The 243,793-nt window shown below is 42.2% G+C and overlaps 4 protein-coding genes across 6 annotated transcripts; 2 read left to right on the top strand and 2 right to left on the bottom strand.

Moving 5' to 3' along the window:
• Window positions 1–482: 482 nt before the first annotated feature.
• Window positions 483–12,642, top strand: MNX1 (motor neuron and pancreas homeobox 1). Its single transcript, XM_053410260.1, has 3 exons — window positions 483–1,349; window positions 6,915–7,075; window positions 10,188–12,642. The coding sequence occupies exons 1-3, from the start codon at window positions 728–730 to the stop codon at window positions 10,560–10,562; spliced, it is 1,158 nt and encodes a 385-aa protein (XP_053266235.1). The 5' UTR covers window positions 483–727; the 3' UTR covers window positions 10,563–12,642.
• A 16,633-nt stretch (window positions 12,643–29,275) lies between these two features.
• On the bottom strand, window positions 29,276–46,458 carry NOM1 (nucleolar protein with MIF4G domain 1). Its single transcript, XM_053359387.1, has 11 exons — window positions 45,421–46,458; window positions 44,385–44,509; window positions 43,533–43,728; window positions 41,414–41,737; window positions 40,609–40,719; window positions 38,979–39,146; window positions 38,067–38,188; window positions 32,567–32,699; window positions 31,197–31,328; window positions 30,485–30,594; window positions 29,276–29,710 (listed from the first exon to the last, which is right to left on the bottom strand). The coding sequence occupies exons 1-11, from the start codon at window positions 46,345–46,347 to the stop codon at window positions 29,533–29,535; spliced, it is 2,526 nt and encodes an 841-aa protein (XP_053215362.1). The 5' UTR covers window positions 46,348–46,458; the 3' UTR covers window positions 29,276–29,532.
• Window positions 46,459–68,110: 21,652 nt separating this feature from the next.
• On the top strand, window positions 68,111–136,569 carry LMBR1 (limb development membrane protein 1). The gene is made up of 17 exons (XM_053359388.1): window positions 68,111–68,496; window positions 85,322–85,394; window positions 88,657–88,696; window positions 89,932–90,071; window positions 95,067–95,170; window positions 111,774–111,900; window positions 115,617–115,685; window positions 117,440–117,504; window positions 119,537–119,609; window positions 123,843–123,923; window positions 125,059–125,135; window positions 126,162–126,239; window positions 127,128–127,201; window positions 127,477–127,567; window positions 130,356–130,422; window positions 134,073–134,234; window positions 135,760–136,569. Exons 1-17 carry the CDS (start codon window positions 68,434–68,436, stop codon window positions 135,843–135,845), a joined length of 1,470 nt encoding a protein of 489 aa, XP_053215363.1. The 5' UTR covers window positions 68,111–68,433; the 3' UTR covers window positions 135,846–136,569.
• A 7,498-nt stretch (window positions 136,570–144,067) lies between these two features.
• RNF32 (ring finger protein 32) lies at window positions 144,068–164,367 on the bottom strand. Of its 3 annotated transcripts, none has more exons than XM_053359390.1 (9): window positions 164,219–164,367; window positions 160,766–160,846; window positions 159,948–160,218; window positions 157,228–157,370; window positions 156,311–156,343; window positions 155,011–155,135; window positions 153,850–153,958; window positions 147,707–147,874; window positions 144,068–144,482 (listed from the first exon to the last, which is right to left on the bottom strand). In XM_053359390.1, exons 2-9 carry the CDS (start codon window positions 160,844–160,846, stop codon window positions 144,243–144,245), a joined length of 1,170 nt encoding a protein of 389 aa, XP_053215365.1. In that variant the 5' UTR covers window positions 164,219–164,367; the 3' UTR covers window positions 144,068–144,242. The 3 variants fall into 3 exon arrangements, with proteins under 3 accessions (XP_053215365.1, XP_053215364.1, XP_053215366.1); XM_053359389.1 differs by lacking the exon at window positions 164,219–164,367 and adding an exon at window positions 163,857–164,193; XM_053359391.1 differs by lacking the exons at window positions 147,707–147,874; window positions 164,219–164,367 and adding an exon at window positions 163,857–164,193.
• Window positions 164,368–243,793: the final 79,426 nt, after the last annotated feature.

The following is a 243,793-nucleotide window of genomic DNA, read 5'->3' as shown; positions in this document are numbered from 1 at the left end:
TCACACACAAACACAGAGCCTCAGCCCTCGCCTAGCTGCGTGAATTGCCCAAATAACTTTCAGTAGCTGAGAAAAGCAAAGAGAAGTTTCCTTCTCCCCACTAATTAAGGTTAGAGCATGTCGCTCTCGCAGCCAGACGGAGCATCATAACTTAGGAAAGAAACTTAGAGACGCGATTCCTTCGCTGTTGTTGAAGGCAGGGGAAAAAAATATCCTTTCCCTTCTATGGGAAACCCGTCTGATGAAGCGTTTTGCGTAAACCGTCAGCGCTCTCTCTCCTTCTCCCTCCAGCCCCCCTGGCCAAAAAGAGCAGGAAGCTCCCCTCAGGTGGGCGGGACCTAGCATCCCAGCATCCTTGACAGCTGTGTGCCGAGGCCAATCGGCTGCTCCGGATCGCCTCTCCGGCGACCAATGGTGCCCTGCCTCTCCGGAGGGCCAATGGGAGCCTCTCCCGAGCCTTCAAGTGAGCCCAGCCAGCAGGTCCGGAGCGCTTTCGCCAGAGCGTTGAGAGAAGGAGCGCTTTCCCCTGGAGGGGTGGGGGAGACTTTCGGTGCATCCGTGCAATCTCCGCGGAAGGGGCGCAAGTTGCGCGGATGGTGGGGCTGCTGCGGGCTGGGGCTGATCCGCCGCTGCCTTGGGTTTTCTCCCCTTCCTCCTCCTCCGGAGCTGCTGCTTGCAAGGCGACCCCATGAGCCTCTCCGAAGCCGTCTAAGCCCGCGCCGCCGGGATGGAGAAATCCAAGAATTTCCGCATCGACGCGCTGCTGGCCGTGGATCCTCCCAAGGCTGCGGCCTCGACGGCTCAGACGTCGCCTCTGGCGCTGGTCACCTCGCTGTCGGGCCACGCCAGCTCGCGATCCAGCAGCTCCAGCGCCAGCTCCAGCTCCAGCTGCAGCCCGCCGTCCTCGGCGGAGCCTCCGCCCTCGTCCGTCGAGGGCCTGCGCACCGACAGCCCCTCGCCGCCTCGGCTCCTGGGCGCGCACTGCGGGCTGGTGCCCAAGCCGGGCTTCCTGGGCGGCGGGGGAGGCGCGGCGGGGGGTCCCCACGCGCACCCGCACCCCCACGCCCACCCCCACGCGCACCCCCACGCCGCCCTGGGGCTGCACCCGCAAGGCGGCGCCGGCCTCCACCCGCAAGCCGCCCTCTACGGCCACCCCATGTACGGCTACCCGGCGGCGGCGGCCGCGCTGGCCTCGCAGCACCCGGCGCTCTCCTACTCCTACTCGCAGGTGCAGCCCTCGCACCCGGCCGCCGACCCCATCAAGCTGAGCGCCGGCACTTTCCAGCTGGACCAGTGGCTGCGGGCCTCCACCGCCGGCATGATCCTGCCCAAGATGCCCGACTTTAACTGTGAGTAGCACCGAGAGAGAGATCGGACAAAAGATCCATAATAATAATAATAATAATAATAATAATAATGTGCGTGAGCTTGCGGGCGCACCACTAAATGCGTGCTGCTCTTGCTGTGTGTGCGTTTTATATTTAATTTTAATTTTATTATTTATACCCCACCCATCTGGCTGGGTTTCCCAGAGAGAGGGGTGCAAGATGCATACCTAAGCAGCACGGATACTATTGTGTGAACGCTCACACACCTATGATATAGACTCTGTCCCTCTGGAATATGTAATTTAAGGACAAGGGAGCCGCGATCTTTCCTTTGTTATCCGTTTTTCTCGCTGCCAGGCAGTAGCTGGGGCCTAAATGCGGCCGATGGCGCCTCCCTTGATTCTGTTCCTCGCCCTTCCTCCTTTGCGATAGAAAGACGCTCTCTGGCTGATCGAGGATGGTGTATTTGGATGGGGTTTTGGGGGTGAGCGAGGGAGACCCCCGCTAAAAGGAATGTCGCCCTTGGGAAAGCCGAGGTGGCCCTGGGGAGGAGCGGCTCCTCTCAACAAGGAAGGAAAAGGCAATTTCCCAGCGGGGCGGTCTTTAAACCTGCAAGACGCGTGCTTTGGGGGTTCGGTCGTTTGGGAATCAAACACGGACGAAGGCGAGAAGCAGCGGGAAGGGTTGGGTGACGCGTAAAAGCCCAAATATTGTGCACAGGGCAGAGGCCGACTCACTGGAGCCTAAACCGCGTATGCATCGGATTAGCCAGTCCGGTGGTTGTCCTTCGCCCTACCTAGGAACTGATTTAGGGTTTCATGGGGACAATTTCAGAGCTTCGTTTTTTAAAAAAAGGCCGTGGGGATGATCCGGTCCCCATTAAGTCCCATTTATTTCAACGGAAGGGTTAACCTTGTGCTTTGTTTGGACTGACTTCCCTTGAGAATGTCGGGATCTTAAAATACTCCCCCCCCGAGTATGCGCCCGACATCCCTCCTATAATATCCCTAATACGTGTTCTTAACTGTATAGGGAGCACTGGAATATCGAAGCCAAACCATTAGCTGTTCTTGCACACACGGGCTGGTGTGTCTCCAAAAGACTGACCTCTTAATATTCCCTACCAAGATTTGTATTATTTGGGGTAAAATTGTAGCTAGGCCTCGGTGAGGCTATTTCTGGTATTCCCCCCTCTCTGTGCAATAATCATTCAGTAAAGCCATATTATTATTATTATTATTATTATTATTATTATTATTATTTCATTTTAAGAATAACTCGAGAGAAGCGACCTCGCAGATATAATGGCGTGTTGGTTACTTGATGTTAACTTTGCTATAAAAGCAGTGCAGCTCAGTTAGGCTTACTTTTCTTGATAATTCGTCAAAGGGGGGGGGAGAGAGTTACTTGTTTCTTATCCCCCCCGTCCCTTTTTGAAGGAGAAGAAAAGAAGAGGCCCTTCCGACAGGAAAAAGTAATAATTAGGGAAGCTGTCAAAATTCCTGCTCCCGCAAATAAAACGCACGTGTGAACAAACAGCCCGAAGAAAGACCATAACGGGAGGCTTGGGGAAATCACGCCGGGGTGCGAAAACCGCCTCGGCGGTGCTGTTTGCACGTGGCAGGAGGCTCTGGGAATCTAAGGGAGAGAGAAAAAATGCCTACTACTATTCTGATATTTTAAGAGGTTTCCTGCAAATAAAACTAATTGTTCTGTTGAAAGGAATCCTCTAAAAGTACCCAAAGCGGTGGTGGGGCTGATATACAGCGGGTTCAGTACAGCAACAAATAAATAAAAATTAAGCATTGATATTGAAATCGACGAGGGTTAAAGGTGGCCTGTATCTACCTATGTTCAATTCCGGTTAGAAAAAACGTGGCTTTGAAGTTTTGAAGGCGATCACAAAAGACCTGGTTGTTAGATAACAGATTTAGGCAACGCGGATTTGCTTTCTAGCAAAATACCGGGTTGCAGCTATATCAGCGTTTAGATCCCTCTCTTTGACGCGACAAGAAAGCGGAACATTCTCAGGATTTATTTCTGTTACATTTTTCTTTTACACGTTTTTTTCTAAAATTATTTAGCTTGCCACGTTTTTCCTAAAATTACCACGTTTTTCCTAAAATTATTTAGTTTATTTAGCATAATAAGCCTTCCACATTTTTAACAACAAACAAGTCGCAGAAGACTGATGAAACCTCTCAAGACTGAGCGCTTGTTCCGTCAAAGCCCACCATGGATAGCAGGATTTTAATTCCATGGTGTATTTACAGGGCAATATTAACAAGAGGAGAGTTACATTGATATCCCCGATATCAGTTGGTGGAAACTGACGACCCTAATCCGGGCGGAACAGAACACACCCAAATGCAGACCATTCGTTTGGCTGCCAGACAGTGCCCTAGAAAACAGGACTTTTAATTCGTACTGGGTCGAGGAAAACGTCTCTCGTTTTCCACGCCGCTTACAGAAGAGCCCTCGTTTATTTCCAAAAGTCTTTTGGAATGGTAGTGGGGTATGTTTTGGTTCTATATTTAGTCAAGGAAGGGGGGGAAATGTCATTTCGGAGTCTGCTCTCTGTGGCCTTTTCTTCTCAGATCGATTCCCCAAGAGTCCTCCTTTTAATTAAAAAGTCCGGTTCGAGGGTCAGTTTGAGAATAAAAGGGGCACCATTGCTTAAAAGGGGGCGTTAGTTGAAAGCCGCCAACGGCTTGCCCCTTACCCTTCTCCCTCAGTGCGGTGGGGGTGGGCCCGAGCTCTCCTGAGCCCTCGGATCGCGCCCCTTTCACTTTCTCCCAATCCTTATCTCTTGGGAAATCAGAGAATGGGCTTGGTGACCCCGCCCCGAGGCCGCCCCACCGTCCGGCTTCTCCGGCTGGGATTGTGCGAAGCCCTTCCCTCGGTCCAGGGCGCCCCGTCGGAGCGCCGCGCTTCCATCTCCCGGCGCTCTGCGGGCTTTGCCGCGGCCAGGAGCCCTTCGGGGGCGAGCAAGACCCGGCGGGGGGACAGGGCTGGCTGGCTGGCTCGCTAGAGGGAAGGCTCGCTTTTCCCGCGGCTTTTGGCTTGGCGGAGAGGTGGGCTCCCTCAGTGAGAAAGGAGATGTCTAGAGACCCAACAGGGCGCGGGGTCAGCGAGAGCCATCTGGGGAAGCGAGGCCTCTCCTCGAACGGATCACCCTTCCAGGTGAAGCCCAGGATTTGGAGGAGGAGGAGAAACTGAGAAGGAAGTCCCGTTTGCAAACTTCTCCTGGTTGGGGTTCCCTAGGACTTGCCAAGCCAAGGGCCGTCGGAAGGGCGGCGAGTTTCTCCGCTGCCTGCCTTGGCGTTCGCCCTAGCGCTTTTGCGACGGTCCAGTCCTAGCCTCGCGATCTGCAAGGCGAGCATGAGAAGAGGATCGGGCCAATTCACAGAGGAGAAGGCTAGCAACGCCGCGCAGGCCACTGTTTTCTTCCACCAGACCTTCAAGGCGCATTCAGAGAATTCTGGGCACTTGCAGTTGGCTAAAGAATGCTGGGAATTGTAACTCTACGAAGGATGAACTACAGTGCCCAGAATCCTTTGAAGGAAAGAATGAGCTTTAAAGGTTTCGCGTGTCCGCATATGTGTCTCTGCATATGAGTTGGTCGGGATCCTAAGGAAGAGGAGGAGGGGGCTGTTGCGCTCATGTCCTGTTCTGGGCTTCTCGCAGGCATCTGGACTCGATGGGTCATTGGCCTGATCCAGCGGGCTTCTCTTATACACATCTCTCCCTTTGACTTTCTTCTTCCGTGTCCATGAATCACCGTTTGACATCAGAGCATGACTTCAGACCGAGGCTACAGGCTCAGAGGAAGCTGTAGCTGGATGCCCTTTCTGGCCTCATCCTTCCGCGACCAATATTGTGCTTCTGCCGGAATATTTTTTAAGGAATCCTTTAAAAAACAGTTCTTAAAAATAGAATTAAATTATTGTGCCCAAACCTATACAGCTAAATCACTTCCCCTCTTTCCTAGATGTGAGATAGCATCATGGATCTGAAAGATGTTATGATGAGGAGCAGTTGGGTGTGAGATAATCCGCTCTGATCCGCACAAATGTCTCAGCCTCCGCTGCTCCTAGCCCGGCCCGCGCTCTCAATAATAATAATAATAATAATAATAATAATAATAATAATAATAATAATTTATTTGTACCCCGCCCGTCTGGCTGGGCTTCCCCAGCCACTCTGGGCGGCTTCCACAGAGACAAAAAATACACTCAAAGGTCACACATTAAAAACTTCCCTGAACACGGCTGCCTTAAGATGTCTTCTGAATGTCAGGTGGTTCTTCTCTTTGACATCTGATGGGAGGGCATTCCACTGGGCGGGCGCCACTACCGAGAAGGCCCTCTGCCTGCTTCCCTGTAGCTTTGCTTCTCCAATGAGGGAACCGCCAGAAGGCCCTCGGCGCTGGACCTCAGTGTCCGGGCAGAACGATGGGGGTGGAGACGCTCCTTCCATACTTTCCTGCGCAGGGCAACTCGATGCTCCGGAGGAAGTCCCAGGATGATCAGAGGGACTTGCTCCCTAACCTCATTCATGCATTGATTGCGGCTGCAATCTTATACCCACTACTGAACTCGAAGTGACTTGCGTTTGAGTAAAGATGTATACGATTGTGCTGTGGAAAGGGGCATTTTGTGTGTGTGTGTGTGTGTGTGTGTGTGTGTGTACACTGATACAGGAGGCGCATTCAGAAATGCTAAGAGAGATAGGTTCTGGAAAGACGAAACATAAATGCAATAAATGCTATGTAGATGCAATAAATGTAAAATAAAAATAAAAATGCATCGCTAACCGGCGGAACTACAAGCTGCAGTGATGGCAACTAGGGCAGATGACTTAAAAAAAAGAGAGAGAGAGGAGAATTTAGACGGATTAGTGGATATTAGGACAGCCATAAGAACAACATGATTCTTTGTCATTTTGTCATATATTAAAATGATTTAAATATATGGTGTGTCCTCAGTCCGCATGCTGCCTAGGTCAGTATATCCGGATAGCAAGAAGCTGAGGGGAGGCTAGCGGGGCAAAGCGCTCCGTGGGACCCGAGACCTAGAGGAGGTGGGGGCTGTTCATTTTCCTGTTCCTAAAGCAACATAAGACGCCGTCGAGTCCAGGCGACCATGTCTCCGCCCCGCGGAGCTTACAGTCCAAAATTCGACTCGGGCGAAAACAAAGGAAGAGAAGGCAGGAGGAGGGGGTCTTGACCAGACGGAAATAACCCCAGAGAGAGGGTTTCCATAGGGTTAGTTATTCTGAGAATTTTCCATAACAATTCCCAGTTTGATTTACATAAACAGAAGATGCAGGAAGTCTGTCCTCTCGCCCCCGATCTTGTTGCTGTGTGTCTTTCTAGACCGCCTTTCCTCCTCCCTTAATCGCATCTCCGTTTCACGCCCAGCTGTACTGGATCAGTTTCTCCCGGAGGGTCCTGAGCTCCGCCGCTGTTCCCAGGATGGAGGAAGCCCCTGCGCAACGGAGCGCGGCTGGAGGGATGCAGGGGGTGGCGCGCTCCTCGCTCCTCGTCCTCTCTCACGCCTTCTCCTTTCCTCTCTCCCTCCTCAGCCCAAGCACAGTCCAACCTGCTGGGCAAGTGCCGGCGGCCCCGCACGGCCTTCACTAGCCAGCAGCTGCTGGAACTGGAGCATCAGTTCAAGCTGAACAAGTACCTGTCCCGGCCGAAGCGCTTCGAGGTGGCCACGTCTCTCATGCTCACCGAGACGCAGGTGAGTGTCTTGCTGGGGAAGGGAGGAGGAGGAGGAGGAAGAGAGAAGGGAGCTGGATTCAGCAAAGGAGGGGGATCACCTGCAGAGGAAGGGGCTTTTGCCTTGCTGGGCTCGCTGCGCATCTTCCGCAGGCAGGAGGAACCTGAATAAATAAGCGCCCCCTTGAGGTCCAATCAGCTCACCACCAAGTCAGCGCTCGGGTCCGCACTTTTGAGTCCACGGCTTTCCTTTCTCATTTCAGCCAAAATATGAACAGGGGGAGCGGAATAGTGTGTCGTTTGGTTTCTGTTTACATTACAAAGCACCCCACCCTGCCATTCCAGTGCTCCAGGCCCTTTTCGAAACTTGGAAATGCAATAAAGGCTCCTGGCTGGTAGCCAGATTCTGCGCTCAGATTTGTAGGCACAGATCATCCTCTAGAATAAAATAGCCTACTAGGGAAATGCTGAAGTCGCCCTTTGGGGCGCCTCAGGGTCAATTTTTATGGTAGCCCAAATTTCAGTTGTAGGGGTGTATGTATATATATCTCAATTTAACTTATGAGCTATTATATTTTATCTTTATGAACGCTGTTATTATTGTGTTATGCGAGCTGGTCTTTGACCGTAATAAATTATCTATATCTATCTATATCTATCATCTATCTATCTATCTATCTATCTATCTATCTATCTATCATCTATCTATCTATCTATCTATCTATCTATCTATCAAGGCTGCAATCCTATTGTCACTTATCTGGCACTGAGTCCACTGAATTCAACATGGTTTACTTCTTAGGGGGAATGTGTGGTGCTATTTCGTGGGGGGAAGGCCTTGAGTCAGGGGTGGAGCAGCTGCTTTTCATGCAGATGGTCCTCAGATCAATCCCTGGCACCATCTAAAATCCTGGAGTGCTGCAGCCAATCACTGTAGACATTACTGAACGAAATAGACCAATAGTCTGACTCGGTGTAGCATACTATGTTTCTCTGTGTCTTCCTTCCGTCTTTAAATCTAAGGTGGGTTTAATTTAAAGGATTCTTTTAGAACAACACACAGGCGATATAGGAGGCCTCCGGACATTATGGAGGGTGGGGGGGAGGCATAGGGATCATAACTGCAGATCATAAATGGGAATCAATTTGGCACCACCCATCCCTATGAACAATTTCTGCCTGTCTGCAGGAGGCTTCTCTCAAAATTATGTTTTGCTGGCACTGGGCTCCATCATGTCTAGCCAAAATAAAAAACAGCATCTCCCTGCTGTGCTGGAAAGGTTGTGGAGAGATAGGCTCATGTTTTCATGCATTTGTGGAGTTGTACATTGCGTTGGTATACTCCTTTTGCGAAACAGGTTTTCACATTATTTCCACAATTACACAGCAACGCCTCTCACCCAAGTTGGCTCTTGCCTTGTTATCATTAGACTCAAATTTAAACAATAACCTTAGATGCTGAGATTTAGTATCTCCCCCCGCCCCCCCGGTTACTAGCAGCCCTGTTAACAATAGCCCAATATTGGAAACAACCTATAGAAATCCCCAATGAAATCTGGTTAAATAGCATTTGGAATGTGGCTCAATTGAAATGACTTACTTGCCACAAAAGACTTAATTAGAAGCACTTCAAGGACAGACCCTGTTGGTGAGATTCGGTTTCCTTTCTTTTCCTTTATAAATGAGACAGAAGATACTGTTATTCCACCCTCAACACAAGAATCTCTGTGCGGAGGCTACTTGAATTGATAATACACAAATAAATAAACATATTGCTTATGTACTATGTATTGCATATGAAGCGTATTAATATATCACTGGACAAGTTACTGTAGTTATGTTATTTATTTGAATGAAAAACAATAAAAATTATTGGGGGGAATGGGAGGGGAGTCTATGCCCCCCTAGCAGTTGTTGGACTTCAGCTCCCTTCAGCCTTGACCAGGGCTGGATTTAGGTTTGATGAGGCCCTAAGCTACTGAAGGTAATGGGGCCCTTTATATGTCCAGCAGTCCTTTGTCAACAACAAATTGTTGCTGTTTTTTGTGTTGAATATATGCTATATGGTAATTTATGGACCTAATAGGTATCTAAAGCCACATGATACATAACAAAATATGTATTTTATCAAACTAATTGTTGAACTGAGATACAATTAAGAAGAAGTATATTAATAGTGATATACAATTAAGAAGAAGTATGTTTTTTTGGGGCCCCCAAGAGAGTGTGGCCCTAAGATTAGTAAAGCGCCCAAGCTCATGCTATCTTGGTAAATGCAGATGCCATGTGGAAGCCTTCCCTTGATAGATTTATTTAAAAAATTACGAACCATCTTTCCAGTTTTTTCATTCTTCAAACAGTCAAAGCTGGCAGAGAGAAATCCAGAATCAATTTGGATTTGATATCCTGCTTTATCACTACCTGAAGGAGTCTCAAAGCGGCTAACATTCTCCTTTCCCTTCCTCCCCCACAACAAACACTCTGTGAGGCGAGTGAGGCGGAGAGACTTCAGAGAAGTGTGACTGGCCCAAGGTCACCCAGCAGCTGCCTGTGGAGGAGCGGAGACGCGAACCCGGTTCCCCAGATTACAAGTCCACCCCTCTTAACCACTACACCACTCACTCTCTCTCTCTCTCTCTCTCTCTCTCTCTCTCTGAGGCAGAAGCTGAAGCGGGAGAGGAGGGAGGTCAAGAGGCAGAGATGAGTCAGGCTGGTGAAGAGTCATGGGTATTTCTCCCTCCTGCTGCAACAAACTCCTCTCCCCATTTGTCTCCCAGAACCAGAATGGGGTTGAAACGAGCAGAGCAGTGACAGACTGTATGCAGGCATAGTCTCTGATTGCTTGGGAATAGCCCTGGAGAGGAGAGGACTTAGATGGCTGTAGGGAGCCAGTCTCAGCAGCTGATTTTCATGCAGTAAGGCCACCGGGAATTAGCTTCTGTGCTTGTCAGGCCTGACCCTCAACCAAGTCTGTGGAGATTGTGTTTTTGCTAATAAAGAGTTGACTCCAACTTTGAACGGTGTGATTTACTGCTGGCTCGTTCTGTGACAGACCTTGTTCCTCATGCTATAGGTCTGATCCCATGTATGTCGCCTGATCACATTGTGTGCTATTTCCACCTTCCTCTCTCCAGGTAAAGATCTGGTTCCAGAACCGGCGTATGAAGTGGAAGCGGAGCAAGAAGGCCAAGGAACAGGCGGCTCAGGAGGCGGAGAAGCAGAAAGGAGGAAATGTTGGGGAGGACAAAGTGGGGGATGAGGTGCTGCCTGCGGGGGCCCCAGAGAAAAACAATGGAGGGCGCCGCTTGCAGGAACTCAGGGACAGTGACCGGGAGGAAGAGGACGATGAGGAAGAGGATGATGAAGAAGAGGAGGAGGAGGAAGATCGGCCCGGACACTGCTGCCCCTATGGGTCTCCTGACTGCTCTGACGGGGATGAGGATGGGAGGCAGCCCCATGGACGGCATGGGGGAGCCCACCCACAATTGCCCCCCACCTCAGCTCCCTGAAGACTTGGATCCCAGAGCCAAGAGCCACCTTCCTTGCACTGGTTCAGGAGAAAATCCTTTCCCAACCCCACGTGTGTTTGTTGCTCTGTGTGTAAGCTGGTGCCCTGCAGGTGCTTTTGGACTGCAATTCCCATCAGCCCAAGCCAGCATGGCCATATGAGACCATGGTGATGCTTCCTGGGGCTGATGGGAGTTGTAGTCCAACACATCTGGAGGGTGGCAGGTTGGTGAAGGCTGGTCTAAAGTAAAATGCTCTCATTGTCCTCCATGCAACTGACTTTACTGGCCCCAATGGCGCTCCATGTGCAACTAACCCTGCTCTCCCCAGTTTACACAGTCATGTTCCTCAGTCTCCTGCCTCCCCCCCCCCCATGGGCTCAGGCTTAGTGTCAGGGCTTGAGTCAAACGTGGGTCAGCATGAAAGGCACAGGACTCCACTGTCTGTGCAGCTAACAATTCGAGGAAATGGCATACAACTCAGCAACACTGCCCGGTAGGTCTTGCCCCTATGGAGCAGTAGGCAGAACTGAAGGTTCTCTGCCTTCCACTCTTTCTCCTCTCCCAGATGTTTCACAAACAGTCTCAAGCTGCGTCTACACACCTGTGGCCTCTTTCCTGCTCTCCTCATTTTTCTGTGCATTCTTGGGGACCAATGGGGAGGGGAGGTCTGCGCAACAGGAGATGGAGACTCCCTGGAGTCTTCAACAGCCTCTTGACCCCCCTCCACTGCTTCAGCCTCAGAGTCTGAACTGCTCCTTGTCGCAGGCTCTTCCTGATCACTTTGCCCTGTTGCCCCTTCAGCATCCAGCCCCTCTGACCTCTCTTCGGTGTTCCATCATGGATCCCTGGGCTCTGAGCCTTCCTCCTCTGGGGTTTCCCTTGAGGGATTCTTGGCTGGTGCCTTCCACCATTCCTCTTTGCCCAGCCAGTCCTTTACACTTAGCACATCAGAGTTCTCTTAATCCGATTGTTATTGTTTAAAATTGACTTTTAATAATTGTATGGACTGCTCTTTGACAGCTCCCCCCCATCTTGCAAACAGTATTAAGTCACAACAACATTACAATATATAATAAATAAAACCTCCCTTCCGTGACCACACTAAAACAAATAATTCCAACAGCCAGCAATGAAACATATTTTTAAAAAGAATCAAAGGCCCAGCATGGTTGTATAAATAGTATAGAAGAAGAAGAAGAGTTTGGATTTTATATCTCACTTTATCACTACCCTAAGGAGTCTCAAAGGGGCCAACATTCTCCTTCATCCCCCACAACAAACACCCTGTGAGGTGAGTGGGGCTGAGAGACTTCAGAGAAGTGTGACTGGCCCAAGGTCACCCAGCAGCTGCATGTGGAGGAGCGGGGAAGCGAACCCAGTTCACCAGATTACGAGTCCACTGCTCTTAACCACTACACCACACTGGCGAGAAGCTTCTGGGCCTTTAAGGAAAATAGGGCTGACAGTTCACTCCTGCTTAATCGGCCTGTGGCTTGACCTTCCCATTTTTGCCCTGCACTATTCACTCCTTTAGCTCCTCCTCAGCATTGCTCAATGATCAGGAGTGTAAAACCACATTGTCCTCTAGTGGTTGGTTGGGAATGTTAAGTCGCCAGCTCTTTGTCAGAAGAGCCAACCCCCAGACCTGGTAATGTCTCTCAGTGAAAAAATTCAGTTCACAAGGCACAGCTGATGGGCACCCCCCAGAACCCAATACAGATAGTACCGAAAGCTAGAGTCGTCTCTTTTCTGCAGCCCTGATTAACGATTCCCTGTTCTATTAGGTCAGTGCCACCGTGTTGAAAGCTGACACTGGACATGTGGCTCTTTGGACCGCTTTGCCTCTTCTCTTCGACAGTATTGAGAGTTTTTATGCTTTATAAGAAGCAATCTGGGAAACTTACGACCACGAAGCTTGGATCTGCTGGGAATCTTGGGAGGACTGTATTGTCTTTATTTTTGTACATTGTATTTATAAAAAGAGTTAAAGAGAAATACCTCTACTTATGCATGCTAAGTTATTAATCGGCTTCTCCCAATGTCCCAAAGGTAATGTAAAATAAAACGGTTTTGTACTTGAGATCTGCATCGATTCCTTGAACCAAAGAGCTGGCTTTAAGGCTCTGTGTGTCAATTTTTCCTAGGCTTTATGCGGAACAAAACCAATTCACAACTCATTTAAAATGAAGCAGATAGAATTAGGATTTCCAGGTTTTTTGTGCATGCTCCTGTGCCTTAAGAACAGGTATAAAGTCAACCAGCGATGACATTCCTAGTGCAGAGGTTGAGGGTTGCTAAATGGCTTCATATCACAGAAGGCTGATAATCTTAAGTAAGGACTTTCCCCCATTATAAGCACACAATTCTTAACTCTAGCTGGATCAGACTAAAAGTCCCTTTATGTTTGATTTTTAGCTGGATCAGGCCCATTGATTTTAATGCTGCTTTCTTTCATACTGCATTTTAAAATGGGGGCACTGATCAATGCTGATCAAACATTGCATAAATGCCTCAAATTAAATGCATACATATACTGATAGTGCATCGAAAATGCAACGCCAAACTTCTGAGATACAGTGGTACCTCAGGTTAAGTACTTCATTCATTCCAGAGGTCCGTACTTAACCTGAAACTGTTCTTAACCTGAAGCACCTCTTTAGCTAATGGGGCCTCCTGCTGCCGCTGCACCGCCAGAGCCCGATTTCTGTTCTTATCCTGAAGCAAAGTTCTTAACCTGAAGCACTATTTCTAGGTTAGCGGAGTGTGTAACCTGAAGCGTATGTAACCTGAAGCGTATGTAACCCGAGGTACCACTGTACATAAAATCTATGTTTTTATAGTATTTCAGTGTTAGAGGGCTGTATGCAGGCCTTTAATTTTGCAACTGCAACCGATTACAACAGACTGCGTATATTTCCTGTGCACTGAACTGTGTTGCTCACTGTACAGCCTGGAGAGAAAACAGAGTGTAAAACTAATGTGTGGATATTTTGAGCTAGCAGGAAACTTGCCATTCCACCCCACACCAGAGGCCAAGAGAGCAGAGAAAACTGATCTCTGCGCATCTCACTAGCTGGATCAGCAGGCGTAGATCAAATATATGCCCAAATGCTGATGCTGCACTACTTTCAGCACACTTGACTGTCCTTCCCCATTCAGATTCTGTTTCTGAGCCCAGATAATAATAAAAAAAACCTTCCCAGCTCTATCTGCTGCATTCTAAACTTGTATTTTCTATCTGTTTTACCAAATGAAAAAATAAATATTGAAGTAGATGTAGGATTCAGGATTTTGCTGCACTGTGTAACACTGGATATAGAAACATAGAAATGTAGAGTTGGAAGGGACCCTGAGGATCATCTAGTCCAACCCCCCAAAATGCAGGAATATGCAGCTGTCCCATTTGGGGATTGAACCTGTAACCTGTTATCAGCACCACGCTCTAACCCATCCACCCACAGAAAGAATGTCATAAATGGACCAAGCAGTACAAGTTGTATGCAGAACATATTTCATATTCTTTAAGAAGTATGTTAGGGAAAATATTTAAAAACCATTTCCTTTAATACTGGGGTTAGGTGGTAATTGTCAATAGCTTTGAAGCAAAAACAACGAGGCCATTGAGAAATAAGAGAATAATGTCAGGGGACAGACAGGGGGAACCCTCAGGTTTACAGAAGTACATCAAACTTTTTCGCAACACCTCAGGGGTCAGCCCCCCCAAGCAACTCAGTGAGGTTAGAAGTCCATAGCTGAGGACTGCTGTGTGTCAGTTGGAAAAGAAAAATGGAAAACCTGGAAAAGGGGATAGAAATACTTGCCTTTTACTTTCTGAAGCACCAGGTGCCCTGCACTGTAATATTAAGCTTGCAATCCTAAACACTCGAAGGAGGAAGCCCCAGTGCAATTCTAACAATGTCTACTCAGAAGTAAATCCTATTGAATTCAAGAGCACTTGCTTTCCGGTAGGTGGGGTTAAGAGTGGAACCTTTGTTCTGAGTTAATATGCACTCTGATCTGAATAAACAACCCAACTCTTCCCACCCCGCTAGAAAAGTCAGTAGAACGCCTCTGGAGTAAACGACTCCAGGCTAATTAAAAGCATCTTCTTTCTCCTCTTGGGTCAATCTCCGATCCTAAAACTCCCTTCGTCGCGCCATAGAAATCAATAGGCATTTGCTTCCTATCAAACATGCATGCAGTGGATCTCAAAAGGAGCGACCGTCTTCAGCACCTTGGTCAGCGGGAGCCGCTGGCAACGTGACGCCCTCCAGACGCTACTATAACTCTCATCTGTTGGCTGGCGCTGACGGGAGTTGTAGTCCCAAACACCTAGAAAGCGCAACGTTGCCAACTGCTGGACAAAGGACTCGGATTTGTGCAAAACCCAAACAATCTTCCCTGGCATTCCGGCTCAAGTTCTTGATGGATCGGCCTCAGGCTTCCCAAGTGCAGTCAAGCACAGGGTTGCTGGCTCCCCCGCCCCCTTTTGAATTTATATATATATTTAAATTAAACGTCTTACTCAGCAAAAGCATCCTCGCTCCAGCCCCTTAGCAGCGTTGGGATTTATCTGGCTAATAAATTGAATGATCAATTCCTCCTTGTCAGCGAGGCGCTTCCCCAAATCAATTATGGCAGATTCAAATATCATCACCGGCTCATCGATGCTAACTCTGGGCCCCAGCTCGCCATTCATCGCCCGTGCGATGAATTACTGCCGGTCGGCGATCTGGCCTCGGTCTTCCGCCATCCTTCACAAGGCGCTTCTGGGTTCAAACGAGCCGGAGCCACTGCCACCGAAGAGGCGACGGAAAGAGGTCCCCGCCTCCCTGGACGTAGCGGAGTGACTCCGGATTGACTCAGGTGTGTGAATGAGGGAACTCTCCCACCCCCAGGTTGTTGTTTCTCGTCTACAACCCCGTCCACTTATCCCTTTTAAAAATGGATAACAGCAGTGATGTAAAAGAGGGACAAAAGTGGACTCCCTTGCGGAGTTGTTGTAAACCAAAGAGGCAAAAGATGCACACTTACTTAGGGGGAAGCCCCATTGAAATGAGTGGGGCTCCCCCCTGAGTAAACACACACAGAGAGGCACTCTGCAAGGACGTGATTGAATTCAATTTATTTATTGCACACATACCACCTTTTTCTCAAGAGAACTCAATACATGATTATCCTCCTCTTCATTTAATCTCTACAACAACAACAACCCTGTAAAGTAGGTTAGACTGAGAGGCCCAAGGCCACCCAGTGAGCTCCACGGATGAGTGGGGATTCAAACCCTGGTCTCCCAGGTCTTAGTCCAACACTCTAGCCACTACACCATGCTGGCTTTACTTCTAAGAGACCCTCCAGACTGGTGTTTTATTGCAGATATATTCTGCAATGTGTTTTTTACATAGTAATAGTGCACTAAGGTGGATAGGTCTGCATTTAGTTTGTTCTGTGATGCTTTCCTAATGCAGCCACATTACTGCTATAGAAATAGGGGGGAAATAGAGCATTTGTGGCACGAAAAGTTACAGGATCTCAGTAGGAAGTTATGGGATGTGCTTTCATGGGAAATGAAGCTTTTGCAGGCAAAAACAGTGTTGAAAATGGGTTCATATGTGACTGCCCTGATAGCATCGTGAGTGCAAATCATTATGAATGTGCAATAAGAAGGCAATCTGATGGGGCCCTGAATAAACACAGATGGTCACAAGCAGTGAGGTGTCAGTACTTCCCTCCCAGAAGTAAGGTTGTTCTTTTTTTGCTTGCTAACCATACAAACAACACCTTACAAATACAAATGTAGAGAGAAAGTTAGTCCTTAGCCATTGCATATGTCACAAGCCTGTATAATACCCACTGTTTGGTCTTAATAGTCTCCTAAACTTTTAGTTGCCAACTTTTTAAATACTCTGCTCCTGTGCCTAAGTCCTAAAATGCACTTAGATGCATTTTAAAAAATGAAAAAATGTTTTAAATGTTTGATATCTTATTATTTCTAAATATGTGCTGCAAGCTGCCCAGAGTGGCTGGGGAAACCCAGACAGATGGGCAGGGTATAAATAATAAAAATTATTATAATAATAAAAAGAGCCAAATTAACTTTTTAACGGCATAGAACAAAAGGGGGTGGGAAAAGTGCCAGGAGTTTTAACATCTGTAACATCAGGCAAAGGAACAATGGGAAAAGTTGTCAACGTTGAACCTTGCATCAAAGTCAACAGAATATAATCTTGCGCAGCAAGCTAGTAAACTCTCTCTCTCTCTCTCTCTCTCTCTCTCTGTGTGTGTGTGTGTGTGTGTGTGTGTGTCCCTTGATTGTTGTGGTCAGTTGGGAACCCTTGGAATAAGGGAGGGATTTGAGGGTTGCAATACAAAAAAGGGCCACATCAATGTAGTTTTAAAATGTAAATAAGGTTCCAGCAAGCTGGAGCGCCAGTCTTCTTATGATGCAATTCTCCTGTGTGTCTCAAGAGGTGTGTGTATTCACGTGTGATTCAGGACTGTAAATAAGACTTGTAGCAGCAGGCCACAGGCTGCAATGGCAAAACCCTACCAGTGTATTGTGCCTTTTGTATAACCTTTATCCCTTTAAAGCCTTCCCTGTGTGTCCCAAGAATGCTTTCAGCATGCCAGATTACTAGTGTAAATATGGTTTTCAGATCCCACTTTTTATGGGCGGATTAAAGTTCATTTTCCATAATAGGGCACCTCATAAAAACGTATAAAGCGCTGTCAGTCTTAGCAGCTGGCGGCCTCATTTAACACTTTCACTTCATAAATCATTGCATGGCTCTCCAGGTGTTTCCAGAAAGTGGGAAGTAAACAAATACTACCCCCCTCCCGCAAATGTAAAAAAGTTGAACCTGGTTGATAAAGATGTAAAAAGGAGGTTTATTTGGTTTGTGGGTGTGCAAACTATGCAGGAGAGGGGGGAGAGAGAAAAGGTCACCAAGGGGGCTGTGCTGCTAGAAAATGGAATGCGTAGCTTTTTAGATAAGATTTCCATCCCTGGAAGGAAGCCATGGAACATACTTTTCACTTCTGGCCCAGAAATTAAAGTGATTACAAGGGAGTGATTACAAGGGATCCTATTAACAAATGTACCTTGGAGGGCACTTGCTTGTAGATGATGAGAGGCTTTTGCAGAAGGCACACAGCTGTTGTGAGTTTGATTGTGTGTGTCAAACACCCAGAAGTTCTACTCTCCTGAATATCCACAGACTCCTCGCTGTCACCAGCATTTGATATTGAGGCCAGGGATAGAGAATCTGTGGCCCTCTGGATGTTGTTCAACTCAACTGGATGTTGAGTCCAACTCCCCTCTACCCCAGCCAGGTTGGGCGTGGTGGGGGGTTGGTGAAGTTCAGCAGCGTCTGTCGGGCTGCAGGTTCCATACACCTACATTATACAATTGGAGCAGTATGATACCACTTTAAATAGTCATGTCTGCAGCCAAAGAATTCTGGGAGCTGCAGTTTGTAATATATTAATGCTAATGCTAATACTAATTTATTCAGATGCCACCCATCTGACCGGGGTGGATCTACACATAGGGGAAACCCCCCCCCACTATAAATAAGTCAGAAATTAAATCATTATGAAAAAAGCACTATGTAAAAATCTCATAGAATTTTATTTGCTCTCGTGCACCATCTGGTGTTGCATGTTTATAACACATTCAAAACATTGTTATTGTTGTTTTACTAAAGTAGCTGAGTCCTGGGCTACCCCAGCCACTCTGGGTAGCTCCCAAAAAGTACAACACAATACAACAACAAACATTAAAAACTTCCCTATACCTTCAATTAGGGACGCAGGTGGCGCTGTGGGTTAAACCACTGAGTCTCTTGGGCTTGCCGATTGGAAGGTCGGGGTTTGAATCCCCATGATGGGGTGAGCTCCTGTTGCTCTGCCCCAGCTCCTGCCAACCTAGTAGTTTGAAAGCACACAGTGCAAGTAGATAAATAGGTACTGCTCCGGCGGGAAGGTAAAAGGCATTTCTGTGCGCTGCTCTGGTTCGCCAGAAGCGGCTTAATCATGCTGGCCACATGACCCAGAAGCTGTACGCCGGCTCCCTTGGCCAGTAAAGAGAGATGAGCGCCGCAACCCCAGAGTCGTCTGCGACTGGACCTAATGGTCAGGGGTCCCTTTACCTTTATATCTTCAATTGTCTTCTAAATCTAAGAGAGTTATTTATTTCCCTGACATCTGTTAATGGTGCTTAGAGGTGTTAGGAGACCTCTATGCCCCCACATAGAGCCACAGCTTCCAGAGTGGCTTAACAACCAATCCCTCTTCACAGGGAACTCTGGGAATTGTAGCTCTGGGACGGGACTAGGGTCCTGCCAAAAGCTGAGCAAAGCATAGCAGACAGTATTGCAAGGTGGGCGGCTTAACCAAGCAGTCCTTCAGTCTGCAGCGTAGTTTGAAACTCCTGTCATGTGCATCCTCTGCTCTAATCAAAGGTTAATGCATGAGGCACACCTCCACCTGGGGAGGGGGCGCTCTACCACCTGCATCTATTCATTTCCCTTTCGTATTTGCTTAAGGTACATTTAACCCCTCAGTAGCCTCGGCTTGCCTTGAAGTCAAACAAGAAGCAGGGGAGGGGGGTGGAGGTTCCCTCTCAGACTGGGATTGTTCAGTAGTGGCCACCCAACTGAAACACAGGCCTGGTTTATATGAGATTTAGCACTGCCCTTGCAACTTATTTTGGTTTACTCAGCTGGAGGGGAACAAAGGTCCTTATCTTGCTATAGCCCCCAGCTGAGTCCTGCTGGCTACCTTCTTGGGGCCAAGGGGCAGAGTCAACACTGGTTCAAGCTAGGCCCTTCTGGAGACAGCAAGGAAACAGCTGGATGAGGGAAAGATCCTGGCTCAGAGAGGTCACAGGGGAGCTTGCATGCCCAGGAAGAAAGCAAAGCCCCTTTATTTACCTTTTCTTGGTGTGAGAGTGTGTGAGCTTTCCTGTTGCACAGGCTTCCTCTTTAGGCACCACAGAATACTGATAACCCTTAAAGGCTTGGGATTGAAGCCCATTGGTTAGAGAACTGTAGCCTAAGATCAAAAGCTTCAAATTCCCCCCTTCATAATTTGACATGACAAAGTGACGTGTGCAACTCTAAAGCCTGCATGCACTTAGAGCTGCTCCAGAGCAGCCAGTTTATGGGCTACACACAGCTATAAAAAGTTTGTGGGTGATTTATTATTGTTAAATAAAAATGCTGAACAACATTTCTATCTCTTTTTTGGTCTCGTAACGTTAACATGCATACATAAGTCCGTGCCTGTAACCTTACACTTTCGTTTTTAATGTTCATGATCCAAAGAGTCAATAGATAACAAAGTCTTTAAAAAAAGTTTTTTGGCGCTCTGCTGGAGAGGCAGTGAGTAGGAACAAGGATATAGTGTGGCCCTTAACACCACCACATGGATGTCATTAATGAACAGTCTCATAAAGATTAAGGGCTATAACAAATAAGCCCAAATAGGATCCATGTGTTCTAGGGAAAACTGTTCACTGATGAGAAAACCCTAACACATAAGCGCTAGACCTGTCTGTCTTGGAAGCCCTGTGAACAAACAGTCTTCATAAATGAAGGGTTCATCATAGAGCCAGCTCCATCCTGGAAGGCTCCTTGTTTCATGCTGTAGGTCTGCTCCATTTGTCTGGCACCTACTGCCTAACACCACAGTCCTAACTGTGGGATTTGCTCCCACAAGGAGCAGTGATGGCTCCCAACCAGGATGGTTTTTGAAGAGGATTAGAAGGCTGATCGCTGAAGAATTGATGCTTTTGAATTATGGTGCTGGAGGAGACTCTTGAGAGTCCCATGGACTGCAAGAAGATCAAACCTATCCATTCTTCAGGAAATCAGCCCTGAGTGCTCACTGGAAGGACAGATCCTGAAGCTGAGGCTCCAATACTTTGGCCACCTCATGAGAAGAGAAGACTCCCTGGAAAAGACCCTGATGTTGGGAAAGATGGAGGGCACAAGGAGAAGGGGACGACAGAGGATGAGATGTTTGGACAGTGTTCTCGAAGCTACCAGCATGAGTCTGACCAAACTGCGGGAGGCAGTGGAAGACAGGAGGGCCTGGCGTGCTCTGCTCCATGGGGTCACGAAGAGTCGGACACGACTAAACGACTAAACAACAAAGACAAACTCATGGCTGTGTCAGTGGTTACTAGCCAGGATGGCAATGTGCTCTCTCCACTGTTGGAGGCAGTATGCCAGTTCCTGGGAATCACAACTGGGGAGAGTGATGCTGTGGTTCTCAGGTCCTGCTTGTGGGCTTCTCAGAGGCATCTGTTTGGCCAATTTGAGATAAGGATGTTGGACAAATCAGTGTTTTCCAAACTTGGGTCACCAGTTGTTGTTTTTTTGGACTACAGTTCCCAGCATGCCTGAGCACAGGTCCTACTAGCAAGACATGATGGGAATTGTAGTCCAAAAACAGCTGGAGACCCAAGTTTAGGAAACACTGGACTAGATGGATCTTTAGTCTGATCCAGCAGGGCTCTTCTTACATTTTAACCATGTCTACTCAGAAGCAAATCCAACAGAATTCAGTGCAGCTCACTCCCAGATAAGCAGGGTCATGATTGTGGCCTAAGCCCCCAGATCCCATATTTACTTGTTAGCTGATGCCAAGTTGCAGAACATCTGGTTTCTCTTTTGACCAGGATATATGAATTCCTTCAGGGCTATATCATGAGACAATAAAATGGATGGAGTTTCACCCTAGACTCCTGCTGGCCTTTGGATGGGTGGTGTGGGCTACTTTTTCAAATGATTAGTAACAGGATACAAGACCTTTCACGGTCAAGGAGGTCAAGAAGAATTCAAATGCAGTTACAGTTACCTTTGGCTGCTATATGGGAAATGGTGGCAGCCAGCCAGCAGCCAGTTATCCAAAGCCACACGTTCTGCCAGAATATGCCCAACAGAGCTGGGCATGCTAGGAGGTCCATGCTGTGTGTTTGTGTGTTTATGTGGGCAGCAGCCACCTGGCTGTCCTATACCATCAGACCATTGATCCATCTAGCTTAGCACCTTTCACACTTGTGGTCACAAGGAGTGGCTCCTAAATCAACCTGCTACCCTCAGGTTGAGTGGTAGATGCTGTCCTCATCATCACTAGTCAGATTTATTTCCCTGCTCAGTTAGCTTCTTAGGTTGGCCCTGCCTTCTTAACAAGATGGACACATGTATTCAAGCACTTCTCTTCTTGTGTTTTGGCCTCTGGAAGAGGCAGCTAGTGTACTCCCCAATGGGTGAAGCAGCCACGTCCAGCAGTATTAATCAGTCTGCTGAGAACTTAATAAAAGTCCTGCTAGATCAGGCCACGGGATCCAGCATGCTCTCTCTCAGTGGCCAGTTAGCTGTCTCTAGGAAATGTGAAGCAGAACCTGAGTGCAATAGTACTTCCCACATTTGCGATTACCAGGAAGGCTTCAGGAGTAAACTCTGAGGAAAAACTCATAACCGCTGCATTGCAGGTCATCTTTGGGAGAAGAAAAAGCTAAGGAGTTTGGGTTTGATATCCCGCTTTATCACTACCCGAAGGAGTCTCAAAGCGGCTAACAATCTCCCTTCCCTTCCTCCCCCACAACAAACACACTGTGAGGTGAGTGAGGCTGAGAGACTTCAAAGAAGTGTGACTAGCCCAAGGTCACCCAGCAGCTGCATGTGGAGGAGCAGGGAAGCGAACCCAGTTCCCCAGATTACAAGTCTATCGCTCTTAACCACTACATCTGGAGTAGAGTCCCTAAGGTGGTGCCTTGTACGTCTCCTTCTGGCAACTCCTGCAGCCCAGCTGGTGCCAAATGTATTACTCTGCTTTCCTTTGGACTACATCAGCAAGGTTGAGAGGGGGGTCTTGTCGTCTGGGCAGCCCAGGACCTCCAGACACACTGCCCAGGCTTGCACCACATAGAGGTTGCTTTGGTGCTGCTAACACCACAAAAGCACCACAGGAGGCAGCAGTTACGGGTTACTGGTCTCTGCAGCCACAGCAGGCGCTGTGATTCTCCAGTGGTATGACTTCATCCCCGGAAGTGCAATCCATTGTCTCTCAAGACAGAAAGATGCCAACAAACAAATACCCATTCATCACTAGTGATGACTGAAGAACAAGGGACAAGCAACCAGGTTTCTATGAACTTCTTTTACGTATACAGCAAAATCTTTCCATGTCTTCCGATATGGAGATCAGACAGCATTTGAACTTGAGAACAAGCTCTCTTTCCCAAACCAAAGGAAATTACATTACTTGCAGGTCCACCCTGTCCACAACCTGTCACTGACTATCACAGACCCAAAGTATAATAAAGTTTTGATGCTGGGCTGGAACTGTGGTCATTATAGTATGTCAGTCCTTCTGCTGATAAAGTAAGTCAATTTGGTTATCAGCTAGAGCAGCCAGCCTTGGCCCTAATGTATATTTTATTTATGTGCTTCAGTATGATTCAAAACATGAGCTATTCACAGTGCAGATATTCTCTGTGGACAGGCTAGGGCAAAGGTGGGGAACCTTTGGCCCTCCAGACATTGCTGCACTCCAACTCCCATCAGTCGCAGTCAGCATGGCCAATGGTCAGGGATGATGGGAGTTGTAGTCCAACAACAACTTGCGGGGCAAAGGTCTGCTGTACCTGGGCTAACTGCATGCTCCTCTTTTAACAGAGCACTTTATCTGCAGGAATTAGCGGGCAAAGCTGTTCACTTAATAGATACAAACATCACCTGCTAGTTTCTGTAGATTAAAATGGCATTTAAGGCATTGTAGCAGAAGCTTACTGAAAAGTTGGCAACTCTTGGGTAAGCACCCAGATCGATGCTAGTGGGAGGCTACTGTGGCATACTTGCTGTTTCACTTAAGTGAGAATGCAGATTCTAGCAGGTTTTGGTGGCAGAGTAACTGTTTTTATAGAAGCAGGTGTTATTCATATGCCTCTGGGGCGAGAGGTAAATTAAGCTTTATGGGAAAGAAGGGCCTTTAGGTTTAGGAGATCTGAAATTGTGAGAAGTGACAGCTGGTAAAAGAGTCCCCTACAAATTGTAAGCCCCATCTATTGGGGCAAAAAGGGTGGTTGCATCTGTATTTGAAATATTCACAAACCTATCTGATGTCACAACACTGAACAATAATAATGTGATTTTAGACCACGACCTCCCCACTTGCCAGATGTTGCTTGGTTTGTTTTACACCACAAAAACAAAAACAAAAATGCAGTCAAGTGCAATAATAGGAACACCATTTCAAAGCCGCCTTTTAGAACCGGTGACTTGATTACAACCAGGCTACGCCCTCTTTGGGACCATGTAAATCAACAATGCTATATTAAAATCAAAAACAAAACACCAATACCTTTGTTCTCTGTGGGCTCAGGGCAAATGCTTGATCACAAACCATACAAACTGGGAGGCTGTTAAAGGCCTCTTAGAAATAATATGCCACGCAGTGGTGAGGGTCCAGCTTGTGGTCTGAAGTCAACAGTGCAGCCATTATTCATGCTGGGCTCTAGTCACCTCTGCTATTTTGGACTTAAGAACATGAAGAAGAACTTTGCAGGATCAGATCAAAGATGAACCAAGTCTGGTGGTGTGGGATCTGTGCCCCTCCAGAACTTGTTGGACTCTCAAGTCTCACCAGCGTTGGTCAATGACCAGGGATGATGGGAATTATAGTCCAACAATGCTTGGGAAGGCCAGGGGTTCCCCCATCTAAGCCAGAGGCCATCATTTCTGCTGTGTGCATCCCGGTTTTTTAATGTACCTATTAGCGAGTTATCTAATTGTAGCCTTCCGTTACTAAGCACTTTTGGCATTTTGTAAAAATAATAAATGCTTTCAGCCCTCAGCTTTATTTCTGTACAGAAAGCAGTTGCAGAGTTGTGGCAAAGTCCATTCAGATACCATGTCATGAATGAGGGCTTTTGCGGAAAGAACTATTATACGTTCTGGAATCCAGTGTGGGATTGAGGTATAGGGAATGTTAGCATTAAACTTAACACATGCATCTTCCCTGACAATATGTATTTGATTGGCACTGTTTGGACCCCCAGCCTCTGACAGTTTAACAGATCAAGTTCTCTTGAACAATGCAAATCAAACGATTCCAGATGTTTCGAGGACAATATTAAGTTGCCAAGGCAAAGCCTGGCTGTCACGCCGACGCACTTGCACATTTGTGGAGAAGTGCTGATATCAAACTCATCCTCCCCCTTCATGCAGCACAATGGAAAAAAATATAATGCTAAAGAGTTCTGCAGAAACTCAGCTCTTTCAGGTGCTGCAGCGTTAAAGCTCTGCCAAAAGGGATTGTGTGTGATTTATCCACGTAACACTTTCTCTCAAGCTACAAAACAGACTTCTTTGTGTTCTCCTGTTAACGCTGATCCAAAAACCAGAATAGTGGGTTTAACATCTCATTGCCCCGACTTTAAAAAAAAAGCTACAATCCACGACAATAGCTCTGTGTGGAATGTACAACTGACAGCTGGCTGCACTATGTCTTTAATCAAACATTATGCTTACATCCTGGACCAGGGTTGTCCAAATGTCTGAGGGACACTTATTATTTGAATTAAAATGGGTAGCATAAAATATGGCCCTTGCTTCCCGAAAGGTTAGTTTCACAGAGGAGGACAACTGTTGTGCTTCAGCCTGAGTCTCTGTTCACTTGTGTCCTCCAAGGTATCAAGGTATAAAGGCAAATAAATGCATGGTGGCACAACATCCGAAAGCGAACATTTGGAACCTTTTATTTCATGGAAGATAATGCTACCAATGGCTACTAGCCACGATGGCTATGATCTGCCTCCACGGTCAAAGACAATAATAAGTGTTGGTGCAAGTAAAAAATAAAATATAGGAAGGATAATTCCTGGTTGCCAAGATCCAGTTTGGGGCAAGTACTCTTTGGTGAGGAAACCCCAGCAGATTTAAAATCACAAAATATTTTATTCTGTGAACCACCCTGAGATTTTATGATGAAGGGCGGTATATAAACCTAATAGACAGATAGATAGATATAGAATATGTAACAAAGTAAAGCAAGGGAATATAGGATGATAGACCTTTAAAATATGCCCTTGTGAGTTCCTTCCAAAGTTCCCCCCATCCCCTAGCATAGAAAAAAAGACCACACTTGGGGTAAGTTAAAAATGGTTTACTTACAAACTCTCCAATGGTCAGATTCATGTGCCTTCTCATGCAGGATTCAGAAAAAGTTGCAGAGGCAGTAAAACTTGGCTTAGTTCAGTGATGGACAAACTTGGCCCTCCAGCTGTTTTGGGACAACAATTCCCATCATCCCTAAGCACTGATCCTGTTAGCTAGGGATGATGGGAGTTGTAGTCCCAAAACAGCTGAAGGGCCAAGTTTGGCCATCACTGGGCCTTAGTTACAGTGGTGAAAGTTCCTAAATTATTGGTAAAGGACAGGGGTCAGCAAACTTTTTGATCAGAGAACTGGTCCACTGTCCCTCAGACCTTGTGGGGGGCCGGACTATATTTTGAAAAATATGAATACCCTGCAAGCTGGTCCCGCAGCTGTCTCAGGATCTGGAGGAGGAATGCACTCTGCACATGCTCAGGAATGCGTCTTGGCGCTGCCCACTCACTGGCATTGTTGACAAGCAGCAGCTGCTCCATCAACCAGTCCCCACGGAGCTCCCAGGCGGTGTGTACTGCTTCGGCCTGTCATCGGAGGCCAGGTCGGCGGGCAGGCCGTGCCTGCTGGCCCCACGCTGGGCAGGTAGAGTGTAGCTCACCCTCCAGCTGCTCCAGCGCGGCCGCTGAGTGGGCCACTAGCAGCAGCTCTGAGCTGGGCGCCAGGCGCAGGGCCAGCAGGCGTGCCAAGCTCTGGCTGAAGCCCCACGACGTGCCTGTCATGATGCCCATGGCATGGCCCAGACCTGCCACCCGCCCGCTGGCCTCCCTGTCCATGGCCACGCCGGGTTTACCTCAGCGTGCCGGCAGTGAGGCTTCGGACTGCCTGCAGGAACTTCCTGCAGCCAATCTGAAGCCGTGCTAGCAGTGGCACCTGCCTAGAGGTGTCCACGCTTCAGATTGGCTGCAGGAGCTTCCTGCAGCCAATCCGAAGCTGCGCCAGCGTTGCTGCCCGCACAGAAGCCGTGCCAGCGTCGTGGAAGTCAGTCCCCGTGCGGCGAGGCATTTGCAGCGTGAGGGGACTGACCAAGTGGGTGGCAGGTTTCGTGGGCCGGATTCATGAGCCTGGGGGCCCGCATCTGGCCCCCGGACCATAGTTTGCCGACCCGTGGTATAGGAACTGAAGAGTGTCTTGTAAGAGCCAAGCACTCTTAAGTTGCAGCAGCCAGTCAAGCCCTCCTCACACCTCAAGTTTGTCTTTTAGATGGGAGGGTGAATAAAGGCTTGACTACCTAGTCCCTCCCAAGGTGAGCTAAGCCTGGCATGACAGCTTGCTCTATGGTTTTAACCCCTTCACGCATTAATTAGACTTAAGCATGTTGGTTATGTGAGGCTGGCTATCCCACAATAAATACCCTGGGAAGAGAGATTGACTGTTAAACCACTCTGGGAATTGGAGCTCTGAGATGGGAATAAGGGTGTACTGAAAACTTTCAGCACCTTGACAAAATACAGTTCCCAGGATTATTTTGGAGAAGCCATAGCTATTTAGGGTGGCACGATACTGCTTTAAATATGTAGCACATATGGACCCAACTCTGGAAGTAGTTAGTTCCTCATTATTCTTACAATAAGTCTCAGAGATAGCATAGAGTGATGGGTCCAGGGATACATAGCAAGCTTGACTAACATACAGGGGTTTGAAGCCAGATTTCCCTTGGCCATAGGGAATTCTTATCCATAGGGAGAGCCAACCTGATGTTCTCCATATGTTGTTGCAGAACAAGTCCCATGGGTCCCAGGCAGCATGGTTGATGGTCAGGGATGACAGTTACAGCCAAAAACAGTTACAACCCTTCTCTCTTCCCCACAATAGGAAATATAAAACTGAAGTCATACTGCAATTCTGTATTTAATTCCATCTTTTATTTTTGGTGCCTGCTGAATATTTTCTTCTTTGACAAGACCTGTCTTTCAACAAGACATCTAAGTACCGAATCTTATCTTGTCAGTATCTGAATTTATTTGAAATTGTTTTATATATGCAATTGTTTTAATTGTTTTTATATGCATAGTTGTTTTGTAGATGGTTTTTATTGTATTTCAAGATTACTTTGGCATGCCTCATTGGAAGAGATTCATAAATGAGTTGCAGTTCAATGACATCTAGAGGGTTAGAAGTTTCACACACTAGTTTCATAGTATACACAAGACAAGCGAAGACCTAATTTTTGTTACATGGACATTCAATTTACCAAATGAACTGGTTGAGCGATTCTTTCACAAATACAATACCGATGTATTGCCTTTTCTTATCCTGTGTTTGGAAGGTCAGGCAAGATACAGACTCGTGAAACTTAAGTGACATTGTAAGGCATTGGTTCTTTTTGGGTCACAAACCCCTTTTGAGAATCTGATGAAAGCTATGGACCCCAGAAAAATGCATATGCACATAAAATTCTGTATACAATTTATTTAATCCCAATGGAAAAGTCATTTTTTTTGCACCTGGTATATGGACCCCTAGAGATCAATGGACCACAGGTTAAGAACCCCTGCTGTAAAGTAAAAAATCCACTTGGCTTGCTTATTATTATTTTACTCAGCTTGATTTGATGAGGTCATAGATTTGTGGACAGTAACCAAAATCAATAATTAGTGGCACTTTAAAACTAATAAAGCTACTGCAGCAAAAAGCTTTTGTTTTGCACACACAATGAATTTCATAGTATTTAAGGAGGCACAAGTTTCTGTTGCTTTTGCTGCATGAGGAAAGTGTGGCGACCATTTTGATTTTTGTCCTTAAGAAGCTACTCTTGATCAGCTTCTGTTTAAGCACAGGCAGAAGAAAATGCAGCAAATGAACCTGAGAACTGTGACGCCCTAGCAAAAATTTCAGTTTAAGCAAATGTAATCCATAAAGTGACAGCAGACATTTGCCCTCATCTGACATTTGGCTTCTATGGAATTCAGTAAGGGAAAGTCATGGGTAAAGTAATGGGGTTTTTTGTACGTATAAAAAGTGTTTGACTACATAGAAAGGAACCTTCAAGGGGGAGGGACTTCCAAAGCATTTGGAGTGGGTAACATGGAGTAGCAATGTTAGTTTCTGCACTGATTTCAATAACAATAGTCAATGGACTGTCAGAGAGACATTCAATGTACTGTTTGCATTAGCTATCAAAATTTTAGTAGAATGAATTGGGGGAGTGGGGAGTGACAACAGACTGGCATGAGAATGAGGAATTTAAATTAGCACTATAAACATGATGTGGCAATACCACTTGCATATGTTGAATTTTTTATATATATAATTTTTATTAAAATTTTCTGTTATACAAATTCACCATATCAAACAGTTTTCACAGATTTCAACTTTTTGGACTTCCATCAGCTTCTCTGCCAATCATCCATATTTTTCCATTTTTACACATTTTCTAAATTTGATATTGCATTTTAATATACCCTTACTGTCCTATTTCTGTTTAACAATACTCCTCTAACTTTCACAAAGCCTCTTTAAATCCCACTAGCGCTGTTTGTTCATCACATATCATATGTTGAATTTTTTTAAAGAAGTTCAAACGCTACATTAAAATTCAAGGGTACAAAACTTTTATTTTCAAAAATACACTGTATAGATAATAATAGACTTCACTAGTGACTGTGTTTTGTCTTTCAACAGAAGGATAATAAATACTAGCCAGTTTGAATATCAAACCTAATCCAGCTCCACATTATTGTGAAGGAACTGATCAGAACATGAGGTCTGCTGTTTATGAAAGATCATTCAAGTCATTCCCCCGCCCCCATTAAGTCCGCATTTCCCATAGATAAAAATCATTGGACCTAACACTATAATTTTAATTTAGATTCTTTTGCTTTCAAAGTCCTAGTCACTAGTTCAATTCTCTCTTTTAGCAAAGTGGCTTCTTCAACATTTTTGTGAGCTTGATTATTCTTCAGCAAGAAATGGGTGAGGAAAAGCTTCAAGCCTTCGTGCAGCATTCCCAATTTTGGGTTGTCAGCCAACCTGGAAAAACACAAAGAACTGCAAGTTAACCAACCCAGTGTTTTCTTTAGGGCAATGTTACATCACTAATAGGATACAGCCAGGCAAGCAGGATAGAGGCTTACAAAATACTCTGGAGCATTGTATGGCTAGGCTAGTGACACCATAAGGAAAACCACATTAGGGCTCTGCAGAAGAACTGAAATGTTCCAGCTTCTAGTTCCAGTTAAACTACAGTAATGGGGAAAAAAGACAGAACCCCTTTTTGACAGTAAGGTGATGGTTTGACAAATTCTACCTGAGACCAGGGGATGCGGGTGGCGCTGTGGGTTAAACCACAGAGCCTAGGACTTGCTGATCAGAAGGTTGGCGGTTCGAATACCTGCGACGGGGTGAGCTCCCGTTGTTTGGTCCCTGCTCCTGCCAACCTAGCAGTTCGAAAGCACGTCAAAGTGCAAGTAGATAAATAGGTACCGCTCCGGTGGGAAGGTAAACGGCGTTTCCGTGCGCTGCTCTGGTTCGCCAGAAGCGGCTTAGTCATGTTGGCCACATGACCTGGAAGCTGTATGCCGGCTCCCTTGGCCAATAAAGCGGTTCATTCACTTTCAGCTTTGTATTCTTGTTTTTAAAAAGTGCACCTAGACATTCCGTTGTTGTGCTCATATCCTAGGTATAAGGTGCCATTTAGCTCCCAGCTTTCATATCTCAGTTTCTAACACTACCTGAGACAGAACCCCTTTTCTCATTAAAATGATGGTTTGACAAATTCTACCTGGAACCCCTAGGATGACTTACTTTCCAAAGATGTGGTTTAGTTCTTCTGGATCTGTTTTCAAGAACAGTGCAGACAGTACTTGTCGTAAGAAGTGGACTTTTGGCTTGTCTAATTCACTGAATTCAATTACCTAGTTAAAAAGCAATGAAATGTCAAAAACTCTTAAGACACTCTCAAGCTATTAAGCTGTCATGAAAATGCTAATGTTATTAGTATTAAATAAATCACCTGTAGACTATTACCAAAAGAACAGTCATTAATAATTCCAGAGAGCTCAGCTCACCTGTTTGAATATACAATGGGATCTAAAGCTTAATTGTGAATTCAATGCAAAAAGACATCTGTTTATTGCACATACTGGCCAATTAACAAAGTGGGAAAGATTTCATGAAACATGAGATCAACAGCAACTTGCTTAAATCTTAACAACCTCAATGGCAGCTAAGAGGGCACTTGCCAGCTGTTGTCAAACTACAGTTCCCATCATCTCCAACCACTGGCCATGCTGGTTGGGGATGATGGCAGATGTGGTCAAACAGCATCACCCTGGGTACCCCTGCATGGATACTGTTGCAAACCTAGATTTCCCCCCATAGAATAACCATTTGATTTGCCTCGCTTGTTAGGTGACATTACATACCAAAGAACATGAACATTATGCATGAGTCTAACAGGAGATCTAAAAGTAAAGTTTTTTTTTAAAAAAACAACAACAAGAAGAGTTTTGCTTACCTTGAAAACAGTGAGGGACAGAGACTTAGTCTTCAACAGATGAGCCAAGAGATTAACTAAATTTGATAAAGCAGTAGTGGAGAGGTTCCCCAAATCTCTTATTTTATCCCACATACTGAACTGGAATGTCATCTGGTTTAAAAAAAAATAAAAAGAGAAAAGGCTGTTTATTAACAATCCTACTCTCACAGGTAAGCTGGCTGAGGGGCCTCAAAAGGCAATCTATGGTGCTGCTCTGCTGGCAGAGAGGAAGGTAACACTAGCAGGTTGACATTTATCTCACTGGAGGACCCTGCCCTGCCTTCAGAAAGCTTAGAGGTAAAGCGGGGCATGCTGGGGTGGGCAGAGGGGCACTAAATCTAAGCCCCTTTATTTTCTAGACATGTCCCAGAAACTGGCACAACCCTATCCCAGCTTAGGGGTTGGCACAGTTCATTCTCCTCCACTGTAATCAAAGCTACCCACCTTCCACAAGGAATTATGGCAGGTCATAGGATACGGTGCTAGCTTCGCCAGCTGCCCCCCCCCCCCAAATCATCAATATAAGGTAGGATCACTTTGTGCAGTTAATTACTTGTTGCAGCATTGTAAGTTATGTGCAGTACATTCTGACAGGCCAAATAGTGATAGCCTCTGACTCCAGAGGGAAACTTTTAGACGTAAACCAGTTGGAGGATCAGAAGTGGAAGAGAATAGGGTACAGAAAAGAGAACTTCCCTTTTTACCCCCCCCCTTTTTTTTGCTTTTTCTTCTGGTCTGGCCTCCTTGGAAAGGAGGAGAGATCACGCAGACCATGCTTTGCTAGAGAATGGATTTGTCCTCTCCCTGACGCTTGCATCATCAGTCATTCCTTCCCTTGGAGTTGTTTCAAAGAGAAAGAGGACAGAGGGAGGGTAATTTGTGTGAAAGGGCAGACAGCATCTCTTATGCCTCCAGCTACAGGTTCCTGCCTTATGGTGCCCTTGTCATGAGAGACTGTCCCTTACTAAATACAGAATTGAGGATTAATTTAAACACTAGAGCACACTGGTCCCGGAATGTGTATTTGCGCTCTCTCTGTGTGTCTGTCTACTTTCATGTGCTCCAAATCATTTAAATGGATATGGCAGGGAATGACTCTGAAATATTTTCCATACAATCCATCACTAAGCTGTGGTTCCTTTCTGAGACAATGCTGTTGTTTGGCTTTACAAGCAATATGGAAGGGTTATGGCTCTCCCCACACGAAACGTATTTTCTACATAAATGCAGCTATTACATTTAGCAGTCGTGTATTTAACTACCATATATTACCATTTGATAACACCACTTTCATTCCCAGAAATTTAAAAGGTGCAACCAGTAAAGAGAAAGACAAGTTCTTAGCTTACCTGGAATCGCTTTTCATATTCGCAAAACTTGGCAGACAAATATGCATAGAAGGGGTTATAAGTCTTCTCTTGCAGGCAACAGTCTATGAGGACATGGACAATCTCTCTCTCCTGCTGATCTTTCAGCCTAAGCCTAAAACATCAATTGCCATTATGTAAATTCCATTTCCTGAATGTTTAGGCTGAACTACCATAAAATGGAAGAGTTACTGCCACCCGATTCATTCTTGACTCGAACTCAATCCATTACGCATCAAGTTAAAAAAAAAAAGGATCTAAATAGTTTATACCAAACCAGTTTCTTCATTGCAGTGTATTCTGCATAATGATTTCAATAATATATGGACAACAAGATCCATACCATGGGTTTCTGGAAAAGAAAGCATTCTTAACTGTGTGCTTTGCATAATATACAGCTGTGGAACGATTACTAATTTTTTTATAAAGAGAAAAGTCTTGATAGGAAGGGTAGGTAGGACTACGATCCATCTCTGAATGCAGTGGTGTGCAAAAGAATTGGGAGAGGGAATCCCTCTGTATGACAATATGTAGATAGCTCAGTTGGTTAGTGTGTGGTGCTGCTAACAACAAGGTTGCAGGTTTGATCCTCATATAGGACAATTGCAAATTCCTGCATTGCAGGGGCTTGGACTGGATGATGCTCAGGGTCCCTAGCAACTCTACAATTCTATGTTTGGCCTCTGGGTTACAAAAATCTGGGTTATCTACTACCAGCTGTCCTTCCTGGAGCTGATGAGAGCTGTAGCCCAAAGCACCAGGCCGAGGGGAGGCCAAGCTATTCTGAATTAAGAAATTGCTAGTGGGTGACCGAAGGAAAAACTACCCTCTCAAGTTTTTCCAATTCCTAATTGAGGGTGTTGGGGATTTCAACCAACCTAATTACAAAAATATAATCAGCATTAATGAGTTCCCACTGGCTGTCTCAGCAGAAAGTCTGGCAGGACTGAACGGCCTCCTTACTCACAGAGCTGGACCACGCAGAGGATTAAGACGGTGTTGGCAAGGAATAGTCTTAACTTGTGCTGTACCTGTTCTGTCAAATAAGTCTGATTTAGATTCCAGAGCTGTCAAATGCTTGGCAGCACTAAAGCCAATTAAAATGAAAAATGCTTAATATTATAATGCAGAGAGTGTCAAGCACAAAATTTGCATCCTTTCAAAATGAGGCTTTCATCTATAGTTACCCAGTCGGAGATGAGCTACATGGCTGGGATGGCCTGATTTTGCTAAGGTATAGATAAAATGCTTCATTTTACACCAAGCCACTTTTCAGTGAAGTCAATGAAACAATAATGTGCAATTTGTAGCAAACAATGCCACTGCTCACCCCACAAGATGTTATTAGTCAAGAGGATCAGAAGTAATGCAACTAATTTCTGTAGCTAGTGGCAAGGATCACCAATGGTGCTCTCCCTGTCACATGAGACCCTCCCTGTCACACACCACTGCCCCGCTGAAATTATACTTGAAAGAAGCATTCTTTTGCAGCCAATATAATAAATTGTGCTTGGTTGAGGTGTGTATGTGGTGCCCACAAGTTTCTTCAGTTTGCAGATGTGCCCACAGAGTAAAAAATATTGGCAATTCCTGACCCAAGAGCTGAGAATGAACATAGGGAGATATGTGGATGCCAGAACACTAAGGTTCTCATATACAGTGGTACTTCTAGATACGAACAGGATCCGTTCCGGAGCCTCGTTCGCATCTAGAAGCAAATGTAACTAGCGACGGCACGTTTGTGCATGCCGCTTTTCGCTGCTTCTGCGCACACGCGAGACGTCATGTTGAGAGTCTGCGCATGTGCCAAAACCTGGAAGTAACACGTTCTGTTACTTCCGGGTTGCCGCGGAGCACAACTCGAACGCGCTCAACCTGAAGTGCATTCAACCCGAGGTATGACTGTATTTATTCTGCAGGATTTAGTACCATTGTTCAAATGTTTTTGACCTGAAGATGCAGCTGAAGGCCCACCGAAATCCATGAAGTGAGTTCCTCACATTTCATACACAACCATGATTCATAGCTTAATTTAATTTTAGATAGTGGGGTCTATGGGACCTCCTGTTACATTTGTGCATATATGCTTGCTTACAGTAATAATGTTTTTGTAAAAAAAAAAATTGAGTTTAATTTAAGCCACCTGCAGCTGAGTTGGTTAGTGGGACTTAAATTTTCGAGAAACCTCACAAGCACACAACAAGGGTGCATAGAAATGTGTTCCTACTAGGCACTCTCCACCTAAGAAGCTTAATTGAGCTTCCATATTCACTCTTTCAAGTGCTTCCTTGTTTGGGCTTTCTCTGATTGGGTTTAAACAGAAAAGGATTCCTTCACTTGGTAAGTGTGCCATTTGCCTATAATTTAAGGCAAAAAGCAGCCTCTCTCTCACACACCCCTTTAAAGAGATCTTTTGCTTTTCTGAGTGGCAACTATTTCTCATCTTTTCAGACGTAGGGTCCACTCCTACATCATAATCTTAAATAATGTTGCTGCCTACTTGTTCAAATGGAGGATTCTTGCCGCTTTCTTGAGCAGTGATCAACTCTGGGAGCAACATTACAAATGAAAGAGCACTGGAGACTTGTGTTGTGTCCTTATACTATATGTTTTAGTTAATATACAAGCAAAGCATTTGATAGTAACAGGCAGTCCACCGGGCAGCAAACCTGCAAATGTTGCATCAGATCCCAGAGAGCACCTCCTTCCGAGGCTTTATCTCAATTTAGACAACTCTAGCTAAAAATCGCAGGTCTCATCTCTAAATTCAAATGACCTTTTCTCTCCCACCCTCCCTCATATGTATACACCCTGCGGAGTCCTGGTTTTGGACCCCACCCCCTGCAGGTAGATTGCCCATTCAAGAGAACATTCATAGCCATTATAGGAACATTAAGGCTCTTTTGTCAGATCCCATCAGGGGACACTTTAGGGAAAGCCATAACGACAGACCATTTACAGTAATCAGATAGATGGACAAACTCATACCATCCCCTCTCTCAAAAGTGGTTCGGCTACCATTAAATAGCTCCTGGCTGAAAGTTCTCTCGGGAACAGAGAACTGGAGAAGTTAGCAAGTAGCCAAAAACATACAAGTGAACCATGATTAGTTATTTACATAACAGAATATTTCCATAACAATTATATTTACTTCTCTAGACAAAAAACAAATTCCAACCAGAAAACAAATTCCAACTAGTAACAAGGCCCCCTGAGCATTCCTAAACAGGCACTCATTTTGCTCCCAGTTTCTCAAAACATGAATCAGAATATCCTTAATCATAAGCAGTTCCTCCTGTGTCCTCCATTACATTAGGAAGACTTCTGCGATGAATGGCATTTCAGCAACAAAAGCAGGGTGAGGTTTACTCTTGCTATTTACCTAATTTGTCCGTGCATTCAGCCACCAAAAAGTGATACCTACATCCACACCAGAATCGAACAAGCAGCTTGGCAGCTAACATTTGTAAGGCATTTCTACCTAGGCACCCCAAATCCCTGAAGTAGGGAAGATACTAAAACAGCTGATTCCAAACACACCACTCTACTGATACAACACACCTTGCCCAGGGGCTCCGTAGCATTCAATGTCTGTAGCTTTTACGTCTGCTTGGCAAGCCATTTCTAAGCATGCTTCCATAAGGAACATGTGAATGTCAAACAGTCTCGCAGCGAATAGTTCTTTGCCAAGAAACCCCTGCGTTGTTCAGCAGGAATTGTAATGTGCCCGGCTCATGAATCTCCTCCAGATTTGTTACCCCTTCCACTTTTTACTACACATGCACTGAATCCTGTTCCATCACAATATGGCTTTATCTAGGAGCAATATTCCGCTAAGACTGACTTCGCTCCAGGGAGCTGCCATCAAATCTTCCTCTCCTCCCATGCCCCCAGTGGTAGTGGACAGGACCTCTAATAGAGGCAGATAAGCTTCTCCATCCGTTTACTTCCCCATCTTTCAGGCTTCTGAATTATTCCCACTGTGTGGTGTTGCCTCTGGGGTGTGCAAATTTAAGGGCCTGGTCCAACCCACTTAAACTTTCATGGCATAGTGAAGAGGTGATAAGAGGCTTAAGAAGAGGTTGTTCTTGCTCATGGCTGCAGGCTCCAGCTAGTTTCTCTGCAAACCACTCACTTCCAGTGTGGAGAGCATTTTCTCTTGCTCAACTCTGGCAGAGCTTTTCCCCAGCAGCTTTACTAAAAGTTTCTTCCAGCTTTTTTATTCTCATCACTGCTGACAGGCTCCTGAGCAGACAGTCCCTCATTCATCCAACCCATGACTAAGAGCTAAAAAGCTGGATTTCAGGGTCAACCGTGACCCATTGCAGCTGATGATTACTCATGACCCTCATCTCCTGCCATGCAACCTCCAGGCTTACTTTCAGGATTGCCTCACATTCCTTTGGAGTCTTGTTCTTTCCATGTTGGTTCGTTTTACACTAGGTCCCAGTTTGTAATAACAGCTTATATTCCAGACCCCAGTGTTAATGCACTCTCTGCTTTGCGCATGGCAAAAGTTTCCAGGAGCGGCACAATAGGGTTTCATTTCATTTTGACAGGGTCCAAGAATCAGCTTGCCTTACCGAGAAACCTATTTGTCCTCACTATCAAGTTCTTGAGTCTTCTTCAAGGCTTGAGTGACAAGTCCTTCACTTGCACAGATATGTACTTAGAAATTTATTTATTTATATTCAAACTGCTGAGCAAGTGGATCCTGCTAGAGGCATCTGGTAGCCTTTCTTGATATAGGATAAAGAATCCTTGACCCAGCAAGTGTGGGCACCTGCCTTTGGATGAGAGAAATTTGTGATTTAAAAAAAATCATTTAATTTAAAGTTTACAAAAAGAGCTTACGGGAAACAGGCAGACAGCAAGTCTGCTGCTGCTCCATCAGACATCAGAAAGCTGTCCGTGCAGCACCACAAGGCTGCTCCAGTTTAGCTAACCCAAGCTAAAACTCTCCTCTTCAAATTCAGCCTCTCACTTTCATGCTGTCCCCTTCACCCTGCAGAGCACTAGCTTGAGATCCCACCCCCTGCAGATAGATTGCCCATTCAGGAGAACATCCACAGCCATTAAAGGAACATTAAGGTGTTTTTTTTACATCCATCAGGCAACACTTTAAGCAAACCATCAGAACCGGCCATCTGATTTCAGTTAACAGGCCTAAATTCACAAAAAGGTGCAAAAAAATTATTTTCTCCCTCTATGAAGCAAGCTCTTTTTCAAAAATGGGATTGTATCTTAGGTTTCAATCCTATGCACAATTACTTGAAAGTAAGCTCCACTGAATATTTTACTTCTGAATAAACATGCTTGAGATTGCATTGCAAGAATGTTTGTAACTGTTTCGGGTTTGCACCAGGCAAAGTGTACACTTGCTCCAGCTAAGACTTTGCCGGTTCGTATTCATGAGAAAGGTATTTCACATCCGAACAGTGGCTTAAGTTTCTGAAATCATCCTACCCTGGCGACTACTTACTTTAAAAGTTTTTCAAAGGCATCCAAAAAGTCTTCACTAGTCATCAAGATACAAAATATATTCCTCCTAATATCTGTGTTCATTCTTTGCTTACGAGCAAGCTCCAGAATCTTCGAACTCACCTGAGTAGGGGAAAGGGTTGAAAACTTAACATTTCAGAAACTCTTAATATCGCGGATGAATTTCGTAATTTCAAACAGTCTGGTAAAATCTTCAACAGGAATATGAGCAAAGTCAAATGTTTGGCTTTCAAGCTACATAACTTTCTCAGGAAGTGAGGAAACCCAGGTATTTTCAAAATGTAATCCTCAGGGCCAAACTACATAGTATGTTATTCATACTTTTTTGAAAAGTGCGATTAAAATGGGTACAGTGGTACCTTGGTTTAAGAACAGCTTAGTTTATGAACAAATTGGGTTAAGAACACTGCAAAACTGTAGGTGTTTTGGTTTGTGAACTTTGCCTTGGAAGCAGAACATGTGCCGTTTCCCGTTGAGTGTGTTCAGTTTGTAAACTGAGTTCTCCGCTGCTATGGGAAAGCACGCCTTGATTTAAGAATGCTTTGGTTTAAGAACGGACTTCTGGAACGGATTAAGTTTGTAAACCAAGGTACCACTGAATTATTATTATTTTGAAGAAAAAACAGCAACAAGGATTTGATCTGGAACCAGCACCAGTTTTCTGCCGTGAAGCCCCCTTGAGCTTGATTTTAACTATGGAAATGCGGCATAGAAATAAAATGATGTATGTCTGTACCTTTGAACAGATTTTGAAAGGAATAAATTTCTAAGCACAACCACCACAAATACCTTCATTTATGCTCATTAAGAATCCCTAGAGCAAGACTACTCTTTGGGAGACTGTCTTAAGACACACTTCCAGAATGACGTTAATAGTGAGGATCACATTTACCTTTCCTACAGTTAGTATTGGTTGCATTTGGTTGCTGGTGCTGTCAATCATTGGCGCTCCGCTCCATGACGATCCAACAATCCACCACCGACCAACTTGTTCAGCAGTTAGGAGAGATTCCAATGACACGCGAAGTTGAGCTTCTTTTCCAGAACTGCTATTATGAGTCTTATAGAATGGAAGAATGCTATGTCAGAAGATTTTTTAAAATAAAGAGTTTTATACCTAGTTGTCAGCCTAATTAGATGTCCTCCAGTTACATCTGGCAGCAGATATGATGGAAACCCAGGCTGTGGTTTACTTGAACTGAAAGTGCTCCTCTTTTTGAACCACTGGTAAACTCAGCAGCCAATGCTCATACTGAAAACCAAACCTTGTTGCACTAAGACAGTCAGCTGTTCCAGTGGCGTAGCGTGGGGGGTGCAGGGGGGGCCGGCCGCACCGGGCACAACATCTGGGGGGGGCGCGCTCGCCGCCTCCGGAGTCTCCGAAGAGCCTCGGGCGCAGGCTGTAGCACCAGGCCAAGAAGCCGAAGCTGAAGAGCCCGCTGAGTGCCGCGCCCAGGCAGAGCGCGCCGGGAGGCACCACCGCCAGGGCCCGGCGGCAGCCGCAGCACCTCGCCACCATTCCGCCACCAGACTTGCTCGCACAGGCACGGCTGCCCGCCGCCGACGCTGCTGCCTCTGGCGGCGGACACGTGGAGAGAAACAGCGGCAGCCGAGCGGGAGACTCTCCCTTTCTCACTGCAACGCTCCGGGGAGGGGGCGAGGGAGAGAGTCAGGTGGAAACGCACGCGCGCCCCCCAAGCCGCATCTTCGCGGGGGTTGGGGGCGAAGCCGCCGGGTATTTGCGCCCCAAATTGGGGCGACCGCAAAAAGCCACCCTGCCAGCAGCAAGCTTCAAGGTCAAAGGCTCCCTTCGAGGAAGCTGCGATCCTCTTTCCAATTAAGTCCCCCCCCCCCAGCTCAGTTCAGTGGGAGGTGGATTTCCCGGGTCTCTTGTCCCTTAGAGGGCGCCTCTCATCATCCCGCCATTCTGAGAGCAGGGAGGGCGCCTCTCAGGAGACTTTCTCCCGCATTTGCTTTCCCGCTGGATCTGCAACTCTTCTGGTGAGCGAGGTTTAAACCAGAGGCAGGCGCTCCTTCTTGGACGGATGCCTGGAAGAAAAAGACACCGGGGTCTCTTCCTTTCCTTCCCCTGCAGAGACCAGCCACGTCCCTCAGCTGAGGCCGCCTTGCTTCTCAAAAGAGCCGGTCTACTACAGTTCGTGGCTGCATGGGAGAGCGCTGCTTTCCTTGCAAAAGGCCCCCAGGTTGAGTCGCCGGCACCTCCAGCTATGAGAGGATGGGAGCAGTGGCGTAGCGTGGGGGGTGCAGGGGGTCGGCCGCACCTGGCGCAACATCTGGGGGGCACCTGGCGCAACATCTGGGTTAGGGGGCGCAAATCCATGGGTTAGGGGGCGCAAATTACTTGCCTTGCCCCGGGTGCTGACAACCCACGCTACGCCACTGAGCTGTTCTACATAAGGAGCTCCTAAGGCCCAGGATGTTAGTAGCAGCTTTTGCCAATACTCAAGTCTGTTCACAGTGTATGAAAAAAATATAGCAATATGGTTTTTCATGGAGTTTACCAGTGTCCTCTGCAGCTTCCTTAGTTTCTCAACCGGCTCTGGATCGTACCCAGGGATTTTTCTCATGTCATTGTTTTTTAGTGCCAGCATGGTCTCCAACATGAAACAAACCTTTAGAGAAAGACAGTAAGTCTGCATTATTGTTCCAGTACTTAAAACGGCAAAGATCTGTAGCATAAAAAAATGGACTAGAACCGAAGTTTTATACCCACCCCTAAGGCCAATTTTTAAATGTGTCAAACAAAATCAAATGTTTGACTGATTTACGAAGAACTGAAGCAGCTCTAGTTTGTATGTTTTCCAGAGAATGCCCAACACATCATACCATAGTGCAAGTGGTGTTGGGAAAATATAGGGATACTAAAATTCCTACAAAACTGTTTTAGGATGGTATTCAGTGCTTTCTGTCTGCTGATGGAACAGGGAGAAGGAGGTGATTATTTGTATTATTTATTAAATTTGTATACTGCCCTTCATCTGCAGATCACGGCACAGTTCGCAACATAAAAAAAACAAAATACACAACAAATGTAAGAACAAAAACCAAATTGACAACCCCCCTTCCCACAACACATTTAAAAGAGTATCGCATGTTAATCAGCTAAAGGCCTGGTTGAAGAGGATTTTTAGGGATTCCTTCCCCCAGTGCTCCCCAAATCTACTCTAGAGGATGAAGAAAAAATTGTCAAAAAATGCCTCGCCCCTTGTTACGCTGACAGATACTTTCCATCCCAGAAAGCATGGGATACCACATTTTGATGAAAAAGTTACCCCAAAAAGGTACTTTAAAAAAAGGCATTCATACCCTTGACTGGTCCTGGAATTGCTTTCCTACTGCGTTTGCTTTTTTCTGGGCCTCCGTGATAAGTTCTTTGAGGGCCAAAGCATCATCTTTCCTCAAGGAAAAGCCTACATTTTTCAGCAGCAGCAGAATTAGTTCAATATCCTTTTCAGAAAAAGTGCTAACAAGCTTCTTTAAGATGTCGAAGATCAGCAGTGAATGCACTACATAAAAGTTATACAAATGAGCAATTAAGATAAGGAGGTTCTCGCATTCTTTCCCTTCAGCTTCACTTTTGTAGACTTCATCAAATTTCCGCACCACAGTTTCCAAAAAGTGAGCACCAACCTGGAACATTTAACACACAAACATGATCCATGAGCTGCTGACCATTTAAACACTTTAAAGCAGAAAGCCAACAATGTATAACTAATGTTGTGGTCCTAAAATTTGCTGACCAGCAATTTAAAAGTCATATATAATAATATATAATATTAGCTGCTGTACTAGCATAAGATTACTAATCACTGCATTAGGCTGCATTACACAGACAAGTCCTTTCACTCAAGACTATTTCACAAGTGATATCTGAATGAATTTTCGTTTGGCAGGACACCCTTGCAAATGCTAATGAGCTATACCAAGGTGATTAAGAAAGAACAAGTGTAGCTGTTCAATATAATTCACAGAGAAGCACAGAAGTCCACTTCTGAAAACACCACTTTTGAAAACAGCCTTAGATTGCAGTGGATAGTGATGGTCCTGTACATAGGGCAGGCCAGTTATTAAAATGAATGTGTGACTGCAGAAAATTTGCACACTGATAATGTGGTGTAAACCACTGAGCCTTGGGCTTGCCTATCGGAAGGTCGGTGGTTCGAATCCCCGCGACGGAGTGAGCTCCCGTTGTTTGGTCCCAGCTCCTGCCAACCTAGCAGTTCGAAAGCAAGTCAAAGTGCAAGCAGATAAATAGGTACTGCCTCGGCAGGAAGGTAAACGGTGTTTCCGTGCGCTGCTCTGGTTTCGACAGAAGCAGTTTAGTCATGCTGGCCACATGACCCAGAAAAAACTGTCTGCGAACAAACATCAGCTCCCTCGGCCAGTAAAGCGAGATGAGCGCAGCAACCCCAGAGTTGTTCGTGACTGGACTTAACTGTCAGGGGTCCTTTACCTTTATCGCAAAGGACCAAGTCACACACCCCTCTGCCCTGTCAGGGCATTTGACCTCAGGTCTCACCATCCCTAGTCCAATATTTTAGCCACGCCACCGTGCTGACTTTCACATTGCCAACAGCAGCTTATTGTTTTATTATAGTAAGTGCCTTTGAGGTCATTTCAAGTTTGCCTTCTTGAGGGAAAAGATGTGATTCAACAAAGAAATACTAATGAACCCCTCTTTCTACAAATTGTATTCAATTAATTATGGGTACAGAAAAACTGAAAAGCTCCTTTGTTTAAACAAATGCCCCCTTTTCAATAAGTACCTATACTACTATTGTGCAGCAAAATCAACAAAGAGCCTTGGGGCACCTTAAAGACCAACAAATTTGTTTCCTTGACATAAGCTTTCCTTGACTTTAGTCCATCAGATGCATGAAACATATTCCTGAAGTTGCAGGTGTGTGAGAGTTTTTTTGTGGGGAGGTGGGCAGAATTGTAAAAAGGAAGGCCAGAGAGAGAAGTACAATTATGTGATTAACTGTGGTCTTTCATAACAAACGCCCCTTTTCAGAAATGGCTGGAAATCAGAACATGCACTTCAGGCTCCTAGAAACCAGTGTCAAACCTCCTGTTAGTTTTAATAGAACTATGGCAAACAAATCATTACTGCAGAACACACAGAGTGAAATTTGCAGAAGTTGCTTTTCTCTGTGGTCAACATGCAAAGATCCTTGGCTTTTTCATCACAAAGGTGTGAAGTACTACTTAATGAATATTTTCTGAAATAACGACTTTATTTATATTCTACCATTCTGCTTAACAGCACCTGGTATGACATTGTTTTTTTAAAAAACCAAGTATCATAAAATCTAAAATGACCAAAGTGTCATGAAATTATTAGTAGAATCCAAAGGAAAGGCATAGTAGAAAAGTTCCTTTATTACTGTGCTACTCAACATTGGGGAAGATTCAGAAAAATTACCTCAATTCCCACTGTCCGATGAAGGATGCTAACTAAAAGCACATGTTCCATCACCAGCCTGGAAGGCATTGCTGATTCTGTAACGCAAGCACTGATAAGGATATCTGTCAACGTTTCATTCATATATTTTCTACTGTTCACCATGTAGAGCTCCTCCAACTGTCCACTTATAGAGGCTAAATTTGGTTCACTCAACCTAGCAGAAAATAAATCATATGGAAATAAAGGTAAACATCAGCTTTAATGTTCTGTTTCATTTTAACATCGAGTCATATGAAATGTATTTCAAAATGGGTGTTCAAAGTATATATTTATAAAAACACTTTTGTCCATTTGAAAAAAACTGATAGGTCATTCAGCTCAATTTATTTGATTTCCTGCCTTTCTTTCCCTAACTGAACACAAAGTGATGCCAATAATACTTGGAGCAACAAATAAAAATTGCAGTAGGGCAAGTTAGAAGTCCTTAAATGTGATGTCTTGGCTGATTCCTGTAAGGAAAATTTCAATACTCCCTATACAAACTGTCCTGTAAATCATCATCTGAGATACTTTTTCCTGTCTGGAGGTCCAGAGGGTGGCAACAGGCCTTTTCTGAGGTGCCTCCCCATTTGTGGAATACTCTCCCCAAGAAGGCTTGCCTTCATTAAATACCTTTAGGCTCGAAGCAAAAACATTCCTCTTCTCACTGGTCTTTGGCTAATAAAACAATCTCTGGCCTTTTAAACTGTGTTTGGGGGGTATTTGTTACTATGTTATACATTTCTGCATTTTTACATTGTAAACCGGCTTGTGATCCTCCAATGAAGGGTGCTAGAGACATTTAATAAAATCAAAAAATTAAAATACTACCTGTTAATTAGGCCCTTCAGTGTTTTCCTCAGCCTTTCCAATTCTTCCCTTTTTGGGGCATCTATTGTCTCTTCAGACCTTCGCATATGTGGGGGAATATACTTTGTAGCATCTTGGCAAGGATTCTTTAAGAAGGAAAAGGAAAAAAAATAGACGATGTATTAATTAAATAATTTAATTTTTGAGAAAATGGTTGAAAATTGAGATCTTGTGTGATTTATGAATGAAAAGGAACCTGTTCTGTATAATTTACTATAATGTAAGCCATCAATGTGAATGTCTGGCACACTGATATTGAGAAAGGTGGGAAACAAATGCTCTGTGACAATGCGATAGCCAACGTGGTAAAAATCTTCACATTTTAACATTGGCATCTGTCCCTAAAAATGGAAACGGTGACTGTGACAAATGTAGGTGTGCTAACTTATAGACGTTTGAAAGGTACGCTCATTGGGAAGCTCAGATTAGCTGCTGCTCTCCAAGGAGAAAACTTGTTGATGTGCACTTGTCAAAGGAAACACAGAGAGCTGCCTGATACCAAGTCTAAACATTGGTCCATTTAGCTCATGCTGACTTGCAGCAGGCCTCCAGGAGTTTCTCTCAGCCTGATCTGGGGATGCGCAGAAGTTAACCAAGTACAGTGGTGCCTCGCAAGACGAAAATAATCCGTTCTGCGAGTCTCTTCGTCTAGCGGTTTTTTCATCTTGCGAAGCAAGCCCATTGACGAATTAGCGCTATTAGCGGCTTAGAAAATGGGGGGGGGGGAGGAAAAAACCCCCGCAGGAACTCGCAAGACATTTTCGTCTTGCGGAGCAAGCCCATAGGAAATTCGTTTTGCGAAGCACCTCCAAAACGGAAAACTCTTTCGTCTAGCGAGTTTTCCGTCTTGCGAGGCATTTGTCTTGCGGGGCACCACTGTACCTTCTAACTGTAATGCAGATGTACTACCACTGAGCTATGACCCATGTCTATCTCACTAAGTAAGGGTACACACAGACCCCCTAAACATCCTCCAATTTTTTTAAAAAAAACAGACCTCATCCTGCTCTCCAGGAGAGGTGGGTTCCTCGGCTCCAGACTCTGGGCTCCTTAGGCCAGGGGATCTGCTTTCTTCCTCTTCATTCTCACTTTCTCCTTCGCTACTGGATTCTCCTGAGCTTCTTGGGTCTTCTTCCAGAGCGAAATCCTCCTCGGCTTCTTCTTCCAGGCCCACCTCCTCATCTCCCCTCAGACCCTCTCCCTCAGACCCCTCTCCTCCCTCTTCCTCTACTTCCCCCTCGCTGCTCTCGTACAGGCCGGAGAAGGGGGTCCCTGTCTCCAGGGCTCCCAGCACGTAACCCAGCCCGTCCCTGGCGAAGCTGGGAGGCAGGGCCGCCGCCTCCTCCGCCAGCCCTTCCAGCGGCTGCTTCTTCTTCTTCCGACGCTTTCCGAGCCCCAGCTGCCTCTCCAGCCGCCGGATCTCCCGCTCCTCCTCCTCGTTGGCCGCCAGCAAGGCTCGCTTGCGCGCCAGGGCCGAGGCCGAAGGAGAGGCCTTCCCGGGTTTCTTTCGAGGGGCCTCAGCGGCGGCGGCGGCGGCGGGAAGGAGGCGCTTCTCTGGCTCCGGGGTCGGCAGGGAAACCTGCTTCTTCTTCTTCTCCGGCGGCTGCTCGCTCTTCCCGGCTGGCGCTGCCGAAGGAGGAGGCCGGGGATTTTTCGCTGCCTCACCGCCGTTCAGGAGACGACGCCGCCGGCTCCGTTTCAACTTGCGCTTCTCTCGACGCAGCTCACGGCGGTTCTTGCGACTGCTCGACGCCGGCGGCTCCTGCTGAGGAGTCGAGGGGAGGCCGAGGCCGCCCTCGGGTCCCCCGGCAGCCGCCACGAACTCCCGCACTGCCAGCCCCAGTTTCTGCAGATTCCCGGCCTTCTGCTTCTGCCGCCCTCGCCTCTTGCCGCGCGCCTGGCCATTGGGGGCCGCCCGCTTCATGGCCTCTGCCGGCGTACACAAGCTAGGCCTCTCTCTCTCTCTCTCCCCTCAGGTGTTGTGCCTCATGGGCGCCACCATCTTGGCGCGGTGGCTGGTTCGGGCCTTAGAAACGGCAGCGCCACCTGCTGGACCTTCGTTGCAACCTTCTGAACCCTTTGCCCGTTTGACTCGTCTTCCGCAAGGAACGCTGGGAAATGTAGTTCCCTCTGGGAACGGATCCTCTTCGCAAGAGCCATACAGGAATTCTCTATTTGTGGCTATTTCCCACCCACCTACCCTGGTTTTAAGAGAGTTATTAGCGCTCCTTTTCCAGACGGTTTTCATTTCGTTGTTCATCTGCCTGCTGTGTATCCCTTTGTTGTAACTCTCAGCAAAGGCCACGTTGCCATGCTGTGACTATAAACTGAAAGCAAACAGAATTCAGCGATCCACTGCATATGAGATGATATCAACAAATGGCAAAATTTTCAGCCTCCCAAAGCAATTACTAATTAAGAATAAGAAAGAGGCCCAGCCTTCAGACTAAAAAGACAGGTCCTAGAAAAGGAAGAGTATGGAGATCAGCTCTTTAAGGCTGCAAAGAATTGCTGAGCTGTAAGCCTTATAGATCTGGTTCAGGTCAGTCTAATGTTCCCTTTATGGCATTTGTTTGTTTATTATTTCTTTCATAAAATTTACATACCACTTGATTGTGGAAAAAACCCTCAAATCAGTTTACAGAAAAAGATAAGACAACGAAATTATCACCAAAGCAATCACAACCCTAATTTAAAACCACAGTAGAATAATAAAAAAGTTAAATTAAAACTCGTACAAACTTTTTAGACATCTGGGTAGTAGGCTTGTCTAAATGTCGTCAGCAGATGCCAAAAATAATACAGTGAAGGCACCTGCCCGATATCAACAGGCAGGGAATTCGAAAGTATTGGTTGGTGCTTCTATATTAAATGATTGAATGTTATTACTTGGGTAGCACTTGGTGGCTTTTGTTCCTTTGGCTCATGGATGGGGCTAGAGCAGGGGTCAGCAAACTTTTTCAGCAGGAGGCCGGTCCACTGTCTCTCAGACCTTGTGGGGGGTCGGAATATATTTTTTTTGGAGGGGGGAAATGAACGAATTTCTATACCCTACAAATAACCCAGAGATGCATTTTAAAATAAAAGGACACATTCTACTCATGTAAAAAACATGCTGATTCCTGGACTGCCTGAAGGCGGATTTAGAAGGCGATTGGGCCGGATCAGACCCCCGGGCCTTAGTCTGCCTACCCATGGGCTAGAGTGTCCTTTCCTTTTCCTTCTGGGGTGCCAGGGCAACTGTTTGTTTGTTTATTTACTTAAGCATCTTTATATCATCCTTGACAATATGTTCATAGGGTGCTGTACAACATATTTAAACACATCATTGCATATTCTCAAGCCAATTCAACATCAATACAAAATAAACACAGTATAAAAAATGCATAAAATAGCAAAGAATACAATCCAAAGCCAAAGCCAAAGCTACCTTTCTCTTAAAGGATGATGTACACCTTGGTAGGAAGATTACCCCAAAGTAAGAAGACTGGATGGGTTGAAATGGGAGATGGTTTTCTTTCAGATATTTGGCTATTCAGGGCTTTATTTTTTTAAAATAAAATATTTATTAAAGTTTTACAAAAAACACAGGTTTACAGAATAAAAAGAAAGCATAAAAAAGAAAAAAATAAGAAAAAATACATAAGATACAAAAATACATAAAAAAGAAAAAAGAAATAAAATACAAAATACAAAAAGCAAATAGGTAAGAAAAATTAAAAACAAATCCATTTTTTGATGTCTTTAAGCTCATTTGCTTGTTTCCTTGACCTCCTCACACCTCCCCTTTTTGTATTCCTATTTACATAATCAATTCAGCAAATCCTTACCCTCTTTCATTTATCTTAACTCTATATCTTAACATATTATAACTCTATATTTTCATCCATTATCAATCCATTTTTGCATATTCTTATTAACTTTGTTTCTAATACCACTTATTTTCAATCCAACATCATTTTAACATTCATTAATTTTACAGTGTTTCTACAGATAGTCTTTAAATTTCTTCCAATCTTCTTCCACCAACTCTTCTCCCAGGTCTCGGATTCTGCCAGTCATTTCCGCCAATTCCATATAGTCCATCACCTTCATCGGCCACTCTTCCAGGGTGGGTAAATCTTGTGTCTTCCAATACTTTGCAATAAGTATTCTTGCTGCTGTTGTTGCATACATGAATAAAGTTCTATCCTTCTTTGGCACCAATTGGCCGACTATGCCCAAAAGAAAGGCCTCTGGTTTCTTCAGAAAGGTATATTTAAATACCTTTTTCATTTCATTATAGATCATCTCCCAGAAAGCCTTAATCTTTGGGCACGTCCACCAAAGGTGAAAGAATGTACCTTCATTTTCTTTACATTTCCAACATTTGTTATCGGTTGGCTATTCAGGGCTTTAATGTGTTGGTGGCAAGGAAAAAATAGGTATATAAAAGAAGAATTCTTGAATGCCAACATCCAGGTTTGGGGCAAGTACTCTTTGGTGGCAGAACCCCTGCAGAGATTTAAAATCACAAAATATGCAGCAAAGTAAAGTGTGGAAATATAGACTGTTAGACCTTTAAAACATGCCCTTGTGAGTTCCAAAACTTCCCTCTTCCTCTAGCATAGAAAAAGACCACATATTTGGTAAGATAAAAATGGTTTACTTATAAACTCTCCAATGGTCAGATTTCTGTGCCTTTCCATACAGCATTGATAAAAAGTTGCACAAGCAGTAAAACGTGGCTTAGTTACAGTAATGAAAGTTCATAAATTATCGGTATAGGAACTCCAAAGCAGCTCAAACTTCTTTATATGCTGAGCTCAGGTACACTGGAGGATGAAGAACAGGCTTGATTGCCCAGTCCCTCTCAAGGTGAACTAAGGACAGCTTACTCTATGGTTAGGCCCTTCATGCTTTAGACTTAAGCATGTTGGCTATATGAGGCTGGTTATCCCACATAATGGTCAGCGTAAGTACTAGGCGCACTTCCTTGGGTATGCATATTTCTAATACATGTTTTATTCATAAATTCTTACCTGGATTCAATAGGAATGGATTTGCTTATTGAAAACATTTCTACCCTTTCCCTTAGAATATTTGAGGTGGCTTACAAACCTGTGCAGGGACGCGGGTAGCGCTGTGGGTTAAACCACAGAACCTAGTGATCGACTACATGGAGATGGCTGAAATGACTGGCAGAATCCGGGACCAGGGAGAAGAACTGATGGAACAGGACTGGAAAAAGTTTAAGGACTATTTACAAAAATATTGCAAAATGTTCGAGTGTTAACATGATGTGGGAAGTGAAGGTAACAGGGCTTGTGGGATTTGGTTAAATGTGAATGAAAAGAAGAATTTCAAAAAGGAGAAGGGGGTTATGAACAGAATAAAATTATGTCTTAGTATATAAGATGAGGAATGGGCTAAGATAACTGTCAGAGGCTCAGGAGCAGAAGAGCAGGGGAGAGAGCAAATAGAGAGCGGAGGAGAGGAATCAGAGGGGAGCGTAGGGGAATATGACAGTGGCCCGAGAGATTCCATGAGCTTCTCCAGCGAATCAGAAGATTCCCAGGAGGGGGCGCCTATGGTAAGGGCGAGGCGAGTCCCAGGGGGGATGATCCATAAACAAGGAACCAGAGGGGAGTCCCAAAGGAGTAGCGGAGGATTAGGACCAGTTCCCCCACCAGAGCACAGTGGGGGGGAAGAGTCACATGAGTCAGGACCAGCTTCTCCTCCATCGGGGAGTGGGGAAACGGAGGGAAGGCCAGGTCCAGCTAGCCTCCCCGAAAGGGGGAGCAGTGACACAAGTGTAACGGTCAGAAGGAAAGTGGGAGGCTGCGCGCGCGCGCCAAGTTCAAATGTGGAGGAGCGCGGGACAGCAGAAAACCCGGATTGGGAGCCAGGTCCTAAAGCCCGAAGGAGGGGGGGAGAAGAGTCGGCAGACTCAGCGTCAGAAGAATCTAGGAGGGCTGAGACTCCGACTAGCAGGAGGACCCAGAGAAAGAAGGAACAGAGGAAGAGGTGGAGTAAGGCTAGAATCTTAAGCTGGTGTCAGGGGGGAGGAGATTCAGATGGGACTTCTACGGTCTAGGGCATAGACGTAGCGTTGCGCGCTGCGCGTCTGGAAATGAAACTGGACTTCAATAAAGACCTTTTAACTTGAGGAAGAAGCAGCGTTGGTCTTGTGTGAGCTGGGACCTTGGGCAGCGCTGACAATAACGAAAACTTGGGACATCATAATTAGAAAAACATAATTGTAAGCATGGTTTGAAGAAGGGTTTGAACTTGCTGAATTAGATTGGAATAAAGAGGAACACAAAAAAGGGAGATGTGAGGAGGTCAGGACAGAGGGACATGGAATTTTGTAACTTTTTAAAGTGGATTTTTCTTTTTTCTATTTTTCTTTTTTACTATATATTTTTGTTTTCTGATTTTTCTGTGGGCTTTAATTAATGGAATGATCTATGTGAAATGATGAACTTTTTGTTTTGTAAAACTTTAATAAACATTTATTTAAAATAAATAAATAAATAAATAAACCACAGAACCTAGGACTTGCCGATCAGAAGGTCAGCGGTTTGAATCCCCGTGACGGGGTGAGCTCCCGTTGCTTGGTTCCTGCTCCTGCCAACCTAGCAGTTTGAAAGCACATCAAAGTGCAAGCAGATAAATAGGTACCACTCTGGCGGGAAGGTAAACAGCGTTTCTGTGCTCTGGTTCACCAGAGGCGGCTTAGTCATGCTGGCCACATGACCCGGAAGCTGTACGACGGCTCCCTCGGCCAATAAAGCGAGATGAGCGCCGCAACCCCAGAGTCGGCCACGACTGGACCTAATGGTCAGGGGTCCCTTTACCTTTTACAAACCTGTGCAGGCCCATTTACAACCCTTCTCTCACCACTACTCCTTGTGCTTCCTCGTAAGAGCTGTGCAGGGTGTGGGGAAGGGCATTTAGGGAACTAGGTCATCAGTATCTCCCACAGCATCAACCACAGTGTTTGATAAAGTACAGTGATTTATAAAAGCGCAGCCAAGCAAAAGGCAGGTGCGCGTGTGAGAAGAGTACATTGGGAGGGTGAGGAGAGAAGAAGGAGCCAGGATCCTTTTATTTTCTTGCTTTGTTCTTACCCTAAGGGTGAAAAGGAAACTGAGTCGCTGCAGCTGGCCAACCTTCAGCCATATTACTGATAATTGCCAGCAAGAAACCAATTTGCCAGCTTTGACTTATTTGTATCCTCTGCAGTGCCTAGCTAGCCTGGACTTGCTGTCCCCGGGCTGCAGTCCCAAGGCCGTCATTTCTCGTCCTCCTAAGTACTGAGCATTTGCATCCAGCTCTGGCTGGGAAACTTTAATAACTCATTAATTTTCAGAAGATGGTTTGTTACCTTCGATGCATTTCTCCATTTTCAGTCATTACATCATGTATCTTAGGTGGCACGAGCCTCAGAACTACAGCTTTCCGCTTCCAAGACAAAAGTCCTTTATGCCTAATGGATATTTCTCCTTCATTGGCACAGGAGGTCCTGCTGATCTGTCAAAGTATTTAGAGGTTATATTTCTAACTATATATTTATCCCCATGAAGATTCCAAGGTTAAATTGCACTTTACTCATGCATAGGAAAATTCCTATGAAATTGGCATTTGGTTAGGGTATTTTGCAGAGGATATTCAGTTGCTAGCATCAAGGTGTATGGGGTGTTGGGAGAGGGGTAGTACCTCTGGGGTACTTTGTCCACCTTTGGTCTCCACCCTGCACTGGTGCATCCTCACTTTTGCAGCGCCTGCTCCTTGGTTTCCAGGTATGCAGTAAGCCCTTTCACCAGTGTGAATTGGAGAAACTTTGGGGGAAAGAGAAAACAAAGCCCGTCATACAGAGTAAAGAAAGGTGCTGATAAACTGAGAATGTACCAACTGTGTTTGGTATAATAATAATAATAATAATAATAATAATAATAATAATAATAATAATTTATTTACACCCCACCCATCTGGCTGGATTTCCTCAGCCACTCTGGGCTGCTTCCAACCAAATATTAAAAACAATACAGCATGAGACATTAAAAACTTCCCTAAACAGGGCCGCCTTCAGTTGTCTTTTAAAAGTAAAATAGTTGTTTATTGCCTTGACATCTGCTGGGAGGGAGTTCCACAGGGCAGGCATCACTACTGAGAAGGCCCTCTGCCTGGTTCCCTGTAACCTCACTTCTTGCAGTGAGGGAACCGCCAGAAGGCCCTTTTCACTGGACTTCAGTATCCGGGTTGGATGATGGGGTGGAGATGCTCCTTCAGGTATACAGAACCAAGGCCGTTTAGGGCTTTAAAGGTCAGCACCAACACTTTGAATTGTGCTTGGAAACGTACTGGTACTCAGAAACGTACAGGTAAGACAGCTTTGGCTGTTTCTGGATCAGGATAGCTTAACCTCAGTTGTCCATGCAATGGTAACTTTGCAGTTGAGTTACTGCAATGTGCTATATGTGGGGCTATCCTCGGGGTTGGTCCAAGGGCAGAATGCAATGGCTAGCTTGCTTGGGGCAAACTATCAGCAGCATATAACACTTAGCTGCCAATCTGCACCTGGGCCAAATTCAAGGCGTTCATACTTATATGTAAGACCCTACATAGCTCAGGAACAGATTACATGAGAAACCACCTGAATGACAGTGTGTGTGTGTGTGTGTGTATACACACACACATAATAATACACAGTAGATCCCTGGGATCTGCAGTAACTTTTTTCCTGCAAGTGCCAAATATCACAGAAGCCTGTTCCACAGTAACTTGGAGCAGCGATTTAACCTGGCTGCCCCTGTTCTGTGGAATTGCATTCCTGTCAAGATATGACAGGTGCTCGGTATCTGCACTTCGCAGAAACAATTGAAGACATTTTTGTTCTGGCAGGCTTTTTTCTTTTAAATATATCGGCTTCTTTGCTGTTCTTATTGCACATAGCTTTGAAATGGCTGTGTAAATAAAATGATTTTTAAAACTACAGCATGAAAAATTGCTATAACTTAATTCTTTGTAGCAGCAGTGTGCTGACTTTTAAATATACACTGTTTTTCTACAAAAAAAACCCTACACACACAAAGTGTTTAATAGGCTTAACCTTTCAAATAAAGGAGGGCTTTTAAACTTGATGTCATGCTTTCAAAGATGAATGGCTTTCAAAGACCTGAAAATTAGCATTAATGGCCAAATGTATCTCATACATCTACAGTATGTCTGTGATGATGTACAAATATATGAAACTTCTGAAAAAGCATGGAGACATTGATAACTGCTGTGCTGTGAGGTTTTGTTTAGGTTTTTTTTATAATCAAGCAGTATATAAATTTCATGCAGTAAAAATAGAATACAATAATGTGGATGTTAATTCATATAAGACTTTTCTCCACATGCATCCAGAACTTATTTTCATGTTTTTTTTAAACGACAACAAAACCCCCAGCTTTTATGCAAATAGCATAGCTGCCACTGAAAGTAGTAACTGTGTCTTGCTTCCCTTTGAAGAAGAAGAAGAAGAAGAGTTTGGATTTGATATCCCGCCTTTCACTCCCTTTAAGGAGTCTCAAAGCGGCTAACATTCTCCTTTCCCTTCCTCCCCCACAACAAACACTCTGTCATGTGAGTGGGGCTAAGAGACTACAAAGAAGTGCGACTAGCCCAAGGTCACCCAGCAGCTGCAGGTGGAGGAGCGGAGACGCGAACCCGGTTCCCCAGATTACAAGACTACCGCTCTTAACCACTACACCACACTGGCTCTCACACTGGCTCCTTTGCCTATATAACATCTAACAGAACTGGAAAAGCAATGCCAACCCTCTTTGCAATAGGCTGGGTGTGATTGGATTCAGCAGAAGGTAGAAGTGCTGCCAGTGCATTCCTTGCAAGAAGCAGTGAGCCCACAGTCCCCAAATGGGGGTATTCCAGTAGGGTGGGGGATAATGACTGAGCTGGCCCTGGATCTGTTGGATTCTAAGCCAATCCTACTGCCATCATGTGATGGCATCAAACCCAATGTGGGCCCAGTTACTGTGCCAGCTCCAGGTTGGTGCAGTGATCTGCCTGCCCCCTCCTCACCTTCATCCCTAGTCAGCATTCTCAGCCGGGCTGTGGATGGGTGGCAGACCCTCTGCTCCATTAAGGGCAGTGACATAGGATTGCATTGTATATTTTCTTCCTTCTGCCGGGACTAGCCAATGATGCAAAGAAGGGTAGGGTAATGCAGAGCTTCATGATTTCACAACATAGATAAGTTCTGATGAGCATTATTGTTGGGCATGTAGGAGGCAGCTGTACAGCTGCTGGTTTTGGTGGTAGCTATGTATTCAGTGTAACATTTAAGTTCAGCCATACGCTTGGCCTGTATGCCAAAACTTAAAGAACAGTCAAGATCATAGCAGGGGGAGATACTTCCTGTGAAATATGCAAGGGACAGAAGAAACAGATATAACACAATTTCCTAATACAGTGGTACCTCGGGTTACATACGCTTCAGGTTACAGACACTTCAGGTTACACACTCCGCTAACCCAGAAATAGTACCTTGGGTTAAGAACTTTGCTTCAGGATGAGAACAGAAATCGTGCTCCGGCGGCGCGGCAGCAGCAGGAGGCCCCATTAGCTAAAGTGGTGCTTCAGGTTAAAACAGTTTCAGGTTAAGAACAGACCTCCGGAACGAGTTAAGTTCTTAATCCGAGGTACCACTATACACAATAATTTTATTTTCTCAGTGGGAAAACTGTCGGTTTAGAAATTGGCCTTCCAAAGTGTTAACACAATAATTTTCAAGCTACCAATAGGATTGCTGGAAGCATCGTAAAAAGTTGTGACAGAAACCTAGCTTTTAAATTAGCTGCTTGTTAAATATCACAGTTCAAAAATACACAGCCATAAATCAGAAGAGCATCATTAATCAATGCCACACATTATAGGACTTTGCATTTCCTTTATGAAATTTATATAATTAATGCGTCCATGCCAAGAAATGTAATTCTTCCCTCTATGAGAGACTTAACTTCAATGTGAAAGTTGACCTAACCTTGGGAACACTTACTTGTATTATATTGTCATTTATAGGGTGGTTTTCATCAAAGCTCAAGTGGTAAATATTTAACAAGGGGACATTTCCTTTTGCCTCTGTCCTTTCTCCATATTTGTTAAATTAATGGCTTTATTTTTAACTTCAAAAAAATGTCAGTCCCTTCTGATCTAGCCCTTGATGCCAGTCGTTATTCCCATTAAACCACAACCATGCCTGTCATTTTCATGCAGCTGTTACTATGTATGATTACAGTGGGGAGAAGAGAAAGTCAAAGTAGAAGAAACAGCAGTGAATTAACTCCCAAAGCTACAAAGACCGCATTCTTCATTTGTATCAGGGCTGGGGGAACCTGCATCCAGCAGGCCAAACTGGGCCCTGTAAGGCTGTTTCGCAAACCACACCCATCTGTCCCACACCTGACATCATATGTGATGTCAGATGTGGGACATGTAGAAATGCCCAAGTTTTCCATGGGGAACTTACCACTGATCCCTGCTGAAAGTCGGCTTGAAGTCACCATCCATGAACTCAGTGACCCCCCCCTTCCCTATTTATAGGTTTTAATTTCTTCATTGGGACTAGATACGGATTTGATGGCTCATGTAAACAGAAGAGGATCTAGGTTTGTTTTTTTTAAAAAAAAATACAAATGGGAATTACTGTAAATCCTCTATATTTGCTCTGTAAACTCATATTTGATGTTCTTAGGCATCTTTTGAAGACTTGTCATCAGAAGCTGTGTCCTGCCTTGACCACAGGGCACAATAGACATTTGGGTGTGATTTCGTCAGCAAGGCTGGAGTCGCAGGACCTTGGATAGCTCCTTGTTTGCCAATTTGCTGTAAGGAAATCTCAAGCTCAGCTGAGCCCCTTTATCCTTCTCAGCCAAATCAACTTTCCCAGACTCCACACTTTTGCTGAACAGTGTGAACCTTTAAAGGGGCAGTCCTCTGGCCTGCAACCTTGCTCTCAATCGCTTCTCAAGAACGCTCTCACTTTGTTGCCTTGTTATTGCCTAGAGATGGCAAGGCTTGTGGTGAAGAAGGGGCTAGTTCCTCATGAGAATTTGGTTTTCAAGGTGCATATTGGGAGTTGGGTTTAAGGGGTCAGTGGCTTGAGGGGCTCCTGTGTTGGGGTCTGAGTCTGGGAATTCAACGGCTTCATGGCTTAAACTTCTGATCTCGCTTATCCATCTGGTTCCATCCTTGGCCACTGCCATTTTGTGGCCTTTGCTGGTTGCCTAAATGCAACCTTCCCCAACATTGTGCCCTCCAGAAGTTGTTGGACTCTTAGCTGGCACTGCCAATTCTCAGGGATGATGGGAGTTATAGTCCAGTGACCTCTGGAGAAAACTAGATTGGGGAAGGCTGCCTTCATGTATCCTGAAATTGGCAGGTGTATTTGTTATAAAGCCCTGTTGAGTTCAACTGGACTGATGGTTTATGCATGGCTGGTAAGACTGAGTAAGCAGTGATCCTCAGACTGTGAGGGTGGTTACAAATACCTGAACAGGGACACAAAGTTCAATAGATGGGTAGGATCCTGAGGTGGATGGAACCTCCCTCCCTCCACCAACAACTATGATCAGAGTGTGTAGCCTCCACTGACTACAGTAATTGGAAAATGGAACAGATGTGCTCTCTGTTGCTGCAGTGGGCAGGACTAGAACCAATTGATGAAAATTGCACCTAAACAGATATTGGCTAATTCTTAGAAAAAAATTCTTTGTAGTATGTGCTGTTTGAGAGTGGAACGTGCTGTCACGGAAGCCTCTGGGCCCTTCTTTGCTGGGGGTATTTAAGCAGAGGCTGCATGGGCATCTTTTGGGGATGATGTGGTTGCCTCCTGCATTGCAGATCCAGATGAGCTCCAACTCTTATTCTTCTATGATTCTAAGAAGTAACAGGGTAGGGTGCTTCATTCACTATCCCACCCCCTGCTGGTCCCCCGCCATCTCCTGCTGGGCTTCCAGGCTTGGGCTTCCATCACAATCATAGGACTGGAATCCCCACAAGCAGAAAAACACTGGTGTGTGTGTGTGTGTGTGTGTGTGAGAGAGAGGTCACCACTCTGTCTTGAAGGTCCATTGCAGTGAAGAACTAGCCATTGTGGTTATGTTACAGACACACACAGCTGCAGTATATAACATGTGGTTTAGCCCTAAGGGGCACCTGCGTTTCTGAATGCACACTTTAATTGGAATGGCAGTTAATGTATGGCATTCTGGTACCCATGTATATTCTGCAAAAGGTTAGCATCGTTGCAAAGAAATAATTAACATAATGCTTTGGTTAATGTAGCTTATGTATTTACATATAAACAAAATTTTTCACTTTTAATGACTTTATTTTACCTTACCCATACCCATAATTCTTCCTGACATCAGTATAAATGTTTCCGGTCGGTTAAGACAAAACCTTTTCCCTTCTGGGGAGATGCCCAATTCCCTTCAGGAGACTTTCTAAAGAGAAATATTAAAGCAGCAATAACATAATTAGGCAGCAAGGTTAGACTCACCCATTAAATCTCATCTCTCAATAAACATATGCAGATTAAACTGAGATCATGTAGAGAAATCATTGTCAATTGCGTGACGGGTGCTCTGCTGTGGGCCCAGAACTTACAGTTCTAGAACAGGCAGCTCACAGCCTCGTAGTGCGTCCTCTGGCTTACAAATATCTACTGCTTGGGATTCTCAGTATGGATTCATCATGGGGAAGATGCAAAGAGCGCAATCCTGTGCACCCTTGTTTGGGAGGAAGCCCATCTGAAGGCTTAGGATTGCACTGCATGACTTTGGTAACAGGATTGGAAGGTTTGAAGAATGCAACCTAAGCTATTCCATTTTGTATTGTTTATAAATCCTACACTCTAAAAAACAAAGAAGGTACTGAACAGTCTGGTGTTGCTCAGAGCAATGGAGATTAGTAGCTGGGGGTAAATGGGAAAGGAAAGCTAAAGGGAGCAGGATGAAATATTGTTTTTAAAGGGTGCTGGGGATTGTAGCTCTGTGCAGGAGGGAAACTGTGGTTCCCAGGATTCTTTGGCAGAAGCCATGTGCTTTAAACACATGGCATGTATTCAGCAGAGAGTGTCAGTTCCTCAATAGTTTATTTATTGCACCAGTATCCTGCTCTTCAGCCAAAAGGTTCCCAGAGTGTCTTACATACAGTTAAACAAGACAGTCCCTGCCCACAGACTTATAATCTAAAACTATGCAGTGCAAAAGGAAAAAGGGACAGGGATGGATGGGGAATGAGGGGGTGTTAAATAGTACTCCTTATGTTGACTAGCTGGAATGAAAGCAGTTCAGGGGAAGGGGTAACCTGATGGCACTGATTCTTCAGCACGGCTGATGGAATGAGTCCTGCTTCCCATCTCTTCCATTGAGGCAGTCTGCTCAATGTAATAGCTGTAGGAGAGAAAGCTGTTCCAGAAGAGCTGATGTTGCTCATTCCAGGACTGGGGTCCTAGTTTATTCCACACTATATGGGCCTCCCAGCGCCACATCTTCCAGGTCATTATAAGGAACTGTACTGAGGTTTGGAATATGGTACCATCATCTCCTCTATCAGTATATGATAGGATTCCCATCTTTTTGGACCAGCTTTCTCTAAAGCTGCATTTGAAGTAGGAGACCTTGATGGTTTGAGCAGGGTTATCCTTGAATCAGAATTGTAGGACTATAGTTCAGAAGATAAAATTCCGAAGATGGCATTTGAGTCTGGGATTTTAACCTCTCCCCTTTTATACTTTGGGTAATCTCAGTCCTAACTGCTGTTATCCTCATTTCGGGTCAAGTTCTCCTGACTATCGATACGAAGAGCTGATCAGTTAGATTTGCTGCTCACATAATTACTTTCTGCATTCTGGAAAAGGAGCAGGGCTGGCGATGATCAATCAAGTATCTCACACAGTAATGAGCAAAATAAGAAACATACAAATATTAAATTATGCTGCACTCATAAATATATTTTTACCCCTAACGCTGGTGAGGGCACTGAAAACAGCCAGGCTGTTGAGCTACTTCCAGGAGGTCAACAATCACATCACATCTCTTTCTCCTTCAATATCTCTTCTGAGTGCTTTGGAATGAGTCAGAATGTGATTCAGATCTACTTTTAGAGCTATCTGACAAGAGGCACACAAGCCTGTCCTTTGCCTTGAGCAAAGTCACAAAATGTGCCCTGGCAGAAAGTTGTACCTTTCAGAAGAGGAAGCTGCGAGTGCAGGGCTTGCGATGCAGGGAATGTAAACATCTTAACAAACACCAACAGCTTTAAAGCAGTTTGCATTTTGTTTAGTGGTTAAGGTTGAATCATCTGCTCCAGCACATCTCTGAACGGACCACGTTTTAAAAGCATTCATGCTATGAATATCATGAGAAGACCCTCAATAGTGAGACCCCCAAGATACTCCTAGAATCATAGAGTTGAAGGGACCTCAAAGGTAATCCAATTCAAGCACCTGCTCATGGTAGGAAATCCACTACTTAGAGCATCCCTATGGCTGCACCATAGCTGCTTGAAACAGCAAAATGTCTCATGCAGGCTCTGACCATTTGCAACATCCTGCCAAGAATTAATTTTTTTGGAACAAATACTGAAAATGACCTCAGTTTATACTTCTGCATAATTTTTCTTCATCATACAATTTGAGTTTTCTGGTTGAGAAATAATTATGAGTTTGGAAATCTAGGTCTCCTGTTCATCAGCGGCTATTCCAAGGAGGACAGAAGGACGTAATTCAATATCCCTAGAATCTGTCATGTCCTTGAGCAACATTGAATCCCCATGCTTTCCTCTGCCAGAAGAGTGAACCTATTCATTTTTGTTAATGAGACAGAAGAGGAAGATAAAGATTTTTAAAAATGCCAAGCATTGTGCTTTATAAGCCACCCAATCTAATTATTGACAGGGATCAAGGATGTTAAGGTCCAAAAAAAGGGACTACTTATTATCCGAACACTTTGGAGAGGTATTAAACTCATTTGAATTTAATTAGAAAGGAGCATTCATGATTTAAGAATAAATCTTGCCTCTATTAATTGTAAGAATTAAGATGATTTATGGCCCTTAAGATTTCTAACATTTTTGGGAGGGAAAAGCCTTTAATAAAAGTGTATGGCTTCTTGTCAAAGAGAAAATGGCAAAAAGGGATTATGTAAACCCATTGGGGGAAATATATTATAGTTAAATGTTATGATTTCTGAGTGCAGTATCTAATTGTGTGAGCAGCATGTAATTTTGGGAATGAAAGAGTTGTTACATGGTCTTTAGCTAAATCATTTACCTGTGCAAATGTTCCACCCCCCATCATGTTTAAATAAACTCATTTGACATGTGATGCAGAGCCAGACCATTTGCTGATAGTGTTGCCATCTTAGCAAATCAGTGACCCAGGTGGATAAGCCACTGGCATACCAATGCCGAATGTATACCGTTAATATTATTTATTAATTTATATACTGCTTACATGCCAGAATGGCTTCAAAGTGGTTTACAAGTATAAAAATATATCCATGCATAATTGAAATACCCAATAAAACAATTCCAGCAAAACATTTTAAAATTCCGTTAATTGGAGTGAACAATAAAATGAGGCCATTAAAATAGCATAGCAGTTAAAACAGCTATTAAAATTATTTCATCAGGAGGTTCAGGTTAGGAGAACACTTGTCTAAACAGATGTGTCTTCAAGAGCTGGTTAAATGCCAATAGGGATGGGGTTACCAGTATAAAAGTCCACCAGTGTTATATGGAGTAGTACTGATGGGAACTGCATTTAAAAGGTGGTGGTGTTTGTGGAATACATAGACAGGTAAGTCACACTTGTTTTCGCCTTGAGAGAAACAAACTCTTACAAAATCTGCCCTTCCTTTGGAGGGAACCGCCCCCTCACAGTTTTCCAGTTCATGGAAGACGAGATCACACATGAGTTTGCTGATCCTGTGCTGCATTGATGATCACCCAGATCAATTGCCACACAAAGACTAATTTGTAGAAGTGAGCAGCTTGGGAGATCATTGAACTGTTTATTTAGCTCAGTTACTGATGATTCAGAAACTAAATCTAAATACAAAATTTAAGGGATGGAAGCAAAGGACAACAATTCTTTTATCCTGCTTTGTGTAGTTGCGTCTGAGATTGCAGTGCTTTTGGCTGAAGAGACGGATTCGGCGCAGGGCACAGAGCCAGAGTTGGACCAGAGCTGCCCAAGACCCCCCAGAAGCACCTTCCCCTGAGCCTCAAGGAGCCAAGTACCTCCCATGCTACCATGCTTGCCCAGTGGCTCAGAGAGTGTACCAGACAGGGGGCAGTGGCACGAAGAAGCACTCTCCTCCAGTCCAGGTGGGTGGCCCTTTAAGAGCCTAAAGGTTCCAACACTCAATGCCAGGCATCCCCAAACTCGGCCCTCCAGCTGTTTTGGGACTACAATTCCCATCATCCCTGACCACTGGTCCTGTTAGCTAGGGATGATGGGAGTTGTAGTCCCAAAACAGCTTTAGGGCCAAGTTTGGAGATGCCTGCTCAAGGCAGCAGCAATGTCCCAGTGGTCTCTCAGGAGCCTTTTAGCTGTTCAGGCAGGTGGCTTCTGGCAGATGCGAGGAAAAGACAGCATGTGCAATTCCTGAAACCTTACAAAGGACAGCACAAGGCCCTTTTAAAATGTGGCTCTTTTTTGGGGTGTGTGTGTTATTTTTATTTTGATTATATATATTGTGGTTTTTATGTTGATTTTTTATGTGAACTGCCCTGAGAACTCTGGGTACAGAGCGGTATATAAAGTCAATAAATAATAATAAGAGGAAGCTAAACCTGAAAGGGGTGGACCTGAAGTCAAGACTCCCAAGTCACCTTAGATCACCTCCAGCCTTTGGAGGAGCAAGTTGCTCACCTGGAGCTGTCTGTAGTTTTTCAAACACTGGGCTGTTTTCCAGTCTTATCTGGACTTATGCAAGGCACTCTTCCCTACATTTAAATGAAAAGGAAAGCCACGGGGCAAGAGCTTTATGTCTGCATCAAGGCTCTTGCAGATCTCCAAATCAGGGGTATGGAGTTCAATAAAAAAAGACAGCCTGCTTCTGTCCCATTGGGAGCAATATGAGCAATCTTGATCCCATGTTGTTGTTGTTTAGTCGTTTAGTCGTGTCCGACTCTTCGTGACCCCATGGACCAGAGCACGCCAGGCATTTCTGTCTTCCACTGCCTCCTGCAGTTTGGTCAAACTCATGCTGGTAGCTTTGAGAACACTGTCCAACCATCTCGTCCTCTGTCGTCCCCTTCTCCTTGTGCCCTCCATCTTTCCCAACATGAGGGTCTTTTCCAGGGAGCCTTCTCTTCTCATGAGGTGGCCAAAGTATTGGAGTCTCAGCTTCAGGATCTGTCCTTCCAGTGAGCACTCAGGGCTGATTTCCTTAAGAATGGATAGGTTTGATCTTCTTGCAGTCCATGGGACTCTCAAGAGTCTCCTCCAGCACCATAATTCAAAAGCATCAATTATTTGGCAATCAGCCTTCTTTATGGTCCAGCTCTCACTTCCGTACATCACTACTGGGAAAACCATAGCTTTAACTTATATGGACCTTTGTTGGCAAGGTGATGTCTCTGCTTTTTAAGATGCTGTCTAGGTTTGTCATTGCTTTTCTCCCAAGAAGCAGGCGTCTTTTAATTTCGTGACTGCTGTCACCATCTGTAGTGATCCCAAAGAGATACTTAAAAGACAGACATAAGGTCAAGTGTAAGTGTGATGGTACTTTTAGGTTGCATGTTACCCATGTAGGTAGATTGCTATGCCATAGTTACCTGCGTTATCTATTAACTCACCCACCAAAAGCAAGCAGCTTAGGGGTGTGAATGGGAAGCGCCACTCAAACATATTGCAAAAGGATGAATGAATGACTTAAGTGACAGTTGCAAACATTCTTTTTTTGAACCGAGACCAGAGATTGATTGATCTGTCTTTCTCAAGTTAAAATGCAATTACCACTTTAGCAGCTGCCCACAAAACATGAGACTCTGAAATTATTGCCCTATAAAAAATATTTAATGCACATAATTAGGATAGTGGAGAATAACTCGATTATAATTTGATATAAATTTAAGGTGTTTCCTATTTGGTCATCTTTTATGTATAATTGGGAGATAATTCTTCCTAAGGGGCTGACGTCAAGAATATAGTTACGTGGGCTTTGCCAACCTGGTGCCTTCTAGTTTCCCATCAGGCCCTGCCAGCACATCTGGAGGGTACCTAGTTGGTGAAGACAGCAGTGATGTATTTAAAAATACTGCCCTGAAGTAAAAAATGACTTATTGGAGCCAGTGTGGTGCAGTAGTGAAACGTCAGATTAGGGCCGGGTAGACCAGGGTTCAAATCACCACTCAGCCATGAAGCTTAATGGATGACCTTGGGCCAGCCATTGCATCTCAGCCCAACCTGCCTCACAGGGCTGTTGTAGGGATTAAAAAAGGAGGGGGAGAAGCATGTACGTATGTCATTTTGAGCTCCTTGGAGAAAAAGATGGGATATAAATGCAATCAGTCAATCTATCAAAAGGGTATCTACTATACCGCCTTTCATTTACAAAGGAAAAATTGAAGCAGCTCACAGCATAAAAACTTTATAATCAATAAAAATCACTCAATAGTGAAATCAATGACTTTATTATCTGCTTGTCCATCCGTCCGTCCGTCCATCCATCCATCTGAGCAGTTCACACCATAAATATTCAATAAAAAGCAACAGTTGTCATCAGCTGAACACCCACAATTTATGGACACCGGGCACTGCTATTAACTGTCAGGCAAAGGCTGAGTAAACAGGTTGTCTTCAATTGATGGAAACGCACCATTGTTAGTGCCCCCTTGAACTTAACATATCTCTAACTGTTAATGTTGATAATACCAAGATTGGATTTTGAGGGTCCTGTCCACCTTGGCTGATGTTTGTATGCAGAAAGGCTACATCTCCTTTGGATGTGATAATTAATCAATCATTTTATTTGTATGTGCCTTTCCAAAGTTAAAACCATGCTCAAGGCAGCTTACACACAGGGACACATTTAATAGGAAAATAGTACATATGGGTTCCATCTCTAATGGGTGTTTGAAGGTCCCACATCTTTCTGCAAATGGCTTGAGGCAAGTTTTACTTATTGATTACACTTCTATCTCCCCCTAGAGCTCGAAGTGCGATACCTGGTTCTCCCACTCCCTCATTTAGCTTCACAACCAGCTTGTGGTCTAGGCTGAGAGATAGTGAATGGCCCAAGGTAATCCACTGTCCTGCCTCACACCCAACAACCCACTCCATAATGCTTTCCACGTTCCTGAAACTTAATAGTTACTATACAATTTCCCACCACACCCGTCTATTTTGCCTAGTGAGTGTTACCTGGCAGGGCCAACCTAGCAAGACACATTGCCCCTTCCCTCGCCTCATCCCTGCCCCTGCAACAGATATTAAAAGGGCATTGGTCAGCTATGAAATAAAACCTGTACACAAAGTTAGCTTTCCACGAACTTTAAACCGTTAGAATGGAATACATCCAATAACCCGGAAATTAGAGTGATTCAAGACGGACACTTCCCAGAATGGCTCACTCTGAAAAATCCATACTCCCACATTAAAAACATGTCAAGAAATACCCCAAGCTCATAAATTATTGGTCAAATGTTTTCAACAGATCTGCCCAGTAATTCACAGTGACTGCTCTTCCTTAGATCACTCCCCTTTGCACTTTCAAAAGGATGTTATCTGTGATTTATATCATAATGTATTTCTATTGTGGCTGTTATTGATAGAGAGCAGGAGAACCATGGCATGCAATGGAAATCCAGAACAGTTCTGAAAAAAAAAAAGAAATCCTGTTTCATGACACATACTATAAACCTCACATTTTGCTGTACTTCCTGTGCATGTCATGGTGACTGCGGGGAATGGTATTGGCACTTCTACCTCCTCTTCCCTCCCCACTCTTAGAATCTGTTCCAAAGCGTTGAGGGTGTGTGTTAAGGGGACAGGAGAAGAAGTTCCATTATGTGAGCATAACTCTGCACATGGTTGGATTCAAGCTTAGATCTCTTTAGAGCTTTGCAGTTAGAATTAACAGAGTATCTCCAAGCCATGTTTAATTCATGTGTGTACAGATCCATAACATGCATTTAATGAGAACAAACTGAACATGTCAGGGACCTATGGTTCCTGGGAGGCTGCCTTCCAGAAAGAACATCACTGCAAGCAGGAGACCAGTCTGCCACCATCCATTGTCCAAAGCAGCAGCCACAGGGAGGTCGCTTTCACAATCTCTGCATGAATGAATGAATCAGTTGTCACTTGCCCTGGGACTGCACAAGAAAATGGAAAGGACATTCTGGCCCCATTCACCAGCCAAAAGAACAAAAGACATCCACTGCTACTCAAGCAAGAACACCAGCAAAGCTTCTTTTCTCCAGGCTGAAGATAGCCAACTTTTTCAGCCTTTCCTGATTTTGTTGGAATATCTGCTGTAGTGCTGATTCAGATGCTTCTTCCACTAGTGATGTAAACATGTATATTTGCAGAGATGATGAATCCCAAATCCTCACATTTGTACAATATCCATCCATGCAGATTGGTTGATTCCCTGGGCTGGGCTGGTAAAGCATGAGAACACAATGAATAGCTCACAGAAATCAGGCTGTTCTAAGAAATAAGAATATACGTTTTAAATACAAGAATATACAATTTTTAGTGCAATTTTGGCAAATGGTATTTATTCTAGATGCATACGTCTAGAACTAAAGTGAACTTGAAGATTTATAAGTGACCAATGAGTGAGAATGAATTAAAATAGATAAGTATAGATAGTTTGGGACAATGAATTGTTACCCTAGGAACAATGATTCTATCACTGAGTTAAATATCACGTTTTGACAGTTTTAACACTAACACATCCATGGTAGCAAAGTGTAACAAATATGAGCTAAATGAACTGTTTCAAATCATTTGTTAAATAGCCCTTAGCAGTGACTATCAAATCTATCAAAATACTGGTGATGTGTAATGGAAATGATGTCAGTACTTACAGTCTCTTTAAGTAAGTAATGCTATTACAAATGTACAGCTAAATAGGAACCAGTGTCATCTATCTGCTAAATGTAAAAATGATCACAGACCAATTGTGAGATTCTTAATTAATAATTCTTGTTGGATGGTTATCTAGTAACTGAAAATCAAAGCCAAAGTAATTAGGAACATAGGAAACTGCTGTATAACAAGAAAGATCCTTGGTCCATTTACCTCAATATTGTCAACACTGACTGGTAGCAGCTCTCCAGGGTTTCAGACGGGATATTCCCAGCCTTACCTGGATATCTTGGGGATGAAACTTAGGACCTTGTGCATCTTAAACTGGAAAGAGGGAGCAGCTTGGTTCATCCTCTCTACCCTGCAGCCATAAAGGAGTCTTCCTTCCTAATCTCTGTAAATGTGTCAAACTGCAAGCCCCTTGAATATCACCAAGTTGCTTTCAAATAATGAGAATGAAAAATACTGTTTTCATGTTGCTTTTCGGTTCCATAGGGGCCAACTATTCAGTCATAACGAATGTGGTTGATTTATTAGGGACACCGGCTGACAGAACTTGATAGACGCACGGCAATCAACACGTTAAGAATGCAGAGGGGTCAAGAGAGAAATATTACGTTACCCTTCTTCGGATGTGTCATTCCTATGGATGTGTCATTGCTGTTACTAAAATATGTTTTTTGGACTCTGGTTCAGACTAAGTGACTCACACTAAACAGTAGAAGCACCACTTACTGGACTGTACCATTTTAGCCTGCAAGATGGGGGAAATACCAGAGTGTTCTTTCGGATATACCATAAATTTCATATACAGTGGTACCTCGGGTTAAGAACTTAATTTGTTCTGGAGGTCTGTTCTTAACCTGAAGCACCACTTTAGCTAATGGGGCCTCCTGCTGCCGCCACACGATTTCTGTTCTCATCCTGAAGCAAAGTTCTTAACCAGAGGTAATATTTCTGGGTTAGCGGAATCTGTAACCTGAAGCATATGTAACCCGAGGTACCACTGTACATGGAAAGCTAGAACATGGGGGGGGGGGAATCTTGTGCTACCTGTGGAGCCTGCCACTAGAGGCCGTCGCCTCACCTCAGAATCATAAAATTGTAGTTGGAAGGGGACCCGAAGCGTCATCTAGTCCAACCCCCTGCAACCTTGCCTCATGGGTAGGCCGGCCCTGCAGACAAACATAAATGAATAAGCATGCACCTGCTGCGCTGTGAGCTTTCCGCTTTTAAGAACATCAGCGCCGGCGCCTCCTCGTGGAATAGCCACACTGGCTCCGCCTATTTAGAACCCTGCAAACCTTTGCCTAAGCCCCACTTTGCATCTTTGGCTCCACCTCTTCCCAATGCCTCTTCCTAAGTCAACAACTCCACAGCATCGCCCACTCCCGCTCGCAAGCTCCGCCCTCGAGAGGCGCGCGCGCGCTCTTCGCAGCTTTTGCTCGCGCGCCTCTCCTTGCAACGCAGAAGAGGCGGCGGTAGCCACACCCTCGCCGCTTAAGCTCCGCCCTCCTCGAGCGCTGTGGTCGCGGAGGCCCTGCCCCCTGCCCGCCCTTCGCGCGGGCGGGCACTCTGCCTCGTCTGCGCAGGCGCAGCGTCACCCTTGAGCGAGGTACCCCCTCAGAGAGGCTGTCCGATCCGCCCCCCTCAGCCGCAGGACGGTGTGTGACAGACCCGGCGGCGGGGGAGCGAGGAGGCGGCGGCGGCGCGCGTCGTTAAGTGTCGCGTCGTGCCCGCGCCTCACTCCCGCCCCCTCCGCCCTCTTTCCCTCACCCGCTCACCCCCCCAGGTGTCAGGGGCATCCGCCGCCGCCCCCTGCCATGGTCCCCCGCCCGTCGCCCTGGAAGCAGGAGGAGCTGGGGCGGCGGCCGCCATTGCCTGAGGGGGCTGCGAGGCGGCGATGAGAGGATGGACGCGGACGAGGTGACCATCCGCGAGCAGAACTTCCACAGCCAAGTGCGGGAGTACACGGTGCGTAGCCGCCGGGAACCGAGGGCCCTTTCGGGGCTGCTGGCACCGCCTCCCTCGACGGCCCTCTCGCCCTCCCTCCGCTACCGCCCCCCACGGTTCTAACGTGTCGACCCCATTTGCCCCTTCAGGATCCCGCTTGCTCTGCCCCCCCCCCCCCACGAAGGCCCGCCTACACCGCCCCCGCGTGCGGGGAGACGGCGCTGCGCTCTCGCTTTGCAAGCGGCGCCGAGAGGGCTCGTGTGTTTTGCACCTGCGTTTTATGCGCCCGGGCAGTTAGTAGACGCTGCTGCTGCTGCTGCTGTTTTTAAAAAGGACTTCCCTTGTGGTTAAGTTGCGCCCTCCTCCCTCGCCTTCCGCAAGTCACGCTTCGCCTTTCAGTTTAAAGAAACTGTTCCACGTTTTTCCGTATTTGTGTGCGTGTTGCCCCTACTGTCGCTGCTTAGGGACTAAAGCCAGATTTTAAGCATTATGTAGTACAGTAGTTGCAAAAATGTAATGAGACTATTAACCGCGTTGCACTTTTGTGCAGCTTTGGAAGTATGTGGTCATAGTTTCTGTGTCCAAGGAGGATTGGCCTGAAGAGTTTCTACACCTGAGCAGGGTGTCTATTATTATTATTATTATTATTATTATTATTATTATTATTATTATTATTATTAAAAGTTCTATAATTCTTTTGTTTCCACCATAGGCAGAGGAGGTACAATAATAAATAGCACTTTACAACCCTTTAGCAGCATCATTGTTCTTAAGTGTCTGGGATGTCTCTGTAGACAGAGTTCTGGGTTTTGCTTATGTCAGGTACTTGCTGTAAGTTGGTTTTATGGTCTGTGACTTTAAAACAGCATTGTGTTACTGTATTTATTACTTGCTGTATATAACACTGGGATCCCTTTCAGGTGAAGAACAGTTTAGAAATATAATAAATACGTAAACAAACATGTCTGAAATATAATAAACAAGGTAATGTGGGTCAAATGTGTTCATGGGATACTTTTGCACTCTTTTGGGCATAAGTTATGTGGGTCAAATGTATTCATGGGACGCTCTTGCAGTGACCTTTCATTTCAGCATATAAAGTGTTGACTGACTGACACTTAGTTCATGAAGATCTTTTCACTTGGAAAAGCTTAAGCTCATATGACTGCCCACAGTATGGGTATACAGGGTAGAGAAAAAACCTTTACAGCCAGTATAAGTGGTATGTATCATACATTCCTGCAGGAGAATGTCTTCCTCATTCTCATATAACCCTCTCCCCAAACACAGCCCATACAAAGTATGGCAGCTGTATTGACTGTACCGCACACACTGTAGCTGTACTCTCTAGTTCTGATTCTCAGTACCTGTAAGTAAATTATATACTGCTTGATTGTAATAAAACTTCTCAGTGGTCTCATTAGTTTCATTAGTACTAATTTCTGAGTAAAATTGAAGCATTCAAAGTTCAGTCCATCACCTTTTGCACAAGTGATGTGTTTTTGATGTATCCAGCTATCCATTGCTTTTACCTCCTTTGCTGAATGTGGGAGTACATTCTACAAAGAAGCCTATGCCACTCTGATTTGCATATAAAGTGCTTCCTAGCTCCAGATCATAATCCAAACCTTAACCCAAGCCTGGAAGTACCGGTATATGGTGTCACCACAGCCCTTCTATAAATACCATCTACTACTTTTGCATATCATGTACTGAGCAGGTGTGCAGGATTGTTGCATATACAGTAGTACCTCGGGTTACAGATGCTTCAGGTTACAGACTCCGCTAACCCAGAAATAGTACCTCGGGTTAAGAACTTTGCTTCAGGATGAGAACAGAAGTAGCGTGGCGGCAGCAGGAGGCCCCATTAGCTAAAGTGGTACCTCAGGTCAAGAACAGTTTCAGGTTACGAACGGACCTCCAGGACGAATTACATTCTTAACCCGAGGTACCACTGTATTTCCATCTTCTAGAACAGATGGGAAGCCTCAGGCCTCGGGTGCAAATGTGATCCTCCAGGCCTCATCATTTGGCAATTGGGACTTTCCAAAGGTCATACTCCTCATCAGCTTTTTACTGACTGGAATGTGTCCTTGAACTGGGATAATGTTTTTTAATTGCCAGAGTAAAGCATGGAGAGATGTATGTGCATAAAGAAACACCCTACTTTTTGTGTGTGGTCATGCCTATTGTTCCACCCAGTTTTGTCTCTAGTCCCACCTAAACTGGCATGCCACTCCCATAAGGTTGCCAATGGGGGAATATAGCCCTCATGCTGAAAAAGATTCCTCACACATTTATAGATGAATCTCTAGAGGTCATGTTGTTTGCAATTGACTACCATCAACTTTTGGGGGAAAAAAGTTGTACCTCACTTTGCCCCCAAAGGAGCTCAAAAAGTGCATGGATCCCCCACCCCACTATACTTCATAACAACCCTGTGAAGTACGTTAGGGTAATGGGTTTAAGGTTACCAAGTGAATTTCATGGCTGAATCTTTCTAATGCTGACACAAACTGTTGAACCTGTGCCAGTCAAGTACAAGAGTACATCATTTGTCTAGCCTCTCCAGATCAGTCCTGTATTAGCCAACTGCCTCGTAAGTGCTATGTACTTTGTGACTCTGTACCCACTAATGTTTCGCTTTTCCCCACATCATACTAAATACTATTCTCACAGCATTCTTCCCCAACCTGTTGTCCGCCCCCCCAACTTTGTATAGTTTCATGCTGGGTACATTCAGAGATACATAACTGTCTGTATGGCCTCTTCGGAGTTGTCCGCTTTGGTTCTATAACATCTCCCCACCCCCGCAAATACAAAAGTGAATCTGCACGTCTCCCCATGAAGTGATGTGCCAATTTAATACTGAAAAGTTGGATGTGTGAGTAAATTGTACTCCTGCTTATTTATTGCCTGATGCCACCTTGAATTGTTGTGCTGTAAGGCATGCCCTCCATCCCATTATTCAATACCCCCCAGTGTAACATTTTACATTTCTGTCTCTCCTTCGGCTGATTTTAATGTTTGATAAAGGCAGTACTTAAAACCACCATGTTGCTTTGTAAATTCCATAGGCAAGTATGGGGTGGCTTGTTGCGTTCCTTCTTTCCTTACACACGTCTTTCACACTTTCTCCAGACTGAGCATGGCATGCATCAGAATGAGGGAATATGTGGTTAACACCGCAGTGTCACAGGACTACGTCATCTCCTCTGCACAATACTTTTGGTAATGGATTTTATAGTTGCTCAGCCTGTGTTAAATGCTGTTCTTAACCAGAAATAGAATATATAGTCTTTCTCTAGGAATGTTATGGTATACGTCCCCCAAACTGTGTTTTCAGTTTTGGCCTCTAATTTTTTATTGAAAAAACTGTAACAGGTTAGATAAAATTAGTGTTCTTGGAAGCTTTTTGTAACCTGGCATACTTCCTTAATTGCTTTTTTGCACTACACTATTCCCGGAATCAGGCTGGTTCCTGTGGCCTGGGACACATTGTTCATTTAATGCATGGAGAATCCTGCCTTTCAGAGTAGGAGCAGACCAGATTGTTTAGCTTGTTGGTTTTTATTATAGTGACCCTTCTTGTTTTGCTTGTTTTATTAGATCAAGGTGTGAACAACTGAGGGTCTGTTCTCATTTCTGAGGATTTGTTATTTTCAGCTTTGGTCTTTTATAAAACCTTCCCCCCCTTCAGTTGTAAGCTGATATTTTCAGTAAAGTGAATGTTAAGCCCTTCTCAGAAATTGCAGCCCACACATAGCACAGCAACACTTCTGTGCTGTGCAAAAGTTGCATAATAACTAATACCTTAAGTTAGCCTTCTGCTTTTTTCATAATTCTCATCAGCATCTTCTTACTGTTGGTCCAATTCTCCTGGTGCTAGGAACCTAGTTTGCATTTTGAATAGCTACAAATTTAGTTTGTGAAAGTGGACTTGGCAGTCATACCATCCTTTTGCTCTTCAGACAGCACAAACGTACAACAAAATTACCAAAGAATAATACAGTAGTCAGTTTCTTGTACCCATGTCATCATGCCATCTTTGTTTGGATTCAGCTTCAGATAGCTTGCCTCACCTAGTCCCTTGCTTCATTGAGACTCTGAATAATAGACTCAAACCCCTCAAAATAATAGACTCAAACCCCTCAAAATCAGACTCAAAATACAGATAAACATCAAACAAATTGTAACATTTTCTTAGCAATATATGAGAAAATGGACTTTCTGGAAGTGAAATTGCACCATGGGTGCCTTCACTTCCTTTCTATTGAATTATAAAACTCCAGTGTGGAATTTCTTTTTATAACATCCTTTCCAGTCTTTGAAGTGATAGCATTCAGAGTAAATGATGGTTGAGATGCACCAAATATGCCAACTTAGCATTTTTAAAGGCTACATGTTTATAAATAATGCACAATACATTTTCCAGAAATGAGATGACTTGCAGTTTAGAAAGTTTGTTGACTGATTCATGGAGATCACAATTAAATGAAAAGAAAAGAGTTATAGAATTGTAGAGTTGGAAGGGATCCTGAGGGTCATCTAGTCCACCCCTGCAATGCAGGAATCTCAATTTGCAATCCCCATCCAATTGAAACCATATCAGACCCTGCTTAGCTTTACAAATGCCAGCAGCTTTATTGCTTCAGTTTTAACATGTTGATTGATGGCCAGTGATCAAAAGACATAACTTTTCTGGTTGCCTTGCACCAGACTCCTATGACCCTCTCAATGCTAAATGCATATACAGTGGTACCTCGGGTTAAGTACTTAATTCGTTCTGGAGGTCCGTTGTTAACCTGAAACTGTTCTTAACCTGAAGCACCACTTTAGCTAATGGGGCCTCCTGCTGCCACTGTGCCGCCAGAGCACAATTTCTGTTCTCATCCTGAAGCAAAGTTCTTAACCCGAGGTACTATTTCTGGGTTAGCAGAGTCTATAACCCGAAGCGTATGTAACCTGAAGTGAATGTAACCCGAGGTACCACTGTATATCCCTCCAGAAGCTCCCAGACCATGGCAACAGTTCTAAGGAGAACCCAGTTGAACAAATGTGAATGATATTAAATTTATAGTTTTGATGATTTGTGTGTAGAATTTAGGGTTTTCGTGAAAAAGTTTAAAGGACTACTCATGGTGCTATTGTTTCATGAAAATCTTAAATATAAATCCTTAATTAGTTTTCTGGAAAATCTGGAAAATAATTGAAACAATTATTAAATACAGTTTTTTCATCCTCAGTGCTTGTTTACTGTCTAAGTAAATGGCATTCATTCTGCTGTATTGAGTGAAATTCCCTGGTATAAATTAGATCCTCTGGGTATTTTTTCCATGTAGGTGTGTTAAATAGAATATGTTGCATAGAGGTAATTTATGGTTGTTAATTCATGGTTTCTCTCAATCCCTTCCCAGAGTTCATTTGTCTCCTATGGTGGGAGTGACTACTTTTGTCTAAGAACTAATTACCGTATTTTTCATCCCATAGGACGCTCCGCCCCATAGGAGGCACCTAGTTTTTTGGGGGGGAAATAAAGGAAATCCCCCCCCTTAATTTCCCCCCCAAAACCAGGTCGGGGAAACCGAACCAGGTCGAGGAACAGCGGGATGGCGGTGCTGCGCCTCCCTGCTGTCCCCCGAGCTTGTGGGGCTGGCCGATGTCTGCCCGGTGCACGGGGCGCACTGCTTCAGCGTGCCCTGCCCGCTGGGCGGCAGGCTGCAATCCGCAGCGTGGGGAGCCCTGCGGGGAACTCCTGCAGGGCTCCCTACGCTGCGGATGTCTGCCTGGCGCGCGGGGCGCTCTGCTTCAGGGCGCCCCTCGCGCCGGGCAGCAGGCTGCTGTCCACAGCGAGGGGAGCCCTGCGGGGAACTCCTGCAGGGCTCCCCACGCTGCAGATGTCTGCCCGGCACGAGGGGCGCTCTGCTTCAGGGTGCTGTTTGCGCCGGGCGGCAGGCTGCTATCCGCAGCGTGGGGAGCCCTGCAGGGAACTCCTGCAGGGCTCCCCACGCTGCGGATGTCTGTCCGGTGCGCGGGGCGCTCTGCTTCAGCATGCCCCGCATGCCGGGCGGCAGGCTGCTATCCGCGGATGTCTGCCCGGCGCGAGGGGCGCTCTGCTTCAGGGCGCCCCTCGCGCGGGGCGGCAGGCTGCTATCCACAGCCTAGACAGCCCTGCGGGAACTCCCGCAGGGCTGCCTAGGCTGCGGATGTGTTCCCGAAGCGCCAGGCGCTCTGCTTTCAGTGCGCCTGGCGCTCCGGGAAGCAGGCTGCGGATCTCCCGCAGGGCTGCCTAGGCTGCGGATGTGTTCCTGAAGCCTGGAGAGCGAGAGGGGTCGGTGCGCACCGACCCCTCTCGCTCTCCAAGCTTCAGCGAAAGCCTGCATTCGCACCATAGGACGCACCCAGATTTCCCCTTCATTTTTGGAGGGGAAAAAGTGTGTCCTATAGGGCGAAAAATACGGTATGTATGGCAGTTTTTAGTTTCCTAATCCAATTAGAGAGCAAATTTATATGGATGAAGAACATTAACTTGGCTCCTAAGTTGCTCCTTTATTCACATAAGGGGGAGATATCAGCCAACTCCCCCCTCTATCTGCAGCCATGTGCACAATATTGTACACCATTCCTAAGGGTCTCCAAACCCAGGAGAAGATTATTGGGTACTGCAGAAGGTAGGGGGAAGTGAGAAATCCCTCTTCCATGAATATGAATTTTGTTCTGCTCACAGGTGAAGTGTTGTATTTTTGGCCCCTCCTTCATTCCAGATACCGTAACTGCGGTAGAAAAGTCAACAGTTGCATTGATAAGTGTTCCAAGAGATGAAGGGAGGGGGGCATGGACTTGGTTTCGCCTGCTCCTATTCACTTCCATTTCTCTGCTGGAGGTAGATATGATTTTCTGATAATAGAATCACAGAATTGTAGAGTTGGAATTGACCGCAAGGGTCATCTAGTCCAAACCCCTGCAATCCAAGAATCTTTTGCCCAATGCATAGCTCAAACCCACAACCCTGAAATTAAGAGTCTTATGCTCTACTGGCTGAGCTATCAGGTTGTGTGCTTACAGTTAGATTGGATCCAGTGTTGTATGTGGCTTCTAAAAATTAAGGGAAAATGTGGGTACTCAATCACATATATTTGTGATTTGGCTGCTGCCATTTGTTCTTAGTTTTTCCACACAAACTACCAATCAATATCTGTCTTTTAAGTAATTTTTCAATGTCTCCTTGGAGATGCTATTTTTTCTTTGGCTGGGTTTGTTCCTTCTGTTAGACCATAGTTTAAAATAAATTAATGTGCACAAGTGCTCTTCTCCTACTCTGCTCTTTACTGTGCCAATGTGGGAGAGGAAACATGCCCAAACCAATACAGAACCTGGCTTGTTGTGAAGTGTGAAACCGGGCTCACAAATTTGTTTTCTTTCCAGACAAACCATGAATGGAAGCCAAGTATTAACGTGAATGTGTTAATGTTACAAGAACGTGATAATGTTAGGATTGAAGGCTTTTTCTCTTCTCACTATAACTCTTGATTAATTGGCCTACCTGGCATGTTGCTGAGAATCTTCTAAAGAACAGTACAATTGGTCCTTTATTTGACCTGTAGGACTTGCATCACAGACAGTTGTTTTCCTGAGAAGCTAAAAATGGATAGAAATTTATTCAGCTGAGTTCAAGGTGAAATGTATTCTCTTTCTGTGTGAATGTTGACCAGAGTGGGTTTGAACTATTCGGTCATCATTGTTACATTTTTCCTCTGATTACTTGAAGCCACAGCAGCAGGCATGTTAGTATTGCAGTGCCTGTTTCACACCCTTATAAATGCCTATTTCACACACTTATAAATCCACATTTATTTTGGATTTTGGTAGTTGGAAGTTGAGCGAATCCTGGTGGACCAGGTCTTTACCTCCCCATTTCTGCTGGGCCAAATTTGGCAGGCAGGTGGGGTTACTATAATCACTATAACAGCAGGTGATGCACTTTGTAGCCCCAGTTGTTGGGACTTCAAAGAGTGGTGTGGGCTGTTTGCAAAAGGACTTTTAAACAGCCCACACTGAAACTGTGCCATGTTTGATGTCAGATGTTGGGCATATGGGCATGCCTTGCCCAAATGAGGAGGCTTCATAGACTAATCCATGGTTTGTTGAAATTTGATTATTTAAAATTATTGTTCAGTATTGTCAGTGAATGTGGCAATGTAATACAGTCCTAAAGTTTTGAGGTTGGATGTGGGAATTCTGTTGGCCGGGCAAGAATTCGAATGGTTCCCCAGAATCCAGATGCCTGCTCAGCTAATAAACTTGTTCTGTGGTCTTTGGGAAACATCAAGTTTTTCAGCATTTATTCTTTTTCGCAAATATTTTTGCAAATATTTGGTAAAATGGTATGATCTACAGTAACTAGAGAAAATACAGAGTCTTGTTTTATTATTTGTACCTCATTGTACCTCATGTACGGTGAATTTATTATTAATTAGCTTAATTTATTAATTCAGAGGTTTTCAACCTTTTTGAGTCCACGGCTCCCTTGACCAACTACATTATTTCTGTAGCATCCCTGTGGGGCTCAGGTGTACAGTTATGTCACCCCTTGCCTGCAGAGCTGGCAACCTCTCACCCTTTTTCAAACACCCTCCCTTGTGGAGTGTTCCCTCAGCCTCCTGATGCCCCCCTCTTCTCCTTGGGAGTCCTCCAGGCAGCTGCTGCTGCTTTCTCTGGTCTCTGAGCTGCCCTCACCCTAGCCTAAAGAGAGCTGCCTCCTTCAGGCACCATTCCTTTTCAGAGCTTATAGCCAGGGCTGCTGCAATAAACAGCTGTGCAAGTTTGGGGTAGGCAGAGATGTGAGAGGGCATCAGAGGAGGGAGGGAAGGAAAGAGGGACAGAGGCCAGTGTATTGTATTGTATTGATCTTTATTACGGCCATTGGCCCATCACATTGGCCAGTGTTGCTCGTGGCAGCCCTGACCATCATTCAAGGCACCCCAGGGTGCCATGGCACACTGGTTGAAAACCACTGAACGAATTAAATTTCTATACCACCCTTCTTCTGAGAATCACATGGTGCTTTACCATAAAAAATGAAATATGTATCATAGTAACAAACAGAAACAACACACCTCCCAGTTTAAAAGGCCATAGATTGTTTACGTGGCCAAAGGCCTGGGAGAAGAGGAATGTTTTTGCCTGGTGCCTAATGATACGCAACAAAGGTGCCAGGCAAGCCTTTGTCCTAATGTCACCAGTGCAACTTATGGCTGAGTGGGCATGTGAACTTGCATGTCATGGACCAAATCTGAATGCTTTAAATCAGGGGTGAGGAACCTCCAGCCTTCAGGTCAGTGTTGGCCCACCAGGCTTCCCCATTTGGCCCCCGAGTCCATTTTGGGCAAGTCACATTCACCTGCCCTGTACCTGACCTGACATCATACTGATAAAAATTGGGCTTGATCAAAGCCTGCTTTGAACAGCTGCCAAAGTGCTTGACAGCTAGCTGGTTGTTGGGAGCCTTTGAAGCATTAAGCAGGAAACCAGCAGTAAGCAGGATTGCTCTCCCGTCACATTAGCCTATGAGAAGAGGGAGTGATCTGCTTGGTTTTTGATTGTTGGTTGTTGATTTTTGCTTTTCTCCAGTTGTGTTAGGGAGTAATATTCTGCTGTAAACAGAATTATACATTTTTAGTGACTCCACATCCTTCTGTTTGTGCTTATATTTTGTTCATAAAAACTTAATGCTAGTTTCTTATTTATTCTAAGGGCATGAAAGTACTGGTTCTAATTTAATGCTTTTGTAGAGTATTATAAATCTGTCATATCAAAAGTATGAAAAATCAATACATTGGGATAAATTTTTATGAGTTATAACTCTAAGCTTCCATGAATATGCAGGTGTGTGGATGTAGTTCTATACTAAAGAATATCATGAATAATTTGATATATTGAGTTTTATTTATATAGTTTATTGTAAAAGTGCCACCTTGGAATTTTATTTATTTTATTTAACAAGATTTATATACTGCTTGATTAGGGACGCGGGTGGCGCTGTGGGTAAAAGCCTCAGCGCCTAGGGCTTGCTGATCGAAAGGTCGGCGGTTCGAATCCCCGCGGTGGGGTGCGCTCCCGCTGCTCGGTCCCAGCGCCTGCCAACCTAGCAGTTCGAAAGCACCCCCGGGTGCAAGTAGATAAATAGGGACCGCTTACCAGCGGGAAGGTAAACGGCGTTTCCGTGTGCTGCGCTGGCTCGCCAGATGCAGCTTGTCACGCTGGCCACGTGACCTGGAAGTGTCTGTGGACAGTGCTGGCCCCCGGCCTCTTGAGTGAGATGGGCGCACAACCCCAGAGTCTGTCAAGACTGGCCCGTACGGGGAGGGGTACCTATATACTGCTTGATTATAAATAGAATCTCTAAGTGGTTTACAAACAATAAAACACATTAAGTTCTCAAAAGTTTCAAACATGCATTTCAAACAATTCAAAATATAAATAAGGTCAACTTAAGCTAAAAACATATTAACATGTGCCAACAACTTCTTTATTTTCAAATTTTCTTCTGCATGCCTATGTCTAGAACAGTCAATGTAGAAGAAGAACCTACACTTTTTTACCTTCTAGCATGGGCAAGGAACCTTTTGACCCGACTGACCAGATCTTTCTCCATCCTCATTCCTGACTGGACAGGTGGGTTGTCCCTTCTGCAGTGCTTCCCAAGTGTCTGACAGCTAACTGGTTGTCAGGTGTCTGGGAACACCAGTGCAAGGGGCTTTGCAAGGGGAACTCTGTTGTACAGATGATTCAGACACACCATTAGGTGCCCCACACTTGACATCACATAAGATGTAAGGTGTGGGGCAGATGGGCATGTTTTGGGGAAACAGGCCTTGTGGATCAAATTAGGAACTATGGTACCCCAAATTTGGCCCATTGGCAAGAGGTTCCTTACCCTTATTAAAGGTGTGTTACAAAAAGCAGCAGAAGAGAACTTGATATTGTTGTGGCTTTATCATACTGCCCTCCTGTTTTAATTGGGAACTTCATTTTTAAAACCAATAATAATAAGCTAAGGCTTGAGGGTGTGGAAAGTACAGTCCTTCCAACGTTCTTTTCTGAAGCAGTGAGATTGATATGGTCTAGCCTCTTGTTCCTTCCTCTACAATGGCAAGAATTTCAGAGATCAGTTTGATGGACCTGGGTTTTCTGAGGACATTGGTATGGGTGGATGATCTAGCAGGGTTAACAAACTTGACTTCTTTATGTTGTTATGCCAAGTAAACTTTGGCTTCCAGGCATTGAAAACTGAGGTAAAGAATGCTTCCACACTCAGAAGCTACATTTCATAGAATCATAGTTGGAAGGGATCTCAGGGGTTATCGAGTCCAACCTCATGCAGTGCAAGAATCTCAGCTAGATTCATCCAACCTTAAAAACCTGCAAGGAAGGAGAGTCCACTGCCTCTCATGGGAGCCGGTTCCACTTTTGAACAGCTCTTACTGTCAGAAAGTTCTTCCTGATGTTTAGTCGGAATCTTCTTTCTTGTAACTTGAATACATTGGTTTAGGTCCTAGCCTTCAGAGCAGGAGAAAACAAGAATGCTCTATCTTCCATGTGACAACCCTTTAGGTGTTTGAAGATGGCTATCATATCTCCTCTCAGTCTCTTCTTTTCCAAGCTAAACATATCCAACTCCTTCAACCATTCCTCATAAGGCTTGGTTTCCAGACCCTTGACCAACTTTATTGCCCTCCTCTGCACACATTTCAGCTTGTCAATATCCTTCTCAGTAATCCTTATGACAACCCTATATGATAGGCCATCGTTGTTATACTACATATGGGTTGGACTGAGAAATTCTTGAATGATACCATCATTCTTAAGGTCTTCCAGGCTCACCATTTTCCTAAGGAAGATGGATAGCTATTGTCATATGGAATAAATTGTTGATGCTCTGTTCACCTCTTTAATTGTAATCAAAGCAGTTCATGAGCAAAGGCAACTGACAATATTATACGATATATATATATATATATATATATATATATATATATACGATATACAATATCTTTATTGTCATTGTCCCATGCAGAACAATTAAAATTGAAAAACTACATAAAACTACTACAAAACTACATAAAACTACATAAAACTACATAAAACTACATAAAAACTACATAAAACATTTAAAAACCCCTAAAAACTCTGAAACCCCATTTTAAAATACACTATACTATAGAGACCCCTTATGCTGCGTTTAGAACCAGAATTGCATTTGCGTAGAAACTGTTTCTCAGGTGGCTAGTCCTGGCCTATATAACCCTATACCTTCTTCCAGAAGGCAGAAGCTGAAAGAGATCATTTCCGGGGTGCGTACTATCCTGCGCTATCTCTGCTGCTTTCTTATGGCACCTGGCAGCATAGATTTGATCTAAGGTGGGAAGAGTGCACCCAATTATTCTCTCTGCAGTCTTTACAACCCTGGATAGCATTGTGTTTTCCCTGGCCCCCACTCCCATTTCCATTCTTTTTTAAAGCATTTCTGAGGCACTAAGGAATGCAAATAAAAATGAAATTTTGATTTGATATTCTTTGCAGAAGTCTGTGAGTGGCATATCTTTATTTATGATGCTTGGGATGGATCTGCATGTAGCTATTAGTACTTTGTTTAGTTGTCAAATGGCCCTGAAGGACACAAGCATTTCCTTATGGGAACACTCTTGCATTAGAATCAGTCTGTTGCCACCTGCTGTATAGAAGAAAGATTGCTAATTGTAATTATATTCACTGCTTTCAATTTGGGAAACTGTTCTAAATTGTTCTAAACCTTTTAATGTGGTTTACAGTTGTAATGCTTTGCAGACTCAACAGTAGTACCACTGAGAAAATAGTTTAAGGAAGGCATTGCTGTTGATTCCATGCATTTGTGTCGTATCATGAGTCCTAAGATAACCTACAAGATAACCAGATTCTCGATCACTAAGCTTGGAAAATATTGGGAATTATTAAATATTAGGAATAATTAAAAATTATTGTGAGGGATCCATGGTTATATTTGCAATTATGGCTGTGTTTTTTCAAGCACATGTGGAAGTAGTTTCACCTGTTTCAGCTTCTGCCCCCTTCATCCTGGTTTCTGCCTCATGCAGTCATCTATCTTCATACACATTCAGCATTTTTGGATAAACTTCCATTATCCCTGACCACTGACCATGCTGGCAAGGAGTGATGGGAATTGTAGTTCAACAACACCTAGGGACCCAAGGTTGAAAAAAGCTGCACTATGGCCTTTCCAGGTTTACATGCAGTTCTGTATCAGCAATTTGAAGATGGTGCACAAATGGTTATATTTCCTGCTGCTTTTATTCAAGAGTTAGTATACTTCAGGGCATTAATGTGGACTGCCCCTCACTTTTTGGGTGTTTATTTGCTTGCTATGAGTTATTATGGCTTCTTGTCAGACCTGCATCGTTTGACCTTTTTTTTTTGTATGTAGTATTTTGCTATTGTAGAACCATCTCTTGAGTTGGGGTTGGGGGAATCTAAGGAATGATTTAGGGCTGTATAATCTCCCCCTGCCCCAGATTTTAGGCCTTTAAAAAAAAACCCCAACCTTTTAAGTACAGCATCTGATCCCTAAGAAGTTCTAGAGCTTAAATTCAGTTACTTTTGCAAGCTCTAGCCATGAGAAATGTTGGTCCTTGGACACAATATGCTTGGAACGTGATAATAATATTGCCAACCTTTCTTAGCCCTATTACAGAATATATGGTATGTAAACTTCTAGGAACTGAGAGTGGTTAAATCACTAGAATGAAACATTGTATGTAAAAAGACATGGCAGCTGCTAGTGTATTCTACTGACAGTTAATTTCACTTGTATCATTTTGTAGTTTGGTTGTTGGAGTCTCAACCACTAGCCAAACAACAGAAAGATACTGTGTAAGTGAAATTAACTATCTGTAGGATATGCTGGCAGCTGCCATCTCTTATGTATAATGTTTCATTCTAGACGATTTATCTAACCACTCTAGTTCCTAGTGCCTTCATCTGCCCCTGCTGTAACAAAACATGTCCCTTCTGTATCGGTTTCTACAGCCACAGCAGATGCTGTAACCCTCCAATGGTTTGACTTCATCCCCAAAGGCGCACTCTTCCATTGTCTCTCGAGACAAATGGGTGCCAACCATGTTGGTTAGTTGTAGAACACTGGATGAGGTTTAGCATGAGGAAGAGGTGAGGAAAGGATATACTTTTGATTATCCTCTATAGCATCACCTGACAAATTGTTTATAGACCCATTTCCTACTCTATCCTAAAAATACACTTTGAAGATCACTATGATGAAATTATGGGCAGCTGCAGTTGGAAGTCAGAAATTGATTGCATGTGCAAATCCCTGCATGCCGTTAGGTGTTCTCTGCAAAAATGTGAACTACCTTTATTCTGGCTTTAAATCACACTGATTTAATTTGGAATAATAGATCTCTCGCTGTGGGTTGGAAGTACTGTTTCAGAATTAAATATGACCCTGCTTCCAGTCAAATTGAACTTGGCAAAGCAAGCCATTTTTAATCCATAAGTGTTTTTGCATGAGAACGTAAGTGTTAGCCAATTAATTGTAGATAATGTATTTTAAAATAGTCTCTGCATAAACAACCCTCTAGTTTTTTCATTATCTCCTTCCTGAAACCCTGAGAATGAAGGATAATAGAAGCACTCTGCAGGGTTTTAATGACAAGTCTTGGGTAAGATGAGCTGAACCAGGAATGGGGTACTATATGCTGACAAGCGCTGGCCTGGAGAGTGCTGATCTGTCCAGTCATTTGATATAACTGGTTATTGGCATTTAGAGATAGCTAATTCGAGTGAAAGCACAGTGAATAAAGCCAGAGTCCAAAGAAATTGCAAATTAATATACTGTTCAGGTACAATCCGGCTCAGATTAAGTCCTGACATATGCATGGGGGAAAGGGAATATTCTACTTCCATTCAAATATACAGTCAAATCTTCTTCTTTGGCGATCACTCATAGCTGAGTAAGATTGTCTTCCATGAATATGGTCTTAACAGTGTGTCCGTAGGCAACTGTGGAGACCAGTTCTGGATCCAGGTAGGAGTTGATCACGGCGAGGATTTGCCAAACTTGCCTTCCTTTTAGCTCATTTCTCCCTTTCGTCCTGAGTTCGTTCTTCTTCAAATGATGCCTTTCAGTCAGTATTTAATGTGAAACTCGACTTTAAAGTTAAAGAATATTTTTATGAAGAGTTATTTTTGTTTTTTAATAATTTCTATTCTGCTTTTCTACTCAGACATTTAAGGCACAGTTGTGCCTTTGTACTTATAGTATTATTATAAACTACTCTTATTATATACATAATGCCAAACCATGGTTTGGTGTTGTTCCTAAACCAGCATACTGACTACTAAACATGTTTAATAGTAAAATGGAATTTGTGTATGTGAGGAGTGCAATCCTTTGGCCATTTGCTATCCATGGGTAAAACTACATTGCACAGACACTCATTATTAGAGGAAATACTAACTTTCATGTTGCATTTTTCATCACATTTTGTATCGGAATGTTTCAATTATGGTAAGAGTCAAGTGGGACCTGCAACAGAATGTTGCAGCGTAGAATATTCCTATTCAACCACTGCAGCCATTCTTTCTTCTAGACACTTGATTCCAGGAGCAGCCATCTCATACCCTTCAGGTTCTGTGAGCTACAACTCCCATCATTCCTCATTGTTGACCCTGCTGTCTGAGGCTGGGATCATGATTGTAAGATTTTTATTAATGAAAAAGTTCAAGGTCTGACAGGATTATAAAAGAAGAAATCAGGTTAGAAAGATACATTGCCACTGATTTCCACTGATCACTCTGTTCAGCTGCCAGTCATTGTAAGAAGGAAGACATACAGTAATAGTTGTTTCCCATGTAGCACAGATTGCAAACTTTATACTTTGTCCTTTGACATGAGATGTTTTGCGCAGCCCCACATTCTGGAGTCTTTGCTCGCTGGTAGGTAAGTGTACATAGGATTGCAAGCCTTAGTCAATTATCGGTTGAATTGGGGATTGGCATCCCATAAATTATGTATTTGAATAGTTGGGTTTTTTAGTGTCAGATTGTGGGGCTACTACAGGAAGTGTAATGGTTTAAAACCTTCAATTAACTTTCCATTCATTTTGTTCCTACCTTATTTCTAACATATCTGGCTTTGTTTTCCTGTATTATATTCTGGGTACAGTGGTTGTCTACATGTCAGTGATTGAAAGAAATAAAAATGATTACCGGTAATATAAAGTTCAACGCCATTTTAATGCATAGTTTATTTTCTTACAAGCGTGATCCAGTAAAAAAATACCTAGACTTGTGCAATGAATTAGCAGACTTTGTGTGTTGCAGGAGTGCTGGAGTGCCATCATTGCATCCTACTGGTGTTCTGGGTCAGTTGCCAGATTATATCTTCAAATGTGTTGTGCAAGCAAAACAGAAGCTTGCTGGCATGCTCACTGGACAATAAGACTGGCAGTCATCTTGCGTATTAATACACATTGTTCCTGAAAAATGATGGATTAATTCCTTTGCAATCTGGCCTTTTTAATATATCTTGACTAGTTAAGAAGATATAGTGGTGAATTTTCTTATGTGTGGCCCTTGCAGCAGTAAAATTAGTACTTTGAAAAAGCTACAAAAATAGCCAAAATAACATAAGCATTGCATATTAGTAATTATACTGTTGGTATAATGTTTTCTTTCTATTTATTATAGGTTGTGTCACTTTAGTATTTTTGAAAACTAAATTGCTGCTTGTTATATGATGTGAATCTCTTCACTCTGTAACTTTCTTTTTCAGATCTGTTTTCTTCTGTTTGCTATTCTCTATATTGTTTCCTACTTCATTATCAGAAGATACAAGAGGAAAGGAGGTAACTGTTTTTATAGTCATATGTAGACTGCAATCATAATGGGAAATAGATGAGATGCTCTTGGTGATATTGGGGCACAGCGCCAAAAAGGTGTTTTGGGTGATGAGGGGAAAGTTTGTGTTTGACCAGAGAGCCGTACTATTTTACATTATCTCTTCGTTGTATTTGCCCAACCTTTATTTCTTGCAGTGTGAGTTTCCCAACTTGTTAGGACTTTAGCTCTTAACTTGTGCCTGTTTTCTTCATTTATAATTTTGCAAGTTGGTTAATAGAAGGTGAAGTTTATTTATTTAAATAATTTATATATTGCTTCTGATAAAAAAATCTCCAAGTGGTTTACCATGTAAAATTCCAATACTAAACTGTTAATACATATAAGAACAAATAAGTACTAAACTATACATACAATCTAAAAAAGAATCAACAATATAAGTAAGTAATGTAACAGCGCAATAGGTAAAATGGGACAATAACCTAGTGGGGCAAAACCTGCCCAGGCAGATGTGTGTTAACAGTCTTGGAAAGCACCTTACTGCAATTGCCAGAAAGAAAGCTCATTGCCTGTGCCATGCTGCCACCTAGCTACCAAATGTCTACAGACTGCATGATGGCAATCTTCTTCTTCTTCTTTGGCAATCACTCGTAGCCGAGTAAGATTGTCTTCCATAAACACGGTTTTAACAATGAGTCCACGTGCAATCTTATTAACAGTTGCATGACAGGGATCCTAGTGGTACAAATAGCAGTATGGTTGCAGTCTAAATAAATATGGGTTCAGGATTGCTAATTTAGTTTATCATTACTATGTCAGTAAATGATATACTATTTAAGGGTTTGAGATTAAAATTTAACTGGAGGGCTTATATTAACTTGTATTTTTAATGTAAGATCCACGTATTGATGGTCAGTGTATCCAATATGTTATGGTTTACTATTACTGTTAGTACTATTTTTCCTGTTTTTCTTCTTCTTTACTTTATTCCCCATCTTTTCATGATATTTCCCTCAAATTCCTTGTTAAATTTGCAAATCGAAAAATTAATAAAACATAAATAAACTTAACATCCAAATTTATTTGTACTCAGACAAATTAATTGACGGCAAGGCTATCCAAGGCTACTGGCCATGATGGCTATGTTCTGCTTCCACTGTCAGAGGCATTATTCCACCAACTATCAGTTGCTTGGAATTGCAGGTGGGCAGAAGGCTGTTGCGCTCATGTCCAGCTTGCAGACTTCCCACAGGCACCTGGTTGGTCATTTCTTATCCGTCAAAAACTAAGTTATACTTGGGTAAGGGTAAGCTTCTGGTGGCTTGCACCATCAAGCCATCTTGACATTTTTCTTCACTTTCATCTCTAACATTGTGTACAGTGGTACCTCAAGTTACATACGCTTCAGGTTACATACGCTTCAGGTTACACACTCCGCTAACCCAGAAATAGTGCCTCAGGTTAAGAACTTTGCTTCAGGATGAGAACAGAAATCGTGCTCTGGTGGCACGGCGGCAGCAGGAGGCCCCATTAGCTAAAGTTGTGCTTCAGGTTAAGAACAGTTTCAGGTTAAGAATGGACCTCCGGAATGAATTAAGTACTTAACCCGAGGTACCACTGTATATTTATAAATGTAGCTTTATGAAAATGAATTCCTTTAAACTTTGACATTTCTCTTTTTTGTTTAAACATTTATGAAATACAGTACTTTTATAAAGTACAAATACGAAGCATGATAAAAAATATGAAGTTTGATTAAAAAAACCCTTACATAATATTTTGATTACATTTTCATTTCTTTTCTGACAATATTTTAATGGAGCTTTCTAAAGTTTCAAAATTCCAAAACTGTATTTTTCCTTTTTTCTCTTTAAACATGAAATTTTACACTGATTTGTCAAATCATATATATAAAATTTCTTAATACAAATCCTAATAACTAATACGGTTTCATATTGTCTTGCACCTTACAGTTGGAACTTTTCAAATCGGTTTCTCATTTCCTATCTACCCTGAGTTGTTTTATTTTGGGGTTGAGGGGTTGTTTATTTTCTGCCAGTTAGGTCTGGAGGGCAGGACAAATGCTCCTCCTGCAAGATAGGCAACAGTCTTGAAGACCCTGCCTATCAAGGCCAGAGGGGGGAGTCATCCTATTCAGAGAATGTCTGCTAGTCCAATCTGTAAATATAAATTCATGGTAGAACACAGAGGAAGCACAATTTCCATTTTCCATTTTCTTTCACATTGTTAAAGTAGAGCCAAAGTGCTAAGAAGTAAAGAAAGTGTGATAACAAATTAAGAATTGTACATACAGTCATACCTCGAAAGTTGAACAGAATCCGTTCCGGAAGTCAGTTTGCCTTCCAAAGTCCGGCTCCTGCAGCCAATTGGAAGCCCTGTTGGACATTCTGCTTCCAAAAGAACGTTTGAAAACCAGAACACTCACTTCTGGTTTTCGATCTTTCGGGAGCTGGAATGTTCGACTCCCAAAGCGTTTGGGAGCCGAGGTACGACTGTATTCTAATTTCCCCCCAAATTATGTGTACTCCCATCTACAAATAAACTTTTTACCTATGGTTTCAAAGTGCTTTGAGATTTCACTTTTCTTTATTATTGGAATTTATTAATGGAATTTTATTGTTGATGTTATGCTTTGCAGTGCCATGGTATATTTTTCTTAATATTGGTGGTATATAAGTGTTTGCAAATAAAATAAGCATAAGATGGCCTTAGGACATTCTACCAAAGCAAGCAAGGGAGTCACTTGTGCTTCCTTTGTTGACATTTCTGGGTCTCATTTGAGGGTGAAGGGAGAGGTTTGTTTTGTTTATGCACTGGATAGCATGGACTGTGCATTTTGCCACCGAGATGTGTCTCTTGCCTATGAAAAAGTTAAAAACAGCCATAGAGGAAGCATGAGTGACTTCCTCATTTGCTGCCTCATTGACTGTCCAAAGGCAGTCAGTCAAGAACAATAGGTTTTGTAAACTGTGATGCAGACTCAAATGCTGAATTTGAGATTAGTGGTGGAAAAAAGCTTGTATATAGGAGCATTGTACTATGACAGTGCAAAGATTGGGCTATCTTGCTGTGTAGGCATCTGTCTTTAAGGCAAAGACTAGGGCAGTCTAAACAAGGGTTCACTGATTTGTAATTTGTGCATTTTGATCACTTTAACTTTTTATATATAAAAATGTTGGAAAAGAAATAAAAAGCAGGCAACAATTGTCTTGGAAATAAAATGTAATACAAATATGCATTATTTTTCAGATGAGCAAGAGGATGAAGATGCTATTGTCAATAGAATTTCGTATGTATATGTTTGTTTGTATGTATGTATATGTATATCTTATTTAGGCTTTCATTACCTTTCCAGTTCTATGCAAATATAGGTCTGGCTTGTACATATCGCTAAACCCACAGACAATCAAATGAATCATGGATTGTTTTTCCAAAGTTTTATTTGTTTTCCAGCTGCTGTTGTAGTTTTTCTAGAGTTGGGTGGGCAAACAAACTGTGGTTAAAGAAGGATTCTGGGTTCACACGTAACATCAGGCCAATGTTTGGTGAACCAAAAACAAACCATGGTTTCAAATCACTGAACAAACTGTAGTTACGCTTCTGGTCAGGATTCTTACATAACACTAAGTCATGGTTTGAATTTATTTTAATAAACCATGGTTTAGTATAATGAATGAATGAGGCCAAATAAGTGTTTTTCTGTTGTAGAAGAATACTCTTGTGCTCTCCAAGCACAAAACTAAAATATATGCTGCTTGCATGGCTTTTTAGCTCTTAGTTTTTGACAATGGATACAGTGTTTATGAATGAAATAGCCTGATGAAACCAAAAACTGAAACTAGAATATGCATTCCCCGTATTTAAATTTTCTTTAAAACGTAGGTGTCCACTGAGAATTTTGACTTTTTGAATAGCATTTATAAGAAACTCTTATAAAAGTATCATTATCATAACTGGCTTTCCATATGACATGGGAGCTGCAATCTGACAATTCTCAGCCCAGAGCCTCCTTATGCATGCCAATCTAGTTGTGTTGTTCTATGGATTGTGGCATATGTGTGTGCTTCCCTTTTAGTATTCATCTGCAAACTAAAATTTGTTTGAATTTGCTCCCATGCAGAGTTTTTCATCACTTATGCAGTACTAGACTTTTACAGCAGAGGGAGCACTTCCATTAACCTTGACAGATGTTTGGTTTTCTTTAACACATTCAGGAATAGTATTTTGTGAGGTATAAGGAAAGATAAGGAAGTGAGAGGATGGTGTGCTAATTGAACTGCTTAGAGGCCATTTTGGTATGTGTAAGCCATATATAAATGAATAATAATAGCAGCTAATATTTGATAGGTCTCCATTCTATTTTTTTAAAAAATTAAACTTTGCATGTTGAATATTAGCTCTGGTGCCTGCAAAGTAGTGGCAGTTATGCATTGAAGCTCTTTTTAAGCTGTTTTCATTAACTTAACAGTTTGTGTCTGAACTGTTGTATTAGCAGTAACAATAATGCTTCTTTTTGATTTTCAGGCTATTCTTGAGTACATTTACTCTTGCAGTTTCAGCTGGTGCTGTCCTTCTTCTACCTTTCTCAATAATCAGCAATGAAATCCTGCTCTCTTTTCCACATAGCTACTATATTCAGTGGTTAAATGGATCTCTAATTCATGGTTTGTATTATATAATTTTAATATTGGTACTTGAATTTGTAACACAAAATTATCTTAAGTGTACCAGCTATGCATCACATCAGAACTATTAGGGTACACAGATTACCTTAGGAAATATTTTCCATCCTAAGTAGGGGCATTCAGTAAACTGGGCAGGTAATCTTGCCTGCTTTTCATCTTTAGAATGCTCTTTTTTCATAAGGGCTCTCCAAATCCTGAACTTGTGCATCTTCTGCAATTGGTGCAAGATGCTTTTTGTTGAACTGGCTTTTGGTGGCAAGGGACATGGCACAATAATTAGCATTTTCTTTTCCACCCTGAGGTCTTGGGACAGGGTGACTGTAAGTCCAGTTAAAACAACAAACAAACAAACAAACAAACAAACAAACAAACAAACAAACAAACAGGACTTCCGTTGGATAGATCAACTTAACTATTTTTCAGAAGGGGTTGAATGCTGTCTTTTAGGCACTCCTCAATTATCTATACTAGATTTGTGGGATGTGGCGGCATCCCCAGTTAGTTGTCATTCTGGTTCTGTGTGGGAAGAATGAAACTTGGGAAGAGTGGCTGCTTTGTTTTCATTATAGGGTTTGTTTTGATGAGGTCAGAGATGTCCTGCTCTACTTCTGTCCAATATTCAGATTAGTATTCTGAACCACACAGAACTGGCATTCCACAGGTGATAACACAAGCAGTGTAGCTGAGAGTCAGCACTGAACGGTATGTGAATTGCAAAAGCAGTCTAAAGTCAAAACAGAGGGAGGCCCAGCAAATAGCTAGGTAGACAAGGATAGCTGGTGCAAAGATTTGAGCCTCCAGAGCTCCACCAGAGCACAGCTTCAGACCATCCATGTTGTCTGAGGAATTTGTTTGGGAAGAGTAGCTTGTTCAGGAGTATTCTTTTACTCCTTAGGAGTTCTTGTTCTTCAGGAGTGTACTACGGTGTCGGGTGGCCGTCGGAACTTGTAGTGTTGGGTGCCTGTGCTGCCTAAGCCGCTTGCCCCCCCCCAATTCTGTGAAGAGGCTTCCTTTGGAGGAGGTTGGGTTGTTGTGCCTTCTGAGGGCCCCAGATGCCCCTGATTTGCCTCACAGTTCATTGACAGGCTGCTCCTCCGTAGTGTTTGCCTCAGGGAGCTCCTGGTCATCCTCCAGCACGCCAATAGCAACAAGCTGCATATGAGAACCCACATATCCAACTGTACAATGAGTTGAGTTAAGGGGGCATGAGATAAATGAAGATCATCAATGGTAACTCTGCTTTGAGTGACTGATGTGTGGGAATGTGTATATAAAGGCTGCCATTCTTTTTGGTACTTCAGTTTGCAGTGCAGAAGCAAGATTATTGGCTGTGCAAGACAGGAATTATCCCATTTCTTTGCCTTGAAGATGAGAAAGCTAGTGTGGTGTAGCAGTTAGATTAGGATTTGGGAAACCCAGGATCAAATCCCCACTTAGCTGTGAAGCTCACTGAGTAGTGCTGGACCAGACACTATCTCACCTGCCTTGTGACGTGGTGGTGAGAAAAAACTTGTGTGCCACTTTGAGCTCCTTGAAGGCAAAATGGAATATAAATTGAATAAATAAATTAGTGACGTGTGAATAAAGGGTCTGTGAAATAACGACCTTGAAGTCACCATATTTTTTTTTGGGGGGGGGGTAGTAATTGAACAGGTGGAGTATACTGCTTAGTCAGCAGCTTAGAATCTCAGTGTGATATTGGATGTCATATACAAAGTTATACAGTGGTACCTCGGTTTATGAACTTAATCTGTTCTGGAAGTCCGTTCTTAAACCAAAACCGTTCTTAAACTGAGGTGCGCTTTCCCTAATGAGGCCTCCTGCCGCCGGTGCCCTTCACTGTTCGGATTCCGTTCTTAGACCGAGGTAAAGTTCTCAAACCAAGACACTATTTCCGGTTTTGCGGAGTTTGTAAACCAAATTGTTCTTAAACTGAGGTACCACTGTATTAACTTTAGTTAGCTGCTGAATTTGTGTGCTTGGGGGTCCTCAGTCATTCTGATGAAGTTAATTTGTGGTATTTTTTATTAAGCATTAGCATGGATTGTTTTAGATACTTAATATTTTTAATTCTTGCACTAGAATGTGTTACTTCCCTTGAGTCCTTCATAGAGAAATTGAATTAATAAAAATATATTTGTGTATCTTCTGCCCTGATCTGGTATCTGGGAGGTGCACATGGTAGTTTAAAACCAGAAGCTCCTACATGAAGTTTGTTTATCTTATTTTGCATAGTAACACCTTTAATCTACATGTAAGCATATAATTTTGCAGTCTTTTCCTATGGTAGATTCCTTTGTAAAGGATGTCTAATTGAATTCAGAAATCTTTTGAAAACTTTGAAAATGCATTGTGCTTGATACAAACACCTAGGGAATGCCAGGTTTATTACACTTAGAATTGCAGACTCGGAAGGGACCCCAGTGATCACCCAGTCCAGCCCCCTGCAATGCAGGAATATGCAGGTGGAGCATATGGGAATTGAACCCACAGCACTGGCATTATGAGCACCACACTCGTAACCAACTGAGCTAACTGGAATAGGCTAGTGATTGTAGTTCCGTTATTCATTTGTAATGATTCTGAAAGCCAAGGTAGATAACCTTTTAAAGTGAAAACAATAATTTTAAAGTATGTCTAACACCAGATAAATTTAGCTCAATTTCAAGACTCTTGAGATAGTGGAATGTGCATAAAATGAACATGACAAATGTGAGGTTGTTGTTATCTCATATGTGTCCAGCAGATGGGGATAGAATATAGTGAAAATTCCACATCCACACAATGCAGGACTTGCATTCTATTCCACAAGTACTGTCGGCAAGGGTGAGGCTTTATCAGAAGTGGTAACATGCTTGCTTAATTGCAGTTTTCTTTCACTTAAATGCTTTAACATTTAGATTGTATCAGTTAAGCTGGCAAGGTTTGTGTGGGTTGCTCATAAAATCCTTCATACATTGTAGTTTGTCATCAGCCGCATTAATGCTTAGGGTGTGGTTGCTCACCCCATGTTTTGCGCACCCAGCCAGTTTACCCCCTCCCCAGACAACCTTTTGTTCCTCCTTTATGATATCCTCTCTTTGGGGGTTAAAAGAGTTACCGGCAGTAATAGGCCTATGCTTCTTCATACATATAAAAGCAGTTTTTGGCACACAAATATTTGTGGACAAAGTAAGTATAGGAGAACAATTAGGTGTGCATAGCAAAACATTCCAAACATATTTTCAGGGTGTAGTTTGATTCCCTGCCCCCCTTGACGAAGATCTTGCACAAGCTGCTCGCTTCATAGGTTCTTCTAAAGAAAAGAGGACCAAACTTTGAATGGATGAGGTTGAGTTCTGTGTTGCACTGCCTGCAATAATTTTTAGAGAGCTAGACAACATGTGGCATGCAACTGAGCCACTTCAGATGCCAATCTATTATTTTATTTTATTTTATTTATTTTATATACAGTCTTTCATCCAAAGATCACAGGGCAGTGCACAACATAAATAGACAAAACGAAAACATGACATGGATTACATAGTAACAAAATAAATCACCCTGTAAAAACACATTTTAAAGGCCCTAGATTGCTTAATCTGCCAAAGGCCAGGTCTTATAGGAACATTTTTGTGCAGTGCCTAAAGATATGTCATGAAGGCAGCAGGTGAGCCAGAGCCTCCCTGGGGAGAGCATTCCAAAAATGGGGAGCCACTGCAGAAAAGGGCCATTCTCATGTTGCCACCCCGCGGACCTCTCTTGGAAGGGGGCACACGAAGAAGGGCCTCACATGATGATTGCAGGGTCTGGGGCAGTTCATATGAGGGGAGGTAGTCCTTGAGGTATTGTGGTCCTAAGCCGTTAAAAACACTATAGGTCAAAACCAGCACTTTGAATTGGGTCTAGTAACTGATTGGCAGCCAGTGCAGCCGAGCCAGGATCAGAGGTCAAGGAAACTTAACAGGGACATATTTCCCCATCTCTCCTCATGACAGAGGCTATCATACAAGCAGTTTCTGTGCCAAAACCAGGCCAAAACCCTGATTGAAATGGATCCAGAAAATTGGTTTCCTCCAAGAAGAAGAATCTAGTTTTCAAACTAAGTACAGTGGTACCTCGAGTTACAAACGCCTCAGGTTACAAATACTGCAGGTTACAAACTCCACTAACCTGGAAGAGTTACCTTGAGTTGAGAACTTTGCCCCAGGATGAGAATAAAAATCGTGTGCCGGCAGTGCAGCGGCAGCAAGAGGCCCCCTTAGCGAAAGCACGCCTCTAGTTAAGAACAGTTTCAGGTTAAGAACGGACCCCTGGAACAAATTAAGTTCGTAACTAGAGGTACCACTGTAATTTAGAGTAGTGAAAGTGTCAGTGAGCATTATATTTGGGTTCTGCTGTTAACACTGGAAGGTAATAATTAAGTGATATAGTGGTCTTACACAAGCATATGAGAATAAAGTTCAGCAGTGAGCTGAATTGTGGACAAACACTTTTGGTATGAATAAATTTGACAGAACCAACATGTTTATTCTGAAGATTTCACAAACCTGGCATTTTCCTACCATTTTGCTCATGTTTGCTGACTCTGGGTAGCTGCTTTGGCATACTGTATTTTTAAAAAACAGGATATCTGTGCAATATAGCCAGCCAGGGATCATACAACCAGTGTAATGATGTCACGCTGCCACGTAGTCATTCAGATTCAGCTACAAGACATTTGAGAAACCAAATCAAATCAGGGCAATGGTGCCCTGTTTTACATGTCTCCCAAATTGACATCTCGGGGAAGGGGTTTTGCAGGATAATATCCCCCCCTTTTTGCTAATTTCCCCAACCACTTTCAGCTATAGTAAACTTGAAATCATTAGAAATAACTGAGCATGTTTCATCACTTCAGTGAGGGTGTTGTGAAATAAATGATAGAAATTTTGTGTTATACTTTAAAGGTTCTGCAGTTTTCACAAGTAACACATACATTTTGTTTTTCTCTAGGCTTATGGAATCTTGTTTCTCTCTTTTCCAACCTTTGTTTGTTTGTACTGATGCCTTTTGCTTTCTTCTTTCTGGAGTCGGAAGGCTTTGCTGGCTTAAAAAAGGTGCGTGGATATTAAATATATGTGAATGTGATGGTTAAAATACTGTGAGCAGCCAGCAACGCTATATATACAAAACTAATGGCCAGCTTTTAGAATCTATGCTAAAACAAATTGATGTGTGTTAAATGATGATAGTAATTGGTGTTGGCAATAATTATGTATAAACCTGAGTAACAGGAACTTTAAAATATATTATAGTGGCAACAAAACTCTTGGCTGGTCTGCATTTAGGCTAGTCCTCTTAATATATTAGGTTTGATAACCTTGCTATTACAATAAAACAAATAACACAGGTGAGTGAGTGAGAGATTTGTTTAGGGAATTTATATCTGAAATACGTTATGAATCTTGAAGCGGCCCAGAAGCGACCTTAGTCCCATTGCTTTACAATTTTGGGTCTAGTAGACCCAAATTGAGTCACACGACTTAAATTGATTAATTTTTGGTTGTATATATTTCAACAATCCCCAAGTTTGAGAGTCAGTAGCACAGATGCTGTAACGGTACAGTGATCTGTTGTGGAACAACCCCACTGAAGAAAATAACAGTGGTTACCCAGACATTGCTGGTTGCAAATGGTCCTCCATAACTGTTGAAGCTTCAGGGCCACAAAAAGACAGGTCCACCATTGGGCTGACACTTAAAAAATTGAGTAATATTTTGCACCAGGCTCACTGTGACAGCACTCTGGGCCTTCCCTTCAAAACGCACTTCAGACACCCCTATTTACAAGTCCTGGTCGCAAGCTCCCAGAGACTGCAATCAGCTAAATAGAACAGCTGCTGACTGCTAACTCCTCCCATTGTTTGGTATGGTCTCCTTCTTAGTCTTAGTTTCCTTCTGCAGGTTATCCTCCACCTCTGCCATCGGAATTAACCCTTTCCTCTTCATGTGGAGTCCCCATAGATGCAATCTAGAAGTCTCCTTCAGACAGATTTATATTTTGAAGCCCAGACAGGACAAAATGCATATGACAGCGTATGAGCATGAAAACGGTTCAGATATCCCAGTGATCCTGGAATCTGCTAGTTAGGCCATTGGTCAATCTCGGTCAGTACTGTCAACATGTCTGACTGTGGCTCTCTAGGTTTTTAGACAGGAGTCTTTCTCACCTGTACCTGGAAATAACATGAATTGAACCTGGGGCCTTCATGATGCAAAACAGATGTTCTACCACTGAGCTGTCGCCCTTCACTGAATATCTGATACCTGCATTGCTTCACAGGTGGTGGTGTATGAAAATGTACATACCATGCTTGCAGAGGAATTTTTGTATCTGTATTGTGTGTGTGTGTTTATGAAACTTTCTTACACACACAATCATACTCCTCAGTAAATAAAATGGAAATAGGTTTTTCCAAAATAATGATTTATTTTTACTATATTAAAAATGTAAATAAAGTAGAGCTATATATATATATGTGTGTGTGTGTGTAAATGTGCTTCTGGATAAATTGATTAAATGTAGCAGCCTGAATATAAACAATTAAAACTATTCACTTTTTCCTTGTATCTATTTACACCTTCCTTTAAAACGCCAAATTTCAGGGAGCAAGATTAGGTGCTCCCAAACCATTTGTTAATGGAAGTAGGTGCAAGTCTCTATGAGGATGTAAGTGATGAAGTGAATGAATTCTGAACTATCTAATTCAAAACATGTGAATTGATGTTTGATATTACTTTATGGTGAGTATTTTTATAGCATTTGAAAAGCCATTTATCTCCCCCCCCCCGAACAAGTCTTGAGGTTCTCCCATTAGGTAGGACTACAATCTGTATCTGATATCTGAGGCCTCCACAGATGTAATGATACCAATCCCCTAATCATCATTACGGAGCTGGGATCCAGCTAAGAAATGTACATTTTCTTTAGAAACACACACACTCTCCCCTCAGTCCGTGTTTCTTTCGACATGATTGTTATCTCTGTGCTGATTTTGGAAACAAGTCTTGGATAGTGTTCACCATGGCTTTGTCTCTGCTATGCTGCTTTTGATTAAGGCTGATGGGAATATGTAATTCTGCTACCTTTTCCTAACCCTATTACTACTATTACTGTTTATCTGAAGAAGTGTGCATGCACACGAAAGCTTATACCCAGAACAAACTTAGTTGGTCTCTAAGCTGCTATTGGACATTATTTGTATATATTTCAACTGCGTCAGACCGACACGGCTACCTACCTGAACCTATTACTACAGTTAAGGAACAGACAGTGTTAAATTTGCAGTTATGAAAGAAAGCCTTCTGACTCTTTTTGGGCACCGGCTGATGGCTTGACAGCTAGAACTTAACCCCCTACCCCAGTGTAATATATTGTATAATAAATTGTGACATATTTTGATAATGAAAAGTAGGCCTTAGTAATGTTTATAACAACTAGACTAATATTTTTTGTTTGTTTAAAACAGATACATCCTCATCACTACCACTCTTTGCTGCTTGCAAATTTATTGTGAGTTATTCTGTTCTAATTGATGGCATTCATTCTCTATGGCATATGGTTCCTCTGGAAGGCTCCCATTGATTCCCTTGGGCAAAAGTTGTTTTTTTTAAACCACTTCCATATTACACAGAGATACAGATACGGAAATTGGCCACTCACCACGGATGGATGCAGTGTTCTGAAAATCAAACTAAACACGATTCTCTGTCTAGGGTTTTAATTAAACCATTCTGTTAATTCAGACAGGATATTTTAGGCCTAAGGGGATTAACTCACTGCTTTTTAAAAGGGGCTTAAATGGCCTTTTCCCTTAGTCCACTGTTACATTTTTTTATTGGGTCTGCAGTTTTCTCCATATTCTTTAAATTGTAAATCTAGATAGATCCGTCTTCACTCTGAAAGCTGGTTTTCAGTACTTACATCCTTGTTAAATGTCTTGGAGTTCATTATTGCCTTGATAGTAAACAAACATAATTGTTTTAGTTACCCAAATTATTTCACCTAGGCTTACTTTTAGAATCTACTTTTTCACTCATTCACTCATTGTGATACACAAAACATTAAAAGCACATAAGAAGGGCAATGTAATTAATTTCCTATATTTTAATTCTGGATTTATATTTTTCCCAAGGAGATTTTGTTCATCTGCTGCTGGACTTTTTTTGTTTTGTTAATATGCAGCTGGTGCTTCAGCTGGTTCTTTTTGGAATAATTTACCTATTATGTGAATTGGCAGCTTCTCTGTGTCATTGTGTTAGAGCCAAGCTCTATGTGGAAGGTGTCTTCTACTTGTGGAAGGACTATTTTATGCCATGCACTTGAGCACTGTGTCAGAAAAAGGAAGCCAAATCAAGGATGTTCTTCTGCTTGCGCAAGCAGAAGCATGAGAATTGTTACAGCGCTGTGTGATGGTTTGAGGACGCTCTTCCGCAAGTATTTCCAAAACAGCAATGGGAGTGTCCTTCTTTCCCCTCATGGCTCTTTGGAGCTAGTGTGGTGTAGTGGTTAGAATGTCAGGTTAGGGAGAATGTCAGACTAGGGAGACAAGGGTTCAAATCCCCGCTTGACGAAGAAGCTCAGCGAGTGACATTGGGCCAGTCACAGTCTCTCGGCTTGACTTACTTCATAGGATTGCTGTGAGGATAAAATGGAGTGGGGAGAACTATTACACCACCTTGAGATATAAACGTAACAGGGACGCAGGTGGTGCTGTGGTCTAAACCACCGATCCTCTTGGGCTTGCTGATTGTAAGGTTGGCCGTTTGAATCCGCATGACAGGGTGAGTTCCCATGGCTTTGTCCCAGCTCTTGCCAACCTAGCAGTTTGGAAGCATACCAGCGTGAATAGATAAATAGATACTGCTGCAACAGGAAGGTAATTGGTGTTTCTGTGTGATCTGGCACTCATCATGGTGTTCCGTGCTGGCCACATGACTTGGAAAAGCTGTCTGTGGACAAAGGCCGGCTCCCTCGGTCTGAAGCGAGATGAGCGCCATGCCGCAAGGTCAAATTCAACTGGACTTAACCATCTAGGGGTCTTTTACCTTTATCCATAAATGTAATAATACATACATGCATGCATAAACAAAACAAAACAAAACAAAACAAAACACCATTGGCTTCTGAGCCTGTGATCCAAAGAACTGTGGAATTAGTTCTTGATAACAAGGACCTTTAGACATGTTCTTTTCAAGATAGCACCCCCCACCCACGAACACAAAAACTCATGAGTTTTTAAAACAGTTTGTGACAAGTTTATCAGCAACAAAATATTGCAGTATATCTTCTAGAATACTATAACTTGTAAGGAGCTTACAAGTGGTCTTCCTCTGATGCGGCATTTGGCTGCACAGTTTCGCATCAGGTGCTTTAATCACTAGCACTGCAATTGGGACCCGTCCAGTTGGGAACCATTGTGGTATGTGCCAAGCAAGTTAACCCCTTGTCAACTTACAGAAATAGGACGATAGGTGACAAGGGTTTAACTAGGGCCCTCACCTCTTGGGTGTGCAGTTCAGTTTTCTGTTAAAAATATGTGTTCATTATTTACTTCTACATTTTTCTGTGTATCCTTGTTTTGAGCTGGGGTGGGAGGTATACAATTCTGCTTAGATGTTTTACAGAAGGACGCAGTTAACACCTGCTACAGCTTGGCGAGTCCGAAAAACCGATCAGAGCGAGCTGGCAACTTACAAATCGTTGCTCCTGCCTACAACATGTGATCAGAATAGAATAGAATAGAATAGAATAGAATAGAATAGAATAGAATAGGCTTCCCCCTCTGAATTAAAAAAAAAAGAAAAGTTTTAGACTTCTAAGTTGCTTGAAGTTCACCCAAGTAAGCTGATGTCTCCCTCTTGTTTCTCAGTAACCTCATTTTGGTTCCATTGTATTGCCACTCAGCCACCTGAGTTTGCTGTTATAGGGGATACGGCATAGGGATGCAGATTGTTGGAAAGGAAAGTAATTCTTAAATTTCGATGGTCCACGATAAACCTTTTGCATTCGCTTAAGGAGCTATTTGGATTTTGGCCTATATGTTGAAATCTCAGCTGTCAGTATATGTATGTATTTTATTAAATTTCTGTCTCTCCCTTCCTCCTAAAGAAACCCAGGGGAGCAGTGCACACAATGTGTACACAAAGGCCATAAGTTCAATTTGTGTTTATTCTCAGTTGAAAGATAAATGCTGTTTATATGTGTTCATAACCTAGCTATAGTGATGCTTCTTGACATATCATCAAATGCATTATCATAGTAAGAAGTGCTTCTGAAGGGGCATTATTTGTATTTTACTGAAATGTGAAATTTGAAACATGAATAAAAAAACCACACCATAGCATACTTTCACCTTGGGTTTTGTGTGTGTGTTTTTTTTTGCCCTTGAAGTTATGGCATAAAATTTACCATGAGCGACAGCAACATCCTGACCAATTATGCAAAGTATCCAGACATCTTCATGTTTGAAACACAGCACAAAAAGTCTGTGGATTAAGAAGTTAACTCTGAGAACATCAAAAGAGAGTGCTTGATAATAAAAGCAAATGGTAGAAAATTTTGAGGTAACTTCCTTGCTTAATTAATTAGGTAGGCCAGGTGGAAGTGAAGAGGCCAGTGTTGGTGCTCAGAATATCTATAAAGCTGAGCAACATGACAGCACAATAGAGGAGGAACAAAGATTGTTTTAATATACTTCTATCCTGTGTCACAGTTTGAAATTGTCCTGGTTTATGTCCCTTTTGGCAAACTTACATAAAAGTGACCCTGTACTGTATTTTATGGCCAGATGACTTTTCCCCCCTCAGTGGCTAATTTGTATCAGGCCCCCAATGTTAAAGAGACAGAGAAATGAGTAGGAAGTCTAAGCCAGTATGTCTCAAGGACGCTTCATTGCGTTCTTTCATTATTTTTGCTCGTTTTTTTGCCACTGATCATCCATAAATTGTTGGAAATAAGTGATTAAGGAAGTGCTGCTTAGTGTTAGTGGCACATGGATGTTCTTGGTGAGCCGGTTTTTTTGCGGGTGAAAGGAAATCAAGCACTGCGAAAAACAAAAAGGAAGGCTCCTGCTGGGAACCTTTCAAGGAAATTTAACTTGCATAATGTTTTGATCTTGGTGTTTGTTACAAAAAATAGAGCAATATTTCACCAGCTGTTGTGTGTCAAGTAGTAACCCCATCACCACTTCCACCTCTCCCTCTCTAGCATAGAACAGTTGTAATAAGAAAACTGTTTGAAAATAAAACAGGCTTAGCCTTATTTTTTTGTACAGATATGAGTGAGAGACCACTGCCCAAAAGACTTTATTTATGACAGCTCAGTGCTAAGCTAAGCATTTCTGTAGTTCTTCAAAATCGTTTCCTAAATTTTCAGCAGTGAGAAACAATTTGCAACAAGAGACTGCATAGCACTGTACAGATAATACGCAGGGGGGGGAAATCTATAAAACTTCAGTTAAATAATTTACACCTTTGTGGTGATTTTAGGTCCTATATGTTTTTTAAGCAGAAAAAAAGCAAATAGTCATGGCTATTTAATGTAGATGACTGATACGTTGTGACTCCTTAGTTCAGAGGATCATTCCTGATAGATTTTGGAGTTCATAAACTACGTTATTTGAAATTTCAGCATTGCCAAGAATAGTAGGTTTAGAAATTGATGGAGCAGCTTTACATACAGGTTTAATGTTTGATTTTTTGGCAGAGAATCTTATTTGGGATCATCTTTGAATATTGTTTAGTACAAATGCTTTAGATCTTGGCTTTCTTGCCAGGTATCTTAACAGACTTTTACATGTTTTAAGAAGTAAGTGCAGAATTATCTTAACTGTGATGGAATATTTGTAGTGCATCACTTAGCGGATTTGTTGTTAAAAGCATTTTGTTCCTCTAAAAAAATTCTGGAATAACTTTAATCCCTTTTATTTGTTGGTAATACTATTAAAGACGAGGGCAGCTCTTCACTGGGGAATCATCTCTTGATTAAACTCTTGCCTTTTTCCCAAGCAGGGTTTTCTATATAGCTTCCCAGAAAAATTGTTAATGAGAAGAGAGTTCCTTTATATGACAGAAGCCCCACTCTATGCCTGCTTAAATATCTTAAGTTTGGGATAAGCACAAGCTACTGTGAATATTGGCTTTCCAAACAGAATAATGGAATGTGGTTAGGAGTGTGTGTTTATTTGGCGTTTACTCTCATATTTATTTGTCTATAAAAATCATCCATCACAGACTGAAATTTTAGTGCTCTGATCTCAGCGAAATGTTTACTGGTATGCAGCTGAATTGTGCTGCACTGTATTACACCCCATTTACTTTTTCATTACCAGAACTAGAAGCAAAAGTTATTTAATCAGTGACATCAAAGGCTATCCAATGTTTTGACGTGTGCTAAAATCTTAAGTTAATATTTTCTTTTAAATTCATTTAAAACATACTACTATAGGTGTTTTGTTTAAAGTGGCATCCTCGCTGGCTTCGGGCTTTCTTTGCAACTAGTGGCTAAGGCTATTATTAAACATAAATTTGAAAATCCTCGAACTATAAAAGCCACAATATAGGACATTTGATACTATGGTTGCTAATTAAAACTGCAGCAGCATCAGTGACTTCAGGGTTGTAATCAGTACAGATGATGGGCAAGTAATTTGGGCCAGGTCTACACCATGCAACAACCCTGCCCATTCCTTCTCTGACAAGAATAAATTATATGAAACAAATGAATTTACATATTTTTGCCTCATTCATTTTTGCCTGATTTATTATTTTTTTTAAGTTCTGTAGTGGTATTGGAATGCTAAATTATTGTGCTAGCATTAGAAAAGAATATTTTTATCAATATTTTCTTCCTAAGCTCCTAGAAAAAGAATTAAAAAGGTAAAGGTACCCCTGCCCGTACGGGCCAGTCGTGTCCGACTCTAGGGTTGCGTGCTCATCTCGCTCTAGAGGCCGTGAGCCGGCGCTGTCCGAAGACACTTCTGGGTCACGTGGCCACTGTGACGAAGCTGCAGCTGGCGAGCCAGCACCAGCGCAGCACACGGAAACGCCGTTTACCTTCTCGCTATAAAGCGGTACCTATTTATCTACTTGCACTTTGACGTGCTTTCAAACTGCTAAGTGGGCAGGAGCTGGGACCGAACGACGGGAGCTCACCCCGCCACGGGGATTCGAACCGCTGACCATACGATCAGCAAGTCCTAGGCACTGAGGTTTTACCCACAGCGCCACCCGCGTCCCATAGAAAAAGAATTAAGCAGGTGTAAAAACTTCTGGTTGGGTCTGTTTCATGGGTGTTTCTCAGATTTGCCAGTTGCATAGAGGGCAGTGCCAATACAAAGCAATGTTAACACACATTGCAAGAGACCAAGATATTCTGCAGAATTGTGTGTTAAATCCTGAGTTCTGTAGAAACGCGTCAGCTTATTGTTCAGGCCCCTCCTCCACTTTTTTTTTAAGGAATATGACTGTTTTAATTTCATGGATAATTTAGTGTACTTGAACTCCTGCAATGCTGATTCAGTTTGTTGAAATAGACAGCTTAAGTTTAAGATCTTTGAAAATTTTAATTGACCTTAATAATCAGTTTGAATTTTGTCACCTAATAAGGTTTAAGGTTTTGGTATTGAGCTATAAAGCCTTAAACAGTTTGGGGCCAGGATACCAGAAGTCCCTGTTTTCCAGTGCAACCCTATGGTGTTTAAAAAACACAGTTGTGTTCCCCGACCTTTGCTAATGCTTGTCATAGTATCTCTTTCCTAGTTTTTATTTGCATTTTCTTCTTGAATTTTAAAATTTTGTTAATTGTTCTACTACACCACTTCAATACTTGATGTGAAAGGTGGTATCAAAATATTTTAAAATAAATATGTATGCAAATATATTATTTTAAAATGACCCTTAGTCTAGTATTCTTATTTGATGTTTTGCTTCCTTTAATATATGTATATATTACTGCTGATAGAGAGCACTTTGGGCAAGCATTGTAGGATCTGTAGGTTTCCACCAGCCTACCAAGTTCATTCATTTGTAATGAATGAGAGACAACCATTTTAGTTAGACAGTATGAGGCTTCTGTATGTCATCCATCCATGCATCTTTTACCCTGAGTATATTCAAAAATTGTGTTGCTCCCCTTCCATTTAGGTCTGCTAACTCTGATTCAAGTTTCTTGACTCTCATGTCCCAATAGTAAATAATTGTAACAACAAAGGCAGCTTCTGTGATTTTCACTAATTTAATGAGGACAATAGCTACAAATGCATATTAATGTAAGCCTCAAGCATGACTGCAGAAAGCTCCAAACCTAGTATACCAACCTAACAAGTCACGCTTTTCTCACAATTAAAAGAAATTTTATCTGTAGTCTAATACACACTGTCTTTTTCCATTTGATTCTGAGTCAATAATACTTAATATTTGTTAGCCAATCCATATAATTGTATGTGTGTGGTAGCCTGGTGTGTTTTCTGCTTCTACTTATTCCTGGAATTTTCCAAAAGTACAAAATCTGAAAATTTTAAGTCTAAAGTTTGATCCAGAGTCAACAGGGAACTGTCATCAGAAAACATATACTTCATGAATGGAGAGAAGCTACCCTCTAGGTATAAGTTGTAAACACACTTATTGAGGCATGTCTTAATGTGTTTCAATTGACATAATAGTAATCCTCTTTAATACAGATTTATTAGGGGAGGAGAGAGGGCTTCTTTCTTAGTAATTATGCTTTGTGGCTTCCTAGTCTCTCATTGCTTCAAGACTGTAAAGTCAGCTGCCATTCATACATGAGCTGAAAAGTTATTTTAAAGGCATATTCTGCTTTTTAGAAGAATTAATTATCAGGTCCTTTATGCGCCTCTGCAGGATGGCTGTAATCGTGAAAAGAAATGAGATAGACATAGGGAAATTGGATTTGGAAGTATAGAAGGATTTTTGAAGTGCTTTTATGAAAATGAAGCTAAGCTTTTAAAACTTGCAACCTTCTCTTGCTGAATTGAAAGTAGCCCTCTGGCATTGCTGGAACTTTAAAGTGAGGATCTGGGTGTCTGGCCCAGGAGAAACTGATGTGTGTTGGGCCATGTTTATATCAAACCCAGCCATCTCCAATAACCTACATGCGAAGGAACTGGTATTGCATCTCAAGTATGCGTAGTGCTGTGCTGTGCTCTTGAGGGTGTTCACATTGCAAGGAACAGAGCAGAAACCATTATGGTGGAAGACTGTATTTGGATTGGCACATTGTACTTGAGCAAACTAATGCCGGCTGGATTATATACCATACTTGGTTTTCCATTCTCTTGACTGGAACTGTAGATAACATTTGACCAATATCCTTTCTCAGCTGAGTGACTTAATAAAAGCAATTTGTCGAACTTCCGGGTTAGCGCCAGCGCTTAACGGCGGATTTCTCCCGGAGCTCCGGGAGAGATCTGCTTCGCGGGTTCGGGTCCTGTCAGCTACGGCGGAGCGGGGACCCTTAAAAATCACAGGCGCGTAGCCTGTGAACTGGAGACTCGGCGGGCACCTTTGCGCCCCCCCGACGTTGTGAAATAGCCTTTTTAAAGGCTAAAGATCAGCGGAGGGTGTGTGGAGCGGTGCTGAGAGTCGCTTTCACCCAGCCTGCGAAGCGAAGCCGCGTCGCCATTAGCGGAGAGCGCTGACTTCTTCCCGAGAATTTGGATTAAAAAAGAGCAACTTTCCGTGAGTAGGATTGAGCTTACATTAAAATTGGACGCTAAAATTAAAGAAATTGGGCACTGAGACGGACAAGCACTAAAAAGGAAGTCTGCTTTCCGTTCTGCAGCAAGATTAAAGCGAAAGGCATTCAAGCTGTAACTTTTGACAGGAGAATTTGCGAGCTAAGAAATCCAACACCAAGTAAAGAACTCCCTCCCCAGAAGGCAGGAGGGGGGGGAAGAAGACTTTAAAGAGATTTCCTGCCTGTTTTAAAAGAAATTGAACTGTTTACTGCTGCTCCTCTACCTGGGGGTCGGACTGCTGGAGGAAAGGAACCAGCTAAGGACGGTTGTTACAAAAAGGTTAGAAAGTAACTGTAATATTGACTCTGGCTACTCTCAACTTGAAACATTCTATTTTGCTATATAGTAAGTTATCTGCAGGATACTATTGATTTGGATCTTTTACAAAGAAAGGGACTAGGAGGGCTTTTGCCTTTTGGAAGGTGTGGGAATAACTTGAAGTCTAAGAACTGACTTTACGCCCTCTAGTGGATTTGTGAATAGTTTCAGCAACAAGTGGAATTTAAAACCTGAGAACTTTTCTCTTCTGACAGCTTAAGAGTGTGGGAATGACCTTGACTGAAAGACTTTGTTATGGCAGATGGTAAACAGAAAGAAGACTCACAAGAAACAACTTTGAGATCTGGTAGACAATACAAAGTCGACCTTTCTACGCAGAGAAGGGCCTCTGTATCAGGGGCCTCGGGAACTGCAGCTGTCACAAAGGCAAGAGTGAAAACAATGTCTTCTGAGGAAGCGTTTGCAAAGGCATTGGGAAAAATAAATGACTCTTTAGAAGAACTAAAGAAGCAAGGTGCTGAAACAAATAAGAAAATTGAAGAAATCTCTGGGAAAATTGATTTAAATACTAAAAGTATAACTGACCTCGGGAACAAAGTGAACTCCAATGCAGAAGCAATTGGGAAATTACTGGAAGATTCATCCACAACACGAAAGATAGCTGAGGAAGCTAAGGAAATTGCTACTGCTGCTGAGGTAAAATTTCCACCGGTGTACAAGAAACTAGATGAATATGAACTGGCACTTTCTATGCAGGATATGCAACGCAAGGAGAAAAACTTAAGGATCAGACTTGTGCCGGAAAAGGAAGGAGATAACTTGGTGGACTATCTGACAAAAGAGTTTTCTGACTTTTGGAAGCAGGAGCTGAAAGAAGATGAGTTCAAGATAGAGAGTGCATTTAGGTTGGGAATAAGGCAGAGGAAGAATAGACCCAGAGACTGTTTGATAACTTTAAGAACCAAGGAAGAGAGAGATAAAATATTGAACCTGCACTACCAAACAACCCTTCGAATTGAAGATTTTTATATTGAGATCTTTAAAGATATTCCCAAAAGTATTTTGGATGCAAGAGGTTCTTACAAGGATTTGGTGACACTGCTGAAAAGGAACTACATACCATTCAGGTGGGAGTTTCCCCAAGGCCTGTCTTTTAAATACAAGGGGAAGAAAAGAAGAATAAAAACAGTGAGTGATAAAGACAAGTTCCTGGGAGAACACGAAGAAGACCTACAGAAAGAGACCTATCCAGGAGAAGGACACCCTTCAAGCAAGGGATCACTAGATACGGATACAGAACCACCGACAAAAGACGAACAACAACTGGGAGCTGTAGGAGGAAGCAAGTAACCCCATCATGGCTTTGCAACTTCTAACCTGGAACTGTAACGGTCTAAACAATCCCCGAAAAAGGAAAAATATATTTCATGTTCTAAAGAAAGAGCAATTGGACTTGATTTGCCTACAAGAGACTCATGTGATAAGAGCATACAGAAAATTATTAATAAATAAGAGACTGGGACAAGAATTTATATCTTCAGACAGAGTAAAAAAGAGAGGAGTGGTGATCTATGCAAAGGAAAATCTGCAACCGAAACAAATCTTTAAAGATGACCAAGGAAGATATTTGGCAATTGAAATTCAATTCCAAGGAGAAAAATTTTTGATAGTGGGAATATATGCACCAAATGAAGGGAAAGCAGAATTTTTTAAGAAGTTGCATGAGACTTTAATGGACTATATGGATTACAAATTAATCATGATGGGGGACATGAATGGAGTAGTTTCAACAAATATGGACAAAGCGCAAAGACAGGTTGTTACAAAAGATGGAAGACTACCAAAAACTTTTTTTGAAATGACTGACAATATGGACTTGATTGACATTTGGAGAACAAAACACCCATTAGAGAGAGAGGGAACCTTCTTTTCTGAAGCCAAAATGACATGGACTCGGATTGACCAAATTTGGGTGACTAGCAGTATGGCGTCGAATATAAAGAAAGTGGAAATCTGCCCAAAAACTTTCTCCGACCATAACGCAGTAAAGATGGTGATGAAGCAAACAACAACTGGTTCCTTCAGATGGAGAATGAATGACACCTTATTTAGAGACGAGGAGATCTGTAAAAAGGCCCAAAAAACTCTGAAAGATTATTTTGAAATTAATTTAAGGACTAAAGTAGAAAAAAGAATAGTATGGGACGCAAGCAAAGCCGTGATGAGAGGGTTCTTGATACAACAAAATACATTAAAGAAAAGAAAGCAAAACGAGAGGAAAGAGAAAATTTTGGAAAAGATAAAAGAAGGGGAAAGGAAATTAAGACTGAAGCCAAAATCGCAAGAGATTTTGAGAGAAATTAAACTGTACCAAACACAATATATGGAACTGATGAATCAAGAAATAGAATGGAAAATTAAACAAATGAGACAAAAGACTTTTGAATCTGCAGATAAATGTGGCAAGTTATTGGCTTGGCAAATAAAGAAGAGACAAAAACTCAACACGGTAACAAACCTAGAAGTGGAGGGAAAGAACATATGCAACCCAGTGGAAATTAGGAACTGTTTTCAGAACTACTTTAGACAACTGTATACACAAGGGCCGCAGAAAGAAACAGATATACAACAATTCCTCGAGAAAAATGGGCTGAAAAAGATTTCGCAGGAAAGTAAGACGATTTTGAACCAGGAGATATCAGCACAGGAAGTAGAAGATGCCATTCAAAACATGACGCTGGGCAAATCACCTGGACCGGATGGATTGACTTCCAAATATTACAAAGTTTTGAAGGAAGGACTTATACAACCTTTGAAGGAAGTCTGCAACGAAATTATTGAGGGGAGAAGGGCACCAGATACGTGGAGGGAGGCCTACATTACACTTATACCAAAGACAGAGACTGAAAAGACCCAACTTAAGAACTACCGACCCATCTCGTTATTAAATGTGGATTACAAAATTTTTGCTGATGTTTTAGCAAAGAGATTGAAAAGAGTTTTGATGGAGGAGATTCATGGGGACCAAGCGGGCTTTCTCCCGAAAAGGCATTTGTCGGATAATGTAAGGAATATAATTGACATTTTGGAGAAGCTGGAAGTGAATATAAACACTAAGGCTGTTTTGATATTTGTGGATGCCGAGAAAGCCTTTGACAATATATCTTGGAGTTTCATGTTGAAGAACCTTCGGGGGATGGGGGTAGGCCAAGGGTTTGAAAACGGTATAAGTGCAATATACTCTGAACAGAAAGCAAAATTAATTGTAAATAATGTGGTAACAGAAGAGTTCAAGATTGAAAAAGGGACACGTCAGGGGTGCCCTATCTCCCCATTACTTTTTATATCGGTCCTGGAGGTTTTGCTTAATATGATTAGGAAGGACCAGTTGGTCAAAGGGGTTCAGGTCGGAGCTAAACAATACAAATTGAGAGCATTTGCAGATGACCTAGTACTTACTTTACAAGAGCCAGAAGCTAGTACGAAAAGAGTTTTGGAAATAATTCAAGAGTTTGGTCAAATGGCAGGATTTAAATTGAATAAGTTAAAAACTAAGGTATTGGAGAAAAATTTATCACAGATTGAAAAAGAAAGGTTTCAGAATGAGACGGGGTTGACTGTGGTCAAAAAAGTGAAATACCTGGGTGTGAACATGACAGCTAAGAATGTGAATTTATTTAAAGACAATTATGAAAAAACTTGGACAGAAGTGAAAAAAGATCTGGAGATTTGGTCAAACTTGAAGCTTTCCTTGTTAGGCCGAATTGCAGTTATAAAAATGAATGTATTGCCAAGAATGTTGTTTTTGTTTCAAGCATTACAAATAATGGATAAAATGGACTGTTTCAAGAAGTGGCAGAAAGATATATCTAAATTTGTCTGGCAGGGCAAGAAGCCCAGAATAAAATTTAAGATATTAACGGATTCAAAGGAAAGAGGGGGGTTTGCCCTGCCAGACTTTAAATTGTACTATGAAGCGGCAGCTTTCTGCTGGCTAAAAGATTGGCTGCTTCTTGAAAACACAGACATTTTGGATTTGGAAGGTTTTAACAATATTTTTGGGTGGCATGCATATCTGTGGTATGACAAGGTTAAAGCGCACAAAAGTTTTAAAAACCATATTGTCAGAAAAGCACTATTAAATGTCTGGGTCAGATATAAAGATTTGCTGGAAAATAAAACTCCTAGGTGGTTGTCGCCAATGGAAGCTAAGGCAGTTAAAAAGTTAAATATGGAGTCGAAATGGCCAAGATATTGGGAAATTCTGGAAAGGGAAGGGGACAAACTGAGATTGCAGAGTTTTGAGAAACTAAAAGGGAAGGTGAGAGATTGGTTGCATTATCACCAAATAAATGAAGTATTTAAATTGGACAGTAAAATTGGCTTCCAGGTGGAAAAATCAAAATTGGAGACTGAATTGTTAGAATCCAGTACTAAGAATTTGTCAAAAATGTATAATCTTCTGCTGAAATGGAATACACAAGATGAAACGGTTAAATCAGCTATGATTAAATGGGCTCAGGACATTGGTCATAATATTTTGTTTGCTGATTGGGAAAAGTTGTGGACCACCGGGATGAAATTTACGGCATGTAATGCCCTAAGAGAGAATATTATGAAAATGATCTATAGGTGGTACATAACCCCAGTCAAGCTTGCAAAGATTTACCATTTGCCTGACAATAAATGTTGGAAATGTAAGGAAAAGGAAGGTACATTCTTTCACCTCTGGTGGACGTGCCCGAAGATTAAGGCATTCTGGGAAATGATCTATAATGAACTGAAAAAGGTATTTAAATATACTTTCCCCAAGAAACCAGAGGCCTTTCTCTTGGGTATTGTCGGCCAGGGGGTGTCAAAGACAGACATAACTTTCTTTATGTACGCCACAACAGCAGCTAGAATACTCATTGCGAAGTACTGGAAGACGCAAGATTTACCCACACTGGAAGAATGGCAGATGAAGGTGATAGACTACATGGGCTTGGCAGAAATGACGAGCAGAATCCGAAACCAGGGAAGAGAAGCGGCGGAAGAAGAATGGAAAAAGTTTAAGGACTATTTAAAGAAATATTACAAAATCAATGACAGCTAGAATGATGTTGGACTAAAGTAAATGGTTACTATCAGTAATGGTTAAGACAAGGAGAACAAAGATGATTAGCTTAAATTTACAGTAAAATAAGGGAAGATTTGCTGAACAATTGATTAGAATTTGGAATACAGAAACGGGAGGCATGAGGAAGTCAAAGAAGAAAGGTTTAAGAAATTAGGACATGAAATGGTACTTGTTTTTTGTTTTGTTTTTTGTCTATTGTTTGTTTATGTATGCTTTGTATGTATGAATATAAAAATTGCTTAATAAAAATATTATAAAAAAAAATAAATAAAAGCAATTTGTCATTTGAAAACGCTCCTGTGAAAATACTAAGATTTATGGAATAAAATGGTTAAAAACTGTGATGCCAGTTAGTAATTGTAAACTGTTGTCTGCAGCTTTAGAAGAAGAAAGTCTGGTTTAGGCTCTCAAAAGTCGCTTATGGAAGGAAATATATGGCGATCAGCTGTGTGTGGGTCAATATATATTTGTGTGTGTTTTAAATGCAAGTTATTTTTTGTTACAGGGGATCAAAGCACGCATTTTGGAAACCCTTGTTATGCTCATTCTTCTTGCACTGCTTATCCTTGGAATCGTTTGGGTGGCTTCAGCTCTCATAGACAATGATGCTGCGAGTATGGAGTCTTTGTATGGTACGGACATCTTGATAACATATTCTGTTGCTTTCAAAACATTGATATGAATAACTTGCAGTTCTAGGTTCTAACCACTGCGGCGAAAAGAAGGTATGGGGAGTTGCATTTCTCTGCTCAGCAAGAGTCTTAATCGAGGTTAAGGCAACTTGACAAATACAGTGGTGCCTCGCAAGACGAAATTAATTCGTTCTGCGAGTTTTTTCGTCTAGCGAATTTTTCGTCTTGCGAAGCACGAAATCCCATAGGAATGCATTGAAATTCAATTAATGCGTTCCTATGGTCAAAAAAAGTCCAAACAAAGCCAAATTTGGTACAACAAGAGTTTATTAACTGCTCTTTAAAGTCACACATACTGTAAAGAGCATTTCAAAAATTGAAGGAACAGTAAATTAAGTTTCTAAACATGACAGAAAAACATTTAAAAATCAACAAAGTGTACAGTACATTTTCTAAGACTCTGGGGGACCACTCGAAGAAGGTTCCTCTTCCACGCTTTGCTTCTTGCTGAAGAACCTGTCCATGGTCTGCTGCTTCATCCGCCTTTTCAGCACCTCCCTGAAAGGCGACATGACCGTCGTATCAAAAGTGTCCGCAAGGTCATGTACCACGTGCTTGTTAGGGTGGTGCCGCTGTGCAAAAGCCTGCACATCCTTCCACTTCATGCAAATGTCCCTCAGTTCTTTGGAGGACAGCCGTTCCTCAGTTGCTTCCTCCTCTTCCAGCGAGGCCTGCTCCTGCGCAGCCTCTGCCTGCAGTTTGACCAGCTCCTGGGTGGTCAGCTCGTGGTCATGCTCCTCCACCAGCTCGCTGATGTCCTCCTCTGTGACCTCCAGGCCCATGGTCCTCCCCAAGGCAACAATGTCCTGCACCACTGTTGACTCTGGTGCATCAGAGTCACTTGGTGCCACACAGTCCGGCCACAGGCTGCGCCAAGCGCAATTCAAATTTCTCTGGCTGATCCCGTTCTAGGCCGTGGTGATCATCTTCAAGCAGGTGACGATGTCGAAGTGGTCCTTCCAGAATTCCCGCAGGGTGATGGTGGTGCAGTCAGTCACCTCGAAGCATCGCCTGAAAAGCTCCTTGGTGTAGAGTTTTTTGAAATTGGCGATGACCTGCTGATCCATCGGCTGGAGCAGTGGTGTGGTGTTAGGCGGCAGGAACATGATTCTGATGAAGCTGAACTCCTCCAACAAGTCCTCCTCAAGGCCTTTAGGATGAGCAGGAGCATTGTCCATCAGACGCAAAGCCTTCAGCGGCAGGTCGTTGTCCAGCAGGTACTGTTTGACAGCAGGGCCAAAAGCAAAATTGACCCAGTCCACAAACAGCACACGTGTGACCCAAGCCTTGCTGTTGGATCGCCACATGACACTCAGCTGCTCCTTGTCGACCTTGTGTTTCTTGAAGGCCCGTGGGTTCTCCGAGTGGTACACCAGCAGGGGCTTGATCTTCAGGTCGCCGCTTCCGTTGGCACAGAAGAGCAGGGTCAGACGGTCCTTCATGGGCTTGTGGCCAGGCAACTTGGCCTCCTCCTGTGTGATGAAAGTCCTTTTGGGCATCCTCTTCCAAAACAGCCCGGTCTCGTTGCAGTTGAAGACCTGCTGTGGAACGTAGCCCTCCGTCTTCACAACCTCCAGGAACTCCACTGCAAAGTCTTCAGCCGCAGGAACATCAGAACTGGCAGCCTCTCCATGCCTGACCACGCTGTGGATTCCAGATCTTGCCTTGAACTGGTCAAACCAACCTCTGCTTGCCTTGAAGACTTCTGGCTAGCCTGAGGTTCCTGGCTGTTCCCGGACGAGGTCTGCGTGCAAGGCCTTGGCCTTCTCACAAATGACGGCCTCAGTCACTGTGTCCCCTGCACGCTGCTTCTCTTCTAACCAGATGAGCAGCAACTTCTCGACCTCCTCCAGAACAGCTGGGCGGTTCTTCACGATCCTGGTGACTCCCTTGGCTGCATCAGTCGCAAGGATCTTCTCCCTCATCTTCAGGATGGTCCCAATGGTCGATGGGTTCCTGCCATACTCCCTGGCGAGGTCTGTCACACGCATTCCACCGTCGTGCTTCCGGATGATCTCCTCCTTCATTTCCAGCGTCACCTTCTCCTTCTTCCTCTCGCCGGCCTCTGCAGCAGCAGTCTTCTTGGGTCCCATGGTAGCACAGCTCCTACCTTTGTAAACTCAGAAAAAAAATAAATCAGTGCTTCACTTCCAAAAAATTCAAAAGCACCCAGCCACCCACCACACAGAAATTCAAACCTAGAACCAAGTCCTTGAATTCCAAACACCCAACCCAAAATCCAAAAACCGCAAAAAAAGTTTTAAAAGTTTAACTTACGAAATGGCTGCAAATCACCAAAGTCTTCAAAATCCTGAAATGGCTGCAAAAGAAGTTTTGGAAAAGCTTTAAAAATCACCAAAGTCTTCAAAAACCTCAACTGTTCCCCCAGCCACCCACCCACCACACAGAAATTGCAAACCCCTCCCCAACTGTTGCAAACCCCTCCCCAACTGTTCCCCCAGCCGCCCACCACACAGAAATTCAAACCCAGATAATTTTTTTAAAAAACAACAACATGGCCCAATGGTCACAGAAAATCATAAAAATTCAAAAAAAAAAACAACCCACACAAGCTCCCAGATTCTTGCAAACCCCTCCTCAACTGTTCCCCAGCCACCCACCGCACAGAAATTCAAACCCAGAATTTTTTTTAAACAATAGCAGAGTGGCCCAATGGTCACAGAAAATCATAAAAATTATAAAAAAACACCACACAAGCTCCCAGATTCTTGCAAACCCCTCCTCAACTGTTCCCCCAGCCACCCACCACACAGAAATTCAAAGCCAGATTTTTTTTTTTAAAAAAAACAACATGGCCCAATGGTAATAAAAAATCATAAAAATTCAAAAAAAAAAAAAAACCACACAAGCTTCCAGATTCTTGCAAACCCCTCCTCAACTGTTCCCCCAGCCACCCACCACACAGAAATTCAAACCCAGAATTTTTTTTAAAAAAACAGCAGAGTGGCCCAATGGTCACTAAAAATCATAAAAATGCAGGAAAAAACCACACAAGCTCCCAGATTCTTGCAAACCTCTCCCCAACTTCAAGTCCTTGAATTCCAAACACCCCAACCCAAAATCCAAAAACCCCCCAAAAAGTTTTAAAAGTTTAACTTACCAAATGGCTGCAAAAGAAGTTTTGGAAAAGCTTCAAAAATCAGCAAAGTCCTCAAAAACCTCAAAAAAGGCTACCACACCGCGTGCTATGTGTTGCTCCTCGAAGTCAAGTCGCAACTGCACCTCTTCAAGCAATGCACCCTGGGTATTAACGGTTTTACGGAAAAGGAAACAAACTTGCAAGACGTTTTCGTCTTGCGAAGCAAGCCCATAGGGAAATTCGTCTTGCGAAGCAACTCAAAAAACGGAAAACTCTTTCGTCTAGCGAGTTTTTCGTCTTACGAGGCATTCATCTTGCGGGGCACCACTGTATATGCATTCATAGGATAGATTTGTCCATGTCTTCAGTCAGCCACTGTTAAAGTGTTAAAGTAAATGTTTGTGGTCCAAAAATTTGTAAGCGTGGTAGTATAATTGTTTACGAAGACAGCAGCAGAATGATTGCACGGTGATCGGCATACTTTTTTCCCATGTTATTGCCCAAAAGAGACAAAATAGTGTACAAGCTGAATCCATTTTACCTTTTTTATTTTCAGATCTTTGGGAATTCTACCTCCCTTATTTATATTCCTGTATATCACTGATGGGATGTTTATTACTTCTACGTAAGTCTTGCAGTATATGCCAGAAGAGGAAGTAATGCATATGTAATTATTTTTGACGTTTGAGTATCAACGCCTTTATCCTTTCACCCCTGGCTATTGGTTTTTGACTAGTATTAACAACATTTGTTTATAAATGCGCTCACTAGTTGTGAAAACTTCAGTGCTGGAAAAACCATATCTTGGCATTCATAACAGCTCCTTTTCGTATGTAAAAAAAATGTAAAGACTTGTTTCTTATATCCCTCTGTTTTGAGTTTTGTCCATTATACAGAAGGGAAATTGGAGACTGCATATTTGAGAGCTAGCAAGGTGTCATGAAAAGTTACAATTGTAGTCTGCAGCGTATGAACAAGAGGAGACAGCATGCTTGCCAGTTGCCTGAACCTGAGCAACAAATAAACATCTCAGGACAAAGCTGCGTACAGCAGCTTGGGTGCCCCCAATGAGATATACAGAAACAGAGGAGCCTGCCTTATGCCAGGTCAAACTTCACCAAGCTCAGAATGGTCTGCTCTGGGCCAGTGTGGTGTAGTGGTTAAGAGCAGTGGACTCATAATCTGGTGAACCAGGTTCGATTCCCCGCTCCTCCACATGCAGCTGCTGGGTGAACTTGGGCTAGTCACACTTCTCTCTGAAGTCTCTCAGCCCCACTCACCTCACAGAGTGTTTGTTGTGGGGGAGGAAGGGAAAAGGAGATTGTTAGCCACTTTGAGACTCCTTAGGGTAATGATAAAGCGGGATATCAAATCCAAACTCTTCTCTCCTTCTTCTTCTTCTTCTTCTTCTTCTTCTTCTTCTTCTTCTTCTTCTTCTTCTTCTTCTTCTTGACTGGCAACAGCTTTTCAGGTCTCAGACAGCGATCTTTCACACCATCTATATGGCTTTAAAAGGGGGCTTAGACAGATTCATAGAAGAGAAGTCCCTCAGTGGCTTTTAGCCATGACAGAGGCCGTGCTCTGCCTCCGCGGATGGTGCTCAGGTCCTCCTTACAGGTTTCCCGTAGGCATCTTGACCACTGTAAGAACAGGATACTGGACTACATGGGCCATTGTCTGATTCAGCAGCCTCCTCTTATGATGTTATGCTACCTGATATACTTTTGGCTGGAGATGCTGGGGTTTGAAGCCAGGCCTTCTGCATGGCAAAGCATATGCTCTGCCGCTGAGCTCTGTTACTATCCCAGTATATGCTCAGAGTGTAGAAGCATCTGTTAAAAGGGGAGGGATATTTATTTACTTATCTGCTAAGTATATTTATGTAGTCACTCTGTGACATTGTTGTCTGGGCAACTTGCAGCATAGGAATACAAGCTTACAAACTGTATCTAATTTAACTTTTTACTTGAACAATAAAACTTCTACAAGATACTCCCAGGAAATTCATTATTGGTGGCAGAATATTGACCAGTAACAGGGTGGAGGTAGTTTCTCATAAATTGGACAAAACAACTCATCTTTGAATCATTCTCAGTTTTAAATTTCAGTGATATGAGAATAAGACAGAGTAATAAAATGAAAAAAGGAAATGGATTTGGCCGTAATTCAGACAACTGTAAAGCTAACTCCATACCCCTACTAGAGTTTCTGACTTGCTTGAAAACAGCCAATGCCTATCCTGCATTGCAACAAATTATGAAACTATGGGGCAGAATGGAGCTTCTCTTGCTAACTACAATTGCCCGTTCCCTATATTAATTCTTTCAGATTCTGTTTAATGGAGTCTAGAACTGTGTTATCTTTCGTTTTCCTCCACAGTATGCACACCAGTGGGACTTTCACGAATGTTTACAGTGATGGGTCAGTTGCTTGTAAAGCCAGCGGTAGGTGTTGCCTGCTTTGATGGAATAAGCAAATCCAAACAGGTCCCAAGCATGAGGGTGGGTGGGTTGAGATCAAGTGGGAGCCTGGTCTGGCCAGGCTGTAACCCCATTACCATGAGGGGATAAGGAGGCTAAATTGTAATCAAATAAACCCATATGCTCTATATTTTGTTCAGTCATAAAATACTTAACTAGGCCCCGATAAACTGGAGGAAACTTCTAAATGTCTGTTTCACACATATCCTACAGATATTTCAGAGACATTTCCACCTGAAAATAAATATTCCAAGTCCACTTGGAAAAGAGTGTGAAGTATCATCACTTACCTTACTAAAGGATATTTGCAACAAACAACTGCAGTTAGTTTTCAGTGAAGTGTATATAGCCCTCCTTACTTTTTGCACACTGCCAGGCTCTCTGTCAGACACTGAAATAAGTGTAAGCAAGCTTGCACTCATCAAAAACTCCAGTTATGGCACCTGGCTATTTTGTCGGTCAAGGGATCTAATGAGAAATTGATTTTTTTGGAAAACAATCTATGATTTTGCAAAGAAAAAGTGCAGAAAGATAAAGCTGTGAAATGAATCGATTTATTTGTAAAACGTTTGCTGCTGTGTTGGTAGAATATGATAAAAAAAGCAAAACATTACTCCCTTTGTTAGGACCATTTTTTTTACAAAATAGTCAGCAAGCTTTGTAGAACTTTCATTGAGGCTGGAATTTGTGTTCTAACAAAATAGCAGAAATGAGGAGTGTTTGGGGGCATGGCAGAGAAACCTCAGTGTGCACCATGGTGCAATTTCAGAAAGGTATACAATTTCAGAATTAGAAAAATTTCTTTTATGATAACATGAAATTGTATGTATGGGATCATGGCAAGTGTGCGGAGAAGGCACATGTTAACATGTTTGTAACGGGCCCAAAAATATGGTGCTTGGGACCTGAATCCCAAACTAGAAAGTAGTAAAGGTACCCCTGCCCATACGTGCCAGTCGTGTCCGACTCTGGGGTTGCGTGCTCATCTCGCTCTAGAGGCCATGAGCCGTCACCGTCCGAGGACACTTCTGGGTCACGTGGCCAGTGTGACGAAGCTGCAGCTGGCGAGCCAGCACCAGCGCAGCACACGGAAACACCGTTTACCTTCCCGCTATAAAGCGGTACCTATTTATCTACTTGCACTTAAGAGTGCTTTCGAACTGCTAGGTGGGCAGGAGCTGGGACCGAACGACGGGAGCTCACCCTGCCGCGGGGATTCGAACCGCCGACCATACGATCGGCAAGTCCTAGGCACTGAGGTTTTACCCACAGCGCCACCAGCGTCCCAACTAGAAAGTAGCTTTACCTAAAAAGTCTGTGTTTGACCAAGTTCTGTTAGAATCACAGATTCATAGAATCATAGAATTGGAAGGGACCTTGAGGGTCATCCAGTCCAACCCCAACAATGTAGGGATCCTTTGCTCAATATGGGGCTCAAAGCCACGACCCAGAGATTAAGATTCTCATGTGCTACTGACTGAGCTATCTCAGGCCAGGTGACTTAAACTGTAATACCTTTCTAGAAAAAATATTAGGTCTGAACAAACTTGAAAGTTTTTGTTTCATAGTCTTTGTTATAGGAAAATGCTTTTATGTTGTAACCTGGGTCCTACATATAAATAAATCTGTACCTGCATATTTTCAGAATTGTGGTCTTGACCTGTGTCGTCAAGTGAACGTTTTTTTAACAAACCTTCCCCATATGTAGACAACATGAAGAATTTTTCTCATCACATAGGATAAATTCTATATGCACAAATTTTAAAATTATCTATTGTGTTTGGGAACCAAGAGAAAAACCTAGGAGAATGCCAGAAGCATTGTTTTAAAAATAAACGTTGCCATTTTGGTCAGCTGAGGGCCAGTTCACACTTGGCCCAGTGGTATAGGTTGTCCTCATGCCTAGGCTCCTATTCCCTCTAGGTTTTGCACATGGTGAATTGTGTATGGACTACCTGTAATGCATATTTATCTAGTGTCTAAATTTCTGACTTAGATCCTTGAAGACTTGGATGAACAGATATATATCATCACCTTAGAAGAAGAAGCTATCATGAGGAGGCTAAATGGTAGGTATGTTTGATATGTATGGTGGTTCGTCTTGTATCTGGTTGTATAAAGAGGCAGTATTTTGTCATTTCTACAGAAATGATAAGCTTTACCAGCTGCCACATTTGTTTTCGATCCAAACCTGCCTTTTCTTAAGGAAGAAGAAGAGTTTGAATTTGATATCCCGCCTTTCACTCCCTTTAAGCAATCTCAAAGCGGCTAACATTCTCCTTTCCCTTCTTCCCTCACAACACACACTCTGTGAGGTGAGTGAGGCTGAGAGACTTCAGAGAAGGGTGACTGGCCCAAGGTCGCCCAGCAGCTGCATGTGGAGGAGCGGAGACGCGAACCTGGTTCCCCAGATTACGAGACTACCGCTCTTAACCACTACACCACACTGGCTCTCTGGAAGCACTCTGAACGGATTGTGGTGTAGGCAGCCATTTTAAATAAAGGCAAAACCAAGAATACATTTCCTTGTATGCCTCCTTCCGGAAGCTGCTGCAGCCAAGCTGGTGCCAAATGCACTCTGCTTTCCTTTGGACCACATCAGGGAGGCCAAGAGAGGGGGGTCTTGTCATCTGGGCAGCCCAGGACCCCCATACACACGTCCCAGGCTTGCACCCTGGAGAGGTTACTTTGGTGCTGCTAATGCAGTGATTTAACTTCAGAACCACTGGAGGCCCGCTCCTTTGCCTCTAAAACAGATGGATGCCAACCATTTCTTTACATGCTATGCATAAAACGTTACAGGGAACTCGCAGAAAGAAATACCACATTGTCCTTTTCCATCAGAGGGTATGCACATGCTGCTGGATTGTGGCCCAAGTGTTTGTGTACTGTTCTGGCAGTATAGAAATGAAGGTCATAAGAAGAAAAAAAACAAGAAACAAAAATAGGATGACAATTTCAATGAAGTGACATTGTTTTGAGGGTGATCTGGCTGTGACGTCTGTCATTCCATTGGTTGCCAAGGTTGATTGGGCCCTTCCTCCCTCACTGCTCCATGTGCATCCTTCCTGAAGCTGCAAGTTTGGTGGAAGAGGATGACTATCTCAGATTAGAATGAATGCACCGTTCTTCGGCCAAAGGTATATGATAGCTGTGCTGCCCTGCTAGAACCTCCAAATGAGCTCAAGGGCATTGCATGTCATAATGTAACCATAGAGAATAGTTTTATTTGTATAAGCATCTAAAATACAGAGAATTATAGTTGGAATTTCAAAGACTACCTTGAGATTTTTAGAGCAGAGCATCTGTTTCATTGAACTGGTTTATATATTACCTTTAGCACAAATGTCAGTGAATTTCTTTGAAGCTACAGTGGAGTAATTATTTTTTCCCTAACTACCGAGCGTGATGTTATGATGGAACGGCACAGTAATTGTTGCTGTGTATTTCATTATTGTTTCCTTGGTGCTCATGGAATGGTCATGGTTCCCCCCCCCCCCTTCTTTCCTTAAGAGAAATCGTGTTTTGACACAATCGGTTTTGAATTCTGTCCTTTCAGGGAATCAGATGGGAAGACTAAAACATGCATTTCAGTTGCTTAGATGTTTTACTGTATAGCTGAGAAGCTTTGGAATACGTGTAGTTACTAGAGTCACATTCCCTTTAGTTTGACTATTTTCAACTTTTTGTGGACAGATGGGCCTGCTACAAAACATTGCAGTGCTGAGTGCTCCTGATCAGGGGGTCAGCTAGTTAGTCAACTGTTGAGAAGGACCATAGCTTGGTGGTGAAGCGTCTGCTCCACATGTAGAAAGTCCCTGGTGTCCCGGGATACCAGACTGGTATCTCCAGGTAGGACTGCCTGAAACTGGAGAGTTGCCACCAGTCAGTCTAAACAGTAATGAGCTGGATGGACCAATTGTCTCATTGGGTAGAAGAAAGCTTCGTATGCTTCCTGCACTTCACCCAGCAATTGCTGGAGATACTGCCCCTATGACTAATCAGGACTTTGAGAGGAAGGGAAGTTAAGCCTTTCTCCCATGCCAGTCCTGATGAAAATCCCCTCTCCCTGAAGAATCCCAAAGAACAGCTTTGGAGTAGGAAGCTGCAGTTCCTGTTTATCCACAGTTGCAACAGTGTAGGATCAGAGGTGTTGGAACTGCAACCACAAAACAGGAAATGTTCTCCTCGGTTTCTTGAATAAGTTAGTTGGTTTGTGTGTAATAAAGCATTGTACATAAAAATTCCCTGGGCTAAACATGGAACCTTTTCAGAATCTTCCTTTGTCTGTGGGGCAGTCAACACAGTGGTGCTGTGGACCTTCGCTTGTCCCACTCATCTATCCAAGAAAAACAAACACAGCTGTTGAAGAACCGTGTCTTTGTATGCTAGTGAGAACTAACAAATACTGAACAAGGAAGTATTGAGCACCTGTTTGCAAGTGTGGACACACATAGAACAGATGTTAATCCCCTTTTTTGCAGAAACTCAGGTACTAGCATAATGAAGGGCTATGGAACCTGCCCCTCATCCTGGAAAGAATGAGAAACTTTGGTAGCTATAATCTTCATAATTTCCTAGACGGTGGGGTCTGAATCAGCAATATTTTTACTTCGGTTCTGGCTTAGCAGAATGCTTCTAGGAATCAGACTGAAAAAACTTAAATTATTATTAATCTTGTGTCTTTTAAAAACGCCTTTTTAAGATAATGCCAGTCATTAAAAACACTTATAATTTATAAAATGTGAATTTTATATAACTTTATTTTCCCCATATACTTTTTTTTTTGGTGGTGAGGAAATCATCCCTGCAATGGATGATCTGCCTAAACTTTCTTGTTGCGAAAGAGACTGGATTGGCAGAAGTGTTTCTAGCATATTGTATTTCAATACCCACATCATTCCTACACCAAAAGAATAAAGCTAGGACTTTCTTTATATTAAAAGGGAAAAGTTGCCTTTAGCTATTAGTTTTCCTGAATCCAAGTAGACGGGTGGGGCAGGATCAAAAATGCTTATTTGATCAAAGTTATTGGCTCTGAAGGTATTCTGACCTATGTAAGAAAGATGAAAGGTGTTGTTTTTATTGCGTACTAGTAACAGTGTAATTTTGAACTAATTGGTGTTGAACTGCCAATCACCTACAGGGAATGCAAATAGATACTCCTACAATTTCCTTTGAGGTACTGAAATATTATGTTGGGGCTGGAAGAAAAACAAAATAATACTGTTAAATTGACCTTAAATGAGCTGCTTTGTGGTTTTCTTGGAGAATCCCTTCTAATTTTTCATGACTAGCCTGGACATGTTCTGTCTACCAGTTTGATTTATTGGCTAGACAATGCAGACATTAAACTTTTGTGCTTGTTTGAAATGAAGTTGAGAGGCTGTAGTGCTTTGAATAGTTTGTGCTGTCTTTCAGAGTTCTGATGTGATTGCTCTAAAATGTTGCCTTGCTCTTTGGCAAAATATTGGGATTAGTGTTGCCTTGTTATCATCTCGGAGGAAGTTGTAAGACCTGTCATTTATGCGTCAGTGTAAATATTAAAGATTTGATGTATTTCCCATTAACACTGATGTGAAAATTACTGCAGATGCAGCGAGATTTGGTGAGCATCCAAACACCTGTATTGACAAATAAAGCTTCCTTTATACAGGGTAGCCCATTATTTAGCTCACTCTTCTCTGCTCCAAGGGGCAGCTGCTCTTTGAGGACTTTCCTAGCTGTGCTGTTATCCTCATTACTGGTGATGCCAAAGGTTGAACCTGGGACTCCATGCATACAAACATTATGCTCCACCTGTGATCTATGGTTCTGGTCCTGATGTAAAATGGTTAAAGAGGTGTTTGCCTTTTTCCATGTGGAAGCAGAGGACAATTTATATTTTTGCAGATGGACCACAGGAAAGGTGCGTCCTGGTTTCTGCAAAGAAAGGAAGGGCAGTGGAAATGCCAAGGACTAGAAAAGAAGAAAAAAGCAGGAAAGAGGAAGGAAAATAACAACTCTTTAGGATCCCAGGGATTCTGATAGTCTGGGATTCAAACAACTCATCAGTCACAGTTCTGATTTAACTCATTGGCTAAAAACATAGCTGGCAGCAGTCAATGTGAGTCTTTTCACAGAAATCATTTAGAAGGTTGCTTGCACATTTTGCTTCATAACTTTCCTAGCAGCTTCAGCTCATAGTCTTGGGCCCCTATTGGCATGGGCCCTGACGCAATTGCTTCTTTTGCACCATTATAATCCAGCCAGGTTTGTTTTAGTAGCCTTAACCAAGTGGCCATGTCTTTCTTCTTGAACAGGGATGTCTTCACCAGTGGAGTACAACACAAAGCAGCTGAAGCAGGAACTAAGTAATGTGAAGAGTATGAAGACAAAATTGGGTAATTACATCGGGCCTTTTCTGTGGTTCCCTGTGTGTGTGTGTTAGTTCAGTTTAAAACTGTTTCTGGGTGGTGTTAGAAATGTGTGTGCTTATCATATCAGGTGTTATTACCAAGACGATCTCTTGTGTAAATAGGTTTTGTTAACATCACACTTCATGGCAGGAAACCCTGCAGTCCTGTAAATGGGTTTTGATTTATTTATGCCCTGTCTTTTCCCCTGATGGGACACAGTAAATATGTACTTAATAGCTTTTAGTTGTTTTTTAAAATTAAGTATCCCATCTGACGGATGAATATAGTCACACAAGATAAGGAAATAAGAGCCCTACTGGATTAGACCAAAGAGCTGTGTAGTCCAGCACCCCGATTCCCATAGATGCCTGTGGGAAGCCCACAAATAGGTCATGAGTGCAGTAGCCCTTTCCTGCTGCTGTGCTTAACCAGCTGGTCTTCAGATGCATTCTGTTTCTGGTCCTGGAGCCATCATAAGCCTTATCCTCCCATGCATTCGTCCAATCACTTTTTAAAGCCACCTGAGTTGGTGAGAATTGCCACACCTTGTAGCAAATTCCATGGGTTGATTACGCTTTTGGAAAATTATATTAAAAGAGGAAATAAATTACATATACATTCTTCTGTCAATGGGATGTTAGCTCTTTTTGATAAGCTTTTTGCATGTGATGTAATCTGTAGTGAAAAGGGTACCATTGCAGACTCCATACAGGGAGCCAAATGTTTGAATGTTCCAAGCGCTTCCTCATATGTGAAGCCAGATTGTTGGGGAAAACATTCCAGAAAGATGGGTAGGTGGTTGATATCCCCAAAATGAATCCTTCCACTACTTTGCCTGGTCATGGTTAGGGACAATTTAATGGTACGCGGAGTAATGTGTGTGCCACTTATTGCCTGACAGGGCAATATAAATGACCTACAAATTGCTTCTGAAACCAGAGGTAGGCTAGGAAGTTGTCCTTGGAATTCCACAGTAGTCTTGCTTACAATATTAATTGGGGCTGCTTTTAGTTAAGTGTGGTGGATCTATATCTTAGAGAACTTCTACTTTCAGAATAGGAAAAGATGTTTGCATCTAAACACCTTAATATAGCAAGTTTGCTTATTTGTCTCTTAAAAGAACGACGGAAAAAGGCTTCAGCTTGGGAGAGGAATCTTGTGTATCCAGCTGTAATGATCCTGCTGCTAATTGAAACTGTAAGCTGTAATTTCCTTCCATTGCTTAAAACCCATCTGTCCTTTTGAGATTAGTGATCTTTTTCATGTACGTGTGTGAGCTGAGTAACAAAATAAGAAGAAGCTGTTTTGTCTCCCTAAGCCAGTGGTTCTCAAACTTTTTTCTCTGGGCCTGGGCCACACTTCCAGAATAAAAATTTGCTTGTGCCACACCAATTTTTTATTGATAAGAAGTACATTGGAAAACAAAAAGAAACAACTTCTTTTTGTGCTTGATTTATAACATAGAACACAACTATGGTATCTTTCGCCCTATAGGGCGCACCGGCCCATAGGGCGCACCTAGGGTTTTTTTGGGAGAAATAAAGAAATAAAGAAAAAAAATCCCCCCCAGGCGCGGGGCTGAGGCGGGGGAAGCCTGAGCTTCCCCCAACCCCAGCCCCCAGAACAGGCTACTCCCGCCGGGCTCCCCAGGCTTGCGGATATCTGCCCGAAGACCGGGGCGCGCTCTGCTGCGCTCCCCGGGTTTTGGGCTGCAGGCCGCTGTCCGCAAACCTTGGGAGCCCGGCGGGAACTCCCGCGGGCTCCCAAGGCTTGCGGATAGCTTCCTGAAGCCTGGAGAGGGAGAGGGGTTGGTGCGCACCGACCCCTCTCGCTCTCCAAGCTTCAGCGAAAGCCTACATTCGCCCCATAGGACGCACACACATTTCCCCTTCATTTTTGGAGGGGAAAAAGTGCGTCCTATAGGGCGAAAAATACGGTACTTTATAATATGATTGTGGGACATCCAGAGAGTATAAAACAATTATATTGATGTGATATGATACTATACTACACTGAAATGTTTAAATGTTTCTTTGATTGTCCTTGAATCTGCCACACTTGCCACCCTCTCCTGCCACACCCTGTGGGAACCACTGCCCTAAGCCATTAGCACCCAGTTTTCTTCTCCAGTACAGAGGGGGATTCCTCAGAAATGGTAATCAGTGTGAAATACAGCAAATGTTTTTGAACCTTCATGACTTGATGTTTCTTTTTCTTTTTAAGGCAATCTCTGTCCTCTTGGTTGCTTGCAATATTCTTTGCCTGCTGGTTGATGAAACTGCAATGCCAAAGGGGTCAAGGGTAAAGTGTTATTCTTTTGTGATATTAACACCAGCAAAAGGCACATTGACAGCACAATCTAATACATGCCTACTTGGAAAAGTCCCATTGAATTCAGTGGGCTTCAGGAAAATGGGTATAGAATTGCAGACCTGTGTTCAGAAGTATGAATTCTGTCCCTGACTTTGAGTTTAATAGCAGTCACGCAACCTCAAGTTTTCATATTGTGAAGTGTGCTTCGCACATTGTTTGGCATTTGGAACATATCTAAATAGAATAAAAGGAACAATCTCAATAATCAATGTTGGAAGCGGCAGCATATGTGTACAGGTTAATAATGCACAGAGCTGTTTGTTTGTCACCATTTTAACCACCACTGGTGGGGAAAGCTGTTTAAAGTGGCATGTATCTAAAGCAACAGGGACCACATCAGCAGCAAGACTGAACAAAGCTCTAGTTGTGTACAGTCACCCTTCTTTGTATATATCTTAGTTATATTGTGACTTTTCTGTGTTACTCTATTTACACATGGAGCATGATTTTGAAAGAGTTGTGTTTACTGTTGAGACTGCAGTAGCCAGTAAGGCAAGCTGCTTTACAATTCCCCTGGTTTCCCTTTATTTGCGTCAAATTATTTGTGCATTTCAATATTCTGAATGTGCACACTGGCATTCTAACATAGCTCATCTGGATGGCTAATAATTACGTTTTGAAATGTCTGGCTCATGTTTTCAGCCTTGATAGAGTGCGATTATTAATGGCTAGGGATTAGCTTAGTAAGAAGATTATCAGAAAATGATGCTTCCTAACTCTTCATTTTTAGTACTTCTGTCCAATGCACTTGAGATTTTATGGGCAGAAAAATAATAGTGCTGTCTGTGTAATACTTTTGTTTCTTAAATCTTGCAGGGGCCTGGCATAGGAAATGCCTCTCTGTCCACATTTGGTTTTGTGGGAGCAGCACTCGAGATCATTTTGATTTTGTATCCTTTCTTTCAGTAGGCGTTCTTGTCTGTTAACAAGTATTCTGTCTAATTTTCTGGGATGCTGTTAATTTACTAAGACACTTGCCTAGAAGAGAGAAAATGACAGGCTGGCCATTCCCATGCACTCAAAAGTGGTTGTTATTTCTCTCTCTCTCTCTCTCTCTCTCTCTCTCTCTCTCTCTCTCTCTCCCCTTCCCTTTGTGGTGCTTAAGTCTTCTAGGAGTCTGAAACCGGCATTCTTTAGTGGTTCTTTTATTCCTTGATTCTCACAGCTATCTAATGGTCTCTTCGGTTGTGGGCTTCTATAGCTTACGCTTTTTTGGAGATTTCACTCCCAGAAAGGATGACACAACGATGACAAAGGTAGGTTAAAAAGTCTGAGGTGGTGATGTCTCCCTCCTCTTGCTTGCCCATTTCTTCCAGCCAAGGCAAACCTGACTCCCACAGATGGTAATTGCTCTGAATGGCTCATTTGTGGTGATTAGTGCTTGTAAGTTGCGTAAACAGACTAGAAGATTTTTTTCAGGCCCTGAATGGTCTTGAGGGGGAGGGGAAGGAAGGAAAAGCCTTGTCCTGTTTAGTTTGGATGGCGTCCATTCACTTGTAAAGTGCTGGAATGGCCAAGCTTGTTAACTAGCCATAGAAAATCTGTTGAAGGGTTCCCTCCCCCCCTTGTATTGCTAATGAGTAACTTTGTGCAAACTGTACTTTAGGAGCTTCTTTGAAATGCAAAGAATTTAGTTGCTAAAAGTAATGCAGGCAAATTAATTCAAATTGAATAACTAAATCGGAAGTAGTTTTATTCAGCAACACTTTTTATTCTGAGGCTACTTTGACTTTTCCAGAACTTTATAGTGGCTTTAGAAGAACTAGTGCTGGGGTGTACACATTAAAAAGTCATTCCCACAAACAGATCAAAATTATTTAAACTGAAAACCTACTGTCCATTAACTTCTGAATTTTTGAGATCCCCTTTCTTTTTTTGTATTCAAAGAATTGGAGGAAGGGGGAAATATTTGCTTTCATCTTGCAAGCAATTCTTGAAAGTGGGAAAATAAACAACTATAGATGATCCTTGATTAAAAATGTTGAGGAATCCCAATATATATGCTCAGCCCCTTCATGTACAGCATGTTAGAAAAATAATTGTGGGCCAATTACATATATCTAGAGAGTTTGAAAACTTATATTGTGTTGTGGCAAGTTTTAATATAATAGTGCTATACTGAGATAAGTATAATAGTTCTATACTGATATAAGGACAAGTACAAGTAGATTCAGAGCTGATGAAGCTCAACAACCTCAGACATGCAGATGACACAACATTGATGGCAGAAAGTGAGGAGGATTTAAAGAACCTTTTATTGAGGGTGAAAGAGGAGAGCGCAAAATATGGTTTGAAGTTCAACATCAAAAAAATGAAGATCATGGCCACTGGTCCCATCACCTCCTGGCAAATAGAAGGGGAAGAAATGGAGGCAGTGAGAGATTTTACTTTCTTGGGCTCCATGATCACTGCAGATGGTGACAGCAGCCACGAAATTAAAAGACGCCTGCTTCTTGGGAGAAAAGCAATGACAAACCTAGACAGCATCTTAAAAAGCTGAGACATCACCTTGCCGACAAAGGTCTGTATAGTTAAAGCCATGGTTTGCCCAGTAGTGATGTATGGAAGTGAGAACTGGACCATAAAGAAGGCTGATTGCTGAAGAATTGATGCTTTTGTATTATGGTGCTGGGGGAGTCTCAAGAGTCCCATGGACTGCAAGAAGTTCAAACTTATCCATTCTGAAGGAAATCAGCCCTGAGTGCTCACTGGAAGGACAGATCCTGAAGCTGAGGCTCCAATACTTTGGCCACCTCATGAGAAGAGAAGACTCCCTGGAAAAGACCCTGATGTTGGGAAAGATTGAGGGCACAAGGAGAAGGGGACGACACGAGGACGAGATGGTTGGACATTGTTCTCGAAGCTATGAACATGAGTTTGACCAAGCTACAGGAGGCAGTGGAAGACAGGAGTGCCTGGCATGCTCTGGTCCATGGAGTCACGAAGAGTCGGACACAACTAAATGACAATACTGATAGGAGGTACATCTCTTGCACAAGCACTGTGAAATGTAAAAGAGCAGTTCTGTACCCAGAGGTTGAGTTAAGGGCAGCTGTTTTTTCATACCTTTGTGAAACTGAAGAAAGGAAACAGTAAGGTTCAGTCCCCATCTATACTATATAATGCTCAACATTTTATTTTATTAGATTGATACACTCTACCTTTGTCCAATGGAGCTCATCACATATTTATGTAATCCATGCTTAATGTGTGAGGGTCAGATTCAACCACCCATTTCATAAACGGAAGCCAGTGCAAGGACTCCCTCTAGTGCAGTGGGGCTTCCCCCCTCCTTCCCCCTGTGACTCCCTCAAATCTGCTCTGGAGACTCAGGAGACTCCAAGAAGAGTGTGAAGGAGAAGGGATATGATTCTGCTGGGCAAGGAGAAATATTTGCATTTATGGAACAGTCTCCTGGATGCTGTGTTGAATTACCCCCTAAATCTTGAACATGTAAGCAAGTGTTTATAGAAGTGGCCTTAAATGCCATAAACTATACAGTGATTTGTATACCTGTAGTGTTCTTTCAGCCCCCCTGCTTCAGCACACAGAAGGATGCCCATTACAGTTTCATCTCTTGATCTGCAGTGGTTCTTACCAGCAAAGAACCCAAAGATTCCTTTGGGACCAAAAACAGCAGCAAGTCCAGCCTGCTGCTCATTTCTACACAGAGACCAAATGCCGTTCTGGATGCACAGAGGCTGGAATCTCTGTATCTGGGAAGCCAACATAACATTCACTGTTATGTTAAAAAGCATCTGTGGCAGAAATAGGGGCTTAGTATGCTTTCTTTGTGTTTGTATGATACAGTATATGCCAATATCTAAAGTCCCTGTGGTCTATATAAACATTTTTAGAGGAGACTTGAGTTGTTTGGAAACACTTGGCTTACAGCAGTATTGGAGAACTGCAGAGGAAACATTAACCTTAGGGATGGGCAGACTTTAAAATCAAATTAGAAGAAGCTGGGGTGTGTTTTCAGTGCTGTACTTGGTGGACTTAGAGCTCATCAATCATATTGAAATACTTTTTTTGTTCAAACAGATAATTGGGAACTGCGTTTCAATCTTAGTCCTCAGTTCAGCTTTGCCAGTTATGTCAAGGACACTGGGTAAGTCTTATTTCTGTTGTTTAGAGAACTCTTTATTGAGGTGTGTGTAGTTTGTTGTCATTGCCTACAGATCAGTAAATGGTTTCAGTCATATTTTCAGGAAAGAAAATCTAGGTACAACTTGAGTGTCTTATAAAACAGCTTTCTGAACATACTTTGCTGGAGCTCTTAAGCCAGTGCAGACTCTGATCATTCTTCCCATGTCAGCGCCATACTTTGAGCATTACTGCTGGGGTTCCAGAAACACAAGCAGCAATGCCTAAGTTTCCTTGTAAGCCTGTGGCTTGGGTGGTAGGCCCTATAGGGACAGAGTTAAGAGGAAAGATCCTGGGAAAAGTCAGCATATATTTGCTTAGTAGCACACCCTTGCCTTCTGTGTAGTGTAAGGAGGAAAAATAGACAGTAAGAATCTTATACCGACAAACCCTGGGATTTGTGTGTGTCGATGTGTGCACAGACTTTATGGCCTGATTTCAAGCAAATTGTCCTCCAAGTGTGGCTAGCAAAGATTAAAAATAAACCAAGGCATAAATATTAGCAGTAAAAGGACAGGACAGCAAAAGCCTAAAACACAGCTGTAGTCTAAATTTCACAGAGCTCAGTGGTAGTTTCCCACCAGCACCTGAAATCTGCCTCTGTGATAGGAATGGAGCAACTGATTCAAAGTGCCCCAGTTCAGAAGCTGAGTAGCCTGCCCTTGATTGATGGTATCAAAAGCTGCTGAGAGGTCTAGCAGTATTAACAAGGCCATACCCCTCTGTCCTTCAGGCGTCAGGGCAACCAAGCTAGTTTCAGTGCTAAAACTAGTCCTGAAGTCAAATGGAATGTAGACCATCAGGTTTGTCCAATAATGCAGTCATGCAGTTTGGAGGCCAGTGTAGCACAGTGGATAGGTCTGGGGTTGGTTGTGGAAAATCCAGATTCAGGTTTCTTCATAGCCACAAACCTCAGTGAGGTGGTCTTGTTGAAAAGCCACACAGACTGTTTCATAACACAAATGACCTTGTCATTGTGATAATAGGAAAACAGCTGCAGCCACAGATAACAAAACTAATATACTAGGGCCATTACAATGGGCTGTACATTTTGCAGACAGTCTGGAAATTGCAAGTAGCTCAGATTACAGCTGCACGGCTAACTGGGGTGGGTGGTAGGATCATAGTCCCCTGTGCTAGACTGGCTGCAGTGGTTCTCAGTCTTCTTTCTGAGCTCAGTTCAAAATCTTGGTGCCCTTTAAAGCCCTTCATGGCTGCAGTGCAGTGACAGAAACTATCATTTGTGAGCTTCCGCTCCGGATTTCCTGGCCTTCTGAGGTGTGGTGGTTTATAACAGGACAAGAGCAGTTTTAGTTGTGGGACCACACTGCCCTCGTTTTGGAATATCCTCCTCCAGGAGACTTGCCTGGTACCATACTGTTCTTTTAATGTTTAGATTCTGAGGTTTCTGAAGACCATTTCAAGGGCAGGATACAAATAAATAAATAAGACCTCTATGAATAGTTAGCAAATATGAGCTTTTCCGTCATAACTACTGATGATACTCACTTGCTAGATAAGTAGAGAAAACGAGGGAAACCAAAGGAAAGTAGCATCAATAACCTAGAAAGAGCTACTTGAAGAACTCTCAAATGTTTGATCATGCCTAGAGCCATATTTTCCCTTTGATGGAGCAAGCCCCCTGTGCTGTTACACAAACTGCTGTTGAAAGTCTCATCAGTTTAGCAATTTTTCTTAACTTTCAGTACACATTCATTTAAAGAATGAAGTGAGTAATTGCAGCCATTAGGTGTTTCAGCCTTAAAAAATGTGAGGGGTAAAAATAGGTCTGTAATCTTTTGCTGCTGAGGCTTTCTAGGGGGGTGGGAAACCTTATATTCATTGTCAACTGGCATGAAGATGACCTTCTTATAGAAAATATAATCAGGAAAAAAATGAGTGTGCACACATGCACACAAGAGGATGTGTCATTGCTGCTACACAAAAAGCAAATTAAAGGCAAGACTCCCTAGTTCCCTACTGAGGGACACAAATGAAATTCCTATATTGTTTGCCATAGAGATAAAAGGGAGGCTAAAACTGCAAAGATGAACAGTTAAAACACAGCTAACAAAATGCACATGCACAGCTGTCCAAACAGGATTAGTGGAGTGCATTAGGGTACAGTGAGTCATGTGGTGCTTTGCAGAATCTCAAAACGCACCACATTGGATGCTATGAAGCTTTTCATAGTATGAGTAAAGCAGGCTTCTGGGTGATAAAATGAGGAGAGCTTTTGTCATAATGGGAATGGCAAATGGGAAAGTAAAATTATCTGTATTAGAACATTCAGTGACTTTCACATCACCATCAACCTAACAATGAACCAATCTATGCAAGAAATACATTATCTGGAAACTACTATAAAAATACAGGATGGGTGCATAGACACCACCTTGTACCGAAAACTAACTGACCAACCAACATATCTACATGCTTCCAGCTACCATCCCAAACATACCAAACAATCAATTGTATATAGCCTCTACGTTACAGCCGCATCTGTTCCAACTCTGCAGACAGGGATTCTCACCTAAGAGATCTACAGCAAACCTTTTTGGAACTAAAGTATCTGCCTGATGAAGTTAAACAACAGATCACAAAACCAAACTGCAAGACAACTTGCTGCAAGACAGACCCAAAAGAGAAAATAACAGAACACCACTAGTAATCACATACAGCTCCCAAGTTCAACGCATCATTACAGATTTACAACCTCTCCTAGACAATGACAGTTCTCTTTCTCAAGCCCTGGGAGGAAAACCTTTCATTGCCTACAGACAGCCACCCAATCTTAAACAACTCCTCACCCACAATAACACAGCAACCAGGCTTTACATGGACACTGGTACCAGTGCCTGAAATAAACCCAGATGCCAACTTTGCTGCCACATACACCCAGACAACACCATCACTGGACCCAACAACATCAAACATACCATCTCAGGCCTACTTAATTGCTCATCTTCTAACATTGCCCTTCAGCTCTCTATATTGGACAAACGGGACAAACCCTACGCCAAAGGATAAATGAACATAAATCTGACATCAGGAATCACAAGACAGAGAAGCCACTAGAAGAACACTTTAATCTCCCTGGACATTCAATACAGGATCTCAAAGCAGCTGTCTTTTGAAATTCTTACAAAAGAATTTCAGAAATAGACTTGAAAGAGAAGTTGCTGAATTACAACTTATTACTAAACTGAAAACTATGGAGAGACTTGTCTCACTACATATTCTAAAGCTATTTTTGGTCATCTGCATCCTATCCCTTGCTTTTTCCTGTAGGACTAATTGCAGTCGTAAACAGTCGTCAACAGATTTATCATACCCATTGACCAATCACTCATCTCCTACTACCCTTCTGAGAAAAACCCCATCCCACCCTCCCACTATATAGAAGGGTCTGGTGACTTCTGTTTCAGTGTATCTGAAGAAGTGTGCATGCACACGAAAGCTTATACCAGAACTAACTTAGTTGGTCTCCAAGGTGCAACTGGACAATTTTTTAATTTATTTCGATTAAAGTACTTGGAGGTCATTTTTCAATCTTAGATATCACCCTCATTCATTTGCTTTTCTGAATTATGTCACATTCTCTTCCCCCTGCAGGTATTACCAGGTTTGATCTCCTTGGAGACTTTGGAAGGTTTAACTGGCTAGGAAATTTCTACATCGTGCTGTCCTACAATATCCTCTTTGCCATTGTGACAACCCTGTGTCTGGTTAGAAAGTTCACCTCTGCAGTTAGAGAGGAGCTTCTCAAAGCATTAGGTAACATTTGTTCTCTTTCTTTTGATAGCCATATTGTGCATAATTTGAATTTAAACTATCCCTCTAGAGTTATAGGGAGAGTAATTTGCCTGGTGTGGGTTTCCAGCTTCCTTCATGTGGTATAAAAAGACATATGTGGCGAGTAGTTCTGTGTTGAGTTCATCTAGTTTATTCCTTTTAAGAAAACAATTTATTTGTTTGATTTTACCCCATCTTTTTGTCAAGTGGTGCTCAAGGCAACTTATAATGAAGCAAAGGTAAAAATAAAATAAAAGTAAAAATAAAAACAACTAAAACAACTAGTTGAACCAATTGTTTTGCATACTTAAGTGTCCATAGTGTCCAAGCCAGCTTATGAAGCCAAAAGCCTGTTTGAATAAAAGCTTTATCTACCATCAGAATGTAATGAATAATAATAATAACAACAACAACAACAACAACAACAACAACAACAATAATAATAATATATAAAAAATAATAAGATTATTATTATGTTAGTTGTGATCTGCAAAAGCCTACACAATTTGATGCCAAGTAGTTCTCTGGCTTGTCATGATTTAACAGTCAGTACTTTTGAATTTTCCCTGGGAGCAGACTGGTACCAAATGAAGCTCTTGTAATATGGGAGTTGCATGCCACCTACAGCTTGCCTTGTTCAATAGCCTGTCTGCAATATTCTGAAGCAGAACTTTCACTGTTCAGTCAGCGTCATGAACAGCACATCACAGTAGTTCAGATAAGATGTAACTAAGGAATGTGTTGCCACAATCAAATCCACCAACAATGAGAGTGGGCACAGGATATTTCTTATCAGGTTTTGACATGCCAATTGGTTTGCTTTGGATAATGATGCAAAAGCTGGAAAGCTTTGAGGTGGAAATTTAGGAATTGCAACATTAGAAGACCACCAGTGACTCATGGACAGAGAGATGTTTTGAGTAGACAAATGTTCTGTTCCGTTCTGTTGTGCTTTTCAAACTGCATGATTTAGTTTATTGTTTTACAGTTTATGAGGCTTATCTTGTTACTTGAAAATTTAGCAATAATGAAATTGCAGGTGTATGAATTCAACGTCACATTAGAAATCAATAGACAAAGCCATGAAAATGTTCAGTATTTGTTGTGTGAAAGTGAGATGTGATGGAAAGCTCAGGGACAGCTCCCCTCCCCCTCTGTAATAACTGATAGAATTTAAATTTGTATAATGATGCCACGACATTCTGCTTCTCCCATCAGCAACCAAATATTTAGACCTGGGGAGAGGAAATACCTCCTATTATGACTTTACAGTGTTTGCAAGTTCTACTAGACAGTTGCAAGGGGGGCAGTTTAGTTGCACAGATGCTGTTCATGTGCCATTTATAATCCTGTCTAGTTTCTCATGTTCTCAGATAAGGTCTCCACAGACAAAAATCTTCAATTTATTTATGTATTGGAACGAAGACTAATGTGATTTTGAAAACACCTATACTTGTCAGAAGTGAAAGAGAAATTTAAATGGACTATCTTTTGAAATGTTTTGCAGGTTTAGACAAGCTTCACCTCTCACACAATGCAAGAGACTCTGAGGCTGCAAAGCCATCTGTAAACGGGCACCAGAAAACACTGTGAAAAGCAGGTGGTGGAACCGAGCCCTTTTGACTTCATGACATTCCTGTCACTTCATAGCACTTGATTTTGTATTGCTTTTTCTTGTTTGTATATTGGGTCCAAGTTGATAACAAAAAAAAAAAAAAATTGCAGCCAAGAAAGCTGGGTGTATCAGACTGTCCTCTCTTCTTGCTCAGATTGATCCATGTTAAATTACTGTGTCAGCTGGCGCAGAACTGTCTTGAAACCTGGAAGCGGAAAAGAAAACTCCATTCCTCTTTGGATACACCTCCATATTGATCTATCAACATATTAGGCCAAGAATCTCCCGAGCATAAACCTTTTGCTGAAGAATTAGGCTGGGTGTCTGAGATGAGCCTTGCTAGTTGAAAATGGCAAATCCTTTACTAGAGTTGCTGATTTTTCAGTAAAATTGCATTATGAAAACGGACAACTTATAGAGAATATGGTAAGATCCAGGATCAGTACATTCATTGTCCGTCTGATGAGTTTCCACTGTCATTGTGTCTTAAGATACCAGCAGTTCCTGGTTCTAAATAACAAACTGGCCTACAGTTATCACTAAAGGTAACTTCCACTGAGACTCATGAATTACACAATAACGTAAGCCTAGGTTGCAGTGCTAAATTGTAATTTCACAGACCTCTGATTGTTGTGTACATAATCATGCATTTTAGGGCAATCACACAACTCCATTAAATGCACAGAGAATTCTGTTCATTCCCTTCTGTGTAATGTGTCGCCTTATATGCATAAGCAGTGAGAAAAGGATACAATAGCACACAACTTCCACAAGTGTGAAAACAATTATCCCACTCTAGATGCCCTGGGTTAAGTGTGCAGTGCATTCTAGTTCATTAGAATAGACCATTTTTTCATTATTTCCTTTGTTGATCTATCTTTTTAAAAAACATGGAGTAATCAGGTAGCAGATGATAAACTCCAGTTTTTTAAATATGAAAATATAGATTCCAATTAAGGCATGCAATTTTCATTGATATTGTTACACTTTAGCAAATCTTGTGTGTAACATATGAATCTGAAGGAAGTTAGCATACATACTGTGAGTAGAGGTAGGTAGATTGTAAAGGCTAGCATGACATTTTATGAAACTTTGCTGAAGGTTTGTAGTTCTTGGATGATGAAGTGACACTGGCCATTCATAGATGAGCACATTTTATAAGTTAGATCCCATAAGGTTAACTGGATCTTCACAACTTTAATGTTTTACCTCACTTTGAAAATATCAGTATTATATTAATCTCAGTAAGCCCAAAACTGGGTTTTTATGTGTTGTACAATGTTGAAATAATTCTGCAAATTATCCTGCTTTTTAAAAAAGTTCAGAATGTTACTAGATTCATTGGGGCTCACAAGCATTTTCTACACTGTTTGAAATCAGTGTAGAATTCCTGGATAATAGACACTATTCTAAGTTTCATATGATTTCTTATGAAAATTAATCTTGCATTAAATTTTGGAAGGTAGCATTTATAGTAAATACATAATAGAATTTTTTCTAATATTGTCAGTGGAAATGACAAATAGAACAGATGCAGGACAGAACTTATTTTCATAAAACTGTTTCTGGGAACTGGAATAAATTGTAAACTGGAGGCTTTTTGCCACAGTGGAAGATGTAGAGAATTCGACTCACTCGGTGACACTGTTAGGGTAATCAGATTAATGTGCTGTGCACCACATACAGCACCCTGCACATAAGTGGGGAAAGAAGCCAGGAAGCTGTAGTTATGAATTAAGTATAACTTCACATCACATGCAAATGGGAAAATTAATGGCTTCTGAACAAACCAGTCAACTTGTGGATAAGCTCGTTTGGAAGCTGTTAAGCAAGGGAAGTTGCAATGAACTTCTGCTTCCTGACTTGTTTTTCCATTCACATTCACAGCATTTGATTATGTGAACCAGGCCCAAGAGTTTCGATATTGAGACCTTGTATCTCAATTTGAAATGGTAGTAATTGGTTTTAGGATTTTTAGTGTGCTTGGCACCTCCACTCAACACCACATTGAAACATAATCGTTCATGTCGTAATAGTAATATGCCTACAGAAAAAAAATAAGTGGGTTCTGTATAGTAAAGGTACACCAACAGTATGCTTATTACCATAGCTACTGCAGTCAGCATATAGATGGATCCAACTGAATTTGAAAGTATTTGTGATTCTGTGGCTATCATGCTTTCGACAAAGTTCATACCAATTACTGAGAATTTTAATCCATGTTCTTCATAGGTAGAGAGTTGACTTAGACAAATTTGCAAATTAAACATCAAAGACAATAAATGCAGATGGCATGTGGAATCTTCCGTAAGTACCTTAATAAACTCGGGTTGGTTCACCTGTAAGTGCTCTACTGTACAGCCCCATTCAAATCAGGAGCTGTTCAAGAGGAAATGCTTCCCTGAGAATGTTGCCTTTGGTTATCCTGGGGTGGTTAGCATTAATGGTACATGGTATGAAACCTGCCCCCATCCCCAAAAGTCATTTGATTAGTGAAGGCTCCATCTCAATTCTTGTAATTTCTTAGGATCAGGTGTGCAACTTATCCTATGTACTGGTGTGCATCTCGATCAGGGGCCACATTTGGGACAATATTTGTGGTGCTAAATAGGCCAGTGATGGGTAGGATCTCTTCCTCCCCTTCCATTCCCCGCCCCTTCCCAGCCACATGCATGAAATTAGGCCAAAGTCTAAGCTGTCCCCTGTAAAGTTTTAATGCCTTTGGCAGGAAAATAGGAGGGATCTATCTAGTAATGTGACCAGTGCCGCTGCAGCAAATCAGTTTCCTGGTGATACAAGAATAATACAGGCCATCTCACCCTGTGAAATTGAAGTATAAGCTGGCTATTGCTGCCTCCCACTTCCAAACTTACACAAAAATCCACAATGCACCACTCTGGAGATGCAAGTGAAATAAGAGTCACTAGAAGGGGGACAGATTCAGCACCTCCCCCCATTATAAATATATGTGATGGTCTCCTGTTCCTTGACTTTGTCCATGTGAAATTATTAAAATTGTCATTTTATCCCTCAGTTGAAAATTATTTTACAGATGTTCTACTTTCAAATATAGTGATAAAAATTACACATAAATACTTAAAGTTATAAAGGCTTAAATGTGTTTAAGTAGATGGTATTAGTAATTCTTTGATGGATACTAGTAATGTATTCCTAGTGGTTTGACTTGTGTAGTCAAGTGTTTTGTACCTTTTTTTTAAGGTACAAAAACCTCTACTTCAGTCATAAACCATCTGCCTCGTTATGAGGCTAAAGCACAAATATGCTTTTCTTGTATGAGCTAGATGTATATCAAATCAGACCAAAAATGTATGCAAGTTAAGTGTCTTAAGTGCGCCATTGTTTGGCTTTCTCCTCCACTGGTACACTGTGTTAACACAGCGTGACAGAATTGTTGTTGCAAAGTCTGAGCACATCTTTACTCTCTAGCTTTTTAAGCTAATGTCAAGCAGACATAGAGGGGTTATTTAGAAGTTGGCTTCACTAGGACACTTTGTTTACAGATTGTAATGTGACGTTGACCTTCACCTCTTTCTCCAATCTCTTTTACACAGTTGCCTGTTTTACAGTGTCAATTAAAGGATTTGACAATATGTTCTTCTACAGCTTACTTGGTTCAGAGGTGTTTCATTCAGCTCAAGCTTCATAATGGTGCACCTTGTCTTCTGTTCACTTAAAACACTTTGACATTGTGTACGGCCTGGTATTGAGAACATCTCACAGATGTTCTGCCTCTGCACTGAGATTTTTCTGTTCTCCTCTTGGGGAGCTTGTGAACTTTCTTCAGAAGAAATGGGGAGTGGGTAGCAATGTATGTAGTTGTTTGTATGGGTGAAGTTTATGGGCAATAAGATACGCCACCTTTACAGATCTTTGGGATGTACCATTAATGTGCCCAGGAACACTTTTTAAATAGAGGATGGATGAAAGCACATCCAGGTAGGGGAAGACTGTGAGGAGAACCTGAGCTTACAGGGTTAAACAGCTCAGAGTGTACGCCCTGCCTACTATTGGGAGGGGGGAGATTCGTCATTTCCGAGAGTCTCCAGCCTTTGTTCTTTTTCTCTACTTTCACTTTTGAGGAGAGAGGACGTGTTTTCACGATGCTGTTCGCTGTGATAGATAATGGATAGTCTGCTGTAAATAAAAACTGCTTTTAGCTGCTAAGATCCTGAGTGGACTTTATTTAAGCACACTGAAGAACGCGCTTGAGTTTCCAGCTTTCTCTTACCGCTGCTTAATCTCTGCGCAGTTCTGCTAGGCCTCCGGACTTCAAAGGCCACATTCCAAAGGCTCTGAGCAAATGCAGAGATTAAGCAGCGGTAAGAGAAAGCTGGAAACTCAAGTGTGTTCTTCAGTGTGCTTAAATAAAGTCCACTCAGGATCTTAGCAGCTAAAAGCAGTTTTTATTTACAGCAGACTATCCATTATCTATCACAGCGAACAGCATCGTGAAAACACGTCCTCTCTCCTCAAAAGTGAAAGTAGAGAAAAAGAACAAAGGCTGGAGACTCTCGGAAATGACGAATCTCCCCCCTCCCAATAGTAGGCAGGGCGTACACTCTGAGCTGTTTAACCCTGTAAGCTCAGGTTCTCCTCACACCCCCTCTCGCCCTGCGCTACTGTGGGGAAAGTATGTACAGAACTTACCCCCAACTCCAAACCACCACAAAACTCCCCATGACGCTGGAAGCTTAAAGGTTTGGTAAATCCATCGGCCAAGTTAATGTGACTGGCACAATACTTCAGCCGAATCAAACCTGACTGAACACTCTGACACACATTTTGGAAACGTATGTCCAGATGCTTGGTTCTGGCCTTAAATTGCGCAGATTCAGCCAATTTCAAACAAGGTTGATTGTCTTCCCAAACCGTGATGGGCAAGCTACAATCCCCATAGATCTCTTGCACCAAGCATCTATAGAACTCTAGCTCCCTGCACAAATCCGACAGTGCACTGAATTCAGCCTCAGTAGAAGGCAGCGCAATGAGACTTTGCTTCCGGGACTTCCACCCAATTAGTGACTTCCCAAACTTTACCACCAACCCAGACACAGACTTGCGGTCCTGCGAATTCGCCCAGTCACTGTCCGCATAGCATGTGAGCTTCGCCTCACCTTCAGCTGGCAGCTTAAGACAGAAGTCTTTGGTATGCTGCAGGTAGCGCAGTACCCGCTTGATACCGTGCCAAGCACTCACACTGGGCTTTGACGCTTCCCTACTTAGCAGGTTGGTAGCAAAGGCAATGTCTGGTCTGCTCCATTGGGACAGATACAACAGACTACCTAGAGCTGATTGAAAGAGCTCAGCATTCTCAAACTCGGCACTTTCTGCTTGCTGGCTATCTTTCACGAAGTTCGTCTCCATGGGTGTCCAAACTCCTGCACAATCGGACATTCTGAACTTCTCAAGCAACTGCTCAATCTTGCCTTTCTGACTGAGCAAGAAGCTACCATCCTCAGTTCTCGCTATCTGCACGTCCAGGTAGATCCTTACTGCACCCAGGTTCTTGAGCTGAAACTGTTTCCCAAGCTCTTTGGCAAACTTCTGCACCTGTTTGTCTGCCTTTCCAATGTGGATGATGTTATCAACGAAAAATAACACCAGTTCCTGTGAGTCTCCTGATCCTCTAAGGAACAGGCAACTGTCAGCAAGACTCTTCCTGAAACCTAGCTTCTCCAAAGCTTCATTCAGGCACAAGTTCCAATTCCTGGCCGATTGCTTCAGGCCGTAAATTGACTTGTGAAGTTTCCACACAGTACCTTGCTCATTGCCCTCAAACCCTGGAGGAGGAAGCATGTACAAATCCTCCTGGAGGTCTGAGTTCAAGTAAGCAACGTCCACATCAAAATGATGCACCAGCAACCCTCTTTGTGCAGCAATGGTCAAGACCAAACGTAGAGATTCACTCCTACAGGTGGGAGCATAAGTTTCCGTATAATGCAACCCCCTGCGCTGCGTGAATCCTCTCGCCACTAATCTGGCCTTATATTGCGGTTCTCCTGTCGCTGTGGGCTTAAGACGGTAAACCCAGCGGCTACCCACGGCCTGTTTTCCCACCGGCAACTTCGTGAGGAAGAACACACCTAGAGACTCCATTGAGTTCATCTCCTTCTGCATCGCCTCATGCCATTTCCTGGCTTCTTCCTGAGGCAGTTTCTGAACATCCTCAAAACTCTCGGGTTCACACTGTGCCATTCTGACCCACACGCTAGTGACGGCAAACCTTTCAGGAGGTTTCCCCTTGGTCGTCCGAGCTGAACGGCGCAGCACTACTTCAGGAACCCCCTCTGACCCACTGGGGCCAGCCAGAACGTCCTTGGCATCAGAGATCTCCTCCTCTGACTTACTGCGCCTTCTGGACTTCTCAGCCGAACCTGTGGGGGAAGATGGAGCACTGCGTTGCTCAATCTTCACAGCCTTGGGAGAAGTCCTCCCCTCTGCCTGCACTGGGTCTGAACTCTGAGCCTCAGTAGCAGGTTCAACCTCTTCCTCTCCTTCATCGGCAGAGTCAAGCAGACTCTGACAGGATGTCAGGGTTCCCATGTATCCTTGCCCAGCTACTCTGCTCACAGAATTCAGCACTGTTGCTGAGCAGAATCCTGGACTGATTCCCTGACGGATAAGCAAACCTCCACCCCTTGGTCCCTGGCTCATACCCACAGAAAATCATCTTTTGGGACTTGGGTTCACCCAAGCTGGACGCCAAGGCTTATCTGAGCAATAAACATTCTTCAAAGACATACATCCCATGATTTGAAAGCTGACCACAAGCAGAATCTTGTAGAAAGCTCTGGAAGACTAGGAGTGCTGGCTCTTCTCCTCACTCCTGTACAATACCTTTTTGATGTATAATATAAGGAGGTAAAACAGTGTATTCCTACTTAGTTCCTTTCCGACTTCTCAAGAAGGAACCTCTTTACACAAGAGATTCCTTCTTGAGTAGTCAGAAAGGAACTAAGCAGACAGACACTGGTTCTATCTCCAAACAAGTTGGAATTCTCTTCTAGCATTTCCTCATTGCCTTTATACTGGTACTGTCTTTTCTAGCCCCAGTCTCTAGCCTGTTGTCATACTCACATCATGGTGAGTGTAGGGAATAAAATTCCTTTTGAGTGTATTTGGCTTGTGCCTCACTCACCTGGGCAAGGATGGTCAAATCTTGCAAGTATTGCCAGAAATGAAAAAAAAAAAGCTTGCTGGCTTCACACAAAGCATTTTTAGCTATTGAGAACTGCCTCAATTGTCTCTTTACTTGCTTGCCTCCTACTCCCATCTCTTGGTGAGCTTGTTATTCTTCCCATTTGGAACTCCGTAGAACCCACAAACAAAAGTTACCTTCCTGTTAACTATCCTTCAAGTGGTTATCCTGTGGATAAATACAACAATTCTTCAACCTTGTGGGTTCTTTTATATTTTGCTGAAAGCCGTCCAGAGTGGCTGGGGCAACCCATCAGATGGGTAGGGTACAAGTAATATAATATTATTTCTGTTTTGTGAGGAACTGACTTTATGGGAGAGAAAAGCTCTCTTCACGGACTAGGATGGTGGTTCTATAATGTGACTGCCTACAATGTGGAACAATGGGAATGACTCATGAACGGCAATTGCAGCAGGGAAGTTTCTTGAATGTTTTAGAACCCTGTTCTAAAAATAGGGATGGTGATGAGATGGAGCTAGCATGTATTTACATCCGACTAGTGAAACGCATGAAATGACCCCCCAGGTTGCTTACAGATTTGAGGGTTTGAGCCTTTCTTCCCAGTTTCAGTGCTTACTCCTTGGCAGGAATTGAAACCTCTCCTGCTTGGGAGTCTGTGAGGGACGAGATTGAACATGGTAGCCTAGTTGCTACTGCTACCACACTTGCAATGTCCTCTGCCTTCAGTCTCTGGTTTCGAGAAACTGGATGAAAGGGATGTAAATCAATGGCTATGTTTTAATTAAGGCCTGGTAAATCCTTCCCCCATAAATCTGACATCTCTTCCACCCCTTTCCCGATTATGGGAAAATACGCTGTATCCAATACTATAAAAGCCCATCCCACTCTGACTTGCCAGAAGGCCAGTGACAGCAATCTTTGGCTACTGACATAAACATATGCACAAAGGAAAAACTTGTGTGGCAGCTTTTGCTGAAAATGACAAGTAATTAATATATACTTGAAATATATTTATTTATTAATATTTCTATAATATTAATATTTCTATAATACACATTCAACTAAGGCCTACTCAAAGTGGACCCATTAAAATTAATGGACTTAAATTTAAACGGGTCTGTTCCAAGGAATATGACCAGCATTGGATACAACCCAATGGCTTTTTTCAGTTACCTTAAAAAATTATATTAAAACATTAGTTAAGTATTTTCTTCTGATAATGGGAGCGGCATAAAGGACATATGGGTTTTCCTCCCAAGGAGAAGTCTTCAAAAGCTTGAACACAGGTACTATGAAACATGTGTGAACAGGAGAGCAGAACGGTCTTGCTGGAGCATGATGGGTAGCTGGCTTGGGGAATTCCGTCCTGCAGGTGAGTGGGGTAGATGAGCGGCATAATGCAAATTGGGCAGTCAACTATGTCTTGCCGGAACGCCTGAAACAAAGAAAATGGTAAGCATAGAAAATACTGAACTGGCTTAATAGCAACACTTTGTATTCATACACAAAAAAGTCCAAAAGAACGTGAAAAAAAGAGAAAGAAAATTGGCTTTGAAATGTACATTTTTGCAACAGCTCTTAAGCTGACAGAACAGTTGAAACTGGAATTATGCTAGACTACACCAACTTTTGCAGCACTAAAGTCTGTCAGTCATTTCTGGTCAAATAATAAAATACTCAAAATGTTTCACTGATGAAAGATGGAGAAAATAAATATTTAAATGTAGTAAAGAGTTCTAGTGGGTTTGTAGGGTAGGGCAATATCTGGTTTTCAACATCACGATATAGCATCAGCTAAATATCATGATAAAATGTAAGGAAGTAGATTTAATAAAAATAAATAAACTCCCATAGAATATATTTAATACATTTTCAACTTATTTAAGAGTAGTTTAAGTGATTTACTAGTCAAGTTGCATCTGCTTCCCCACTCGGAGGTCTAAGTGGAATCTATGCATGCATAAGCCCAACTTCGACTTTCCTGGGAGTAAGTCTCAATGAATTCAGTAGTGCTTGCTTGTGAGTAGACACTCATTTGCTTGCATTGCTTACAGACACCCCCCCCATCATTCTCACATAGTAGCCAACTTCCATTTCAGCATAAGGCAGGCAGCTAAATCTTCTCCCCTCCATCCCCCTCCACAGAAGGGCTCCCCCAAAACCCCCATACTACCAATCTCTCCCTATTTATCAAAGGGAGGGAGGGAGGGCAAGCAAGCAAAGACTGTCTCCTTTACATAAATTTTTTTAATCTTCCTTTTTAATATGGAGGAAAGCTATTTAGGGGAAACCAACAACATAAACACCACCAGAAAATAAAAATGAAAACTCTACCCCCTCTTTTTTTTCACCAGTGGGGGGTGAGTGTGAGGGAAGAAAGAAGAGCTTTCCAGTTCTTTTTTACATTCTGTCTACTTTGCTGCTGGATCTTTGATTGTCTAGCCTGGAGGGGGGGGTGTTCCTCCTGGACTGTTAGCAGGCTCTGCATAATTAGCAGACCTCTTGGGCGAGAGCAGGAAGTTAGGCTTAAAGAGTTGGTTTGTGTGCTTGCAAGGGGTTACCAACAGCCAGCCACTCTCCTTATTTCTCAGTGAGGTTGAGTGAGAACAAAGCAGAGAGAGAGATGGTGTGGAAGATACTGGTTAAGCTTAAAGAGTTTGCTGGTTTGTGTGAGGGGTTTGGAAAGAGTGAAGAGTGAGAGAGCAAACAAAGCAGGAGAGCTGATGCCTGCAAAGTATCAGCTGAGCTACCCTCTGGGAAGCTGTCAAGTCTCCACCTTTTGTTCTCGGTATATTGCCTTGTTGAAACACTTATCACAATACCATTTCAATACCAGTATTTGAGATGGCAATTTATTGCACAGCCCTAGTGGGTTGTGACTATTAAGATCGGGTAAAGAATCTCTGGCCCACAAGCCTAATTTCTGCATTTATAAAAGTATTTCTGTACCATCATATAAAATATCATCGTGGTGCTCATCTATAAAATATAAAACACATTTAAAAACAATCCTTAAAGTGACTTGCTAATCAAATTAAAGGTAAAGGTAAAGGTACCCCTGACCGTTAGGTCCAGTCGTGACCTACTCTGGGGTTACGGCGCTCATCTCGCTCTATGGGCCGAGGGAGCCAGCGTTTGTCCACAGACAGCTTCCGGGTCATGACTAAGCCGCTTCTGGTGAACCAGAGCAGCGCACGGAAAGGCCATTTACCTTCCCGCCAGAGCGGTACCTATTTATCTACTTGCACTTTGACGTGCTTTCGAACTGCTAGGTTGGCAGGAGCAGGGACCGAGCAACGGGAGCTCACCCCGTTGCGGGGATTCGAACCGCCACCCTTCTGATCAGCAAGTCCTAGGCTCTGTGGTTTAACCCACAGCGCCACCCGTGTCCCTAGGCTAATCAAATTAATCAACTGCAAATACCTGTAGGCATGATAAGGTCTAAAGTCACAAGCAATGATACCTGTCGAATCTCTGCTGGAAAGTGTGCCATAGCATGGTAGCAGTGACACAAAATACCTAATTTTTAGCAGAGACTGGTTGGGCCTCTGAAACATGGACAGCAACTACAGCATTGGCCTGAATATAAGCCTCACTCCCCCCCCCAATTCTGACCATGAAAAGTTAAAATGTGGCTTAAATTCACGACCTTACAAAAATTGGCTTTTATGATATTGCTGCTGAAATAGACATACAGTAAAACGGAACAGGTGTGAGTGCCCACAGAATTTTAAGGGAGCAGCTTATATTTGGGTATTGTCTTTTTTTGTCCGCCCCCCCCCCCCCCCGATTTTTAAAGGTGTGGCTTATATTCGGGTGCAGCTTATATTCAGGCCAATATGGTAACTGCTCCTTGAGATGATCTCTCTGATCAAGCTGGGGTATAAGGGTTCAAGAGGTCCTTAAGGTACGTTCAAGACTCTGAATTTGGCCCATTCTGAGCGCACATACTTATCTGTCTACTGACCTAATATGATTACAGAGATCTCCTTATTTCCAAGTTTTGGTGCTAAGCACTACAGCTCTTAAAATCGGAGATTAGCCTGAACTTGTTCTTGGCGTGAAATCTGAATTGCCTGACCATATGATGTATAAGATGGATAGCTCTCTCAAAAATGGCCCATGGAGGGTGGGTGAGTTCTGATCAAGCCCTGGCACTGAAAATGGTTCCCTGAACTTGCTCAATGGGTTACATCACTAAGATGCCAACAGTGAATAGGATGAAGGGTTAATGCAACAAATCAGGTAACTACACTCTGTGCTGGACAGGTGGTAGAACTCTAAGGTATGTTATGTTAAAGATTCAAGAACAAGTTGGCATTGGCAACCACGAATAGCTGGCTTTGCTGTCTGAACAGGGCACACTGATAATTCTCTGTGCAGCGGTGTATAGTGGAAGCAGTTTTGGACTTGGGTCAGAAAAAGTAGTCCACCACTTTGTTCAACTCCTAAGCTCACAGGTAATGATGCAGAAGTAGCCCAGCCAGCCAATCCTCCCTCATGGGAGTAGCACATGCACATCACTGGAAAAGGGAGGATAAAAATGTAAATAATAGGTACAAAAAAGGCTGCTACCAGTCAATTAACACAAAGCACAGGAGGTAGAGTCAGTCTTTTAGCTAGGTTGAAGTAATACACATTTTTGTCTCTGAAACCAACCTGCATCTGTATCTTTTCCCATTCAACTTCATCTATGCCTGGGCCCAACTTCTTGTCTAGCTGCTGAAACACGTTTTGACTTTCAGCTACATTAGAATCAATCTCGGAGAAGAGTTCGTCTATGCGGGTATCGTATGAATTCAATAATCGTTGGCAGATCTCTGAAAACTGAAAGGTAAGACAAAGATTTTACTCCCATTGTAATAGGTTGCAAGCAGATCTGAAGAGTATATGAGGCATCAGTGCCAGGGTTGCCTCCCTTGCAGCGAGCTAAGACACACCCTTATGGCTTAAATAATGAATCCTATTCCCTATGCACATTACTAGCTTTGTATCTGCTTCTCACCCAGAATGTGGGGCCACAATCCAGAAGGTGCTCTCAATCAGGATTAGGACCCTTTGCCTGTTTTCTACCTAAAACTGCCCCAGGCTATTTGACACTGAATGAAGTTTCCTAAATATTTTTATTTATTTTATTTATTCAATTTCTATACTGCCCTTCATCTGAGGATCATAGGGTAGTTTTCCTCCTGTCAGTAAGACCAAAGTCAGTGTTTGCAATTAATCTATTTTTATTTATGAAACATAAATCTATTTTATTATGAAACATCCCAAAGTGTTCAGCAATAAAAACATTTAAGAAAACAATTTCAAATGTGATACTGATGAAAAATCTATAGTTAAAAGGCTTGTTGAAAAAGGTCTTCAACAAACACCAAAAATATAAATTTGTAATGTAAATTGTATTAAAAAATAAATTTTGGGGGATCCTAATGTTTTCCTTTCTGGACTGAATAGAGTGTTCCCACGTCTCCTTCCCTCCGGCACTTCCCCTCCTGGGGTTGGGGAACTTTTGGGAATGGTTTATGATATGGTGTTGTGGGCTGAAAACACAAGGAGAGGTGGCAGAAACCACCCCTTTCACTTTACATGAATGGATAAGCAATTTAGGATCCAAGCAGTTATATGTTTTCTTCAAAGGAAAGGTAGTTAATTAATGAATAAAAGGAAAATATCCTGTTAAAAAACTGGGATATCTTTATTTCCCAGAAAAGCTGTATGGAAAAGAATGCTATATTTAAGAAATTAATTTTGTATCTACTTTGTGACCTCTCTGCCCTTCAACTTGAACAACATGACAAAGTGGAGGCCTTCTAAATATTTTTATCAATATGTAAAGCACCATCAGTCACAAGTTTTAGGCAACGCCCAAGAACAAGATTAAATTAAAGATGCACACAAAAGCATTGAGGTGAACTTTGTCCACCCAAGGGGAACCCTTTTAAAGCAATCCATCTTTATGTCAGCAAATTGCTTACTAATGTGTTGACTTTAAAGTAAAATGAAAAGACTGGAATTTACAGCATATCAATGAATCAGTTGATAAGCTTTTACTGGTTTAAAATCCTCATAGCCTTGCTGCCTGGAGCCACATCAAGTTAGCAACAGAATGTTTGCCATCTCTATGTGATAAAGGAAGTCAAATGGCTAAACAAACTCATGGACCATTATGCTGTTTGGTGAGATTTAAATTAAAATCTTTGGGAAGAAGTCACATGGTGGGGAAGGAGGATACTAGAACAAGCTGCACTGTTTTACAAATAATATACCTAGCTTCTTAAACAATTGTCTGCATTTTTAGCTAAGTTTAAGATAATGCATTTGAAAAGATTTAATTACAGCCATAAAATATCTTACTTCAATTAGATGACATATACAAGCAGAGTTCTAGATAAGGATCAAAGAAATTCACTACCAAGCACATTGAATTCTAGGCAACACTTCACTCTGTGTATACATTGGTGTTAAAAATTAGCATAGCTTGGTTGCAGTAACCTTTTGCAACCCCTTTGATGTTTATTAGTAAAATCTTGAATGGATTAATAAAAAGGCTACTGTGCCACAGTCAGACAAATAAAATACATTCTACTTAGCAGTGCCATTTTAAACACAAGGTCTAACTGTAGAATTTCTTTACCAGTACAAAACCTGCTCCTTCTTTTGTGTGTTACTGCCAAAGGAAGTCAATATATATTTTAATACATTTTACTCAGCCACCTTTTTGAAGCATTTTTAACTGTGTGGTTCTTTAACTTTTGAAAAGGTAAGACTTCCATATTAAAATGCTTTTTTGCAATCTAGAAACACCAGTTTTGGAGGATCACAGGGTGACATTACAATCTTATGCATGTTTACTCAAAACTAAGGCATGCAAGGATTGACTTCTAGGTAAATGTGCAGAGGATTGCAGACTAAGTGCCTTAAGAAACTGATATTTACAGTGCAATCCTATATGTTTACTCAGAATTAAGCCCCACTGATTTGGATGGGACTTACTTCTCATGTAAGTGTACTGGATAGCTTTGAACCTACAGTGATTAATAGCGTGCAGAATCAGCCATAACTTTCACTTGCTAGTAAAATACTACAGTATTTTTTGTATATATCTAATGAAAATCTGTGTGCATCTTCCTGGGTGCTTGAATTATAAATGATAAAACATATGAATAAACCGAGTTTCTCTTTAACTATGAAAGCCATCTTGTTGTTTCTGCAGGCTATGTTTTTTATCTTCGAAGTTGCTTAATCTATCAGTAGGTACTTGTAGATAAGGAATGTGAGCAACACAGATGATGCTGATAAGGACACATGCTCTTGATTTGTGTCATTCTTTTGGTCTGCATGAATGTATCCAACAATGGCAACATCATGATTTCATGGAACAGATTAAGTGGTAAGGGACTGGGAGGGGCTGGTTGGCAGGAGGCAGTACCTGTGTTTAAATTATTGTATCTTTGCATAAGTAGCAGCTATATGAACAAGTCTTGTGTCCCCAAATACAGCCACTTCACTCCCCCACTTTTGTGAGCAAGCAAACACACCAGGAAGTAATCAGTTAATTATTGTTTCTCTATCCATTTTCTATATCACTTTCAAATCAGAAAACTACAGTTAACTGCTTTGGAAAAAGCCAAAATATGAAGCCAACTTCAAAATGCAGCTTGATATCCTAGCTTGCTCTAAAGCCATTAACTATAGATTTTCTGACAGAAAGGAAAATATAATTTACCAATGACTTTCTGGTTTGCTTGCTTGTTGACACAAAGAGAAGAGCATATGAGGGCAGAAGGCTTGTTCATAGCTTTGAGACATATTGTATAGTGGAAAGTGGGGTTCAAATCCCTTAAATATATTAATATTAAATATTAAATATATTAATAATATATAAATAGCTAAGTTTATTACACCAATTGCCCATGTGACCATTATATCCATACCTAACTGGATAAAGTTCATACCGGTGCAAGCAGCTATGGCCCTATATTTTTCAGGATCAATTTGAGTGCCCATGAGACCTTGAAGTGTACACATATTAAAAAGTATATTTCAAGTGAACAACGAGGCTGGACAACTCTGAAAAGCAGTGTGGAATCTCTGATTCAAAAGTGGAGGGCAGTACATGAATAGAAACAACGGTTTTCCATAAGGAGAACTGAATGTGAATGTGTTATTTTTTGCAGACAAGGACAATTGGTTATTACTACCTATCTGTCCATCAAACCTAGCAAGTTGAATGGATGAAGCAGAGTGAGTTGCAGGTGTTTCTTACCCCACTCCTGGCATAGCATTAAGTCCATGAGAAAAGAACTGTTCATGTATACAAAAGAAAACAAATTACACAAATGCCAACTTTCCTAGTCTCAGGAGTGTTGCTGGAACACTCCTTCATTTTCTCTTGTCAACTGAATTCTGCTCTATACCAGGATAGAGGAGGGAAAGGGACGCCTTCTTACTCTTTGTTCAAGGACAGTGTGTAGACCACATTGAGGGTATAAAATACTGTCCTGCATTCTGGTCCTTTTAATAAGACTAGGTCAGGGGTCTGCAAAAAGACAAAAAGAGCCACTTGGACCCGTTTCCGAAGAAAAAAAACCTGGGAGCCGCAAAACTCGTCATTATAAAAATATTTTTTTTGTCACTTATTATTAACAAGTTACCTTTTTTTGTGTGTGTGTTCTTCATTCCCCTTCAAAACAGTGACCAGCGTACATGCCCCCTTTCAATGCAGTGACCAGCGTACATGCCCCTTACAATGTAGCGGGCGGGCGGGCGGGTGACGTCGGGACGGTGCATGACTAACGCACGCACCGCCCCCATGCGACGTCACAGCCAGTACAGCGCCCGCCACAGTAGGGAGTGTCGGGGCGCACAATGCGCCTCCTCCCCTCGCTAGTATCCATCCCGGAGCCGCGGCAAAGGTGTAAAAGAGCCACATGCGGCTCCAGAGCCACGGGTTGCAGACCCCTGGACTAGGTATTAGAGCAGGCCTTTTCCCCCACAAGTGGCCCATGGATCAACTGCAGTTCCTTCCATGGCTATTTGCAACTTCCTGAGAACTTCCTGGCAGTGCAGAGAGAGGAGGAAGAATATGTACTAGGACTGAGGAAAAAATAGAGACTAAGAAAAACGAATTAAAGAGTTAACAGTTACAATGTAACACCGTTAATATAATGATGCTGCCTCTTATGTACAAGTCATCTGAGTGGTTTTAGTAGTGTGCCCCTGTGTTAGAAAGAAGCAGCAAGGATATGGCAACTAAGGAAGAGTTGGTATGGTTGATCAGATTTTTTTAAATAATGAAAACAGAAGAAAATCTTTAGAAGGAAAAGGCAAAGTTTACTTTATGGAGGGTCTGAGGGGCCTGAACACCTATTGTCGTGTTTTTGTTGAAATTAATATGAAAGCTTCCTTGTATGTGAGCTGTGTCAGTATTTCTCAGCCAGGAGGCATCCCATCTCCAGGGGCTTATGAAGATATTCTGTGTGTGTGAGGGTATTTCAAAAAAAATATGTACAATAGAAGTAAAAAACTGAACAGCATGAAATTTCCATCCATTTGAACGTTAAAATAAAATAATTAGGGAAGTTGGGTTTGAAGTTAGTGGTGGGATTTCTGTACAGTGGTACCTCGGGTTAAGTACTTAATTCGTTCCGGAGCTCCGTTCTTAACCTGAAACTGTTCTTAACCTGAAGCACCACTTTAGCTAATGGGGCCTCTTGCTGCTGCCGCGCCACCGGAGCACGATTTGTGTTCTCATCCTGAAGCAAAGTTCTTAACCTGAGGTACTATTTCTGGGTTAGTAGAGTCTGTAACCTGAAGCATGCATGTGTAACCCGAGGTAACACTGTATTAGCTAAAATGGGGCATCAGTTAAAACAGGTTGAGAAGCACTGCTCTAGATCATGGCCAGCGACTACGATTATGCAAGCTGTGGCTCAGCCAACTTTTCTTTATATTTAGCTTTCTACCTTTAATTCCATAAGTGCATATTTTCAAGTTGTACAGATTGCATTTTAAGATTAAGACTGAAGCTTGATTAACATGTTACGTTTTGATGTGATAAAGTCACCTTGAGGTGATTTCCCCATATCAGTTTTGAGAGGCAAATATATTGTTTAAACATGCCCTCACATGGTGAGAGCTGGTAATTACTGTGACACAGTAAAGCATTGAAGCAATTTTTTTAACTAGGTGTGGGAAGATTCAAACCACGCATCTTAGATTGTAACTGATGCAGTAAAGTCAACTCAGAGTGATTTTGCTGCATTGAAAAGCAACATGATTGAACCTGAAAGGTCAGAAAGACAGAGAGCATGATGGGCGAGAGGACATGGTTTCTTACTGTCATAATCATTGTTTCCTTTTGTTACAATATACATACCGTATTTTTCGCCCTATTGGACGCACCGTCTCCCGCAAAAGCCTACAGGAGGAGGGCACGCCTTCCCGCTGCCCCCCAATCTCTGGGGCAGGCGATGGGGGAAGCGCTGCTTTCCCCACCGCCAGCCTCCAACCCGGGTTGGAGAGTAGCGGGAAGGCGTCGCTTCCACTATGTACTGTATAGGAGAAAAAACACACCAAAGAACACTTACCTGCAAGTTGGGCTAAACATAAAATGCATTTCCAGGAAAAACCCAGAGTATTTTAAAATATTATCAAGGTGTATTAGGTTTCTATTGTATAAAGTATAACTTATTCTGAACAATTAAATAAATGCTGGACTTGTTTTGTTTTTATAGCACTATAATTTGAGGTTGAGGAATCTGGGAACATTGTTAAGAATTAAAAAATGCTACACATACCTTTTCTTCAAAGAATTTTTTCCTTAATTTGGCATCTTTTGGAGGCACTGTTTTTCTTAGCTTTTTATACCATTTCCTAACAATATGCCCCCGCCAAAAAGCTTGAATTCTGTAGCAAGAAAAGATACAGATTAAAACACCCAGAATGAAGGCTAGAAATAGGGCTTTGCGAGCTTTGGTGGCTCCTATCTTGGGACTAATAAATAGGATGAAAAAAGAGCTCATTTCTGTCAGTGGTGGCTACTTTAGAGGAATGGCTCTCTATTAAATGGAGCCAAAATTGCTAAGCAAATTTATGTGGCCACCATGCATCCAGAATGCATTTGCACCCGTTATTGTTTTTCGTCTTCCACCACTACTAGACTATGACAGGCTTCCACCACTACTAGAACATAGCCCTTGACTGCGAGCTCCTGACTAGACACTTCCATTTTTTACTATTTCACACCAATTATTGCTACTACAAGTTAGAATGATTTTCTATAGGTAGAAACAGTATTATGGTTTTTCTTTTATCTTTAAAAGCTTGCTAGGAGGTCATTTGGTTTCGCATACATCTGCCATCAAAAGCAGTGGTGTCCAAAGAGGGCCAGATTTGATGAAGTGGGGGCCCACCAAAGTTGTTCAGCATTTTTTTAGGATTGAAGTTGTTGAGCTATGAGGATTTTACCCCGGGGGGAAAAACTGCCACAGGGGCTGGATTAAACCAACCGGCAGGCTGAATTAGGCACCTGGAACGGACTTGGGACATGCCTGATCAGAAGCAAGATTTCCCAAGAAGAATAATTTCTAGTAGTTTCATAGTAACTACTATTCCACTGCGCCAGTAGAGGCACTTGCATGAACCACATGGTCTGGAATGAGCCTGGCAAATGATTACACATTTTCTGAGCAAAATCAACCTTAATCTAAAATTAACTTAGTATCTGGCTCAAAGTGAAAATTTGCATAGAAGCTTTGCATCTCTGCTTAAATATGAGACGATTAAATTGTAAAAATTAAATGTTAACCATTAAAATGTAAATAAAAAAAGTTAAAGTATCATTCTCTAGCTCTGGTATGACATTGCACCCATCACTGTGTAGTGTCTTCTGTGTATGAAGATCTTCCAATAAATGTTTCTCAGTGAAAACAGTTTTGTCATTTGCCAGTCATCCTTACCTTGTAGCACACTTTATTTTAAATAGGTGTGCTCCATCATGAATTACTCGGGTCTGATACTGGATCTTTCTACACATTGGACAGGTCTTTTTACCTGCAAATCTTTCAAAAGCTTTCAGGCATGCCTAGAAAAATAACATTCAAGTTTTACCTTTAAATCTGCTTGAAATGTGTTTCCCTCACCACCCCACCATCTTTATACATATGAGTTTGTGGGTACAATTTATGCAAAGCTTGCACAGGAACTAGCAGCAGGGGAAAGCGAATGTACATGATGCTAAAATTCTGGAAATGTGTTATTTCAAAGTAATGGAATTGGAATGCGGAGAGGAGTTTCTACAATTCCTGATCTGTTTCTGTTCTTCCTATACTTCCATGTTGTCTAGGCACTTTTTGCCATCCTTATTAGAGCACTACTCAGACTGCCAATTCCAGATTTACTTTAATAAACAGTGTTGGCTCTTTAAAGAGGAATATCAGAATATTAATAAAATAATATATGTAATAAAATAACTATGAAGCAGCTAGAGTAAATAAAGAGCCATGCATAGTTAAATGTTGCAAATTGTTTATTCTTATACGCAGTTAAATCTTGCACATTGTTGATTCTGATACACTTAAATGGAATGCAACACTAGGTCCACTGACATAACTAGAACCTCAAGAGTGTATAACTACATGCAATTGTGGTACGTTTGCCTTTATATATATGAATGATAACATTTCACAATAAGATAAAGGACACTGATCCATCTCGCATGTAAAGCTAAGTCAAACCATGGCTTAGTGTGCTCTCTTGGAGATCACAATTACTTTGTTCATTCTTCAATCCTACCATGGAGAACTAAGCCATGGTTTAATTCAGCACATCATCTGAACCTGGGCTCATGGTTTATCTTGCTTCAGATAAGCTATGCTCTGTAAACCAAGATAGGTTCATGATTTACAACATGCCATTGTTGTGCTGAGGAGACAAATCATGAGTCTGGGTTTGGGCAACACACTAGGTTGAACTGCAGCTAAGCTTACAGCAGCAGCAGCAGCAGCATCAGGAACAGAGGAGGAGCAAAACAGCCAGAATCTTTTCTCCAGGCGTTCATGTATTCCTGCTAAACCATGGCTTGGCTTAGTGTTACAAGAAAGAGCAACTATCTCAAAACAGTTTATCCTCAAATTATTTCAACTTGTGAATCTTAGAAACAAAAGCCTGACTTCAACACTTTAAATTCACATTAGTTCTACAATGTACAAGACTGTTTTGATGCACATTTCACTTTTAATAAACGTAGGGTTTACTTACTTTGTGAAACACATGAGAACATGACAGCAGCACCTGTTAGGAGAGAATAAAATCATATTGTGAAACTTAAAAATTCAAAAAATATATACTACTCTTGGTATAACTAGTGAAAATTGCCAATGGCATGTCAGATAAGTAGCTTTCATTGAAGAAATAGAATATTTAGGGCTCAATCACAATTTGTAATTCTTTATCTAGCAAAATTTACATTAACCATTTGGGGGAATTGGCTAGAATAACAATCTGCAACTTCAGATCAAGAACAAAAAGTTGCAGTAACTACTTTGAAAAATTGTTTCCTAACCTATATTGGCTTTCCCTTTCTTAAAAGCGTGATTGCAAGCAATTAAGAAATTCTACCTTAGTACAATCGAAATTCCTAAAAATGATCCTGAACTCTGCTCAGGAAATGGTGTGGTGGTGATAATAATAATAAAAACTTATTATTATTATTGACTATAATAAATAAACTTAAGGATCTTCTTCTAAAGTTTTTCAACTCCTGTGGCCTGCTTCTCTCCCCCCCTCCCGGTTTACAAAAATGGTGCAACTTTGAGCTATTTCACAAGGCCTAGACCTGAGCTATTTATAGTAGCTACACAAGGTACTCTGTATTAAAAAGCATGTTCCAGCTCTTTGTTGACAGAAGACTTCTTGGGGAAGAGGAATTCAATGATTGCTCAGGAGTAGCAAACTATTCCATTCTCTCAGAAACGTTGGGAAGTGATCCAACTTTTCCTATGCCCAACTTCAGCATACATTCTATCAACACACATTGATACAAAAAGACCCTGTGCAGTGGCAAAATGATATAATTTAAGTTTTGCTATCCTCTCCCAGTGCTTTGACTGTGATTCCAGTCCATATTTCAACATATTCATAGGATAGCTGACTTAATGCTAAGACAGACAAAATACCTGTGGCTGAAGTGCAAATTCTTCTCTGCATATGGCACAAGGTTGAACTGAGTCTCCTTGTTTTATGGATCGTTGTTTCACATGCTCCCATTCCTCAATGGTTAGTGGCATGGCAGGAGGTTCCACCAACCCAAGTTGCTGAGCTATAGACACAAAGAGCAAAATATGGTAATGACATTGACACACATTAAAGCTTTTTCCTCATGGAAGCTTTCCTCCTTCTGTGTACACAAACATACATCCATATACCATGCCAGCACAGGTTTGAAAATAATGGCTCCAATGAAAGTAACAGAATAATAGGCAATCAGTGAATTAAACTTTATTTGTCCCTTTTAAAAACGGAATTCTGTTGGACAGAGTTCTTTCAGACAGTGTGCAGGCTGGCTTTAGTCCCACAAGAAACCACCAAAAATTAATGCTTTGTGCATGTGCACATATTAAATTTATTACTAATCTGAATATTAAAATCTACATTTAAATGAAAAATTAATTGATTTGTTTTATGAACCCCTAAGTCTCACTTATTCAGAGTGGCAGATGTGCCATCTGAAAGCAGCACGCAACAGGTAAACTATATTTTTTTCAGGCAAGCAAAACCTCTGACAACTCTTCAGCTGAAGTTACTGAGAGAATATATGCAGTGCAGGGTGCAAATGAGCAAAATCCTGAATCAAAATTAGATGGTCAGAACAAAATTAGATGGTCAGAACATAGATGGTCGGATAGGATACATATCCTATCCCTATATGTATATTTGTATTTACCTACAGTAGCACGGAAACCATTCCATGTTATGACTTACAGACAGTGCATTAAACAATTAAACGAATGCAGACTGATCAACTGATTGTAAATTTCTTGGAACTTGCAGGCTTATTTGTTTGAACCAGCAGAAGGTGTGATTCTTGCAAAGTGAAGAATTCACCGTTCTACCTAGTATCTTGATCATCAAGCCAGTTCAATGAAGTGTTCTTTGAAGGCAGTTATTAATCCTTTTTGCAGTTGTGAAAGATGTAGCAGGCTTTAATGTTTCTGAGAAATCCTTTGTCATCTATGAATTGACTTTCCTCATATATTGCACAATAGCAGCAGCAAGCCCAGTTTGGGCCTATACAGTATGACTGCACCAGAGATTTGTGGGCATGTCCAATCTGGATCTCCCAATTCTGATGGCTTTTTATTTGCCTGGGCATTTGCTATGCAGCTTAAAGGTTGGGTGCAAGTGCTTTAAATACACAAACAAATGTAAGATGCCTTTTTAAAAATGCAGTTGCAATATTAGCAGAAAGAAAGCTGCAGAAGAAAGAGATCCAAGATGTAGGATGATGTACGGAAACCAAGATCTTAACATTTTTTGGCAGGGTTGAACTATGAAGTCCCTTTGCCCAGAGAATTATGTGATTGCATACCTACATATCTTAATGAGCTTCCAGTTGCAGACTTCTAAACATACCTGTAAGTATCTAATGTGCTTGCAGGATTAGAGTGTTAAACCTCTGGAAATGCTTGAGTCACATTTTTTAAGTGCCGGGGGAAGGGGTTGAAAGGGAAAGAAAGGCTAAATGCTTTTCTATTATTGGGTTAATAAGAGTGTGCTACAAACTTTAGGAGTCAGAAAAGTGTAGACATTTGAGCTGGGCAGGCCTTCCTGATTGCCAGATAATATAACATGTTATCTCATGGCAATATTATGTGTTGCCTGTGCAACTCCTGTTTCCTGAGGCAGGATTCTAAGCTTCTGCATCCATGTGTTTTTATTATGAGACACGTCTGCTTCTTGATTTGAAGTGTTTAACTACAGGCATTATTCATGGGTTTGCCCTAAAATCATTATGAAAACATAACTTGTAAAGTTTTGAGCAAGGGGGAGGTAAAGGTTAAGTAAAAGTTTTATGCCCAGACTAGTAACTGCCTTTTGAAAAAGCAATAGTTGCCCAAGTGCTTATCCCACCTGCAGTAATAATACAACTCTAGATGGTGCTAATACAGTTTAATTGCACTGTATTTTCCGTTCACTGATATAAAGAACTCTCTTTCAAAAAGTTATTTATTCTGGAAGGATTGTCTTTTGCTATTCTTTATCACAGTGGCAATTTACATATATGGGTGAGGAGGAAACAATACATTCTTTTAAAGACATTGCCCCTTAACCCAAAGCCACTATTTTAAAGGATGAAGTCACACAGTATATTATGCATGCAAGTAAGTCCTAGCCTTCGTGAGATACCTCTTTGTGTTAGCAAACATAATGAGTGAACACAATTATCAAAGATATAGTCAGCACCTTATGCGGTTTCCCCCCTCAACCACTGTAATTTATTACTTTTCAACTGAAGGTAATCATAGCCATATCAATTCACAAATTAGGTTTTCACATCCCTACCATTTTTTTTTTTACTCTTAAGTCTTGAAATGAATTAGCCTTGGTCTTTACAAGTTTTCTTCTACTTATCCTATTTAAAACCTCCATGCTCAGAGACAGTATTTTCTCTGAATACAGTATTTTCTGTAACTTTTCTCTGAATAGTAGATGCTTAGGCAAACCAGGTCAGGCTATCTTTGTGCCCTGCTCATAAGCTTCCAAACAGTGCAGACTACATGGGTCTACTTTTAAGGACAAGTAGGACTCTTCTTCTGCTTTGTTGCAATATGGAAAAAAAATACTTATTATAATTTAATTAATATTCTTTCAAATAACACATTGTAACATAATTTACCTAACGTGAGAGGCTGAGGACAAGGATCAAGAACATACTCCTTTTCTGGATCTTCATTTTTTTGTTGGTGCCTGCTTGTTTTCTTTAGTCCAGTATCAACTACTGCTCTGACTGTCTCCTTCTTCACAGGTTTGTATGAATTCTTTTTACTCTGTGTCTTTGACTTAAAAGGATCTGCTAATGAAAGATTCTGCAGCTGAAGATTATGTAAAATGTGATCTTGTAATGCCACGGCGATAAGTGCTACAGAGTCTCGTTTGGAGGAACTCCCCTAAATAAAGTTTCATAATTATTATTATAAATTACTTCTGTATGTGTACGTTATGTACTGCATATTAAACAACAAAAGAAATTCAGCCCTTAGCCAATGATGGTTTTTTCACTTGACAGAGGCTTTATACTCTTACAACTCCCATGCTTGAAGTCTTACTAATATACAATTACCATAATATGAAACCTAAGATTGATGTTTGACACATCCTAACTTTTACTTATATAAAGGCAAAAGAAATCTTTGATTTATCATTTATATTAAATAAAATAGCAGCAATTTTTAAACTTTTAATTACTGAACCCATAATTATTATGTGCAATAAACTCATTATGAACTATAAAAGTTTGACATGCCTAAACATATTTTGTTTCGATGTAATTAAAAACCAAACCTTAGGCTACTCTTGCCTTCCAAAGCAACTACACATTAAAAAAACCCCATGTCAGTAGATAATATTCTACATACATCAAATGGGCCTATTTATAATACCTTATTGTAAAAGTTACATTTTTTAGCATGTTTTACAACCATACAATTCATGCACCTTGCTATACTTTGTTTGCATCATGGAACTGGAGGCAATGATGATTTCGTTATCTTCAGTATGGAAGGATGCTTCACTCATCTAAACATTTGATAGAACAGACTGTCAAAACTGTGTCCTAAAACAACAAATACAAACACTAGAGAAGTAATTGGAATGATAACCCAAAATATAATGTGTATGTAGCACACTGGCACATGTTGAAGTTGCTCTATGAGACAGGTGGGGCCAGTCTATTATGCCATGAGTCAGTTTCAGCATCACAGCTGAATGCTATAAAACAGGCATGCCTATTTCTGGTGACATATGTGGTGGACAAAAAGTCTTCAGGAATATATTTGGAAGAGCTGACCTCTCAAAGACTTAAGTGAGCTCTTATAAAATACATTTCTCAGTTCTTCAATTGTTCCAACAGTTTCCATGTCACAGGTTTAACATTATTTTTCATTGTTGCTTGGCCATCCTAGATGGTTGACCAAAACCTGAAGCAAGCTGCTTTCTTCTAAAATGTTTCAAATAGTCTACATTTTCTATTAGATAAAAAATAATTTATTAACTTAAGATTTCCTCTTGACTTCTTCTTTAATAATATTCAAAGCATGACTGACTAGATGAGCTACTAGTTCCTTTATTCTTCCACAATATAAAAATCTTCTTTCTTGATCATCTTCTGTTTCTAATTGTCTCCTAGTACTACCTCTACACTCACTTATGGTATCTTCTTATTAATCAGAAACCTTGGCCTCCCCATTTGCTAATCTTTGCTGTAACCAAAAATCTTACTTTTTTTTGCGAATTATCTGTAAATATGCACCACATTACTATCTTAAGGATATAATTCCAAGCATAGTTACTTGAAGTAATTATTACTTTAAATCAACAGGACGTGCTCCAAAGCATGGACAGGACTGAGCAGCAACATTTAATTAGACAAACTCTAGTAAAAGATAATTGCAACTAAATCCCTTTGAAAGCAACGGGATGTGAGTTTGTTGTAACTAAGCTAAGCATCATTTCTTTCAGGGGGACTTCAGAACAGACTGTTAGTGGATTGTGTGATTGTGTCCATTGTGGTTTTCCCTCTACTGGCACCCAACACCCCATAACACTGTGCTTTATTTATGATTCCTACTTCGATCACCCCCCTCTACTTCCCTCTATATACAACCTCTTAATCTTATGAACACATAAGATGCATTAACAAGAATTCAATTTTATCCTGATTTTTTAAAAAGCTCAAGTACAATGTAGCTCTCCTCCAACTGTCACTAAACTGATCAACAAAAACATTGTCTGGCAGGTAACTAGTATTGCATTGTGCACCTGCCAGACTGGCTGGGCCAGGCTATGTCCAGATGAATGCTGGGAAGCCAGTGGCCTTCTAAATATTGGTGTACTCTCACTCCCATCATCCTCACGTCTAAAAGGCCTCTAGTCAGGGGAAATGAGAATTGTAGTCCACAACATCTATAGGGCAATAGGTTTCCGAGCTGTGCTCTATACTACTTCTACCTGTTCATATTTTTCATCACAGCCTTTTAATCTACATCTTCCTACTGAAGCTAAGCCTAAATAAAGACATCTGAAATGGATGTATAATCTTCCTTTGCCATCTTCCTCTTCTATAGCAAACTTGGGAATACAGTATGTAACTTCCTTGGTGCAGGGGACTCTTCATTTTACTGTGATACCAAATAAAAGTTTGATTTGCTTTTTATAAAACTGATTCTTCCTCTGGGTTCCTCACTTAGATACCATAATGCCAGAAGGTTTTTCACGCTCCTCCCAACTTTTCCAACTTTTAAAAATTTAAAATTAAATTTAAATGTTTTTACTCACTGATCCCATAGGTCCCCAGCTCTAATACTGTGGTGCTAAAAGGTTTATTATTTTTTTTTAAAAAACCCAGTCCTCTAGAATCTCTCCATTTAAAAAAAAGGTCATTGTGATGCCAATCTGTGTTGTGACCTGTACCTTTGTCCTTTTCAAAATAAATCAAGAATTGGCCCTGTGCATTTTGACATGCAGCCTCTGGAGTTCTGACCATGGGTGCAAAAGTTTATCCAACCCTGGTTTAACAGCAGGTTGTCTTAAATCAGGGCTCCCTCTGGTTGTTGTTGGAATTCAACGGCAACTAACGTTCAAAAAATGATGTTTTTACTGATCATTCTCACAGGTCCCTTGCTGTGATTCCAAAAGGTGAGTCGCACCCCTGATTTGTTATCTTGTCATTTTAAACCAGGGATCTCTCTAGGTGTAGTTGGACACCACCTCAGCTAATGGTGAGGGGAGTTGCTATGCCCTTATAAAATGTGGTTTTTTTTGAGGGGGGGGGGGCTACTGGCTTGTTGTTTTCATTTTTATGATGTATTTTGTGGTTTTATATCTTGATTTTATTCTGTGAACTGCCCTGAGACCCACAGGTAACGAACGGGCTGTATATAAATTCAATAAATAAAAATAGAGGGCTACATATTTTCACATCCCAATTATTGTAAAGCACTTTGAGCATGAATCGCATAGCATAAATGAAACAGAAAAACTTTACAAAGAGTCCAGTGGTGTCATAGGAGCAAACTCCTAGGGGTTGAGGTCCCTTTGCTCCCCCCCAATAAATTATTTGAGGGTTCCCTCCCCCTCCCAAAGTTGATGGGAATTGCCTTTCGAATGGTTTGTGCATGCATCGTGTCAAGCGATCGAATATGCAGGGCAGGGCTTAACTGCCCCCCACATTTTATTCAAGTTGGCACCCCTGAGCGGTTAGTTAAGAGCATGGGTAGGCAAACTAGGGCCCGGGGGCCGAATCTGGCCCGTGGACGGTCCAGGAATCAGCGTGTTTTTACATGAGTAGAATGTGTCCTTTATTTAAAATGCATCTCTGGGTTATTTGTGGGGCATAGGAATTTGCTCTTTTCCCCCTCCAAAATATAGTCCGGCCCCCCACAAGGTCTGAGGGACAGTGGACCGGCCCCCTGCTGAAAAGGTTTGCTGACCCCTGGTTAAGAGTGTCCTATCAGGACAAGGGAGACTTTTTCAAACTTCCACCATCAGCCAAGCAGCTCACAGATGGTGACCAATCTGCCGAAGTTACCTCACAGGCTTTTCGTTAGGATAATGGGGAAAGAGGACGACGTGCGCTGCTTGAAGCATCTTGGAAGAAAGGCGAGATGTTGGTTTTATTTCATTTAACGAATTTTTACCCCGCTCTTCAGAAAAGAGTGGAGGGAAGGCTCCAGAGCGGCTTACAAACGGCTAAAGAAAAGTCCCTGCCCTCAGGGTTGTGCTACATAAAAGAAAAGGAAAAAGGGTCAGGAGGGAGGAGGAAACAAGCAAACTCTTGGATATGAATGATGAAATAAACAGATTAACAGTAGTGCCCCCGCTCCGGATTTCCCCCCTCAGCTTGCCTGCCTCCCGCGACGTTTCTCTCCCTCGCCCCTCCAACACTCGGACCTGGTCAACCGCTCTTTTCCCCCCCTCAGGCTCGGCCACGCGCCCGGTTGCTAAGCGACCAGGCTCGCCCAAACAGACTGTGTGCCCGCGCGCGTGTGTTTTACCGAAGAGCGCGGCGCGCGCGCGCGCCCACCGGCGACGGAGACGGTTGAGCGCGAAAGATTCGTTGTGATTGGAGGTTTCAGCGCACGCGAGCGACCGACGGAACGAACGTCTGCAGCGCGCGGGAGGAGACGCAAAGCGGCGAGGAAGAGGGAAGGCGCCGGCGCGTACGCACCTCTGGCGGTGGGCGGCTCAGGTGGATCCGGCGCGTGGACGCTGTGAACGCTGCTGCTGCTGCTGCTGCTGCTGCTTATTTTGTTAGGGGACCGCAGTAGAACGTGTTTCGCTTGGAGGAGAGATGGAGGGTGGTCGGTCTACGAGACCCCTCATTCTCCTAGTTAAGAGTAGCCAATAGTGAGCACCTGCTTTGTAGACGCTTCCTATTTCTGTTTCCTCAGGTTTTTAAGAGTTACCAAAGTAAGCATTTTAAGGAACATAGGATTCTGCCTTATACTGAGGCTGTATGCACGCGCATCCCTCCAGGACCCCGTGGAGACAGTCTTTGTTTTTGCTATGTAGTTTACCCACAGTCGAGAGGTATCACTTTTTTTTTTTTGCCCCTGAAAAGCGCTTCTTGGAAAACTGATTTCATTCCGAATATAAAACTTCATTGCAGACTGATTCTGTGTTATTCTGCACTGGGTCCTCTCGAAAGTCTACACCGACTGGCTGTGACATCCTTCAGGGTTTTCAACTAGGGTCTCTTGGGTTGAACCTGGGACTTTGTGTATGCAAAGCAGGTCCCCAGCCATTGAGTTATGGCACTTAGGACAATTTAATTTTACTCTATTTAACTAGCTTGTTCGCTGTGATAATTTGTATGCATTCTATTTTCATTACTACTATTTAAAATTGTACTTTTGCTTTCTTACTATTTTGTTGTTTGCCATGGGAACATGGGTTGATGTTGAAAGTATGGGATATAAATTCAAATCAAACCTTGATTGCTGCAGTTAGTGACCAGTGCCAAGGAAACAAAATAAAAAGCACATAAAGCACATTATCCAAATGTGTATAGCAGAGTGAAAGAGAATAAAGAGAATAAAAATACAGTAACCAAAAGAGAGCATCACACTGCTTTATAGTCTTCCCTGCTCATGCACACAATCCCACATGTCATTAGTGTGAAGATGAGCCCCTCATATGTTCACTTGATACTCCTGGCTTGAGTGGCATGCCTGTGACAACTGAGTGTAGACATGCAACCCTGCTAGCAGACAGATTAGCAGTGTGGCCAGCAATACATCAAGAGGGCCATGTTGCAGATGGAACTTCAAAGCAGGGTTATTATGAAACTGTTATTTGCCTTATTCCAGGCTTCCTCAAACTTGGCCCTCCGGATGTTTTTTTAAGACTACAATTCACATCATCCCTGACCACTGGTCCTGCTAGCCAGGGATCCTGGGAGTTGTAGGCCAAAAACATATGGAGAGCCGAGTTTGAGGAAGCCTGCTATTCCTTTATGATTATGGAAACACGTGTACAGATCAGCCTCTATTGAAATGAATGAGGAGCAGGAACAGTGTGTCTTGTTTTGCTGTTGGAGGTGAAATGAGAAGTGCCATCCTGCCCTGCTGTTGTTGCCATGCGTCCCAGTTTCGGCCATACTGCCTCTGTCACTGGTGGAGAAGCATTGCCGATTGCTGGTGAGATCTCACTGATTTCCAGGAAAATCTTGTGCACTCCGCAAGATCTCATGCAATTTCAGCAAGATGTTGTGCTGATGCCAGTGCAACTTCACCACCCACAGGGGTGTTGACTCGGGATGTGCTGGCCCTGATGAGAAGCTTGACCCTGCAGGAATTATGTGCACATCAGGGTTCTGGGTCACATTCATGAGTATAAGCTATGTTTTCATTGTACAGTGGTACCTCGGTTTACAGACACTTCAGGTTACATACGCTTCAGGTTACAGACTCCGCTAACTCAGAAATAGAACCTCGGGTTAAGAACTTTGCTTCAGGATGAGAACAGAAATTGTGCTCCAGTGGCGCGGCAGCAGGAGGCCCCATTAGGTAAAGTGGTGCTTCAGGATAAGAATAGTTTCAGGTTAAGAATGGACCTCCGGAACAAATTAAGTACTTAACCTGAGGTACCACTGTACTGCTCCCAACTGGACTATTTTGCAGTTCAATATCTAGCTTAGTGTAGGTATTCAAAGAAGGCCTGATGTTATTTTAAACTGTGTTCAGGCTACTACTAACCAACCATTGCTGCAATATTTAGGTCAAATAAAATTGAGTGCAAAATTAGTGTGTTTGCATGGTTTATTTTGTGAGTCCTGAATTCCCATAGTTTGGGATTTCCTGATCATAGAATTTTGGCTTTGAAATCTAGGACAGCATAGGTTCAAGGCTGTTGAGCTGCATCTAAATCAGAATAGGTATGCAAATACTACTGGTATTTGTATGTATTTTTCAACGTTTGTTTCATTATTGGGGGTTATTTTATGTGTTTATGGTTATTTTATTTCCTGCAGTTGCAAGTATGTTACTGTATTGGCTCTAATAAACAAACTGTGCTAAAAGAAATACTATCTGCTGATGGGAAGCTAATTATTTTCATTTTCTTAGTACACAATTTTGAAAAAATCCCGACATTGCAATTCCAGTTTAACTTTTGTCAGGCTAGTTATATTTTTGAAAGGGGCTCATTCCTTGAGCGTGAAGTAAACCTCTAGTTCATAGCATTTCAGGCTTTAGAATTAGGACTGAAAAGAGGGGATTCTTTCTCTTTGTTATTGAAAGCAATTTCTTGTTTGCTTTGCAATGTCAAACAAAGCATACTATTTGTCACTGTGGTTTGTATATGTAATATATATATATTTTAGATAGGCTTTTGACTTTGATCTGAAGTAAAGCGCACTGGTAGCAAAGATGACAGAAGTAACAAATCAGTGATGTCCGTTGTCACTCAGACAAACTCTTTAAGTCAATAAAGAGTGAGATTCTGAGGCTGAAAGCCACATGACTTGGGATGAGGCTTGTACATGCTTGTGAGAAAATGCAGACCTTTGCCTCCCTTGGTTCAGACAAAGGTGTGGGGAAATTTATTAGGGATTCAGTTCAGTGTGTGCAATCAAAAGCTGCCTCTTCTAGTCCAGAGACTGGCCTTTGCTTGCATTTCTAGACAAACAATCCTATTTAAAAGGCAGCACCAAGCTAGGCTTGGTGGCACGTAGCAGCTGCTTTATTAAAACCTGTCATCACAGTAGATCTCAGGGCATGCTCTGAGCAATTCCAAAGTCGACTACTATGTTTTTAAAAACAACAGTACGAAGCATCTTAAAATTAGTTTTCATGTGAGTTTTAAAATGCAAGCACATGAGAAGTTTTCCCCAGTATGCTAATTGCCAGCAATAAAGGGTTGATTCAGAAACAGGCCATTGCAGGAAGGCTGTCAAAGGCTAAAGCCCTCCTACCCCCACCCCCTACATTTCAAATCTACATAGACTCCTTGCATTGGCAATTTATGTTACACCCCTATACACTTAAGGGCAAAGATATGAAATCAAATTGTTAATAATAATAATAATAATAATAATAATAATAATAATAATAATATAACCCACCCCCCCATTTTCCCTGATGGGACTCAAGGCAGCTTACATTGAAAAATGAGAGCCACTAAAACAAAGAAAAAACAATACATAGTTTGGCCCTCAGAGCTCTGGTGGGGAAGGGCTGGAGCACAGCTGCTTTGTATGTAGAAGGACACAGATTCAATTTTTGGCCTCTCCAGCTAGGGGTGGGAATGACCCTGAAACACTTGAGTGTAGACAATACTGAGCTAAAAGGAAGACAGCCGTGTGTGTGTGTGTGTGTGTGTGTGTGTGTGTGTGTGTTGGGCACTGGAGCTGCAATGGATGTAACGAATTAGCTTGAGCTGACAGGCTAACACATCAAAATTCTGTAAGTGTGGGGCAAATGGGCCTCTGAATGCCTTCTCTGCTGTCAAAGTCACAATGCTGTAGAAATTGAATGCTAACACATTTATTGTGGTACAAACGTTGGAGCTTACTTCATCAGATGCATGAAGTATCCAGAGTTGGAATGGAACATCTACAGTGGATGTTGTAATAATAATAATAATAATAATAATAATAATAATAATAATAATAATAATAATAATTTATTCTTTATACCCTGCCCATCTGGCTGGGTTTGCAAATGACAGCAGAATGTCTTACAATTCTGTTGAAGCCAAACTGATCCACGCACAAAAGTCATTTGTGATAATACTTCCTTCCTATGCTAACTCAACACCTAAAGAGGAACAATTACATGCTGTAGTGGAAAAAAAATACTCCCAGGCTTGACTAGACTGAACAGAATGAAGTTGCCAATAAATTATAGTGCAGTAGGGAAGTGTCATGCTGGACTCTGCTTTTGAAGGACATTTTCCAGTAGGGGGAAAAAGTGGTTGGATGGGTCACAGCTCCAATATCTATACTCCATAATGGCCTTCTGGCAAAACCTATCCCAACAGTTACTACTTGTCCAGGTATCTGAAGAAGTGTGCATGCACACAAAAGCTTATACCTAAAACTACTCAGTTGGTCTCAAAGGTGCTACTTTATAATTTTTAAATTCTTTTGGAAGGATTCTTTTAAAGACTTTCTTAGATCATACAACTTCTTTGAAGACTTGATTCTTTTAAGGGAGTTTTTAGGTTTTTAAGAAGAGCCTTTTAAACTATCTTTTTAAAGAATTGTTTTAATTTACTTATCCATATTTGGTTTTGACAAATGGCATTATCAGGGTACTGCCTAGGAGCCACTACTTCCTGACTCTTAACTTATATTAAGTTGCCATTGATCAGTAATAGTAAGTTAAATATATAGACTTAACAGAAGAGCTTTTTGTGATCTCACCTCTGTACAAACACTCAGTGGTACCCTATCCTAGCTAGTCTGCACCCTAATTCTCCCCATCATCTCATTTCAATACAAGCCTACTAAGCATCCATGTGCTCCATTGATTACATCCTTAATATTTCAATAAGAGTCAAATGAATAATTCAATGGCCTGTTGAGTGGTGGCATCAAATAATGTCAAAATGAATACTGGACTGATGAATAGAAATGTGGGAAGGTTGTGAAATGTATTTGCTTGGTTAGAATCTTTTCATCTGGCTAGGATGTTCTGAATGTAGACTTCCAAGTACAATTTTCTTTAATAGATCACTTTACATGACAGTTAATGTCATATGCATTTTTCATGTATCCCCCCCCCCAACAGTGTTTAAAAAAACATGTTTGTAGAATTGCTGTCTGTGAATTTTATTCTCTTCCCTCTTTATCAGCAGAGGGTGCTATGGGCGTTTTGTGCTCTGAAGAAGCTTCTTTTCTTTATGCATAATTCAATTTAATTTGAGCAGAACTGACTGGTTTCAATGGGAATTAAGCATGTATTTACATCATGTGTGTGAGGGCAGGCTATAATTTAACAGCAAACCATTTCATTAATTGATTCATGTTAAAAGAGGCAGGCATTTTAAAGTGGGTGGTTTCAGTCCCTAACCCTTCTCTCCTTACCTCCTTCTGAAATGGGTCACTGAGCTTATCCTCAATGTAGTCTTGTTTTCCAGCCAGAACTTTTGAATGTGACTTAAGTCTATAGATGTCTCGGTATTTGTAGTTTAAAGTTAATATTTTTGTACAGAGCTGTATGGATACATGTTAAATTCCACACAACACACACTTCCAGTTTCTAATATTATTTTATATTAACAAAATAAATTTCAATTTGTTTTAAGCGTAGCATTTACATTCCTTGTACAAAAAAAGAAACCCTTTAAAGGAATTTGATTCTTATGGAAGCAAAATATTCTTAACCTTGATTAGCATTTACATCTTTTTCATTTAAAAGTAACTTGCATGCTACAGATCGTATTTTGCGGTCTTTTGTTCAACTTCCCCCACCCTTAATTTTTTAAAAAATTAAACATGCAAGGTAATTCATGATCTTAGGTAGAGTTGCCGTATTCCAAAAAGTAAAATTCCTGACACCTGCAAAGTTGTTGAGCTATTTTTGGAAACCCACCAAAATTGTTGAGGTTTCTTTGGGAACAAACCCAAATTCTTGAGCTTTTTTGGGGACCCTCCCCAATAGTGATTTCAAGCTTTGGAAGCTGTTTCTGCTGCTTTTTCCACAACATTGCCATACATCTGGGTTTTACCTAACATTTTGCCAATTCAGCAACCCCCCCGACACCATTTTTACACCCCAAAACCAGGACACGGCGGGAGTTTTCCTGATGTACGGCAAACCTGTCTTAGGTCTTGGCACCAATATCTCAATGAAGAATTCAGTCCTCTCCCCCATGTTCTCTGCTGGGGTGTGTGTGGGGTGGGGTGGGGCTCTTCTTAAGTGTCCTGTATAGGTAACTGCTAGCATTATGGGATTGGACAGATAACATATTTAAAGTTTCCATGGTGCCTCCACGTGTGGAGAGTGTGTCGACCATGGCAGTCCTTGGTTCAGTGATGTCAGGGTTGGACCATAGTCAACAGTAGTCAGGGCTGAGGTGCGAATCAGTACCAAAGGATACAGAACCATCTATGCCAGAGCTCAGGAAGACCTTGTTTCTCAATCCAGGCTCAACTGAAAGAGAAAGCTCTTTATGCCCCTGCCTGTCCTGGAAGATCCCAATGGCCTGCCTTGATGGGCAGAAACAGTCCAGGGCCTGTGAAAGGAATGTCACCGAAAAGGCTGCTATGTGCCATTCTCTGGTTTACCACATGGGGAAAGCTGAGCACAACTCCAACAGCTCATGACAGGCAGTTGTGCGAGAGCAGTGCCAAGGAGAGGTGAAGGTAAGGTAAGGTGGGCAGTGCTACCTTGAGCAGATTGGCAACATTATTTTGCTCTAAACTGTAATTCATGTTAGTTTTGATCCTCCCCCCTTTATGAAACTACTTAGAGACAGTAGTTTGAAGTAGGCAATTTACTTCAAAGAAGCAAATTTTCAGCACAATTCTCGCCTGCCCTCCTACTCTTGTTCAAAGACCACATCAGCCGTCTCTAGAATGGGGAAAGGAAGTGTTTTTGAAGAGGTTAAGTGATTTCTTTTCCCCCTTCAGACACTTCTTAATTGAGTTTAGACACATTCTGTACATTTTTACATCAGCATCAAAGGTAGCGTCTTCCCAAAGATAAGCAGCTTCTTCTCATGTTTCCAGAAAGAAAAAAAAGAGAGAGAAAAGTTTCCATCACATATTTTCATCAAGTCTTTAGGATTGAAAGCTACCGGATGTCACTGTTGTCATAATAAAAATGCAAGGCTGAGCCAGAAGCAGGCACTGAGGGCGCATGACAGTGAGCATCGTCCGGTCTCTTGCTTCTCTCACGCATCAACCGTATTATTTTGGTTTGTCTTCAGCTGACTCGCATGAAGCTTGCCTTTTCACTTGATTGTGTCGCAAGCTATGGAAGGTGGGTTTGATTGTCAAACTGAGAGCAGACATCAGGTGTGGACCACAAGTTGGTGGCAGAGCAGGTACTTTGTTTGCTGCAACCCCCAGATTCAATCTGCGGCATTTTCAGTTTGAAAGCATCAGGTAGCAGATGTTGAGAGAGGCTGACAACAAAGCCAGCATCAGATTTCAGTAGGCTCTTGGCATGGTGCAGCTGATAGCCTGGCTAGCTCCAACCAGAGCTCAAGTTGGGCATTGCTGCCACTGCCCCTATTGCCGCCCCTCATTTCTGCTGCTGTTACAGTGGGTGCTGCCACTACAAATCACTCCCCTTCACAGCTACCTCTGGGCCTGGATGAGTGCTCATATGCGTACTTGAAACAAATCGTTCCTAGAAGAGGCCTAACTGCTGCTTAAGAATCTGAGAATATCCATTTGGCATAGGAATTTCTTCACTAAGCCAAGAGATCAACATGTATAATATGGTCTCCTGAGATGATCCGCTCTGAAACATTTCTTGGAAGTAAGCCTGTGTGCTTCAAACAGCCTGTGTGAGGGGGAATTCTCACGCAGATCCTCAGATTTGTAAACATTAAGCACATTTCAAACATAGGAGTGTTTTCCAGCTCTAAATATTACCCATGGGCAAAGGCCTGGTGGAAGGAAACAAACAGGCACTTGGTAACCGTTGGCATTTGCTAGCGCATTTGTAGAGTAGTGCAACTAGAAAAAATAATAATTCTGTAGTCGCTTCCCCTTTCATTCATTCACTCACCTTTAAAATAGACAGTCACTGGCAAGCAAGTGTAGCCTGCTTGCTGTATATCATGTTAACAAGGCTGCACATGCTCAGTGGTAGAATTGAGGCAGGGAGCAGCCACCATTATGGGAAACTGGCTTATTTTACCTCAGAACAGGTGATTCCTGTTGCCGCCTTTCTGGACGGCCCCAAACCCTCAAGAACAGGTTAGTAGTAAAGTTTCCCTAAAGTATTAAAAAGCAATTCGAATTTCCTCAGTGCTGTTAAGTTCCTTGTTAGGAATTAAAAAAGGAACAAGCTCCTTATTCATGTACTGCTGTGTGGGGTTTTTTTGGGTTTTTTTGAGAGTGAGTTTTATGTTCTTCACCCCATAGAAGTCCTTTGCTGTTGGTCTTTGCAGGGACCCATAATGAAGAGTGTTGATAAACAAAGGAACATTAAGAACAATACAAAATAACAATACTCCCAAGTCAATGGGGTTATACATGCTATACATTTGTGTTCATGCCTTGACTCCATATCTGTGAGTAACACTCTCTGCATGGAGCTTTCTTTGAGAAGGCGTCAGATTACTTTTTGTAACGGACCGTCCAATAAAAAATGGAGTCCGGGTGTTGTCTTTGTTTTTATGTTGTGTTTATGGCGTTACAGTGGTACCTTGGGTTACATACGCTTCAGGTTACATACGCTCCAGGTTACAGACTCCACTAACCCAGAAATAGTACCTCAGGTTAAGAACTTTGCTTCAGGATGAGAACAGAAATTGCGTGGTGGTGGTGTGATGGCAGCAGGAGGCCCCATTAGCTAAAGTGGTGCTTCAGGTTAAGAACAGTTTCAGGTTAAGAACAGACCTCTGGAACGAATTAAGCACTTAAACTGAGCTACCACTGTACTGTTTAGAGGTCTGGGCCCAGGTTATGATGGTTCAGTGCATGTGGGGCAGGGGTCCATTAGTGAGGTGGGGAGAACCTTTAATATTGTGGCATGTGAGTGGCTAGCTGATGAGGATAATGTGTGAGGTACTAAATGCCGGCCATGAAATGGATGGTGAGAGTGAGATTGGGTGAGCGCTATATGAATAGGTGGCTCTACGTTACGCTGCCTTGTAATGCTTTGACTTTATTTTCATGGATATGGATACTGTTTATGAATTTGTCGCTGCTGCTGTTTAAATGTACATCATTTAACATTGCTTTTAATGTTGCGCTCCTGTGCTCAGATCCTGCTCGTGGGCTTCCCATGGGCATCTGGTTGGCCTCTGCGAGAACAGGATTCTTGACTATATAGGCCACTGGCCTGATCCAGAAGGCTCTTCTTAGGTTATTGTTGTATTTTGGGCTTATCTACACCTACCTTTTACCCTTCTCTTTCCAGACAGAGGCCTGCACTATAATGCTCCGTGTCTTAGTGGTGGTCTTTGCTGTTGTGCCTCAAGCTTCCCTCATGAAAACCCACCCTTTAAAACTGTTTATCTCTTTTAATTTTCTTTTTCTTTTTTTAAAAAAGATTTTATTGGGCTTTACAATTTTATTTTCATTACAATACCTATTATCTCATAAGGAAGTTAGAGTATTAAGAAAAAGTAAGGAAAAAAAGAAAAAGAGAAACAATTCCCCAGCCCCCCCCCCGACTTCCCTCATTTTCCCCTTCTGGTTTGTTACATTGATTGTTGTATTCTGCTTGTGTGCATACTATTCCTTGTTGTTACATTGTCATTCTCCATTTTTTAAATCAATAAAATTGTGAAAGTGAATAAACTTTCTCTTGTTTAATTTTCATGATATTTGGTTTGTATTGGTATTGTAAATTTGATATAAGGTTACCTGCCTTAGCAATTATTATAGAAAGGCAGGCCAGACACATGTAAAAACCCTGATACCTTTTTCACATTGCTGGGCATCTTCTCCTCCAGATCAGGTTCATTCGAATCTTGCTCAGTGGGCTCTCAGGCTAACTGAAATAGAACCATGGGCATCAGTGGCGTAGCGTGGGGGGTGCAGGGGGGGCCGGCCGCACCGGGCGCAACATCTGGGGGTTAGGGTTAGGGGGCGCAAATCCACGGTTTAGGGGGTGCAAATCCACGGGTTAGGGGGCGCAAATTACTTGCCTTGCCCCGGGTGCTGACAACCCACGCTACGCCACTGATGGGCATAGCCAGGATTTTTGTTAGGGGGGGGCAGGCCTTTGTTGGGGGGGGGCAGAACCTCAGTTAGCTATGTATTTTTATTGTTTTTTATTGATTTGGGGGGCAGCTGCCCCTCCCTGCCCCCCCTTGGCTACGCCCATGATTAGGACATAAAGTTTCAAGACCTTAGCAACCCAAGACCTTAGCAACCCAGCAATGGAACGTAAGGAAAGTGCGTAGTACACCCCACAGCAGGTTTCAGGTGCATAACAGAATAAAGGTATGATTTTGCTTCATATAATCTAACGCTCTGTCTTGTATTGCTTGTCCATGAAAAAAACTGGATTGCTGCCTTCTTTGGCTTTAACTTTCCTGTCAGTTCATTCTTGGGTCTCTGTGTGCATAACGTGCATTTGTCCACTCGCCTTTTCTCTCTTTGCTGGTATGACCTTTTCCAGTTGAAAAAGGATTTTGACTCAGGAGCTCTGTTTCATTTACGTGACATACAGCACTCCAGTGCAGCAGGGACAAGTTGACATTCGTAAAATATCTAGTTGTTCCGGTGCCCACTGCAAATGTCACCCATTGCTAAAGCAGCCACATTTAGGCGGTCATCTTCCTTTACATTCCCCATCTACACACTGTACCCACTTTGTTTTTCAGTGGTTCACTGGGATTCTCTCTCCCCCTCTCTTTTCTTTTTTCTTTCTTCCTTTCTGAAAAGAGAACTTACCTAAGGATTTTTTGGGGGGATTGTGTGTGTGTTTTGCAAGTGTTGCATGCGGGCAAATATTTTTTTTTAAAGCGAACTGCTGTCTCAGTTTATTGAGTATAAAACTGAAAGTCTCTCTAAATTAAATGAGTTTTTGTTAAGCAGTTGGCCACTTCCCAGCATCATGTTCCAAAGGAAACTGGCAGCTGGCTTGGGAAAAAAAGAACCAGGATTCTGGCATCAACCAACTGACGAAGGAGTTCCCCTGGCATTTGTGACTCATTGCCTTTCATATCTCTTTAGCTCTAGTAAGCCCCCCCCCCAAAGCCCAGGCTCATTTTAGGGGATGATGAAAGCAGCAACACCTCTGGCACTACTTTATTGTATCTATAGTGAAGTGTGCATCAAAATGACATTTGATGTAAGCAACAGAGAATGTGCTGTGAAATTTTAATAAAGTGATCTGTCTTTAGCATACTTAGGGTTGGGTTCACCATTCTGCTATCTTATGCATATTTATCCCTGAAGCTGCCTTATACTGAATCAGACTATTGGTTCACCTAGCCCAATACTGCCTCTTCTGACTTAGCACCAGCTCTCCAGCATCTTGGGCAGGGAGGTGTCTCCCATTGCCAGCTGCCTGCAGATGCTCAGGACTGAGCTTGTTCATTCAAAACTTATGTGCTTAGTCACTGAGCTATGGTCCTTCCTCACGTTGCATGTTGCTCCACAAGCTCAAATAGCAGAAGTTAACCTTGTTACAGCCCATTGCAGTTCTTGTTACACTGAGGATGGGATGGGACGGGGCAGGGCAAGACAAGGTCAGAGGATGAGCAAGTTTATGGAGATTCAAAGCCAGCAGGCGCAGACACCTGTTTGCTCAGAGTCAGGCTAGTGAGCAAGCCTCACCTAGAAGCTTTTATTGGGCCTGTGGCATGTCTCCTGATCTTCTCTGGTCGATTGGGGAAATAGATTTCCTTGATGAATGTGGCTGGTCTCCCATTGGCCATTACTGGGGATGGAGCAGTGCGAAAGGTGAATCCTTGCCTAATGTGACAAATACGCTGTTGTTCTTGCAGGGATGGGGAACCTTTATCTTTGAAGGGCTGTATTTCCTTGATTTATACTGGACAGGCCACCCATCATACATTTTTATTAGTTATTCTGTGATGGTTCCCCAACATTATTGCCAGTGCCTTTTGGAGGGGCACTCTTGCACTATAGTGTAACAAAAGCAGGACAACCCCACCCCCCGAACATTTGTAGTATAAAATAACAACTAATGGGGAGATGATTGAACTACCAAAATGGGGGCTCTTGAAGGAAAACTAAGTGACCAGAACCTCATTATCCTTGTCTAGTTGGAACTTCTGCTTTCCTAGATCTGACCAAATCCCAAACCTAGATCTTAGATCCAGATCTGGTACACAGCCTATTCATGTTCCCCACCTCTAATCTGAAGTGGCATGCATATCAGAGCATGCAGTTTCTGTCCACATGTAGATCAGCCTACACTTATGCTCACAGCTTTGAAAGAAAGGTTTTCCCATTATACTTTGCTATATGCATGAAATCTCCCGTGAACATTGACAATGTTTCTAGCTACCAAAGGGTCCAAATTTAAAGGCTAGGTTTTAATTAATAGTGATGCAAGTGGGCTAACAAAGACTGCCATTATAGCAGTTTCTTTTATGGTGCCATTAAGTTGACAATACCAGTATTTTAATGTAATTTTTATGATTACAATTACATATTAACTTCATTTTATGGGATTGTACGCAATGTGGTTTTATGGAAGCCTAATGGTAAAGTTCAGCCATTTCTCTTGTGTTTTAAAGGGTGTATTTATGCTCACATGAGATTAAGTGCTAAGTTTCTTCATTCGTGGAACTGTCCTTGGATCTTATCAGCAACAGAACAAACCTTTACTGGGAAGTGGACACCTAGAACCACATACTGATGGATGCAAGACCCACAGAAATGCAGTGGCAAATTTTTCATTATATCACTACAGCTGTATGAGTGAGCAGTGCTTTTAGTTCAGCCTTCACCAACCTAGTGCCCTCCAGATGTTTTGGACTACAAGCCAGTTCAGCCCCAGAAACTGTTTTAGATGGCGGATAAATCAATTAACTATTTGTTGTCACACTTATCCTTGTGAGCATGTTGTGTTCATTCAAATTCTTTCAGCCAGCTGGTTTCATTAAGCCATGGAGCTAATTTCAGCAGTGAGAGGTGTTTAATTGAAAGAAGCTATTAAGTGTCTCCTGTGCTAAATAGCACTTCTGTAGGTGCTTTGCTCAATGCTTTTTGAGCTTTGAGGTGTGTTCTTTCACCTGCACCTCTCCTACCTCCCAACATGTTAATAACTGATAAACTGTGTTGTTTCTACTCTCAACAAGTTGACTTTAGTTATTTTTAGATTCTTTGTATTTTACTGTGTGTTTCTTCCTTCTGGGCTATCCTTAACTAGAATTCCAGCACAAGTTACGGTAACTTCATTTAAGGTGCTGCCAGTATTTTGTGAGAGTAATTTAAGTGCCTACTGGAAATGCACATTTGTGCAATCAAAGTAGTTTTAAGTGACCTGTCACCCTAGCGGAACAAATCTACTTTAAAAAAGAATTAGACTGTTTGCAGTTAGAAAAGTGATGGGGAAATTCATTGAAAAGGGTGGAATGAACAAATGATTGATGGGAAGATGTATAAATATCCCACAAGCTAAACAGGATGAATGCTCATTGCTTGCAAACAAATTGGAATAAATGTTCAATAATGACCAGATCTTTGCATAAACTTTGTGCAAGCAAATCAGGATGAATGCTCAATAAACAGGTTGTTTGGAGAAACCAGTAGGCCAGTTGTTAACTGGTCAATATCGTTATCTCTCAGCCCCTGCCAACAAGTGCAGGGCAATATCAGAAGAATCCTGGGGTGGTATAATGAACTGTTCCACTTCAGACTGCAAGTGGGTAATCTCATTTTCCAGGGCTAGAACCTTTTCCCCTGAGGTGCTAGTTTTCTGTCTGAAAGGCCACAGCATGCCAGAAAATCCATTATGTTTTTAGACAGATCACTGGGTAAGCGAAAGCTTCCCTTGTTACAATTTGCTTGTAAAACACAGCACAGTGGCACTAATATCAAGTTACTCACCAACTCCAGCTTTGCACCTTGAAGAGGAACATGTGAAAATCCAAAGGGTTTTTTTAACAGGATGTTGGAATGTAACACAGTATTTGCACGAAAGCAATTAAGCTGTTTGTAAACATGCCTTCCCCAGCTTTTAATTTAAGGAGGACAAAGAAAGTGCTTTGTTGTTCTTAGCAGGAATTTGAGTTAATTCAAATGAGACAAACAAGCAAAACAGTGTTTCCTCTTTACCTAATGGGTGTTCAGATTAAATCTGAAAAAGGTCAGGGTTTTTTTGTTGTTGTTTTAAATCAAATTGCTTAAATTCTTCCACTCATTTTCTTTGGCTCAAGTACTTCTCCGTCTTTCTCCTCTCTCTTTCTTTCCTCCCTCCTCCTTCTTCACGTCCTCATCCGGCTTTGAGGGAACTATTGTGTTCAAAGCACCTTTAGCCATAGAGACAACTCTTGGAACAAGAATTTCACTTTGCTGCCGGCTTGTCACTTGTGATGAATAAGCCTTTGCTGGTTAAGTGGCAGTGACACATCATTGTGGCAGCTTTTGCATCGCAACAGAAAGATAATTAATCTTGCTATCAACATTGCTAAACTGAGGAAAGCTCACTCATTACTTGATTCTGTAAAGTGACTTTGTGTAAGATGGGAGATCTCTTATTTAAAATGTGTGAGGCGTCTACTTCCTGTGACTTTAAAATAGAACAACTTGCTTTGTAAATCAGCGTGGGTAGGGAAATACATAACCTAGGATCCTGACAAGAGCCCTGCTAGATCAGGCCAAAGGCACATGTCATCCAGCATACTGTTCTCAGATGCATTTGGGAAGCTTGCATGCAACATCTTGCCTCCTTGTGATTTCCGGCAACTGGCATAAAGAGGCATGCTTTCTCTGACAGAGGAAGGCGAATATAACTATGATGACTTGTAGCAATTGATAGCCATAGCCTCCATGAATTTGTCTAATCCTCTTTTTAAGCTGTCCAAGTGGACAGCCATCATTGCATCTTTTGGCAGCTAATACAGTGGTACCTCAGGTTACATACGCTTCAGGTTACAGACTCCGCTAACCCAGAAATATTACCTCGGGTTAAGAACTTTACTTCAGGATGAGAACAGAAATTGCGTGGTGGTGGTGTGATGGCAGCAGGAGGCCCCATTAGCTAAAGTGGTGCTTCAGTTTAAGAACAGTTTCAGGTTAAGAACGGACCTCCAGAACGAATTAAGTACTTAACCCGAGGTACCACTGTACCTTATTTTTAACTATTTGGTACGTGAAGAAGTACTTTCTTTTGCCTTGAATGTTCTAACGTTGATATTCATTGGATGGCTCTGGGTTCCAGTATTTTGTGAGGCAGAAAAACCTCTCTTCATCCACATCATGCAGAATCTCATACAGCAGGAACTGTATTTTTTTCATTGCAGTGTAGGTTAGTTTCTACACACACTAACACAATCTGCCCTCAATCCAGGCAAGCAAGAAATGTTATAGGAGTTGAAATACACATTTCAGCCAAGCAAAAATACTCAAGGAGAGGGTAAAGCGAGGCTGGTGAGGGATGTGGTCCAGGGAGAGTCTTGAGGGCCATGTATTTACTTGCTTGCCCATCCCTGCCTAGAAGCAAGTCCCATTGAATTCAGTGGAGCTTACTTCTGAGTAAACATGTAGATGATTGCTGTGTAAGACACATACGTCCTCTACGCCTGCTGAACAAGGTGCACATTTATTTGGTCATTGTATTGCCAAAAATGTTATATCTATCTATCTATCTATCTATCATCTATCTATCTATCTATCTATCTATCTATCTATCTATCTATCATCTATCTATCTATCTATCTATCTATCTATCTATCTATCATCTATCTATCTATCTATCTATCTATCTATCATCTATCTATCATCTATCTATCTATCTATCTATCTATCTATCTATCTATCTATCATCTATCATCTATCATCTTTAAAGCCCTAAACGACCTCAGTCCAGTATATCTGAAGGAGCGTCTCCACCCCCATCGTTTTACCCGGACACGGAGGTCCAGCACCGAGGGCCTTCTGGCGGTTCCCTCAGTGCGAGAAGCCAAGTTACAGGGAACCAGGCAGAGGGCCTTCTTGGTAGTGGCACCCTCCCTGTGGAACGCCCTCCCACCAGATGTCAAAGAGAACAACAACTACCAGACTTTTAGAAGACATCTGAAGGCAGCCCTGTTTAGGGAAGCTTTTAATGTTTGATGTATTACAGTATTTTAATATTTTTTTGGAAGCCGCCCAGAGTGGCTGGGGAAGGTATAAATAATAAATAATAATAATAATAATAATAATAATTATTATTATTATTATTATTATTATTATTATTATTATCTATCTCTTGGGGTTTTTCTTTTTTTTAGACTGTGAGCCACCATGAACCTTTGGCAGAGGGACAGATTTTTAAAATAAAAAAATCTAAATAAGAAAAATCTAATTTTATCCAATACTTGGAAACTTTACAACCATTTAAGTTCACTGTGTGCTGAGGAGATCCATTTGTTAGCATTTGAGCTTATTTTAGCTCCTCACAATTATCAGGAGCTGCCATAAAGGAGTATTGTGTTTGCCAGGCTATGATGTTACAATTTATTAAATTTTTTAACTTCAAAGATTGCAAGTTAATCGATATTTCAGAATTTCTACATCCATATATGGTGATAAAGCAATGAAGAAAGAAGATAGAATCTTAACACCACCACTCCTCCTCAGCTGTCTTTTCATTCATTCCACAGATAGATTTTTTTTTTTAGAAAAAGAATCCTGTCCTTATATGAAAGGCCTGCTGATTGAAGATTAAAGGTGTTAACACTTGGTGACCTGGCTCTGTGCCAGCTGGATAATTACACTCTGCCACTCTCCATCGCACTGTAGTTTTCATTATTTAGATGAATTGTTCTTCACGTTTTGTCCCAAATGATGAGAATGGGCTTCCTGTCGGAAACCTTTTATTACCTTAGATATGTCTCTGACACCTGCTTTTGACTTGTTTCTAAAGGCATTAGAGCTGATTCAGACATTTGAGGCATGGGGGCAAAATATGTGGTATAGCCTTTGTAGCCAGAACCACTTTCAGAAGGCAGATTCAAAATGTATCCAATGAAAAAGCACAGAAATACAAGTAATCAGTGACCAATAAAATCAAAATGGAAGGCTGGCATTGCTATTTTGAGGAAGTTTTCCTGAATAAAAATGACTTCAGCATGAGCCAAAAGCAAACAACAGTCAATGTTTGTTTACTATAATGGAGGAGCCCGAGCCACGTGATGGGCACCACCATACTACATGCCCAGCTCTGAGTAACCCCTTAGTTGACGTAAAGAGTGGCTTCACCATGAGGGCCTCTTTAGCTGACCAGGAAGGTCTGTAAAGGAAGAGGCAGTCTTTCAAAGAGCCAGGTCCTCAAGCTGTTGAATGCTTTGTAAACTAAAAAAAGCACCTCAGACTTGGCCTAGTAGTAAATTGGCAGACAGTGCAGATCCTTTAACAAGGCTGCTGAAGAGAAAAGCAGGCTATAAGACTTATTTATGGCATGCTTACTTTTAACGTAGAGGGCGTTATTAAGGAGCAATAGCATTTAGCATGACCCCTTCCCCAATGCTTACAAATAGTCTCTGAGTTTGAGCCTGTATATGACGCTGTGGGTTAAACCACAGAGCCTAGGACTTGCCGATCAGAGGTTGGTGGTTTGAATCCCCGTGACGGGGTGAGCTCCCATTGCTCGGTCCTTGCTCCTGCCAACCTAGCAGTTCGAAAGCACGTCAAAGTGCAAGTAGATAAATAGGTACCGCTCTGGCGGGAAGGTAAACGGCGTTTCCATGCGCTGCTCTGGTTCACCAGAAGCGGCTTCGTCATGCTGGCCACATGACCCGGAAGCTGTACGCCGGCTTCCTCAGCCAATAAAGCAAGATGAGCGCCGCAACCCCAGAGTCGGCCACAACTGCCCTAATGGTCAGGGGTCCCTTTACCTTTACTTATGCTTTCTAGAGAATGAACAAATGAATGAATCACAGAATCATACAGTTGTGGAGTTGGAAGGAACTAATGGTTATCTAGTTCAACCCCCTGCTATGCAGGAATCACAGCTAAAGAATCCCTGACTGATGGCCATCCAACCTCTTTTTAAAAACATCCAATGAAGGAGAGTCATCCACCACCTTCTGAGCTAGTACGTTCCACTCTCAAACAGCTCTAACTGTCAGAAAGTTCTTCCTAATGTTTAATCAATATTGCTAAAACAAGGTGCCAACCTAGTCCCTACTCTAAGCATGTACAGCCTATTTGTGAGCATAGCTTTCCACAACTATGACAAATTGGTGGTAGGGGAGTACAATGTTCAGAACTGCACATGGGTGGAGGAGAGGAGAGTATGGTAAATTGTCCAATAAATAAATATGGCAAAAATACATATGCATGGCAACAATGTTAAACAGAAAGACGTATTTTATGGCATGACCTGTTCCATCTCTTAATTTCGTTTGGAGTCATTGGGACTGAGCCCCTCTGTGGGGGAGGCCAGGGGCTAGCATCACCTGGGCCTGAGTCTCTGCATGGTGCCCCAGAATGTCTTCAACCCCACAGTAGCAAAAGGATAACCAGCCCACCAACTCTGTTCCATTTCCACAGAGGGTGTCTCAGTTGCTCCTGGAATGCTCACAGATTCCTTTTTCTTCAGTGACGTAGTGCCATAGAGGAATAGCTTTTCAACTTGGTTATGCTTTGTAAATCAACAGCCTTATTTAGGAATTTTCTTCATAAGACTGGTTTGCATAGGCTGGCACTTAGTTGCAGAGCTAGCAGAAGGCCAATCTGAGTTTGTTTTTCTTTTATGTCTCAGCACCTCATTTTTTATTTATCTAATATTTTTAAAAACATGTTGACAAGAGTCTTTGTAACACGGCAGAATATAAATTGAAATAATTTAATAAATGAATAACTCTTTGCTGAAGGCAAATGCTAGCCTAATATTTATTAAGTGGCAGGCTGTTTCTTTCCATTTTCTAATTTGCTTCCTTCCCATTTATTTTGATGTCCTTTTTGTAACCTTGGCTTCACTGTGCATTGCAGTGAAACATGCCCCAAGAGTTGGAGTATGTGGCTACCTGCTTTCTATCCTCCTTTTAAGGGGCAGGAGAATGTCCCAAAATATACTGCACTGCCATAGATATCTAAAATTAACAAAATAGATTTTAAGTAATTGCATCCTATATACTGTAAGCCCCATACAGATGTGTCTGTGCAATTAAATAATAGTTTGCTAACATAGTGCTGTTCCACACTTCTGTTTGTACTGTGCCTAGAAATCATGGGTCTGTGCAATTTATTGTTTGCCCCATGACTTTCCCTGGTAAAAAACGCTCTTTACCACTGAATCTGAGCCAGCGTGGTGTAGTGGTTAAGAGCGGTAGTCTCGTAATCTGGGGAACCGGGTTCGCGTCTCCGCTCCTCCACATGCAGCTGCTGGGTGACCTTCGCCAGTCACACTTCTTTGAAGTCTCTCAGCCCCACTCACCTCACAGAGTGTTTGTTGTGGGGGAGGAAGGGAAAGGAGAATGTTAGCCGCTTTGAGACTCCTTAAAGGGAGTGAAAGGCGGGATATCAAATCCAAACTCTTCTTCTTCTTCTTCATCTGAATAAACGGCAATTTGCAGAAAACCCGAGCCATAGTGGTCACATCCAGATGCAATGGAAAACTGTTATTGCCTGCTATGTGAATGAGCTTGCATGAACTTCAAGTTTGCACCTCTCCCTTTCCTGCTCTTTGCATGCTAGAGGAGGAGATCAAAAACTTTTGATTTTAAACATGATGTTTCCCATGATGTCCAAACTTGGAGAACTGTGGTTTCTTTAAACTGGTTTGTTAGGATGAGCCAGGCTCTGTTTGATCTTGTATTGTTCTCATTAATTAGTATTTAATTAAACTATAGACACCCCCCAACTCAGATGTCAGATGGGACTGTGATTAGTTTAAAATGAGAAGTGGAAGTTTTCCATCTATATTGCTATACCACGGAAGACAATTATTATCTTGAGGAGATTAGGGTGGTGCCAAGCAATTCTCCCTCTCATGCCCAGGTAATGTCTAGAAATCCTGTGAACCTGGGCTTTTACGTTGTTAATTCTTTTTATTCTATAAAATAGTTGCTGAAGCAACTCTGTATGGGAATTGTGATGACCTAGATTGACTTCCACAGGGATATGACACTGACACCTGCTATAGGGAGTATCAGCTAGCTTTAGGAGTTATTTGTGATGACTTCCTGCCAAATATTACTCAGTCTTTCTCTTTGGTGGGAGCAGACCAACAGGGAAAAGGTATATAAGTCCCAATGGCAGCCCTGCTTAGAGAGAATCCGACACAGATGTTAGGCTGGCACAAGGGCTGCAACTTGGCTCTTAAGATTCTGTACCTATTCCCACACAGATGGAAAATGGAAATTTCCGAATGCAAAATTTTCCTACAAAAGCAACACAAAGGGATGTAAGATTATTTGCCTTTGCTTTTATATTTTCATCCTAGGAATAAAATCTGTTAAAGAGCAAATTTGGTGTTCTTTGTTGCTTACCTGAATCCAAAAGAACCATTGCCCATTTGGCAACACATCATGTCCTTCTCTAGTGCACAATAGCACCAGAGTGTGCAACAATAGCAGGAAACCTCGATTTCCTTTTATTTCTGAACCTAGATATGATCTGTGCCATTTCCCACTCTGATTTATCTTTGAAATAGCTGTATATTGAAATAGATATGGGGTTGCTATTGAAAACGGCAACCCTCCACTTTATTTTGTACAGCAGAGGCAGGAACCTCTGATCTGGGATCCAAACGCCTTTCTATCTGGCCCCCAGGGCTCTCTGCAGCTCACATCCATCACCCACCCTCCTTTGCACCCTTCTTGGGCATTTTTGCCTGGCTGGAATATGCCCTCGAACTCTGATAATGCCTCTGCCTTGCCTGGATGGAGGATTTCCCCTCCCCTGTTGTATAGTAAAGCATAATCCTCATCTATGTGATATTGCATCATCATGAATTCCTTCCCTATTGGCAGCAGTCCGTGATGTGTAGCAAGGATGGGAAAATGCATGGTTTCATGACAGCACAACTTTGAGTGTTTTATCAGGGTGGGCAACATGGTATGGAAATGCTCTTTTTGGTGGCAGGAAGTAATGGTTATAGTTCAAGGACCACAACGGCGGTGGGGCGGCGGTGGTGGGAGTCCTGCTCATGCCTTTTGTGCTCTGTGTTTGATCAGTAAGGGCACATGGGAGGGGAGGCGGGGGATATATATATGTTGGATATATATATATGTTGGATATATATATCATTGGTGGCTGCCCCAATGGGAGGTCTCATTGGGAATATACCGTTGCAGATATTCAGTGGTTTTTAATTGGTTTCTTTGTTTTTATTTGATTTATTTTGTTTTACTTTAACTGGTTTTTTGGGGAGAACGGATGGGATAGAAATAAATGAATGAATACATATTGCTCCGAATGGTTGGAAAGTGAGATGTTGCATTTCAGAGAGACTTAATCTTGACAGTGAATAAATGGCTCCCCTTGCAATTTAATGCTATAGAGATTAGTGAATGTTCCTATGCTGATTAAAATTTGTTCCTCCCTGCCCTCAAAAGATTTCTTTCTGTAGGCCAATCATTTGGTGAGACTCTACAGAGACAGGTAAATGATGCAAGGCTGGGCAAAATTGGATCAAAGAGGCACTGTTCTTAAATTGGCATGCTTTAAGTGTTTCATGTCTGGATTGCAATCAAAGCCCAGTGATTTCAGCTAACATGGATGTCTCTATCAAACCCTTAGGATAATACTTTTGTTGTCACATATTATATTGTATGGGGTAGGGGGAAGCTGCAGATATTTAGTGCCTATTATATGCTTTTGGGATTGGCATATCAAGTACATTTTTAACATTACTTTTTAATTGCAATATGAATGAGCCAAAAATATTTTTTTTTCAAGGGGCTGCATGTGGAATGAATTTCAAGTTGATGCTAAGAACATCAGAAGAGTCTTGCTTCAGAATACCAAGGAGCCATCTAGTCTAGAATACCATTTCCAAGAGTGACCAGAAAGATATCTCTAGGAAACACCTAAGAATAATAAAACAACAGGTCTCACTTGGTTGGCTCTAGCAGCTGGTATTTTGAGACTGGCTGGTTCTGAATATGGAGGTTCCATTTGCTACCATTCCCTCTTTTATTTAATTCAAATCTTCACATGCTCACAAAATGTAGCCACAAGTGCGCCACACACACAAATGCAGTAGCAGCAGGGGAAGGGTAATTTTGAAGTTTGCCCAGGTACAAACAAAATGTAGACAAAACTCCTCTGGGGGTACTCCCTCACTCCAGCAGTAGCCCAGTGAGTGGGAAAAATGACAACTGGATGGGAGGGGAATAAAATAGAGTAGCTGGGAAAAGCGGGCATAGGAAAAGACACATAGACATTAAAAGGATAGAGGGAACCATAATGTGTTCTGGACAGGTCATTTCTCAGTTCAGTGGGCCTCTTTCAGATGTTTCCTCCAGCCCTTTTGTCTATCCTGCTTGAAGTCCTACCAGAAATCACAGACGTGGACCATTGTGCATAAAAGCACATGCAGAAAACTCAGTTCAAAAACCCTTCTGTGTGCTTTAAAGTGGCAATGTGTACACAGCCCAAGTCTCTTGCCTGCTTTAGGGAGCAGGGCTCTGGATGTTCTGAATGGGTGTGCTCTGCTTCCGAATACCAGTTGCTGAAAACCTCAGGAGGGCAGAGTGCTGCTGTGCGCATCAGTCCTGCTTGTATTCTTCCCATAGGCATCTGGTTAGCCACTGTGAGTACAGAATGCTGGACTAGATGGACCATTGGATTGGCCCTTCTTATGTTTTTATGTTCTTAGTAAATGAGGGAAGAGGTCAAACCAAAGGGTTAGAGAGAAATGATAAGAGAATCTTTGGCTGTTCCAACTCAATTTCAGCAGCAGATGTAAAGGTAGTGGGGCAGTCTCTGCATTGTAACCTGGCAACCTCAGACCCCAAACTTCCTTAGCTTAAGCTACCTAAAATACCGGTACCTGACAATAAATGCCATTGCTAATTTTTGAATTAAAGGTCAACTGTTGCTGCAACAGTATTCTACTAATTTATATGAGTATGGTTGATTGGGCTTTGAGGTGGGTTAAATTTGTCAAATCTAATTTAGCCTTTGGGGGATTTACAAGATCCCAGCCCTCACCCCTGGAAGGGAACAGAACCATTTACTTGCCCCCAGCCTTGGTGAATCATTGTCTGGTAAACTGCAATAAAAAGCAAATCTATTGTGCCTTTCTCTTGCAGTGTGAAAGCTGGGTGGCTCCGCTTTTAATAGGGCTTCTTCCTGAAACCTTGACTCATATGAATAGCTGGTTAAACGCAGCAGGCTCAATGAAGTCGCTGAGTCCACTTGCATGAATAAAGATTCCAGAGCATCTTTCCTTGGGTGTAAAGTGTGTGAATGAAGTACCATTTCAGCTGTACTTCCAACCAGGGCACGTCCAGAAACTTTCTGCTGAAATCCTGAACCTTTTATACCAAAAGTTTTTTTGTCCCACTTTCATTGCGCCATAGTGCAAAAATGCCCCTCCAGATAGCAACAATGCAATGATATTGGCTGGTTAAGCATCTCAGAGCAATTTCTAAAGCAGAATGATTTCCCCTGGGATAGCTTAGTTGGTAGAGCATGAGACTCTTAATCTCAGGGTTGTGGGTTTGGGCAAAAGATTCTTGCATTGCAGGGGGCTAGGTGAGATTACTCTTGTGGTTCCTTCCAGCTCTACAGTTCTATGATTCTGTGTGTGGATGGTCCAATATAAATGCAGCACTAATGCATTATTACTGTGTCATTGACATGCTGCAGATTATACCTGCAGAAAACACCAGTTTGGAAGACCCTTGACAGGTTTATCTCTCGCCAGAAGGCCAGGCATGCTTAAGTGCTGGTGTGGTCTTTTGCTTCTCTAGTTGTGATAAGTTGAAAGTAAGGTCAACTAAAGGACTTTGAAAGGTGAGAGTGAGGTGGTCCCCCCTTATATTTTGGCTTCAAGAATAACAGGGCAAACATTTCTGAGTGCAGGTGGAGATCTTTCCTGGAATGCTGGAGAGATATGAATTAAGTAGGCCTGGTTTCGAGGACCTTCCTGCTGCTGAAATATGTGTCAAGACTTTCTAATTATTCTGATTGCTGCACACTGACATGACCCTTTCTGGTGAAAAGGAAAGTGCTATATTATTTGTACACTTGCAAAAACAAATAAATAAAAACCCCTCTACCGACGCACCAGAATAAATCAAATTCACACAAGGATCTACTGAAACCTTGCAAGTGGGTCTGCTTCTGCAATGACATTGGACCATAAGAACGTCTGAGGATTTAATCAATCAGCATTCTAAACATGCTGTATTAAAGCAGAATGTGGTTGTTCTGCTTTTCAAACATGAAAAGGATCGATACACTTTGGTTAAACGTAATGTATACATTTGTGAAATTGATTAATATTTAATTATAAAGAGGTAAATGAAAGTGCCTGGGACATTTAATGTAGTGTATGTTAAATCTGTTGTTATAAATCCTAGACTATGTATCCTATGCCCTGGAGAATCTAAGAAATGATGGCTTTTGTATATGTAGCAGCATTGCTTTAGAAAGCAGTATGTCTTGAATGACTTATTAGTGCTAGGGGATATTGGCGTGTGCTTTTGTGTGTGAATTCTCATGATTATTATTTCTGAAAAATTAACTCCTGAATTTTCGTTCAGAAAAATTGAAATAAATAACACACGGATGAATTGTGTCACAAAGTGTAAGATGGGGGTGCTAACTACCCTGTTTGGGGAGTCTGATGTGGCCCTCCAAGCATTTTTTTTCCTGGCTCCCCAAACCTGACTTTTAGTGGTGGCAAACATATTTTTTAAAGTTAGACACCATGCCCAGCACTTTGATGGGGATGCAAATCACCCCCTCCCTTGTCACCAGATTGATTACTTAATAAGCAAAGAAAAGCTACATGCCTCCTCTTCAGCAGATTTACATGTGTGTTGTTGTAAGTGGTGGTGTCTGTGTTTGCATGTGAGAGTTTTTGTGACTACACACACTGCTGGTATGTGGCCCCAGGAGAACCGATGAAAGGTGAATGTGGCCCTCAGACCAAAAAGGGTTAGCCACTCCTTAAGTTAGATATGTAAGCTGTAGAGGTTATATCAGCCTCACTTATTCAGGATCCTAGAGAGAAGGTGCTCTGAAAGGGTCATTAAGGGTATTGAGGGATACCTAGTACCTGTGATTCCCCCCTTCCTGTCAACCATCCTCCATTGTAATAATTTCAAAACCAAGGCCTTCAAGTAGGCACAGAATGTGGGACCAAATTTGATTCAGTTCACAAATCTACCTAATTCATACTTTCTGAAACAAAACAGAAACACAGCCATCCTTTGAAATTCGCAGGACACCAAATTTTGCAGCGCAGTTCTCCAGTCAAGTAATGCGTGCAAAAGTGCATATGTTAATGAAAACGGCAATGAAAAATGCATCGCGTTAGGGAAAATTTCCTTTGCAAAAAGTATATATTAAGCAAATTCATAGTAGAATGAATTTTTATAAGGACTTTTTAAAAATCATGAATTGATGTGAATGATTTAATATAACATTTGAAAAACAAGAAACTGAAATAGACAGATCCTCACCCCAGATGTGATTCATTGCACCACCTCCTTTGACAAGCAAGTGCTAATTTACAACGTTGATATTTTAGAAATATTGGTCATGATTCAAGAAGTCCAGTTAATTAATGGAAGAAACCTTCATTTTGGATCAGGTTATGCACGAATGGATTGCCCATGTTGGATCATGACAAGTACTTATAGAAAATTAATACCAGTAAGTGTTACAGTACAGTGGTACCTCAGGTTACATACGCTTCAGGTTACATATGCTTCAGGTTACAGACTCCGCTAACCCAGAAATAGTGCTTCAGGTTAAGAACTTTGCTTCAGGATGAGAACAGAAATTGTGCTCCGGCGGAGCGGCAGCAGTAGGAGGCCCCATTAGCTAAAGTGGTGCTTCAGGTTAAGAACAGTTTCAGGTTAAGAACGGACTTCCGGAACGAATTAAATACTTAACCTGAGGTACCACTGTATTATCCATAATTTATGTTTAAAGCCATCACAAGTATTGCAGGGTGTCCAATAGTGGCCCCACAGCATCCAAGTAAATACTGTTGGAGAGTTGAGTCATTATACACTCTTACAAGCAAAGAAATGTGTTTGTGTGTGTTGGGCTATCCTTTCCTCTGGTATTTATGGAGCCACATTTTCTTTGCGGGACCAGGCTCCTGATGGCTCCTGAGGGAGAGGTCCAAGAGTGATTCAGGCTTCTGCCAGGGAGTCTGGGTTGAATAGTGGGGGGCTACACAGAAGACTATTTTGATAGGACTGCATAGAGGTTGCAGCCTTCCCTCAGGTATGCCTTCTTGAAAGGTCTTTCTGCTTCAAAACTTCCCATGTGCATGGGATCATGGGCTGACTGCTCTTCAAGCAAACACAAGCTCCAGGCTTCCTTTGGTGTACAGATATAATTGTACAGTTGTTTGGATCCTGGCCAGAGAATGTTGTCAACTCCTGCCACATAACACTTGATGGATTAAAATTGATTAAGGCTCTGATGAATCAATTAAAACATGGAGCTGTAAAATAAATACATGTCCTAGACTTACTGTCATGCAGAAATACTTATTGCTGGCTGTCATAACAAATACATGGGATCCATTCATGTAATTCTAGCAGCTTTCTTAAACACATGATTTGGTAGGTTTAGTTAATAATATGCAGTAGGATGTAGGGCCCCATAGGGTCCCTGTCAATGACCCTTTGGGTTGAGGCCTTTGTTTTATGGGCTATTAATAAGCCATTAAGCCCTTCATTGGACCGACCTACAAATCTTTCAGAATGATGTGTAATAATAGGAACCTTTTTAATCCTAATAGATTTTATATTTTATCTTTCAGATTTGTTGAGTAAAAGTCCAACAACTGAATAACATTATAATAGGTTTTTGGCGTGTTTCTGTTTTGAGAAGAAGAAAAGCACAGTATTTCAGGGTTGCTTTCCTTGAGAGATGGGTACCATTGACTTCCTGGCTGTTCTCACACAACTGCATGTCAAGATGTGTGACCACAGTACCTCAGTTTCCTCTCTTTAAAAAGGAAGAAATCAAAATGATTTTTGCAGATCTCTGGAATGTATAATATCAAGCATAAATTGTAATTGCACTTCATTTACTAAGTGGTGCATTACCTCATCCTTTAGTTTTAACAATGGATTTTCCATAAATCTTCATATGGTTAAACATGATAAAGTGCTCAACATATCATAGAACATGGCAGTGCTTATTAGCACTTGAGAAGTTATTGATTGCTTACCTTGATTAATCTTTTATAGGTCTCCGTAGTATTAATTCCACAGGAGAGGGGTGGGAGCGGTAGAGGTTTTGTAACATTAGTTTCCTCATTCATTCATAGTTTCAGCTTCAGTTACATGAAATTCTTTGACTGATGTCATTAGGATAATTATATTACTGTATCTTTTTTCCTCCAGCAGCAGTAGCCTGCTTTTAGTTTATCAGCTTGGGGATTTTCTACACACACACACACAAACACACATTGTGACAGGAAGAAAAAATAGTGCCTGAGAGTTTGAGAAGGAAAATGTTTTTTGTTTTTGTTTTTGCATTTCTGGCACTAGAACGCAAGTAGAATTTTCTGTATATTTTCTGTGTAAGCCTCTCTCCTCTGAGATTGCTTCCCCGCTACCATTAGTGCAACCCCTTTCTTCTCCAGAAGTAATTTATGTGGGAAATGATTTTAAACCATAAAGACATTCTAATTTATTTATTTATTTAAGTCATAGTATTTATTATTTTAATTTGTTAAATAAATATTATGTTGTGACAATATATAGCAAAAAAACCCCCCAAACGCATTATACACCAATCATGCTTGCTTCTCATGAAAAAAGAAGGAAAACAAGTGAAAAGGGGGGGGGGGAGCCAACCCTCTGAGGAAATAACATGTGAAGAGGGGAGAGGGACAACATAACAAAAACTCTATAATACCATGACTTAACGTAAAACAAAAATATCGTCATTTACTTCGTCATTCCAGAAATGTAAAAACAAGGCCCACTGCCCAGTAAATTTGTTTTGTTGATTATTAAGTATTACGCTTCTCTCATATGTAAGTTTTATCATTAAGAGAGTCTGCCAAGTTTTCCCTACCCAATGGTAGGAAGATTTTAATTTTCCCATTTTTGTTCAGTATACTGTATAGTGTTTTGCAGTTGTTAATGCAGTAATCAGTTGTAAATCAGTATTAATGACATCAGGATGAAGTATGAAAAGGAGAGTTATTTTAGAGTTTCTTGGAAGATTGTAGCTTGTTATTATTCATATAATATTCAATACTTCTGTCTGAAAAGGCATTTTTATTTTTTTACAACAACAAAAGATATCTATTAAATCCATCTTAATTCCGTTGTACCTCGAGCAATGCATGTTTTGGCCAAAATTTTTATTAATTCTGTGTGCAGTTAAATACCATTGGAGTATTGTTTTAAGATAGTTCTCTTTCAGATTCACACTAAAAAGCATTTGTAGAATATTTTTTCGTGCCCATGTCCATTCTGCTTTGAGGCTCTACTCAAAAGTAGAGCCAGTGTGGTGTAATGGTTAGAGTGTCAGACTAGGACCTGGGAGACCAGGGTTCAAATACCCACTTGGCCATGAAGCTCACAGGGTGACCTTGGGCCAGTCACTGGGTTAACTAGGGTTGCCATATGTACGGTATTTCCCGGACACAGCCAGAATACAACAGTAGGAAGTATTTCACAACCCCATAGTCGCCTTTGACTGGACTTAACCGTCCAGCGGTCCTTTACTTTTTACCTCTGCTTTGAGGATTACTAACCCAATATTTGGGATGCGGGTGGCACTGTGGGTTAAACCACAGAGCCTAGGACTTGCCGATCAGAAGGTTGGCGGTTCAAATCCCCGCGACAGGGTGAGCTTCCATTGCTCGGTCCCTGCTCCTGCCCACCTAGCAGTTCGAAAGCATGTCAAAGTGCAAGTAGATAAATAGGCACCGCTCCGGCGGGAAGGTAAACGGCGTTTCCATGTGCTGCTCTGGTTTGCCAGAAGCGGCTTAGTCATGCTGGCCACATGACCCGGAAGCTGTACGCCGGCTACCTCAGCCAATAAAGCGAGATGAGCGCCGCAACCCCAGAGTCGGTCACGACTGGACCTAATGGTCAGGGGTCCCTTTACCTTTACCCCAATATTTGCCTTCAGGAACTTTTCCATTTACCTCCACAGAGGAACATATTCATGCCTTGGAGAAGATAAACATCTGGCTTTTAATCTATGACTGCCCTACCTGCCCCCTGTCTCTTCCGTATCATGCCCAATCTTCTTCTTCTTCTTGGTCAAAGAACAACTCTAGCTTAATCTCTTCTGCCTCACTCCCTTTTAAAATATCCAGGTCAGAAATGAACATGTTAAATTAATTTTCACTTACAATCTTCTACTTAAAGACTAACCCATAATTCTCACAATACTCTGTTGATTTTAATGTTTTCCTGTCTTCTAATGGACAGTAATTGAGAAGGATCCATCATTTAAATTAGACCCTGGTGAAGAACATCACTTAGAGAAATGGCACTATAAACTGGAATTGTGAAGGTAAAAAATCAATTGGCTAGCTGGTTAGATTTAAAGAAAAAAATTCATTATGTGTGCTAATTCCAGCCTCTACATATAATTTACCTGTGTGATCTTCAGTTTAATCAATTTATGAATGGAATGTAACCACTCATTTTGTCGTATTATGTTACAAAGCCCGGAGACATTTTTTCAAAAAAGAAAGAATTAAGAGACAGCCCATTAGTGTTCTCTAGCTTACTAATGATATACTTGAATCATAAGTTGCATTGGTCCCTTTAAGGCATACCTATACACATGGGCTGATTTACATGTGTTTTCAGGTATTTCTAAAAGGTCATATTCAGCTAAGTTGTACTCAGCATAGACCTACTGAAGTTAATGAACATGATGAAGTTGGGCGCATTCATTTTCATAGGTCTACACTGAGTAGAATCAAGCCTATTGTTTTATCCAGAAGATCAGCTTATGAAGAGGTTTGAGCTGATTGCTTCAGCTGAACCTCATGGCTTTCACAAGCCTCTCTTGAGTACCTATACCAATAATCTAGGAGTTTTTACAACTTGCTTACTAAACTAAGTTTTACTGCCTGTGCAACTTTTCTGAAGCACATTAACATGATCTTTGTAAGTAAACCAGTTTTCAACTTACCAAATGTGTGGGTCTTTTCCATATACTGGGGGAAGATGGAAACTTTGGAAAGAGAATTTTGAAGGGGACATCCTGGAACTGACTTGGAAGGGCATATATCAAAGGTCCAGCAGCCTTTCTATGCTTTACTTTGCTGCACATTTTGTGACTTTAAATCTCTCCTGGGGTTCTCTCTCCAAAGAGGACTTGTCTCAAACTTGGATCTTGGCATCAAGGAATTATCCTTTCTATATATATAGATTTGCATCAACATATTGAGCTGGTACATTTCTAAGAGAGCTATATCTCCTGACCTGAATGTGTAGTTCATATCTTTGTTTACAGCAGTTGTGAATACAATTACAACCGTGAAGTAAAAATACCGAGTTTGGTTAAAACAACAACCGAGGACCAAGGTGTTGGATGAAACAAAATATATTTATATGTAAGTTGTTTGTGAAGTTACAAATTTCAACTTTTAAAGAAGAAAGAAGGTGTGACACTGTCTAGTGCTTACTTGTTTCTCTGCCACTTTAGTATGTGTCCTCACAGACTATGATATCACAACTCATTAATCAGCAGCAGGCTGGCTTTGGATGAGATCAGAATGTGGGCTTCTGCCAATGTTTCTCTTATCTGATTCATCAGGTGATATTTATCAGCATGACAAAAAGAAAAAAAAGTGTAGTAGTTTATAAATAGAAACAGCCCTTGATATTTCATCCTTCAAACCTAATGTAAACCTCTTGGGTTTAGGCATGATTTCAAAGCAGCTGGGGTTTAACTCTGCTAATCTGTAGAGGATTCAGGATGGATGGGTTTGGGTTGGCGCTGCAACCCCAGTTTTGCAACTGGACTAAACAGAACAGGGATGAGGTGCCTGGGGTCATTCAGAAGTTGGGGGACTACAACTCCTATCATCCCTGGCCATTGGGCACACTGGCTGGCATTGACGGAAGTTGGAGTCCAACTCCAAGATCATCTTTAAAACCATAGGGTCCCTGCTTCTGGAGAGAATGAGATACAAGTCAGATGAATGAAAAGTTAAACTTTTACCACTCATTTCATCATCCTGATCTAGGTTGCTCCTCCCTTGCATCAACACCTTTTTTGTGTAACACGCGGGTGGCGCTGTGGTCTAAACCACTGAGCCTCTTGGGTTGGTGGTTGGTGGTTCGAATCCCCACAACGGGGTGAGCTCCTGTTGCCCTGTCCCAGCGACTGCCAACTTAGCAGTTTGAAAGCATGCCAGTGCAAGTAGATAAATAGGTACCGCTGTGGCGGGAAGGTAAATGGTGTTTCCGTGCGCTCTGCTTTCTGTCACGGTGTTCCGTTGCACCAGAAGCGGTTTAGTCATGCTGGCCACATGACCCGGAAAGCTATCTGTGGACAAACGCCAGCTCCCTCGGCCTGAAAGCGAGATGAGCGCCACAACCCCATAGTCGCCTTTGACCGGACTTAACCATCCAGGGGTCCTTTACCTTTATCTTTTACACATATACACACAGGACACAAAGTATACATTTAGCTTGGCTATCACAATCGCACTGCATTATGCGTAGTACCCAACATACAGTGTAAATGTGAGAGAATTAAGAGGGAGGATTTAATCCTTTAAAATGTTGTTTTAAATGTCTATTGTTTTTTATTTATTTAAAGACTCCCCCCCCAGCCAAAATAGCCTATCAGAATGGTTGATAAAGATCAGTAGTAAGGCAGCCAGTGCCCTCAGGCTTGCAGTATAAATACATGACACACAAGGAAAAAAGGATGGGGATGGAAGAAGGAATAAAGCAAGCTCACGTACAAGTTCTTAAATCTACAGTTCTTATACTGAGCAGCAGAGTTGGGAGTACTTCAGGTAGTTTGATGGTATGGCTACTGCTAGGTGACAGCTGAGGTAGGACCAAAGAGAGCTGGTCTCTTAGCAGAGGCAATATAATATGCCTTCTAACTGGAGATGTGAAAGGGGAGGAAAAAAAATCAAAAACAAACACTCAGTAGTTGAGAGACACTTTTTAAAAGTCAAAAGAAAAAATACCAGACTCTGGAAAGCTATATGTGTAGAAGTGTGAGAAATATGCCTGAAATGGGAGATGATTTTGAAGGTTTTTACTGATCATCTGGTTGAACAGGCAAGCTGATTTAAGATTTTTTTTTGGGGGGGGGAGGAGGGAAAAGGAAGCAGGTTTCCTATTCTGCTGGCTGAGCTGCCAGAGGAAAGAAGCGTTCCCAACACCTCCAGCTGTGCGTTTAGGCACTTCTTCCCAAACTGCACATATGGCTGCCTAGGATTGCAGCCAAAAAGTTCACTGGGGGGAAAAAATCCCACACGAAAAGGAGGACATCAGTGTATAGTTGTTTATATGCTAATGCTGCTGGAAGGCAGGAAGATGAGTGAGAAAGAACAGAGTTAGAAGAGGCATATCAGAAACCCAGGGAAAATCATGATAATCATTTATTTACATATCTAGCAGGGTTGATATACCACTTAATTATATTTTTAATGTAAAATTCCTGAAAAGAATCAGATGTTAAAAACAAGTTAACTTGAAAAAATACAAAAAATATAAATGAAATCAGCAGGGGTTTTTTTAAAAAATAAAAATATACATTATAAAATAAAATAACTTTAAGATACGTGTCAAATTTCTAGATCTGGTGCTGAAAACAACACAGTTAAGGCAACTGACAACTGTCAGTGGGCAGGGAATCCCAAAGTATAGGTGCTGCCACACTGAAAGATCAAGTGAAAATTCTCAGCAACCCTTAACAAACTACAATGCCCAGAATTTTTGGATGGAAAGAATGTGCTTCAAATATGCTTTAACACTGTAGTGCAACCCCACAAAAAGTAAAACTAGCCCTGCTTGCACATGAGAAAATTCCAAAATGTGCATTATGGCAGTTTCTAATGTGGACTTTGGTGCTGGGAAGATTCAGGTGGCATTTCCTACCCTCACCCTCAGACATCTCTAGTGCTGCCCTTTGACATTCACCTACCAGGGAGCATAACCCACTATTGCCCTATGAGACTAGGGAGTGAGGCTGAAAAGATGGCTCTAACTCAGCCCATGATGAAGGCATGTCTTCCCTTCAATGACCACAACAACTTCCCTTGGATCATGGCCAAAGTCTATGAAACATATCCAAGTCTGCTCTGATGAAAAAACAAGATTGTCACTCGTTTCTTGTATTTAGGCCTTTCCTAAAATATTGCAATGAAGTCAATACTCTCCATTGCTTCCTGCTGTGTCTTTATTTGCATGCTAATTGCAGATTAGGGCTCTCTGCATCCCATGAGAGTCCATGTGTGTTTTTATTGATTAGTTTGCCTTCATTTAAAATTTAAATGACTATTATTAAATTGGTACAAGATGATAACATTGTGTATGCTCAAGGCATTTAACTAACATATTCACAAGTTTTTCCAAGTCTCCCAGTTTGAGATGCTTGTGTGTAGAAGTAACAGAGTTGCAATTAGGTATAATTTATTTTAAAACAAAATAAAATCCTGGATTCAGTACAGAAATTTTTAAAAATCATCACAGGCATCTTACCTGTGACAGGGTGGCACAAGACCTACGTTAAAATATACAGTATTAAATAATTAGTCATGTATAAAAAATGGTTATTTTTCCTTTACTATAAAATTTTAGGGCAGTGAACGAGTGGATGGATTTTTAGTTGACTAATTATCTTTTTTTATTGATACATTAATAAAACTTTAATACAGCTTTGAAGGATATTGATAGGTTTGGCAGAACCATAGCTTCCTTCCTTCCTTTTTACATTTGAGATGATCTACAATTTAATAAACAGCAGCTTCCATTTATTTTTATTTTTAAAATGTATGGTTAATATATTTAAAATCTGAGGAATCCGGATTGCAGTTACATACTACAGTCACAATGGCTTCAAAAAAATTCTAAATAAGTTCAAATTCCATCAGTAATGAAAAGAATTGTATTCCAGATTTCAGAGATACATTGCCATATGGGAGCCTGAACATTTGCATGGTTCAAAAAATGTCTCAGAAAAACTATTGAGAAAACTTTACTTTTTAGACGTCTTCTGTTGAAACCTTTGTACAGTGGTACCTCTGCTTAAGTACTTAATTTGTTCCGGAGGTCCGTTCTTAACCTGAAACTGTTCTTAACCTGAAGCACTACTTTAACTAATGGGGCCTCCTGCTGCTGCTGCGCTGCCGGAGTATGATTTCTGTTCTCATCCTGAAGCAAAGTTCTTAACCTGAAGCACTATTTTTGGGTTAGCGGAGTCTGTAACCTGAAGCGTATGTAACCTGAAGCGTATGTAACCCGAGGAACCACTGTATAACGATTATGAGACCTACCTTTGACACCTATCTTGAACACATGGCTTGACGTTCTGTGCCAGTAGTCTGTTACATTGTATATACGAACTCTAATAGATTTATTTATACTTTTTGAACGATATCATTATTCTATTATATATGCTCTAACAGTTATTAGCCTACGTGTTGTGTCTATATTTCTGTGATTCACTCTCATTGTAACACAGGGGTTTGTTTTTGTGATTAGCTGAAGTGGCAGATACTTTTGGGGTTTTCTTTGAAAGATAGGGGTCATTCACACTTAACTTGTACTGCTCCCTAAAAGCAGAGGTCCAAGCAGTTTATCCATCTGCCATGCTACTTTCCTCTAGAAGACCTGCTCTTTACTGCTGAATCAGAGCAAATGCCAATCCATGGAAAACTTGGTTGATGTTTTGCTCCGATTCAGCAGTAAATACTGGGTTTCCCCAGGGGAAAGTAGTGGGGGAAGCAGAGGTGTGGATGAGTACATACGGTAGTTTACTGGCCAAAGCAAAATTCATTTGCATGAATGACACAACAGGCCCATCTTATTCATGAATTATTTTATGATTGCTACAATGATGGGCTACAATGCCACTAGATCTGAGCAACTAATCAGCTCTGATTAGCTGATTACTTTGTGCAAGACACACGTGTAGAAAAGTTCATTAATATGCATTTCTAATAATACTCTAATTGCATGCCTACCTGCATTCATTGTTCTTAGGGCGCATGATTAAAATTAGAAATATGTGCAGATGGAATCCAATCATTTATGGTTATTTATCGGTTATCCCAGATTTACAAATATGGAGCTGAGCAAGGATCTCAACCCATTGCACAGGGTTGGACTAGATCACCCTTGGGGTTCCTTCCAACACTACAATTCTGTGATTCTATTCTATAACGCCTGGAACTTGAAAGGAGAAACTGCCCCATGCTGACGCAATTAGAGAAATGCTCACTATCTTCGGTTCTCAAAGTGTCTTGGGAGTCCTAGGAATGTACAAATTTGAAAAATCTGGTTTCTCTTGGTTTCTCATTTCTCCAATATTAAATTCAATTCTTCACATTTCCACATTGGTTAGTAATTCTTTTTAAAAAAAGTTTTAATGAAAAATAATCAGCCTTTCCTGGTAATTTCTCCTAATATGCATATATTTACGTGAGATTCTGTCCACTGCACACATTTTTGCAAAACAGGTTTCCCCCTAATAGAATGCTTTTTCGTATGCTGTTTTCACTAATATATACATTTGGATGCACACTTTAACCCAGTTTATGTATTTTTGTGTGCAATATGGTTGGAGAACTGCATTTATTTTTATTTATTTATTTAACGAAATTTATAAACCACATGAACTTGAAGAGGTTTGCAAGAAATAACAAAAAAACAATTAAAATTAATAGCAAAGCAGATGAAAACGCATCAGCATCTACATGCCAGTAATAAGCGTGTCTAAACAAAACTGCTTTACTGAAAAATTTGGAGGGGGGGAGGACTGTTTAAACGGGAATCATAATGCTTTAAATGTATGGTAGGAATGTGGCCATACTCAAAACGAGGTATGAACTTAAAATGTTGATGCAATGTTCAGGCAGATGGAAGGACTAACACCCACCAGTTTTTGTGAACACCTTTTGCAGTGCTAAACACCTTTTTTGGCAGTCTTTGGGGAAATGTTCAGTTAGCCAACTAAACTGTCCTCACTTTCAACAGTCCTCAGTGACATGGTCACAAAGCTGACTTGGATTGCCTGTGTCGGCTCCACCTGTTTTTATTTACTGGCTTTTGGAGAATATCATGGCAGATGCATTTATTGATTTTTAGAGCATTTCCCCCTGTTCTGCAAGAAGCTTCCAGACCATAGCTGTCAACTTTTCCCTTTTCTTGCGAGGAATCCTAATCGGAATAAGGGAATTTCCCTTAAAAAAAGGAAAACGTTGACAGCTATGTTCCAGACTGCCTTACTAAACCATAGATGACTCAAGACTTCTGGTTAGAATGTGTACTGATAGGCACAAGGTGTCACTATTACTACTTATGACAGGACTAATGTTCGTGTTGAAATGTTAAATGCTCTGGATTATTAGGGTACCATGTTGCAATTCAAGCAACTTGTTGTGGAGAATAAATCACTGCCAAAATTCTAACAACTCTCCGGTGAATAAATCACAGGTTTTAGTCATTCTACTCCTGGGTTCTGCAGTGCTGAAAATGTTCTTGCGTGCTGCATGTGCCGTTTGAAAGTTAGAAAATGTTTTAACATGAAGGAAAGAGATTAGCAATGATGTTATGCTGTGGAGAACAGGAAAGGATGTTTTGCCTGAAGTATTAATATTTTAACTGCAATACAACTCATGAGTCATAAATCTGTAGTAAAAGTGGCAAGGCAGTTCAAGATGGCTGGGGGTTCAGCATCTTCAAAAACTATTTTAAGATTATGGTGATTTGGTGCATGCAGATGAATTAATTAACCCACCAGAAAGATGAACTGAGTCTAGTGGTGGAAGACCTTTGCAGGGTCCCAGGGTATGACCTGTGTTTACAGAAAGTATTAAAGTAGAACAGAGAAAGTTGTGATAGCCACCAGCGTTTAAAAACTCATTTGTTTGAGAATAAATTAGAAGAGTGTATTTTATTATTTGTCTATTTCATTTCCCCCCACCATTGAGTCTGTACCAGACTGCAGTGGTTAGCACCTGGGAGACCAGGGTTCAAATCTCCACTCAACCATGAAACTCACTGGGTAACCTTGTGCCCCACACTGCCTCACAACCTAACCTACCTCACAAGGTTTTTTTTTTATAAGGATAGCATTGGGATAGCATTTTTTATAAGGATAGCATTGGGAGGGAAAGAATAATGAAAGTCTCCTTGAGCTCCTTGGAGGAACAGTGGGATATAAATGTAAAAATAATCATAATAATTGTAAATTCTTATACACACATTCTTATACAGGCAACTCCCCTTTTGTGTGTGGGTTGCATTTTGGGTCATTGTTAGTAGGGCATGTATAAGCTCGTCCCGTCCCACCCCTGCCCTGTTCTGTCCCCTTCTGGGGTTGAAAAAAGTGTGTGCATCAGTGGTTGTGCATGCCTTGAACGTGCATAAAATGAGAGTTGCCTCTACAATTGTACAATTGTAAAGTCTAGGGCTGGGGTGTTGTTTGGAGGAGTGTTGGCAGGGGTTTGTTGCTGTTGGTTTTTTGTATATTTTAGATCTTCTTGTGATTTATGTGGAAATTGTTCCACTTGCTTGTGTATTTTTTAATATTTTATTGTTAATATCACTACTTTTGTTACATTGTAGTTATGTATTTTTTTCAAGTTGCAAGTCACTTTGAGCATGGTTTGAATGGTGCAAAGGTGGTATACAAAGAAAATTATGTTATGTATGTAATAACAATGGTAATAGTAGCAGCAGTAAAGGTAAAGGTAAAGGGAACCCTGACCATTAGGTCCAGTCATGGCCGACTCTGGGGTTGCGGCACTCATCTCGCTTTATTGGCCGAGGGAGCCGGCATACAGCTTCCGGGTCATGTGGCCAGCATGACTAAGCCACTTCTGGTGAACCAGAGCAGCGCATGGAAACGCCGTTTACCTTCCTGCCGGAGCGGTACCTATTTATCTACTTGCACTTTGACATGCTTTCGAACTGCTAGGTTGGCAGGAGCTGGGACTGAGCAACAGGAGCTCACTCCGTCGCGGGGATTCGAACCGCCAACCTTCTGATCGGCAAGTCCTAGGCTCTGTGCTTTAACCCACAGCACCACTCGCGTCCCTTAGTAGCAGTAGTAGTACGTAGTAATAATAAAAACAATAATAGCAATTATAACAATAATAAATAGTACCTGAACCGGCAATCAAGAGGGACTTACACCATAAATACAACCAAGTACATAATTTGATGGCATTAAATACTTTCGGCTTGGACTTTGTGCAGGAGAGCATTGGCGCAGTTGGGGGCTGAGGATGCTTTATCAGGCACAGAAGTAAAGGAAGTCACCTAGAGAAGTAACTTGGAGAAGATAGTGAATCCCTTCCTATTTTATTCCTTCAATCCTTTGTGCTCCCCCTCCCCTGCTGTTCCTTACGTTTGTGCTGGGTGGGATTTTGTGAGTGATACCTTGGCCCCAAGCCCAGGGTGAGCTGGCTTCCAGGTTAGGTGACACTGGACAAGAGTTCTAAGGCGTAAGTGACAGGTTCGTTTGGCTGAGCTTTGAAGTCATGGATCAAGTGTGTCCTCCAGGGGAGGACATGAAGGTGTGCAGGCACTTCTGACAGTGAACTTTGGCCAGCTAAGAAAACTTTTCAGCTCGCAAGGGGAATTCCAGCCATGTACAGGAAGCATTTTTCAATAACCCACAATTATGTTGGGTCTCGTGTGGTGCTATTTGTTTGACTGCCAACGTGTTTTTATGGTGCTGTGCCAACTGTAATGTAGTTACTGCACAGTCTGAAGAAAGGAAGAAGGGGGAGGTAAAAAAACTTAGATGCTTTATGAGCTTATAGGGTGAGAACCCAAATACAAAGAGCTTTGAAGAACTGAACATTGATGGTTTAAGGTAAACAGACACACCGTTCAGTAATGTGATTAAAACATCAGTGTCTTGTTGGGCACAACAACAGAGTTACCTAAGAGTCCCCAGTAATCATATCCTTAAAGTTATGGCATGTTACAAGCTGCCCTTGTAAAAGGAACCCATGGAAAATGAAATACTTGATTCGTGTTTCAGAAGAAGGCACATCAGGGTCATCTCTCTATCTGTCTATCAAATCATGTTCCTGACATTTCATCACACTGTAGTGTGACAAAAACAGCAGCAGAGCCCAGGAAGGAGCTATGCAACTAGGCAGGTGCTTGATTCCTAGTGGGTGGGGCTCTCCAAGTGCAGGAAATACTTCCATTTATTTATTTACTATTTTATTTATTAGACTTGTTAGTTGCCTGTTACCCAAAGGTCTCCAAGTGACTTACATTTAAAAACTTAAAACACCATTATACCATTAACAAAGGTTGCAGAGTTTGGAGAAAAGGAGAGTATAAAGTGGTATAGAAATAACAGCCTGAGGGTTTCCACAGCTTCCCTTCAGTATCTGCCACCTGCAGCGGTTGCCTCATTCTGCCTAACAGTAGGACTAGCCTTGCCACTGAGTTCTATTTAGGATGAACCTTCCTCGGTTCTTATTACATTTCTGTGTGGTTTTGTGTGTGTGTGCATGCGTGTGTGTGTGTGTACGTTTATGTGTGACTGTGGTAACTGTTTTAATAAAGCATGTTTACAAATGCTGGCATGCTCCTGATTCTGCAGATGAGAAGGAAATTTTAATCCAAGAGGGGGTTGCCACTATGTTGCAATCATTGTTCTTTTCTGTGCGCCGCTGGAGCCCTGTCAATCAAGCCATTCAATGTCTTCATTATTCTGTAGCTGCATGTCATGCTCCAGGGGAGCACCAACACGCGAAGTGTTACAACATGCCCCAGCACTGCAGCAAGGGGGTAGTTTTTACTTGGTTCCAGCACAGGGTTGATCTGTTCTAGAGGCCTCTTCTTTTCTTGGAATGTTGAAATACATTGCCTTCAGAAACACTCAATAACAACTCTCTCTCCCTCTCCCCCCCTCTCTCTGTGTGTATGTATGTACTGTACAGTCATTCTCAGACACTGGATCAAGTTCTGCTTTTGAATATTCATAACTGTCTCTTTGTGAAGTCGATGGTGTTTATTGACTTGCACCCAAGAGCAGAATTTGACTTGCAGCAAGATTTAAGGAGGTATTTGCTCTGCATTTTAAAGCACACTCTTTCTTGTTACAGATGTTTCTCATCCACTCCTTTTCATAAAACAACAACAACCTTCCATTGGCTACCTCCTATCAACCAAACTCCAGTGTTTTACACATGCATCTTTTAAAAGGGTATTTTAATTTCAGTATTTTTGACCCAGCGGTTTCCTGCACTAAAGAGAGGTTGGCGCATCTGTACTCATTTCTTAGCAACAGCTTATCTGGTGGATGACGCATATTATTATCCATAATCTTGTTGCTGGAAGCATTTCTTTCCCCATTCTTTTCAGTCTTTCTTCTTCTTTTTCGAGATTCTAGCTCTTATATCAGGAATACTAGTTGTTTTCTGAGAGTTGGCTGTGTTTCTTCATTTTCATTTCTAGTTGGTCAGTGTGGTTTGGGGGATCTGTACTTCGGAAACTCATTTTTCTTTGCTGACACCATCCAGCAAACTAAGAAAACAGTTGTATAAACACAAATGTGAACAGATGAAAAGCACTGACAGTGCAGATCACTATTTTGGGGGGGAGGGGGAGTTCTTAAATTACAGCTAGGCCAAGGCTCCTGAGGCCTTTTTGTGCTGAGCCCCTTAGCTTCTGTTTTTTATAGGGCTACAGGTGAGCCAAGATTTAGCTAAAATGCAGTGTGTGTATGTCTGGGATCAGGGCTTGATGATTTCATTCACTGATTAAAGGGCTCCCTGACCTCTCCATTGTCAACCCCTCCAGGAGCTTCTGATTTTCCTCCCTGTCCCCAGCTTCCCCCTGGTAGCTCATTTCCCCACTGCTGAGGCCCCCAACACTGATACGGTAGCTTGGCAGAGCTTACATTGTTCATCTGCTCTTCCTCTCCTTACCAATCTAAATGCCTGTTAGTGGAATCTCTCCAATCAGAAGGGGAAGAGGGCATGGGCACAGCCAGTGAAGGCCAAGCAAAGAGAAACTGAGCTGCAGAATGACTGTCGAGCAGCTTTGGTGGAGAGGAGCTGATCACACAGCAAGTGCCATTGCATGCTTCTGGGGGAACTCTAGCAAACTCATTATTCCAGGGGAGAATAGTACCATACTCACAGAAGAGGATCAGTAGGCTTGAGGAAACCCCAAGGTCTGTAGAGATGATGGGGGAAAAGCTTTGTGGGGGATGACAATGACAAAATGAGGACTGAGCATGTCCACTGACCTTGGGAAGGAATTGGCATATCCTGGAGGCATCCTGAACAGGAGCACTCCCCACTGCACTAACAAGGTCCCACTTGTTCTTTTCTGTTTCCAAAAACGTTAGAACGAAGCCACCCTGAGAACTTCAAGGTTCAGAATATATAAGCTCATATCAAGGATCTTTTTTCAAAAGAGGTTTTTTGATTTTCAGTGTGTAAACACAATTACAAATATATCAAGGGTTTATTCACACAATGCATATGTAACTTAACAAGCGTCACTGCCAGCAGATGAGTGCGGTGGTGGCCATGAACAGGGACCAGAGAAGGTCCTCTGACCATGGTATGTGAAATCCAGCATCGCCTGAGCTCTGTGAGTGTGGCTTTCTCCCAATTGAAGTGCAGAGTGTTTGAGGACCAGGACATTCTCAGGGAAACCAAAATGCTTGTTTACAAAGCTATTGTACTACTAACTTTACTATATGCTTGTGAAACATGGACCACTTATAAACACCATCTCCAACTCCTCAAAAGATTCCATCAACGGTGTCTCCGAAAAATTCTACACATCACTTGGGAAGACAGGTGAACTAATATCAGTGTACTGGAAGAAGCAAAGATCACCAGTGTTGAAGCAATGATTCTTCAACATCCACTTCGTTGGACTGGTCATGTTGTATGGATGCCTGATTATCTTCTTCCAAAGCAACTACTCTATTCTGAACTTAAAAATGGAAAGTGTAATGCTGGTGGTCAACAAAAGAGGTTTAAAGACTGTCTCAAGGCAAATCTAAAAAAAATGTAGTATAAACACTGATAACTGGGAAACACTGGCCCGCAAGCGCTCCAGTTGGAGAACAGCCTTTACCAAAGGTGTCATGGGCTTTGAAGACACTTGAACTCAGGACGCAAGGGAGAAACGTACTAAGAGGAAGGCACGCTTGGCAAATCCACACCGTGATCAACTCCTGCCCGGAACCCAATGTCCCCGCTGTGGAAGGATGTGTGGATCCAGACTTGGCCTCCACAGTTACTTACGGACTCATTGTTAAAACTGTTTATGGAAGACAATCTTACTCGGCTACGAGTGATCACCGAAGAAGAAGAAGAAGAAGAAGAAGAAGAAGAAGAAGAAGAAGAAGAGAAAAGACAGGTACTTCAGGTCCTCATATAAAGCTGCTTGAAAAGTAAGTGCTTTGACTTGTGCTCAGGAGCACACCAGCAGCCAGTGAATCTGCATCAGAGGGTGTGTCCCCTCAGGCCAGTTCCAGTTAGTAACCTAGCAGCCATTTATCCTGGTCCAGCAGACATTTGCTGGCACCTTTCAAGTGCACCTTTTTAATTGATTAAAAGGTTTCTAATGGATTGACTCTAATGGACAAAAGCTGCAGCCCTATACCCACTTATCTGAGAGTAAGCCCTATTGAACTCAATGGGGCTGACTTCTAAGTAGACAACAGGTGATTGTTCTTTCTTGCAGCCAGGCCCAGAATGCTTGGCATAATATGGAGCTGAGAACCACTGAAATTATTATTATTTTTAAACAGCCCTTTCTCCCTATTGGCTTCCATGGAGTGGACACTGTGGTTATTTGCACCGAGGCAAACTTTGACCTAACGAGTTAATGTTGTTAATGTTTTAAATACCACAAGTGCAAGTTCTTGCAAAGACCTGGAGAATGAAAGTAACTACCGTTACCTGCTCAGCAGGTTTAGTATTCCAAAGCCTTGGATGAGTGCCATGGGAACATATGAGTGAAACTGAGGAAAGAATAATTGTTACTAACCAAAATTGGGACTACTGAAGCTAGCAAAGGTGACAGGCAAAATAATTATTGTTGTTGTTTTATTAATCACCTTCTACACAAGCATCTCAAGGCAATGTGCAACGAAAACATCAAAAAGGAGACAAAAACACAAAAGCAAATATATTTAAAATATGAAAACAAAATAGACACCCAGTGAGGAAACTTATACATCCAGCTGGAAAAATGCATCAGAACAAAAATGTCTTCAATTGTTTCTGGAATGTGGGTGTTTGGAAAGTGGGTGTCTGTTTTATCTTGACAGGAATGCTATCCCACAAAACAGAGGTAGCAGCACTGAGAGCCCTGCTCTGAGTTACTGTGAAACAAGTTTCTGATATCTTTGGATATATAAGAGATCAGGTGGCCTCTCAGATGACCTGAGCTGTGTAGGGCTTTATATGTTAGCAACAAATAGAGCCTTTTTGTTGGTGGCTCCCTGTTTGTGGAATGCCCTCCCTAGAAAACACCAGAGAGGAAAAAAATGGGAGAAGAGGAAAATAAGGGGGAGGAAAGGAGAAAAGAAAGGCGGAAAGGAAAAAGAGAAGGAAAGAAGAAAAAGGGGAAGGGAGGGATGGGAAAAGTGTGTGTGTGTGTAATGAAGAGTTGGGTAGCATCTTCCTTTGTAACTTATTTTCAGGTATGTTCAACCCTTATGAAAAGGGCTCATTGTTTTAATAACTTGTTCTCTTGCTGGTTATTCTCTTCGTAAGTATGTCAATTTAATAGAAGTAGCTACATGCCATACTTTCTCTAGCCGGTCTTTCAATTGAGGGGTCTCTTCAATCACCCAGTATTTAGCGAATATTGCAATTTCTGGTTGTCTCTAGAAGAGTTGCCATCGCTTCTGAGTCTGTCAGACTCACCTCAGATAACAAAGAGAACCTGTTTTCGGAGTGTGTGGCAAGTTGTAGTCAATGTTTTCTTGTACTTTCAAATACACTATTCCAGAATTAACGTATTTTTCGCTCTATAACACGCACCCGACCATAACACGCACATAGTTTTTAGAGGAGGAAAATCCGTAGGCATGCCACCCGTAGGCATTTCCTCCATAACACGCACAGAAATTTCCCCTTACTTTCTAGGAGGAAAAAAGTGAGTGTTATGGTGCAAAAAATACGGTACTTTAATTTTTTCACACCGCCAGAAGATATGCAAACAATCTGCTCTTGGCGATATACATCTCCAGCAGGATGTAGGTATTTTTGATATTCTGGTTAGTCTATGTGAAGTAATCTACCTCTGATAGATGGTCCTAAAGAAATTCTCATTGCAAGTAGAACTCATCAGAGATCTAGGAATGCTATTAAACAGCCAAGTCTTCCCCCATTGAGTCTTATATGTGGGCTGTGTGTATATATTTCATTTTCCCCCTTGCCTCTCCTCCTCCCTTCTCCTCCCGTGCTCTGCCCTCATCAGCCTTCGTCACCACTGACCTGTTGCCTCCGTGCAGCAAATCCTCATGACTGCACATCATTTGGTGAAAGAATGACAGCAGACACCACAGCCATCCTCGGCAAGCATCCACCTGCTCTGCTGGTGTCTTTTAAAAGAGAGTTCAGCTTACCTCTCCTCCTCTAAGTTTCCCTTTGTTTAATTGCAGGTGATGATTCAAAAGGAGCCTTCACCTGTTTTAGGGAGCTTTCATCTTTTCTCAGACAAAAGCAGGTTTGGGCTTGGTGCACGATCGGCGGCATAGTTAGGCCCTTTGGTATTAAAGGGGCTGGGATGACCCTCGGGCTTTTAAGGCTTTAGGGCGAAATTGATGTGCATGTATAAAATCTCAGCTTTGTTGTTTGGCAGAGTTTTCAAGCATTTGTTATTTTTCTTTCCTAAGTTGGGAAACGATAGGGACTGCAGCATACATTACATTCTCGTACAGCCTATTATCCACGCAGTAGTGTTGTTACACAAAGACATCACATTGATTTATTTAGAATTTATGATTTGCTGTGTTGCTGTAGGCCTTGGACGTCTCTCTGCTCTAGCTAACCCCCTCCCCCCCATATTAAGCTTACCTCCTGTCTGGATCAATACCATTTACTCTGGATCAATTCAGGGAAGGGACTGTATCTCAATGGTAGAGCACATGCTTTGCAATGGGCCCACAATTCCAAACCCCCCCCCCCCATTAAAAAGTTATCAGATAGTGGGTTGAGAATAGGGTGGCTGTGTGTCCTATTTTACAGAAAGCGGCCCTCTCTTTTTGTCTGAAGGGGTCCTCTTTTTGAGGGCTGTTCAGAGAAAAAAAAGGGGGGGAGTGGGAGCCTTGAAATTGCCCATCAACAGTTGCATCTCGTTAGGCACACTAGCTGTCTTGTATCTTCCTCACTATGGTGACGTATAATTCCTTACGCTCCACCTCTACCAATGAGATCTTTTGATGGGGCACTTTTGGTGGTCTTCCATGCCTCTATGATTCAGTCGGCTTGCTCTGAGCAACTCATCTGTCCCCCTCTTCCCTCTACAGCACATGCAAAAACTGCCTTCTTGACCATTAGACCCACCATTGGTCTTGCCATTGGTCTGTTGGAGCCTCTCTTTGCATGCAGGGGAAGTCCCTAACTCACTGAGGGTTTGTGACCCATCAACTACCCTCACCTAGTTTAGCTAGCCGGTCATAGCCATTTCTCAGGGTGTGCCTGCTGTTGGCATGCTGACAACTTTTAAGAGCCACAGGTGAGAGCTGAGCACATGGTGGGGACCAAAGGTAGACAAACTACCCCAGAAGGAGTGTGATGTGTCCCCCCACCAGAAGTAATACCTCTCCCTTAACACGCCCCATACACCTTATTTCTCAATATATGAAGCATGTCTGGAAAGGGCAGAATATGCCTTAAAAATGTGCAATTGATATTTTAAAACTGTGATCAGTGTTGTTCCAGTTAAAGCGGACATCAGGTCTTTGCTGTTGATGCTACCATTCTGGACATCTTGATCCCGTAAAGCAGAGATGGGGAGCCTGTGCCGCCCTAGACTACAGTACCCTTCATTCCTGACCATTGGCTATGCTGGCTGAAGCTGGTGGGAGTTGGAGTCCAATAACATCTGGAGGGCCAGAGATTCACCATCTCTGCTGTAAAGGTTCACTGCAGCTCAAGTGTGCAAGTGGTGTTGAGGTTTGCAATTTGAAACTGGGAAGGTTCTTATTGACATTTATATTTCTGCTGGCAAATGAGAAGAATTGGAAACTTTAATGGGGAATGTGACACGTTTTTAACTCAATTAGACGACACCAGTTTGGAAGCCTTCCAAGTGGGAAGCATTAATCTCACTTAAAGCAGTATGTTCTATTTTATCATTGTACTGTTATGCTGTACATTTACTCTGCAGTTTATCCTTTTGGTAGTTGCAACGGAAGCAGTAATTTTAACTGTGAGCCAGTTGAAAGGTCCTGCTTAAAAATGCAAGCAGTAAAACATACCTGGGAGTTGTGTTGGTTTCCAAAGATGACCCTGGTCCCCCCTCTTTCCTTTACTGGTTGGAAAGGAATAGTGGGAAGCAGCCCTAATTCCTAAGAAGGATGAGAATCTGGTCAACCTGTTTCTGTAAACTGCATTTTTGTATCTGTACAAAACTTGAAAATTCTCCATGTCCCTGAAGGGGAAAAAAAGTCTGCACAAGATTAAGGGTCTTTACATCATTGAAATGATGACTTATTTTATGTTATTTATAAAACTTCTTATGCCTCTGTTTACTTCAGGGAGTACCAAGACAATTTAAAACCAAGCAAGTTTAATCAAACAGCCAATGAATCAATCAACTTGAATGCACCAATTGATTACCAATTCAATCATCTTTAGCGAAAGCTCCAAGCCATTCACTCAGCCATTTTTATTCCTGTCCATCAGCTCCTACATACCTAAAATCTAAGAAGTCCTCAGGTGGTCTCTTTAGAGAACAATCTGGTGGGACCTGACTGCAAGAGTTTGGTTACCCCTTTTCATCACTGGACACCATCTTTCCCCACACATTTCTGACCTATTAAGTCTCTCACTTCCCTAGATTCCTTTTCTCCCCTTTCCAGTATGTTTGTTGCTACTTCCTTTTTGTAGTTTTTCCTGTTCCCCACTACTGTCTACTTCATCTCCCTCCTTTCTTTGCTATTGCTTTCTCCTTCTCTCCTCTGTCTTCCTTCACCTTTGCTCTTGTTTTCCCCCTCCTCCTGCTGCCTCCCTCTGGGACCTGAAGGGAACACTCTTTGATGCTGCCCTTTAATCTGCTAAATCCTCATGCACCCCCACATCTGGCTTCAGTGGTGTGTTGGCTCAGCTACGAAGCCATGTGGGGGGCAACAGCCCCCTTCAGGATCTCTTCATACTACCCATGAATTCTAACCATAGCCATTCTCTTAGCATTGTTAATGCGTGAATTGTGGCCACTTTGAGTTGTATTATAGTGGGATGAGTATATAGTTACTAGGCATAGTACCAAAATCCATGATTTGATGAAGTTGGAGTGATTTCCAGACCATATTTGGACTTGCCTAGATTGGATGTGGTAAAAAAATATATGGAAGGTGTGGCCTAAGATAGATCAGGAAACTTCTTCAAGCTACCATGATTATACTTATTATGTTTGTCGCATAGGTAGTCTTGATGTGGAAACAGCTCATTCCCATAGGGTCACCAAGTAGTGTGAATGAACTCAAAGAGTTCCCAAACTTTTTATTCCTCTAGCTGAAAATGCCAACTGGAGGAAACAACACTGGTGTGACTTGTCTACAGTTATGGGTTCCACTTTCTGTGTATGGTAGACTTGATTTTGATTTGCTTACATACATAGCTGTCAACTTTTCCCTTTTCTTGCGAGGAATCCTATTTGGAATAAGGGAATTTCCCTTCAAAAAAGGGAAACATTGACAGCTATGCTTATATAGGGTGTGGCTCACCAGTGGCCCTCCAGATATTGTTGGACTACAGCTCCCAACACTCCAGCCACCCTGGCTCGTGGTCAGGGATGATGGGATTTGCAGTCTTGAAATCTCTGGAGTGCCACAGGTTAATTATTTATTAAATTTGTATAACAACCTTCATCCATGGACCGCAGGGCAGTTCACAGCATACCCCTGGCTTAAATAATCAGTAGATCATTGTCCTTTATCAGGTTCAGGGCTGGTCAAAGATATTTTGTTGCCTGAGGCAGATATCAAGATGCTGCCTCCCATATTCTCTGTACAGAAACTGATTGGACTGTACTTCAACATAGGCATTATCCACAGCACCTGAAGGTAGCAGGCTGGTTTAGTGGACATATGACATGTCTGCGGTACACAAAGCTCTGAACTCCCAACAGAGGGGAATGACCAAAGGGCTCGGAATAAATTGCTGGGGGTTGTGCCACTGCTACCTAAGGCTGTTGCCTCACTCTCCCTAATGGTAGGACTCCCTAATGGCCCTGGCCATGTCCATGCAAATGATGAGCAAATTGGGTCAGTGACTTGCCAGAAAATATTTAAAATTGCTCTAGCCTACTGACTTAGGAAACATTTCTATATGGCATGACAGTCCTGAACCAGTGCAGAAGAACTAAGGACCTAGTGTGATTCATCTCTAAATGTATTGAGGATTTGTAGAAAATTCAACCACATAACTTCAGAGCCTGCAGAAGTAGCCCTGGTTTCTAGGAAGTTGCTAATATGGTTGTCCAGTTCTTTTGAAGTTTTCGTTGCTAGTCTGGCTACAATCTTTTGCAGTTTATAGCATGGTAATAATAATGGCATTCTGGTAAACAGCCCTATAAACATCTTTGCATAGCATCCTGTTTCTCATTGCCGCTCATCTGAAAGCATTTCCACATTAAGGATGAAACATTCTTGTGCCTTTCAAAACTACATTGTTCCACACTATTAGACAAACTTGTTCAGGGTCATAAAGCTGAGATGGAAATCAGAGGAAGTGTGTTGCTTAAACGTCATTTTGGTTGCCAGGCTGAAACCACTCTATACAAGAGCCCCTGATGAGAAACAAGAAACAAACAGGACACACTTTCTCTCTCTCTCTCTCTCTCTCTCTCTCTCTCTCTCTCTCTCTCCTAAGAAAAATAAAAAGAATTAGAAAGGGAAAACAATATGGGTTGTGAATCCAGAGACACATTGCAGATTATGATTCAGATTAAATTTCTATACTGTATCATCCTTCATCTGAGGATCACATGATGGTTTACAGTATAAAAACAGAGAAATACGTATCATAGTAACAAACAAACAATACCCCCACAATTTAAAAGGCCATAGATTGTTTAATTACCCAAAGGTATGGAGGAAGAGGAATATTTTGATTGCCACCTAAATATATGTATCAAAGGCACCAGGCGAGTCTCCCTGGGTGGCAGAAATTGAAAGCGACTTACTGGATCATATCAAAGATCCTTCAGCTCCAGTACTTGCCAATGGGGATGTATGGAAAAATAGAAGCAAAGACAGGATCCCAGTTTACAGGTAATTAGCCAAATGACTTCCAGAAGCTCACAAAAGCAAGAGAGGCTGGAGAGGAGACATCCTACCTGTGATTGTTTTCAGCATCTGATGATGCCTGTGAACTTGGAGGATGCATTCTTAAGCTCTTATGATGAATAGCCATTGATAGACCAATGCTCCATGAACCTGTCAGTGAATTCTCCCTAAGTTGATTGTGGTTTATATGGATTTTATTGTTCCAGAGCTACTGACAAGTAGCACTTTCCTTGAAGTACTCTCCATAGTAATTTTGATAGAAGCAACAGCAACAAGGTGCTGTTTCAACTCAACAGAGGCTTGCATCTTCAGCAGTATGAGCTGATGAATCAGGAGTGGGTTATGCATGAAGTCTGTACAACTGATGCACATGTCTTGCAGTCCATTGGCTCCTCCTTTATGACATAGACAGGAGAAAAGGGAAAATATGATCTGTGACTGAAACCCAGCCTTGTGTCAGCCCAGGAACCCCATTTTCTGGAGCCCATAATTTCCCATATTCTTCCCCATGCTGATGCCCTTAAATGCTGTCAAGGGGGAGTTAGGTAGGGGAACACTTAATGAAATCCACAAGCCTTAATCCATAGATATCTTCTCCAATTTTGGCCAAATCATGTCCCCCATAGCTTTCTAGAAACAGTAGGTACAGGGACTGTTGCAAAATGTAAGCCCCTGACCCCCGTAATTCAAGCACTGTAGTGGCTGTTGACACCAAAATGGACAGCATGACATTGAGCTGTAACAAACCTGACTAGGCCTGAGCTGTAGGGACCAGTTTCTTCTTTATCCAACTGGTAATTAAACTGGAATTTAAGTGTTATTTTGGAAATATTATACTGTCCATTTTTTATTTCCAAAAATTTGAGCAAGTGTCTCACACACTTTTTAAAGCATACATCTGCAACCATGAGAGCTAAAAGTTAGGGTTTATTTATTTGCTTTTCATGTTTATGTATTCCTCTACAAACAGTGCCTAATGCAATCAGTAAAACCAGTCAGTTAAAATAATATTTAAACAGTGAAACAAAGCATAAAAACAACATGGCAACAGTACTACAATTTCAGTACCACAGCACACATGAGCCAGAGTGGATTTATTCTAATCCACCATAAGGTTTTTTTTAATTTTAATGAAATATGAGATTTATAGGAAACTGAATTCTGCACCAAACATCCCACCTTTTGGTTTTCCTGCTCTCCAGCAAAATACACTTTTCCCCAATTCCATGTTCTAAAAATAAAATAAAATCAGCATACCAGATCTGAAATTTCAGCTTAAATGCAAAGTTTGAACTGAAAATTTGTCCAGAGTTTAATAAGTTAGATTAAGAATGCCAACAAAAATACAAATTGAACTTGGCTGGTGTTGTGATCAAGCCATCTACATTTACGTGGACTCTGCCTGTATTAGGAACATAAGAAGTTGCCTTATACGAAGTTAGGCCATCGGTCTATATAGATGTATTCAGTATGTCTACACCGACTAGTAGCAGCTCTCCAGGGTTTTAGACAGTGGTCTCTTCCAGACCTACCTGGAAATCCTGGGGATTGAGCATGGGACCTTTTGTATCCACAGCATATTCTCTACCACTGAGCTACAGCCCTCCCTACACTTCACACTCAAACGCAAAATGTAGGAGGATAGGAGTCAAGATAACCAAGAGGGATCTTAGGTTTGAGTTCAGTTCTGGCTCATTGAGAATGTCTCTGAACCCACTTTTGGATGCGAGTTGAGTTTCATTTAGATTCCTTGCCCTCTGACAACTTAGTCCTATCCCAAGCAGAATTGGTAGGGAGTCTGGAGTCAGTAGCAGCAGGGCCAATCCAGTCCTCTTAATGCTGCGCCTGTACCAAGCTGAGCTCTTTGTTGCCCTTTCCTGTCCCCCTCTCAGTAAGTTACAGGGACATGCAGGGTTGCGAAGTCGGAAGAGCAAGGCAGCCCCAATTGCACCACCATGCCAGCTGCTCTTGCTTTGCGTGTCTCATGCAATGGACATATGTGAGAATGGAAAGCAGGCCTCTCAAAGTCACCCTTAGTACCTTGCTCTCTTAGTTCAATCCACCTGGACCTGGTCTGAATATGAGGAGATAATCTGGCTGCCTTCTTCATTCATGCCTACCAAATAAGTCCACGTAGCAAAGGTAAAAGGTAAAGGACCCCTGGACAGTTAAGTCCAGTCAAAGGTGACTGTGGGGTTGCAGTGCTCATCTTGCTTTGAGGCCAAGGGAGCCGGCGTTTGTCCACAGACAGCTTTCCAAGTCATGTGGCCAGCCTGACTAAACCACTTCTGGTGCAGCAGAACACCGTGACGGAAACCAGAGCGCACGGAAACACCATTTACCTTCCTGCCACAGTGGTACCTATTTATCTACTTGCACTGGCATGCTTTTGAACAGATAGGTTGGCAGAAGCTGGGACAGAGCAACGGGAGCTCACCCCGTCACGGGATTCGAACCGGCAAGCCCAAGAGGCTCAGGAACCTGCCCATCTGTCTGGAGCTCACCTGAGACTAGTAGACTCAGAGCAGGTTCTAGCATTAGGGAGAGTGAGGCGGTATAATGTGTGGGATATAATGAAGGGGCAACAAAATCTTAGTTATTTAATTTATTATTGTAGCATTTTTACTCCCAGGAAGGGGCAGTTGTAGGATTTTTCTGCCTCAGGTAACAAAATGTCTTAGACTATCCTTGAGCAAAATTGACACCAGAAACTTAATCCTAATCGTGTTTACTCAAAAAGTAAGTCCTATTCAATTCAGTAGGGCTTCCTCCCAGTTAAGCGGGGTTAGAATTTCAGCCTTTGCCTAAAAATGTTCTGCACTGCCTTACATGAGTGCCTATGTTGAGGTCTGTTATTATCTGTTACATCTGTCTTTGTATTTTATTTTACTGATTTGTTATAATGGTGATTAGTAATTTTAATTTACATTTTTTTAAAAAAAAAACCCTTAAGCCACTCTGAGCGGGGCATAAGCCTCAGAAAATTGGGGTAAGCAAATGCATAAATGAAATGAAAATAAATAGGGATCCTGGTCCAAAATTAGAACAGTTGGGGTAACAGTTGGACTTTCTGTTAAGGAAAGAAGATGATTAAAACCTGCCAAAATGAAGCATTTCTAACCCCTTGTAAAGCGTGTGTGAAGGACCAGTGATGATTCTAATCTGTATCTGCAATGATGAGAACACTCCAAATTAATCAAGAATAAAAGACATGGAATAACATGAGATTTTGAGGAGGTCCTCATGAATATGGATTTCAAGAAGGAATCACTCCCTTACCAAGCTTTAATCAACTTCAATTGTGAGACAAGGATGCTTAAATCAGACCTAGTGTATAAAAAATATTATAGACTTCCTGTCTCAGTTCACATATTACTTTTTCTTCTACTTACATTAGGATAATGTATTACACTCCCCATTTATGTTTTCACTAACTCCTGGTTAAACTAGGAGTAAATTAGTTTCAAACATGAAGAAAATCTCACTCAGTCTCATGTGTAAGTGCAAGGAAGTTTTACGTCTTGCTTGTATACTATATAGTGAAGTGGGGACCCTTTTACAGCCAGTGGGTTGGATCCTTAGTTCCCTTATGTTTGTAGGCTTGGATTAGGCTATGAGGAAGAGCCTTTGCATTGCTAGCTTGCATTCAGGCAAGCAGTTGAAAGGATCATTTGTGCTAACAGTAAGCCCTGCTTTGGCTGATTAGCGTTTGACAGCAAGTCTTACTTGCTATGAACCCATCAGGGTAGCATTTTTAGGCTCCCAATTGTTCACTGGTGGTTGCATCCCTACCTGTCCCACACCTAACATCACATATGACATCAGGCTTAATTTGGTCTGTGACCCTGAGGTTCCCCCCTTAAACCACAGTTCCAGTCTCTGAAATAACAACAAACCTTTGTTAGTTGAAAAACAGAAATGAAACCTTCCAAACAATGCTGAAACATCGTTTAATGTCATGTATGCATGTTGCAGTCATCAACTGAGTATTTTGGGTGTGTGCAAAATACCCTATATCCGCAATCCAATCCCATCGTATTTTAAAATTGGAATAGTAAAGCACCAATAGTTTGTCATTGTTTGGACCAAGCCCATCAAGAAGAGCACCAGGTTCAGCCTCTGGCATTTGCAGTTAAAAAGGACCAGGTAGTTTTTGATGGGAAAGACCATGAAGATGCACCTTCAGAGTGGACAATATTGGACTGCATGGACAAGCAGTATGACTTGGTGTAAGGCAACTGTCCCCAACCTGGTACCATCCAGGTGTTCTTTTTTCTTTCTTTTCTTTTTACTACAATTCCCACCAGCCCCAGCCAGCACAGGTATATGACACGAGAGCTGATGGGAATGGTCATCAAAAACATCTGGAGGGCAACCGGTTGGGAAAGACTGGTGACTTATGCATCCCTATCTCAGTCTTTGCTCCTTTTGCCTCCCTTAAAGCTGCCCACAGTGCCTTCTGTCTTCACTGTTCCTACAATCTTCCCAACCTGGTGATCTTCAAGATCTATAGATCTTCAAGATCTTTAAGAGACTATAGCTCCCATCAGCCCCAGCTAGCACAGCCACTGGTCAGAGATATCAGAAACTAGAATCCAAAAGCATCTGGTTGGCACCAGATTAGGAAGGGTGATCTGGATAATCAGTTCTGGCAACTCAGATGCTTTCTGTGGGAGTGAGGAGCAAGGGGGGGGGGCAAATGAGCTCTATTTGCTTTTCATTCCTTTCCCCCCAGTGTTCTTATTTGGCCAATTATTATGTTGTGTTTTGCGGAATACTTTCACAGAAATGTTCTGCATTAGAAGTCTTATAACTGTGGCATATATTGAACAAAAACCAGGTGATTTGCTGTGATAATTATTAACCAGGATACAAGGAAGGGGAGGAGGAGGAGGTCAAAGAAAGAAGCTAATGAAAGTTAAAAATTTGAGAATGATGGATGTACTTTTCTTTCTATTTTTCTGTTTTGTCTATTTTTTCTGTTTTTTCTTTTTTATAATTTTAAAAAGTCTTTAATAAATATTATTTAAAAAATAAAAAAACAAAAACCAGGTGATTTTGAAAATTGCCGTAATTTTTGCTGCTTTTGCCGCAAGCCATGTGGTGGCTCCTCCTAAAACTGCACACCTTGCTATTCCTTCTGTTCTTGTTTATTACAAAACTGCATTTGCATTTTTTCCCATATTGCATCTTCACTCTTCACACACCAGATGGTGCTATATTGCTGGTTCAGTTATACAATGGGACTTGTCTATTTTCTGATTATAAATGATTAGTGTGGCAATTGCGTAGGCTCTTTCATTATACATAGAAGCATTGGAACATTTAAAAAAAAAAAGAATTAGGAAAAGAATTAGACCACACCAGGAGCCTTATTCCACTCTTCCTCTGCTTCTCAAACAGATGTTTCGTTCAGCACATCCTGGCGTCCCCAAATAATAAACTGATTTTCCATAGAGAATGTGATGTTATTCCTCTCTCTGATTGTGAACTTCATAAATGTATCCAAAGAGACTGCAGTTTCATTTGTATCTGTGTTCCAGCCCCACAAAACTATATAAGGGATGGGAACTTACGGTTCTCCAAAAGATGTTAGATTCCAGCTCCCATCAACCCCAGCCACTGTGGTCAGTGGCGAGGGATAGTGGGAGCTGTAGCTCAGCAATTTCTGGAGGGCCACAGGTTCTTCATTCCTGAACTACACACATTTCAAATTCATTAGCAAACCCAGAAGTTTTATACCTTGGCATACCATAACATTCTTTACAGAAAAGAGATTCTCTCTAGGAAGGAAGATCCCATTTCTTCTCCACTGGTGTTGCAAAAGGGAGGTATGGAATTAGATTGTCAGACAGAGTAACACCCCTCGCCGTGTGTGTGTGTATGTGGGGGGAGAGGACCTCAAAGCTCTACTGTGCACCCAGACTTGATGCACAGATATGTAGTTCATTATTATGTATTTATGCCCCACTGGGAAGAAGGCTCACCATTTGGATTTTTTTGGCTGAAAGCACCAACATATCTTTGACCATCTCTGGTCACAGCCTTGGTGCAATAGGACCAGAGGTTTCGCAGAACATGAAAATTTCATAGAGAAGTCACCATGGTTTCTTCCTGGCTACCAAACATGGTGAAAGAGGAGAGAGTTTAACCACAATCTTGCATTTGGAAGACACACTAAGTGGAACGTTGGCTTAGCTGTTGTGCCACTCTGAGATGCACTAAAAAGGTGGTGCAGGAGCAAACTAGCTTTGATTCCCCCCCTGGGAGAGAATATGATTGCTTTGCCATTGTCATGCAAGCATGGCCTTTGTGTGCAGATCTGAACACCATGGGAACAGAAAGCCATTCTTGGTTCTTATGCATTTGATAAATCACAACAAGATGCCTTTCCCCCACTAAATATCTTACGGTTCCTCATCAGATACTTTTTCATGCAAAGATCTGTATGAAAACTGGAATAGACATTGAAAACGGAAATTTGTCTTATTGAGATAAATATAGATTTTACTAACGGAGGGTGCTTTCAAATACATTATTTATCACAATATTGATATGCTACATAAAAAAGTGAGAGGGCTCTTTGAAGCATATTCCTGTTTTGCTATTAATTATATCTATTGCTATAAAATACATATTGTGTGACATTCAGGCCATAGTACTACACTGTAAAGAAAAGCTTATTAGCTAGTGTATTTGAAACCCTCCCCCTCTGTTTTTTGTTAACTGATTTTTGTGTGTTTGTTAGAGGAGTTGGTAAAACTGGAGACTGTGGCATTTGTTATAAAGTAGCACTTTTAATAAAAGATCCACAATGACTGTTAGATTGGTCTTCAAAGGATTACTGGAGCAATAAAGTATAGTCACAACTAAATTATATTCTGGGTAGACATAGGTGTATATCATTAATTGGATGTAAGCACTTTGACCTAGTAGCCGGAAGCAAACTTGAGGCATAATAATTTTTGGAAAGATGAGTTTCCAGTAATATTTCTGGCCCTCAAAAGAGTGCTGGCTTCCTGTCCAGATGATTTTGACTGTGTTGGCTCTTGTTAACCATCCATGACTACAACTCACTGGAGTTTTATGATGGGCATTAAAGAAAAAAACCTGTCTCCATTCCGGTGATGGTGGATCTGAAAGAATTCTATGGTTTATATCCAGTGTTATTCTACTCAGGGTCGATATATTGAAAATAATGAACATTACCAACTAACATCCATTTATTTTAATGGGTGTACTCTAAGTAAAAGTTAACTGGCTAGACCACTTCAGATGGTACTCAGCTTTTACTCAGCGTAAACTCATTGAAATTAATGAACATGACTTAGTTAGGTCTATTAATTCAGTGAGTCTGATCTGAGTAACTTAGCTAAATACCACCCTTTAGTGGCATGGCTATAGTCATATACCATTGAACGCTATGGGATTTATTTCTGAGTAGATATGTATAAAATAAATCCTGACTGTATTACTTTGGGCTGCTGGGACTCATGAATTATTTAATTTTACATTTGCTTCCCACCATTCTTTGAAGGAGATCAGGACAGCTTTCGTGTTTCCCAATCTCCTGTGTTCTCCCTGCAGCATTGTGAGATAGGCTAGGCTGAGTAAGAGAAAGCTATTGGTCCCAGATCACCCAGCAAACTTCATTTGAAAACATGTCTTCCTAGTCCTTCAACAGGCATTCTACATGTGCATCCAAAATCCTGAAGTAGGTCTGTGAGCTGGTTAATTTATAATTTTCCTATCCAGCTTTTCCATAGTTGTTTACAACATCAATTTAAATCAATTTCATACAGTAGAACAAACTAAAAGTAAACCCTAGAACTATAAACCTGAAAATCTAAAACAGTAATATTGTCAAAACCAAAGTGGGATTTTGTAGTTTAGAGAAAAGGCAAGTAAGAGGCAACATGATAGGCATTTATAAAATTATGCATAGCTTGCTGAAAGTAGATAGAGTTTCTTCTATCTTTGATAACACTAGAAGCCATGGGCACCCAATAAAGTTGGGAGATTCAGGACAGTTAAAAGAAAATACTTCTTCATGCAGCGTACTGTAAAACTCACTCCCACTGAAGGCAGTGATGGCCACAGACTTGGGCGACTTTAAAAGAGGATTGGACAAATTCATGGAGCATAAGGCTATCAATGGCTACTAGGCACGATGGCTATGCTCTGCCTCCACATTCAGAGACAATAATTCTTCTAAATACCGGTTGCCGGAAACCATAGAAAATTAGAGTGCTCTTGTGCTCAGCTTGAGAATTTTCCACAGGCATCTGGGTGGCCATTGTGAGAATAGCATGGTGGACTTGATGGGCCATTGGTCTGACCAAGCAGGCTCTTCCATTCTTAAAGTACATCTGTCCCTCCGTCTAATTCATCTAAATTAATGCCCTCCAGAGGTTTTGGACTACAACTCCTGTTGCCCCTGAGGCTTATTGGAGTTGAAGTCCAAAATATCTTGAAGGCATCATGTTGAGGAAGACCTTCCAGAACAGATGGACCTTGCAAATACATCTGAAGCACAGAGGGAAGAATGCTGATGAACCTTTCGGGAGATGTGATTCTTCAAAGCTAGGACAATTGTCAAGAAAGACCTGTTCAACACTATTTATAATGTAAACTCCTGAAAGGGAGAGCAGTTGGAGCATGACTCTCAACACAAATCTTAAAAGGAGAGTGGGTTCATGCAGGAGGAGGGAGCTCTGTAAGATAATGCTAGTTGCAAGCCATGAAGGTATTTAAATGTAAAAATCTTTTGAGCCTGGAATGTCCCTGGCAGCCAGTGTGGAACTAGTTCAATATGTAACCACTTGGGAACTGAAATGGGCTACTCTATCTACACCCACTGAATAGTCTTTAAGGGCAGCCCCATATAGGGGTTTCCACATGCATTACTATGGATCTGCACTGCAATGAACATCTAGATTCCACTGAACGGTCTGATTAGATTTTCGTATTTGCTTTGGGGTCTGCATCCCCACCGGAGACCACCAGTTGTTAACACTCATCTAGTTGCCCATGACTAGAACTGGATGGGAGCCAAGATTTCTTCAGCCTCTATTTCTATATTTTTAAAAAAGGATGTTCTCTGCTTAAATGTGCAGTTCTGTTTGAAAACAAACAAACAAAACTGAATTAAGTAGGAAAGCTAATGCATTTGTGAAAATCCTTGGTAAATTTAGGAGGTTACTGATTGCAATGTGATCATTCAAAGCAAAGATATAAAGCAAGTATGCAAGAATTCTCGGAGAGGGCAGGTGGAACGCCATTACTCACCCTTCTGCCAGCTGTCAAAGGTTGTTTGTAAGTGAGGTCATATGATGTTGACTGTATGGTTGAATGGCTTATTTGAAGTAAAGATGTGTGATCTTTGAATGAAGATATTAATGATGTGACAAAAAAATTAGGGGGGGGGAATGCTCATTTCAGTAGGGACTATAGTTGTAGTCATGTAGTAACAAGTTAAATGCCTAAAGTAGCTGTAAGGAACGAGATACTTCGCTTGTGAAAATATATTTGTTTGAAAAACACACACAACAAGAAGAGCAATTCATCTCTTCATCAACTCTGTTGCGTCTTTAAACCAGATTTAGATTATCAAAGCTGCAATTCTTACCCCACTTACCTGGAAACAAGCACCATTGAAATCAGTATAATTTACTTCTGAGGAGACAAGTTTAGGATTACACTGTTAATTGAGTTTTCTTCTGTAAATAATTGAGGCTGAAATCCTACATACACTGCCCAGGAATAAGTCTGAACTTAGTAAGACTTATCTCTGAGAAGACATGTGTAGGATTGCAGCATTAACTCCAAGTTCTCTTAATTAAATTTTGTTTCTTAAAACTGGATGTGGTTAATTTGGAAACAAAACACAGGCTGCTTTTTTAAAGGCAATAACAACACTAATGTGCAAAAGATGAAAACAGACTATGTTATAACGTTGGTTATGGTTTTTAAGTGTTACAGTTTGAAAGAAATGTATTAAATGAAACTGATGGCAGACTAAAGCTCTGCACCAGTCATGTTTAGAGTGTGAGAGACATAAAGGAAGTACTTAATGAGATACAGCTAGGAATGGGCAAATCTATTCATTTTGTTTTATCTTAGTTTCTCATTTCCCCAGTCTTTAAGTTTGGTTTGAACATTTCTGCATATGTGGTTTTTTTAAAAAAATAAAAAGTCTGCATGAAAATTCATATGCATTTTCACACAATTTTTTTGAATACAATTTTGCTTAGTATATGCATTTTCCCAATTCCCCCCTGACAGAATGCATTTTTGTATGCTATTTTTATTAATGGATATATATTTAAATGCAATTTGAATGAACTCATGCTCAACTGCAGCTGGAGTCATTTATTGCCAATCAGCATGCAACAGTCAACAGACAAGATCCTCATAGCAGGGCGAAGTGAAGTGGTGCAGGACCTAGGAGAGCTCCTAGATGAAGCAGACATTGATTCAGTTCTGTGGTAGGGTGCTCAGCTGATCACCTAAATTGCAAAACAGGCATGCTGAGCTTCCAAGCTCCACTCAGGAACTGAGCACTGGCCCTGCCTTTATTTGCAGCATTGCCTTTTGGTGTGGCTGGATGGTTTTCAGGTACAGTCTCTGTCTTCTCTAATAGGAGCTTACAGTAGAGTAAGCTTGGAGAGGCTTGTTTGAGGTTTCTGAAGCCATTTTGCTGTATTGCCTACAAAGGGCTCTCACCTGGACTCTGCAGTGGGCTATTCCTTGAACTTGACCATTGGCCAACCCACAAGGCAGACCACTCCTGACCCACCACTGTGCAAGCTATATTCTCTTTTGCTTGCAGTTTATAATGGCTGACTCTTGCCAGTGTAGTAGAGTGGTTAAAAGCAGTGGACTCATAATCTGGTGAACTGGATTCGCTTCCCTGCTCCTCCACATGCAGCTGCTGGGTGACCTTGGGCTAGTCACACTTCTCTCTGAAGTCTCTCAGCCTCACTCACCTCACAGAGTGTTTGTTGTGGGGGAGGAAGGGAAAGGAGATTGTTAGCCGCTTTGAGACTCCTTAGGGTAGTGATAAAGCGGGATATCAAATCCAAACTCTTCTTCTATTTGAATCCTTGGTTTGTTCCATTAATGCTGTTCTTCCATGATACTTGGTTGATGTGTGACTGATGAATATCCATTTTTATCTTGTATGATGTAAGCTGCCTTGAGTTCCTTTCAAAATAAGTTGTATTATAAAGCTTTTAGAATAATAAATAAATTGCACTTGAGTCCTGTGTGAGGGCTTCCCAAAGGAATTCTGTGAGAACAGGATGGATGAAATGGGCTTTTGGCCTGATCCAGCATAGCTCTTCTGTTTTTAAATACAGTGGTACCTCGGGTTACATATGCTTCAGGTTACAGACTCTGCTAACCCAGAAATAGTACCTTGGGTTAAGAACTTTGCTTCAGGATGAGAACAGAAATCGTGCTCTGGTGGCGCGGCGGCAGCAGGAGGCCCCATTAGCTAAAGTGGTGCTTCAGGTTAAGAACAGTTTCAGGTTAAGAACAGACCTCCAGAATGAATTAAGTACTTAACCCGAGGTACCACTGTAATATTGAAATCATTTGAATGTACAGCCTCTAAGTGGATTACTCCCACTTAACTGTATGCATTGTAACTTTGCACCCCCCTCCCTATTTCAATGGGATTTAGTTAGGGTTGAATTGGGTCCTGCATTGGGTCCTGTTTTCTTCTTCTACATGTCTACTGTTAAAAAAACAACCTCAGTCCTGGTACCTGGACTGCTTATAATGTAGGGAATCTATTTAGGGTTATGCCTGTTTTGTTGCTGAATATATGAAAACAGCTTTGTTCCAAACTGGTCCATGTAGCTCAGTACTGCCTGCTGTCACTGGCTGCAGTTCTTTCTCAGCACAGCTACCTGGGATCCTTTTTACTGTTTGGTGGTGGTGAACAGTTAGTCCTGTTGTTTCTGGAGGCCCATGGAATGATGTGGAAGATACTAAAATTCCACCGACATCCAGGCCATGAAATACCTTCTAAGGCCTTTGAGCCAGCTTCAAAGCATCTCATTTTCTGCTGTGGAGGAGCTCTGGTAATGCAACAGGGGCTCCATCCTTGGTGATCCTAGCCCCAGTAGGAGTGCACCTACCCTCAAGATATACTGAAACAATTGAAGAGGTTGGATTGTTTGTCATGCTCTGTTTCAGACTGTTAACATTCTAAAAACAACAGACTTCATTTGAAGACAGCCACTATCTGATCTTCTACCAATTAGACAGAAAGCAAAAGCATTTTAAGTAGACGGAGGGCGATGGGAAATTTGGGGCATCCATGACATCTGATAGGGTGGGGATATTACCCAGCGATGACAGCTGAGATTTAAGAGAAAAGTCTATGGAGTATAAAGAATGTTATTCTCCACTAAAACATCCAGCTGTGTGTTTCAAGAGGTTCTCTCTTGCCCTCTCCCCCCTCCCTTTGAAACATACGCAGGCTTTCAATTATATAGCCTCCAATAGTCAGTCCAGCTCTCAAAGCCAAGGAAAGCTTATTGTGGTAATCAGCTATTTATTTACTGAATAAATTACATGAAAGGTAAGATAAATTGAAATGCCAGGTGTTGGCTTTTCTCCCTCCTTCCAACTTGGCTGCCTTCATCAGAAGCTAATCTCAATGTCACGCTGCCTTTGGATGAAAATTTCCTCTAGGCATTAAGAGATGAATTCAAGATCTTTGTTATAAGTGTGTTTGGAGATTATTAAGGTTATGCAGAGAACATCCCATCCTCTTCACGGCTGTCTGCAAGTTGCTTTTGTCTTGCTATCTGCTCAGGTTTCTTCCCACTCATACTTGTATCACTATGGTTTCTCCCAATTGTATGGAGTAACTTTGCCTCTCTCAGTTTGACCCACAAGTTTTTGTTTATTTATTAAATTTCTATACCACCCTTCATCTGAGGATCACTGGGCAGTTTACAGTATGAAAACAGGAAAATACATAACATAGGAACAATCAAAACAACACCCCACCCCAGTTTAAAAGGCCATAGATTGTTTAATTAGCCAAAGGCCTAAAAGAAGAGAAATGTTTTTGCCTGTAACAAAGGCACAGAGCGAGCTACTGCAGACAAGGTCCATTCTTGTGTTGCAACCCTCCATAACTCTTGTAGAGGGGGCACATGTAGAAGGGCCTCAGGTGATGCTCTCAGGGTCTGGTTCGGTTCAGGGTAAGCTCACACATGCACACTGATCTCTTGGGCACCACAGCATCAAGTGTTAATTGCAGAGTGTGCAACTGAAGATCAAGCATTGTAAATAGAACTCTCATACACTGGTGCAATGGCCTGGGGTTGTGGGATGGGGGTCCTATTACTATTTTTGCAGCAGATTCCCTGTCTCCAGCATCCTAGAGCTGCCCAATCAGTAAAAAAGGGGGAACCTCTTAGCAGCTGTATGCTCCAAAACTAAGCATTTGGGAACACTGAAAACACAAGATGCTTCAGTTTCAAGGGAATGGTGTGCAAGTTTTGTTATGTACAATGGACCTTCATGAAAAACACAGCTCAAGTCATTTTGAAAGAGGTTATTGCAGCACCACAAATCATTTGCCCATGTATGTGTACAAAAAACAGTAGATCTAGCTGAAAGGCAGAACACAGAGTTCTGCATTGATCATTGCCATGCATCCCTAATTATTATTATTGTATAATTATAAGATTATTGTATAATCTTAGAAGGTTGTATAATCATGGCTGTGAGGAAGGCACCCTGCACATCTGAATTTGCTACTTTACTACGGCTCTCATATCCCCATGAGCACAATGCTTTTGGCTTATGCGTTCATCAAGGAATCGTCAAGTGTTGAGCAATAAAGTGAAGTGCATGTCTGTGCAGACCAACCCATAGAATTCCTGAAGAGCACCAGGTGAGACCATACACTTCCTCAGCACTGTGGCAAAGTTACTTCAATGACCCAGGGTTAAGCCTAGTTATTTCTAGATTAGAAGAGGGTACCCGTTCTTGCAGTGATCTGTAGCAGGGCAAATGAGAGTTTTACTTAAGATGCAACAAAAAGCTCATCTTGAGTTAAACCAAATTAGTTCCCTTAAAGTCATTGGAAATTCAAATACTCTTGAGTTCTAAATTGGCTTGTCTGTGGAAATTGTAGCTCTATGGTGGGAATAGAAGTTTCCCAACAACTCTCAGCACACTTAACAAATTACAGTTCCTATAATTCTTTAGGGGGAGCTATGACTGTTTAAAGTGGTATCATGGTGCTTTTGTGATGGCCTGGGACTTGGGCTCAGACTCGAAACCAGAGGAGACTCAGGCATCATTTGAGCCAAGTCTGGGGCCTGATCCTGAAGAGTCCGAGTCTGCACAGGTTCCCCTGCAACAAACACCAGCTGGGCCGAGTCAAGGGCTTAAGCCTGCCCTGGCTCCAGATGCAAGGATTACCTCATTGCCTTCAGCTGGGTCATCACTTACAGCTGCTCCACTACCCGTTTGGTCAGGCGGATCTAGTAACCCACAACGTTTCCCGAGCTGCAGAGACTAAGGTCTGAGAGAAGGAGAGACCTGAGTACTCGCAGGAGGAGTGCTTGGGCAAAACAAGGAGGTGAGTCACCGGGGGGTCAGGACTGGCCGCTACCCCAACAAAGATAAAAGGCTGTTGGACCCCACCCCAGGTTGCAGGAGAAACATTGCTGTATGCTAGATCCTGCCTGAGATCCTGTACCTGTCCTTGCCTGGTTTCCAGTGGAACCTTTGGATTCTGGACTGGTCCTGGACCCCCCAGGCCCCCAGGCCCAGCACAGCTTTATATGGATGGTATGAATATGGCCTTAGTCTTAAAGATATTATTATGCTATAACTGTGGTCTCATTTGCCCAATTCCCCTCCCAGAGCTATAATTCCCAAGGTTGTGAAGAGGGATGGAGTGTTAAGCCACTCTGGGAACTGTAGCTTGGGGGGGGGGGATGGAGTCTCATACCAACTCTCAGCATACTTAACAAATTGCAGCTCCCAGAAGCCATGACTATTGAAAGTGGTACAATAGCGCTTTACATGTATGATGTGAATGTGGCCTATGGACCTTTTGACATATTACTCTTTTATTGTGGGGATTTTTATCCATGTAGGAATATGAGCTTACCTTAAACCGAGCTTTGCAAGGATACAATTCAGCAAAAATTAGTTGTGACCATGGAAGTGGAAAAGCAATGGCATGAAGGGCGGGGCGGGGTGGGTGAAATGCCTTGCAATTTTGTTAAATGATTTTAATGGGACTAGTTTACTTTAGATGGAAGGATTGTTCTCTTTGGACATGCCATTCCATGGTGAAATTTGGTATTTAACACATAAGGAAGAGTCACATAAAGATAATGCTCTCCATAATGGAGCAGATCTAACAATATGAATCTTCATCCTTTAGGTAATTTGCCCCATATTTTTTTCCATAACTGTTGCAAATATCAGGATTAGCTTGACTCTTCAGGTGCCTTGTTCTTTTTCTGCATGGTGCCTTTTTAGCTACATAAACCCGAACAACTGAATCAGAATTAGAATACAGGTTGGCTGCAGAATTCAGCAATAGCATTTTGGACTGCACCACTTCAGACTGCAGGGGAGGTTTTCATGTGTTTGAATGATTCCTAATATAAGGAGCTCCCCACACTAGGTAAACTAGCGCAGCGGAATGAATAATAGTTTTATTAGATGCAAGCTGTGTATTTGTGTTTGTGTGTGTATGTTAAAAAATATTGACCCTCAATTTCAATTAATTGGTACAATTGACTTCTAACACCTTTCAGCTGCCCCATTCTGTGTAATGTGTAGAACCACTCTGAATTATTGTTTTTACCTGGATTATGAAGAGGATAAAATAACACAGCGAGAAAAGAAAACAATATTTTCCAAAGTGAAAACTGTGCATCTGAATTCAACTCGAGCTTCTCCTTAGCGGTAGGAAAATGCTGCTGTTACTTCTATGAACAACAGTTAAGAGAGGCAGGCTATAATCTTAGCTGTGCTGGGGAGTGTAAGGCCATCCTGAGATTTGTCCTCAGCTCTTGGAAGGGTAAGCAAGGGAGGCCGGCTCCTGGCAAACTGGGGTGAAATGTCAATTAAATTCAGATTAACAAGAGGGTTCATTCAGTGATTTGACTAATCAGTTTGAATAACATGTAGCCCAGGAAACATGTTAGATTAAAGCCAAGAGCTGCAGTTTTTGAACAGAGGAGCTGGAAAAGTGATGTTTGCTAGGAAATAGCCAAGGATCAATTTTCTTGTAGGAAACGTTTAGCGGGACTAAATGTGGTAATTGATGTTGTAGATAAAAGATTAGGGGTTGTATTTAACTACTCAGAGTAGACTCATGAAATTAATGTGCATGGCTAAGTCTATTAATTTCAGTGGGTCTGCTCAGAGTAAATATTAGCTGAATGCCACTCTAGTTTTTAATAATAAAGAGAGGAAAGGGGTTCACATTTCATATTACTGAATACTGTTATATAGAACATTAGTAGGCCAGCACAATTCCCACATTGAAGTCCAAGAACTGAAGCCACAATCCCCACAGTGGTTCTTCTTTCCTACTATCCTCACATGAATCATCACACAAACTCCCATCTCCCTACATGTTTATGGATTATATGCAGAATAAAGTCAACCATGACCTCATCCCTGTTCAGGCCATGGGAAAGTACCCAAAGTTGCAATTAAAAGAAAATTGTCTCCTGATTGTATTAGAATGCAGCATCATGAATTAAATTGCAAATAATAAAAGGGTTTGTGAGGGCAAGAATAATTCACCCGCTTATTGATGGGAGCTGACATGCCTCCGCTGGGTAGCCTAACACCGAACAACTTCAACAAACCTAGGATGATTGCAAGAGGGCTCTTTGCAATTCAATGCAGCTCATTTCAGGCATCTATCTGTTTGAATCTCTTGAGCACGAGGATGACGGGTGGCTGCTTTTGCCTCTTTAATTTAAATAAACTCTGCATGAATTAATTTTTCATTCTGAACTGCAAATCCAATTTCAGCTAAACAGCTTTAGCAAGGATACTTAACAATCAGCTGCTACAATGCAATTAAATTGGGCAATTAGGGTGACATTAGATGAGAGGCTTTTTTTTTTCTGCCGAGGAAAGGACACAACACACTAAACAATCTGGCCTTCGTGTTTGTGAACATGAAATGCTCTTCCTTGCTCACTCTTCCCCTCAATCCTAAAAGAAGACTGAGATGGAAATGTGGAGGCAATCTTTTGTTGTTGTTTAGTCGTTTAGTCATGTCCGACTCTTTGTGACCTCATGGACCAGAGCACGCCAGGCACTCCTGTCTTCCACTGCCTCCCACAGTTTGGTCAAACTCATGCTGCTAGCTTCGAGAACACTGTCCAACCATCTCATCCTCTGTCGTCCCCTTCTCCTTCTTTCCCAACATCAGGGTCTTTTCCAGGGAGTCTTCTCTTCTCATGGAGGTGGCCAAAGCATTGGAGCCTCAGCTTCAGGATCTGTCCTTCCAGTGAGCACTCAGGGCTGATTTCCTTCAGAATGGATAGGTTTGATCTTCTTGCAGTCCATGGGACTCTCAAGAGTCTCCTCCAGCACCATAATTCAAAATCATCAATTCTTCAGTGATCAGCCTTCTTTATGGTCCAGCTTTCACTTCCATACATCACTACTGGGAAAACCGTAGCTTTAACTATACGGACCTTTGTTGGCAAGGTGATGTCTCTGCTTTTTAAGATGCTGTCTAGGTTTGTCATTGCTTTTCTCCCAAGAAGCAGGCGTCTTTTAATTTCGTGGCTGCTGTCGAGGCGATCTTTATGTGGATACAAATCTGGTAGCATATCAACTCCTCTAGCTATGAACATCTGGGGACCTGGAAATTTGCTTACTGCAGCAGGAGAAATCCAGAAGCCCCTTGCCAGAGGTTCTTACAAGCCTCCCTGAAACAAACACAGATTGTCTAGTAGTGGAAGCCACAATGCGGCACTGTCCACTTGCCTGTGACCATGTACATGCAGAGTTACACATTTCAGCTTCTTCTTATTGCAGTATGGATTTATAACATACCAACGTTACTGTCATATTATCTCTGTATTTTGGTTGAGATACTAAGAATGTGATAATTCCTTGGGACTAGTGGATTCATAGAGTGGAAGACTGAATAGAAGTAAAACTTAAAGTACATGCCTCAGTCTGATTTCCTTTGGAGTAATTATTAACCATAGAATCATAGAGTTGGAAGGGACCCTGAGGATCATCTAGTCCAACCCCTTGCAATGCCAGAATCATGGCTAAAGAGTCCCTGGCAGATGGCCATCCAACCTCTTTTTAAAAACATCCAATGAAGGAGAGTCCACCCCCTTCTGAGGTAGTCCATTCTGCTGTCAAACAGCTATTGCCATCAGAAAGTTCTTCTAATGGTGTCTGAACTTAACCACTAACATCAGTTTGTTAGGGCATGGTGCTGATAATGCCAAGGTTGCAGGTTTGATCCCCGTTTTAGCCACAAAGGCTGCAATTTGCAGTGGAAGACCAGTAAAGAGGGAGAGTTTACTCTTGCAATTTCCCCACTAAAAATGGCGCCAGGTGCTTTTTTTCTCTCTCCATAGAGATAAGGTATTGGTATCTTTTCCCTATTTAGGAAAAGCTGCTGGGGGAGTTCTTAGAGAAAAGGATTAAAGAAGCATTTTCCCTGTACCAATGTTCTCCTGAAGATTTCAACGTTTGCACCTGCATATTTTTTTAAAAAGGAGGAAGAAAATATCAAAGGAAAGCTACATGTGCTGGTCCCCAAAAGGACATGGCAAAAAATCAAGTTACACTCTATTTTGGGTGGAGTTGGTTCTCATAGCAAAGCTATAGCAACTAATTCCCAGCTTAAGAGGCTTACTATGGGCCCCTAGGGGTGCTGCGGTAAAAGAAATAAGAAAGAGCTCTCTAGCCACGTAACTCCAATTGAACATTAATTATTTCTCTACTCACTTGCAACCTGTACTCTTAAAGGAAAAGAGAATTGGCATGAAACCTAATAAAGAGTGGGGAGAGATGTACCCAGGGTTGCCGGCTTTCCAGACAGATACTGTAGCTGTATTTGGGGAGACCTAACAGGCATATCTCCCTGCTGATTTTGAAAGATCAAGGGTATCATCTGAAGGCAGATGATGCAGCCACCTTGCCGAAGCTGAACAGGTCTGGTGTGTGGAGAGGAGACTCTTTTGGAAAATATTGTGTACTGCCTTGACTTCCCTGGACACAAGGACATTTTCAATTTTCTTATTAATTGATGGAGAAAGGTAATGGGGCAGGGACTTGTGATTCCCACCAACTGGTATTCAGAGGCATACTGCCTCCAACAGTGGCTAGTAGCCACTGATAGCCCTCGTCTTCCATGAATTTGTCTGATCCTCTTTTAAAGCCATCCAACTTGGTGGCCATCACTGCTTCCAGAGGGAGTGAATTCCATACTTTTAAATAATGCACTGTGTGAATTAACTTTCTTTTAATGGAGAAAAGTAAGGTTTAAATGTAAAAATAAAGGCACAAGAGCGGTCAGTTGTCCCTACCCCCTCCCGGAAAACTGGCAACTTTGTATGCATCTACCTCCCCAGTTCCAGAATCTCATCTTCTCCTTGCCCCCGGCCTCATTGAAATCAGGATCCAAGATTCCTTTGATTGCAGGTTCAGTGCCATTTTGGTGGCCAGGTGGGATGATGGAAATCCCCAGAGATGAGCAATCATAACTGGCCACAGCCCGAGAGCCCTATGGCATCTCCCTCATCATTTTATTTTAAACCCTCAAAACCTGGAAGGAGGCAATTTGCCGGAATGCAAGTGGCTTGGGATCTGTGGGATTCTTTAAAACTGGTTAACACCTCAGGCATTCTGGAAAGGCTTTGTTACATTAGGTGCATTTCAGAGATTTGTACATGCGCGAAAATGAGTCCTGCCCCGTTGCCTTCTAGCTTTGGGAATGCGAGGCAGGTAATTAAGAAATCATAAGGCACAGGTGTGCCAGGTGAAGTATGGTAGCTTGCTTTTGATCTAAATTGAGATGCTCTGGGGATTTAACTTCTTAAACACAACAGGCATAAATAAATAATAAGGATTTTTTCCCCTCCCTCCTCAAGGCTGGAACATGCAGGCAGAGTTATAAATTTTTGTCTTGGTGTGTAGCGTAAGAAGGTAGTTTAGGGCTTGGTCTCCCGTGGAAAATTTTCCCTGAGTTTGGATCAGACAGAAGCAAATTTATTTGTTTTTGTTTTGTTTTTTTAAATCCGGTCTTGTGCTCAGATACAAAATTCTTTTCTACACCAAACATTTTGACAGAGAAGGAAGTGATGGTTTATGGGGCCAAACTTTTGAGCATCCATATGTAGCAATTACAGTGGGTGCCCATTATAGCTCATGGTGTAGCTCCTCTTGCACTTCCCATTCTTAGTCTCCATCAATTAATAAGAAAAGAAAATTGGAAATTATCAAAGAGTAGATAAGATGCTGGTAAAATTCTCATGGGTGGGGTGCAAAGTTTTGTTGTGCTTACCTTTGTTTTAAGGTAGCCACGGTGTGTTGTGAGTGTCCTTTCTGTCATGTGACACATCGCCTCTCCTGCTTCTTAGGTGTTCACCTTTCTGGAAAACCCCACAATATCACCATCTAGGCTTTCATCTAAGCACAGAGATGGGGAATTTGCCGCCCTCCAGGTGTGGTTAGACCACAGCTCCCATCACTCCTGACCATTGGCCATGTTGGCTGAGGATAATGGGGATTGGAGTTAAACACCTGGAAGGCAACAGGTTTCCCCCTCCCTGCTCTAAATACAGGAAAGTAAGAGGATTGCCTAATATGCACCACACAGCTCTCAATTGTTATTATTTTTAAGTGCATTCGTCTTGCTTTTAAAGAGATGAGTGTGGATATTTTTTTTTAACAAAGTGTAAAATGAAGGACTTATCTGAAAGAACAAAAACAGCAAGAGTAACACTCTTAGGCATTCAGCAGCCAGCCTTCCTGGCTTCCTGAACTTCAGTTAAAGCTCAGATGAAGATGTTGTGACTTTACTCTTTCTTCATATAACACATACAGCAGACAGCAAAGTTGCCTTATTACCTGGGTAACTTCCTCACGTAGTCATCTAAATGTCTCCCCATAACCTTGGATTCCATTGACCATATTGGAAGAGCCCTGCTGGATCCAGTCAAAGATCCATCAACTTCAGCATTCTGCTTCCTACAGTGGCCAACCAGATGTTTCTGGGAAGCCAACAAGCCAAGCTAGAAGAAAACAGCCCTCTCCTGCTGTTGTTCCCCATCAATAGGTTTACTGCCTCCAAACATGCTCTGTATCAGTATTCTGACTAGTTGCTCCATGAATTTGTCTAATCCACTTTTAATAACATAGGACTGAAGTGCCAGCCCCTCTTTGTGATGCAGCTTTAAAATGGATAAAGCAGTTCTGCTGTAATGATTACCATACTACTGCATATCATGTTCTTCCAAAATCAATTAAGATCCTTATCTGCAAGGGAGGAATTGTTATTATATTACATTCCAAGCATAAACACTTGCACCAATAAAGTATGCCAGAGGTGAAAAGAGTTGAATTGTGCCAAGTCATTTATGGTACCTGTGCTTCATTCTGACCTAGGTTCAATTAACACAGGAACACAAGGAACTGCCTTATACGAAGTCAACCCATTGGTCCATCTGGCTGAGTGTCATCTATGCTGACTGGTAGTAGCTCTCCAGGGTTTCAGACAGGGGGCATTCCAAGTCCTACCTGCATATGCTTGTGGATTGTACCTGGGACCTTCTGCACACAAAACAGATGCTCTAACTCTGTGCTATGACCGTTCTCCAAGTTCACTCATGCTCATACTTTCTCAGCACAGGTGTATGATAAGTGGTGACTACATGTGTGACCTAGCTCCATTGAAAGAAAGGCACTGAATCTGAAATGCTAAAGGAGAGACAACACCACTGACAGCACTTTCCTATCTGTGACAACCCATTCAGACATGACACAAGCAATCACCCGGTTACACAGCTCCACGCAGCATCCTTTCCCAGGGTGAATGTATGACTTTTGGGAGCACTCTGAATTTGCGGCATCGAATTGACCCTATCAGGAATAGGAGTTGAGATGCAGTCTTGTGATCTCCTGGTCTAGGGAGGTCTCCAGGACCTTTAACAGCATCTCGTCAAGGTGAAGTTCATTTGCTGCAAGTTCCTTTCCCATCAACACCACATTGGCAAAGAAGCAGTCATTCCTCCTGGAGTTCAGACCGCTGCATAGCTATTAAACATTCAGGAGTTCCTGTTGCATTTCTAGTTGTAAGGTAGGAGCTACAAGTTTACAACTACCTCTTGCTGAATCATTGGTTGTTCCTGGATGCAAATACTTCCCAATCCCTACTTCCAGTTTTGTGCAATTCCATTTTGTTTCTCATTCGGTGATTGTTGTTCGAAGGTCATAGTTTGTGACCTTTAAGTATTGTACTTTGCTTATGGTATATATATATATATGGTGACCAGATATTCTGGGGCAAAGAATTTGACAAAGTGGGTGCCACCACCAAAAGTACCTTATGTCATGTAGCTGCTCACTGTATCTCTGTTAGGTCCACATGCATGAATAGTTTGAGCTCTGCATAATTTTGAGCATTTGCGGTCTCCAACAAATTGGAAAACTAACTCAGGAACTACAATTTGTAGTCAACGCTTACAGTTTTCTTCATACAGTGGGGTTCAAGTGGGGTTACCAATTTGCAGTCTCTGAAATTTGGACAGCCCAATATGCATATTATGCAACTATTGCTAATTATAACAATTTAATATACTATTATATATATATTATACTATACTATACTTAGATTTCTTGTAATCTGCTTAGAGGTTTTTTACAATAATATTACATTGTGTATGGTGTACACATTTTGTTATATAAAATAAATAAATCTTGTTTCGATCACCCAAGTAAATAGGTGTTCCTCAGGTCTCTGAGGGATCAGGTGAACTTTGCCTCTAATGATAAAATCTGGTTCTGTTTAGATTACAGTGTACTGTAGTTAGTATGCGTATGTTTAAATCAGGCGTACTATCACACTTTTTTTTCTTTTTTAAAAAATTGCTCACTAAAGGTTCAGCTTCAGTCCATAATGTGGGTGAGGCTTTTTGCTATTTTAAGAGTAAAGTGGCAAGGCAATTAACATCTGAAAATTGGCTGGAGCGTTTGTATAGCACTGCAGGTTTTGTCAGCAAGGCTTGTTAATATGCATACCAGTTCCTTGAAGTGGCTCTTGACTGAGAAGTCAGCTTTCTGTCTTTCCTCCTTTAGATAGATTTTCCTGAAGCATATGGAGGTTGACTTCTGGGCACAAATAAGGGTTATTTGTTGAGATAAGTACCAGAAAGTTCTGTTGCTTGTCCACGTCCTAGTGTCCCTGTGGACTGTGGTCCAACTTCTGAAGCACACCAGGAGCCACAGTGGAGTCTCCCTGCCTTTAAATATAATTGCAAGAAAGACCTTGAATCCTCCCACTTCCTGCCTTGCTTCCTCCTTGCCTTAATGTTGGGCCAGGGCCAGGAGGAATGCCTCCCTCACCATGGCATGGCCGTTGCCATACCCATGGTTGTCTCACCAGTGGCCCAGCAGCTGTATTGGTTGTTGTAGTTGGGGCCTCAGGCTTGGATTCTGGACATTAATATGAAAACCAGATACCAACCTTACTGTGCTGTCCCTAAGGCACTTTCGTTTCGGACAAAGGTACTGCACGCAGACACAATGTGTGCTTTCCCCAAAATTTAATGATGGGAGAAGTTTAGCTGGTTGATTTCTGCTGTTTGTTATGTGACCCTGAAAGAAAATTGATTCTTTGTCCAATAAAAACATACAATTATGCGATAACTCCCCCACCCCACCCCGCAATTTGAAATGACACAATCCAGAAACAGTTCTACCATCTTATTTGCTAATTTTTTATTTTTATTTTTTTTGCGTTAGGTCTTACAGATGTGACCTTTGAACCTCGGATCCCCCTTTTTCTGATTGTGCTGTCACACCTTAGCAGGATACAAAGGAGGGCAGATTTGCTTTTGCACAAATCTACCAAGATGTGGGGTGGGTTAAATCTCTAAGCTCTTCAAAATGAAAGGAACAGCCCAGTTATGAAGAAGAAGACAGTCAGCTCCATCCATACCTGGTCACAATTCTGGTTCTTCATTCCAACTTACTTTTGGCCTGGCTGTAATTGGTTATTTATTTGGTCTTCTTACTGAGATTTGTTTCTGATTTTATTGCCCCCTTTCTGAATCTGGATGGTTTTTGCCAAATACACAGAATTTTTCAAATTTCCCCCTCTAATATAATGCATCTTTGTATGTTACTTTTACTACTAACACATGCATTTTTATGCACACTTTACCCTAGTATGTGCATTTTTGAACACATGACATGGGTGGGGAACCGCCATGCAAAATTCAGAGAAGTGTTCTAAGCAATCCAATATCCCAATTAGAGTGAACAAGAGGCAATGGGTAATTGGTTCTCATTTTTGGTTTTGAGTGATTCTATATGCATATTTCAGAAACTGTACTTCAAACTTTAGACATCTACACACCACTTGGCATCAGCTGTACTCTGTTTCCATTCAGATGCTAATAAGAATACAGTAATATCCACAGGGATTATGTAAGCCTAATTAATATAATTGTATATTAATTTTGAATAAATACCTTGTTTTGTTTTTTAAAGAGCAGGGCTATCTCACAAGTACCAAATTGTTCAAGTCACACTTCAAAAATAAAAAAATAAAAGCACACCTTATTCAAATGTTAAGCCAAACTTTTGCATGACAAATAATTGGCTATTTGCCAACTTCTTTTTTGGTGTTATTGATTTAAACTTTATGCCAGCATTCACAGGTGTGCGGGCCGTATGTTTTTATGACACCATTGTTTGGCAGCACAATGTATTGTTGCATAATAATATGGCTACATTTTTCTCCCAGTCTCAACTTTCAAGAGCTACAAATCACAGGTCTCTAGGCATGTGTATGTGGTGAGAGAACAACACTGCAATCCTGGGCATGTCTACTCAGAAGTAAGTCCCACTGGGATAAATGGAACATACTAACAGGTAAGTGCACCTATTGCGTGACTGTAAAGTATGTTTCCATTTATTGGTTGACAAGATCAAGGAAACAGCAATGTGTAGATAAGATGCCTGCAAATACCGACACTTGCTAGCAGAGGGGGACCCCCCCCAACACTTTAAATAAAGTACTCTTATCTCAAAGGGAAGTCCAACAGAGGTTAAGGTGTGTACAAAGGTACACGGGTACCTTCAAAGGTACACAGGGGTTGAGCGATGCCCTTTGCTCTGTGGAATTTCTTCTTAAAGGTGTGTTTCTGTGTGCTTTTCACTGCATTGCTAACCAGCAGCACTAAATGCTACTGCTACTATGTAAGAACATTAGAACAGCCCTGAACATTTAGGCATGGTTTCACAAACTTGGGTCTCCACTAGTTTTCAGCCTCGACTCCCATCATCCCTAGCTAGCAGGACCAGTGGTCAGGGATGATGGGAATTGCAGTCCAAAAACAGCTAGAGACCCAAGTTTGGGGAACCCTGGATTAGAGTAAAGGTCCATCTAGTTCAGGGATGGGAAGCTTGTGGTCTTCTAGATGTTGCTGGACTTCACCTGTGACCATTGGCCCAGTGGTGGACTTTGGGCTCTCAAATTTCAGCGGTGCCCTGTGCGACACGAAAATTTGGTGCCTCCACCTCTTGCACTCCATTCTACAACATTGTTGTGACTCCCCCTGTAGTACAGCGCACAGTGCGGCACACCAGTTGTACTACCCTAAAACTGCCTCTGATTGGCCGTGCTGGCTGGGGCTGATGGGAGTTGGAGTCCAAAGACACCTGGAAGGCCACAGATTTCCCAGTCAGATCCCTCTGAGAAGCTACAAGCAAGGCATGAAGTCAATTGCCTCCTTTGCTGAATGCTCCACTGAGCAAGTGACGTCCAGGTATATTGTTTCATTTAATCATCGTGGATCATAGCTGCTGATAGACCCACCCTCCTCCATGAATTCATCCAGTTCCCTTTAAAAATGTCTAAGCTGGTGGGCATCTCCATGTCATTAGCTTTGTGTGAAGAAGTTATTTTCTTTGCTTTCCACTGAACTACTACCAATTAATTTCATGGGAATATCTGAAGTTATAGTTTTATGAAAAAGGGAGATATATGCTATCTTTATATCCACTTTATCCACACCATGTGTAATTCGAGAAACCCTGAACATCTTCACTTTTAATCACCTTCCTTTCTGAATGTCAACTTTTAGCCTTTCCTCAAAGGAAAGGTGCTTCAGTACCTTGATATTTTTTGTCCCTCCCTCTGCTGTTTGGCTGCCTCCTTTGTTTGCATTTAGCTGGTCCTAGATTTCTCCAAAGCAGCACTAAATGATGCAGTTTTTTTACTATGACAGCATGCAGATCTCCTGTTCCTGGCCTGCATTATGTAGATAAAGAGATGCTGTAGCCATGACCAAATGGCCACTTTTGAACAGTACTTATAATGGCAAGGTCACAACATTTTCAAAGATTTCCTGAAATTTCTAACAACTATGGTGATCCAGGACATCAAGACTTTTACTGAAATCTCAGTTCTTCTTTAAGTGAAAAGGGGAAGGGAGAGAAATGCCACAATAACAGAGTTTACTGACAAGTTTACAGAAGAGTTAGACAGTTATGAGATTTTGGCAGTAAGGCAGGGTGGGAGGAAAGTTACAGGAGGAGGAAAGTTAGAATGAATATACCTTATATTTGTGCCCCGAACTAATGAAAGGTTTCTAAACAGAACTTCAATTAAATCTCATTTTAAAAGAACCCACCAGGTGCTCCAAATCTTCAAGTGGATAGCTTTTTCTGTCCTGAGGCCAACCATCGGGTCCAGAGGAAAAAGTGGTCTGAGCAATAGATGCAATTTTTAGCGTATCCAGACAGCAAGCCTTTATGGGAAAACTATGGGGAGAAACTAGGGCTGACAACTGCAGAACCCCCCCAGTGGTGGTTTTCATATATTGCATCATGGCACATTATAACACTCTCCATCCAAGAAGGCAAAGAGGCATTAGCACAGTCCAGGAACAAGCAAAAGCACTTGAGGAGGTGTGGAGCAGGTCTGAAGAGAGGTGAGGCCTAGGGAGGAGGCAAAGCATGGGCAGAGTCTCAAAGGACCAATGCTAGAGGAGCCTGGAAGATTGCATTTGGCCCCTAAGCCAGAGGTTTCCAACCCCACTCCAAAGATATAATTGGCAGGTTTGCTGTGGCTGGTCCAGTAATTCTGAGCTAGTCTTAAATAAGAGCAACCATCCTGTTTTCTTCTCCTTGTGCCCTTGGAAGAACTGATACAGTTTTCTGGGAAGGCTGGGCATTGCTAAAACAATTCTTAAGAGCCTTAGAGCTGTCTGGGGTGTATCATTTAGATTTCAAAGGTGTGGAAGAAATAAGCAAGAACCATTTCTCTGTACCTCTGCATACTCCTGCCCAAATACAGTGTCCAACTCTAACACAGGCAACTCCAGTACAACCCAGTCAATGGTTTAGAAATGAACTTGGATGCATAGCGACTATGAGGGTGAGGATTGTGTATTTTTTTACAGTATTCAGTTTCTGGTTGAAACTTAGCTTGGATGAAACAGCTGATTTCTTGCTGTTCTGTCTCAGGGGGAAAATTGTTTGTTTTGAAAATGTTTGGCATTCAGCTTTGGAGTCACTGGTCCTTCAGAGCTGCCCTCTGTTGCTACCGGCTGACTTCACGGCAGCACTAACTTCTGTAAATAAGATCAAGTGGTGGTTCTCTATAGCCAATACTGGCCTGATGATGCTTATCTCATGTATAGCACACTCATGCACATGTTTATGCAGACATAATTTGCACTGAGTTCATGAGGCTTACTCCAAAGTAAGCGCGCACAAATTCAGACGTGTCACTATATGCATCCTATTATATCAGGACATAGTTTGGTGATAATATCACTGTGCTTCAGTGAATGGAGGAACATTTCAAGAGGGAAAAAGAAAAAAGAAAAACAGTGAGGAATTTTAGATCTGTTCTGTTGTTATTGTTCCATTTCCCTGAAAATGTTTTAAGTATTCCACACTACATAATTTAGTGATGTTGGGTGCTCCTGTTGCACTTGTCGTTCTCTATCATTACCATTTTCTACTATATCAATACTTTATATGCTGATTGTTAGGTAGCCAAAATGACACCACACACACATAAATGGACGGGCGGGGAGGAATCAGCAGGCCCAAAGTTTGCAGAAATGTAAGTGAGAATCCTGGAAAATGTAGCTTGTTAAGGGTGCTGAGAGCTGTTAGGAGCACAGGGGCCATCTCTGCAGGGCCCTAGGTGCCTGGGCACCAACAAAATTTTGACTGAGGGTACCCAGCCTCCACCTGCTGCCGCCAGCTGCCTTACCGCTCTCTGATGCCGTGGTGTCCATTGCAGGGCCTCTGTTGGGGCTGAGGCCGCAATGTGCCCTGTTGAGCCTCCTCCTGTGTCTGTGATGGGCCTTGTTGGACCTCCTCCTACCATGTGATGCCACAGGCCCACGCCGGGCACTCACAATGTGGGTCAGAATCCGGCACACCTGGTTAAAGGTAAAGGTAAAGGGACCCCTGACCATTAGGTCCAGTCGTGGCCGACTCTGGGGTTGCGGCGCTTATCTTGCTTTATTGGCCGAGGGAGCCGGCGTACAGCTTCCGGGTCATGTGGCCAGCATGACTAAGCTGCTTCTGGCAAACCAGAGCAGCTCACGGAAACGCCATTTACCTCCTCGCTGGAGAGGTACCTATTTATCTACTTGCATTTTGACGTGCTTTTGAACTGCTAGGTTGGCAGGAGCTGGGACCGAGCAACGGGAGCTCACTCCATCACGGGGATTCAAACCTAGGCTCTGTGGTTTAACCCACAGCGCCCCCGCGTCCCTGGCACACCTGGTTAGGAGACCCCTATTCCCTTCACAGAGTTACAAGTTTCAGAGTTTCCTGCAGAGGTGTTAAACCATTCTGAGATTGTAGCTCTGGGAGGGGAAAAGGGGTCTCAGCACCCTTAACAGATGACAGTTCCCAGGATTCTTTTGGGGAAGCCATGGCTGTTTCAAATGGTATGATACTGCTTTAAATATATACCACAGATATTGCAGCTCTCGCTTGCTGCCCTACCCTACCCTATTTAATATACACACCACCTCATCAAAACATTTAAAAGGCAGCTCAGCATCATAAAAAGCAATGATCATAAAAGAAATAATTACTAACAATGACCCAACAAAAATAGCAACAGG

This window comes from Podarcis raffonei, chromosome 12 (assembly GCF_027172205.1).
Source record: "Podarcis raffonei isolate rPodRaf1 chromosome 12, rPodRaf1.pri, whole genome shotgun sequence".
Lineage (NCBI taxonomy): Eukaryota > Metazoa > Chordata > Lepidosauria > Squamata > Lacertidae > Podarcis > Podarcis raffonei.
The sequence above is the reverse complement of the archived record's forward strand: the minus strand, read 5'-3'. Positions and strand labels throughout refer to the sequence as shown.

What these genes read in the sequence shown, in the direction of transcription:
- MNX1 (XM_053410260.1), top strand. Translation starts at nt 728, where the DNA reads ATGGAGAAATCCAAGAATTTCCGCATCGACGCGCTGCTGGCCGTGGAT. An exon ending in CAAGATGCCCGACTTTAACT is followed by an intron (nt 1,350 to 6,914) that starts GTGAGTAGCACC and finishes CTCCCTCCTCAG; the next exon opens with CCCAAGCACAGTCCAACCTG. An exon ending in TCATGCTCACCGAGACGCAG is followed by an intron (nt 7,076 to 10,187) that starts GTGAGTGTCTTG and finishes TCCTCTCTCCAG; the next exon opens with GTAAAGATCTGGTTCCAGAA.
- NOM1 (XM_053359387.1), bottom strand. Translation starts at nt 46,347, where the DNA reads ATGAAGCGGGCGGCCCCCAATGGCCAGGCGCGCGGCAAGAGGCGAGGG. An exon ending in AATATGAAAAGCGATTCCAG is followed by an intron (nt 31,329 to 32,566) that starts GTAAGCTAAGAA and finishes TTTTTAAACCAG; the next exon opens with ATGACATTCCAGTTCAGTAT. An exon ending in TGTCCCTCACTGTTTTCAAG is followed by an intron (nt 30,595 to 31,196) that starts GTAAGCAAAACT and finishes CTTTTTAACTAG; the next exon opens with GTAATTGAATTCAGTGAATT.
- LMBR1 (XM_053359388.1), top strand. Translation starts at nt 68,434, where the DNA reads ATGGACGCGGACGAGGTGACCATCCGCGAGCAGAACTTCCACAGCCAA. An exon ending in GAGTATGGAGTCTTTGTATG is followed by an intron (nt 111,901 to 115,616) that starts GTACGGACATCT and finishes TTTTATTTTCAG; the next exon opens with ATCTTTGGGAATTCTACCTC. An exon ending in ATGACACAACGATGACAAAG is followed by an intron (nt 127,568 to 130,355) that starts GTAGGTTAAAAA and finishes TTGTTCAAACAG; the next exon opens with ATAATTGGGAACTGCGTTTC.
- RNF32 (XM_053359390.1), bottom strand. Translation starts at nt 160,846, where the DNA reads ATGAGTGAAGCATCCTTCCATACTGAAGATAACGAAATCATCATTGCC. An exon ending in TGCAAACAAAGTATAGCAAG is followed by an intron (nt 160,219 to 160,765) that starts GTGCATGAATTG and finishes AACTTTATTTAG; the next exon opens with GGGAGTTCCTCCAAACGAGA. An exon ending in AAAATAAAGTGTGCTACAAG is followed by an intron (nt 153,959 to 155,010) that starts GTAAGGATGACT and finishes TTCTTGCTACAG; the next exon opens with AATTCAAGCTTTTTGGCGGG.